The following is a 263,615-nucleotide window of genomic DNA, read 5'->3' on the forward strand; positions in this document are numbered from 1 at the left end:
CTCCGTCTTCCTATTTAAAACTCTGGGGGTAGGGTCGGAGCACAGCCTGAGGAACAAACCTCTTCAGGACAGTGGGGGGGGGGGACTTCCCAGCAGTTTGGCAAACAAGGCGGGCCCCACGGTTCATGGATGGTCACCCCTCTGGCCGCCCAGTGGGCAGCTCAGGCCAGACAATGGTCACGATGATTTCACTCCCCAGCAACATGAGGAGCCACTGCTGCCACCACTGCCTAAATCCTCTCTATGCCCATGAGCCCAGCTGAGCAGGAGCCCCTAAAGTGAAGCGTCCCTCCTTTCAGCCATCACTACCTGTTGGGCTGATTCCCCAATGCAATTCTCAGAGCCACATTTCAGGCGGCAGCCAATTCCCCTGCAATGTGCAGTGGGAAACCGGGAACTGTTTTGGTTTCGGGGAGGGGATCGCAGCGTTGCAGCCTGAAAATGCTTTCCTTCCCATTGCACATTGCAGAGCCGCGCACCCTCGTCCTCCTTCTCAGCAGACTCACCTCTGTCCTCCTGGCCAGATCTGCCACCTAAAATGTGATGCACTTTTTTTGCCTATGTACACCCCACTTTTGGAATCAGGAAAGGGATTGCGGGTCTGCTGCCCAAAAACACTTTCCTTTGGAATTGGGAAATCTATCCTGACAGCTAACATCAAAAACATCATCAAAAAAGGACAACAAAGAATGTTCTTTCTGTGCCAACTCAGTAAGCTCAAACTGCCCAAGGAGCTGCTGATTCAGTTCTACAGAGGAATTATTGAGTCTGTCATTTGCACCTCTATAACTGTCTGGTTCGGTTCTGCAACCCAACAAGAAAGACACAGACTTCAGAGGATAATTAGAACTGCAGAAAAAATAATTGCTACCAACTTGCCTTACATTGAGGACCTGTATACTGCACAAATCAAGAAGAGGGCCATGAAAATATTTACAGATCCCTCACATCCTGGACATAAACTGTTTCAACTCCTACCCTCAAAACAACGCTATAGAGCACTGCACACCAGAACAACTAGACACAAGAACAGTTTTTTCCCAAAGGCCATCACTCTGCTAAACAAATAATTCCCTCAACACTGTCAAACTATTTACTAAATCTGCACTACTATTAATCTTCTCATCGTTCCCATCACCAACCTCTTTCCACTTATGACTGTATGACTGTAACTTTGTTGCTGGTAATCCTTATGATTTATATTGATATATTGACCATCATTTGTGTTGTAAATGTTGTACCTTGATGAAGGTATCTTTTCTTTTATGTACACTGAGAGCATATGCATCAAGACAAATTCCTTGTGTGTCCAATCACACCTGGCCAATAAAAAAAATCTATTCTATTCTATTCTATTCTATTCTATTCTATTCTATTCTATTCTATTCTATTCTATTCTATTCTATTCTATTCTATTCTATTCTATTCTAGATCACTGATTTTAATTCGTTTGCCCTGCCACGTTACTGACAGTCCCTCTGGAATGATCCACCGAAATAATATTTTCCTTCTGTTCCATAAAGCTGCTAAGAACCAGTAATCCTTCCTTTCTTCTCGAATCCACCTGGGGACTTGCTTCAAAGTTATAATCACTCTTTCATGGTACATCATTGGTTCATCTCTCATAATTCTATAGATAATGTCTCGAACATCCTTGCGTGCAAACCTGATGTGTACTTCCCAGGGTAGGTGGTGACACTTTGCATAATTTGTTTGGACTCTATACACTTCATCCATGTCATTTATGATCTCTTTTTTATCTCTCTGGAGGGCTTCTGTAATCAATCCCGCCATTACTTCTCCTAGATCCTCTTCTTTCCGCCATGTTTTGATACCTCAGATAAAAAGAGGCTCAGTCCATTTCGAGATGTATTAGTGAACTTTCTAAATCTTTGTTGCTGCCATCATTTTTTGGTCTATCTGCTTTAATTTTTTTTCAGTTTGTTCAGCTTTTATTTCCACAGACCTATTTTTTTGCTCATTTCTTTGTATTGCCTCTTGAATTGAATCCATTTTGTTGTCTATTATGTATGTCAGATTTCAGTTCTCCATGATTTTTTGTCATTGTCTCCTGAAGTTTCATCATAGTTTCCTGTATCTGTCAGCCTGCCCCAGATCAGTGTTTGAGAAAATAAAAACCCAACTTCATCATGTTGAAGAATTTGGTAATTTATATCATACAAGTCTGGATGCGGTGGAAGCAAAGCTGGAACTGGAAGTAAATCAAAACCCCAGAGTCATATTCTCTCCTGAACCCTCCCCCTACTAGAGGTCATACAGTAATAGTCCAATGTCTTCTTTCTCCTCAGCCACGTGTAGTTTCACTTCCGATATTCTCCCTCTGTCAATCTTCTGAATGGAATGTGGAATCAGCAGCTGCCGTTACATTCACGCGCCAACACAATTCAAAACTCTGGTTTTAAAAATGGCATTTCCCCTCTCCCCCCCCCCCCCAATACAATGTCAGCCGATGCTGGGAACAGTGAAAACCTCCCCCCCTTCTCCATAAAGCATGTAAGACAATCAGTAGAGCAAACTTTTAACAAGGTAATAAAATAGTCAGATAATCTAGTAGGAGAAATACACTAAATTAAAGCGGAGGCTGACATTCGGCCCTCCTTCGAAAGAAGGACGTTAGTCCTGGAAAAGAAAAATTCACGATCTTATTCAGGGGGGTGCCGCGGACTTCATAGGCATTACGGAGACCTGGTTGCGTGCAGAAGGGGGCGTGCCCCTGGTGCAGATGTGCCCGCCAGGTTTCCATGCATTCCATCAGCCGAGAGCCCAGGGTAGGGGTGGGGGGGTGGCAGTTGTGATTAGAGAGAGTCTGGAGCTGAGGGAGACCACTGTACCTCAGATTGCCGGGTGTGAATCCCTCTTTGTGAACTGGGGCCATAGATGTCAGATGGGCTTGCTGGTCACGTACCTCGCTCCTTGCTGCGTGACAGCTGCCCTGCCCGAGCTCCTGGAGGTGCTTGCTGGGGTGGCAGTTGAGACCCCCAGACTTTTAGTCATGGGGGACTTTAACTTGCCATCTTCCGGCTCGTCATCGACAGCAGCTCGGGAGTTCATGGCTTCCATGACGGCCTTGGACCTGACTCAAGTAGTTGATGGCCCTTATCAGGATTTAAAATAAATCAGAATAAAACAAAAGTGATAATTAAAAATATGTCTATACAACAGAAACAAAAACTAGAGGAAATGACAGGATTTGAGGTAGTAAAAAAGGTTAAATATTTAGGGGTCTATATTAGCTCATCGAACAGGAAACTTTATAAGAATAATTATGACTTGCTATGGCAAAAAGTTCAGAATGATATGAGTGGCTGGAAGAAATTGCAGTTATCCCTATTGGGAAGGATTGCGGCTATTAAAATGAATGTGTTACCTAGATTTTTGTTTCTGTTCCAGATGATACCAATAATTAAAAAGGATAAAAATTTGGAAGATTGGCAGATTGGGATTAATAAATTTATATGGCAGGGTAAAAGGCGAGCGTTAAAATGAAAATAATACAGGACTCACGGGAAAGAGGTGGTTTAAGAATGCCTAACTTTAAATTATATTATGAAGCAGTAGCCCTTTCAGTAATAAGTGACTGGTTTAACTTAACAGAGGAAAGAATTTTGAATATAGAAGGTTATGACTTGTTATATGGATGGCATGCGTACTTATTTTATGAAAAAAGTGGATAGGGCTTTTAAGAATCATGTGTTGAGAAGTGCTCTTTATGGTCTGGAAAAAATATTCCTATAAATTAGAATATAAGATTCCTATATGGGCGAGCCCTAGGCATGCAATAGAGAATATAAATATAGAACAGAAACAGGAAATGATTACTTATAAAGAACTTTTGTATGCTGAAGGAGGTAGATTGCAATTAAAATCATTACAGGTATTAAATGAAGAAGGGAGGAATTATACTTGGTTTCAATATGGGCAAATAAGTGCTAGATGGAAAGAAGATCAAAAAATTGGTATAATGCAAAGGGAGGAAAATTTAATGAAGCAAATTAGAAATCAGACCCAGGAGCATATAAAGAGATTGTATAATGTGTTGCTTGAAATAGATTCAGAAAAGGATTTGGTAAAGGATTGTATGATAAAATGGGCACAGAATATTCAGGAACCAATAATGTTGGAAACATGGGAGAAAATTTGGGTTAGAAATGTTAAGTTTACACAAGCACAGAATTTAAGGGAAAATTTTTATAAGATGTTTTATAGATGGCATAGATCCCAAAAAATTATCATGTATGTATCCTAATATCCAAGCAAAATGTTGGAGGTGTGATTGTGATGATGCTACATATTTTCATATTTGGTGGACTTGCAAGAAAATTAAGGTCTTTTGGATAAGAATTTGGTGGATTATTCAAAATGTACTGAAGAAGAAGATAAAGTTCCTGCCACAATTTTTCCTTTTGGGAATTATAACGGATTGTACAGGGATTGAGACTAAATTGATTCTGAATTTAATAACAGCAGCAAGACTGTTGATTGGACAATACTGGAAGAAGAAGAGATACCTACAATAGAAGAATGGATATTGAAAGTTATTAATTTGGCTGAGATGGCTAAAATCTCAGCGTTTTAAAAGACAATACGCAGGAAAGATATTTAATTGAATGGAAAAATGGATTGATTATCTACAAAACAGATATCAGATTAAGAAATATCAGATTGCCTTTGAATAATTAGAAAGTTATTTTATGTAATGGGGAGGGGGTTGGGAGATGAAAAGCTTTGGATGTGGTTATTTGGATTGGAAGGGAAAATTTTATTCTATGTTTGGTTTATGTATAACAATACCTTGTGATTGACCCGGGAAGCGGGGGGGGGGGAGGGGGGGGGAAAAAAGGGGGAAAAATGTTTTTGTTTTTTAAAACTCTTTCAATAAAAAAAAAAAAAGTAGTTGATGGCCCTACCCACATTGGGGGTGGTACACTCGATTTGATTTTTGTCTCTGGTCAGTGGTTGAGAGATCTGGACTTAAAGGAAATAGTCATTGAACCTTTGTCATGGTCAGATCATTCTCTCCTTCGCCTGGACTTTCTGACCGCCATCCAACACCGCAGGGAGACGGAGCCGATGCGTTGGTTCCATCCCAGGCGCCTGATGGACCCGGAGAGGTTCCGGACGGAGCTTGGGCCATTTCCTGAGGGTCTGGCTCACAGCACGTCTGAGGAACTTGTTGCGGCCTGGGAACGGGCCGCGGCGGGGGCCTTAGATCGTGTCGTGCCTCTGCGGCCTCTGACCCGGCGCAGGTCCCAACCGGCTCCTTGGTTCTCCGAGGAGCTGAGGGGGATGAAGCGCCGGAGAAGACGCCTAGAGAGCTCCTGGAGGTCTAGCCGTTCAGAGGCTGATCGGACACTAGTGAAGTCCTATACTAGGACTTACCTAGTGGCATTGAGGGAAGCGAGGCGTTGCTACGCCTCCTCCCTCATTGCGTCGGCAGATAACTGCCCAGCCACCCTGTTTCGGGTGACTCGTTCCCTCCTTCACCAGGGGGAGCGGGATGACCCGCTGCAGGGACGTGCTGAGGAGTTTAACGGTTATCTATACGATAAAATTGTTCAGCTTCGGGACGGGTTGGACCAAAATTGCGGTGACTCAGGTGAGACGCCCGAGGGTGGTCTTGGTGACATTGTTTGGGATGAGTTTGACCCTGTGGCTCCCGAGGACATGGACAGGTTGTTGGGTAGGTTGAATGCCACCACGTGTTTACTGGACCCGTGCCCCTCCTGGCTGGTGCTGGCCACTCAGGAGGTGACACGAGGCTGGCTCCAGGCGATTACGACCGCTTCTTTGGTGGAGGGTGTCTTTCCGGCCGCCTTGAAAGAGGCGGTGGTGAGGCCCCTCCTTAAGAAGCCTTCCCTGGACCCGGCTGTTTTAGGTAATTATCGTCCGGTCTCCAACCTTCGCTTCGCGGCGAAGGTTGTAGAGAGTATGGTGGCATTTCAGTTTCCCTTACACCTGGATGAAACTGTCTATCTAGACCCGTTCCAGTCCGGTTTCCGGCCCGGTTACAGCACGGAGACGGCTTTGGTCGCGTTGGTGGATGATCTCTGGAGGGCCAGGGATAGGGGTTGTTCCTCTGCCCTGGTCCTATTAGACCTCTCAGCGGCTTTCGATACCATCGACCATGGTATCCTGCTGCGCCGGTTGGAGGGATTGGGAGTAGGAGGCACCGTTTATCGGTGGTTCTCCTCCTATCTCTCCGATCGGTCGCAGACAGTGTTGACAGGGGGGCAGAGGTCGGCCCCGAGGCGCCTCACTTGTGGGGTGCCGCAGGGGTCGATCCTCTCGCCCCTTCTGTTCAACATCTACATGAAGCCGCTGGGTGAGATCATCAGTGGTTTCGGTGTGAGGTACCAGCTGTATGCGGATGACACCCAGCTGTACTTTTCCACACCGGACCACCCCAACGAAGCTATCGAAGTTCTGTCCCAGTGTCTGGAGGCCGTACGGGTCTGGATGGGGAGAAACAGGCTCAAGCTCAATCCCTCCAAGACAGAGTGGCTGTGGATGCCGGCATCCCGGTACAGTCAGCTAAATCCGCGGCTGACCATCGGTGGCGAGTCATTGGCCCCGATGGAGAGGGTGCGCAACTTAGGCGTCCTCCTGGATGAACGGCTGTCTCTAGAAGATCATTTGACGGCTGTCTCCAGGAGAGCGTTCTACCAGGTTCGCCTGGTGCGCCAGTTGCGCCCCTTTCTGGACCGGGATGCCCTATGCACGGTCACTCACGCACTCGTGACGTCTCGCCTGGATTACTGCAATGCTCTCTACATGGGGCTCCCCTTGAAGGGCATCCGGAGGCGGGTGATAGATGGAGCCCCTCGTGGCTCCCGCATAACACCCATCCTGCGCAGACTGCACTGGCTACCTGTGGCCTTCCGGGTGCGCTTCAAGGTTTTGGTGACCACCTTTAAAGTGCTCCATGGCATAGGGCCGGGTTATTTACGGGACCGCCTACTGCTACCGAATACCTCTCACCGACCCGTGCGCTCTCATAGAGAAGGACTCCTCAGGGTGCCGTCAGCGAGGCAATGTCGTCTGGCGACGCCCAGGGGAAGGGCCTTCTCTGTGGGGGCTCCCACCCTCTGGAACGAACTACCCCCCGGACTTCGTCAGCTTCCGGACCTTCGGACCTTCCACCGCGAGCTTAAAACATACTTATTTAATTGCGCAGGACTGAGTTAGATTTTAAATTTATGGGTTTTAAATTGGGTTTTATTCCTATATTTTTAATTATTGGGCTTTTAGAATAAGTTTTTTAATTGTTTTTATATTGTATTTATGTGTTTTTTAAGTGCCTGTAAACCGCCCTGAGTCCTTCGGGAGATAGGGCGGTATATAAATATGATCAAATAAATAAATAAATAAATAAATAAAATAAAAGTTAGGGTTTATCCGGATATTTGTTATAAAATAGTGCCAGTTTTTTGGGCCCCCGAATATCTTCTTTGTTAACCCATTCAGGTTGTGATAGAGGGAAGTGTTTCCATGCTACTAGATATTGGATTTTATTTCTATGTTTTCTAGAGTCTAGAATTTCTTTAATTTCAAAATGTTCTTCCCCGTTGATGAGGATAGGTACAGGGGCCTTAGTAGGATTTGGTCTAAAGGGGGATGTGTGCTCAGGTTTGAGCAAATTAACGTGGAAAACTGGGTGATTTCTTTTGAGAGATTTAGGTAGTTCCAGTTGGACCGTTACCGGATTTATGATTTCTTTATGGTCATCTATTGTCATCTCTATGGGCTCTGTCACAAAGTGGGCTGGGCCTCCCCCCGCTATCGATCCATCTAGTTGGCAGAAGGCTATGGGCCTGCTCAATGTTTTTAGTCTTAGTTCCATTCTTTCCACCACCTCGGGGTTTAAGATACATCGGGTACACCCAGAGACTAAGAGGGCTAGCATTTCCCCTTGCATTCCTGAGGATGGGATATGCAGTTGTACAGGAACGGTAAGGGGCCCCCCTTTCCATCTCACCAAAGATGTCATCTGACCCAGTGTCATCTGACCCGGTCGGAGTCCCAAATTCCTTCTCGATGGGAGGAGCGTTCTTTGCGTCATCTGTTCCCCTCTTTGCGACCTCTCGCGATTTTGGTTCCACCTGCGCCGTTGGTTTTTTGCCACTAGGGGTCGCCTTTGGCGGCAGCTTCGCCCGACAATCAGTGGCTCGGTGGCCTTCTTTTCCACATCTGAAACAGCCCGTGGGTTTCTTCTTCCCACTTTCCACTGCAACAGAATCTCTGGTCGGTTCCCTCAGGAACTGAGTTGGTGTTTGCCTCCAACTACGATCGCTTCGCAGGCGGTCCTTGGCTAGGTCTATCTCCATTTCTGCTGCCAGGGTGTACCAGCCATGCAGGGTAGTTGGGGATGCTCGGGCTCTACACAATTTATATAGATCTCCGTTTAGGCCGTCTTTGTATAAATCCAAAAGAGCCACTTCCGACCACCCTCTCATGAGAGGTGCCAGATCGCTGAACTCTTGGTTGTAGTCAGTCACTGGTCTCCTCCCTTGTCTGATGGACATCATGCGAATCTTGACCTTTTGCTCTGCCAAGGGGTCCTCAAATCTCATTCTCAGGGCTGCCATAAAATGGTGGTAGTTTCTCAGGAGAGGGGAATCCTCTTGGTACAAGGTCACGTACCAGGAAGCCGCCCTCCCACTCAAGACTTGAGTCACGTTTCTCACTTTAGAGGCTTCTGACAAATAATCCTCGCCCCATTCTTGCATGTGGCTGTCCACTATAGCCTGGAATAAGCCTACTTCTTTAGGGTCTCCATCAAACTTTCTGGGAATTTGGGGAATTTTAGGTGTTTTTTTTCTGCGAGGTAACGTTTGTGCAGTGGGGGTCCCCTGACCCCTATCCAGATCTGTGGCCCCTGGAGAATGCAGCACAGGCTTTCATTCTTCCTGAATATTTCTGCTGTATGGTGTTTCCCTGGTGGCCATCAAAATTTCTGTTTCCACATCCTCCCTCTCCCCCCAGGGGTTTTGGGTGGGGTCTTCATACCTTTCACGCTCTCTCTGTCGCTCTTTTGCCTCACAATACAGTCTGACGGCTTCTGCAATTTGTAATTTATCCTTAATTTGCTCCTCCTGTCGCCAAGCAGAGAGTTTCTTATGTAGTTTTTTCAGTGTTCCCAGCCACTCTGTAGAAATTTCTGAGTATTTGGGAGGGTCCGTTGTGGCTGCCAAGGCTGCTCCTGTCTCCTCCAGCTCATCTTCTGAGGTTGGCTTTCTCCCCAGAAAAGATTCGTTATCAACTCCTCTATGATAGTCCTGGGATGAGATGTCTGCCAGCTGCTCCTCATTAGGTTCGCATTCGTGCTCCGACATCGTTAAGGGGGGGAAAAAAAGTTTTCAGTCCCCTCGGTTGTGATCCGGGATGACTGATTTTGGGTGTGTTCCAGCTTAATGTCAGCCTGCCCCAGATCAGTGTTTGAGAAAATAAAAACCCAACTTCATCATGTTGAAGAATTTGGTAATTTATATCATACAAGTCTGGATGCGGTGGAAGCAAAGCTGGAACTGGAAGTAAATCAAAACCCCAGAGTCATATTCTCTCCTGAACCCTCCCCCTACTAGAGGTCATACAGTAATAGTCCAATGTCTTCTTTCTCCTCAGCCACATGTAGTTTCACTTCCGATATTCTCCCTCTGTCAATCTTCTGAATGGAATGTGGAATCAGCAGCTGCCGTTACATTCACACGCCAACACAATTCAAAACTCTGGTTTTGAAAATGGCATTTCCCCTCTCCCCCCACCCCCATACAATGTCAGCCGACGCTGGGAACAGTGAAAACCTCCCCCCCTTCTCCATAAAGCATGTAAGACAATCAGTAGAGCAAACTTTTAACAAGGTAATAAAATAGTCAGATAATCTAGTAGGAGAAATACACTAAATTAAAGCGGAGGCTGACAGTATCATTACAAGAGTAGACTGCATCGATTGGGAAGGCAAACTGGGGCTTGATTTTTCTGTGGACAGCATTCCTTCTATTGTTCTTTGGGTTGATGGAGAAGTCATCATCACTGTTGGGTTTGATGCTGCCTTTTTCCCTGTTCTCAGTGCTGTGGTAGTGATACTTGTCATTTCTTTCAGAATTTTACTTTGTTGTCCTAAAATTTTATAAATCTTTTCCCAGATTACCATCCACTGTTTTTATCACTAATAGTATTTTCTTTTATCCCTCTAGGTTAATTTTCCTATAGTTATGTTCTTTTTTCTTATGTCTAATGTTAGTTTGACCACTTATATATTACTTTTAACTTTCTCAATATTTTTTCTCTTTACCTATCAATATTGTAGTGTTTGCTTCTTTCACATTTTGCTGATTCTAGGCTCTAAGTTTCAGTTCTTATTATCATTATCTACCTACCAAAAAGCTTATAAATGTTCATAACTATAAGTCAATTTTAAGAGCATACAATACACTATGGTATAATTATAAATTACAAGAGTGATTTATATATTATAAATCACTCTAAACAGATCTTCTATGGTTACCAATCGAGTTGATTTAGTTGGTTAAATTAACTTAAATATCCTATTTTCTAATAAATATTAATTATATATAATTCTATGTTAAATATACCTTCAAAACCAATCTAACTAACCTTAAATTACCATCTATATCAATATTTCATTGTATACTTATAAATACGACTTTACCACAAAGATTACAGGTACAATATCAGAAAATATCCTATTAGCCAGAATTACCAGAATGTTGATCACAGACTATAGTGTAACAATATAATAGTCTATTTGCTATTTCACTCAAAAGACACCCTCTATTTTAACTTTTAAAGTTTCCCTATGCTCTGTTATATCTGGATTTCTCAGTTTTTACAGTTCTGTTCTTCTCTTCACCCTTTCACTGTCTTCTCATTGTCCCTTTCAAACATCTTTAACTTTGTATCAGCTATTTGAGTCTGGGTCATTTCTGCTGCTCCACTTTCACTTTTTCGTTATACAGTATATCCCAGTTTTCCTCCACCAAACACCATTCTCAGTTTGTTTATTCACAACTCCGTCAAATCTTCTACTCCTCAAGATTTCTTTCCTTGTCTCTCATACTTTCCCTGGTTGCCCGATCTCCTTCCGCCTTTGATTGTTTTTCACCAACTTCTTTTTCTTGTCAATTTTTGAAGTATAGGTTCTTTTTTTTCCTTTCTCTTTCTCTTCCTCTGTTATCTTACACTCGCTCACTCTCATTCCCCCTTTACAGTCAGCTTTTGGTCTTCTTTTCTATTTCACCTGATTCCTCTTTTGGCAGTTACTTTTACTTAGTCATGGCTTGTCTCTTTAAGTCACCGCTAGTTTCCTGCTGGAGCTCTCTTGTATTTTGCCAAATACTTAGTTTTTACTCACTTTGACAGTTCCAACTGCTATGTATCTGGGAGTCTCTCATCTGTAAAAATGGGCACAGTCTGCTGATTTAATTTCCTCTTCCAATTCTATTGTGTGCTGTCACAGCCTCGGGTCAGCCATGTCAAAATTAGATGATAGATATATTCCCGCCGGGTTAAAGAGGGTTTTCCTTGTCCCATCAGTTGGTTGCATACCACCTCTCTGACCCCCCTCTGCTTTGTATAGCTCTCCAAGCCTTCGTATAGCTCTCCAAGCCTTCAACATCGAAGGGTCCCCAAGCACGAAATAAACAGAGTCAAAGAACAGTGCTTGTTCTTTTCCCTCTGCATTGCCCTGACAGCATCATTGGAAGTCCCCACAGGGCCATTTTTAGTCTGGTAGGTTCAATAAAACCCATCACTAGGTTTTTGTCAATGAAAGCTCTCAGTTCATCAAGTTCTCAAGGGGACATGCTATACATTTTTGGTTTTGGAAGTTTAGCCAATGGTAAAATTTTGATGGTGCAGTCTATGGAGTGGTGAGGGGGGGAGTTTGTCTGAGCCTTCTTTGCTAAAGACTTTGGCTATATCCCTGTATTCTTTAGGAATGCCCTGGCATGGCATGGTCCAACCAACCATTGCCATTTCTCTGCTCCTTTCCCCTTCAATTTTCTCCTCTCAGTCATCTGTGAAAGTTACGCATCCTTGGAATCTTATGATCACTAGCTTCCAATTTACTTTAGGGTTCTATTTCCTCCACCAGGTGAGTCCCATTCCATTCCAGGGGCTACGAACATGAGTGTTTCATCATGGTTTACCATGTTTATTTGTAAGGGCTCGTGGCAAAAATGGCTGGCTCCCCCCCCCCCATTACTGTCCCATCTAATTGGCAGAAGGCAATGGAATTTTTTAGCTTCCTGAGATTGATCCCAAGTTTCCCCACTAAGGTTGGACTAATTAAGCATGGGGTGTCCAATAATGCTGAGAATTTTTCCTTTTCCCCTCAACTGGGGATGAAAAGCCTTAAGGGCAAGGTGAGTGGTTCAATTGGGTCACTTACCAGCGGGTCATCTTCTGGATCACTTTTAGATGGGTTCGGATCCTCCCATTGATGTGCCGGAGTTCCATCCCTTGGGATTGTAGGGGGGCAAAACTCTATGGCATCTTTGCTTCTCAAAGCGGTTTCCTTCCCACAGGGGGTTAATTTCATGGGTTTCCCTCTCCACAGGTTTGGGCTTCTTGGCAGGAGTCTTTGAGTGACACTCTGCTTTCTGCACTTGAAGCAGGCAGGTTCTTCGGTGCCAGGGTGGTTTGTGGCTTGAAAGGCTGCTGGTTTCCCTGGGATGGGGACCTTCTCCAAGCCCTTCCTGCTCAATACTGGTTTCAGGCCACATTGATCTCGGCTTCCTCTGCCATGACATACTACTCATGCATGTGATTATGGTCCCCCTGGGCTAGGCAAGTGATGTTTAGGTTGTCATTCAGCCCATCTTTGAACCAGGGTCATCCTCTGCCAGCTTTCAAAGTGATTCAACCCACATGGCCCTCCCTCTCCTTACATTCCCCAAGCGATGAGAAAATCTCAGGGCGCCTAGGCACCAGGATAACAGTTATAAATCAATAGGTTACAGGCTGTGGAAAGAAAATAATAAACTATATAATATATCCAGAGTCCTCCCTTCCTCTGAAGAATGGCAACATCATGATAGGGATCTGACACATCAATAAAAATAAATCTTTTAGCTAAAGTTACCTCATGGTAGATATTTTGAGTTGGAAAATAATTATGACCCTTTTCCCCCCATGCATCCTACATATTCCTGATTTATTTAGTCCATATTTAATTTATTATAAATTAGTAATAATTTTTATATTAATAATTTATAATTAATTATAAATAATAAATAATTAATTATAAATTAATAAATATTTAGTCCATATTTAATTTAGTCCATATTTAATCTCCAGTGTTATCTGGTCCTTTATACAATCAATAATTCAGTTTCTGTACTTTTTGGAGTATAAGATGCACTTTCCCCCTCCTAAAAGAGGGTGAAAATGTTGGTGTGTCTTATATACTGCCATTTTTGGCCTCTCAAAACCCCGTCCCACACATCCCATTTTCACCAAAAACAGGCCTGTTTTTCACAAAATGGGGCACACAGAGAGTTTGGGAGGCCTGCAGAGTGCTCCTGGGGGCTCGGGAGGGAAAAAACTTTTTTTCTAGTTTACCTCTTCAAAATCTTTGTGCATCTTATACTCCGGTGCATCTTATAGTCCGAAAAATATAGTATCTGTACTTGATTTAATTAACAGCTTTATATATGCTGCAATTTTAAAATTCCAGAGTTATAGCCTTAAAAATACATTCATTCAGTTAATAATTTCTGTTAAAAAGGTTAGGTGCATTCCATGTTTCCTCAAGTTTCTGATTCTAGACACAAAATATCAACTTTTCCTATACATCATTTCTCCATAGCTGTAGTGAAACCCTTGAAAAGCAGATATAAGAACACAGTGGTAACACTAAAGTCCTGAAAAATAACGTATTTCATAATATTATTTCCTCAGCACTGAAATCTATTTTATTTGATTGTGTTTTAATTTTCTTGTAATTTTAGATGCCTACTTTCAGGTAGAAAGTTGGCATATAAATAATTTAAATAAAGAATCACAGGCTTATTTGGAAATGTTACACTAGTATTAATTTAGTAGCCTATAAATAGCTATAAACAGCATTCCACATTCATTATTGAAATGAAAAATATCAGTCAAAGGTTTAGCTGCAGTTGTATTTTTCAGCTATGTATAGACAGGTTCTCAAGGAAGAAGGTTCTAGTGGTGTAGAAGCTGAGGTGGTAAATCAAATGTGGTCCCTAGACACAGAGTTTGCTGTTAGATCTTCTGAGAATACAAGAAGGAATCAAGTTGCACATTTAAGGGATTAAGTGGGAAGGGGGAGTTGGTGCCTGACATAGGAGATAGCGGATGACAATTTCCATGAATGAGTGTAGATTTTTGGATCAGAATGAGTCTTTTCTCACCACCTCAATTTCAATTCAGCTGAACTTATTTTTTATTTTATTTTATTTTTATTGCATTTTTACAATTAAAAATATCTTACTCACATATTAAGTATAACTGCGACCATTTACAAACCATAACATTCCAATTCAAATACACTCTACATTTTTATTATACATTTTAATTCTACTTCTATTTTGTCTATTTTTTTTATTTTTCTGTTCTCAGTCCAGTCGTACCACTTCTCCCATATTGCGTAGTATTCCGAGTCCATTTGTCTTTTCAGTTCAATTGTCAGTTTGTCCATTTCTGTAAAATTAAATACTTTTTTAATTACTAAACCTTCAGAAGGTATATTTGTATTTCTCCAGCACTGCGTAAAAGCTGTTCTTGCGGTTATTATGTGTAAGATGATGTATATTATTCTTTTATTGTATTTTCTTTTAACTATCCCTAGGAGAAATAGTTCTGGGATGTATTCTATCTGAAGTCCTAATAATTCCTGTAACCACCTGTGTATTTTCTTCCAATATTTTTTTCATTTCAGGGCACAACCACCATGTATGACAGAAGGTACCTTGTTTTTAACCACATTTCTAACAGTTCAGGTTTAGATTTGAGTATATCTTCACTAGTCTAGAGAATGCCAAATGCCAGCAATAGAATCTTTTATACTGGTTCTCTTTGTACATTGCTGATTTAGTTATTTTATAATTTATATTCCAATTTTCCCCCCAGTCCTCCAATTCTATTCTATGACATTTTTTGCCCATGCTATAACTCCCTTCGTTATATCTTCAGTTCTATCAAATTCTAATAAGTAATTATATATTTTTGTTATCAATTTTCATCTGGGCCAATCAATAATTTGTCCAATTGTTGCGGCACAATCTCAATTCCATACTCATCCTTGTCTTTTTTGTACCATGATTGAAGTTGCAAGTATGGCCCTGTTTTTCAAATTCCTGCCTTCTTTTTAGGTTCCCTTGATTGTCTAGAATTTCATTATTTTTGACCATTTTACCTATATCCAGAGTGTTAGGGTAAATCATTGTTTCCATCGTTGATAATCAACTGGGGATTTTCATATAATGTTTTCTCTTGATCTCTTGCCATATTTGCATCAGAGCTTCCCTTACTTTATGTCTAAAAAAAATATAAATGAGATTTTTTTCTCCCTGTCCCATAGGAAGGCATGCCATCCTTTTTGTAGGTCATGTCCTTCCAGTATAAGTAGTCTTCTGTTTCTCAGGTTAATCCACTCCCTAACCCATACCAATGTTTCCACTTTATAGTAAAGTTGTCAATCTGGAAGCCCAAAACCACTTCTGATTCTACTATTCTGGAGATCTGTTAATTTTATTCTTGCTTTCTTACTTACCCATATAAACCTTGTCATAATTCTATTCAAGTCCGTAAAGAATTTCTTATCCAATTTTATGGGTATCGTTTGAAAAAGGTAGAGCAGTTTCGGCAAAACATTCATCTTGATAGTTGCAATTTGGCCTAATATAGATAGCAGTAGTGCCCCCCATCTTTCCAAATCCAATTTTATTTGTTGTATCAATTTCACATAGCTGTCTTCTTTAATCGAAGAACACCTTGCTGTCGCCAAATTCCTAATTATTTAATTTCTTTCCATACTCTATAGTCCCAATTGTTCCTCTAATTCTCTTTCCTGTTTTAATGTAATATTTTTAACTATCATTTTTGTTTTTGCTTTATTAATTTTAAGGCCCAATATTTCTCCGTATTTCTCTATTTCCCGTATTATGATAGGTCCTATCTCCTTTGAGTCTTCAATAAAAAATACCAGATCATCTGCAAATGCCTGTATTTTATACTTTTCCTTTCTAATTTTGGTTCCTTTAATCTCTGAATTTTCTCTAATTTTCTTTAATAGCGACTCTAATGTCAAAATGAAGAGCAGAGGTGACAGTGAGCATCCCTGGCAAATTCCTTTCATTATTTCAAATGGTCTTGTAATATCTCCATTTATTATAATACTTGCTTTTTGGGAAGAATATACTGATTCAATCATTTGCTCAAATTTATCACCAAATTTCATTTCTCTAATTTGCTGAATCATGTATTGCCAATTTAAGTTATTGAATGCTTTCTGCGCATCCAGAAAAACAAGTGCTACTTGTTTCTCTCGATGGGCTTCATAATATTCTACTATGTTCAATACCGTTCTTATATTATTTCTGATTTGTCTCAATGGGAGAAAACCATTTTGGTTGGGATGAATAATCTCATTTAATTTTTTTTTCATCCTGCCCGCTATTATAGTCATGAAAATTTTATAATTGGCGTTCAAAAGTGAGATTGGCCTATAATTTTGGATTTGATTTGAATCAGTACCTTTTTTTAAAATCACCATGATATATGCTTCCCTCCACGATGTGGGCATTTTTGCTTCCAACAAAACCTCATTATACAATTCTAAAAGTATTGTTTCTAATAGTTCCCCTGTGTTTTTATAAAATTCCCCTGGCAGACCATCTGGTCCCAGAATCTTATTGTTCTTTTGTCTTTGAATCACTTCTTTTAGCTCCATAAATGTTATCTCCCTATTTAACCACGTTCTCTTTTCTTCCTCCAATATAGGCATACTTTCCTCTTTTAAATAGTCATTTATTTTATCTATCTTAATTTCCTCTTGTCTATATAAATTTTCAAAATATTTTAAAGCAATCTTTTTTTATTTCTTCTTCCTTGTTTTGTAAATTTCCTACCTCAACTGATGTATTATCCTACATTCTTTTTCTTTTTTAAATTTGTATACCAACCATCTTCCTGGCTTATTTGCATTTTCAAAGAGATATTGTTTTGTATGTTTAATGTTTTTTGCGTACTCTGCTTGTTCTATTAAGTTTAATTTATGTTTAATTAATGTTAACATTTCATTGGTTTGTTCATCGTCTGGCTTTACTTGAAGTTTTTTTTTTAGCTGACCTATTTCTTTCAATAATGTATCCTGTGTAAACGAGGCATTATGAACTCTAGCTGACCAAATCATGGAGGCTGAAGCCAAACACCCTGATTCACTGGCCATTGTTTTGGGAGATCTAAACAAGGCAAACTTAAGGAAAGAACTACCAAAATACTTTCAGCATGTCAATTGTCCCACCAGAGGCAAGAATACTCTAGACCACTGCTATACAACACTAAAAGATGCCTATCGGTCTTTACCACGTGCAGCCGTAGGACACTCTGATCATTGCATGATTCACCTTGTACCTGCTTACAGGCAAAGACTTAAAGCCATAAAACCAATAATTAAATCAGTGAAAACCTGGACGGAGGAATCAGAATTAAAGCTACAGGCATGTTTTGACTGCACTGATTGGAATATTTTTAAAGATACCTCTGCAGACCTGGATGAACTCACAGATACTGTAACATCATATATCAGCTTCTGTGAAGACCTATGTGTACCTACAAGGAACTTGCGAATACACAGTAATAACAAACCTTGGTTTACACCTAAACTTAAGCAGCTACGACATTCCAAAGAGGAAGCCTACAGAAAAGGTGATAAAATGCTGTACAATCAGGCCAGAAATGCACTAACAAGGGAGATAAGAGCAGCAAAAAGAAGCTACTCTGAAAAGCTAAAGAATCAATTTTCAGCAAATGAACCAGCAAACATGTGGAAAACTCTTAAAAATATCACCGGCTATGGCAAACCTCCTTCCCAGGCTGAAGGTAATCAACAACTGGCAGATGACCTGAATGAGTTTTACTGCAGGTTTGAAAGGAAACTACAGCCACCTATCTCCACAACCCCCATCTCAGACACACCAACAACAGCCAAGCCTCCTACAACTGACCCCATTTCATTGGGTTCACAACCCCTAGTGATCACAGAAAAGGAAGTGCAGGACTGCCGACGCATCAGGCATTTGGTGGGCTTCTCATGAAGGCTGCTAACGAATGACAGACTCATTGACTTCTCGGGGTGAGAGCCTGGAGAAAGTCTGGGATGAGAAGCGCCAGAGCAAATTCCAGAGCCCCCTTTTATTGTGTATAGGTAAAAATGGGTGGTTACAGAAGGTAAGCAGGGGAGGTTACATATTAGCATATATTCAACATGTGAACACGTGACTGCAAGCACATACACAAGCCTATGATTTTGGGAGAAAGCTCGTAATTCTTGGGAGGAGTTTTACCATGAGGTGGCTCTTTGTTTCTCTGCTTATTGCCTACGTGGTACAGTTGCATATTGTAGCAATATGGTTATAAGCACAGCTGAGCAAGATGAATATTTTATGTGTGCAAAGCAGTTTTCTTATCATGTCCGGTGTTTCCCGGACAGGCTTTGTAGTTAGCGTTTCTGAGCAGTTTGCAACAGCAAGTGTGGATACATTTCTACAGAATGTTCAAATGTAGCGAGACATGGAAACATCACAGTTATGGTTATGTGGTTGGAACAGGGTATGCAGTAATACACATACAATGGAAACTGTCTGCTTGCAACTTTTATGGCTAATGCAAAGCAGAATTATCTGACCATTGCCATAGTGATTCCCAACAAAAGGTGTTGATACATTTACTGGCAAACATCTCTGCAACCTTGGCATCAAACAGATTTCTGCTTACATGATAAAATTAGCCAGACTTACTTATGCTGATACAAGCAATTTCTCAAAGAGATGCTTATATTTGCACATAAGTAATTTCATAAACAATTTCACAAAGGGGTTCATATGGCATAATATCGCAACACAGGACCTATTTCACAGACAAAAGCCAGGAAAAGCTCCAGGCCCAGACAAGATAACTCCTTCTTGCTTAAAAGTCTGTGCTGACCAATTGGCCCCCATCTTCACCCACATTTTCAATAAATCACTAGAGATGTGCTATGTTCCTTCTTGCTTCAAACGCTCTACCATCATCCCAGTGCCGAAGAAGCCCACCATCAAGGAACTGAATGACTACAGACCAGTTGCTCTAACATCTGTAGTCATGAAAACCTTTGAAAGGCTAGTGCTTTCCTACCTGAAAACCATCACGAATCCGCTCTTAGACCCCTTGCAATTTGCATACCGAGCAAATAGATCAACAGATGATGCTGTTAATATGGCTCTGCACTACATCCTACAACATCTTGAGTCTCCAAAGACCTATGCAAGGGTCCTTTTTGTAGACTTTAGTTCAGCATTCAATACCATCATTCCAGACATTCTCCTAACTAAGCTAAACCAGCTACAGGTATCGGAACAGACTTGTAAGTGGATCACAAGCTTCCTAACAAACAGGAAGCAGCAGGTGAAGCTAAGCAAGATCACATCAAATACCTGTACAATTAGCACAGGGCCCCCAAGGCTATGTGCTCTCCCACTTCTCTTCTCTGTATACCAATGACTGCATCTCCAATGATCCATTTGTTAAGCTACTGAAGTTCGCAGATGACACAACAGTGATTGGTCTCATTCGAGACAATGACGAATCCGCATATAGACGAGAGGTCGAACGACTAGCCTTGTGGTGCAACCAAAACAATCTGGAACTGAACACACTCAAAACCGTAGAAATGGTGGTAGACTTTAGGAAAAACCCTTCCATACTTCCACCTCTCACAATACTTGACAACACAGTATCAACAGTAGAAACCTTCAAATTTCTGGGTTCTATCATATCGCAAGATCTCAAATGGACAGCTAACATCAAAACATCATTAAAAAGGACAACAAAGAATGTTCTTTCTGCGCCAACTCAGTAAGCTCAAACTGCCCAAGGAGCTGCTGATCCAATTCTACAGAGGAATTATTGAGTCTGTCATTTGCACCTCTATAACTGTCTGGTTCGGTTCTGCAACCCAACAAGAAAAACACAGACTTCAGAGGATAATTAGAACTGCAGAAAAAATAATTGCTACCAACTTGCCTTCCATTGAGGACCTGTATACTGCACGAATCAAGAAGAGGACCGTGAAAATATTTGCAGATCCCTCGCATCCTGGACATAAACTGTTTCAACTCCTACCCTCAAAACGACGCTATAGAGCACTGCACACCAGAACAACTAGACACAAGAACAGTTTTTTCCCGAAGGCCATCACTCTGCTAAACAAATAATTCCCTCAACACTGTCAGACTATTTACTGAATCTGCACTACTATTAATCGTTTCATAGTTCCCATCGCCAATCTCTTTCCACTTATGACTGTATGACTATAACTTGTTGCTGGCAATCCTTATGATTTATATTGATATATTGATCATCAATTGTGTTGTAAATGTTGTACCTTGATGAACGTATCTTTTCTTTTATGTACACTGAGAGCATATGCACCAAGACAAATTCCTTGTGTGTCCAATCACACTTGGCCAATAAAATTCTATTCTATTCTATTCTATTCTATTCTATTCTATTCTATTCTATTCTATTCTATTCTATTCTGTTGTTTCTATTTCTCCTTATTCCTTTTTGACATATAAGTTATTGTTATACCGCTTGTATACACTTTCATTGTATCCCATAAATTCTACAGGGAGGTGTGTTGTTTTTCATTTACATCGAAGAATAGGGTCAATTCGTTTTTAGTCTTCTGGAGATATTCATTCTCTTGTAATATCTGCAGATTCAAAGTCCATATTTTAATTTTTCTTTTTAGACCTCTCCATGTCATCCCATCAGAGGGTTATGGTCTGCCCAAATGTTTGGGGGAATCCCTACACTTTCTATCTCTTTGCTTAATTCTCTGTTTGCCTATACCATATAAATTCTTGAGAAGGATTTATGATGATTGGAATAAAAGGTAATTTTTTTCCCATTAGGGTTTAATGTTCTCCACACATCAATCAAATTTAACTCCTCAACCATATCAAAAAATGTTTTTGGTAGTACATTCCTCTTTTTTTGCTTTTTCATCACTAACATAATCTTTTTTGATGTTTACTACTCCATTGTAGTCCCTCACTGTGCATATGTTTTTACAGCCTGTCTCAATAATCCTTTCATGGGTTTTCTTATAAAACTCCCTCTATTTTTTATTAGGGGCATAAATATTAGCTAGTAACATTTTAATTTCCCCTATTGTTTTTTTTTCTTTCCTTTTTTTTCCTTTTTATTTTTTTATTGAAAAAGTTTTACAAAGAACAAATTTTTAATCCACTGTTCCCCCCCACTTCCCCCTCCCTCCTCCTTTCCCCCCCCAACCCCACCCCCCGAGACTTCCCAGGACAAAATGCAGGGTATAACATTTATCAATCATAAGCTAAAATACCACAAAAATCTAATTCATATACACATTCTCCCAACACCCCCTTAACTCCCCTTTCCCATTTAAACATATACATTAATATATGCTATTCATAACATTATTCATAGACTATTTGGTACTTTTTAGTCCAATACTTGTTTTTTTTTTTTTTTTTTTTAAAGTTTTTATTGGTCAAAAAAAATTTATGCAAATACATATCAGGTATGGTAAATTTTCATTTTTCTTATACATGATAAGAATTTTACTCAAAATTTTAAACACATACAACAGCCATATGGCAAGCAGGTGATACGAAGTAGCTAAGTTTCAATCTTACACAATAAGGAAGGGTCAAGAATAATCAGAATATCATACGAAAGAGAATAAGGAAAACCAACACAATACCAAATATCTTTGTCACTTCCTAGTTTTGGATCTCAGAACTCTGGGTTCAGCCTGACCCAACTCCAGGGCCGCAACAGCGGCAGCCGCCTCCGCCCCATGGTCTATAACCTCCCCTTCTTCAATTCCTGGGTCATCTAAATCCAGGAGGGCTTTGTGTTCCTCCACGTAGGCCGCAGCCTCCGCAATTGTACTAATTTTTTCGTAATGCCCTCCCGGAAAATCATCAATCCCTCTGGCATCAGCCATCTGAAGCCCACTCCTTCTGGTACAATTTGCTTGATAAAAATAATATTTCTTTCTCATTTCACGTACCTGTCTGGGAATCTGCCTCAGAATGGCTATCTCCTGCCCCTATAAGTCAGTGCCCCACTCCTATGTTTTCTAAGAATTTCATCTCTCGTCTCTCTTTTCACAAATTTGACATGAACCTCTCTAGGAACTGCATGCGTGCGTGCATATTGTGAATTAACTCTATAAACTCGATCCACATCCCAATTCATAAAATCAACACCTCTCCCAAGAAATTCTCCCAACAGTTTAGTCACAACATCTCTCAAGTCTTCTTGGTCCACTTCTTCCAAATTTTGAAACCTAAGAAAATAAGACATTTTATCCATCTGTAGTCCAAGCACAGCATTGCTTGTCGTCTCCCTCTTTCTGCACTGCCCGCATCTCACCCTCAGACCTTCCTCTTTCTGCTTATTTTCTGCTGAGACTTGTTGAGTATCCTTTAAATCCTTTTGGATAGTCACAATTTCTGCTCTTATTTCATCCAGTTTCTTGTCCATATTAGATAACTTTTCCAGAATTCTCTCCATTTCTCCAGCAGTTGGTCTCTGACCTTTGCCATTTAAAAAAATTTTTAAATCCTCAGGCAAGCACAGTATCCTTATAATTTCCTCCGGATCCACCAGGGGCACTCACAGGAGCAACGAGTCCAGAGTACAGTTAGTCAACCAGGAAGCCGAAGGAAGTGATGTCATCAAGATTCTCATAGTGAAGGCGGAAGCTGGGCGCCACCATTGTTCCCCAGAGGAGGGGGCCTCAAACCCTCCCTCCTAAATTTCTCCATCACCTCTTTCTCCAGAGCTCCACAAAACCGGTAATCTTGTTATTTTAAGTTCTCCTCTCTCCGAGTGATTCAGACTCCTTCCAGTCGCAGGGAGAAAACCCCCGCACTCCGGAGTACTCCACTCACATTTGCCGATATCCCCTTCCCTTCTTCATTCCTCAATTCTTCTCCGTTCCCTGTTCACCACCAGGCTGCTGCAATTATAAATCCAAAGCCCCGGTGTCACCGAGCACAGCGGCCCAGGCGACGACCAAAATAATGGCCGCGGCCTGTGGCCTCCGAACCCCGCCGAGCCTAGGACGCGCCAGCATCGGTCCCCCCAGTCCTGTATATCGGCTGGGAGACCCCTGGCGAGCCGTCCGTGCGGCAGGTGTCCTTTTCGGAACACCTGGCCCCTAAGGGCCTCGGCGGCGGCCGGATTCGGACACTGGAGGCAGGAGAAGCCTTCCAGACGTCCGTTGCCACCGGATACCGGAAGTCGTCTCGAACATAATCAATCCACTTTCTCCACTCCAATACATATTTTTCTTGTGAATATTCTTTCAAATACACAGAGATTTTTGCCATTTCTGCTAAATTTGATACTTTAAGTGTCCATTCTTCAAGCGTAGGTAAATCATCTCTCTTCCAGTATTGTGCAATCAAAAGTCTCGCTGCTGTTATTAGATTTAGAATCAACTTAGTCTCTATAACTGTACAGTCTGTAATTATACCCAATAAGAACAGCTGTGGAGTAAATTTTATCTTCTTTTTCAAAATATTCTGCATAATCCACCATATTTTAATCCAAATTGCTTTGATTTTTTTTACAAGTCCACCATATATGAAAATAAGTAGCATCCTCACATTCACATTGCCAACATTTGGCTTGCATATTCGGATACATACATGCCAATTTTTTAGGGTCTAGGTGCCATCTATAAAACATTTTATAAAAATTCTCTTTTAAACTTTGTGCTTATGTAAATTTGACATTTCTAATCCATATTTTTTCCCATGTTTCCATCATTATAGGTTGTTGAATATTTTGTGCCCATTTTATCATACAATCCTTAACTAATTCTGTTTCAGAGTCTATTTCTATCAATACATTGTACAAACTCTTAATGTGCATTTGACCTTGATCTCTAATTTGTTTTTCCTCATTTTGCATAAAACCAATGTTCTCATCTAATCTCCATCTAGCTTGCAACTGTCCATACTGAAACCAAGTATAATTCATGCCTACATCTCTGAGTTTGTTTAAGGATTTTAGTTGTAGCTTACCCTTTTCTACAAAAAGAAGTTCTTCATAAGTAACCACCTCTTGTTTTTGTTCTAAATTTATATTCTCTATCGTATGTCTAGGAATTACCCATATTGGTATCTTATAATCTAGCTTGTATTGATATTTCTTCCATACCCTTAACAAAGCATTTCTAAGAATATGACTGTTAAAAATCTTATCCACTTTCGTATCATAGAATAAATAGGCATGCCATCCATACAACTAATCATAACCTTCTATATTTACAGTTCTTTCCTCTGTTGAATTAAACCAATCACTGATCAATGAAAGAACAACTGTGTCATAATACAATTTCAAATTTGGCATTTTTAGACCCCCTCTTTCACGTGTATCTTGCATTATCTTTAATTTTATTCTAGGTTTTTTACCCATCCAAATAAAATTACTAATCCCTTTTTGCCATTCCTGCAAATTTGCATCCTTTTTAAGTACTGGTATCATTTGAAACAAAAATAAAAACCTAGGCAGAACATTCATTTTTATTACTGCTATCCTTCCCAGTAAGAATAATTGTAAATTCTTCCAATGTTCCATTTCCGTCTGTACTTTCTGCCACAATACTTCATAATTATTTTTATATAATTTCACATTCAATGCTGTATTATATACTCCTAAATATTTAACCTTGTTAACTATTTTATATCCAGTTACTCTTTCCAATTCATCTTTTTGTTTAATATTCATATTTTTAGTTATTATCTTAGTCTTCTGTTCATTCACTTTAAATCCAGATACCTTACCATATTGATCAATTATCTCTTTCAAATATATAGCAGAATGAATAGGTTGAGATAAAGTAATAACCAAGTCATCTGCAAACGCTCTCAATCGATAGTCTTGATGTTTAATTTTTATTCCTTTATTTGGCTTGCACCAAGTAATCTATTCAATAAAATTTCTAAAGTTAAAATAAACAATAATGGAGACAAAGGTCATCCCTGTCTTGTCCCTTTCTCAATTCTAAAAGACTCTGTTAAATTATTATTAATTATTATTTGTGCTGTCTGCTTCTGGTATATTGCTTTAATTGCTTGTATAAAATAGTCTGCAAATTGCATTTTTTTCTATTAATTTAAATAAAAACTACCAGTGCAATCTATCAAAAGCCTTCTCAGCATCCAAAAAGAAGAGCGCTGCTGGGACTTGGCTGTTCCTTTCCAAATATTCCAATAGATTTACAATATATCTCATATTATATCTCGTTTGTCTACCCATAATAAATCTTGATTGATCAGTATGAATTATTTGACACATAACTGGCATCAATCTATTTGCTAATATTTTAGCAAAAATCTTATAATCAGTATTCAATAATGATATTGGCCTATAATTTTCCAGTTTATTACAATCTTGCTCTTCCTTTGGTATTAATGAAATAAAAGCCGTCCTCCACAAGGGAGGCACCTCCCCTCCTAATTGTATTCTATTAAATAGTTCCTTCAACGGTTCTACCATTTCATTTTGCAAGTTCTAATAGTAAACGGCCGTTAGACCACTGTTCCGGGCGCTTTCTCATTTTGAGCTGTCTAATTGCTAAAATTATTTCCTCTGAGGTGATAAGTTGATTCAGTTCTTCCATTTGCTCTACTGTAAGCTCACACATACACCTTGCTCTTGTAAGTATCTTTCTATATGTATATCTTTAATCAAATCTCCAGCATATAATTTTGTATAAAATTCTAAAAAGGCTTTTTTAATCAAATTTTGTTGGAATACTTCTTTACCTCTATATTCTATCTTACCAATCATACGTGATTTCTGCTTCTTTCTTATTAAATAAGCTAACCACCTTTCAGACTTATTAGCATTATTAAACGTATTATGCTTGACATATTGTAAATTAGTTGCCACTTGATCTGCCATCATCATATTAAACTGTACTTTTAAAATATTTATTAATTCTTTTGGTTTCTTGTCTTCTGGATTCTTTATAAGAACTGTTAGTTACTGTTAGTAACTGTTCCTTCTTTCTAATTTCCTCCTCTAACTCCAATCTTTTTTTTTTGCAACCTATTTCTGTATTTATTATTCATTTGTATAAGTACACTTCTCATAAAAGCTTTGCTTGCATCCCAAACTATCTCAATAGATGTGCCTTTTTGCATGTTCATAATAAAAAATTCTTTCATTTGTTTTTTACACTCTTCTACATTTTGTTCATATTTAAACAAATTTTCATTCAATCTCCACGATTTTCTTCCCTTTCCCCATTCAAATTCAATCCAAATCGGACTATGATCAGACAAAATTCTTGCACATATCTTGGTTCTCTTCACTCTAGAGAACAAATCATTGGTAATTAGTATAAAGTCAATCCTAGAAAAAGATTGATGTCTATCAGAGAAAAAAGTAAAATCATTCTCTTCCCTATTATGTTCACGCCAAACATCTCTTAATTCCAAGTCTTCCATCATGTCAAAAAAAGCCTTTGGAGGCTTCCGGTGGTTTCCGTCTTCCCCGGAGGACGTCTGGAATGGCGTACCGAACAGAGATTCTGTAAAAGCTGGTGAAACAGTGGAGAACAGCTGTTAGCCAGCTTCAAAGCTTTTCTCTGGGTGAAAGAGAATAGCGAAGAGCGGCTGGATAGCAGAAGATTGCCCCAGGGGCTCTGATTTCTTATGCAGAGTCTCGGAGAGGTGCCTGCTTAATCCAGCCCTACTCCAGACTCGGCTCGATCCTGCTAAGGCAGGACAAGAGGAAGACGCCCACCTCTGCTCGATTGATTCCGTTTTGAATAACTAAAAGCAGACGGGACAAATACAAGTGATCGATTACTGGGGAAGCAAGAAGAGAGCTGACTTCTACTTCTTTTTAAAAAAGGGGAAAACTTTTTCTCACTTTAACTTAGTGAAGGAAGAAATGGCGTCTGAGAGGAAGTGGATTGGAGGCTGATTGTGAGAGAAAGGAAGTTTGTCTTTGTGGATTTTGGCTGAATAGAAGCTCTCCATAGGAGGCAAGGTGAAAGTTTTTATTTTACAACTTTAATTTGAGACTTTTTGAGACGTTGAGATTTTACAATTCTAATTTGAGACTTTACTTAAATTAAAATGGCTTCTAAGCCACCAAAAGCTCCCATGACGAGAAGGGGGTCTGAAACTGCACCTGTGATGTCAGTACCTCAAGAACAACCTCAAGAACAAAGAGTGACAAGGGGAGCTATTAGGCGTAAGGAGATAGAGGAACGACTTCAAAGACAGGAACGGGATTCTACTACTGAAGCTGTGGGAGGAGCCAAGCCGAAGAGTGAGAGTCTTCAGCTAATTGCTCAGAAGCTTCAAGAGGCCAGTGATGGCAAATAAATTTTTGACATGGAATGTTAATGGTTTAAATTCAGCACAGAAAAGAAGAAAAATATTCCATTATTTGAAACAATTTAAAAATGATGTGATATGTTTGCAAGAGACACATAAAATTATCAGATCAGAAATATTTGATTAATTTGAAATTAGGTAAACATTTTGTTTCTTCTGCTCCGAATAAGAAAAATGGTATAGTTATATATTTGAAGAAAAATATATCAGCTAAATTAATTGAAATGGACATTCAAGGAAGATATATTGCTATTGAATTGATTTTAGAAGGAAAAAAGACACTTGTGATTGGCATATATGCACCTAATCAACAACAAGAAAAATTTTATAAACTGTTACATGAAAAATTGACACTTTGGGACTATAAAACATTCATTATATTAGGGGATTGGAATGGTGTAATGGATATTAGAAAAGATAAAAGAACTCTTTCTAAGAAAATTCCTATGCATGCAAAACTGCCTAAATCTTTTTTTGATTTGATGAAAGATTTTGAGTTAAAAGATATATGGAGAAGGCAGAATTTTGATGATAGAGATTATACTTATTTTTCGGATAGGCATCAATCTTTTTCTCGTACTGATTTTATATTAATTACCAATGACTTGCTTTCTAGGGTTAGGAAAACAAAGATATTTCCAAGGTGTTTAACTGATCATAGTCCGGTATGGATGGAGTTGCAATATGAAGGTGGAAGAAGATCATGGAGAATAAATGAAAATTTGTTTAGATATGAGGATAATGTAAATCAATGTAAAAAACAAATGAAAGAATTTTTTGATTATAATTTGGGTAAGGGAACTTCGATAGAAATGGTGTGGGACGCTAGCAAGGTCTTTATGAGAGGAAATTTGATATATATTAATAGTAGACAGAGGAGAAAATTACAAAAACAGCGTAGGGATTTAGAAGAGGAAATTCAGAGGAAACAACAATTATTGGTATATAATCCACATGATTTAAAAACTACTGAGGCGATAAAGATATTACAGAGTCAATTTAATATGTTAATGGCAGATCAGGTGGCAACCAATATACAATATGCTAAACATAATACTTTTTGTAATGCCAATAAATCAGGGAGGTGGTTGGCTTATATGTTAAGGAAAAGACAGAAAGCACGTACTATTGAAAGAATTGAATACAAGGGTAAAGTGTGATTTCAACAGGATAAAATTAAAAAAGCTTTCTTGGAATATTATACAAATTTATATGCCAGAGATACAATATTGAATATGGATATTGATAAATATTTGAAAGAATATAAGGTTAAAGGTTGACTCCGTCAACTTCCGGACCTCCGAACCTTTCGTCGCGAGCTTAAAACGCATTTATTCATCTGCGCAGGACTGGGTTAGTTTTTTAAATTTATGGGTTTTAATTGGGGGTTTTAAATGGGGTTTTAAATTGTATCTAAATTTTTAGGCCGTTATTGAATCAGTTTTTTATATAGTTTTTAATTTGTATTCTATGTATTGTGTTTTTTATTGGCTGTGAACCGCCCTGAGTCCTTCGGGAGAAGGGCGGTATACAAATATAATAAATAAATAAATAAATAAACTAATGAACAAAGGGAAGGGTTGAATCGGCCTATAACTTCTGAGGAAATTATTTGGGTAATAAAGCAATTAAAAATAGGGAAATCCCTGGGCACAGATGGACTTACAGCAATATATTATAAAAAGTTATAGGATGAGATAGTTGGTCCACTTATGGAGTTATTTAATCAGATACTGATGGGAGGAGGAGTGCCACCATCATGGAGGACTACTTTTATTTCATTGATACCAAAAGAGGATCAGGATTGTACTAAGCCTGGGAATTATAGACCAATTTCACTCTTGAATAATGATTATAAGATTTTTGCGAAAATAATGGCAAATAGGTTAATGGAAATTGTACAACAAAGGATTCACACTGACCAGTCTGGCTTTATAAAAGGGAGACAAATGAGGAATAACGTTAGGCAGATAGTGAATTTATTGGAATATTTGGAAAAGAAAAATCAGATTCCGGCAGCGTTTATATTCTTGGATGCAGAGAACGCTTTTGATCGTTTGCATTGGAAATTTTTATTTAAATTAACAGACAAAATGCAATTTGGAAATGGTTTTATACGAATACTTAGGGCAATTTATGGAGAGCAAACAGCTCAGATAATAATTAATGGTAGTTTGACAGATAGTTTTAAAATTGCGAAAGGAACAAGGCAGGGGTGTCCTTTATCACCTTTATTGTTTATTTTATCTTTGGAACCTTTATTGGATAAGATAAGAGAGTTAAGGGAGATAGAGGGTATTAGAATTAGAAGACATGAATACAAAGTCAGAGCATTTGCAGATGATTTGGTTGTTATGTTGACTCAGCCTATAAATTCGAGTGTATATTTGTTGGAAGTAGTTAATCAATATGGAAGGGTCTCAGGGTTTAAAGTGAATCAAAATAAAACAAAAGTGTTAACCAAAAATATGATTAAGAACCAGAAAGAAAAACTAGAGGAAATAACAGGATTTGAAATTGTAAAAAAGGTTAAATATTTAGGAGTCTTTCTTACTTCATCAAATGTAAAATTGTATAAGAATAATTATGATGTGTTATGGAAAAAAATTCAGAAGGAAATGAATACTTGGAAAAAATTACAATTATCTTTGTTGGGAAGAATAGCAGCTATAAAAATGAATGTTTTGCCTAAATTCTTGTTCTTGTTTCAGATGATACCAATAATTAAGAAAGACAAAAATTTGGAAGAATGGCAGATTGGAATTAATAAATTTATATGGGAAGGGAAAAAAGCGAGAGTCAAAATTAAAATAATGCAAGATACACGGGAAAGAGGAGGATTAAAAATGCCTAATTTAAAACTGTATTATGAACAGTTGTTCTTTCGGTAATTGGTTTAATTTGACAGAGGAAAGGATTTTGAATATAGAAGGTTATGATTTATTATATGGTTGGCATGCATATTTATTGTATGATAAGAAAGTAGATAAAGCTTTTAAGAATCATGTGTTGAGAATTTCACTTCTGCGTGTCTGGAAAAAATATTATTATAAGTTAAATTATAACATTCCTATATGGGCAAGTCCTCGGCACGCAGTAGAGAATATAAATATAGAACAGGAACAAGAAATGATTACTTATAAAGATCTTTTATACAATGAGAAGGGAAATTTACAACTAAAATCTTTGGATACATTAAAAGAAGAAGGGAGGAATTATACTTGGTTTCAATATGGACAGTTAAAGGCTAGATGGAAAGAAGATCAGAAAATTGGTATTATTCAAAATGAAGAAAATTTGGTTAAACAAATTAGAAATCAAACCCAGGGGCATATAAATAGATTGTATACTGTGTTGATAGAAATAGATTCTGAAAGAGATTTAATAAAGAATTGTATGATAAAATGGGCACAGAATATTCAAGAACCAATAATGTTGGAAACATGGGAAAAAATTTGGGTTAGAAATGTTAAATTTACACAAGCGCAGAATTTAAGGGAAAATTTTTATAAGATGTTTTATAGATGGCATTTAGATCCTAAGAAATTATCATGTATGTATCCAGATATGCAAGTGAAATGTTGGAGATGTAATTGTGATGATGCTACATATTTTCATAACATAACATCACAGTTGGAAGGGACCTTGGAGGCCTTCTAGTCCAACCCCCTGCCCAGGCAGGAAACCCTACACCATCTCAGTCAGATGGTTATCCAACATTTTCTTAAAAATTTCCAGTGTTGGAGCATTCACAACTTCTGAAGGCAAGTTGTTCCACTTATTGATTGTTCTAACTGTCAGGAAATTTCTCCTTAGTTCTAAGTTGCTTCTCTCCTTGATTAGTTTCCACCCATTGCTTCTTGTTCTACCCTCAGGTGCTTTGGAGAACAGCCCAACTCCCTCTTCTCTGTGGCAGCCCCTGAGATATTGGAACACTGCTATCATGTCTCCCCTAGTCCTTCTTTTTGTTAAACTAGACATACCCAGTTCCTGCAACCGTTCTTCATATGTTTTATCCTCCAGTCCCCTAATCATCTTTGTTGCTCTTCTCTGCACTCTTTGGACTTGTAAGAAAATTAAGTCTTTCTGGATAAGAATCTGGTGGATTATGCAGAATGTTCTGAAGAAGAAGATAAAGTTCCTACCGCAATTTTTTCTTTTGGGAATAACAACGGACTGTACAGTGATTGAGACTAAGTTGATTTTGAACTTAATAACAGCAGCAAGACTGTTGATTGGACAATATTGGAAGAAAAAAGAATTACCCACAATAGAAGAATGGATATTGAAAGTTTCCAATTTGGCTGAGATGGCTAAAATCTCAGCCTTCTTGAAAGACAGTACTCAAGAAAAATATTTAAATGAATGGAAGAACTGGATTGATTATATTCAAAATAGATATCAGATTAAGAAATTTCGGATTGCCTTTGAATGAAGGATGTTGTTTTTGATTTTAATGGAAGAAGTCAGGTTATGTGAGAGAGAAGGATTATAATTGTGTTAGATTTTAAAAATTTAATGTATGACTGTTTGTTTAATGAACTATACCTTGTGTTTGTTCCGGGAAGTCCGGGGAGGGGTTTGGAGGAGGGGAAGGGGAGGGGGAAATTTAATTGTTGTTGTAAAACTTTTTCAATTTAAAAAAAAAAGCCTTTGGCAATTTTGCACGATTTGAAATATTCTGTAAACCTTTTTTATCTTTCCGGGTATCCAACACTCCATTCCAATCACCCATTAATATATAAGATTTATAATCCCATTGTACTATTTTATTATGTAAATTTTTTTTTAAAAAATCTTGTTGTTGATTAGGAGCATAAAGTCCAATTAAAAGTGTCTTTTTCCCTTCCAATAACAGTTTAGTTGCAATATATCTTCCTTGTTTATCTGTCTCGATTAACTTTGCTATTAAGTCCTTCTTTACCTAAAAAACAATGCCATTCTTTTTCTCTAAAGCCAAAGCAACGAAATGTGTACCCAACCTTGAGTTAATCAAATATTTTTGGTCCAAAGATCTAATATGTGTTTCTTGTAAACAAACTATCATTTTTAAATTGTTTCAAATAATGAAATATCTTTCTTCTTTTCTGTGATGAATTTAAACCATTAACATTCCAGGATAAAAAACTAGTTGCCATTTTTGGTGGTCAGAAGCTGGAACACTCAATGTAGCTCCACTTTTTCTCTGGGTCTTGCTCCTCCCACAGCTTCTGTTTTAGTAGCCTCTGCCACTTGAATTTGTTGGAGCTTAACTTCCTGCTCCTTACGTTTAGTAGCTGCTCTCGTCATCCTTTGTTTTTTTACTCCTTCTTTTGGTACTTCTCCCCCTTTAGATATATCCAACACTTGTAAAGAATCTTCCTCCATAACTATAACTGCCGCTTGGTCTTCTGCCTGCTTCATTGCTTCCCTTTTTCTTATTTCTTCAACATCCCTTCTTCTAGATTCTGGTGACGATGGGATTCCAGCTTTCAATTCATTACCATAAAAGTCTCTTGCTTTCCAAATTGTATTAAGACGATGTGGGTTTTTTGCATAATACACAATTATTCCCACTGGGATATCCCGTCTATATTCAATCTGCCTATTTTTGAGCTCCTCCACCAGAAATGTATATTCTTTTCTGCTTCTCAGCATTTTAGGGGGAATTTCTTTCAAAATTAAAATTTCTTGTCCAGCTACCTGAATTCCCCCCCCCCTTATAAGATCCTTGCAGAATTGCATTTCTCATTCTTCGAGATGTAAAGTAAATAACCACATCTCTTGGCAGCTGCTTTTGTCTGGCAATCCAAGAGTTTACGCGGTAAATTTTGTCAATATGATATGCCACTTCATCTGGTTGCACTCCTATTATCTCTGCAAGTGCTTCAGAAAAAAATTCTTTCAACTATTCCTTCTTATTTTCCTGTAAGCCCCTGATTCTTAAAGCAAATTCCATAACTGTACAATTTCAATTTCATCATTTGTTTTTTCCACTTTTTCACCTGAATCTCTTCCATCTTATTTTCCAGTTTTAAATTAGATTGCTTTATTTCCTCTACATTTTCTTCTAACAAATTCAAATTGGTTGCCAAGCCTTGAACTGCTAGCACAAGACTATCTCTAATCTCTTTGTTCCCTTCTTGAATTTCTAACATCTGTTCTGTCATCTGTTTCAGTTTCTCTTCAATAAGAGAAGTTTGCAAATTTATAGAGCCCTTTACAAAATCTTTGAGGTTCTCCTGTAGTACTTCTAAATTTAATGCTTTTGTATCAGCAGTATGGGCTTGAGAAACTCCCACACTCCTAGAGGTTATTAATTTTTTTTGTTTGGCTGCCATCTTTTAAACTTTCGTTTCAATTTAATCCAAATTGACAAAAGATCTTTTTGTATTTTCAGGGAATACAGTCTTAAAGTTTCTTCCTTTTATCCTTTTATAGTTTAATGACTTCTAACAACCTCTGGCAGCACTCTACCCAGAACAATAGGAATTTTCTCACTTTCGCTTTCCGGTTGATAAGTCTTTAGGTTAATGGCGCCTTTATCGGTCTTGCCTTCAAGTTGCAACAAAACCACAGAGAGTTAAGAAAATTGTTACTTGCATTTCCAGTCCTCCTGCTTCTGTTCTGTCCGGTATAAAATAAGTTTATAATCTAATATAGGTCCCGGAGCTTGGTCGTGATGATTATTTCTGCAAACGCAGCAGAGCCCTGGATACGGAGCACTTTGGGCTAACAGGGAGCTTAACCATTCAAACCCCCGAAATCATTTCAGGGGTTTTAGGAAAGCTCTACCTTTGCCCATCTGCTCACCTCCCCCTCTTCTCCTGAACGGGAGATTTTCTGAATGCTAGGCTGCTGATTTACGCTGCCTTAGCGATTCTAACGTCATCTAAAGGCTGGGGTCTAAAAGACTGTCGCCATCACCAACGGAGCCAAGCAGAAGTCTTAATTTCCCCTATTGTTAATTCAAGTAATAATGCCCTTCTCTTAGAGTCAACATAAACTAGATTAGCTTTTATTTCTTTTCTAATATAAACTACCACCCCTCTCTCTTTTTTTCTCTCTGCCAATGCTGAGAACAATTCCCCAATTTATTATATTCTAAATATTTCTGATCTTGTTTTTTGATGTGCACCTCCTGGAGACATATAATATCTACATTCTGCTTCACCAATTTTGTGAGTATTTTTTTCCTTTTCATAAGATCATTCAATCCATTTATTGACAATAATTGGGTTTCTTTCTCCATTTTCCTTGTTGTCCGCCAATCTCTGGTTTCTATTTATCCTAGTAGTTCTTTGTACCCTAGTCCTAGTAACTCTTTCTTCTTTTTGGTTCTCTTTTATCTCCTTGTTTCTTTCTTCTAGTTCTTCACCTCTGCAGTCTTGTCTCTGTTCTTCTAGACTAGCTGTCTCCAATTTCTCTCTGCTACTTGAGTCTTTCTCCATCCCCATCAATTGATCATATAGTTCTTGGGTTTTTTCTAAATTGTCAATTTTAATTCTTTTGCCTTGCCAGGATATCAACAGTCCTTCCGGGGTGATCCATTAGAATAATATATTCTTTCTATTCAGCAGAGATGCTAGGAACTGGTAGTCTTTCCTTTGTTCCTGAATCCACCTGGGGACCTGCTTCAATGTTATAATTTCTTTTCCATTATAAATCATAGGTTCATCCCTTGTAATTTTATAAATAATAGCTTGGACCTTCTTTTGCACAAACCTAATGTGTACTTCTCTGGGCAGGTGGTGACATTTTGCATAGTTTGTTTGGACTCTATAAACTTCATCCAACTGATTTATAATTTTTTGTTTTTCCCTCTGGAGGGTTTCTGCAATCAATCCCACCATGATCTCTCCCAGATCTTCTTTTGTTACCACAACATTTTGGAACCTCAAATTAAAGGAGGCTTGATCCATTTCAAGATGTATCAATGAACTCTCTAGATCTTTATTTACTGCCATCATTTTTTGGTCCATCCATTCTAAATGGATTTTTTTCCCGTTTGCTCAGTTTTCATTTCCACCGACTTAATTTTTTATTCATTCCTTTGTATCAGCTCTTGAATTGAACCAACTTTATTGTCCAAATTCTGTATATTGGTTTTCAGCTCTCCATGATTTTTTGTCATCATCTTCTGAAGTTTCACCATGGTTTTCTGTATCATTAAAAGGGTAGATTGCATTGCTTCAGAAGTCAGATTAGGGCTTGATTTTTCTGTGGATAGCATCCCTTATATTGATCTCTGAGTTGACGGAGAAGCTGTAGCCATCATAGGGTTAGATGCTATCTTTTTCTCTGCTCTCAGTTTTGTAGTTGTGATACTTGTCATTTCCTTTAAAATTCTATTTTGTTCTCCCAAAATTTTATAAATCTTTTCCCAAATTACCATCCACCACTTTTATAAGTATTAATAATTTTTTATCATTTGAGAGTATTTCTTTTATATCTATCTTTCTTTCTTTTAAGTAAATTAAATTAAACCATTGGTAGGTTGCTAATAATTTATTTATTTATTGTGTCAAATACATATTAAATAATATATATAAGCATGAATTGAATACATAAAATGAATACAATTAAAGGAAACATTAGGACGAAGATGGTAGGCACACTAGTGCTCTTATGCACACCCCTTACAGACCTTTTAGGAATGGGATGAGGTCAACAGTAGACAATCTTAGGTTAAAGTTTTGGGGATTTTGGGATGAAACCACAGAGTCTGGTAGTGCATTCCAGGCATTAATAACTCTGTTACTAAAGTCATATTTTCTGCAATCGAGATTGGAGCAGTTCACTTTAAGTTTGAATCTGTTGTGTGCTCGTGTGTTGTTGTGGTTGAAGCTGAAGTAGTCATTGACAGGAAGGATATTGTAGCAGATGATTTTATGAGCTATGCTCAGGTCATACCAAAGGCGGCATATTTCTAAATTTTCTAAACCTAGAATTTCAAGTCTGGTGGCATAAGGAATTTTGTTACGAGCAGAGGAGTGGAGGACTCTTCTTGTGAAATATTTCTGGATGCACTCAATTGTATTAATGTTTGATATGGAGTGTGCGTTCCAGACAGATGAGCTGTATTATTAAATGTCTTTCTTTTCCTTTATCAATATTATAGTATTTTCTTCTATCAATTTTTATTTGTTTCAAGTTCTATTTCTATTGTCATAAATTAACTTCCCAGTACACTATAGCTATAAAACAACATAACAGTGTACAGTACAATACAATATAGCTAAAAGTCACTAACTATATTTCCTCTATATTCAACCAATTAGAGTGATTTAATTGATTAAACTAAATTAACTATAATAAATATTTAAGATTTCCACTAAATATTAATTAGAATAGAATAGAATAGAATAGAATTTTTTTTTATTGGCCAAGTGTGATTGGTCACACAAGGAATTTGTCTTGGTGCATATGCTCTCAGTGTACATAAAAGAAAAGATACGTTCATCAAGGTACAACATTTACAACACAATTGATGGTCAATATATCAATATAAATCATAAGGATTGCCAGCAACAAAGTTACAGCCATACAGTCATAAGTGGAAAGAGATTGGTGATGGGAACGATGAGAAGATTAATAGTAGTGCAGATTTAGTAAATAGTTTGACAGTGTTGAGGGAATTATTTGTTTAGCAGAGTGATGGCCTTTAGGAAAAAACTGTTCTTGTGTCTAGTTGTTCTGTTGTGCAGTGCTCTATAGCGTCATTTTGAGGGTAGGAGTTGAAACAGTTTATGTCCTGGATGTGAGGAATCTGTAAATATTTTCACGCCCTCTTCTTGATTTGTGCAGTATACAGGTCCTCAATGGAAGGCAGGTTGGTAGCAATTATTTTTTCTGCAGTTCTAATTATCCTCTGAAGTCTGTGTCTTTCTTGTTGGGTTGCAGAACCAAACCAGACAGTTATAGAGGTGCAAATGACAGACTCAATAATTCCTCTGTAGAACTGAATCAGCAGCTCCTTGGGCAGTTTGAGCTTACTAAGTAATTCTGTTTTAGATAAAATATCTTCAATACACTCTAGATAGCTATAAATTACTATTTATTTATTTTTTATTTGAATTTATATCCCGCCCTTCTCCGAAGACTCAGGGCGGCTTACACTGTGTTAAGCAATAGTCTTCATCCATTTGTATATTATATACAAAGTCAACTTTTATTGCCCCCAACAATCTGGGTCCTCATTTTACCTACCTTATAAAGGATGGAAGGCTGAGTCAACCTTGGGCCTGGTGGGACTTGAACTTGCAGTAATTGCAAGCAGCTGTGTTAATAACAGACAGACTTAGTCTGCTAAGCCACCAAAGGCCCTATTGATATAAATATGTATGTATTTAAATACAATCTTGCTAACGGAACAATACTCTGAAAGCAATATTCAAGAAAATCATATTAATCAGAGTGTTAATCACAATATATAATACAATGTAATAATTGGTTTGATACTCAGAATAAGGCGACCCCACTGTTTAAATATTTTAATTCTCTGAGTTTTTCAATGTTCTTAATAAAGTCATCCTCATTGTCCACTTTTCCTCTGTCAGTTTTTCTGTTTAGTCACTCAGTGTTATATCTGGATCTCTCAATCCCTACAGTTCCTCTCTGTTTTCCTCTTTGCCCTCTCACTGTCTCTTTCTAACATCTTTACTTTCACTATTAGTCTCCAGATTGCCTAAAACACTCGCCTTTGACATCTTCATCATATATTGCAGTTCTCAGCTGACCTTATTATTGAATATAGTTGTTAAATAGTAGTAAAAGTGAGGTAACATTTGATTTCTCTCTTCTCTTTGTCTATATTTTATGTGCTCAAACTATTATATTTGTGTATATATGTGTAGATGTGTTTATGTTGGATGTATGCCATGTCTACTGGCATAGAAGAAACAAATTTGCAAAAAAGTCACATACAGCTTGAGGGCAAACACTGGAATGAGAATGGGGTAATGGTTGCTACAAAACACATAAGCAAAAAATAAAATTGATTGGGGGAAATTGCAGTTTATTTGACAGAAAAGTCAATTTCTCTATAAATAAGCTATGCAATCAGAGGCTTCCCAGGAGAGATGATCCATTTCACACAACCAATGCTGGCTCTGGAAAGGGAAAAAACCTTGTGCAGAACATCCTCTGAATGTTTACCTTTCCAGCAAATAGTGATCTGTCACCCATCTAAGAGCCACTTAGGTGAGAAGGGCAATATAGAAATGTGACTAAATGTACTGATGAAATACATAACCTAGCTTGTAAACTGAATCCAAGTAATTTGCCAGGATTAAAGGTGTAGCAGAACAGAATGGTAGTCACTCTTAATCTATGATTAGGTTGCCATCTTCTGGTCACCAGTGTCTAAATCTTGTTTCTTTAAGATTATTCAAAAAGAGAATAGGAAATTCTGTCCTAGTCAAGAGGTAAAAGTTATGGGTAGTCAGGAATGATTGTGATGATGCTCCCTTGAAAATGTACTTTTAAGATAGTTCCTTAAAAGGGTTTTTCCCCCCTTGTTTTTTATTATCTTTGTACAATAAAAGATTGATTAGATATGTGTGAGCATCATTCTATTTGTTCTGTTCAAGTATTAAAAGTGAATACTTAAAAAACCTCAGAAATATATAGCCTTCCAAATTATATTCTATCTTTGTTTCTAGAGTAGTTAAACACACAAACAAAGCAGAACAAAGAATGTTGATCACCTAATGAAACATGATGGTAAGATTTACAAAAGGGCTAGTACATGACTGTGAGTTTGTTTGTTTATTGCATTTATATAGCATTTTTTTTGACAACTCTGAGGGTGGCTTCTTCTTTTACTGTATGTCTTAACATGGATGCGAGGGATGTGGTGGCTTAGTGGGTAAGACGCTGATTTTGTCGATCAAAAGGTCAGCAGTTCAGCGGTTTGAATCCCTAGTGCCGCATAACATGGTGAGCTCCCATTACTTGTCCCAGCTTCTGCCACCCTAGCAGTTCGAAAGCACGTAAAATATGCAAAAATAACGACCACCTTTGGTGGGAAGGTAATAGCATTCCATGTGCCTTTGGCATTGAGTCATGCCGGCCAGATGATCACGGAGACGTCTTTGGACAGTGCTGGCTCTTCGACTTTGAAACAGAGATCAGCACCACCCCCTAGAGTTGGGAATGACTAGCACGTATGTGCGAGGGGAACCTTTACCTTTACCTTAACATGGATGCATCCAACCTAAGAAAGAGCTGAGGGTGTCCTCAGAATATCTTCTAACAGATCTAACAGATTAACAGAGTTGGAAGGGACCTTATAGGTCATTTAGTCCAACACCAACACCACCCTGCTCAAGCAGCATTTCTGACAAATGGCAGTCCAATCTCTTCTGGAAAGTCTCAAGTGATGAAACTCTCACAACTTCCAAAGGCAAACTGTCCCATTGGCTGATTGTTCTCACTGTCAGAAAGTTCCTCCTCATTTCTAGGTCATTTCTCCTTGGTCAGTTTTTATCCATTATTCCTTGTCTGGCCTTCAGGTGCTTTGGAAAATAACTTGAACCCCTCCTCTCTGTGGCAGCCCCTCAAATATTGGAATACTGCTGTCATCTCTCCACTGGTCCTTCTCTTCACTAGACTAGCCATGCCCAGTTCTTATAACCATTCTTCATATGATTTAGTCTCCAGTCCCCTAATCATTCTGATTGCTCTTCTCTGCACTTTTTCTAGAGTCTCAACATCTTTTTTATAGTGTGGTGACCAAAATTGGATGAGTACTCTAGGTGTGATCTTATTAGGGCTTTATAGAGTGGTATTAGTACCTGACTTGATCTTGATTGTATTTTTCTGTTAATCTTAAATCAAATGTCACAAACACTAATAAGTCTTCCCTATATTGCCCAGCTAATTAGAGATGCTACTGCTTCATTAAACCTACGTTTGCTTTGGAATATATATCCAGATTTGCACAGTTAAGGGGAAAGTTATAAATCAATGAAGGATGAATAGGCAACATAAAGGCTATATGATATGCTCCCTTGCTATCTATCATTTGTAAAGGTTTCTTCTTCACTCCTTTTTAGAGATTGTCCACTTACCTAATAGCAGTAGCATGGGATATATAGGGTAAATGAGACTTAGTGGAATTATTCAAAGATTTTCATTGAAATCGTGAAAGTATGTATGTCAGCCTCCGCTTGCTACAAGTTTATTGCTTTATTGCTCTGGGTAGTCTGTCTCCTGATTTATGCATTTATTACTTAGCTTGCTACAGCTGTCATGGTAACAGGGGGGAGGTTAGCAGTGCTGGAGGAGAAATGAAAAGTTTTCTTCACATGTGTTCAGCAGTTGGAAGGCGGGCTGATAACAGTCAAGGTTAATGGCCCGAGCATGCCAGAGGGATGAAACTATCTGAAGATGCACCCCACGTGCCACCTAGGGGGGACGTGGATTGGACAAGACTGACTGGACTACAGGGAGTCCAGGAAGGAGGACTTGAGGCATATTTCTTATATGTGTATTTTGTGCCAAGTACCTCAGAGCTTGCTTTCATTTTGTTTGCTTTCAGTTCATACTCAGTAAAAGTACCTTTCTCTACAAACAGTAGAGTTGGGGTATTGTGGCAGAAAGTACAGAGGGAGATGGAACATTGGAAGAACTTACAATTATCCTTACTGGGAAGGATAGCAGTAATAAAAATGAATGTTTTGCCTAGGTTCTTATTTTTGTTTCAAATGATACCAGTACTTAAAAAGGATGCAAATTTGCAGGAATGGCAAAAAGGGATTAGTAATTTTATCTGGAGGGGTAAAAAACCAAGAATAAAATTAAAGATAATGCAAGATACACGTGAAAGAGGGGGTCTAAAAATGCTGAATTTGAAATTGTATTGTGACGCAGTTGTTCTTTCATTGATCAGTGACTGGTTTAACTCAACAGAGGAAAGAACTGTGAATATAGAAGGTTATGATTAGTTGTATGGATGGCATGCCTATTTATTCTATGATAAGAAAGTGGTTAAGATTTTTAAAAATCATATTCTTAGAAATGCTTTGTTAAGGGCGTGGAAGAAATATCAATACAAGCTAGATTATAAGATACCAATATGGGTAATTCCTAGACATACGATAGAGAATATAAATATAGAACAAAAACAAGAGGTGGTTACTTATAAAGAACTTCTTTTTGTAGAAAAGGGTAAGTTACAACTAAAATCCTTAAACAAACTCAGAGATGAAGGCATGATTTATACTTGGTTTCAGTATGGACAGTTGCAAGCTAGATGGAGATTAGATGAGAAAATTGGTTTTATGCAAAATGAGGAAAATTTGGTAAAACAAATTAGAGATCAAGGTCAAATGCATATTAAGTGGTTGTACAATGTATTGATAGAAACAGACTCTGAAACAGAATTAGTTAAGGTGTCAGCCTCCACTCCAATCTTCACATACTTTTTGTACAATTTATATTCAGTAGTTAGAATATAAAATGCTTCTTTCTGTAATGTAAAATAGTTAAAGTTATAAGATGTATCATTGCCCCATACAGGGTAAGGGAAAAGGGCCTTTAAGAGTGTCGTCTGACATAACAGTGGGGGAGGGGTGATTAACGGCTGAATGTTAAGAGCGTGGGCTTTTTCAACAGATACTGCATTCCTGAGATGATTGACAGCTAGAGACCAGTGGAGGAAGATTACCACGGGGGCCGAGAAGGAGCTGGCATTGGACCAGACCAGCCTGACCTCCTGAGGGAGGAGGGACAAATGGGGGGATATGAAATGTTAGCCATATTTTGTCTCAGATTCAACTTAGAACTGCTGCTATCCAGATTGTAATTAGTAAAAGTACTTTTCTTTATTTGCAAATAAAGTCAAGGTGTATTCTTTCCTAGATATAATCAGAGGCAGCCTGACAGTAAGTTGAATCTCACAGCATGTCGACCAACCAGGATTTTAACCAAAATACCGAGGGGGTCGACAGGAAAAATTTGGTAAAACAAATTAGAGATCAAGGTCAAATGCATATTAAGTGGTTGTACAATGTATTGATAGAAACAGACTCTGAAACAGAATTAGTTAAGGTGTCAGCCTCCACTCCAATCTTCACATACTTTTTGTACAATTTATATTCAGTAGTTAGAATATAAAATGCTTCTTTCTGTAATGTAAAATAGTTAAAGTTATAAGATGTATCATTGCCCCATACAGGGTAAGGGAAAAGGGCCTTTAAGAGTGTCGTCTGACATAACAGTGGGGGAGGGGTGATTAACGGCTGAATGTTAAGAGCGTGGGCTTTTTCAACAGATACTGCATTCCTGAGATGATTGACAGCTAGAGACCAGTGGAGGAAGATTACCACGGGGGCCGAGAAGGAGCTGGCATTGGACCAGACCAGCCTGACCTCCTGAGGGAGGAGGGACAAATGGGGGGATATGAAATGTTAGCCATATTTTGTCTCAGATTCAACTTAGAACTGCTGCTATCCAGATTGTAATTAGTAAAAGTACTTTTCTTTATTTGCAAATAAAGTCAAGGTGTATTCTTTCCTAGATATAATCAGAGGCAGCCTGACAGTAAGTTGAATCTCACAGCATGTCGACCAACCAGGATTTTAACCAAAATACCGAGGGGGTCGACAGGAAAAATTTGATGGAAGGCCAGCCATCTGCTGAGCCGAGGGAGGCGTCCGGAGGATTTTCTGCTGACACTTTTAACCCTGAGCTGGAAGATTGCAGGGCTCGGTGGATAGAGCAATTAAAACTGGAAGAGAAAGGGTGGAAACCAAACACCGAAGAGCTTCCGTCTGGAGTGACTAAAAGGAAAAAAAAGGGAAGGAAAGACTTTCAGATTGGAAGGAAGAACAAGAGATAAGGGACAAGCTCCAGTTGGAGGAGGCATTGCATCTTTTCCGTGAAGTGAAAGTAAGGCAAGCAGCTCGCCAAAGGTATGATTCCCCTATTCAGTCCTCCAGGTGGGAGGGAGAAGAGGAGGAAGATAATACAAAGGGGCCAACTGGAGGAGATTCCCAGGGTGGAGAGATTTCTGAAGGCCCAGAGCCAGAAAACCGCTTCCCAGAGGCAGCTGAATTGGATGGGGGTCGCACGCCACCTGCTGACCAAGCAAGGCTGTGCAGGGGAAGGAAAAAGCCAAAAATCCCCCCCATATCAGAGAAATTTGATGGGAATGCCAAGAAGCTAGAACTGTTCCTGGCGATAGTGAATGACCACATGATAGACTGGGGGGAAGATTATTGGTCACAGGCGGCACTAGTTAGAGCTGTGACCCACAACTTGACCGGAAGAGCAGCTGCATGGTTTGTGTCACTATATACCAACCACTCCCCCTTACTGCAAAACTACAAGCATTTTATTACTGCACTGAGGAGGAAATTCGAGGAACCCCTAGCAGAGCAGAAGGCCAAAGGCCAGATGAAAACCATCAGGCAAGGGAGAAGGCCGGTGGCTGATTACAGCCAGGAGTTCAGTGATCTAGTTCCCTTTTTTTTGTTGTTGTTTACATTTATACCCCACCCTTCTCCGAAGACTCAGGGCGGCTTACAGTGTATAAGGCAATAGTCTCATTCTATTTGTATATTTTTACAAAGTCAACTTATTGCCCCCCCAACAATCTGGGTCCTCATTTTACCTACCTTATAAAGGATGGAAGGCTGAGTCAACCTTGGGCCGGGCTTGAACCTGCAGTAATTGCAGGCTTTGTGTTCTTAATAACAGGCCTTACCAGCCTGAGCTATCCGGCCCCTTGATGAGAGGATGGTCAGAGGTGACCCTTGTCAACATTTACAAAGATGGTCTGAATGGAGATCTTTATGAACTGTGCCGGGCACGAGCCTCTCCAACCACGCTGTACGGCTGGTACACCCTGGCAGCGGAGATGGAAATCGAACTAGTGAAAGACCGTGGAAGAAGACAGTGCACTGGAAGACCGTACCCTGCCCATTCTCCTGGAGGCCCTTCTAGGGACGCTCCTAGACCGGAGGGAGGGAGACAACATTCGACTGCATGCTACAGATGTGGGAAAGAAGGCCACCGAGCAGCCGACTGTTGGGTGAAGCTGGTGCCAAGGATGACCTCTGGTGGTGATAAGGAACCAGTGAAACCAGCTGCTAAGGCACGAAAGCTGGCGAAAGTGGGAGAGGGCGTCACCAAGAAGGCTACGCCCATCAGGGAGGAATGCGAAGCGTCGACCGAAACTGATGACAGCAAAACCATGTCAGAGTCCGATGAAGACCTTCTGGTGAGTTGGACACGGGGTCCCTTGGACATTCCAGTCAAACTGCATGTACCCTCTTCGGGTAATAAGGGGGAAATGTTAGCACTACTAGATTCTGGCTAGATGCATGATCAGTCCCGAACTAGTAGAGAAAATGGAACTAAAACTGAGATCCCTAAGTAGGCCCATAGCATTTGCCCAGTTGGATGGCTCTGTGGCAGGGGGAGGACCCGCCCATTTCATAACAGAACCCATAGAAATGATAATGGGAGACCATCGAGAGATCCTAAACTTCATAGTAGCCCCAGGGATGGACCAACCCCTGTTGCTAGGATTTTCATGGCTGCGGAAGTGGAACCCCCATATTAACTGGAGGACGGGAGTCTTACGTTTCCACTCTAGGACACTAAAGGGGGAGAAAAGAGAAACCAAGGAGGGATCTACCATGGCCATGTTCCAAGATACGATGGGGGCAATGATCAAATGGATAGACGGGGAGGAGAGGATACCTAAGGAATACTGGAACTTGCGAGAAGTCTTTAGTGAGAAAGCATCAGATGTTCTACCTCCCCATAGGCCTATTGACTGTGCTATAGACATCCTTCCAGGGGTAAAGCTTCCAAAACCAAAAGCTTACCCCATGACCCAAAAGGAATTGGGGGAGCTACGTAAATTCATAGACAAAAACTTAGAGCGGGGGTTTATCCAACCGGCTAGGCCTCGTGTGGCTGCGCCAGTGATGTTCCGAGAAAAGAAAGATGGCTCTTTTTGTCTGATAATTGACTATAGAAACCTTAATGCAGTGTGCGCCAAAAACGTATACCCCATGCCGCTCATGAAAGATATGTTAGTGCATCTAGCGAAAGGAAAGTTTTTCACCAAATTGGACCTACGAGAGGCTTACTACAGAGTTCGTATAAAGGAGGGGGATGAATGGAAAACCGCTTTCAACTGTCCGCTAGGGTGTTTCCAGTTTCGAGTGCTGCCGTTTGGACTGCAGGGGGCGCCCACAGTTTTCATGCAACTGATAAATGAAATACTCCATCAGCATTTGTTTAAAGGGGTTCTTGTCTACCTTGACAACATACTTATCTATACAGAAACAATGGAAAAACATATTAAACTAGTAAGAGCTGTTCTCAAAAAGTTATTATCTGCAGAAATGTATTGCAAGCTATCCAAATGTGATTTCCATCAAACAAAAATAGACTACTTAGGGTACCGCATTTCAGCGGATGGATTAGAAATGGACCCAGAGAAAGTGAAAGCTGTCTTGGAATGCCCCCCCCTCACGCACACGCAAACAGCTACAAAGTTTTTTAGGATTTGTGAATTTTTATCGTCAATTTATCCCCTCCTTTGCTCAAATTGCTTTACCAATCACCAACCTCTTAAAAACTAAAGGAGATACAAAACCCAAACCATCATTACCTCTCAAATGGACAATGGACTGTCAAGCAGCGTTTGAAAAATTGAAACGACTGTTTGCCGCTGAACCTATTTTAAAACACCCCGACATGGATGTTCCTTTTGTGATACAAGCGGATGCCAGTGATGTAGCAGTCGGAGCCGTTTTACTCCAAAACAATGCTGATGGTAAACTACAACCTTGTGCTTTCACTTCTCGAAAATTGACTGAAACTGAAAGACGGTGGGCTATTTGGGAAAAAGAAGCATTTGCAGTTCATTGGGCTCTTCGCACATGGAGACAATTCTTGGAAGGTTCTAATCATGCTTTTGAAGTTTGGACTGATCACAAAAATTTAGAAGCACTAAAAACTCCTAGAAAACTTTCACCTAAACAAGCCCGATGGGCTCAATATTTTAACCGCTTTAATTTCACCTCACATTACATTCCTGGAGGGAAAAACTTTTTGGCAGATGCTCTCTCACGTTTGCCCCAATACAATGGCACTCGCTCCGAGGTGGTTCGCCCAATACTTCCCGTTCAGCAGTTAGCAGCTCCGGCTATAACTCGAAGCCATACCAAAACCGAAACATCGCTCCCAGATGAACTGACCAAGTTGTTTAAAGAAGCTTTAAACTCTGATGACTGGTTCTTGGCGCATTCCCATGAATGCACACTCCGTGATGGACTGGCTTGGATTGGAGCGAAACTATATGTTCCTCTATCACTCAGAGAATCCATCCTACAATGATGCCATGATGCCAAAATGGCAGGACATTTTGAATTTGTGAAAACCTTGCATCTTCTTAAAAGACAATTTTGGTGGCCAAGTCTTAAAAAGGACATTCAATCATATATAGCAAGTTGCCCTGTTTGCGCATCATCTAAAAGGCCTCCAGGAAAACCTCCTGGCCTACTTCAAACAGTAGCCAGGCCGGGAGCCCCATGGAAAGAAATATCCATGGATTTCATAGTGGAGCTACCTGAAAATTAAGGCAATACTGTGATATGGGTGGTCACTGACCTTTTCTCCAAACAAGTCCATTTTATTCCATGTTCAAAAATACCTTCCTCAAAGACTCTAGCGAAGCTGTTTGTACAACACATTTATAGACTCCACGGAGTTCCTGAACGCATTATCTCAGATCGAGGAGTTCAATTCACTTCTCAATTTTGGAAAGAATTTTTGCGACTGATTGGCTCCGCCCAAGGATTAAGCTCCTCCCATCATCCCCAGACTAATGGAAGTTGTGAATGCTCGAACTCTGTACTAGAACAATATCTACGTTGTTACATTAACTACCAACAAGACAATTGGGCAGACCTACTACCTTTTGCTGAAGTAGCCTACAACAACTCAATTCATAGTAGCACAGGATTTACTCCTTTTAAAATAGCTTCAGGCCAAGATTTTGTTCCTATCTCTGAACTTCCAAAGGAAGAAACCACTGTTTCCTCCTTATCAGAATGGATAGATCAAATACAAAGCACATGGAAGATGACTCGCAAGGTGATCGACGACGCTCACCGTGCACATAAAAAACAAGCGGATAAAAAAAGATCCCCTGAGAACAAATACCAAGTGGGAGATAAAGTTTATCTCTCCACCAAATATTTACAAACTACTCAGAAATCTAAGAAACTGGGACCTAAATATGGGACCTTTCCCATAGTGAAGATCATCAACCCCGTGACAGTACAGCTAGAATTACCAAAAACACTTAGGAAAATTCACCCCGTTTTCCATGTAAGCTTGCTGAAACCAGAACACACGTCTACTTTCCGTGCGAACCATACACCTCCTCCTATACCAATTCTCATAGAGGGCAAACAACATTTTGAAATAAAAGAAATCTTGGATTCAAGAAAACATAGAAATAAAATTCAATATCTCATTGCTTGGAAGCACTTCCCTTTGTCCCAAGCTGAATGGGTAAACAAAGAAGATGTTCGTGCTTTGGAAAAGATAGCACAATTCTATAAAAAAATATCCTAACAAACCCTATTTTTTCTCTTTTCTTTCTAAGACTGACGTCCTTGTTGCAGGAGGGCCAAATGTCAGCCTCCGCTCCAATCTTCACATACTTTTTGTACAATTTATATTCAGTAGTTAGAATATAAAATGCTTCTTTCTGTAATGTAAAATAGTTAAAGTTATAAGATGTATCATTGCCCCATACAGGGTAAGGGAAAAGGGCCTTTAAGAGTGTCGTCTGACATAACAGTGGGGGAGGGGTGATTAACGGCTGAATGTTAAGAGCGCGGGCTTTTTCAACAGATACTGCATTCCTGAGATGATTGACAGCTAGAGACCGGCAGAGGAAGATTACCACGGGGGTCGAGAAGGAGCTGGCATTGGACCAGACCAGCCTGACCTCCTGAGGGAGGAGGGACAAATGGGGGGATATGAAATGTTAGCCATATTTTGTCTCAGATTCAACTTAGAACTGCTGCTATCCAGATTGTAACTAGTAAAAGTACTTTTCTTTATTTGCAAATGAAGTCAAGGTGTATTCTTTCCTAGATATAATCAGAGGCAGCCTGACATAAGGATTGTATGGGCACAAAATATTCAACAACCTATAATGATGGAAACATGGGAAATAATATGGGTTAGAAATGTCAAATTTTCACAAGCACGAAGTTTAAGAGAGAATTTTTATAAAATGTTTTATAGATGGCACCTAGACCCTAAAAAATTGGCATGTATGTATCTGAATATGGAAGCCAAATGTTGGCGATGTGAATGTGAGGATGCTACTTATTTTCATATATGGTGGACTTGTAAAAAAATCAAAGCAATTTGGATTAAAATATGGTGGATTATGCAGAATATTCTGAAAAAGAAGATAAAATTTACTCCACAGTTGTTTTTATTGGGTATAATTACAGACTGTACAGTTATAGAGACTAAGTTGATTCTAAATTTAATAACAGCAGCGAGACTTTTGGTTGCACAATACTGGAAAAGAGAAGATTTACCTACGATTGAAGAATGGACACTTAAAGTATCGAACTTAGCAGAAATGGCAAAAATCTCTGTGTATTTGAAAGAACATTCACAAGAAAAATACGTACTGCAGTGGAGAAGGTGGATTGATTATGTGTCATTATGCCTGACATTATGTTCAAAACAAGTATCGGACTAAAAAGTACCAAATAATCTATGAATAATGTTACAAATAGTATATATTAATGTATATGTTTAAATGGAAAAGGGGAGTTAAGAGGGTGTTGGGAGAGTGTGTATATGAGTTGGATTTTAGCTTATGATTGAAAAATGTTATACCCTGCATTTTGTTCTGGGAAGTCTCGGGGGGGGGGGGGGTTGGAAGGGGGAGAAAGAGGAGGGAGGGGGAAGTGGGGAAGTGGGGGGGAATGGTGGTTTAAAAATTTGTTCTATGTAAAACTTTTTCAATAATAATAAAAAAGTAGCTCTGCTGGAAAACTATAAAGATAGCCTTAATGAAGATGTCTATAAGGATTGCCACTCCTGTGGAGCCCCACGTGATCTGTAGGGTTGGTATGTGCTGGCTGCAGAAGTGGAGATTGATTTGGCCAGAGATCATATCTGCAGTGATCACACTTGGAGCAAGGCTCCTGCCGTGCCATACAAAGGAGCTCTGAAAGGCACTGGGGGACCCGCCAGCTAAAAGCTGAGGTCCACTGCATGCTTCAGATGTGGAAAAGAGGGTCACTGTGCAGCTGAATGCATTGCAAAGCTTGGACCCAAGGTGACTCCTGGCGGTGGGAAGACAGCTGACAAACTGCCTTCCAAGGGTCACAAGGTTTCCCTGAAAGGAGTGGAAGCATTGAGTTTGCTCCCCCAAAACAGGGTGAACTGGGAGCTCTGACCGACACCGATGACAGCGATTCCAAAACTGATTCCAAAAAGGACCTCCTGGTAAGTCCAAAGGGGGGACCTTTGACCATCCCAGTGGAATTACAAGTCCCTTCTACCAGACCCCATAATAATAATAATAATAATAATAATAATAATAATAATAATAATAATAATAATAATAATAATAATAATAATAATAATAATAATAATAATAATAATAATAATAATAATAATAATAGTAATAATAATAATTTAATTTTTATACCACCCTTCTTCCGAAGGACTCAGGGCGGTTAACAGCCAGATAAAATACAGTACAATACAATACAATAAAATCACTATTAAAAAACTTATTCGATATGGCCAATAAAATTAAATTATAAAATACATATTATAAAATAAAACCCCATTTAAAATCCAATTAAAAAACCCCTTTTTATGCCAGTCCTGCTCGGAAGAATAAATACGTCTTCAGCTCGCGGCAAAAGGTCCGGAGGTCAGGAAGTTGTCGAAGTCCTGGGGTGTCGTGTCCCACTCCTCCGCTGACGGCCAGGTCAGGGAAATCCGAATCAGGCTTGCCTCTGCAGCTCTGCCCAAAGTCCTAGCAAAGTCCTCAGAGCAGGCAGGAGACCAGTAAGTGACTTCAGCAAGATAAGTTCGACTTTGCCTGACTCAGAGACTGCCAGAAAGCAGATCCTTTATATAGGCCATGGGGTGTGGCTCCATGACTCAGCACTCATTAAGGCCTGCCCCTCCCTTCCTTCTGTTGCCTCCGCCTATCCAATCTTCTGATGCGAGGGTCACTCCTATCAGCTGTTGGTAATAAACCCTCCTCAGGCTCACATGCTGTGGAGGAGGGGGAGGGGTCTAGCTGCTCCGTTTGCCTGGGCATGGAGTCAGGGCTGGGGCCGGGAGGTGCTCCTTCTTCTGCAGTTTGTCTGGGCATGGAGGCAGGACTGGGGCCAGGAGGCATACATTCCTCCGTGTTCGGGAGCAGATAAGAAGGCCCCGGCTGCTCTGAGGGCGGGCAAGACACAACATGGGGGAAGCTCATTCCAGAGGGTAAGTGCCCCCACAGAGAAGGCTCTCCCCCCCGGGGGTCGCCAACTGACACTGACCCTTTCTATGGGAGCACACCGGGCAGTGGGAGGCATGTGGTAACAGAAGGCGGTCCCAAAGATATCCCGGTCCTAAGCCATGGAGCGCTTTAAAGGTGGTAACCAGCATCTTGAAGTGCACCCGGAAGACCACAGGCAGCCAGTGCAGCCTGCGCAGGATAGGTATCATATGAGAGCCACGAGTGGCTCCCTCTATCACCCACGCAGCTGCATTCTGGACCAACTGGAGCCTCCGGGTTCTCCTCAAGGGGAGCCCCATGTAGAGAGCATTGCAGTAGTCCAGGCGAGAAGTGACGAGGGCATGAGTGACTGTGCATAAGGAATCCCGGTCTAGAAAGGGGCGCAACTGGCGAACCAGGCGTACCTGGTAAAAAGCTCTCCTGGAGACAGTCGCCAAGTGATCTTCAAAAGACAACTGTCCATCCAGGAGAACGCCTAGATTGCGCACCCTCTCCATTGGGGCCAATGATTCGCCTCCAGCAGTCAGCAGCGGTTGTAGCTGACTGTACCGGGATGCTGACATCCACAGCCACTCAGTCTTGGAGGGGTTGAGCTTGAGCCTGTTTCTCCCTATTCAGACCCGCACAGCCTCCAAACACCGAGACAACACTTTGACAGCTTCATTGGGGTGGTCAGGGGTGGAAATGTACAGCTGGGTGTCATCCGTGTATAGTTGATAACTCACCCCAAAACCACTGATGACCTCACCCAGCGGTTTCATGTAGATGTTGAACAGGAGAGGCGAGAGAACCGACCCCTGTGGTACCCCCACAGGAGGCGCCTTATGGTCAATTTCTGCCCCCCTGCCAACACCGTCTGCGATCGGTCGGAGAGATAGGACAAGAACCACCGAAAAAGGGTGCCTCCCACTCCTAAACTCCCCAACCGTCGCCCCAGGATACCATGGTCGATAGTATCAAAATCTGCTGAGAGATCTAGGAGGACCAGGGCAGAGGAATAACCCCTGTCCCGAGCCCTTCAGAGGTCATCCACCAATGCGACCAAAGCTGTCTCTGTGCTGTACCCGGGTCGGAAACCGGACTGGAATGGGTCTAGATAGCTAGATTCATCCAAGTACTGGGGTAACTGATATGCCACCACACTCTCAACAACCTTCGCCACAAAGCGAAGGTTGGAGACTGGACGGTAATTACCCAAAACAGTTGGGTCCAGGGAGGGCTTCTTGAGCAGTGGGAACAACACCCTCCCTCAAGGAAGCGTTAACAATTCCCTGGAGCCAGCCTCGTGTAACCTCCCGGGTGGCCAGCACCAACCAGGAGGGACAAGAGTCCAATAAACATGTGGTGGCATTCAGCCGCCCCAGCAACCTGTCCATGTCCTCAGGAGCCACAGGATCAAACTCCTCCCAGATGGTCTCAACAAGACTAGCCTCCGTCACCTTGCCTGAAACTACCCAATTTTGGTCCAAACCATCCCAGAGCTGAGCGATTTTATCGTACAGATACTTACTAAAATCCTCAGCACAACCCTGTAAAGGATCATCACGCCCCTCCTGATGAAGGAGAGAGCAAGTCACCCTAAACAGGGAGGCCGGGCGGTTATCTGACGACGCAAGAAACATAGATGGGTAGAAACATAGGCCCGCTTGGCCTCCCTCAATGCCACTAGGTAGGTCTGAATATAAGACCTAACTAGTGTTTGGTCAGCTTCAGAACGGCTGGACCTCCAAGCACTCTCTAGGCATCTTTTCTGGTGTTTCATCTCTCTCAGCTCCTCGGAAAACCAGGGAGCCAGTTGAGACCTACGCTTGGTCAGAGGCCGCAAAGGCATGACACGGTCCAAGGCACCCGCCGCGGCCCATTCCCAGGTCGTGACAAGCTCCTCGGCCGAGCCGTGGGCCAGATCACCAGGGAACGGCCCAAGGTCCGTCAGAAACCTCTCCGGGTCCATCAGTCGCCTGGGATGGAACCAACGCATTGGCCCCATCTCCCTGCAGTGTTGAGCAGCGGTCCAAAAGTCCAGATGAAGGAGAGAATGATCTGACCATGACAAAGGTTCGATGGCTAATTCTCCTACTTCCAGATCATTCCACCACTGTCAAGAGACAAAAATCAGATCCAGTGTGCTTCCCCCAACGTGGGTGGGGCCGTCAACTAGTTGGGTCAGGTCCATGGCCGTCATGGAGGCCATGAACTCCTGGGCTGCCGTTGACGACACACTGACTGATGGTAAGTTGAAATCCCCCATGACCATAAGCCTAGGGGTATCAACTGTCATCCCGGCTACCACCTCAAGCAGCTCGGGCAGGGCTGTTGTCACGCAGCAAGGAGCCAGGAACGTGATCAACAAGCCCACCTGCATCCTACACCCCCACTTCACGTAAAGGGATTCACAACCGGCTATCTGAGGTACAGTGGCCTCCCTTGGCTCTAGACTCTCCTTAATAACAACCTCCACCCCTCCACCCCTACCTTGGGCCCTCGGCTGATGAAATACTCGGAAACCCGGTGGGCACATCTCTACAAGGGGAACCCCCCCTTCAGTGCCCAACCAAGTCTCCGAAATGCCCATAAGGTCCACAGCCCCCCCCCCCATATAAGATCATAAATCAGGAGGGCTTTGTTCACTACGGACCTTGCATTGCATAACATCAGCCGAAGGTCCAAGCCCTGGGGATACTGACCACTCGGGGAACAGGAAAAGTCTGAGGGGCTGGAACACGCAATCACTCTTAAACAGCGAGTGCGCACCCCCTGAACATGATACGCCCCCCCCCCACTTCCGCCATATCTGCCCCTCCCACTTACTGTGCTGATGGAACAACCCTCTAGAGTTGGAAAATGAGGCTCCCCCTTCACCTCCGAACCTGATAAAGTATTGCCATGAGCGATCGCAAGGACTGGCTCCCTCCCTGACAGGTTTCCCTTCCCACCCCCCAACCCAAACCCGTCAGTTCCCACCCTCCCCTTAAAATTCCCCTTAAAACTCCCCTTAAAAAATAGTTTAAAACAATTAATTAAAAATCCCCTAAACCTCCTATTTTTGGCATGCCACCTCTCGGGGTTCCAAAACCCATCCTCACGGTGGGCCCTTGATAATGTAGAGGGCCAAACCCGCGAGAGAGGGGAATCTCGCAGGGCAAGAAGGTCAGCCGCTGAAAATGTCCACATAATAAAGAAATCCGGCAAGCAGACCCATCCTGGCCAGTCAAGATGTCAAAATGTTCATGCCAGCTCTCCGGGTGAGAACAGTCAGAAAATCAGTCTTCGGTCTTAGGCGGCAGATGATAAAAGCACCTCTTTTTCCAGTCAGTTAACCAACCCTACATGAGCAGTCCAAGGGTGGTCTATGGGAGGAGGGGGGAGGAAAAAGGAGTCCTACAATGTCAAGGACTCCATGGGCTTCGCCTGGGCTCCAATTGGTTTTTTTTTCGAAGCACAGGTCTTCACTCTCATCATCATCAAGGCACGATGTAGCATAAAGATCACAGTAATTCCGGGAGTGGGGGCCACAAAACAAGGACCACACCCCTACCGGACACCACCATCAGCACCCCAGCACGTCGTCAACCACCTCCATCTCTCACAGTAGTGACAGCGATGTCGAGGCCATAGTCCCGTTCCGCGGCCCAGCTAGTTCTAAACGAGGGAAGCACCCCCATCAGCACCGTTGGCATACCCAGCTGTAAAAAATAGCCTCAGGGGCCGTCGCAGCACCTAAGCAGCGGAACACTCCAAACTGTCCCGAACCGATGCCGGCAGATCTCAATATTGCCGCCGCCGCCGCCGCCCTCCAGGCCAAGCCGCCACAGGAGAGAACATCCCAGTCGGTCCCTGCCAAGGTTGTCCAGGACCGCCATCCACCTCCCCCAGCTGGGGAAAACACCCCATCATTCGAGCGGGGGGGGGGCTCAAGCACTCACCGGGTCCCCCCCCCCACTCGAGCCGGCCCGGGAGGGCTCACCACCACTGACAACCGCGTTCTCGACACTGGTGCCGCCCACCCGGACACCAAACCAGGCCGGGCCGCCGTCACCTTCAGAGAGAATTGCCTCTCTCCCAAGGTCCGGGCGGGGGACCCAGAGTCTCCAAAGGATCCCCCATAGCTGGCCTGAAGATGTCCCGAAAGGCCGGAAAGGCTGGAAACAGCCTGGGAAGGCTGGGAAGGCTCGACGCCGAAACCAGGCTGCCCGCTCAACCGCTGAACCAGGCCGCCACCGGAACTGTCATCGCCGGGGGGGGGGAGACAACTCTGGAGCCCCTCCCGAAGCCGTCCGAAGCCGCTCAACAACCAGCCGCACCTCTCCCAGCTGGTAAGACTGTCCTCTACCCGGGCGGGGGATCTAATATTACAAAAAGGTCCCCCTTGGCCTGGGCCAGTCCAGAAAGGCTCGCCGCCACATTCCTGATCAGCGGCGCGATGCCATCTTGGACATGCGCAAAAGCGCATGATAAAATGGAAAGAAATGGAAAGATGTTAGCCCTTCAGGACTTGGGTTACACAAGGTGTGTTATCAGCCCCATGATCGTGGAAAAGATGGGCCTAAGACTAAGATCATTGAGCAGACCCATTGCATTTTGCCAGTTAGATGGGTCGGTAGCAGGGGGAGGTCCCGCCGATTTCATAACCGAACCAACAGAGATGAGCATGGGCGATCACCAAGAGACCCTGAGCTTTATCGTGGCCCTGGGCATGGAATGACCCCTACTGCTGGTTTCCCATGGCTTCGAAAATGGAACCCGCAAATAAATTGGAGGATGGGTGTGCTACGCATTCACTCTAAACAGCATAGGATAGAGAGGGAGAACCCCTATTGTGTGGCCAAACTGCCTAATGAAGTGGCTGCGGCTGCAACAGAACACCTGGAATGGGAGAAAAGAATTCCTAAAGAATACTGGGACCTTTGGGAGGTGTTTAGTGAAAAAGCCTCTGATGTGCTGCCTCCCCATAGGCCTACAGACTGTGGCATAGAGAAGCTTCCAAAGCCGAAAATTTACCCCATGACCCCCAGGAGCTGGAGGAGCTACGGAACTTTATTGATAAGATCCTAAAACGCAGCTCCATCCAACTGGCTAGGCCACAAGTAGCTGCCCCTGTGATGTTTAGAGAAAAGAAGGATGGGTCATTTCACCCGGTCGTGGACTATAAAAATTTGAATGCCATTTGCGTGGAGAATGTTTACCCATTACCACTCATGAAAGACATGTTAACCCATCTGTCCAAAGGGAAGATTTTTACCAAACTGGACTTATGGGAGGCTTATTATAGAGTGTGTATTAAGGAAGCAGACAAATGGAAAACTGCTTTCAACTGCCCCCCTGGGTTGTTTCCAGTTCCGAGTGCTCCCTTTTGGATTACAAGCCCCCCCTGCAGTTTTCATGCAGCTGATTAAGGAAGTACTCCATAAGCACCTGTTAAAAGGGGTTCTGGTCTACCTAGAAGACATTCTTATTTACACGGAGACCAGACGACCATGTGAAACTAGTAAAAGCAGTCCTTAAAAAACTTAGGGCCACTGAATAGTATGCTAAGTTGTCCAAATGTGAGTTCCACCAGACCAAAATTGAGTATTTGGGGTACCTCATATTGTTGGAGGGCCTAAAAATGGATCCAGAGAAAATCCAGGCAGTACTCAAATGGGTACCTCCACATACCCGCAAACAGTTACAGAGTTTCCTGGGTTTTGCTAATTTCTACCAACAATTCATTTGCAAAAATTGCCTTACCAATTACTAACCTTCTGAAAACAAAGGGGGAGATGAAGCCAAAACCGTCCCGGCTCTCGAATGGACTAGGGAATGTCAGGCCACTTTTGAAAAGCTGAAATGCCTGTTTGGTACTGAACCGGTCCTTAAGCACCCAGACATGGAGGCCCCATTTGTCATTCAGATGGATGCCAGTGATGTTGCCGTTGGAGCGGTCCTGCTTCAACCAAATGCCAAAGGGAAGCTGCAACCCTGCACATATATCTCTTGGAAATTGTCGGACACTGAAAGACGATGGGCCATCTGGGAGAAGGAGGCTTTTGCTGTTCACTGGGCTCTCTTAACATGGAGGCACTTTCTGGAAGGAGCCAAGCACCCTTTTGAGGTGTAGGCTGATCACAAAAATTTAGAAGCTTTAAAAACACCCAGAAAACTGTCACCAAAGCAAGCCTGCTGGGCCCAACACTTTAACTATTTTAATTTCTCATTATGTTACCTCCCAGGAGGAAAGAATTTTTTGGTGGATGCTCTTTCAAGATTACCTCAATACCACAGTGCTCGGATGGAGGTGATTCGTCCCATTGTTCCTGCGAATCAGCTGGCAGCCCCAGGGGTCACCCAAAGCCAAGAAAAAAAAAAGACGTGCCCATACCCGGCAACTTGACTGAACTATTAAAAGAAGCACTAAAAACTGATGTTTGGTTTTTAACCCATTCAAATGAGTGCACCGTTCGGGATGGTCTCGCCTGGGTGGGTGCAAAACTATATCTCTCTGCCAGCTTGAGGGGGACGATTTTGCAACATTGTCATGACACCAAAGTGGCTGGACATTTTGGATTTGTAAAAACATTGCATCTACTGAAAAGGCAATTCTGGTGGCCGGCTTTAAAGAAAGAATAGAAGCCTACATAGCAAACTGCAAGTTTATTGTTTTATTGCTCTGGATAGTCTGTCTCCTGATTTATGCATTTGTTACTAAGCTTGCTACAGCTATCATGGTAACAGGGGGAGGTTAGCAGTGCTGGAGGAGAAATGAAAAGTTTTCTTCACATGTGTTCAGCAGTTGGAAGGCGGGCTGATAACAGTCAAGGTTAATGGCCCGAGCATGCCAGAGGGATGAAACTATCTGAAGATGCACACCACGTGCCACCTAGGGGGGACGTGGATTGGACAAGACTGACTGGACTACAGGGAGTCCAGGAAGGAGGACTTGAGGCGTATTTCTTATATCTGTATTCCGCACCAAATACCTCAGAGCTTGCTTTCATTTTGTTTGCTTTCAGTTCATACTCAGTAAAAGTACCTTTCTCTACAAACAGTAGAGTTGGGGTTTTTCTTTTTTGAGTATTGAAAGAAGGCATTCCTTTCAATATTTATTCCATTCCTTCTACAAGGACCAAATACACTCCAGCATTAGCTCTAGCCAAGATTTAGCCTTTCCCATTGTATGTGGGATGCCTTCATATATTCATCAGCAAGTGCATAGAGATTTTTGTGCAATTGCTAAACACATCTTTCTTGAATGTACATTTACCAGGTGGACAATGCACCCAGCAGCGTTATCACATAATCTCCCAGTTCATGTCTGTAGGATATGTGAGGGACTCTGTACAGGCCACTTGACTACACACTGATAAGGGCAGGCACAGGTAGGGGATAAAATATGCATTCTAATATTGCAATGCAACTTCTGTCCCTTATGTATTTGACTGTAGTATCATGATGTTGGCACCATGAGGTTGCAATGTCTTTTCATTTTTTCAGCCTTCCCCAATCCAATATTGTCCAGTTATGTTCAACGAGGGGCGCAGTGGTCTAGAAGTGAAAACGCTTGCCTCCCACTCAGAAGGTTGAGTCCTGAATGAAGCAAGGGATTACAGGGTCATAAAAAAGAAAAAAAACATTGGGCTTCAATGCCCATAATCCCCAACCACCAAATCTTTTCCAAGATAAAATCAAGATGTTTAACAATTAAAAGCTCATTATTTTAAATGGCTTTGAAAATTACTGACAGATATTCAAGGTATAATTATTGTCAATGCTTAGCTGTAATGCTACTGATGGCAATTGTTAGAACAAATGTAATGCTATCCAAATGAACCCCACATCATCATATAAAGTTTAAGGCTTTCATTGGAATGGTTGTGTTTTTTGTATTTGCATTTGTTAACTTTTCATCAATATTCCCCTGAATTAAAGACTCCCTAAGTACACACCAACCATGAAGATCTTTATAGTTATGGGCCCTTAATATTAAAATAGTTTGTGTACATGTGCATTTATGTATTTACTCTCTTTCACCAACTAGAGGTTGAATAGCAATTAACACTAGGGCACAGTACATCCAAATTAACAATAATCCAGCCATTCTAATTAGTATTCTTTTTTTATACAAGTTTTTATTGATTTTTAATTTCGGCCCCTCCACACAAACACAATTCATAAACAAAGTAGTGACCTTATCTTATACCATTCAAACTATTCAAATATATTTTTCTTAATTACAAGTTTTGCCAAAATATTTTTCCCCCTAACTTTTTCTTCCTTTCTTAATATTTCTTTGCTTGTTTTATTAAATTACATCTTTTTTCGCCCTTTGTTTTCTAATTTCTCCATTTTTACTTATATTCATTCCCTTTCATACCTTTTCTTTTTTTCATTATTTCAATTTTTATTCTTTGTATATTTTCAGGGTTGTCGTTTCTCCGTTTCCTTTTCACAGCAACCTTTTCTTACACCCTTTCATTCCCTCCTTTCTTCATTCCTAATTTCTTCTCCCCTCCTCTCCTATTCCTTCCCTACTTCCCTTTCCCTTCTCCTCCTCCACCCTACTTCCTCCCTATCTAACCTCTCCTACACTTATCTCCCTTACCTTACCTCCACTCCTCTTCCCTTTCTTCTTTCTCTCCTTCTTTCTCCCTTCCACCTCTCTCCTTATCTCTATCTCTTGTTGTATCTATTTTCAATTTCTCTAATGTCCAGACATCCCCAATTCTCTTATTTATTACACATATTTTCAACCTCCTCTCCTATATTTTAAACTTTAACATTATCTTCATCTTATTCCATTTATATCATATAATCAATTAATATAACTTTCCACCTCTTATTATCTATTCAAAAGTCAATACTTATATTTTCTTCCAACAATATACATCATTTACTAACATTTCAATTTTATCCCTTTTTACATCTTAAAATTCAATTATCTTCATTTATAAACCATGCCATTCCAAATTTCCTCTGCTGGATTCTTTTTTTAAAAATTTAACATTTCTTTCTTAATCATCAACTTTAGTTTTCCCTCATTCCATACATTAACACACACACACACACACAAACACACACACACACACACACACACACAGAGACATCTTTTCTTTTTAATTTTCCCCCCTCTCTTTTTTAAAATTTCTTTCCTTCTCTCCATTTTTACTTTTCCACTATCAGTCCCAGTATAATCATCTGTATTCTCCTCACTGATTTCTTTGCCAGCCATATGTCTCACAGACTCATGGATCATCAAAAGCATCTCCCACAATTCCTCCCATTTTCCATATTTCCAATACAAGGAGAAAGACTTTTTAAATCTGTTTATAACCAAAATTCAAGTCCATATATTTCTTTTTTTCTTTTCTTCTTTATTTCTGGAAGAGTCCACCCAGTATGTCTTTAAAATATTCCAATAAGTATTTATCAGTTTTGCTTCCCCTCCTTCCTGTGCAAGTTCACAGCAGATGTCCAAACAATGCTTTTTTCCCACGTTAGTCTAAATGCTCTGATACTTTCTCCTCCAGCAGATGATTCTTTCCCGTTCACAAATGCTTCGGTTACAAATTATCCATTATTAGTCCACCAAATCTTTCTATCTTTCTAACACTGCCACCTTGTGGAAAGAGAGAGTCAATCTAAAATCCTACCTTACCATCTATTAACACTAGTATAATTACAGCAAAATTAACTGTAAAATACTAACAGAATATCTACCATGCCAAGCAAAAATTCCAACAAAAATACAAAACGCTCTCGATCAATAGATGCAACTGCAAATAATGACCAATATGAATCAAAATTATGTCATAACTATAATAACCCTATATTTGATAATACACTAAACATGGATACATTTATAAAATCTCAACAAAATATCATCGAATCTATTCAAGCTAACTTAGAAAAAACTATCACTAACTCTATTCTATCAAACATTGAAAAAACTGTCATTAACACCATTCAATCAAACTTAGAAAAAAAATTACTAGCACACCTTGATGCACAACTTGATAGCATTCAATCAAACTTAGAAAAAAATTACTAGCACACCTTGATGCCCAACTTGATGCACATTTCACAAACCTTGAAAATAAAATTATAGCTAAAATAAATGGAAACACAACTGATCAAAAACATCTCCCAAATCAACAAAGATTGCCTTGTACACAAACTAAACCACAAACATCTACCAATCAACCAAACAATGTAACAATACTAGTAAGAGATACAACTGAGAGAGAAAAAAAGTGACAAAATGCAATATTATTTGGTCTAGATATTACAAATGAACCAGATATTGATAAAATACGAAACATCATTTCAAATTACAAATTATCAACCTTTGACCCTAGTGAAATAACTGAAGTCTCCAGAGACGGACCTGAATTCAAATACAGTGATGGTTCAGTAGCACCTAAATTCTGTAGAATCATATGCAAAAATGAAACCAGCAAAAGAAATTTCATTTATACTATAAACACAATTGCCAGAAACAACCTCAGCTACAATAAACTTAGAGCTAGACCAGATTTATCATTCCTACAACATATCAGATCCCGTGAACTTCGTTCAGAGCTCAAACGACGGCAAGAAGGAGAAACTAACCTTTATATTGACTACTGTGCTGACTGCATAAAAAGAAAATCCACTCAACCACACTTCAATCAAAAGATTCAACCATCCATCAAACAAGGCATCCATCCATCTATAAATCAAAACATCCATCCACCCATCGATCAACCTACTAATCTTCAACCACCCATACAAAACCTCCAATCATCCAACAATCAACCATTCATTGCTCAACCAACCTTCCTTCTACCACCTGTTACAAATAACCCTCAATCAACTACCAATCATAACTAGGTATGCACGCCCCTTATCTCTCCTACACCAAACACAACAGGTCTCAAACGTAAATTAATAAATGCAAGAAGTATTGTAAACAAATTACCTGAATTTACCCTCTTATTAAATAATGGTACATTTGATATCATATTTGTTTGTGAAACATGGCTGAACTCATCCCTTCCTGACTCCATTATTTCAAACAAAGAATATAAAGTCCTTCGATCAGATCATGAACATCGCAGAGGTGGTGGAGTTGCTATCTTTTACAAAAAATCACTGAACTTAAAAAATATTCAAGTTGCACATAAACTTTCTCTTCCTGAAACTATTGTATGTGACCTGTCCACCAACACCACACTTAGATTCATACTATGCTACAGAGCCCCTGATTACGACATCGCTCATACAAATACGTTAACCTCACTACTAACATGGGCTACCTCCTGCTCATATCCTCTCATCTTCCTGGGTGACCTAAATCTACCTTCTATTAACTGGAATACAAATGAATGTACAACTGAACCAATCCATACTATACTATACAGCACCGTTACAAACCTAGGTCTTGAGCAACTAGTAACTAACAATACCAGACTCAAGAACTGCCTTGACCTCATCTTTTGTAATAACACAAACTCAATTTATGGACTACAAGTAAAAGAACCCTTTTCCAACAGTGACCACTGCATGATAGACTTTTGTCTAAATATACGCCCTCACATAAATCATCATAACAATAGTACTCCAAACTACAATTTTAAAAAAGCCAACTATGACCTTATAAACAATGATCTCTCATTTCTTGACTGGCAAAACCTATTCTCAACCTGTTTCACTGCAGAAGACCACTATAAAGTATTCCTACTTGAAATCAATAAAATCATCAAATTATACGTACCACAAATCACCACCAAAATCATAAAAAAACAAAAACAAATTACCCATATCAATAAAAAAGCTTCAATCCAAAAAAAAAAAATCCCTCTGGAGAAGAAACAAAAAGGGCTATGTAGCAAACTTCAAAAACCGCTACAGAAATATTTGCAACCAAATAAAAACTGAATGTAACATTTACCACACCAAGCAAGAAGAAGACCTTCTACGCACTAATTCCAATCGTGCATTTTATAATTTTGTAAACAACGAACTTAAAGAAACAAGATCCATTCCACCACTAAAAGAATCAAACGGCAAAGAATGTACTGATGAAACAGTTAAAGCAAACCTCTTTAACACATTCTTCGGCTCAGTCTTTGTAAACAGCGATAACACATATCCGACATTCCTCAATCGTACAAAAAATGATAACAACGACTTAACACATATAGACTTCACAGACGATAATGTTGAAAAAGCTCTTCGCAATCTGAAACCATCATTATCTATTGGACCTGATGGACTATGTGCATACTTTTTAAAAAAACTTTCAATTAATATAGCAGAACCCCTAAGCATAATCTTTAATAAAGCTTTCATGACTAGTTCCCTTCCCAAACTCTGGTCTCTAGCCACAGTCATCCCTATTTTCAAAAAAGGAGATCCTAGCCTAGTTGAAAATTACAGACCTATCTCACTATGTTGTGTCTCATGCAACGTAATGGAATCTATCATAAACCAATCCATTACACTCCACCTTGAAACAAACAACCTACTCTCTAACAAACAATTTTGTTTCAGAAAAAAATTATCATGTAACTTACAACTTCTCCACTGCAAAAACATATGGACTATTAACCTTGATCAAGGAAAAGCAATAGATGCAATTTACATAGATTTCTGCAAAGCTTTTGACTAAGTAGTACATGATAAACTTCTCCTAAAACTAAAATCCTACGGCATCTCAGGACCTCTTCACAATTGGAAGAGGCTTTCTGTCAAACAGAGAACAAGTGGTCAAAATTGGTAACGCTTGGTAATCCCCAAGGTAGTGTTCTTGGACCAACGCTCTTCATACTATACATAAATGATCTCTGTGACTTTATCTCAAGTTATTGTGTTCTCTTTGCTGATGATGTCAAACTATTTAATACCACTAACAATACTTCTATCCTTCCAGAAGACTTTGACTTTGTATCCGATTGGTCTAAAACTTGGCAACTCCAAATCTCAACCAGCAAATGCTCAGTCTTACATATTGGAAAAAAGAACCCAAACACAAGTACAAGCTTGATGGACATTACCTTACTGATGACCCCCACCCTGTCAAAGACCTTGGAGTTTTCATATCAAATGACCTAAATGCCAAAGCCCACTGCAACTACATAGCAATAAAGACTCTAAGAGTTGTAAACCTAATCTTACGCAGCTTCTTTTCCAAAAACTCTACACTACTAATCAGAGCATACAAAACATTTGCCAGTCCTATTCTTGAATACAGCTCATCTGTCTGGAACCCATACCACATCTCTGACATTAATACAATTGAATGCGTCCAGAAATATTTTACTAGGAGAGTTCTTCGCTCCTCCGAAAACAACAAAATACCTTATGCCACCAGACTTGAAATCCTGGGATTAGAAAACTTAGAACTCCGCCGATTTCAACATGATCTGTGTTTAACACACAGAATCATCTATTGCAATATCCTTCCTGTAAAAGACTACTTCAGCTTCAATCGCAATAATACAAGAGCAAACAATAGGTTCAAACTTAATGTCAACCACTTCAATACGACTTCTGTAACAGAGTTGTAAATGCTTGGAACTCATTACCAGACTCTATAGTCTCTACTCAAAATCCCAAAATCTTCAACCAAAAACTTTCTACTATTGACCTCTCCCCATTCCTAAGAGGACAATAAGGGGCGTGCATAAGAGCACAAATGTGCCTACCGTTCCTGTCTATTGTTCCCTTTCATTATAACAAATTAACATAGTTGTTGCATACTTTTGCTTATATATATATTTTTCTTTTATAATGTGTTGATTTTCTTATATTGATTTTTGTGTATACTGTTGTGACAAAATGAAATGAAAAAAAATTATCATTTCCTGACTTAGTTTTTTGTTAGCAAATGAATTTTTCTTTCAGTTTTTTGTTTCTTTTAATAGTTAATCTCTTCCACAATCAAATTGAAATTCAGATGAAAAGTTTTTCTGGGTCTTTAATTTCCAAGTTCCATTTTTTTTCTCTTCTATTTGTACTTCTGCATGCCAGTTTAGCCGCTGATTCAAATTAAAAACTTCTTTCAAGTCTTAGTAATTTTTCTTCTTACCTATAGTATATTCTCATTTTTCGGGGAAGAATCCTCTGTTCTCCTGTCCTGCTCCAATCTTTGGATGTGGTCACCCCTGCTAGTGACAGCTCAATGGCTATCTTTCCATGCCACTGGATCAGAGGCTGATGTCGGCACTCCAGGGAATTTGCCACTTCCCTATTCGTGTGGATCTGTGCCTCCTTTCTTTCTTTGCCTCCTTTCTTTGCTGTCTCTACAGGACAGCTATGATCCCAAAAAGGGATCCCCAAAACGGCAGGAATATCAGCAATCCTCAGGATCCTCAAGGAGCCGTGAGAATCTCTGTCCCGCAGCCATTCTAATTAGTATTCTAATTAGTCAGTCAATTCTACTGATTAAGGACATTAAACTTTTTAACAAAGGGTATCTTTCCTTTTGGAATGCATGTGTTTGTTGTGTCTCGCCCAATCTCACCACAGCCGGGGCCTTCTTATCTGCTTCCGAACACGGAGGAATGTTCTAGTATGCCTCCCGGCCCCAGGCCTGGCTCCATGCCCAGACAGGCTGAAGAGGAGGAAATATCTCCAGCCCCCAGCTCTGGCTCCATGCCCAGGCAAACGGAGCAACTAGACCCCTCCCCCTCCTCCACAGCATGTGAGCCTGAGGGAGGTCTATTGCCAACAGCTGCCGACTGGAGTGACCCTCGCATCAGAAGACTTGAGAGGCGGAGGCAACAGAAGGAAGGGAGGGGCAGGCCTGGATAAGTGCTGAGTCATGGAGCCACACCCTATGTAAAGGATCTGCTTTCTGGCATTCTCTGAGTCAGGCAAAGTCTAAACATATCTTGCTGAAGTCACTTTCTGGTCTCCTGCCTGCCCTGAGGACTTTGCTAGGACTTTGGCAGAGCTGCAGAGGCACGCCTGATTCGGATTTCCCTGACCCGGCCGTCAACGGAGGAGTGGGACATGACAGTGTTAAAATAACTTTGGAAACATGGGGAGGATTGGAAAGATTCACTTACCGTTACTGAGCTGTAATGATTTTTAAAAAAGGTTTCAGATGTCTCCATTTGTACTTTTCAAAGAAAATAGTCTCAGTTTTGTTTTTTTCAAATAAACAGAGTTGAATTGTCCACATAAATTTTTGACAAAGTTTTTCCCCCATAGAAACCAAAACAGGCATAAATGACAATCCTATTGGAACTCTTCATATTTTAATCTTAAATACAAACTTTGTCATTAACCCCCAAAAGGATTAAGAGAAAATGCAGAGACAGTCTAGGACATGGGATACAGGGAAATCTTGTTCAGGCATTTGGTTAGTTTTACCTAGGCCAAAAACAGGGTGATCCTGTTTGATTTTATTGTTGTTATTTTAATCAAATTTGTCTATTTTGATCTATATTTTTAAATGTTTTAAGTGCTTATTTATATTTTTTGAAAGCCACCCAGTTTCCTGCAATGACTGGTCCTAAAAATGGAAATAAATAAATAGTCAAATAAATATTGGTTTGTGTATGTTTCACAATTTTATAAAATTTATAATTTTGAAATTACAAGTGAGAAAGTTGTGTTATACCTCTTCCCAAAATCTTGTTTAGGAGGAAACTGAGAATGTATGGAGCTCATTGAAATTACCCATTTCTTTAGCTAACGTATCATACTGTATTATGTAGTATTAGGATTTATTATGTATTATGTATTTTTATGTATATCTGTATTTAGAATAGAATAGAATTCTTTATTGGCCAAGTTTGATTGGACACACAAGGAATTTGTCTTTGGTGCATATGCTGTCAGTGTACATAAAAAGACAAGATACATTCGTCAAGTATCACAAGGCACAACACCCAGTGACAGTCATATGGTACAATAAGCAATCAAATCATACTAGGAAACAAACACTATAAATACAAATCAAAATGATACAAGTAACAAAGTTACAGTTACAGTCATGCAATCACAAGTGGGAGGAGATGGGCGACAGGAACGATGAGAAGACCAATAGCAATAGCAATGCTAATGTGAATAGCCTGACAGTGTTGAGGGAATTATCCATTTAGCAGAGTGATAGAATTCAGGAAAAAACTGTTCCTGTATCTAGTTGTCTTGGTGTGCAGTGCTCTATAGTGTCGTTTTGAGGGTAGGAGTTGAAACAGCTTATGTCCCAGATGCGAGGGGTCTGTTAGTATTTTCACAGTCCTCCTTTTGATTCATGCAGTATACAGGTCCTCAATGGAAGGCAGGTTGGTAGTAATTGTTTTTCTGCAGTTCTAATTATCCTCTGAAGTCTGTGTCTGTCTTGTTGGGTTGCAGAACCAAACCAGACAGTTATAGAGGTGCAGATGATAGACTCAATAGTTCCTCTGTAGAAATGTATCAACAGCTCCTTGGGCAGTTTGAGCTTCCTGAGTTGGTGCAAAAAGAACATTCTTTGTTGTACTTTTTTGATGATGTTTTTGATGTTAGGTGTCTATTTTAAATATTGAGATATTTATTTATTTATTTATTTATTTATTTATTTATTTATTTATTTTGTCAAATACATATTAAATAATATATATAAGTATATGCATGAACTGAATACATAAAATGAATACAACTAAAGGGAACATTAGGACAGGGACGATAGGCACGCTGGTGCTCTTATGCCCTTACAGAACTCTTAAGAATGGGGTGAGGTCAACAGTAGACAGTCTTAGGTTAAAGTTTTGGGGATTTTGGGATGAGACCACAGAGTCAGGTAGTGTGTTTCAAGTATTAACAACTCTTACAGAAGTCATATTTTCTGCAATCAAGATTGAAGCGGTTAACATTAAGTTTAAATCTATTGTTTGCTCTGGTATTGTTGTGATTGAAGCTGAAGTAGTCTTCAACAGGAAGGACATTGCAATAGATGATTCCATGAGTTAAACACAGGTCCTGTCAAAGGCGGCAGAGTTCTAAGTTTTCTAAACCCAAGATTTCAAGTCTGGTGGCGTAAGGTATTTTGTTGTATTCAGAGGAGTGGAGAACTCTTCCTGTAAAATATTTCTGGACACGTTCAATTGTATTGATGTCTGAAATGTGGTATGGATTCCAGACAGATGAGCAGTATTCAAGAATTGGTCTAGCAAATGTTTTATAAGCTCTGGTTAGTAGTGTAGTGTTTCTGGAGAAGAAGCTATGTAAGATTAGGTTTACAACTCTTAAAGCCTTTTTTGCGATGTAGTTGCAGTGGGCTTTGGCACTTAGATCATTGGATTTGAAAACTCCAAGGTCTTTAACAGGGTGGTGGGGGGGTCATCTATAAGGTAATGTCCATTGAGTTTGTATTTAGTGTTTAGATTCTTTTTTCCAATGTGTAAGACAGAGCATTTGCTGGCTGAGATTTGGAGTTGCCAAGTTTTTGACCATTCTGACACAAAGTCAAGGTCTTTTTGAAGGGTAGCTGTATTGTTGGTAATGTTAAATAGTTTGACATCATCAGCGAAGAGAACACAATTACTTTTAATATGGTCACAGAGGTCATTAATGTATAATATGAAGAGTGTTGGTCCAAGAATGCTGCCTTGAGGAACGCCACTATTGACAGGAACAGGATTTGATAGGGCACTACCTATTTTGACCACTTATTGTCTGTTTGACAGGAAAGCTGTTATCCAATTGTGGAGGGATTTTAGTTTTTTGAGAAGTTTGTTATGTACCACTGAGTCAAAAGCTTTACAGAAGTCTATGTAAATTGCATCTATTGTTTTGCCTTGATCAAGATTTGTAGTCCATATGTTTTTGCAGTGAAGAAGTTGTAAGTTACATGATTTTTTTTTCTGAAACCAAATTGTTTATTAGAGAGTAGATTGTTTGTTTCTAGGTGGAGGGTAATGGATTGGTTGATGATAGATTCCATAACTTTACAGGTGACGCAGCATAGAGAGATTGGTCTGTAATTTTCAACTAAGCTGGGGTCTCCTTTTTTGAAGACAGGGATGACCATGGCTAGTGACCAATGTTTGGGAAGGGAACTGGTCATGAAGGCTTTTCCAAAGATTATGCTTAGGGGTTCTTCTATATTAGTGGAAAGCTTTTTTAAGAAGTATGTACATAGTCCTTCAGGTCCTATAGATCGGGATGGTTTCAGTTTGCAAAGAGCTTTTTCAATATTTTCTTCTATGAAATCTATATGTGTTAGGTCATTGTTGGTGCGGTTGGGGAATGTCGGGTAGGAGCCATTACTGTTAACAAAGACTGAGCTGAAGAATGTGTTAAAGAGGTTTGCTTTAACTGTTTCATCATTATTTTCTTTGCCATTAGATTCTTTTAGTGGTGGGATGGATCTCAAGTCATTAAGTTTGTTGTTCACAAAATTATAAAAAGCATGATTGGAATTAGTGCGTAGAAGGTCTTCTTCTTGCGTGGTGTGGTAATTGGTGCATTCAATTTTTATTTGGTTGCATATATCTCTGTAGCGGTTTTTGAAATTAGCTACATGTCCCTTTTTGTTTTTTCTCCAAAGGGATTTTTTTTTGGGTTGAAGCTTTTTTATTGATATGGGTAATTTGTTTTTTCTGATTTTGGTGATGGTTTGTGGTACATAGAGTTTAATGACTCTATTGACTTCAAGTAGGAAAACTCTATAGTAGTTGATAATAGATTTTGCCAGTCAAGAAATGAGAGGTAGGTGTTTATAAGGTCATAGTTGGCTTTTTTGAAATTGTACTTTGGAATACTATTATTATGACAATTTTTGTAAGGTCGTATATTGAGACAAAAGTCTATCATGCTGTGGGCACTGTTGGAAAAGGGTTCTTTTATTTGTAGTCCATAAATTGAGTTTGTGTTGTTGCAGAAGATGAGGTCAAGGCAGTTGTTGAGTCTTGTATTGTTAGTTACTAGTTGTTCAAGACCTAGATTTGTAACAGCGTTGTATAGGGTAGTGTCAGGAAATAGTTATTTGCCTAACTAGTTGGCCAGGCAATATATAAACTAACTATGTATGTTTGTAGAAAGTCATAATATTGCTTTAAGGCTGTGCTGCAGGTATTGAGGCCCCTTATAAACCACAACATAACGCTTATGTAGAAGGCAGAGGTCAAACACTGCAAGCCATAGCTAGATCTATGTTAGCAGATTCTAGTCTACCAGAATCACTTTGGGGTGAAGCCATAATGTGTGCTAACCATGTGTTAAACAATGTAGTGAATTCATCTACTGGTGAATTACCGTTTACCTTTTAGCATGGTAGAAAACCTAATCTTAGCTATCTGCATGCATTTGGTGCTCCTGCTTGGATTCATATACCATCACAATTAAGATGAAAAGGACAACCAAGAGCCAGGAAAATGTTTTTTGTTGGGTATGAATCTAATCATAAGTCATTTAGATTTTGGGCCCCAGGTACCACTAGCATTTATTGTAGTGCTAGTGCAAAATTCCTGGAGCATGAAGGATGGGATAAGCTTAAGCAAGCTAATTACAGAAAGGAGGATAATGTTATTATTGATGACCAAATATTCAATAATACCCCTGAAGATGAAATAGATGAAGTAGAATCTAATATAAAAGAAGAAGAAAGTTTAGGGGAGGAATTAGATGAAAGATCAGTTATGAATCCTGTATTACCTAGAAGATCTACAAGGGTAAGGCATCCACCTGATAGGTATCAAGTGAATGTTGTTTGTCAAGTAAACATAGAACATTCTAACTATGATGATATTAGGATGTATCCTGAAAAGGACCAAGTAGCTTGGAAGGAAGCTATGGATAAAGAACTGAATTCATTAACCGAGTTAGGTGTGTATGAAAATGTTGTTACCACCAGTTACTTGGTTGTAGATGGATTTATAAGTTAAAGATCGGTGCTGATGGAACAGTAACCCATAAAGCACGACTAGTTGCTCAGGGCTTTGCTCAGTCTGATAAAGATTATGATGAAGTTTTTGCTCCCAGTCTGAGAGCAACCACATTGAGAGCAATATTGGTGTGGGCAGCGAAGAATGATTATCAGATCACTTATATAGATGTTGAGACAGCATCTTTACATGCACCTTTGCATCATGATATCTATATGAAAAAACCATTAGGTATTAGAATGGGTGGGTGAACTGATTGCTGGAAATTAAAAAAGAGTCTTTATGGTTTGAAGCAATCAGGGTTTGAATGGAATAAATGTATAGTCAAAGAATTAAATACTATAGGTTTTAGAGCAAGTATAGCAGACAAATGTCTCTTTAAACAAGAGAAAGATGGTTTGGTTTCATTTTTACTCTTGTTTACAGACGATATTGCCATTATAACTAAAACTGAAAAGGAAGCAAGAGAACTTGTTTTGTTGCAAAAGAAATTCAAAATATGAAATCTTGGCAATTTTAAACTCTACTTAGGTCTCGATATTGAGAAAACAACTAGAGGATACAAACTGTCCCAATCTAGTAAAATTAGCCAATTACTGAAATGTTACTGTGTTCCAAATGTTAATATGGAACTGTGTAAACCAGCAAAAACACCTATGAGTCAGGATTTTAAACACGGTGATATACAAAGTCCTGTATTCAGCAGGGAGATTTATCAATCCTTGATAGGTAGTTTATCTTACATTAGTAATTGGTCTAGACCTGCTATTTCCTATTGTGTTAACCAATTAGCTAGATATAATGCAGAAACAACTGAGGGGCATTGGCAAGCTGCAAAACGGATACTGAGATATCTGAAGCTAACAATATTTCTGGACGTTCAATTGTATTGATGTCAGAGATGTGGTGAGGGTTCCAAACAGGCGAGCTGTATTCTAGAATTGGTCTAGCAAATGTTTTGTATGCTCTGGTTAGTAGTGTAGTGTTTTTGGAAAAGAAGCTACACAAGATTAGGTTTACAACTCTTAGAGCCTTTTTTGCTATGTAGTTACAGTGGGCTTTGGCATTTAGATCATTTGACATGAAAACTCCAAGGTTTTTAACGGGGTGGGGGTCATCTGTAAGGTAATGTCCATCAAGTATGTACTTAGTGTTTGGGTTCTTTTTTTCCAATATGTAAGACTGAGCATTTGCTGGTTGAGATTTGGAGTTGCCAAGTTTTAGACCAAGTGGTTAGATGATCAAGGTCTTTTTGGATGATAGATGCATTGTCTGTGATGTTAAATAGTTTGACATCATCAGCAAAGAGAACACAATAACTTGTGATATGGTCACAAAGATCATTAATGTATAGTATGAAGAGTGTTGGTCCAAGGACGCTGCCTTGAGGAACGCCACTCTTGACAGGAACAGGATTTGATAGAGCATTTCCAATTTTGACCACTTGTTGTCTGTTAGACAGAAAAGCAGATATCCATTTGTGAAGGGGTCCTGAAATGCCATAGGATGTTAGTTTTAGGAGAAGTTTATCGTGTACTACTTAGTCAAAAGCTTTGCAGAAGTCTATGTAGATTGTATCTATTGTTTTGCCTTGATCAAGATTTGTAGTCCATATGTTTTTACAGTGAAGAAGTTGTAAGTTGCATGATAATTTTCTTTTCTTTTCTTCCTGCTGTTATTTATTTATAATTTTTGCATGAAATATTCGCCTGCTGAACTTCTTCGATTGCGAGGTTCCCCTGCCTCGCAAGAATGGCCCTCCGGGTTATCGAGGGCCTGCCTTAACGAGGGGTCTTGGGACCCAGAGAGGTGGCATGCGATGAAGAAGAACCTTTGGGGATTTGTAAATAGGTTTTTTAAAAAGGGTTTTTTACGGGGGGGGAGGGAAGAGACGGGGGGGGGGAAATCCGTCGGGGAGGGAATGCCCAGTCCCGGGGTTTGTTCACGGCATTGTTCCTTCTGGTCCGAGGGCGGGAGGGAGGGGTGTGTTCCAGGTGTCGAGGGCAGTTCCATCTGTACGGTAAGTGGGAGGGGCAGATATGGCGGAAGCAAGGGGCCGTATCATTTTTCGGGAGCACGTGCTCGCTGTTTAAAAGTGATCACGTGCTCCAGCCCCTTAGTCCTTACCCGTTCCCTGGAAGGTCAAGATCCTCAGAGCTTGGGCCTTCGGTTGATGTTATGCAATGCCTGGTCCGTGATTAATAAGGCCCCCCTGATTTGTGATCTTATTCAGGGGGAGTCCGCGAACTTTATGGGCATTACAGAGACCTGGTTGGGCACAGAAGGGGATGTACCCCTGGTCGAACTGTGCCCTTCGGGATTCCGAGCATTCCATCAACCGAGGGCCCAGGGTAGGGGTGGAGGGGTGGCGGTTGTGATGAGGAAAGGTCCGGAGCCGAGAGAGTCCACTGTGCCTCAGATAGCCGGTTGTGAATCCCTCCTTGTGAATTGGGGCCATAGGAATCAGATGGGTCTGTTGATGGCGTACCTGGCTCCTTGCTGCGTGACTACAGCCCTGCCTGAGCTACTGGAGGTGCTTGCCAGAGTGGCGGTTGAGATTCCCAGACTTTTGGTCATGGGGGATTTCAACCTGCCATCGGCCGGCTTGTCATCAACGGTGGTCCAGGAGTTCCAGGCTTCCATGACGGCCTTGGACCTGATTCAAGTAACTGATGGCCCTACACACATAGGGGGGTCCACACTGGACCTGATTTACATCTCTGGACAGTGGTTTAATGATCTGGTATTAGGAGATTTAGTGACGGTACCTGTGTCAGGGTCAGATCATTTTCTCCTCCGCCTAGACTTCCAGACCGCCGCTCACCACCGCAGGGAGACAGAACCAATGCGTTGGTTCCGTCCCAGGTGCCTGATGGACCCTGAGAGGTTCCTGACGGAGCTTGGGCCGTTCCCTGAGGATCTTGCCCACGGCACGACCGAAGAACTAGTTGCGGCCTGGGAACAGGCCGTGGCTGGGGCTTTGGACCGTGTCGTGCCTTTGCGGCCTCTGACCCGGCACAGATCTCAATTGGCCCCTTGGTTCTCTGAGGAGCTGAGAGAGATGAAATGCCAGAGAAGACGCCTAGAGAGTACCTGTAGGTCCAGCCGTTCCGAGGCTGATCGGACACTAATTAGGTCTTTTTCGAAGACCTACCTAGTGGCACTGAGGGATGCGAAATGTTCTTACGTTTCCACCCTCATTGCGTCGGCAGATAACCACCCAGCTGCCCTGTTTTGGGTGACCCGCTCGCTCCTACATCGGGGGGGCAGAATGACCCCTTGCAGGGACGTGCCGAGGAGTTTAGTGGTTATCTATACGATAAAATCGCTCAGCTTCAGGATAGTCTGGACCAAAATTGCGATGATCCGGGTGAGATGATGGAGATGCGTCTTGTTGATGTTGTTTGGGATGAGTTTGATTCTGTGGCTCTCGAGGACCTGGACAGGTTACTGGGAAGGTTACATGCCACTACATGTTTACTGGACCCGTGTCCCTCATGGCTGGTGCTGGCCACTCAGGAGGTGACACAGACTGGCTCCAGGGCATTATAAATGCTTCATTGTTGGAAGGGATTTTCCCCGCCGCCTTGAAAGAGGTGGTGGTGAGACCCCTCCTCAAGAAGCCTTCCCTGGACCCAGCTATTTTGGGTAATTATCGTCCAGTGTCCAACCTTCGCTTCATGGCAAAGGTTGTAGAGAGTGTGGTGGCATGGCAGCTTCCCCGGTATCTGGATGAAGCTGTCTATCTAGACCCATTCCAGTCCGGCTTCCGGTCCGGATATAGCACGGAGACAGCTTTGGTCATGTTGGTGGATGACCTCTGGAGGGCCAGGGATAGGGGTTGTTCCTCTGCCCTGGTCCTGTTAGATCTCTCAGCGGCTTTTGATACCATCGACCATGGTATCCTGCTGCACTGGTTGGAGAGTTTGGGAGTGGGAGGCACCGTTTATCAGTGGTTCTCCTCCTATCTCTCTGACCGGTCACAGACGGTGTTGACGGAAGGGCAGAGATCGACCTCGAGGCACCTTACTTGTGGGGTGCCTCAGGGGTCGATTCTCTTGCCTCTCCTGTTCAACATTTATATGAAGCCTTTGGGCGAGGTCATCAGTGGCTTCGGGGTGAGTTACCAGCTGTACGCTGATGATACTCAGCTGTACTTTTCCACCCCTGGCCACCCCAACGAAGCCATCAAAGTGCTGTCCCAGTGCCTGGAAGCCGTACGGGTCTGGATGGGGAGAAACAGGCTCAAGCTCAACCCTTCCAAGACAGAGTGGCTGTGGATGCCGGCACCCCAGTATAGTCAGCTGCAACCACAGCTGACTGTTGGGGGCAAGTCATTGGCCCCAACGGAAAGGGTGCGCAACTTGGACGTTCTCCTAGATGGACGGCTGTCGTTTGAAGATCAGTTGGCGGCCGTCTCCAGGAGAGCCTTTTACCAGGTTTGCCTGGTTCGCCAGTTGCGCCCCTTTCTTGACCGGGATGCCATATGCACAGTCACTCACGCTCTTGTTACTTCTCGTCTGGATTATTACAATGCTCTCTACATGGGGCTACCCCTGAAGTGTACTCGGAGGCTTCAGTTAGTCCAGAATGCAGCTGTGCGGGTGATCGAGGGAGCCACACGTTGCTCCTGGGTAACACTGCTCCTGCGCAGTCTGCACTGGCTACCTGTGGTCTTTTGGGTGCGCTTCAAGGTATTGGTTACCACCTTTAAAGCGCTCCATGGCTTAGGGCCCGGGTACTTACGGGACTGCCTACTGTTACCTTATGCCTCCCACCGACCCGTACGCTCACACAGAGAGGGTCATCTCAGGGTGCCGTCCGCCAAGCAATGTCGGCTGGCGGCCCCCAGGGGAAGGGCCTTCTCTGTAGGAGCACCTACCCTCTGGAACGAACTTCCCCCTGGTCTGCGTCAACTACCTGACCTTTGGACCTTTCGCCGTGAATTGAAAACGTACTTGTTTATTCAAGCGGGACTGGCTTAACTTTTTAACTTTTTAAATTTTTTGAATTTTAATAATTTTAATAGGGGTATTTTATTTTTGGGGTCAAATTTGATGGTTTTAATTTTCGGCCAATTATATAATATGTTATTTTAACTGTTGTTTTAATTTGTATATTGCACTGTTTAAATCTGGCTGTACACCGCCCTGAGTCCTTCGGGAGAAGGGCGGTATAAAAATCTAAATAATAATAAAAATCTAAATAATAAATAATAATTTTTTCCTGAAACCAAATTGTTTATTGAAGAGTAGGTTGTTAGTTTCTAAGTGTGAGGTAATGGATTGGTTGATGATTGATTCCATGACTTTGCAGGTGACGCAGCACAGAGAGGTCGGTCTGTAATTTTCAACTAAGCTGGGGTCTCCTTTCTTGAAGATAGGGATGACTGTGGCTAGTGACCAAAGTTTGGGAAGGGAACTGGTAGTGAAAGCTTTTTCAAAGATTATGCTTAGGGGTTCTGCTATATTAGTGGAAAGTTTTTTTAAGAAGTATGCACATAGTCCATCAGGTCCAATAGATAGCGATGGTTTCAAGTTATGAAGAGCTTTTTCAACGTTATCTTCTGTGAAATGTATATGGGTTAAGTCATCATATTCAATGCTGGTGCGTTTGTGGAATGTCGGATATGTGTTATTGCTGTTAACAAAAACTGAGCCAAAGAAAATGTTGAAGAGGTTAGCTTTAACTGTTTCGTCATTGTATTCTTTGTTGTTAGAATCTTTTAGTGGTGGGATGGATCTTGAGTTTTTAAGTTTATTGTTAACAAAATTATAAAAGGCACGATTGGAATTTGTGCACAGAAGGTCCTCTTCTTGCTTGGTGTGGTAATTTGTGCATTCAGTTTGTGCATTCAAGAAGCCTTCCCTGGACCCAGCTGTTTTGAGTAACTATCGTCCAGTCTCCAACCTTCGCTTTGTGGCGAAGGTTGTTGAGAGTGTGGTGGCACACCAGTTACCCCAGTACCTGGATGAATCTGTCTATCTAGACCCGTTCCAGTCCGGTTTCCGACCCGGGTACGGCACTGAGACAGCTTTGGTCGCATTGGTGGATGACCTCTGGAGGGCCCGGGATAGAGGTTATTCCTCTGCCCTGGTTCTCCTTGATCTCTCAGCGGCTTTTGATACCATCGACCATGGTATCCTGCTGCGACGGTTGGGGGGATTGGGTGTGGGAGGCACCGTACTTCGGTGGTTCTCATCCTATCTCTCTGACCGATCGCAGACGGTGTTGGCAGGGGGGCAGAGGTCGACCTCGAGGCGCCTCCTTTGTGGGGTGCCACAGGGGTCGGTTCTCTCGCCTCTCCTGTTCAACATCTATATGAAGCCGCTGGGCGAGGTCATCAGTGGTTTTGGGGTGAGTTATCAACTGTACGCGGATGACACCCAGCTGTACATTTCCACCCCTGACCACCCCAATGAAGCTGTTGAAGTGTTGTCTCGGTGTGTGGAGGCCGTACGGGTCTGGATGGGGAGAAACAGGCTCAAGCTCAACCCTCCAAGACTGAGTGGCTGTGGATGCGGCATCCCGGTACAGTCAGCTGCAACCGCGGCTGACTGTTGAGGCGAATCATTGGCCCCAATGGAGAGGGTGCGCAATTTGGGGTTCTCCTGGATGGACGGTTGTCCTTTGAAGATCATTTGGCGACCGTCTCCAGGAGAGCTTTTACCAGGTTTGCCTGGTTCGCCAGTTCGCCCTTTCTAGACCGGGATGCCTTATGCACGGTCACTCATGCCCTCGCCACTTCTCGCCTGACTACTGTAACGCTCTCTACATGGGGCTCCTTGAGGTGCACCCGGAGACTTCAGTTAGTTCAGAATGCAGCCACACAGGTGATAGAGGAGCCACTGTGGCTCCCATATAACACCGATCCTGCGAGGCTGCACTGGCTACCTGTGGTTTTCGGGTGCACTTCAAGGTGTTGGTTACCACCTTTAAAGCGCTCCATGGCATAGGACCGGGATATCTTGGGACCGCCTTCTGTTACCACATGCCTCCCACCGGCCAGTGCGCTCTCATAGAGAGGGCCTCCTCAGGGTGCTGTCAGCCAGGCAATGCAGGCTGGCGACCCCAGGGGAGAGCCTTCTCTGTGGGGCACCTACCTCTGGAATGAGCTTCCCCAGGACTTCGACAACTTCCAGACCTCCGGACTTTTCGCATGAGCTTAAAACATATCTATTCTTTCGAGCAGGACTGGCTTAATAGGGTTTTAAATATGGATTTTATTGGGGTTTATTTTATATTTTGTATTGTATTTTAAATTTAGGCTATTGGAATAAGTTTTTTATAATATTGTTTTTATTGAATGTATTGTCTTTATTTTATCTGCCTGTTCACCGCCCTGAGTCCTCCGGGAGAAGGGCGGTATACAAATTAAATTATTATTATTATTATTATTATTATTAAGTGTAAATAATCCAATTGTTGTTTTTGAAGATAATCAAGCGGCTATTAAAATGGCAACTAGTTTAGCTGTTAAAACAAGATCTAAATATACTGACATTGGATACCTAAATGTAAGGCAATGTATACAGGATAATATGATACAACTGAAATATTGTATGTCAGAAAATAATATTGCCGATAATTTTACAAAACCGCAGGGTGAGATCAGACATAAAACATGTTGTGAGAGTTATGGGCTGAGATTGTAAGCCATTATATGACCTGTCCAAAGGGGAGTATGTCAGGAAATTGTTATTTCCCTAATAGTTGGCCAGGCAATATATAAACTAACTATGTATGTTTGTAGAAAGGCATGATATTGCTTTAAGGCTGTGCTGCATCATTGCAAGCATCCAGATTGGCTGAGCTCTGTAGCCAATGTATAAAAGGACTACTAAATTATGGCTTGTGGGGAATCTACAGGAACGCTACAGATTGTAACCTAATGACATGCTGCAACTGTATATTTGAGCTTTATGATCGTTGCTTGATTATGGCTAGTTACTGATTCCTCAAGATACTGACTGTTGTGAATTGAACTGTGTTTTGCTGAACTGAAAGAAGACCTTGTTTGTTGTGCAAGTCTATGTTGGTAAGAAGACTTGATATTTGTAATATCCCTGACTGGCTTTATATGTGTATGACCTGGATTGTTTTTGGACTGTGTCTCTGCCTTTTCCCTAAAAGTAAAGGAATATCAAACCCCAGTTTGTCTGCAAGTGACTGTTATTGTATACAACCAGTTTCATTTTCATGCATAGGGTACTCTGCTCAACAGTCCACAACCTTGGTTGTGAACCCTGATTACCCTTAACAGGTAGTATGGATAGGTTCAGTTGTACATTCGTTTGTTATCCAGTTAATAAGAGGTAGATTGAGGTCACCCAAGAAGATGAGAGGATACAGGCAAGAAGTAGCCCAAGTCAGTAATAAGGTTCACATGTTCGCATGTGCGATGTCATAGTCAGGGGCTCTGTAGCATAGTAGGAAGCGAAGTGTGGTGCTAAGGGACAGGTCGCATACAATAGTTTCAGGGATAGGAAGTTTATGTGCAACTTGAACATTTTTTAGATTCAGTGACTTTTTATGAAAGATAGCTATTCCACCTCCTCTGCGGGTTTCACGATCTGATCTAAAAACATGGTACTCTTTGTCTGAAATAATGGAGTCAGGGATGGATGAGTTCAGCCATGTTTCACAAACAAATATAATATCAAATGTACCATTGTTTAACTTGAGGATAAATTCAGGCAATTTGTTTACAATGATTCTTGCATTTATCAATTTGCATTTAAGATCTGCAGCATCAGGTGAAGAGGAAATAAGGGGCGTGCATACCTAGTTATTGATGATAGTTGGTTGGAGGTTCTGATCCATAAATGTTTGGAGGTTCTGTTCAAAGGGCATCTGGAGGTTGGTTGGATGAACTATGAATGTTTGGAGGTTCTGTTCAACAGGCAGTTGGAGGTTGGTTGGTTGAGCTACGGTTGGTTGAACAATGGATGGTTGAACAATGGATGGTTGGGGGTTCTGTACAACAGATGGATGGAGGTCAGTTGGTTGAACGACGGTTGGTTGAGATTTTTGTACATTGGATGATTGGAAGTTCGGTGTGACGGATGGTTGGATGCTTTGATTGATGGGAGGTTGGATGCTTTGATTGATCGGGGTTGGATGTTGGCCAATTGACTATAGGTTTTTCTTTTTATGCAGTCAGCACGGAAGTCAATGTAAAGGTTGATTTCTCCTTCGTCTTGCCTTCGTTTGAGTTCTGTGCGAAGTTCTCGGGAGTGAATCCGTTGCAGAAAAGATAGATCGGGTCTTGGTCTAATTTTGTTAAGGCTTAGGTTGGTTCTGGCAATTTGTTTACAATGATTCTTGCATTTATCAATTTGCATTTAAGATCTGCAGCATCAGGTGAAGAGGAAATAAGTGCATACCTAGTTATTGATGATAGTTGGTTGGAGGTTCTGATCCATAAATGTTTGGAGGTTCTGTTCAAAGGGCATCTGGAGGTTGGTTGGATGAACTATGAATGTTTGGAGGTTCTGTTCAACAGGCAGTTGGAGGTTGGTTGGTTGAGCTACGGTTGGTTGAACAATGGATGGTTGAACAATGGATGGTTGGGGGTTCTGTACAACAGATGGATGGAGGTCAGTTGGTTGAACGACGGTTGGTTGAGATTTTTGTACATTGGATGATTGGAAGTTCGGTGTGACGGATGGTTGGATGCTTTGATTGATGGGAGGTTGGATGCTTTGATTGATCGGGGTTGGATGTTGGCCAATTGACTATAGGTTTTTCTTTTTATGCAGTCAGCACGGAAGTCAATGTAAAGGTTGATTTCTCCTTCGTCTTGCCTTCGTTTGAGTTCTGTGCGAAGTTCTCGGGAGTGAATCCGTTGCAGAAAAGATAGATCGGGTCTTGGTCTAATTTTGTTAAGGCTTAGGTTGGTTCTGGCAATTTTGTTTATGGCTTGAATGAACTTTTGTTTGCTGATCTCATTTATGCAGATGACTCTACAGAATTTTGGTGCCACTGAGCCATCACTAGTTTTTTTATTCAAAAAGTTTTACAAACATTTTTACCCATACTTCCCCTCCTCCCCCCACCCTCCCCCTATCCCCTCCCTCACCCACCTTCACCCACTCCTCCCACCCCCACCCCCCAAGCTTCCCAGAGCAAAATATAACAAGCATAAACTAAAATAAGCAAACAATCCTTAAATTTCCATCCCTCCCCTAGTACCTTAACTCCCCTCATCCTAAAGAAAAAAAAGAAAAGAAAAGAAAGAAAAAAAGAATAAAGATATTCTATCCATTCATAAAATATTTTCAGTCCCTCTTGTCCATTCCAATGTTCTTCCATAAACAGTCTTTTAAGTACAGTATTCCATCTTCCAATATTCCAATTGCAAAAGTTCAACTATTAATATTAAATTTAGAGTCAATTTACTCCCTATTATTCTTCAAAATAATATCTTGTATAGTCCACCAGATTTGTAAATCCATCATGCATAATAATAAGTAATATTATGCTGTTTCCAATCCTTCTTCTCCATTCCAATCTTCTTTCGTAAATAGTCTTTTAAATACACTAAAGTTTCATATCAGAAATCCATCTGATAATATTAGATTTAAAGTCAATTTACTCCCTATTACTCTTCAAAATAATGTCTTGTATAGTCCACCATATTTATAATCCATCATACATAATAATAAATAATATTGTTTTACAAATAATTTTCCATCTCTTATTCTATTATCGTTACCTTATTTAACCCCAAACCTTTAAATAATCAGAAAGCATTACTACGGTCATTCCAACATTTAGATTATAAATTCAGACAGTACCATTTACATTTACATTTAATCCTTCTTCTCCATCCATCATTATAAATTACCAAATATTTTAATTCAATTATTAACAATTCAGCCATATGTAATCAAATCTCCAACATTTAAATTATAAATTCAAACAAATACAGATAAATTTTTTACAAACTCCGAATAACATTTTTACAGAAATCATATATAAATTGACCTTTCTTCTTATGTTATATTCAGATATTTCATTTATAATTTATCCATTCCCATAAGAAGAAGACTCTTTTCGCTTAAAACTATTTCTTCTTTCTGCCCAGCTCAATCTTAACTTCTCTGCATCCCCTACTTTTCCCAATGTTTCTTCTTCAATAATTGCACTCCCAACATTATCTTGTATATGTTTTACTTCCTTCTTCCACCTTTTTTCCCTCTCCACTCCTGTTCTCATCTTAACCTCTAACAGTGGGGGATTTAATACATTAGTATAAAAATCTCTTGCTTTAACAACTGTATTAAGACAAAACTTTCTTGCTTTATAATATACTATTAAACTGGCTGGAACATCCCACCTATACTGTATCTGATGTTTCCTAAGTTCTTCCACCAAAAAAGCAAACTCCTTCCTATTTCTTAGCATTTTAGAAGGAATTTCTTTCATCACTAACACATCTTGTCCTACTATTTGAATTTTATTTTTATAAAATGCTTGTAAAATTCCATTTCTGATCTTCTTGGTTGTGAAATAAATCACATCTCTTGGTAACTGCCTTTGTCTGCCAAACCAAGAGTTAACCCGATAGATTTTTTCAATATGGACTTCAAAATCTGCTGACTGCTCTCCAGTTATCTGTGCAAAAGCCTGTGAAAAAATCTTTTTCAAATTCTCCTGCTTATTTTCCTTCAAACCTCTCACTCTCAAATCATACTCCATCAAATTATATTGCAATATAACCATATCTTCATCCGCCTTATCCACCTTAGTCTGAACTTCCTCTATTTTATTTTCCAAATACAAATTAACTTGAATATTCTGACCCTCCTCTATTTTATTTTCCAAATTCAAATTAGCTTGATTATTCTGAACCTCCTCTATTTTCTTTTCCAAATTCAAATTAATTTGATTAATTTCTTCCATTCTTTCATCCAGCTGGATGATATTTTGTGAAAAACATTGACATGCTGCCACCACACTTTCCATATCCTTATTCCAGATTTCCACCGTATTTTTTAGTTCTAATATTTGTTTTTCAATTTCACTAAATTTTTGGTCTATCAAGCCTTTTAAATATTCCTTCAGATCTTCTTTTAGTTTGTGTATTTGAGCTAGCGAGATTTCAAAGTACTTAGAAATACTTAGCTTCATTTGCTTAAAAGCCATTTCTTATTAAACTTTGTACTCTATAAAAACAAAAACAAAAAAAGAAAAAAAATTCAATGAATCTTCTTCAGATCTTCTCTTCAACACAGTAATTAAATTAAATAGATCAGGTCTTATTCACTCCTTGGGCTTAACCTCTTCATATAACATCAGCGCCAGCAGCTTTAACAAGCACCTCTTTAACTTTCACTTTCACGCCTTATTGCAACAAAGATGCCATTTCCTTTCCTCTTTTTAAGTCATTTCACATCTACCTCATGGAGCAGGCAGAAAATAAGATTACATAGCATCTCAGGCATTCAGTAAGTCATTTCAAGAGAAAAAATATACTTTAACTAAAAAAATTAAAATTTATTATTTGCAATCTTTTGATTCAGTCTTTTCGTGTAACGTTGGTGCCGACAGCTTTAATAGGCATTTCCTTAAGTTTCGCTTTCATGCCTTGTTACAACAACGCCATTCCCTTTCTTCTTCTTAGATCATTTCAGAAAAATTATACTGTAACTGAGGAGTTAAACACTGTTACTTGCCACTACAGTAGTCCTGATTTTGCTCCGTCTGGTAAAAGAAAATCCATTCCAACTTCAATATTGGTCACAGACATGGTCGTGGTGTTTTGCTCTGCCCAAGGCAGAGGCGCCCCGGATCCGGAGCTTGTTGAGCTTATGAGGGAGCTCTCACCCTCAAGCCTCCAGAATCATTCCTGGGGCTTTCCAGGGAGCTCTACCTCAGCTCGATTGCTCACCATTCCCTCTTTGCCTGAGGGAAAGGTTTCCGAGCTGCCAAACAGCTGATTTGTGCTGTCTGAGTGGCTGTACTCGATCACAGGGCTGGCAGTCTAAGAAAAGACTGCCATCAATGACCTGCAGTGCCACCAGAAGCCCCCAGCCATCACTGTTTTTGTATTCAGGTCCATCTCTGGAAACTTCAGTTATTTCGTCAGGGGAGAGGGTGGGTGAAATGTAATTTTTAATGATGTTACGAACTTTAGTAATATCTGATTCCCTAGTATTATCTAATCCAAATAATATTGCATTTTGACGTTTCTGTTCTCTTTCAGTGATCTCTTTAATTAAAATGGCTACGTTATTTGTTTGTTTGTTTGTTTGATTGATTAGAATATATTTGCAGTTTAGGTTGTGGATTAGGCAATGTTTGTTGGATTGGAAAAAGATTGTGTTCTGTGGAGTTTCTATTTTTTTTTTTGTACTGTAATAATTCTTTTTTCGAGATTTGTGAGACATGGTTCTAAACATGCTAGTATTTTTTTTCTAAGTTTGATAGATTCTAGGATGGTTTGTTGTGACATTAAAATTGTTTCTATAATATAGAGTCTATTAGACATGGAAATTAGGTAGTCTAATTTAGGTAAACAAGATTGACAAAAATGGATAAATGTACGATCTGATAGGAAGTTATCTGTAGATTTGTTTATTTTCAGGCAGGAGTGGTGGACATAATTGGATCATAGCCACATAATTGGAGCATAGCTTAGGGGTTCTGTTATAACAGTGGAAAGTTTTTTTTTTAAGTAGTATGTACATAGTCCATCAAGTCCAATAGATAGAGATGGTTTCAGTCTATGTAGTGCCTTTTCAACATTATCTTCTGTGAAATCTATTTATGTTAGATCACTGTAGTCATTATTGGTATGACTAGGGAATGTTGGGCATGAGCCATTGCTGTTAACGAAGACTGAGCTAAAGAGGTTTGCTTTAACTGCTTCATCATTGCATTCTTTACCATTAGATCCTTTTAGGGGTGGCATGGATCTCGAGTCTTTAAGTTTGTTGTTTACAAAATTATAGAAAGCACGATTGGATTTTGTGTGCGGAAGGTTTTCTTCTTATTTGATGTAGTAATTGGTGCATTCAATCTTTATTTGGTGGCATATGTTTTTGTAGCGGCTTTTAAAGTTAGCTACATAGCCAGTTTTGTTTTTTTGCCAGAGGGATTTTTTTTTTGATTGGAGCTTTCTTATTGATATGGGTAATTTGTTTTTCCTGGTTTTGGTGGTGATTTGCGGTACATATAGCTTGATAACTCTATTGACTTCAACCAAGAAAATATTATAATAGTCTTCGGCAATGATACAGTTAGAGAATAGAATTTGCCAGTCAAGAGATGAGAGGTCAGTGTCTATGAGATCATAGTTGGCTTTTTTGAAGTTGTAGTTTGGTATCCCATTATTATGGAGATTTTTATAAGGGCGTATATTGAGACAAAAGTCTATCATGCCGGAGACTTCCGGGTGGCTCCACCTCTTCGCTGAGCCCTAATTAAAGGGGCTCCGCACTGAACATCGTAAAAGCCAGGAAAAGCCGGCTTTAATCTTTTTCCCTGGATGAAAGGGGGAAGATAAGAGCGCAGGAAATGTTGGTAGACCTCCCCAGAGGCTTTGTTTTAATTAAGCAGAGCCTCGAAGGGTCGACGGGTCCCATAAATATTCCTGCCATCTCCGACTTCAGTGCGTGTCTGCAAAAGCAGGAAAAGAAGAAGGTGTCCATCTCTGCTAATTGTCTTATCTTTATGGATCTCTTTAAGCAGACGGAATGAGTGCAAGCGGACGATTATTGGATTGCAAGTATTTTTGATTTCCGGACTTCTACCTTTTAAAAAAGAGAAATTTTTTTTTCTCCTTTGTTTTAATTGACTCTTAAAGATGGCGCCTGAACGGGAGTGAAAATGACGAATAAGAAGATAAGAAAAGTTATGTGTGGATTTTAATGAAGTGAACTGAGCTCTCCTATACTTAAAGGGGAAAAGAGAAGTTTCTAGACTTATATTTTGTGAATTTTAAAACTGAAATGGCTACTAAACCACCTAAGACTGGGGGCAGAAGGGGTTCTGAACTAGCTTTAGAAGATCTGATTAAAGAGCAAGGGAAAGTGTCTGAAGAAAGGTTTAAGGAGATTATGGATAATAATGAGAAAATAAGAGAAGAAATAAAAGAGAATAATAAAAAAATAAGAGAAGATATCCTGATGGCTTTTCAAGGTTCGGCAAAAGATTGGAGGTGGTGGAGAAGGAGGTGCAAGAAATTGTTCAGTCAAATCAACAAATAGAAAATAGAATGGGGGAATGCAAATCAAATTGGATAAAATGAAGATCAAGTGGTGGTGATGCAGTATAGAATGATGGAAGGAGCTCTGAGAATTAGGGGTTTGAATGAGGAAAAGGGAAGATTTAAAAAACTTTATCAGAAGCTCTGGCTGAATTTATTGAACTTGATCCACAAGAGGTTGCTTATCAAATTGACAAAATTTTATAGAGTTAATTCTTGGATTGCTAGGCAAAAGAAACTTCCTAGAGACATTGTGGTTTATTTTTGAAAAGAACAGTGAGGAATCAAATTTTGCAAGTTGCTTTTCAGAAAAATTTGAAAATAGGGAACAGGAGTTGAAGGTTTTGAAAGAGATCCTCCCAAGATGTTAAGGGATAGAAAAGACTTTACATTTTTACACAAGAACTTAAGAAATACCAGATTCAATTTAGATGGGAGGTTCCAGTTGGCTTGATAGTGTATTATCAGGAAGAAGATATCGTATTGACACAGTGCTTAAGGCCAAAGATTTTCTTTCTACAGTGCTGAAATTTGAAATAGAAATAATAGAAAAAGAATTCAAGAGACTCAAATGGGTGTGGAAGCTGAGGTGATTCCAGTGATGTTACCATCAGAGGAACAACCACAAGAACAAAGACTGACGAGGAGCCCTTAAGCGTAAAGAAAAGGAGCAACAAACTCAAAGTAAAGTTCAGGACTCTGCTATAGAAGCGGTGGAGGAGCACGTCAAGATACGGGAGGACGATCTTCAGTTGATTGCCCAAAAGCTTCAGCAGCCCAGTAATGGCAAATAAAATCTTGACTTGGAATGTCAATGGTTTGAACTCAGCTCAGAAGAGAAGAAAATATTTCATTATTTGAAACAATTTAAAAATGATGTTATTTGCTTACAAGAAAGCATATTAAATTATCAGATCAAAAGTACCTAATAAACTCAAAGTTAGGTAAACATTTTGTTGCTTCAGCTTTGGAGAAAAACATGGCATAGTGGTTTATTTGAGAAAAGATATCCCACCCAAGTTAATAGAGGCAGATATTTATGGAAGATATATTGCTATTGAACTTACAATAGAAACAAAAGGACTCTCTTGCTTGGTATATATGCACCCAACCAGCAACAAGAAAATTTTATAGAATGTTATATGATAAGTTGACTCTATGGGATTATAAATCGTGTATTATATTGGGAGATTGGAATGGAGTAATAGATACACGAAAGGACAAGAGAACTTCTTCCAAGAAGATACCTGCACATGCAAAGCTGCCTAAATCCTTTTTTGATATGATAGAAGATTTTGAGTTAAGAGATGTATGGAGACTGGAATTTGGAGGAAAGAGACTATACTTTTTTCTCTGATAGGCATCAATCCTTCTCACGTATTGATTTTATTTTAATTTCTAATGATTTGCTTTTTAGGGTGAAGAAAACTAAGATATTTCCAAGATGTTTGTCTGATCATAGTCCTGTTTGGATGGAATTGCAATATGGAAAAGAGGTAGAAGAACTTGGAGATTAAATGAAAATTTGTTTAGATATCAGGATAATGTAAATCAATGTAAAAAGCAGATGAAAGAATTTTTTGATTATAATTTGAATAATGAAACATCGATAGAAATGGTTTGGGACTGCAGTAAAGCTTTTATGAGAGGTGTATTAATATATCTTAATAATAGACAGAGAAATAAGCAACAAAGACAGCGTAGGTATTTAGAAGAGGAAATTTATAAGAAACAACAATTATTAATACATAACCCACATGATCAAAAACTTAAAGATGCAATAAAGTTACTACAGAATCAATTTAATATGATAATGGCTGATCAGGTGGCAACAAATATACAATATGCCAAACATAATACTTTTGTAACGCAAATAGACCTGGTAGGTGGTTAGCATACACTTTAAGGAAAAGACAAAAACAACGTACTATAGAAAAAATAGAATACAAAGGTAAAGAGAGATATCAACAGGATAAAATTAAAAAAGCTTTTTTAGAATATTATACAAATTTATATCTTAAAGATAATATATTGAATAGGGATATTGATAATTATTTGAAGGAATATAAGGTTAAAAATTTAACTTTAGAACAAACGGATGAATTGAATCGGCCTATAACCTCGGAAGAAATTATTTTGGTAATTAAACAATTAAAATGGGAAAACTCCTGGTACGGATGGGCTTACAGTTAGTTATTATAGGAATTTACAGGATGAGATGTTAGGTCCACTTAAGGAATTATTTAATCAGATACAACTAGGAGTGGAATTCTCATGGAGAACCTCTTTATTTCATTGATACCAAAAGAGGAACAGGATTGTTCTAAACCTGGGAATTATAGGCCAATCTCACTTTTAAATAATGATTATAAGATTTTGTTAAAATAATAGCTAATAGATTAATGTTGATTCTGCAGCGAAGAATTCATAATGATCAATCTGGATTTATAAAAGGGAGACAGATGAGGAATAATGTTAGGCAGATTGTTAATTTACTGGAGTACTTAGAAAAGAAAATTTTATTCCAGCAGCATTTATTTTTCTCGATGCAGAGAAAGCTTTTGATCGATTGCATTGGGATTTTTTATTTAAATTAATAGAAAAGATGCAATTTGGAGATGGTTTTTTAAGAATAATTAGGGCAATTTATGGAGAGCAAACAGCACAGATTATAATCAATGGTAGCTTAACAGAACCTTTTAAGATTGCGAAAGGAACAAGACAGGGATGTCCTTTATCACCATTATTGTTTATTTTAACTCTAGAACCATTATTGGATAAAATACGAGAAGTAAAGGAGATAGAGGAATTAGAGTTAGACAGTATGAATATAAGTTAAGAGCTTTTGCAGATGATTTGGTGATTACTTTAACAAACCCTATAAATTCTAGTAAATCTTTGTTGGAAATAATTGATCAATATGGGAATGTCTCAGGGTTTAAGGTAAATCAGAAAAGACAAAAAGTGATAATAAAAATATGGCCAGACAACAGAAAGAAAAACTAGAGGAAGTAACAGGATTTGAAATTGTAAAGAAGGTTAAGTACTTAGGGTTTATATTACGTCATCAAATGTGAAATTGTATAAGAATAACTATGAGGTTTTATGGCAAAAGTTCAGAAGGAGTTGATTGTTTGGAAAAATTGCAATTATCTTTGCTGGGAGAATTGCTGCTATTAAAATGAATGTTTTACCTAGATTTTTATTCCTCTTTCAGATGATACCAATAATTAAGAAAGATAAGAATCTTGAGGAATGGCAGAAGGAATTAACAAATTTATATGGGAAGGTAAAAAGCTAGGGTTAAAATGAAAATAATTCAAGATTCTCGGAAAGGGAGGTTTAAAATGCCTAATTTTAAATTATATTATGAAGCAGCTGCTCTCTCTGCAATAAGTGATTGGTTTAATTTAACAGAGGACAGAATTTTGAATATAGAAGGTTATGATTTGTTATATGGATGGCATGCATATTTAATTTATGACAAAAAGTGGATAAGGCCTTTAAAAATCATGTGCTAAGAAATGCCCTTCATGTGTTTGGAAAAATACCCCTATAAACTAAATTATAAGGTTCCTATATGGGCATGTCCTAGACATACAGTAGAAAATATAAACATAGAACAGAAGCAGGAAATGATTACATATAAAGATCTTTTGTATACTGAAAGAGGTAATTTGCAGTTAAAATCTCTGCAAGTATTAAGAGAGGAAGGGAAAAATTATACTTGGTTTCAATATGAGCAATTACGTGCTAGATGGAAGGGAGATCAGAAAATTGGTATAGAGCAGAACGAGGGAAAATTTGGTAAAGCAAATTAGAAATCAGTCTCAGGAGCATATAAAGAGATTGTATAATGTGTTACTTGAAATAGATTCTGAAAGGGACTTGGTAAAGGACTGTATGATAAAGTGGGCACAAAATTTTCAGGAGCCAATATTATTGGAAACGTGGGAAAGAATTTGGGTTAGAAATGTTAAATTCACGCAGGCACAGAATCTGAGGGAAAATTTTTATAAAATGTTTTATAGATGGCATCTAGATCCTAAAAAATTATCGTGTATGTATCCAGAAATGCAAGCAAAATGTTGGAGATGTAATTGTGATGACGCTACATATTTTCACATTTGGTGGACTTGTAAGGACATAAAGGCCTTTTGGATAAAAATTTGGTGGATTTTACAAAATGTTCTGAAAAAGAAGATAAAGTTCCTGCCGCAATTTTTCCTGTTGGGAATTATTACGGATTGTACAGTAATTGAGACTAAATTGATTTTAAATCTAATAACTGCAGCAAGATTACTAATAGGACAATATTGGAAGAAAAAAGAAGTACCAACAATACAAGAATGGATATTGAAAGTTGCCAATCTGGCTGAGATGGCGAAGATATCAGCCTTTTTGAAAGACAATACGCAAGAAAGATACTTAAAGGAATGGAAAAAATGGATTGACTATATTCAACGTAGATATCAGACTAAGAGTTATCAGACTGTTTTTGAATGATTATGATGTATTATGTTTGATTGCTTTGGGGAAGTTAGGAATTGATGATTGTAGGGTATAATTAAGTTGGGACGAAAATTTTTAGCATATGTTTGTTTTACTTTTAACTATACCTTGTGCTTGTTCCGGGAAGTCGGGGGGGGGAGGGGGGTTGCGAAGGGAGGGGGGAGGAGGGGGGGAAAGGGGGGAAAAAAATTTTGTAAAACTTTTTGAATTAAAAAAAAAAAAAAGTCTATCATGCCGTGGTCACTGTTGGAAAAGGGTTCTTTTAATTGTAGTCCATAAATTGAGTTTAATTGCAGAAGATGAGGTTGAGGCAGTTGTTGAGTCTAGTGTTGTTAGTTACTAGTTGATCTAGACCTAGATTTGTAACAACATTGTATAGGGTTGTATGGATGATTCAGTTGTATATTCGTTTATTTTCCAATTAATAAGAGGTAGGTTGAGGTCACCCAGAAAGATGAGAGGAAAAGGGCAAGAAGCTACCCATGTTAGTAGTGTGGTTAACTTGTTTTCACGTGCGATGTTGTAGTCGGGGGCTCTGTAACATAGTAAGAAGTGAAGCTTGATGTTAAAGGACAGTTCGTAGATGATAGTTTCTGGAAGAGCGAGTTTATGTGCAACTTGTATATTTTAGTGACTTTTTGTAAGAGATAGCTACTCCATCTCCTCTGCGGGTTTTGCGATCTGACCTGAAAACATGATATTCTCTTACTGAGATGATGGAGTCAGGGAGGGATGAGTTTAGCCATGTTTCACAGACAAATATAATGTCAAATGTACCAGTAAGAGGAGAAATTCAGGCAATTTGTTTACAATGCTTCTTGCATTTATTAGTTTACATTTAAGTTCAGTAGTGGTTGGTATTGAAGAAATAAGGGGTGTGCGTACCTAGTTTTGGATGACGGCTGATTGAAAGTTCTGTACAAAGGATGTGTCTGAAAAATATGGTAGCTTCACCTGCTGCTTCCTGTCTATTAGAAGCTTGTGATCCATTTACAAGTGTGTTCAGGTACTACTAGCTGATTTAGTTTAGTTAGAAGAATGTCTGGTGTGATAGTGTTGAATGCTGAACTAAAATCTACAAAGAGGACTCTGGGTAGGTATTTGGAGATTCAAGATGCTGTAGGATGTAGTGCAGAGCCATATTAATAGCATCATCTGTCAATCTTTTTGCTCGGATGCAAATTGCAGGGGGTGTAACAGGGGTTTTTCATATGGGACATCACTAGCCTTTCAAAGGTTTTCTGTAAGGACCAGCTCTCCCCTCTTCCAAGAAAGTATGAACTCTTGAAAATTTTGTATTTCAAAAGGAACTTTTTATTGAAAAGGGATGAAAGCAAGTCAAAGTTCAAAGCAGACTCTGAGGTCTGGGCATACACTCTAGGATAAAGGGGATTAGGAACCCCTCCCCACTGTCCGATGTGGATTCCAACCAATCCACTGGTGTGAAGATGATATTGTACCAGCCTCTCTGAGAAACAGATAAGAGTTTCTCAGGGCCATACTGCAATCCACATGTCCCCCCTCCCCTCCAATTTCCCAAGAGCTGAGAATTCTCCAGGCATTTCTGGCACCAGGCAATGGTTATATCATGTTTCCCCGAAAATAAGGCAGGATCTTATTTTCTTTTGATCCCCCCAAATAATGGCTTGGCCTTATTATAGAAGGGTCTTATTTATGGGTGTGCAGGAGGCGGTGAGCATGGGACTGGAAGTCCTATCGTTGCCGTCACTTCCCCTCCATGTTCTTTGTGCCGGCTGAGTAGCCCAACACGACCCACCCCGACCCACCCCAATGGCAACAGCTGCTTCCCTTCCCCGCCATCTCTTTATTGAGGTGAATGGCAGGTGGGGCAAGGGAGGAGCAAGATGCATGGAGCGAGACATGGCTCCCCTTCCCATCTCTTCTCCTCTCCTTGCCGGGCATGACCCCCTTTATCTTTCATGTTTTGCAAAAGTTTTAATTTAATTTAATCCTAGGCTTTTCCCCTTGCCATATAAATTTGGTAACTAATTTATTTAATTTATTTAACTCTTCAAATAAAGTTTTCCCTAATTTTATTGGAATAACTTTGAACAGAAATAGAATTTTCGGCAAAATATTAATTTTGACCGTAGCAATCCTTCCCAATAATGAAATTTGTAAATTTTTCCAATTGTCCAGGTCTTTTTTTATATAATTTAATATTTTATCATAATTATCCTCTTTGATTGAAGAGCACTTCACTGTAAGCCAAATCCCTAAATATTTTATTTTCTTGGTTATGTTCATTTTAGTTTTATCTTCCGATTCACTTTTTTGACTTTTAGTAAGATTTTTTATTAATTAAGATTTATTTTTATTAATCTTAAATCCCGCTACTTCACCAAATTCTTCTATTTTTTGGATCAATTTGGGGCCGGTTTCTAATTGGTCTTCCAAAATAAATACCATGTCATCAGCGAAGGCTTGGATCTTGTATTCTTCGTTCTTAATTTTTAAACCTTTTATCTTCTGATCTTCTCTGATTTTTGTCAATAGTGTTTCTAATGATAAAATGAATAGGAGAAAGTGGGCACCCTTGTCTTACTCCTTCGGTTATGTCAAATTTTTCTGTCATTTCATCATTCATAGTTACTCTAGCTGTTTGTTTTGTGTATATTTTTTCCACCATCTTTTCAAATTTTGTCCCAAATTCCATATAATTCCATATAAATTCCATATAAATTCCATATAAATTTCCAATTTAAATTATCAAATGCCTTCTGGGCACCAAGGAAACCAGTGAATCTTAAAAAGTACGATGCTTTTTCCATTTTCAGGAATGTGATTGACTCAGTTAACTCTCTGTTCGGTTGCATAGCCTTCTGTTCCATCGTTTCCATTTTGCTATCGACTTGACCTATTTTTGTTTCCACTTTTTGAATTCTTTGTATGTTTTCTAACATTGCTTGTTGGATACTCCCTATTTTATCATTCATATTCTTAAATTCACCTTTCATTTCTCCAATTTCATTTTTTATTTCTTTGTGATGCATTTTTGTTTCTTCGTAATTATCTCCTATTGCTTCTTGAGTCTTTATCATTGTTTCCTGAATTATTTGTAACATTGTCTGCATGCTTTGAGGATTCATTACCAGTTCTGATTTTTCTTTTTCCAACATGGTCATTATCGATCTTTGGTTCGTGGGTGAAGTTGTTATGGGTGCAGGATTTGTAGCTACTTTTTTACCTAATCTAGTTATAGTCACAGTAGTTTTCATTTTTATTGCTCGGGTGAAATACTTTCATTTTTGTATATAACAATTTATGGCTAGGTATTTTGTTTTGTTATTCAATTATTTTTCACATGGTATACTCTATACTTAAATACACAAATATCTTTATATCTTTATTGTCTATTTGTAAAATTATTTCTTTTCTTCTCCTACAATTTATATAATATAGTTTATAATACTATTAACACCTCTTATATATGACAGACTTATATATGGTTCTTAATCTTAATCACAATGCACAATACATATATTTATACAATTCTCTATATTTTATCACCACTCCTAATTTCTTTCAATTTACCTTTTTTGCAATTAATCACCTTTATCTATATTTCTTTACTAAATATAAGTATAAATATGCTATTTTATATTTACTTTCTCAGCTCCAAGTCCTGTTTGCTCAATTATATTCATGTATATTTATTCAATTTAATTCAATTCATTAAGTCATTCAATTCCATTTAATTTATCACCTGTACCCACTTTTCTTCTTGTTGCTTCATCTCTTTTTATTTCTGTATATTGCAATATTGCATCTGTCTTATTTACAGTTTTTCTTTCTTTCTTTTCCCCTTCAGGCTCAGTTTTTAATATATCCACAATGGTGCCTTTTGTTTCTTCTTCTTTTTCTATATATCCAATAAATCCACTGTTCCGCTTTCCACAAATATATGTCAATAGAAGTTCAGTTTTCAATAGTGTTCTATCTTGCCAACTTAAATTTCATTAACCAGTATTAAATTTCTTGATTTTTCAATTTCTACTTTTAATCCTTATTTTAAGTTTTTCAAAATCTCTTCATCACCTTTTATTACCTTTTATTACCTCCAATTGTTTTTCTTTGAATTTCCCTATCTCTACTTCTTACGAATTCTTTTGCAATTTGTAGGTTCCGCTTTTTGGGCTCTTTACTTCTATGCACTGTTCTCACTCTGTTCTATCACTCTGATCTCCACTCTACTCCATTTTAGCTGTTTTCCCGGACACATTGTGTCACTCTCCTTCTCGCTTTACTCTTTCCATGCCTTCCTTCCACCAAATAATCCTCACCTCCTTCTGAGGTTTCTCATCTGCCAAATGAGGCTCTCGCTTTTTCACTTTTTGCTTCCCACTCACGTGGCTGTCATCACTCCAGGCCGGTCTTAAAGACTGACTCCTTCTCCGTCTGCTTAAAAGTGCTGCTCCTGTCTGCTCGAGTGGTTGCTTTCCACCCCAGTGTCTCTGAAGTTTCCTCTTTAGTTTATCAATCTCTCCAGGATCAGTAATGCCCTAGCCCGGTTCTTAGCAAAGATTTTTCGGTTTCCAGGAATGGAGCTCTGTTCCCTCACCCATGATGACGTCACCACTGGACGTCTCACACCCACTCATCCATGATGACGTCACCACTGGAAATATAATAGAGGATTACCAATACGAAGCTAATGTAAAGAAGGAGTATATGTTTTATGTTAGTGTTTGTTATGTCTTGTTGTTTTTTTAAAAATAAAAAAAGTATTTTTAAAAAAGTATGTTCATCGCCTTGAATTGTTTATAAAAATAATAAAGGTGGAATATAAATAAAAGAAGAAGAAGAAGTAGGTTGTGGTATATTTTGTTGAATGCCTTGCTGAAGTCTAAGTATATTATATCCACAGTATTTCTCTGATCTACTAATTTAGTCACTGTGTTGAAGAATGAGATAAGATAAGAATGAGATAAGATAAGATAAGGTTTGGCATGATCTGTTTTTAACAAACCATGCTGACTGCTAGTTATTACGTTACTCATTTCTAGGTGTTGGTAGATCTGTTTTTTTATTATCTTTTCCAGTATCTTCCCAGATATTGATGATCTGTAGTTTCCAGGGTCTGCTTTTTTTTCCCCTCCTTTTTTGAAGATGGGAACCACATCAGCTCTTTTCCAATCCTCTGCTAGTTCCCCGGTGTTCTGGGATTTTTGAAAGATGTGGTGCAATGGTTCTGAGACAACATCTGCCAGTTCCTTTGGAATTCTGAGATGTAATCCATCAGGTCCTGATGATTTATATTCATCAAGACCAAACAGGTGTTTTCTTACTATTTTTTTGCTTATTTTAACTTTTATTTACAATCTGTTTTTTACACTTATGTTTCTCGTAGATTGGGCTATAGTTTCTTTTTGTGTGAAGATGGATACAAAGAGTGAGTTAAGCAGCTCTGCTTTTTCTCTATTACCTGTTACTTCCTTGCCATCTTCTCTCTTTAGTGGACCGTTTCCTTGAATTTTTTTTTATTTTATTTTTTGTAATTTATATGTTGGAAGAAACTTTTTTTATCTTTGACTTTTGTTGCAAGACTGGTCATTCTGAGCCTTTGCTTTTCTGACATCGTCTTTGCCAGTTCTGGCTTTCTGCTGATATTCCGCCTTAGTTATGTACCCCTCTTTCCATTTTTTGTACTTGTCCTTTTTGTCTTTCAATTTGTCAGAGAGGACTTTGTGCAGCCATGCTGGTCTCTTCTTGGATTTCTTGTTTTTCTTTCTCAGTGGTATTGCGCTGGTCTGGGTTTTTATGATCGTATTTTTCAGAGTTTCCCAAGATTCTTGAGTTGTTTTCTTTTTTCTTTTTTTTTAAATTTTTTATTTTATACACATTAAAGACAAAAGACAAGACATACAACATTAACATATACATATCACTATTTATCAGCTATTTCAAGGCGATCCATTCCTATTATTTATACATATTTTAATTCTATCTTATTTTACTCTTATTCATCTATTGTTCTTTATTTCATTTACATTTTACTTTGTTGTTCAGTTTTCTTATCTTGCCTATTTTCTAACCATTCACACCATTTGCACCAGATCTTATAGTAATCTGTTTCTTCTTTCTCCTTAATTTCTTTTATAAGTTTGTCCATCTCAGCACATTCTAGTATTTTTTTGATTAATTCTTCCTCTGCTGGTGGGTTTTCTTTTTTCCAGTTTTGAGCATAAGCTATGTGTGCTGCTGTAAGTATATGGAGTATTAAGTATTGTGTATCGTTTGTATGATTTTCTGTCAAGATCCCTAATAAAAATTGTTCTGGTTCCTGTATTATTTCCTTGAACCACTTTTTGATTTTGGCCCAGAATTGTTTCACCACTGGGCAGGTCCACCAGAGATGATAATATGTTCCGTAGTTGCTCTTACATTTCCAACACTTTGGTGAGTTGTTGCGGAACATCTTTGCTATTCTAGCTGGTGGAAGGTGCCATCTATGGAACATTTTCATCTGGTTTTCCTTGTATGCTGTCGATATTGTCAATTTCATGTTTGTTTTCCACATCTTTTCCCACTTCTCTAATTCTATTGTATGGTTAAAATTTCTCGCCCATTTAATTATGGTATCTTTTACTATTTCCTCTTCCATTTTATACAGTAACAAGAAATTGTATATTTTTACTAAATAGTTTTTGGTCCCTCCCATATATTATTTTATCCAATTCGTTTTGTTCCAATTGTATCTACTTAGTCTTAGAGTCGTCTAAATATTTTGATCTAATTTGGAGATACATCCACCATTCGACTTGTCTATTCAAATCCTGTTCCAATTCTTGTTTCGTTTTTAATTTTCCCAATTCATTTAGCATATCCTTATATCTAACTATTTTAGTTCCATCTATTAAATTTGGATGTGTTAGTATCTCATTGGGGGAGGCCCAAAATAGTATATTCATATAGTATTGTTTTTTTATTTTGTTCCAAATTAATAATAATGAATTCCTAATTATATGTCTTTTAAAATACCCATGTGTTTTGTATTTTTCACTGCACAGGAATGCATGCCATCCTACCTGTAGATCATGGCCTTCTATTGTTAGGATTCTTTTGTTTCCCAGCTCCATCCATTCTTTTAACCATGTCAGGCATGCTGCTTGATAATAAATTTCCCAGTCTGGTAGGGCTACTCCTCCTCTATCCTTAGTATCCTGTAGCATTTTAAATCTAATCCTAGGCTTTCATCCTTGCCATATAAATTTTGAGGTCAATCTGTTTAATGAATCAAAGAACCTTTTTTCTATTCTTATCAGTATAACCTGGAAGAGGAACAGGATTTTGGGCAAGATATTCATTTTTATTGCTGCCACTCTTCCCATCCATGAAATTTGTAAGTTTTTCTAATTTTCCAAATATTTCCCAATTTGCTGTATTAATTTATCATAATTATCTTTCTTAACTGAGGAGCCTCTTGCTGTTAACCAAATCCCTAGATATTTTTTTTATTATTATCTGAATGGTCATGTTATTTTCTAATTCTATCTCCTGTTTTTTTGTAAGATTTTTTGTTAATAATTTAAATTTCTTCCTATTAATTTTTAAGCCTGCTACTATGCCAAATTCTTCTATTTTTTTGATCAATTTGGGGTCTGATTTTAAGGGTTCCTCAATAATAAAAACCATATCATCAGCAAAGGCTTGCAATTTGTACTCCTCATTTTTTATTCTCAATCCTTTTATCTCCCAATCTTCCCTAATTTTTTTTAAGAGTGGCTCCAATAATAGTATAAAGAGAAGTGGGGAGAGTGGACACCCCTGTCTTACACCTTTTGTTATTTCAAATTTATCTGTTGTGTCTTGGTTAATAATTACTCTTGCAGTTTGCTTTGAATATATTTTTTCAATCATTTTTTCAAATTTGGATTTGAATTCCATTTTTTAAATTTGTTGTATCATAAATCTCCAATTCAAATTATCGAAAGCTTTTTGTGCATCAAGGAAAACCAGTGAAACTTGTTTCTCTGGGTATACTTCGTAATACTCCAATATATCGATTATGGTCCGGGTATTGTTTTTAATTTGTCAACCGGGGAGGAAACCATTTTGATCTGGGTGTATATACTTATCTAAAATTGTTTTTAACCTTTTCGCAATAATTGACATGTATATTTTATAGTTGGAATTCAATAAAGAGATGGGCCTATAGTTTTGTACTGATTGCTGATCTGAATCCTCCTTAGGTATAAGTGTAATTAAAGCTTCTGTCCATGTTTGGGGTATGTTTTTATTCTATAATGCTTCATTAAATATTTCCAACATTAATTCTCCTATTTGTTCTTGGATACTCCTATATAATTCCACTGGTATTCCATCTGAGCCCGGCTTTTTTATTGCTTTTTTGTCTTTTTATTGCAATTCCGAATTCTGTTTCAGAGATTGGTCGGTTTAATATTTCTTTCTCTTCTTTTGTCAGTTTGCATGCATTTGTTTCTTCAAAGTATTTTTGGATTTCTGCTTCTGTCATTTCTTCCTGTGTGTATAGTTTTGAAAAGAAAGTATGTACTATTAGTTTCTTATCTTCTCTTTTGCTTTGGATTTTCCCTTCCTCATCTTTCAATTGTTGGATCATTCTTTTTTTTCTTTTTTTAATTTATAGGCTAACCATCTGCTCACTTTGTTTGCATGCTCAAAATAATTTTGTTTGGCCATCTTTATTTTCATTGCCACTTCCTCTTGAGTTATCAGATTTAATTTATGTTTAATTATTCTCCTTTCCTCTTTTATTTTTTTATTTTTATTATTATTATTTTTTGCAGGTCTTCATCTACTTTTTTAAGCTCTTCTTGTAGTTTATTTTGTTGGGACCTTTTCTCTTTCCTTTTTTTTTTTTTGTCATATATGCAATTGTCTCCCCTCTAACAAATGCTTTTAATGTGTCCCAGAGATTTTGAATTGACGTATCTTCTTTTTTATTTACACTTAGGAAAATCTCTAGCTCTTTTTTCCAGGAATTTCTTATATTCTTTCTCTTTACATATACTTTGGTTTAAGGTCCATCTTTTATATCTGTTTTGTCCTTTCCAATACACGGTTATTGGATTATAGTCAGCTTATTCATTTGTTCCTATTTCTATTTTTTCTGTTTCTAATTGTAATTGTGTTGTCATCCAGGCCATATCTATCCTGACCACAATTGATGGGGATGGGAATAATATGTATATTGCTTTTCTTCCTTGTGTGTTTCTCTCCATATGTCTCTTAACCTTAGTTCTGATGCCTTATTGAAAAATTATTTAGGTAATATTTCTTTCTTTTTTTATTTTTCTTATTGCTGTGATAATTTCTTTTACTGTCAACTATGGCATTAAGGTCGCCTATTATGCATAGATTTTCAATTTTTTGATCTATTATTGTATCATGTAGTTTTCTGTAATATTCCTGTTGATTTTTATTTGGAGCATATACCACTACTAGTAATATTTGTTTATATTCCATGTCTAATTTTATCATTGAAGTTCTCCCCTCATCATCTGCATACGCTAATTCTGAGTTTATTTTTTCTTTTATGTACATTGTTATTCCTCTTTTTTTCTGTTGTGATAATGATACATATAATCTTCTTAATTTCTTGTTTTCCAATAATTTTTTGAATCCTTTTTTTATATGTATCTCTTGCAAACATATCACATCTATATCTAACTTTTTTAATTTTATAAATACTTGTGTTCTCTTTTTCTGTGCATTTAAACCATTGATATTTACTGAAAATGGGGATAATGTCTCTTCCATCTCCTACTGTGTTTGTTTCTCGGTGTTTTTTGTTTCCTTTTTTTCTTTTTTTCTTGCTCCTTCTCTTTCTTCTCATTCTTTTTCTTGGCTTCTCCTTAACTCTCTCTCTCTTTCTGATTCCTCTTGTAAGTCGTCCTCCTGGCTTCTACTTTCTGATTCGTCCTTACTTTCTTGTTCTTCTTCCAAGTAATTTTTATAAAATTCTTGAGCTTTCCTTATTGAGTCTACTTTAAACTTTGAATCTTGCCATGTGATTAAGATACCTTCAGGGATGAGCCACTTAAACATTACTTTATATTTTGTAAGATGTGATGTTAGGAAATGGTATTGCTGTCTTTGCTCTTGAATTCTACATGGGATTTGTTTTAATACTATAATTTCTTTTCCTTTATAGGTTACAGTCTCTTCTCTTGATTTTTTATAAATTTCATCTCTCTTTTTTTTTGTTGGTTTTTTTTTTTTTTGTAAATTTTATATGCACTTCTCTTGCTAAACAGTGCCTTCTTATATAATTATTGTGAACGCGATAAGTTTCGTCTATGGTGCCTCTTATTTCTGACTTATCTCTCTGTACTAACTCTGCTATGAATTCAGCCATTTTTTCCCCAGGTCCTCCTCTTTTTCTTCTACAATGTTCTGGAAGCATAAGAAAAATGATGCCTTCTCCATTTCCAAAAAGGCGATTGTATCCATTAGTTCTTTATTTGATTGTAATGTCTTCTGCTCCACCATTTCTACCTTGAAGTCTATTTGGTCCACCTTGGTTTCTATTTTTATAACTTTTTGCTCATTTTCTGCAACTGTGTATTGCATATTTTCTATCTTTTCCTTCATATTTTTTAAATTTTCCTTTAGTTCTCCTATCTCATTTTTAATTTCTTGATGGTGTTTCCTAGCCTCTTCCTGGTTGTCTGCCATTTTTTTCTTGGAATTTCATCAGTGTCTCTTGAATGATTTGAAGCGTATTTTGCATACTCTGCATTGTCGATTGTTTTATCTTTTTCTTTCTCTGACATATTTTCGTTTGACCGATGAGTTGTGGGAGATGCTGTAGATGTTGGATTAGAGATGAGCTTTTTTCCTGTTCTTGTTACTATTGATGTGGTTGACATTATTAATTTTTTTGTAATTTTTTCCCATAATATCATAAAAGTATAATCTTCTAATATTTCATCCAAGGAATCTTTCCAAAGTTCTCTCTGAGTTTATTAAAATCAGCTCTTTTAAAATCTAAGACTCTGGTAATCATTTTGTTCTACTGCTTGTGTTTGCATTATGTTGAATTCTAGTATGACATGGTCACTCTCACCCAAGATTCCTGCAGTTTCAACTCCCTCTATCACTTCTTGTCTGTTTGTAAGTATTAAGTCCAGCATGGCTGTCCCTCTAGTTCCCTCCTCTACCTTTTGGACAATGAAGTTCTCAGCTAGGTTGGTTAGGAACCTATTTGATTTTTCACTTGGTGCAGAATTAGTTTTCCAATTGATATCAGGGTAATTGAAGTCTCCCATTACCATTGTAGTGTGTTTCCTACATATATTTTTTAGTTGATTGGCAACAAAAACTTATTTTTCTCATTAATTGGGTGGCCTATAATATAACCTATAGCCACGGCATTCTTTTTTCCTTTTATATTGACCCATATGCATTCTAGGAGCTTTTCGTCTTTGGTTTAATGCATTTCTGTAGCAATATAGTGCTCCTTTACATACAGTGCAGCTCCACCTCCTCTTTTATGGGGCCTTTTTTTTTTTTTTTAATATCCTTCTATCAGTATGTTCCAGTCGTGGGTTTCCTACTATGTCATATTTATCTTCATGTATTCATAGTTCAAGTTCACTCTGTGGTTCCCAAGACTTTGTGCATTTGTATATAGCACAAGACTTGAGGTCTTTATGCCTGACTCTTGGTATGTTTCCTATGTCTCCTCTTTGGTATTTGAATTTGTCTTCCTTCCCATTCCTCCTTATTTTGTTATTTGCCTTACTTTCTAGGGGTTTTTGTTTGGAATTAGGTCCTGGAGATCCTAAAGATTGGTCATCCTCCACCCTCAGTTTTAGTTTAAAAGCTCTCCTGATAAGTTGAGCTAGTCATTTTCTGAAAACATTCTTCCCAGTCTTTGTGAGGTGCAACCCATCCCCTGCCAAAAGCCCATCTTGGAGGTAGTACAGACTATAGTCCAGGAATCCAAAGTTTTTTTGGTGACACCAACCCTTTAGCCAGTGGTTCACTTCTAGAATTTTTTGTTCTCTTGCCGGATGTTGTCCTTTTGTTAGCAGTATAGATGAAAAAACTACTTGTGCACCTACAGTAAGTCCTTGACTTTCTTGCCTGGCTGCTCATAATCATTCAATATTGTTTTCAATATTTCAAGTCCTTTTTTGTGTCATTCATCCCAACATGTAGTAGTAGAAAGGGGTAATAGTCTGTTGGTTTTATTATCTTGGTTAGGTTCTAGGCCAAATCTTTGATTTTAGTTCCAGGGAAACAATATACCTCTCTGGACTGACTGTCTGGACTACAGATAGCAGGTTCTGTTCCCTTGAGAATTGAATCTCCTATCACCACACTTGCCTTTTTTTTTCCCTAAGGAGGTTTATGGTGTTTTTCTATCTATCACATTTGGTGGTGCTCATTTTGGGGGGGACATTTGATGGTGGTTCTTCTCTATGTGTCTGCATGTTTTCTTCTAGTGAGAGTCCATGATATCAATTGCTTAGCACCAATGGGGCTACTTCAGAATGGGTTGGTTTGGACAGGGATTTTGTATTAGGTTTGTGTGTTTTTTTCTATGAGTGACATGTTTCCATCTGCCTTTTTCCTCTAAGGGGTTAACTCTTTTAGAAGTTGTTTGGTCGTTATTATGATCAGTTTGGGCATACTCTTTTTGCAAGGTTTGGGATTTCTCATGTTGCAGGTCGAGTTTCAGAGTGGTTAGAGTTTCCTCTAGACCATTTACATTTTCTTCTAGTAACTTGATTAATTTACGTTTGGTACATATGTAGTTTGGGTATTCTATGGGCATAAGTGTATATATGGACCATATTCTGCAGACCACAATAGTATCAGTTTCTTCTTCCATGAATGGGTTTACAAAAAATTGAGAGTGAAAGTGTAGAGGTTTTACCACAGATTTTTAAAAGGAAAAATGTCCAATTTGGGATACAATGTGAGGTTCGTTCTTAGCCTGTGCTGGAATATTATTGGATTGTCCCCCCCTTTTTTTGTGATCCTTTCCCTCCCTGCTTTCTTGTGGGCTTGATTTATCTTTTACTTCTGTACCTTTATATGTTCTGTACTTGCTATTGTCTATTTGTCTTTGATTTTCTTTTGCCTTGTGTCCTGTGTTGTCTTTCTATCCTTCCTTCCTGCTTGTTTTTCTCCTGCCACTATCAGGTATTTCAACTCTCCTGCTTTTCTCAGTCCCTCCCCCTTGCCTGTTGGTCTTCCACACTATTTTGTTGCTGCTCTCAGTCACCAATTTGCTGATCCATTGTGCTGAAATGCTCCACCACCACCAGAAGCCTCCAGTTGCACTGATGCTCCCCCATTGTCACACTCCTCTCAGGATCTATTTCATTGTGCTGCCTCTCGCTGCTGGCTCTCCTGTCTGCTGCATTGCCACTGCTTTTGGCTCCTCAGCCATGTGGCTCTTGACTGTGCTGCTTCTCCCAGCAACAGGTCTTCCTGGATGGCCCACAGCAAGCTCACCTCTCATCTCCTCTCCACAGCCAATCCTCCTCCTCCTCCTCCCTGTTCCTCTCTCTCTCTCACTGCCTTGCCTTTTCTTTCTCTGCCAGTCATTGCTTTGCCCTCAGTCGGCTCACCTCTCTGCCCCAGAGATGGTTTTCCTCTCTGCCCCAGAGATGGTTTTCCTTCCTGCTTCACAGCTGGGCCTGACTTACTCACTGTCTCACCTCATTGTTCTCCACCAGTGTATTTTGCCAGTGTATCCACTTCAGGTGAAGATGGCCAATTAATTGGTCAGCACAGACGTTTAAGCAAGAAGGAGTTATCTTGTCTGGGCCTGGAGCTTTTCCTGGTTTTTGTCTGTGAAATAGGTCTTGCACTTCCTTTTCTGTGATCACCAGGGGCTGTGAACCCAATGGGATGGGGTCAGTTGTAGGAGGCTTGGCTGTTGTTGGTGTGTCTGAGATCAGGTCAGTTGCAGGAGGTTTGGCTGTTGCTGGTGTGTCTGGTATGGGGGTTGTGGAGATAGGTGGCTGTAGTTTCCTTTCAAACCTACAGTAAAACACGTTCAGGTCATCTGCCAGTTGCTGATTTCCTTCAGCCTGGGAAGGAGGTTCGCCATAACCACTGATATTTTTAAGAGTTTTCCACATGTTTGCTAGTTTGTTTGTTGAGAACTGATTTTTTACCTTTTCAAAGTAGCTTCTTTTTACTGCTCTAATTTTTCTTGTTAATACGTTTCTGGCCTGATTCTGTAGGCTTCCTCTTTGGTACGATGTAGCTGTGAACCAAGGTTCATTGTTACTGTATATTTGCAAGCTCCTGGTTGGTACACATAGGTCTTCACAGAAGCTGGCATATGATGCTACAATATCTGTGAGTTCATCTAAGTCTGCAGAGGTAATGTCAAAAACATTCCAATCAATGCAGTCAAGGCAGGCCTTTAGGTTTAATTTTGCTTCCTCAGTCCAAGTCCTGATTTAATTGTTGAGTTCATGGTTTTAAGTCTTTGTCTATAGGCAGGTACAAGGTGAATCATATAATGATCAGAGTGTCCCACAGCTGCTCATGGTAAGGACCGATAAGCATCTTTTAGTGTTGTATAGCAATGGTCTAAAGTATTCTTGTCTCTTGTTGGACAATTTACATGCTGAAAATATTTTGAAAGCTCTTTCCTTAAGTTATCTTTGTTGAAATCACCTAAAATAATGGTTATTGAATCTGGGTATTTGGTTTCAGCCTCCATAATGTGGTCAGGTAGAGTTTATTTATTTATTTATTTATTTTATTTGATTTTTATACCGCCCTTCTCCCGAAGGACTCAGGGCGGTGTACAGGCAGAAGTAAAAAAGACAATACAATATACAATTTAAAATGTAAATTAAAAAACTTATTATAATTAGCCCGAAACTTTAAAATATATAAAAAACTAAAATCCCATTTAAAATTGATATTAAAAATTTAAGAAATTTAAAAGACCGATAAAATTTAAGCCAGCCCCGCGCGAATAAAAAGAAGTGTCTTCAGTTCGCGGCGGAAGGTCCGAAGGTCGGGTATTTGGCGTAAACCCGGGGGAAGCTCGTTCCAGAGTGTGGGAGCCCCCACAGAGAAGGACCTTCCCCTGGGGGCCGCCAGCCAGCATTGCTTGGCGGATGGCACCCTGAGAAGTCCCTCTCTGTGAGAGCGTACAGGTCGGTGGGAGGCATGAGGTAACAGCAGGCGGTCCCATAAGTACCCAGGCCCTAAGCCATGGAGCGCTTTAAAGGTCGTAACCAAAACCTTAAAGTGCACTCGAAAGGCCACAGGTAGCCAGTGCAGTCTGCGCAGTCTGCACAGTCTGCGAGTTCATAATGCCTTGTTTACACAGGCTTTTGGAGACACATATACAGCAATTAGGAGAAATGAGGAGAACTCACATGGTGAGTAAAATGGTTTACAGTTGATAAGTAAAGACTCTAAGTTTTCATCACAGAATTTATGTATTATAGTTACATCCTGAGACCAGCTGTTGTTGATATATATACATAAGCCTCCTCTCTTCTTTTTACAGCATTCCAGAAAACCCTCTCTTCAAAAGAACACTCCGAAGCGAGCATCTTTCAAAGTTCTTTTACTAGGATAGGTAAACTGGCACAACTGGGGAAATCTGAAACTGGGAGAGCTGGGTCCTCCCTCAATGAAACACACTTCAAAACCTCCACCCCCTGACCCCTCTGCCGATCACATGCATCAATCACCAACCGTCCCATCTCGAGACATCATTCTGATCACTCCTTCTCCAGATGCAGTCCTGGCCTGGCCCTGACCGGCAGGAAGAATGTTATTATGTCTAATGGCCCCTTTCTACTAAACCCCACCCCTCCTATTTTCCCACACAGGAGAAAGTGGCAGCACAGAAGCCTTCGGCCTAGCATGGCTTTCAAAGCTGACAGATTCTGCAATTCTATCTGCTCTTCTTAACTGAAACACTAGTATATGCATGCTGTTGTCATCAACTTCCTCATTTAGCCAGGATTCAATGAAGCATAGGGCTGCTGCATTGTAAAAATCAAAATTGCATCTGTTTAAAAGGAGTACATTTATTTACATACACATATATAGTATATATTTATATTATACTCATATGTATATTTATATTCATTCTAGTAGCAATCTTCCCTTTTTCATTCCATGATATGAATAAAATATTTCATTTAATGTGGATGAGACTTTCTATTCCAAAAAAATTCTTGGCTGAGTGATACAACAGAAACTCCACAGAGCTTTGTGGGAATCACTGAAATCCTCCTGTCAGGGGGTCTATAGAGACCCTAAACAACCTTTTAGGGGTTGGTGAAGAAGAGAGGACACTCTGTGAACCACAGGGAATCTGCAAATCCCTGTGGGAGCAGAGGAAAGCCTCTCAGACTGACGAGGAGTGACAGGCGGCCATTATGACCTGCAGAAGCTGCAACAGCCAGACTGGAGAGTAAGAAGATCATGAAGTGGTGTATTTGTTCTAGGTGAGATTTTTCTGACCTCTACGTCAAAAGAAAAGACTTGGCTCTCCCTCAAATTGGATTAAGTTGAGAGTGAGACTAAAGAATAGGAGGTGGATTTAAACTTTCCACCTCTGGAGCTGGCAGTGAAAAAGCACTCAGTCATTAATAAAAAGGTGTGCCTCCTTTCAGTATTCAAGAAAGAAATGCCCCTACTCCATTTTCATGAAGAAGGTACTTTTACTGAGTATGAACTGAATGCAACCAAAGTAAAGCAAGATCTGAGACATTAGGTGCGAGATTCACATATAGGAAATATCCCCAGAGCTCTCCTCCCTTAGTTCCGGTCAGTATTGTCCAATCTACGTTCTTTCAGTTGGACACGTGGTGTGCATCTTCAATTGGCTCCATCCCTCTGGTATGCATGGATAATTGGCCTTGACTATTATCAGCACGCCTCTCAACTGCCGAGACATGCAGAGGGGAAACTTCTTCTAATCCTCTTCTCCACCAGCATAACAACAACAACAACAACAACAACAACAATAATAATAATAATATTTTAATTTGTATACCACCCTTCTCCCGAAGGACTCAGGGTGGTTTACAGCCAAGATAAAATACAGCAACAAACACATACAATGCTAAAAACAGATATTAAAAAACTTAATAAATTTGGCTCCATTTTAAAATACAATCAAACCCTATAAAATTAATAAAAATTTAAAACCCATAAAATCAGCTAAAGGATTTAAAAATTCAAGCCAGTCCTGCAAGACGAAATAAATAAGTCTTAAGTTTGCGGCGAATGGTCCGAAGGTCAGGTAGTTGTCGAAGTCCAGGGGGAAATTTATTCCAAGGGTAGGAGCCCCCACAGAGAAGGCCCTTCCCCTGGGAGCTGCCAGTCGACATTGCTTGGCTGACGGCACCCTAAGGAGTCCCTCTCTGTGAGAACGCACAGGTCGCTGGGAGGTACAAGATGGCAGTAGACGGTCCTGTAAGCCCTAAGCCATGGAGCGCTTTAAAGGTGGTAACCAATACCTTGAAGCGCATCCGGAAGACAACAGGTAGCCAGTGCAGTCTGCGCAGGATGGGTGTTACATGGGAGCTCCGAACCGCTCCCTCTATCACCCACGCAGCTGCATTCTGGACTAACTGGAGCCTCCAGGTGCTCTTCAAGGGGAGCCCCATGTAGAGAGCATTGCAGTAGTCCAAGCAAGAGGTAACAAGAGCATGAGTGACCGTGCATAGGGCATCCCGGTCCAGGAAGGGGCGCAACTGGCGAATCAGGCGAACCTGATAAAAAGCTCTCCTGGAGACGGTCGTCAAGTGATCTTCAAAAGACAACTGCCCATCCAGGAGAACGCCCAAGTTGCGCACCCTTTCCATCGGGGCCAATGACTTGCCCCCAACAGTCAGCCGTGGCTGCAGCTGACTGTACCGGGGTGCCGGCATCCACAGCCACTCCGTCTTGGAGGGATTAAGCTTGAACCTGTTCCTCCCCATCCAGACCCTTACGGCTTCTAGACACCGGGACAGTACTTCGATAGCTTTGTTGGGGTGGTCTGGGGTGGAAAAGTACAGCTGCATATCATCAGCGTACAGTTGGTACCTTACCCCAAAACCACTGATGATCTCACCCAGCGGCTTCATATAGATGTTGAACAGGAGAGGCGAGAGAATTTTTCCCCCCTTCTCTCCAAAGCCAAGACAACTCCTCCCCCTTCATTTCCATGACAGCCATAGCAAGCAGAGCAATAAATGCATAAATCAGTCGAAAGTAAACAAAGTAATAAAGTAGTAGTAAGTGGAGGCTGATGTTCGGTCCTCCTGCAGAAGAGACTTTGTCCTACAAAAAACATAAAAAGGTAAACTAAGGTTCTTCGGAGCTCTTACATTGTGCTTATTTATCCATTCAGCTTGAGCCAATGGGAAGTGTTTCAAGGCCACCAAATACTGCACCTTCCCCCAATGTTTCCTAGAATCCAATATTTCCTTAACTTCAAAGTGCTGCTTTCCTTCTATGAGTATAGGGACCGGTGGGGATTTATGTTCTGGATGGAGGGAGGAAATATGCTCAGGCTTCAGTAAACTAACATGAAACACAGGATGAATCCTCCTCAAGGTTTTTGGTAATTCCAATTGTACTGTAACAGGGTTCAGTATGTGTACAATAGGGAAAGGACCCACATATTTAGGTTCAAGTTTTTTTGACTTTTGGGTAGTTTGTAGGTACTTGGTGGATAGGAATACCTTATCCCCTACCTTGTAATCTCTAGCCTGAGTTCTTTTCTTATCAGCTTGTTTCTTATGCACGTGATGTGCTTCATCTAGGGCCTTACGTGTTACCGACCAGGTACTCAATATCTGTTCAATCCAATCAGCTAATGAAGGTATTTGCGGTTTCTCTCCAGGTAACTCCGGCATGGATACAAAATCCTGACCTGAGGCTACCTTGAACGGGGTGAAACCACTACTACTATTGATAGAATGGTGACCTCTGCGAAAGGCAGTTGTCTTGCTGATAATTTATGTAACATCTAAGGTATTGTTCCAACACCAAATTGGTTCTTTCACAAGCCCCATTGGTCTGAGGATGGTGGGCAGAGCTTAGCCCCTGGGCGGAACCTAACAACCCTAGAAACTCTTTCCAGAAATGGGAGGTGAACTGAACCCCTCTGTCTGAGATTATTCATTCTGGAACCCCATGTAATCTATACACATGTTGGACAAACAGTTTAGCCAGGGTTTTAGCCGAAGGGATTTTTGGACATGGTATAAAATGCACTTGTTTGGAGAACAAATCAGTAACCACCCAAATAACTGTATTTCCCCCACTCTTGGGCTGTTCAACAATAAAATCCATGGATATTTCCCTCCATGGGGCTCCAGGCCTGGCAACACTCTGAAGTAACTCAGGGGGCTTCCCTGGAGGTTTCTTTGTTGATGCACACATGGGACAGCTCGCCACGTAGGCTTCTATGTCTTTCTTTAGAGCTGGCCACCAGAATTGTCATTTAACTAGATGCAATGTCTTTATGAATCCAAAATGCCCAGCAGCTTTAGCGTCATGGCTGTGTTGCAATATTGCCCATCTCAGGCTTGCAGGGATGTACAGCTTTGCGCCCACCCAGGCAAGACCCTGCTGAACTGTGCACTCATTGGAGTGGGCTGAAAACCAGTCATCAGTTTTTAATGCTTCTTTTAGCTACTCAGTCAGGTCTCCAGATATGGGTTGGTCTGCTTTCACTTGGTCCCAAGTAACTGCTGGGGCTGCCAGTTGATTTGAGGGAACAATCGGACAAATCACTTCCATCTGAACACTATTGTATTGAGGTAACCTTGAGAGGGCATCTGCTAGAAAGTTCTTTCCCCCAGGGATGTAGCGCAAAGAGAAGTTAAAACGGTTAAAGTGTTGGGCCCAGCAGGCTTGCTTTGATGACAGTTTTTGAGGCATTTTTAGGGCCTCTAAATTTTTGTGATTAGTCCACACCCCAAAAAGGTGCTGTTCTGTCCTCCTTCGCCTCCATCCGAGCAACGGCAGCAAAATAGTGAGAGTCTGCCAAGTGTCTCTGTTATCTCCCTTGAGGCCGATGAGTCAAACAGTACTTCAGCTCTTAGTTAAGCAGTTAATTTGCCTGCTACGAAGAGGCACAGCAGCTCTTGCTGCCTTTATATACTGTGGGGTGTGGCTCCATGACTCAGCACTTCCTAGGCCTGCCCCACCCCTGCTTCTGTTGTTCCTGCCTCTCCTGCCTACGAAACCTAGAGTCCAGCCAAGCCTGATTGGCATCAGCTGGGTCTGGAGGCGTGGCCTGGGGGGAAAGAGTCAGGGGACGGAGACCTCATTATCTCTTCCACCTGGCCTGCCTCTGGCTCCTGGAGTTGAGCCAGAGAAGCCGGTGCTCCCGAGGTAAGTCCTGATGGCCCTTCCCCCTCACTTTCCAAGTCACTTACTGGCAGGAGGCCCGGCTCGGGGGGCGCAGACACAACACTATCCCTCACCTCAAGCCCCTTTCCCTAGGGCTGACAGTCGGGATGTGGTCGGGCCAAATTCTGCTCATGGAAGGCCCGCACCAAATCAGGGGCATGAACATCAGAGGCATCCACCCAGGTGAACTCCATCCTGTACCCCTTTCACGTGATCAGGTACTGGAAGCGCCCCTTCAGCCAGCGGGAGTCTCAAATGCTGTGCACCTCGTATTCCTCCCACCCATCCTCGGCGACGGTGACAGAGGCACCGGGACTGCAGGGGACACGACGGGGCCTCAGGTACCAGAAGGGACCGGTGAAAGACGGGATGGATCTGCATGGATCACAGCAGGGTGAGCCGGTAGGCCACCAGGTTGATGACCGCCTCAACGGGGAACGGGCCGATGAACCGATGGTCCAGCTTCTTCATGGGATGGTCAGACGGGAGGTGTTTCATGAAGAGCCACACCTGGTCTCTGACGGTCAGCGGAGGTGTCGCACGTCGGAAGCGGTCGGCGACCCGTTTGTAGTCCTCCTTCACCCGATTCAGCTGCCGACGCACCAACTGCTGGACTGCGTGCAACTCCGTCAGGAAGGTCTGCATCTCGGGAACAGGAGAGTCCGGAGGGGCCAGCGGGAAGAGCTGCAGATAGTACACCACGTTTGCAAAGAACGGGGTCATCTGGGTGGAGATGTGCTGGGAGTTGTTAAAGGTGAACTCTGCCAGGGCAGGTACTCGGCCCAGTTGTCCTGCTGCTGGTTGACGAAACAGCGGAGGTACTGTTCTAGGATGCTGATGACCTTCTCCGTCCCGCCATCAGTCTCTGGATGGTGCAATGATGACAGGCACAACTGCACCTCCAACGCGGCCATCAGGGTCTTACAAAAGCAAGCTGTGAACTGAACTCCATGGTCCAAAACCACCATCTGGCAGACCGTGGAGGCCGAAGACGTGCTGCAGGAAGAGATGGGCCATCTTGGCAACTGTGGACAGCCCACAGCATGGGATGAAGTGTGCCATCTTGGTGAGCACCACCAGCACCATGGTGAATCCCAAGGATGGCAGCAGGTCTGTCAGGAAGTCCTTTGAGATCTCCCCCCAGGGTCTGTTGGGTGTCGGCAGGGGCTGGAGGAGACCAGGAGGGGCCCCCATAGTGGCCTTGGCTTGCCGGCATGGCATGCAGGATGTCACATATGCGTACACATCATGCCACATGCGGGGCCACCAGAAGGTCCGCGTCACCAGGTTGAGGGTCTTGAAGAACCCAAAATGTTCCACTGCAGAGTTGTCATGGCACTGGGCCAGGACGAGGGCTTGGAGTGGTCTTGTAGGCACATACAATCACCCCTGGAACTTGAGTAGGTCGTCCTCCAAGGTCCAGGGAGACATGGGGCCCACCTCTGCTCTCTGCTGCTGAGATCAGGCATCTTTGTGCTGCGCCTCTCACACCCAGGCCCAAAAATCCACCGGCTCCCATGCTGCGGCAAGGGCTTCTGCTGGCAGCACCATCCTTGGAGAAAGAGGGTCCTTTGGACCAAGGTATTCTGGTTTGAGGGACAGGGCGTCCACCCTCCGGTTGTGACCGCTGAGAATGTAGGTCACGCGGAAGTATAACCGGGTGAAAGACAGCAACCACCGGATCTGCCACTGGTTCAACTTCCTAGCTGTAGTGAGGTTCCAATGGTCCGTTTGGACCTCCACCTGATGGCGGGCCCCTTCCAGGTGGTGCCGCCAAGCCTCGAACACGGCCTTGATAGCCAGCAACTTTCTTTCCCAGATGGTGTAGTTGTGCTCGGAAGGATTGAGTTTCCGGGAGTAGCAAGTACAGGGGAAAAGAGTGCCGCCATCCGCCGGTGCCTGCAGCAGCACCACTCCAAGGGCCACGTTGGATGCATCAATCTTCACCATGAATGGCTGGTGCAGGTCAGCATGCCTCAGGACAGGTTCCGTGACGAAGGCCTTCTTGAGGGCCTCGAATGCCTCCTGCTGTGGGGGACCCAACTGGAATGGGACTTTCTTCTGGAGGAACTGAGTGAGCGGAGCTGTCAGTGTGGGAAGCCCGGGATGAAGATCCGGTAGTAATTGGCGAAGCTCAGCAGCCGCTGGACATCTTTCACTCGACGCGGAGCTTCCCAGCTGCACAATTTATTTATTTATTTATTTATTTATTTATTTATTTATTTATTTATTTATTTATTTATTCGATTTCTAGACCGCCCTTCTCCCGAAGGACTCAGGGCGGTGTACAGCCATTAATTAAAATACATAGATACACAATACAAATCCCAAATTTAAAATACATTTAAAATGAAATATTTAACTAGCCAATTTAAAACTAAAATGGTCAAAGACCGATATAAAACCCTAAAATATAAAATTATAAATAGATTAATACAATTAAAATTCAATTAAAATTAAGTTAGACTAAAATATTAAATTAAAATAATATTTAGGCTAGTCCCGCCCGATTGAATAGCAGAGTCTTCAGTTCCCGCTTGAAGGTACGGAGGTCGGGAAGTTGGCGTAACCCTGGAGGTAACTCATTCCATAGGGTCAGTGCTGCCACAGAGAAGGCACTCCCCCTAGGGGTCACCAGCCGGCACTGTTTGGCTGATGGCACCTGGAGCAGGCCCGCTCTGTGGGAGCACACAGGTCGTTGGGAGGCTATCGGTGGCAGAAGGCGGTCTCGTAAATAGCCCGGTCCTAAGCCGCTTTAAAGGTGAGCACTAGCACCTTGAATTGCACCCAGAAGGCTACCGTCAGCCAGTGCAAGCTGCGCAGGATAGGTGTTATATGGGAGCAACGTGATGCTCCCATAATTACCCGCGCAGCCGCATTCTGGACTAGCTGGAGCCTCCTGATGCTCTTCAAGGGGAGCCCCATGTAGAGAGCATTGCAATAGTCCAGGCGAGAGGTAAAGAGGGTGTGAGTGACCGTGTGTAAGGAGTCCCGGTCAAGAAAGGGGCACAATTGGACTTCCGGTGGCGCCACCTCTTCGCTGAGCTCCTAATTAAGGGGCTCCGTACTGAACATCGTAAAGCCAAGAAAAGCCGGCTTTAATCTCTTTCCCTGGATGAAAGGGAAAAGATAAGAGCAGCAGGGAAGTGTTGGTAGACCTTCCCAGGGGCTTTGTTTTTAATTAAGCAGAGCCCTGAAGGGTTGACGGTCCCATAAATATTAAGCAGACGGAATGAGTGGGAGCGAACAATTATTGGATTGCAAGTATTTTTGATTTCCTGACTTCTACCTTTTAAAAAAGAGAAACTTTTTTTTCTTTGTTTTAATTGACTCTTAAAGATGACGCCTGAAAGGGAGTGAAAGTGACGAATGGAATTTCATACAGCCTGTGTAACTAAGAAGATAAGAAATGTTATGTGTGGATTTTAATGAAGTGAAGTGAGCTCTCCTATACTTAAAGGGGAAAAGAGAAGTTTCTAGACTTATATTTTGTGAATTTTAAAAACTGAAATGGCTACTAAACCACCTAAGACTGGGGGTAGAAGGGGTTCTGAACCAGCTTTAGAAGATCTGATTAAAGAGCAAGGGAAAGTGTCTGAAGAAAGGTTTAAGGAGATTATGGATAATAATGAGAAAATAAGAGAAGAAATAAAAGAGAATAATAAAAAAATAAGAGAAGATATCTTGATGGCTTTTCAAGGTTTGGCAAAAAGATTGGAGGTGGTGGAGAAGGAGGTGCAAGAAATTGTTCAGTCAAATCAACAAATAGAAAATAGAATGGGGGGAATGCAAATCAAATTGGACAAAAATGAAGATCAAGTGGTGGTGATGCAGTATAGAATGATGGAAGGAGCTCTGAGAATTAGGGGCTTGAATGAGGAGAAAGGGGAAGATTTTAAAAAAATTTTATCAGAAGCTCTGGCTGAATTTATTGAACTTGATCCACAAGAGGTTGCTTATCAAATTGACAAAATTTATAGAGTTAATTCTTGGATTGCTAGGCAAAAGAAACTTCCTAGAGACATTGTGGTTTATTTTTTGAAAAGAACAGTGAGGAATCAAATTTTGCAAGTTGCTTTTCAGAAAAACTTGAAAATAGGAGAACAGGAGTTGAAGGTTTTGAAAGAGATTCCTCCCAAGATGTTAAGGGATAGAAAGGACTTTACATTTTTTACACAAGAACTTAAGAAATACCAGATTCAATTTAGATGGGAGGTTCCAGTTGGTTTGACAGTGTATTATCAAGGAAGGAGATATCGTATTGACACAGTGCTTAAGGCCAAAGATTTTCTTTCTACAGTGCTGAAACTTGAAATAGAAATAATAGAAAAAAGAATTCAAGAGACTCAAATGGGTGTGGAAGCTGAGGTGATTCCAGTGATGTTACCATCTGAGGAACAACCACAAGAACAAAGACTGACGAGGGGAGCCCTTAAGCGTAAAGAAAAGGAGCAACAAACTCAAAGTAAAGTTCAGGATTCTGCTACAGAAGCGGTGGGAGGAGCACGGCCGAAGATACGGGAGGACGATCTTCAGTTGATTGCTCAAGAGCTTCAGCAGCCCAGTAATGGCAAATAAAATCTTGACTTGGAATGTCAATGGTTTGAATTCAGCTCAGAAGAGAAGAAAAATATTTCATTATTTGAAACAATTTAAAAATGATGTTATTTGCTTACAAGAAACGCATATTAAACTATCAGATCAAAAGTACTTAATAAACTCAAAGTTAGGTAAACATTTTGTTGCTTCAGCTTTGGAGAAAAAACATGGCATAGTGGTTTATTTGAGAAAAGATATACCAGCCAAGTTAATAGAGGCAGATATTCACGGAAGATATATTGCTATTGAACTTACAATAGAAACAAAAAGGACTCTCTTGTTTGGTATATATGCACCCAATCAGCAACAAGAAAAATTTATAGAATGTTATATGATAAGTTGATTCTATGGGATTATAAATCGTATTATATTGGGAGATTGGAATGGAGTAATAGATACATGAAAGGACAAGAGAATTTCTTCCAAGAAGATACCTGCACATGCAAAGCTGCCTAAATCCTTTTTGATATGATAGAAGATTTTGAGTTAAGAGATGTATGGAGACTGCGAATTTGGAGGAAAGAGACTATACTTTTTCTCTGATAGGCATCAATCCTTCTCACGTATTGATTTTATTTTAATTTCTAATGATTTGCTTTTTAGGGTGAAGAAAACTAAGATATTTCCAAGATGTTTGTCTGATCATAGTCCTGTTTGGATGGAATTGCAATATGGAAAAGAGGTAGAAGAACTTGGAGATTAAATGAAAATTTGTTTAGATATCAGGATAATGTAAATCAATGTAAAAAGCAGATGAAAGAATTTTTTGATTATAATTTGAATAATGAAACATCAATAGAAATGGTTTGGGACGCCAGTAAAGCTTTTATGGGAGGAGTATTAATAAATCTTAATAATAGACAGAGAAATAAGCAACAAAGACAGCGAGGTATCTAGAAGAGGAAATTTATAAGAAACAACAATTATTAATACATAATCCACATGATCAAAAACTTAAAGATGCAATAAAGTTACTACAGAATCAATTTAATATGATAATGGCTGATCAGGTGGCAACAAATATACAATATGCCAAACACAATACTTTCTGTAACGCAAATAGACCTGGTAGGTGGTTAGCATACACTTAAGGAAAAGACAAAACAACGTACTATAGAAAAATAGAATACAAAGGCAAGAGAGATATCAACAGGATAAAATTAAAAAAGCTTTTTTAGAATATTATACAAATTTATATCTTAAAGATAATATATTGAATAGGGATATTGATAATTATTTGAAGGAATATAAGGTTAAAAATTTAACTTTAGAACAAACGGATGAACTGAATCGGCCTATAACCTCTGAAGAAATTATTTTGGTAATTAAACAATTAAAATGGGAAATCTCCTGGTACGGATGGGCTCACAGTTAGTTATTATAGGAATTTACAGGATGAGATGTTAGGTCCACTTAAGGAATTATTTAATCAGATACAACTAGGAGGGGGAATTCCCCCCTCATGGAGAACCTCTTTTATTTCATTGATACCAAAAGAGGAACAGGATTGTTCTAAACCTGGGAACTATAGGCCAATCTCACTTTTAAATAATGATTATAAGATTTTTGTTAAAATAATAGCTAATAGATTAATGTTGATTCTGCAGCGAAGAATTCATAATGATCAATCTGGATTTATAAAAGGGAGACAGATGAGGAATAATGTTAGGCAGATTGTTAATTTACTGGAGTACTTAGAAAAGAAAATTTTTATTCCAGCAGCATTTATTTTTCTCGATGCAGAGAAAGCTTTTGATCGATTGCATTGGGATTTTTTATTTAAATTAATAGAAAAGATGCAATTTGGAGATGGTTTTTTAAGAATAATTAGGGCAATTTATGGAGAGCAAACAGCACAGATTATAATCAATGGTAGCTTAACAGAACCTTTTAAGATTGCGAAAGGAACAAGACAGGGATGTCCTTTATCACCATTATTGTTTATTTTAACTCTAGAACCATTATTGGATAAAATACGAGAAGTAAAGGAGATAGAGGGAATTAGAGTTAGACAATATGAATATAAACTAAGAGCTTTTGCAGATGATTTGGTGATTACTTTAACAAACCCTATAAATTCTAGTAAATCTTTGTTGGAAATAATTGATCAATATGGGAATGTTTCAGGGTTTAAGGTAAATCAGAAAAAGACAAAAGTGATAATAAAAAATATGGCCAGACAACAGAAAGAAAAACTAGAGGAAATAACAGGATTTGAAATTGTAAAGAAGGTTAAGTACTTAGGGGTTTATATTACATCGTCAAATGTGAAATTGTATAAGAATAACTATGAGGTTTTATGGCAAAAAGTTCAGAAGGAGTTGATTGTTTGGAAAAAATTGCAATTATCTTTGCTGGGGAGAATTGCTGCTATTAAAATGAATGTTTTACCTAGATTTTTATTCCTCTTTCAGATGATACCAATAATTAAGAAAGATAAGAATCTTGAGGAATGGCAGAAGGGAATTAACAAATTCATATGGGAAGGTAAAAAAGCTAGGGTTAAAATGAAAATAATTCAAGATTCTCGGGAAAGGGGAGGTTTAAAAATGCCTAATTTTAAATTATATTATGAAGCAGCTGCTCTCTCTGCAATAAGTGATTGGTTTAACTTAACAGAGGACAGAATTTTGAATATAGAAGGTTATGATTTGCTATATGGATGGCATGCATATTTAATTTATGACAAAAAAGTGGATAAGGCCTTTAAAAATCATGTGCTAAGAAATGCCCTTATGCGTGTTTGGAAAAATATTCTTATAAACTAAATTATAAGGTTCCTATATGGGCAAGTCCTAGACATACAATAGAAAATATAAACATAGAACAGAATCAGGAAATGATTACATATAAAGATCTTTTGTATACTGAAAGAGGTAATTTGCAGTTAAAATCTCTGCAAGTATTAAGAGAGGAAGGGAAAAATTATACTTGGTTTCAATATGAGCAACTACGTGCTAGATGGAAGGAGATCAGAAAATTGGTATAGAGCAGAACGAGGGAAATTTGGTAAAGCAAATTAGAAATCAGTCTCAGGAGCATATAAAGAGATTGTATAATGTGTTACTTGAAATAGATTCTGAAAGGGACTTGGTAAAGGACTGTATGATAAAGTGGGCACAAAATTTTCAGGAGCCAATATTATTGGAAACTTGGGAAAAATTTGGGTTAGAAATGTTAAATTCACGCAGGCACAGAATCTGAGGAAAATTTTTATAAAATGTTTTATAGATGGCATCTAGATCCTAAAAATTATCGTATGTATCCAGATATGCAAGCAAAATGTTGGAGATGTAATTGTGATGACGCTACATATTTTCACATTTGGTGGACTTGTAAGGACATAAAGGCCTTTTGGATAAAAATTTGGTGGATTTTACAAAATGTTTTGAAAAGAAGATAAAGTTCCTGCCGCAATTTTTCTTGTTGGGAATTATTACGGATTGTACAGTAATTGAGACTAAATTGATTTTAAATCTAATAACAGCAGCAAGATTACTAATAGGACAATACTGGAAGAAAAAGAAGTACCTACAATAGAAGAATGGATATTGAAAGTTGCCAATTTGGCTGAGATGGCTAAGATATCAGCCTTTTGAAAGACAATACGCAAGAAAGATACTTAAAGGAATGGAAAAATGGATTGACTATATTCAACGTAGATATCAGACTAAGAGTTATCAGACTGTTTTTGAATGATTATGATGCATTATTCTTGATTGTTTTTGGGGGAAGTTAGGAATTGATGATTGTAGGGGTATAATTAAGTTGGGATGAAAATTTTTTAGCATATGTTTGTTTTATTTTTAACTATACCTTGTGCCCGTTCCGGGAAGTCGGGGGGGGGAGGGGGGTTGTGAAGGGAGGGGAGAGGAGGGGGGGAAAGGGGGAAAATTTTTTGTAAAACTTTTTGAATTAAAAAAAAAAAAAGAAAGGGGCACAACTGGCACATCAGGCGAACCTGATAGAATACTCCCCTGGCGACAGCTGTCAAATGTTCTTCTAAAGACAGCCGATCATCCAGGAGAATGCCCAAGTTGCGCACCCTTCCCCTGGGGGTCAGAACTTCACCCCCCACAGTCAGCGAAGGCGTAAGCTGACTGTACCGGGACGCCAGAACCCACAGCCACTCTGTCTTGGTAGGGTTGAGTTGGAACCTGTTCCTCCCCATCCAGACCCGCACAGCCTCAAGACACCGGTCCATCACCTCGACAGCTTCATTGGGGTGGTTCGGGGTGGAAATGTACAGCTGAGTATCATCAGCGTACAGATGATAATCCACCCCGAAACCACGGATAACCTCACCCAGCGGCTTCATATAGATGTTGAACAGGAGAGGTGAGAGAACCAACCCCTGAGGCACCCCACAAGTGAGAGACCTAGAGGTCGATCTCTGCCCCCCTGCCAACACTGTCTGCGAACGGTCAGAGAGATAGGACGAGAACCACCGATAAATGGTGCCTCCCACTCCCAATCCCCCCAACTGCCGCAGCAGGATACCATAGTCGATGGTATCAAAAGCCACTGAGAGATCTAACAGGACCAGGACAGAGGAACATCCCCTGTCCCGACCCCTCCAGAGGTCATCCACCAATGCGACCAAAGCCATCTCGGTGCTGTAACCAAGTCTGAAGCTGGACTGGAATGGGTCTAGAAAGACAGTTTCTTCCAGGTATTGGGGAAGCTGATATGCCACCACACTCTCAACAACCTTCGCCAAAAAGCGAAGATTGGAGACTGGACGATAGTTCGCCAATACAGCTGGGTCCAAGGAAGGTTTCTTGAGGAGGGGCCTCACCACCGCCTCTTTCAGGGTGGTGGGAAAAGTGCCCTCCAACAAGGAGGCATTGATAATTCCCAGGAGCCAGTCTCGTGTCACCTCCCGTGTGGCCAGTACCAACCAGGAGGGACACGGGTCCAATAAACACGTGGTGGGATTCAGCCTAGCCAACAACCTGTCCATGTCGTCAGGAGTCACAGGATCGAACTCAGCCCAAATAATATCCACAAGACTTGTCCCCATCCCCTCGCCCAGATCTATCCAATCAGTGTCCAGCCCGTCCCGAATCCGAGCAATTTTATTGGACAGATACTGTACAAAATCCTCAGCACGCCCCTGCAAGGGGTCCTCCCGAGCCTCCTGCGAGAGCAGGGAGCAGGTCACCCTAAACAGGGTGGCTGGGTGGTTATCTGCTGATGCGATAAGAGCAGAGAAATAGGTATGTTTCACCACTTTTATCGCCACTAGATAGGTCTGAATACAAGACCTAACTAATGTCCGGTCGGATTCGGTACGGCTGGACCTCCAGGCACTCTCTAAGCATCTTTTCCGGTGCTTCATCTCCCTCAACTCCTTGTTATACCAAGGAGCTGGGCGAGTTCGGCCCCGGGTCAGAGGCTGCAAAGGCACGACGCGGTCCAAAGCCCTGGCGGCCGCCCCTTCCCAGGCAGCCACTACCACAAGACCTCCACAAGGTCCATGGCGATCCCCCAGGCCAGGTTCGGGGGCGGGAGCCACAACACTATCCCTCCACAGGGCCCTTCCTTTAGGGCTGATGCTCGGGATGCGGTCGGGCCGGGTTCTGCTCGTGGAAGGCCCACACCAGATCCGGGGCATGGATGTCAGAGGCATCCCCCCAGGAAGTCAGTCCCGTACCCCTTCCACGCGATCAGGTACTGGAAACGCCCCCTTTAGCCAGCAGGAGTCTTGAACGCTGTGCACCTCGTATTCCTCGGTCCCGTCCTCGGTGACAGTGATGGGTGGCTCCAGGCACCGGAGGAGACACAGCGGGGCCTCAGGGACCAGAAGGGACCGGTGAAAGATGAGATGGATCCGCATGGATCACGGCAGGGTAAGCTGGTAGGCCAGCGGGTTGATGACCGCCTCAATGGGGAACAGGTTGATGAACCGATGGTCCAGCTTCTTCACGGGGCGGTCGGATGGGAGGTGTTTCGTGGAGAGCCACACCTGGTCTCCGACCTCCAGCAGAGGCGTCGCCCATTGGGAGCGGTCGGCTACCTGTTTGTAGTCCTCTTTCGCCCGATTCAGCTGCCGACACACCAACTGCTGGACCGTGTGCAACTGCTTCAGGAAGGTCTGTGTCTCCGGAACAGGGGAGTCTGGTGGTGGCAGAGGAAAGAGCTGTGGATGGTACCCCACATTGGCGAAGAACAGGGTCATCTGGGTAGAGGTGTGCTGGGAGTTATTAAAGGCAAACTCTGCCAGGGACAGGTACTCGGCCCTGTTGTCCTGCTGCTGGTTGACAAAACAGCGGAGGTACTGTTCCAGGATGCCAATGATCTTCTCCGTCCCACCGTCGGTCTCCGACGATGACAGGCACAACTGCACCTCCAACGTGGCCATCAGGCTCTTCCAAAAGTGAGCTGTGAACTGAACTCCACGGTCCGAAACCATCCTTTCCGACAGACCGTGTAGGCTGAAGATGTGCTGCAGGAAGAGATGGGCCATCTTGGCAGCCGTGGGCAGCCCACGGCACGAGATGAAGTGCGCCATCTTGGTGACCATGTCCACCACCACCAGCACCGTGGTGAATCCCGAGGACGGCGGCAGGTCTGTCAGAAAGTCCATGGAGATCGCCCCCCAAGGTCTATTGGCTGTTGGCAGGGGCTGGAGGAGACCGGAAGGAGTCCCCGTAGTGGCCTTGGCTTGCCGGCACATCCCGCAGGATGTCACATATGCGTGCACATCATGCCACACGCGGGGCCACCAGAAGGTCCCTGTCACCAGGTTGAGGGTCTTGAAAAACCCGAAATGTTCCGCTGCAGGGTTGTCATGGCACTGGGTCAGGACGAGGGCTCGGAGCAGTCCCATGGGCACATACACTCACCCCCGGAACTTGAGGAAGTCTTCCTCCAGAGTCCAAGGGGACGTGAGGCCCACCTCCGCCCTCCGCTGCTGAGACCAGGCATCTTGGCACTGCGCCTCTCGCACCCAGGGTCCCGTGCAGCAGCCAAGGCTTTGTAGGCAGCACCATCCATGGAGGAAGAGGGTCCTTGGGGCTGAGGTACTCCTTGCGGGACAGGGCATCCGCTCTCCAGTTTTGACCGCTGAGAATGTAGGTCACGCGAAAGTTGAACTGGGTGAAAAACAGCGACCAACAGATCTGCCACTGATTCAACTTCCGAAACGTAGTGAGGTGCTCGAGGTTCCGATGGTCCGTTCGGACCTCCACCTGATAGCGGGCCCCCTTCAGGTGGTGCCGCCAAGCCCCTAATGCGGTCTTGATAGCCAGCAATTCCTTTTCCCAGATGGTGTAGTTGCGCTCGGAAGGATTGAGTTTCCGCAAATAGTAAGCGCAGGGAAAAAGAGTGCCACCATCCGCCGGGGCCTGCAGCAGCACTGCTCCAAGGGCCACGTTGGATGCGTCCATCTCCATCACGAACAGCCACTGCGGGTCGGGGTGTCTCAGGACAGGTTCCGTGATGAAGGCCTTCTTGAGGGCTTCAAAGGCCTCCTGCTGCGGGGGACCCCACTGGAATGGGACTTTCTTCTGGAGGAGCTGGGTGAGCAGAGCCGTCAGCATGGCGAAGCCCAGGATGAAGGTCTGGTAGTAATTGGCGAAGCCCAGAAGCCGCTGTACATCCTTCACCCAACACAGGGCTTCCCAGCTGCACAAGGTCTCCACTTTGCGCAGGTCCATGGCGATCCCCCCGGGTGAGAGGATATGCCCGAGGAACTCTATGGAAGTCCAGAAGAAGAAGCACTTCTCCAGCTTCGCATAGAGCTGGTGCTCCTGCAGGCGTTGCAGAACCCAACGGATGTGCTGGAGGTGGCTTTCCCTGAACCGGGAGTAGATCAGGATGTCATACAGGTAAACCACCACGAACTGATCCAACATGTCCTGGAACACATCGTTCATAAAGTGTTGGATGACAGCGGGGGTGTTGGTCAGCCCGAATGGCAGGACCGTGTACTCATAGTGTCCGTACCGGGTGCCGAACGCTGTCTTCCACTCGTCCCCTTCACGCATCCGGACAGGTTGTAAGCCTCCAGGAGATCAAGCTTGGTGAATACCGTGGCCTCCCGCAACCTCTCTAGCAGCTCCAGAATGAGCGGCAGGGGGTAGCAATTTTGTACTGTGATGGAGTTCAGCCTGCAGTAATCGCAGCACAAACGCAAATCCCCCATCTTCTTCACGAAGACGACCGGGGCCGAGAGAGGGGACTTTGAAGGCTGGATGAACCCTCGGACCAGGTTTTTGTCCAGGAAGTCCCTGAGGGCGGCCAACTTGGGCTCTGACATGGAGTACAAGCACCCCACAGGCAGCAGGGCATTGGGCAGGAGGTCCATGGGGCAATCATAGGGCCGATGCGGGGGCAGTCGGTCCGTCTCCTTTTCGCTGAACACATAGGCAAAGTCCGTCAGCTCAGGAGGCACAGAGACAGCCAGGGTGAAGACATCCTGGTCAGCACAGGTGTGGTGGATGTAGTCGATGCACTGCAAGCTCGGGAACGAGATGGCATTCCGCGACCAGGCCACCTGAGGGTCGTGAGCCCGCAGCCAGGCCAGACCCAGGATCAAGGGGAAATGGAGGTCTGCTGCCATGTAGAACTGGATCACCTCCTCGTGGTCCCCAATGACGAGGCGCAAAGGCTCCATGGCAAATTTGATGTGGCCAGCCACCAGTTCCCTCCCGTCGATCCTTTCGACGCTCATCGGAGGGTCCACTGGTACCATGGGGACCTCAAAATGGTCCACAAAGGCCCGGTCCATAAAGTTCATCGTGGCCCCTGAGTCCACCAGCGCGTACGCCAGGATCCCTTCCGCCCAGCTGCCCAACCATACCCGGGTGTCCAGAATCAGGTGCCGACGGGGCCCAGGGTCCACTTCCACCATGTCCGGTGGGGGCTTGGTACATGCCCGACCTAGGGTTTCCCCTAGGGCCTGCCCTATTTCCTGACTGGTCACGCCGGGATTCGGGGATGGGCATGTGCATCCCACCACCCTTCCTGGGGCACGCGGCGGTGAAATGGCCGGGCTCCCCACAGTACAAACACAACCCCCCTTGGTGCCGTCGGCTCTGCTCCTGGGCCGTCAGGCGAGGTCTGGCCACTTCTAACTCCAAGGGTTCCTCCGCAGCGGCCTCAGGGCGCAGGGCGGCCCGAGACGGGATTGGCATGGAATGTGGGAGTGCAGCCATCATCGGTAGTTTCTGGGGTGGGTGATGGGATGGGTGTCGAGACGCAGACAGAGAGGCACCAGATCATCGTGTGTCCGCGGAGCCTCCACCTGGGCCAGCTCATCCTGGAGTTCCTCTGACAGACCCCTCTGGCTCCGCTTTGTTCCTATCGGTGTCCTGACAGATTAGGCAGAATTCAGCAATGTAGTCCAGTAGGGGCCGCTTCCCTTGCCGGAGGTCCCATAATCACCTGGTGGCCGTTAGGGTCCGCACAGAGTCCTCATACATGAGGTGCAGCTGCCGCCAAAACCCCTGGTAGTCTGCCAGCAAGGGGCTGTTCTGCAGCACGAGGGGTGTAACCCATTGGGCAGCTAAGCCGGACAGCATGTTCATAACAAAAGCCACCTTGGCCTGGTCGTCTGCAAAGTCCTCCAGTAGCATTACCATGTAGATCTGGCACTGGGCCACGAAGGCTGGGAACATCTCCGTCCACCCAGAAAACTTGTCAGGCACAGGCACCGGGCACCTGTGACAAGTAGTAGGATGAGAGGGAGGAAGGAGGGCTGCAGGAGCATTCCAGGTAGCAACTTGTGCTGTCAGCTGAGTGACTTGCTACTGCAGCCTTTGGTTGCCAGTTTGCAATTGCTGGAGCAGCTGCTGCAGCTATTGCACATCCATCTTGAGAAGAAGATGATTTTGTTTGTGGTAGCAGGAAAGATGTTCTGTCCCCCTTCGCCTCCATCCCAGCGATGGCTTACTTAGCCGGCACTATCAGCTCTGGCAGCAAAAGAATCAGCATCTGCCAAGAGCCCTCGATAGCTGCCAAGACACTGGTGAGTCACAACCTTCAGCTCTAATCAATCCGTGGATTTGCCTGATACAAAGAGACACACTAGCTCTTGCTGCCTTTTATATCCTGGAGTGTGGCTCCATGACTCAGCACTTCCTAGGCCTGCCCCTCCCCTGCTTCTGTTGTTTCTCTTCTCTCCTGCCTACGAAACCTGGGATTAAGCCAAGCCTGATTACTGTCAGCTGGGTCTGCAGGCGTGGCCGGGGGGGGGGGGAAAGAGTCAGGAGAAGGAGGCCTTGTTATCCCTTTCACTTGGCCTGCTTCTGGCTCCTGGAGCTGATCAAGGGAGGCCGGTGCTTCCGAGGTAAGTCCTGATGGCCCTTCCCCCTCACTGTCCAAATCACTTTCTGGCAGCAGGCCTGGCTCCAAGGCACTTTCGGGCGTGGGTCCAGGTTCGGGGCAGGAGCCACAACACAAACAGTACTTCAGCTCTTAGTTAAGCAGTTAATTTGCCTGCTATGAAGAGGCACAGCAGCTCTTGCTGCCTTTATATTCTGTGGGGTGTGGCTCCATGACTCAGCACTTCCTAGGCCTGCCCCACTCCTGCTTCTATTGTTCCTGCCTCTCCTGCCTGTGAAACCTAGGGTCCAGCCAGATCTGATTGCCATCAGCTGGGTCTGGAGGCGTGACCTGGGGGGGGAAAGTCAGGGGATGGAGGCCTCATTATCTCTTCCACCTGGCCTGCCTCTGGCTCCTGGAGCTGAGCCAGAGAAGCTGGTGCTCCCGAGGTAAGTCCTGATGGCCCTTCCCCCTCACTTTACAAGTCACTTTCTGGCAGGAGGCCCGGCTCAGGGGGCGCAGACACAACATGTGCTTTGCCCCTTCCTGAAACTGCCTCCATGTTAACAGCACCCAGAGAACTTCAAAAACCTCCTTCTCCCAGATGGCCATTTGTCTCTCTGTGTCAGACAATTTATGGGAGGTATAGGCACATGGTTGCAACTTTCCCTTGGCACTGGCTTGAAGTAACACTGCTCTAATGGCCACATCACTGGCATCTGCCTGAATGATGAATGGACCTCCATGTCAGGGTGTTTAAGGACCGGGTCGGTGGCAAACAGATGCTTCAGTTTCTCAAAAGCTGCCTGACATTCCATAGTCCATTCGAGAGGCTGGGACAGTTTTGGCTTCGCCTCTCCCTTTGTTTTCAGAAGATTTGTAATTGGTAAGGCAATCTCTGTGAATGAGGGGATAAATTGTTGATAGAAGTTAGCAAAACCCAAGAAGCTTTGTAGTTGTTTGCAGGTACATGGAGAGGCCCATTCCAGTACCGCTCGGATATTCTTCAGATCCATTTCTAACCTCTCTTGTGATATATGGTACCCCAGATAGTTGATTTTGGCCTGGTGGAATTCACATTTGAATGTAACTTACAATGTAACTTAGCATACTGTTCAGCGGCCCTGAATTTTTTAAGGACCGCTCTCACTAGTTTCACATGGTCGTCCATGGTTTTGGTGTAAATAAAAATGTCAACTAGGTAGACCAAAACCCCTTTATACAGATGCTCATGCAGTACTTCAGTGTTGACAAGCAGTCTTCTTCCTTGTTCTTTGAGAAAAAAAGAGATTCCTAAAGTGGCGCAAGTCTTCAAAAGCTATAGCAGGCTGTTGCTAAAAAGAGTGTCTTTTAAGTTGATTTAAGAAAGAATAATTGTTGATGGTGATTAGAAGAGAAAGTCATAACTTACTGTCTGTTTGAAAGGTGAATTTCAAAATGACAGCTTCTTCAACCCCGAACAGGTTGCAACCCTCCTCTCCCAGTTTTTGGCATGCAGATAGCAATAGCACGTAGACTTTTATACCACTTCATAGTGTTTTTATAGCCCTCTCTAAGCAGTTTACAGAGCCAGCATATTGCCCCCAATCTGGGTCCTCATTTTACCGACTTCAGAAAGATGGAAGTCTGAGTCAACCTTGAGCCAGTGAGATTTGAACTGCCAAACTGCAGCTAGCAGTCAGTTGAAATAGCCTGTAATGTTGCACTCTAACCACTATGCCACCTTGGCTCAGATAGCTTTGGAGTTCAACTCCAGAAACTATTTGCTGGCTTACAGCTGTATTGAAGGGTTCAGAGGGGAAGTTCTTTGACACATCCTGGCCAGGTGGGTCATAAAAGCTGATAGGATGCAAATCCCTTCAGTTAGAAAACAGAACACTGAAAAATAATGAACATGGGTTGTGTGAAGAGCAGCAAAAGGGGAGAGGGGGTTAGGGAGAGGGATTGATTGAGTAGATTTCAGACAAGGACTCTATATCTACTTCCAAATTCTACCACTACTTTCAAATATTCCAAGCTTCCTGTCATTCTCTATTTTTATTTGTTGTTCTATTTTCCCCAATGCAGCTTGAGTTAAATTGCTCAATATCTTTGTGCCTTACACTTAATTTAGAACATGCTGTGTACTTTGAAACCAACTGTTCATCTCAGCATGTCCTCTCTATATACTGTTGTAGTCTTTGTGCCAAACCTTGCAGATCTGAAAGAATCAAAACTCTTTCAGACATGAAAGGACAATGTGTGGTCACTAAAATTCTGTAAATAGTCACAGAGTCTTAGTATCCAATTAAAATATATGTGGGGAATCCTTCACTGAAAAATAATATGGGGTTAGCCATTAAGAAACAAATTAAATCAGCACATGCATAACAAGTAGAAGAAAAAGAACAAAGAAAGCATCAGGTGGGAGTCAATTCTCTCTCTCTCTCTCTCTCTCTCTCTCTCTCTCTCTCTCTCTCTCTCTCTCTCTCCCTCCCTCCCTCCCTCCCTCCCTCCCTCCCTCTCTCTCTTTCTCTCTCTCTCTCCTCCCTCCCTCTCTTTCTCTCTCCACCTCCCCCCCTTCCTTAACTTCTCATTCCTGGGATCTGCTGGAATTAGTCTCAGGTTAAAAATATATATTAAGAAAACTAAGATCATGGCTCCTGGCCCTCTCAATTCCTGGCAAATTAGATGGAGAAGAAATGGAGGTAATGACAGATTTTATTTTCCTGGGCTCCAAGACCCCCACACATGGGGACTACAGCCAAGAAATTAAAAGACGCTTGCTCCTGGGGAGGAAAGTTATGGCAAATAAATAAGTCACTGAAGCAGTTGGCATGAGTTTAAATGGACTCTGGGGGGGTGGTAGAGGACAGGAAGGCCTGGAGGAAAGTTGTCCATGAGACGGACGTGACTTTGCAACTAACAACAACAATAAAGAATATGTACATCTATATCTACATGTACACATATACATACACATACACATATACACATAATTAAGTTTTTTATTATAGTAAATTTTGATACAAACTAAACTTAAAGAAAGATTATAGTGCAAATAAGAAGAAAATAAAGAAAAAATAAATATTTAAAACAGAGTGACTACCAATCTTTATCACAACAGGTGTAAATAATTTTAGTAACACTTAATCCATTCTAAAGTTATAAACTTTTATTTTTTAACCCCATATTTCATCTCTTATTTATAAACAAATTCCTAAAACATTATCTTTTTGGTTGTAGTGTCAGTAGAAAATCTGTAAATACAGATGGATTGAATAAACCAATTTTATATTCTTTCATTTCTAATAGTCTTAATACTTGACTCATTGAAATATTGATGTAGGATGTGATTTCTTTTAATTTATTCTTTGTCCATTACAGAGTTCTTCAAGGCTTCAACAAATACTTTTTAAAAAAAATCCAGTAGGAAAAAAAGTATCCAGATCATTTTTTTGGTTTGTCATTTGTATGTCCCTTTTGAATTTTAAAACTTTAGCAAATTGGTTTTGTAGAGCCAGTGAAATATCATTTTTTAACTGATTCTCTTGCTTTGACAATTATAAATACACTTTTTATACAATTTCTATTCCGTCGGATAAATTTTTTTCCATCTTTGATATTTTTTCAATGCCATCTTTTGGACATGGTCTATCCATAGAAGCAGACATTAATGTAAGTCATTATTGATACTGTGGCTACTGTTTTCTGATTCCATTCTTCAAAAGCCTCCTTCAGTATTTTTATTCTCAAAATGTTTTGTATCATTTTACTGGCCTTTACTGGCCTTTTCTTCTACCTAAAACTTTCGTCCCCTTTACCATCCAGTTTTTGAAATCATGAAATTGTGATGGTGCATTGGTTACATTGCAGTACTGCAAGCTACTTCTGCTGACTGCTGGCAGTTCAGCAGTTCGATTCTCACCAGCTCAAGATTGACTCAGCCTTCCATCTTTCCAAGGTCGGTAAAATGAGGATCCAGATTGCTGGGGGAAATATACCGACTCTGTAAACTGCTTAGAGAGGGCTGCTATTGCTATCTTATAAAAACCAGCTGTTTGTACTTTATAATTATTCTAAATCTTATTGTAAATATTTCAATATTCCAATTTTTTTTATTTGTTAAATTTATTTGCTGCCTATCTTGTTTGGGACTATATCAGGAAGGTAGATTTAGATTTATTTAGATTTATCTGAATCATTAGTCCATTTAAACTTTCCTAAAATCAAAATCTTATTTATGTTTTTGCAATTTGTTTCAGATTTTTTAAATTTTAAGCTTAAATTAAAATTGTCAATTATTTTGGATTGAATGGGACCCACCCAACTTTTCAAACTTGTCCTTCCAAAAATTTCTAATACCTTAGAAATAGTTAATAAGCAATTTCTGAAAGTAATTTGTTTCTTAACTTAGTGTCCTTTAAATGTCTCCACACAGTTTCAGGAAGGAAGCTAATCCAATTGCCTCCCAGTGCTCAAATCCACAGAAAACTGTCATGCAGTTTTCTCACAAGGAGCAACTGTCCAGAATCCATGTGGGCAATTTTCTATCCTCTCCTTATCTGGAGAGGCTCCAAGGAACTGATCTACTAACTGTTTCCTTGGTCTTTGTAATCATCCCACCTAGAAAGTCAACTACACACCAAAAATCCGAAATTGTCCAAAATCCTATGCCATGATTGGAATCAGTTGTGTAGATCTTGAAACTGATAAGAATCTCAAGAATCAACAGAATATTTTGAAAAACCCAAACAATTTTGCAAGGTTCTACTGCATTACGCTCTACTACTGCATTACGCTCTACTACATATGCTCTACTACCGCAACGCTCTCTACATGGGGCTCCCCTTGAAGAGCACTCGGAGGATCCAATTGGTCCAGAATGCTGCTGTGCGGGTAATAGAGGGAGCAACTCGAGGCTCCCATGTAACACCTCTCCTGCGCAAGCTGCACTGGCTTCCGGTGGTCTTCCGGGTGCAATTCAAGGTGTTGATTACCACCTTCAAAGCGCTCCATGGCTTAGGACCGGGTTACTTATGGGACCGCCTGCTGCTACCAATTGCCTCCCATCGACCAGTGCACTCCCATAGGGGGCACCTCCTCAGGATGCCGTCGGTCAGACAATGCCGACTGGGGACCCCCAGGGGGAGGGCCTTCTCTGTGGGGGCTCTTGCCCTCTGGAACGAGCTGCTTCCAGGGATACGACAACTCCCTGACGTCCGGACCTTTCGCCGCGAGCTAAAGACATTTTTATTTCGTCACGCAGGGCTGGCCTAATAGTTTTAATGGGAGGTTTTGCTAGAGTTTTTAATCTTTTTGCCAAATTGAATTAGTTTTTTAAACAAAATATGTTTTTAACTTTTGTACTGTTTGTATTGTTTTATTTTAAACCGTCCTGAGTCCTTTGGGAGAAGGGCGGTATATAAATTGGAATAATAAATAAATAAATAAAATAAAATTTTAGCTTAGCCTAAAGTGTCCCTATTCAAATAATGTCAGATAATGGAGGCAGGGGCAAACTGCCTCATCCCAATAGGTATGCCAAGATTCATTTTCCTTATCTTCTTGTTAGTAAGAAATGTGTGTGGTTACAAGTGTTTACTATGTTCTTTTTAGTTTAAAAAATGTCATCCTTTCCTGTAGCAAAAAGTAGAAAAAATGCTAATATTAAGGCTGGCAGCAGAAGCATGGCCTATTTTACTGATATTTTAAAGATGCAGCCATGTGCTTCCTCAGGACTTTATGCCATATTCTTTGTTATATTAATCCACTTGCTATTGCTCCAATTTTGGGATATATTAAGCATCTTTTCAGATATATTTCCTTACCTAAAAAGTGAAACATAATGGCAGTGACCATATAGTTGTTTGGTTTTAAAATGAAAGACAAAAATATGTTATTAAAGAAGATGGGCAGTAAAACAAATATATATACTTTTCATTTAACAAAAGATGCTTGAGGTTGATTTGCCATTCTTTAAGAATACTTTAATATTTTCATTCTTTTTACTTGGCTCAAAGTGACAGACAGCTGATCATCCTGGGATACCAGTTTATCCTGATTAATTAGCACATTTTCCATAAATTGTACTTTCACTTTATTTATACTGAGAGCAAAGTGTGACTGCATTGAGCACTGTATCCACTGAAGAGAAATATCGTCACTTCTGATAATTAGAGTATAACTCTTGGAATTATGACAATGTCATTTTTGAACACACCAATTAGTTACAATGAGATTTTTGTTCAATATTTTCATAGCATCCACATACCATTATAAAGCCTTGAAAAATCCAAGTTTTTTAAATGGATGCAAGTCCTATCTTCAATTCCAGTTTATGTGATAGCAATCCAGAAAGTTCAATTAAATCAAGGAATTCTGAGTAGCATTAGCTGCTTCACTGATAGCATTGCACAATCATTTTCTCTCTCTTTTCTATTTTATAGACAAACATACATTTAAAGATTCAACAATTCTGTCTGTGTGACATCTCGGTGTTTTCTTCCTGGCTCCATTATTTTGCTGTTTCTTCTTTCTTCACTTCAGTTTGAATTATTACCATTTTTTCACAAATAAATAATAATAATAATAATAATAATAATAATAATAATAATAATAATAATAATAATAATAATAATAATAATAATAATAATAATAATAATAATAATAATAATAATAATTTAATTTCTATACCGCCCTTCTCCCGAAGGACTCAGGGTGGTTTACAGCCAGATAAAACAACAATAAGTAAATACAATATACAGTTAAAAAACCAATTTTAAAAAACCTATTCAATTTGGCCCATTTGTTAAAATATACTTTAAAAAAAACTATAAAAAACCCCATAAAATTAATAATAGATTTCTCTGTTATGCCAGTCCTGCACGGAAGAATAAATATGTCTTCAGCTTGTAGCAAAAGGTCCAGAGGTCAGGTAGTTGTCGAAGTCCTGGGGGAAGCTCATTCCAGAGGGTAGGTGCCCCCACAGAGAAGGCTCTCCCACTGGGGGCTGCCAGTCGGCATTGTTTGGCTGACGGCACCCTGAGGAGGCCCTCTCTATGGGAGCGCACAGGTCGGTGGGAGGCAAACGGTAGTAACAGGCGGTCCCATAAATAACCCGGTCCTAAGCCATGGAGCGCTTTAAAGGTGGTAATCAGTACCTTGAAGTGCACCCAGAAGACCACAGGCAGCCAGTGCAGCTTGCGCAGGAGAGGTGTTATATGGGAGCCACGAGCGGCTCTCTTTATCACCAGCGTAGCCGCATTCTGGACCAACTGGAGCCTCCAGGTGCTCTTCAAGGGGAGCCCCGTGTAGAGAGCATTACAGTAGTCCAGGCGAGAAATGAAGAGGGCATGAGTGACTGTGCATAAGGAATCCCGGTCTAGAAAGGGGCGCAACTGGCGGATCAGGCGTACCTGATAGAAAGCTCTCCTGGAGACAGTCGTCAGGTGTTCTTCAAAAGACAACTGTCCATCCAGGAGGACGCCTGTTGCACACCCTCTCCTTTGGGACCAATGACTCGTCTCCAGCAGTCAGCAGCGGCTGCAGCTGACTGTACCGGGATGCTGGCATCCACAGCCACTCCATCTTGGAGGGGTTGAGTTTAAGCCTGTTTCTCCCCATCCAGACTGCACGGCCTCCAGACACCGGGACAACACTTCAAAAGCTTCGTTGGGGTGGTTAGGGGTGGAGACGTACAGCTGAGAATTATCAGCGTACAGCTGGTACCTCACCCCAAAACCACTGATGATCTCACCCAATGGCTTCATATAGATGTTGAACAGGAGAGGTGAGAGAACAGACCCCTGTGGCACCCCACACATGAGGCCCCTTGCGGTCGATCTCTGCCCCCCTGCCAACTCTGTCTGTGACTGGTCAGAGAGATAGGAGGAGAACCACCGAAAAACAGTGCCCCCCACTCCTAAACCCCCAACCGCCGCAGCAGGATATCATGGTTGATGGTATCAAAAGCCGCTGAGAGATCTAAAAGGACCATGGCAGAGGAATAACCCCTGTCCCGAGCCCTCCAGAGATCATCAACCAACATGACCAAAGCCGTCTCCGTGCTGTACCCGGGCCGAAAGCCAGACTGGAATGGGTCTAGATAGACAGTTTCATCCAGGTACTGGGGCAACTGTCATGCCACTACACTCTCAACAACCTTCGCCACAAAGCGAAGGTTGGAGACAGGACAGTAGTTTCCCAAAACAGCTGGGTCCAGGGAGGACTTATTGAGGAGGGGCCTCACAACCACCTCTTTCAAGGTGGTAGGAACGACACCCTCCATCAAGGAAGCGTTAACAATCCCCTGGAGCCAGCCTCGTGTAGCCTCCCTTCTGGCCAGCACCAACCAGGAGGGACACGGGTCCAGTAAACATGTGGTGGCATTCAGTTTTCCCAGTATCCTGTCCATGTCCTCGGGAGCCACAGTATCGAACTCATCCCAGATGAGAGTATCAAACTCATCCCACCGTCTCACCTGAATCTACCCAATTTTGGTCCAATCCGTCCCAAAGCTGAGCGATTTTATCATGCAGATACTTACTAAAATCCTCAGCACAGCCCTGCAAGGGATCATCCCACGCCTCCTGATGCAGGAGGGAGCAGGTCACCCTAAACAGGGCGGCTGGGCAATTATCTGCCGACACAATGAGAGTGGAAGCGTAATCACACTTAGCCTCTCTCAGTGCCACTAGGTAGGTCTGAATAAATGACCTAACTAGTGTTCGGTCAGCTTACGAATGGCTGGACCTCCATACACTCTCTAGGCATCTTTTCTGGCGCTTCATCTTCCTCAGCTCCTCAGAAAACCAAGGAGCTGAGGCTCCAGTGATGTCACCGCTCCTGCCGGGTGCTCTAACAGGGCACTCCGTGTTAGAAGATCGTAAAAGTCAGTGAAACAGTAAAAATCACTGTTCACTGACCTTAGCATACCCCTTGGGCATAAGGGGGTTTATGCAGAGATATGGGAGAGTGGTAGATCTATCCAGGGGGTTTGCTCTTAAGAGCAAATTTTTCTGGATTTATGATCCCACCGAACTTCATTATCTCCGACTTCAAACGCGCTCCTGTTTTTTTTCAGGAAAAAGGAGTAGGGGTCACTTCTGCTCAAAAGGACTTATTAAATTGATTGATTTTCTAAGCAGACGGGAATTTCACAAGCATTCGATCTTTGAAGTAGAATCAACACGGCAAGTATACCAACTCCCTTTTTGAAACTTGAAACTTCTCTTTGTCTCTGATTAATTGACTTTTAAAATGATGTCTGAAAGTGAAAGTGAAATTTTTTAGTACAACAAAGTAGCATTATTTGTGGATTGTTACAAATGGAGTTCTCTTATACTGAAAGGAGTAAAGGAAAGTTGTTAAGTTTAAATTCCTGATTCTTTTGAAGACAGAATGGCAGCTAAACCTTTAAAGCCTTCTGGAAGAAGGGGATCTGAACCAAGTCTTGAGGATATATTGAAAGTACAATTAAAACTTTCTGAAGATAGGCAAAAAGAGATGATGGAGAATTTTAATGCAAAAATAAGAGAAGATATTCTCATGGCTGTTCAAGGATTGAGTAAAAAAATTGAGGGATTGGAAGAAGAAATGCAACAGATCTCTCAGTCAAATAAGCATTTAGAAGACAAAATGCAAGGTGTTCAGAAAAAAGTGGATCAAAATGAAGTTCAGGTTGTGATATTACAATATAAACTTATGGAAGGAGCTCTTAGAATCTGTGGTATGCAAGAACAGCGAGGAGAGGACTTAAGAAAAATTATATCAGAAGCATTGGCTGAATTTATTGAAGTGGAACCCCAATAGGTAGCTTACCAAATTGATAAAATATATAGAGTTAACTCCTGGATCGCAAGACAGAGAAAGCTTCCTCGGGACATTGTGGTTTATTTTGTGAAAAGGACTATGAGAAATCAGATTGTGCAAGTTTCATATCAGACAACTTTAAAAATTGGAGAACAGGAGCTGAAGGTGCTGAAAGAGATTCCTTCCAAGATGTTAAGAGATAGGAAGGAATTTGTTTTTTTTACACAAGAACTTAAAAAACATCAGATTCAATTCAGATGGGAGGTGCCAGTTGGACTGACAGTATTTTATAAAGGAAGGAGATATAGAATTGACACTGTTTTAAAGGCAAAGGATTTTCTTTCTACAGTTTTGAAAGTCGAAATAGAAGTGATAGAAAAACAAGAGCAAAGGGTGACAAGAGGAGCTCTTGAGTGTAAAGAAGAGCAACAGTCTCAAAGTAAAAGTCAGGACCCCAGTATGGAAGCTGTGGGAGGAGCTAGACGGAAGATACCGGAGGAGGATCTTCCGTTGTTTGCTTCAAAGCTTCAGGACGCCAGTAATGGCAAATAGAATTTTGTCATGGAATGTTAATGGCTTGAATTCAGCTCAGAAAAGAAGGAAAATATTTCACTACTTGAAACAATTTAAAAATGATGTGATTTGCCTGCAAGAGACACATATCAAATTATCAGACCAAAAATACTTAATAAACTCAAAATTAGGTAAACATTTTGTTGCATCAGCTTTGGAAAAGAAGCATGGAATTGTTGTATATATCAGGAAGGATATACCAGCTAAGCTAATTGAGGCAGATATTCAAGGAAGATTTATTGCTATTGAACTGGTGATAGATGCAAAAAAGACTTTGCTGATAGGTATTTATGCACCTAATCAGCAACAAGAAAAGTTTTATAAAATATTACACGAGAGGTTGATCCTCTGGGATTATAGTTCGTTTATTTTATTAGGAGACTGGAATGGAGTAATTGATACAAGAAGTGATAAGAGAACCTCTTCCAAGAAGATACCTATACATGCAAAACTACCAAAATCCTCTTTTGAAATGATGGAAGACTATGAGTTTAGAGATATATGGAGGTTACGGAATCCAGATGAGAGAGATTTTACTTTTTTTCCCGATAGGCATCAATCTTTCTCACGTATTGATTTTATTTTAATTTCTAATGACTTGCTTTCTAGGGTGAAGAAAATGAAGATATTTCCGAGGTGTTTAACTGACCATAGCCCAGTATGGATGGAATTATTACAAGGGAAAAAAGGTGGTAGAACATGGAGGTTGAATGAAAATCTGTTTAGATATGAAGATAATGTAAATCATTGTAAGAAACAGTTGAAAGAATTTTTTGATTTTAATATGCACAAAGGGACACCTATAGGAACTGTGTAGGGGGGCAGTAACGAATATATTAGAGGTATATTGATATACTTGGACAATAGGCAGAGGAATAATAAACAAAGGCAGCGTAGGTACTTGGAAGAAGAAATTCAAAAGAAGCAACAGTTATTAATTCAAAACCCACAAGATCACAAACTTAAAGAGGCTATAAAAATATTACAGAGTCAATTTAATATGTTAATGGCAGACCAGGTGGCAACGAATATACAATATGCTAAACATAATACCTTTTGTAATGCAAATGAACCTGGGAGATGGTTGGCATATAACTTAAGGAAAAAACAGAAAGCACGTGTCATACAAAAAATAGAATATAAAGGTAAAGAGATAAAATTAAAAAGGCATTCTCGGAATTTTACACTGCACTATATGCAAAAGACAAAATATTGAATAGGGACATTTATGATTATTTGAAAGATTATAAGGTTAATACTCTAACATTAGAACAGAGGGAGGAGCTGAATCAGCCGATAGCTACTGGAGAAATAGTGGAGGCAATTAAACAATTAAAAATGGGAAAACCCTGGTACAGATGGTCTTACAGCAAGTTATTATAAAAACACAGGATGAAATATTAGGCCCACTTAAAGAATTATTTAATCAGATACAATTAGAGTGGAATACCCCGTCATGGAAAACATCTTTTATTTCACTGATACCAAAAGAGGAGCAAGATTGCTCTAAACCTGGTAACTACAGGCCGATTTCACTTTTAAATAATGATTATAAGATTTTGTAAAATAATAGCAAATAGATTAATGTTAGTTTTACAACAAAGAATTCATACTGATCAATCTTGTTTTATAAAAGGGAGGCAGATGAGGAATAATGTTAGACAGATTATTAATATATTGGAATATTTGGAAAAGAAGAATACTTCAGCAGCACTTATTTTTTTGGATGCAGAGAAAGCCTTTGATCGATTGCATTGGGATTTTTTATTTAAATTAATAGAGAAAATGCAATCTGGAGATTGTTTTATTAGAATAATTAAAGCGACTTATGGAGAGCAAACAGCACAGATTATAATAAATGGTAGTTTGACAGAAGTTATTAAGATTGCAAAAGGAACAGACAGGGATGTCCCTTATCACCATTATTGATTGTTTTGACTCTGGAACCACTATTAGATAAAATACGAGAATTAATGAAAATAGAGGGAATTAAGATTAGACAATATGAGTACAAAGTTAGAGCTTTTGCAGATGATGTAGTGGTTACCTTAACAAATCCTATAAATTCAAGTAGATTTTTGTTGGAAGTAATTGATAAATATGGAAAGGTATCAGGATTTAAAATAAATCAGAATAAAACAAAAGTGATAATTAAAAATATGTCTATACAACAGAAACAAAAACTAGAGGAAATGACAGGATTTGAGGTAGTAAAAAAGGTTAAATATTTAGGGGTCTATATTAGCTCATCGAACAAGAAACTCTATAAGAATAATTATGACTTGCTATGGCAAAAAGTTCAGAATGATATGAGTGGCTGGAAAAATTGCAGTTATCCCTATTGGGAAGGATTGCTATTAAAATGAATGTGTTACCTAGATTTTTGTTTCTGTTCCAGATGATACCAATAATTAAAAAGGATAAAAATTTGGAAGATTGGCAGATTGGGATTAATAAATTTATATGGCAGGGTAAAAGGCGAGGTTAAAATGAAAATAATACAGGACTCACGGGAAAGAGGTGGTTTAAGAATGCCTAACTTTAAACTATATTATGAAGCAGTAGCCCTTTCAGTAATAAGTGACTGGTTTAATTTAACAGAGGAAAGAATTTTGAATATAGAAGGTTATGACTTGTTATATGGATGGCATGCGTATTTATTTTATGAAAAAAGTGGATAGGGCTTTTAAGAATCATGTGTTGAGAAGTGCTCTTTATGGTCTGGAAAAATATTCTTATAAATTAGATTACAAGATTCCTATATGGGCGAGCCCTAGACATGCAATAGAGAATATAAATATAGAATAGAAACAGGAAATGATTACTTATAAAGAACTTTTGTATGCTGAAGGAGGTAGATTGCAATTAAAATCATTACAGGTATTAAATGAAGAAGGGAGGAATTATACTTGGTTTCAATATGGGCAAATAAGTGCTAGATGGAAAGAAGATCAAAAATTGGTATAATGCAAAGGAGGAAAATTTAATAAAGCAAATTAGAAATCAGACCCAGGAGCATATAAAGAGATTGTATAATGTGTTGCTTGAAATAGATTCGGAAAAGGATTTGGTAAAGGATTGTATGATAAAATGGGCACAGAATATTCAGGAACCAATAATGTTGGAAACATGGGAGAAAATCTGGGTTAGAAATGTTAAGTTTACACAAGCACAGAATTTAAGGGAAAATTTTTATAAGATGTTTTATAGATGGCACTTAAATCCCAAAAAATTATCATGTATGTATCCTGATATCCAAGCGAAATGTTGGAGGTGTGATTGTGATGACGCTACATATTTTCATATTTGGTGGACTTGCAAGAAAATTAAGGTCTTTTGGATAAGAATTTGGTGGATTATTCAAAATGTACTGAAGAAGAAGATAAAGTTCCTGCCACAATTTTTCCTTTTGGGAATTATAACGGATTGTACAGGGATTGAGACTAAACTGATTCTGAATTTAATAACAGCAGCAAGACTGTTGATTGGACAATACTGGAAGAAAGAAGAGGTACTTACAATAGAAGAATGGATACTGAAAGTCATTAATTTGGCTGAGATGGCTAAAATCTCAGCTTTTTTAAAAGACAATACGCAGGCAAGATATTTAATTGAATGGAAAAAATGGATTGATTAACTACAAAACAGATATCAGATTAAGAAATATCAGATTGCCTTTGAATAATTAGGAAGTATTATTTTATGTAATGGGGAGGGGGTTGGGAGATGAAAAGCTTTGGATGAGGTTAATTGGATTGGAAGGGAAAATTTTATTCTATGTTTGGTTTATGTATAACAATACCTTGTGATTGACCTGGGAAGCCGGGGGAAGGAGGGGGAAGGGGGTTTTCTGGGAGGGAGGGGGGGAAAAGGGGGGGGAAATGTTTTTGTTTTTTTAAAACTTTTTCAATTAAAAAAAAGAAAACCAAGGAGCTGGTTGAGATCTACGCCGGGTCAGAGGCCGCAAAGGCACGACACGGTCCAAAGCTCCAGCCACAGCCCATTCCCAGGCCGTGATTAGTTCCTCGGCCGAGCCGTGTGCTAGATCCTCAGGGAATGGCCCAAGCTCCGTCAGGAACCTCTCCAGGTCCATCAGGTGCCTGGGATGGAACCAATGTGTTGGCCCGTCTCCCTGCAGTGTTGAGTGGTAGTTCGAAAGTCTAGACGAAGAAGTGAATGATCTGACCATGACAAAGGTTCAATAACTAATTCCAGATCATTCAGCCACTGTCCAGAGACAAAAATCAGATCCAGTGTGCTTACCCCGGTGTGAGTGGGGCCATTAACTAATTGGGTCAGGTCCATGGTCATCATGGAGGCCATGAACTCCCGAGCTGCCGTTAATGCTACACCGGACGATGGCAAGTTGAAATCCCCTATGACCATAAGTCTAGGGATATCAACTGCCATCCCGGCTATCACATCTAACAGCTCGGGCAGGGCTGCTGTTACGCAGCAAGGAGCCAGGTACGTGATCAGCAAGCCCACCTGCATCCTATGACCCCACTTCACACAGAGGGATTCATAACCGGCTATATGTGGCAGTGGCCTCCCTCGGCTCTAGACTCTCTTTAATAACAACCGCCACCCCCCCACCCCTACCTTGGGCCCTCGGCTGATGGAATGCTCGGAAACCTGGTGGGCACATTTCTACAAGGGGCACCCCCCCTTCAGTGCCCAACCAAGTCTCCGAAATGCCCATAAGGTCCGAGGCCCCCTCCCATATAAGATCACAAATCAGGGGGGCTTTATTCACCATGGACCTTGCATTACATAACATCAGCTGAAGGTCCAAGCTCTGAGGATTCTGGCCACTCGGGGAACGGGAAAAGTCTGAGGGGCCGGAGCGCGCCATCGCTCTAAAACAGCGAGCACGCACCCCCTGAACATGATACGGTCCCCTGCTTCTGCCATATCTGCCCCTCCCACTTACCGTGCTGATGGAACAACCCTCCTGGACTTGAAGACGAGCCTCCCCCTTCACCCCCGAACCTACTATAATTAAGCCATGACCATTTGCGAGAACTGGCCCCCTCCCCGACGTGTTTCCCCCAACACCTGTCTGTACCCTCCCACCCCTTAAAAGCCCTTTATTTAAAAAAACCCGAAGGTTCTTCTTGGCTGCATGCCACCTCTCTGTGTCCCAAGACCCATCATTGAGGTAGGCCCTCGATAATGTGGAGGGCCACTCCTGCGAGAAGGAGGAATCCCGCAGGCCAAGGAGTTCCAATGGTGAGTATCTCATAACTAAGCAGATTGGCAATGAGTTCATCCCGGACCGATGTCGATGTTATTTTAACAGTCGATGTTATTTTGACAGTCTGGTGGAAACCGGTAACATAAGGTCAGTTTAACATAACATAACATAACATCAGAGTTGGAAGGGACCTTGGAGGCCTTCTATTCCAACCCCTGCCCAGGCAGGAAACCCTACACCATCTCAGTCAGATGGTTATCCAACATTTTCTTAAAAATTTCCAGTGTTGGAGCATTCACAACTTCTGAAGGCAAGTCGTTCCACTTATTAATTGTTCTAACTGTCAGAAAATTTCTCCTTAGTTCTAAGTTACTTCTTTCTTTGATCAGTTTCCACCCATTGCTTCTTGTTCTACCCTCAGGTGCTTTGGAGAACAGCCCGACTCCCTCTTCTTTGTGGCAGCCCCTGAGATATTGGAACACAGCTATCATGTCTCCCCTAGTCCTTCTTTTTGTTAAACTAGACATACCCAGTTCCTGCAACCGTTCTTTATATGTTTTATCCTCCAGTCCCCTAATCATCTTTGTTGCTCTTCTCTGCACTCTTTCTAGAGTCTCAACATCTTTTTTACATCGTGGCGACCAAAACTGGATTCAATATTCCAAGTGTGGCCTTACCAAGGCATTATACAGTGGCACTAACTTCACGTGATCTTGATTCTATCCCTCTGTTTATGCAGCCCAGAACTGTGTTGGCTTTTTTAGCAGCTGCTGCACACTGCTGGCTCATATCTAAACGGTTATCCACTAGGACTCCAAGATCCCTCTCACAGGTACTACTATTGAGCAAAGTACCACATATACGGTACTGGTGCATTTTGTTTTTTTGGCCTAAATGTAGAACCTTACTTTTTTTCACTGTTGAATTTCATTTTGTTAGATAGCGCCCAATGTTCAAGTCTGTCAAGATCTTTCTGTAACTTCGTTCAAAAAAAAAAAGTTTTTATTAGTCAAAAAAGGTTTATACAAATACATATCAGGTATGGTAAATTTTCATTTTTCTTATCTAAAATAAGAATTTTACTCAAATTTTTTAACACATACAACAGCCATAAGGCAAGCAGGTGACACGAAGTAGCAAAGTTTGCAAATTTTAAATACGTAATAAAGAAGAGTCAAGAATAAACAGAATATCGTACAAAAGAGAATAAGGAAAACCAACACAATCCCAAATATCTTTATCACTTCCTAGTTTTGGATCTCAGAACTCTGGGTTCAGCCTGACCCAACTCCAGGGCCGCAACAGCGGCAGCCGCTTCAGCCCCATGATCTATAACCTCCCCTTCTTCAATTCCTGGGTCATCTGATTCCAGGAAGGCTTTGTGTTCCTCCACATAGGCCGTAGCCTCCGCAATTGTACTGATTTTTTTCGTAATGTCCTCCCGGAAAATCATCAATCCCTCTGGCATCAGCCATCTGAAGCCCACTCCTTCTGGTACAATTTGCTTGACAAAAATAATATTTCTTTCTTTTTCACGTACCTGTCTGGGAATCTGCCTCAGAATGGCTATCTCCTGCCCCTGTAAATCAGTGCCCCACTCCTATGTTTTCTAAGAATTTCATCTCTCGTCTCTCTTCTCACAAATTTGACATGAACCTCTCTGGGAACTGCATGCGTGCGTGCATATTGCGAATTAACTCTATAAACTCGATCCACATCCCAATTCATGAAATCAACACTTCTCCCAAGAAATTCTCCCAACAATTTAGTCACAACATCTCTCAAGTCTTCTTGGTCCACTTCTTCCAAATTTTGAAACCTAAGGAAATAAGACATTTTATCCATCTGTAGTCCAAGCACAGCATTGCCTGTCGCCTCTCTTTTCTGCACTGCCCGCATTTCACCCTCCAGACCTTCCACTTTCTGCTTGTTTTCTGCTGAGACTTGTTGAGTATCCTTTAAATCCTTTTGGATAGTCACAATTTCTTCTCTTATTTCCGTTTGGCCTCTTTGCAAATCATCCAGTTTCTTGTCCATATTGGATAACTTTTCCAGAATTCTCTCCATCTCTCCAGCAGTTGGTCTCTGACCTTTTGCCATTTGAAAAAAAAAAGAATCAAAATCCTCAGGCAAGCACAGTATCCTTGTAATTTCCTCCGGATCCACCAGGGGGCACTCACAGGAGCAACGAGTCCAGAGTACAGTTAGTCAACCAGGAAACCGAAGGGAAGTGATGTCATCAAAATTCTCATAGTAAAGGCGGAAGCTGGTCGCCACCCCTCGTCCCCAGAAGGAGGGGGCCTCAAACCTTCCTCCTAAATTTCTCCATCACCTCTTCTCTCCAGAGCTCCACAAAACCGGTAATCTTCTTATTTTAAGTTCTCCTCTCTCCAAAATAACTCGTGCTCCTTCCAACCGCAGGGGAGAGAAAACCCCCCCGCACTCCGGAGCACTCCACTCACGTTTACCGATATTCCCTTCCCTTCTCCTCCTCAATTCTTCTCCGTGCCCTGTTCACCACCAGGCTGCTGCAGTTATAAATCCAATGCCCCGGTGTCACCGGGCACAGCGGCCCAGGCGACGACCAAAATAATGGCCGCGGCCTGTGACCTCCGAACCCCGCCAAGCCTAGGACGCGCCAGCATCGGTCCCCACAGTCCTGTATGTCGGCTGGGAGACCCCTGGCGAGCCGTCCGTACGGCAGGTGTCCTTTTCGGAATACCTGGCCCCTGAGGGCCTCGGCGGCGGCCGGATTCGGGCGCTGGAGGCAGGAGAAACCTTCCAGACGTCCGTTGCCACTGGATACCGGAAGTCGTCTCCAAGATCTTTCTGTAACTTGAGCCTATCTTCTGGAGTGTTGGCTACTCCTGCCAGCTTGGTGTCATCTGCAAATTTGATGAGTTCCCCATCTATCCCCTCGTCCAAGTCATTGATGAAGATGTTGAAGAGTACTGGGCCTGAAACAGAGCCTTGGGGTACTCCACTGCATACTTCCCTCCATGTGGATGTAGTTCCATTGGGGACTACATGTTGAGTGCGGTTGGTCAGCCAGTTACGAATCCATCTGGTGGTGGTGCTGTCTAACCCACATTTTTCTACTTTATCTAGTAGTAGGTTATGGTCTACTTTATCAAATGCTTTACTGAAGTCCAAGTAAATTATATCAACAGCATTCCTCTGGTCTACTAATTTTGTCATTTTGTCAAAGAATGCGATAAGATTAGTCTGGCATGATCTGTTTTTGACAAACCCATGTTGGCTTTTGGTTATTACTTTGTTTGCTTCTAGGTGTTTGGTGATTCGTTGCTTGATTATCTTTTCCAGAATCTTCCCCGGTATTGAGGTCAGACTGATAGGTCTGTAGTTTCCTGGATCTGTTTTTTTCCTTTTTTGAAGATGGGAACTACATCAGCTCTTTTCCAGTCCTCTGGCAGCTCCCCTGTGCTCCAGGATCTTTGAAAGATATAGTTCAGTGGTTCTGAGATCACGTCTGCCAGTTCCTTCAGAACCTTGGGGTGTAATCCATCCGGTCCTGGTGATTTGAACTCGTCTAGGGTAGACAGGTGTTCACTTACCATTTTCTTCCCTATTTTAACTTGTGTTTCTAATCTGTTTTTTGTAGTGCTGTTTTTGATAGGTTGGATTGTTTTTTCCTTTTGTGTAAAGACAGATGCAAAATATGAGTTAAGTAGATCTGCTTTCTCCCTGTTGCTTGTCATCTTCTTGCCACTTTCTCCCAGCAATGGGCCAATTGTTTCCTTGACTTTTTTCTTGTTTTTAACATGTTGGAAGAAGCTTTTTTTGTTATTTTTTACTTTTGTCGCTAGCCTTTGTTCATTGTGAGCCTTAGCTTTCCTCACTTCATCTTTACAGGCTCGGGCTATTTGCTGATATTCTGCCTTAGTTATTTGCCCCTCTTTCCACTTTTTATATTTGTCCTTTTTGTCTTTCAATTTGTCAGATAGTTCTTTATGCATCCATGCTGGTTTCTTTTGAAATCTACTATTTTTCTTCTTCATTGGTATTGTGTTAGACTGTGCTTTTATAATCTCACTTTTCAAAATTTCCCAAGCTTCTTGAGTTGTTTTCCCCCTGAGGATTCTCATCCATTGAATCCTTCTCAAGCTCTCTCTAAGTTTATTGAAATTAGCTCTCTTAAAGTCCAAGACTCTAGTTTGACTTTGTTCTACTACTTGTATTTGCTTAATGTCGAATTCCAATATTGCGTGGTCACTTGCCCCCAAGGTTCCTGTAGCTTCAACACCTTCTATCATTTCATCTCTGTTAGTGAGAATTAAGTCCAGTATGGCTGATCCCCTTGTTGCCTTCTCTATTTTTTGGGAAACAAAGTTCTCTGCTAGGTTTGTTAGGAACCTGTTGGATCTTCCACTTGATGCAGAGTTTGTTTCCCAGTTGATGTCAGGGTAGTTAAAATCCTCCATTACTACTGTGATGTGCTTCCTACATACCTTAGTTAGCTGACTAGCAAAAAGTTCATCTACTTCCTCTGTTTGGTTTAGGTGGCCTATAGTATAGACCTATGGCAATATTGTTTTTCACCCCTTTTATGTTGACCCAAATACATTCAAGATGATTTTCATCATTGTTGTGCTCTATTTCTGTAGAGATGTAGTTATTTCTTATATATAGTGCAACTCCACCTCCTCTTTTATTTGGTCTATTTCTTTTAAATAATTTATATCCCTCTAGCTGTATGTTCCATTTGTCAGTTTCATCCCACCAAGTTTCCGTAATGGCAACAATATCATATCTACCCTCATTTACCTGGATTTCTAATTCACCCTGTTTATTCCTCATACTCTGTGCATTGGTGTATAGACATTTGAGTCCATTTGGATTGATCTTGTGTTTACAGTCTACATAACCTGTGTTGACTGCCCCTACTTTCTTGGCACCTGTTGGTTTAGTGCACATGGTACGGCACTCACTGTTAAATGCTTGGTTTTGCTTGATAGCATGGTTGATAGTCTTACCCATACAGACATCTATGTTACATGCACTGATAACCCTTTTAGTTTTCGATTGCTGGGGACAGAAATTTTCTATATCAGTTAATTCTCTGTCCCCACTGTTCAGTTTAAATGTTTCTCCAGAAAATCTGTGAATTTATTGCTAAGTAACTCAGACCCTTTCTTTGATGGATGCAATCCATCTCTTTTGTACAATTTTTCATTGGACCAGTTGCAGACATCATGACTAATAAAACCAAAGCCTTCCCTTTTACACCACTCCTTTAGCCACACATTAAACTCCACTACACGCTGGCCTTTACCTTTTTGTTCCTTATGTACTGGTAAAACCTCTGAAAAGTTAAGCCTACAACCTATGCTATTAAGTTCATACCCCAAGCTCTGGAAATCATTCTGCACAGAAAGCACATCCTTTTGGGACAGATCATTTGTGCCAAGATGAATGATAGCATCAACATCAGAATCCTTACTGGCATTCTTGACTATCTTAAGAATACGCCTCTTGTCTCTGCTGGCAGTAGCACCAGGAGACACCTGACGTCTTTCAAAACCTCCATATCCTTTCCTAAATTTACATCCCTTACAATTGAATCACCAATCAGAAGGTGGCTTCTCTTTTTGGATACCATGCTCTTCTTGTGTGACCGATCTGTAATACTTGATACACACTTTTCCAAAGTAGGTTCACACTTTTCCAAAGTAAGTTCTTCATCTTGAACCATAATCCCTTGATTGTTTGAGTTATCAGTATCACAACTACCTTGATCTGTCACTTTAGTGTTCCTATTTAGGTCAGCAAGGGCACTATATCTGTTATACTGGGACACTGTAAAAGCTTTGTGTTTATGGTTCACAGCTCTCACCCTGCCAGATCCCACGGTTGTCCATACTGCCCTTTTCCTGCAGGATCTTTGTGGTAGAGGGGGCTGATGGCTCAGCAGCTGGAATGGCTGAATTGGGTACCTAATTTCTGCTTGGAGAGCATAGATTAGAGATTCCAGATATGTAATCTGTCCACGTAGACTGCTAATTTGTTTACAAAGAGGACAGTACCCAAATTTGAAAAGGGTACTGCGAAAGACAGCTGCAAAAAAAGTATTGCACTGAACTAAGCCAGTCATTTTGAATGGAATAAAATCACAATCTCAAGTGGACCAACCCTGAGTATATTATTGCTATTTTTGATTTATAGTGATTAGATTAGATTCGGCGCGTGGGTCGTGAAAATGAGAAAGAAATGCAGGCAGTTTTCCACCCCCACTTCTCCTTAAAGCAGCAGCTCTACTCACGTGCTTTTCTGAAGCAAATCAGGAAGAAATGCAGGCAGTTTTCCACCCCCACTTCTCCTTAAAGCAGCAGCTCTACTTACGTGCTTTTCTGAAGCAAATCAGGAAGAAATGCAGGCAGTTTTCCACCCCCACTTCTCCTTAAAGCAGCAGCTCTACTCACGTGCTTTTCTGAAGCAAATCAGGAAGAAATGAAGGCAGTTTTCCACCCCCACTTCTCCTTAAAGCAGCAGCTCTACTCACATGCTTTTCTGAAGCAAATCAGGAAGAAATGCAGGAGTTTTCCACCCCACTTCTCCTTAAAGCAGCAGCTCTACTCACGTGCTTTTTGAAGCAAATCAGGAAGAAATGCAGGAGTTTTCCACCCCACTTCTCCTTAAAGCAGCAGCTCTACTCACGTGCTTTTCTGAAGCAAATCAGGAAAAAATGCAGGAGTTTTCCACCCCCACTTCTCCTTAAAACAGCAGCTCTACTCACGTGCTTTTCTGAAGCAAATCAGGAAGAAATGCAGGAGTTTTCCACCCCCACTTCTCCTTAAAGCAGCAGCTCTACTCACGTGCTTTTCTGAAGCAAATCAGGAAGAAATGCAGGAGTTTTCCACCCCCACTTCTCCTTAAAGTTTAAGACGAGAACCAAGTTTAGGACAAAAATAGAACGGTCACTCCACAATGGTAGGCCCCCCTTTCAGGCCGTTGAAAGATGTTACCACCACCGATGTTCTCACCCCCCCCCCATTCCACTCTAACCCACAACGGGGAAGAGGGTGTGTGGGGGGGAGGGAGTCAGGATCAGGCTGGCCCAGGGCAGGCAGCCCCGCCCGGGCCCTGCCAGTTCTCATCCACGGTCCTGGCATGGTAATCTCGACCACACAAACCACCATCCGAGTTCCAGAATCCAGCAACTAGGGTCCAGAGTCCGGGGGGGGTCCGGGGGGGGAGGAGAATCGCCATAACCATCGTCCTCCCAAATTGGTCCAAGTACCCAAACCTCTAGTGGGTCCAGGTGGATCCAGGAAGAAAGTCCAAGGAGGAGGAGGAAAGAGGAGGGAGCCAACCGCCGACGACGACAAAGCTCCGACACTGCCACATCATCATCCAGATGACGACACTGCCGTCGTCGCTGCCGCGGCCATGGCAGCCCCCCCCAACGACCACAACTCCATGGGGGGACCACGCTGGGGGCTACCACTTCCGCTGCTTCCGCCACTTTCGCCGCTGCTCCCTCCATGTAAAATCATGAAGGGGCTCTCGCCGATGGTAAAAACACCACCACCAATGCCACCAATACCGCAGCCGAAGACTGGAGTGAAACGCCGCCCTGCCCTCTGCCTCAAAATGGCTGCCGCCACTCACCACCACTCCCCCCTCGGCTCCATTCTCGGCAGCCGCAAATCTCCAGAGGGTAAAAAAACCCTCTCGCAACTGATGAGATCTTCTAGCCAGAACAGGGGGCAGGGACGGCAAAGTCGACAGCCTCACTATTCTTTTGGCCGGAATGCCTCTGCCCTGCCGCTCCGAGAATCACCATGGCGCCATCTTGGACATGCGCAGAACCTTCGTCATCATTTTCTTACATAATTATCCATTACTTATCTGTACCTTTCTTCTAACCAATGGTAAAATTTATCCCATATCTTGAAATGTTCTGAATTCTCTCTTTCTTTAATCATCAAAGTAAATCTATTCATTTCTGCACAATCTAAAAATTATCTAATAATTTCTCCTTCCAGAGGTATTTTCTCTGCTTTCCAATTTTGCACAAAAACTATTCTTGCTGCTGTAATTACATGTATAATCAAATAAATATTATCTTTATTAATTTTCTCTGGTAGGATCCCCAGTAAAAACAACTCTGGTTTTAGATCAATATGTTGTTGGGTTATGTCCACCACATATGATAATACGATCCTGGTAACTGATGACATTTCCAAGATTTAGCTGATTTGTCTTTAAACATTTTCGTCGGTTTCTCAGGTGGCATATGCCACTATAAAACATATTATATTGATTTTCTTTGTATGCAGTTAACATTGTTAATTTATAATTCCTCTCCAATAGCTGTTGCCATTTGTCTAGATCTATTGAGTATCCAAAAATTTAGCCCAAGCTATCATACCTTCCTTTACTTGTTCCTCTTCTAACTTAACTCCCAACAAAAAGTTATACGGTTTTTTTTTTAATTGAAAAAGTTTTACAACAACAATTAAATTTTCCCCTTCCCTCCCCCCTCTTTCCCCCCTCCCTCCAAAACCCCCCTCCCCCCGACTTCCTGGAGCAAACACAAGGTATAGTTCAATAAACAAACAGTCATACATTAAAATTTTAAAATCTAACACAATTATAATCCTTCTCTCTCACATAACCTGACTTCTTCCATTAAAATCAAAAACAACATCCTTCATTCAAAGGCAATCTGAAATTTCTTAATCTGATATCTATTTTGAATATAATCAATCCAATTCTTCCATTCATTTAGATATTTTTCTTGAGTACTGTCTTTCAAGAAGGCTGAGATTTTAGCCATGTCAGCCAAATTGGAAACTTTCAATATCCATTCTTCTATTGTGGGTAACTCTTTTTTCTTCCAATATTGTCCAATCAACAGTCTTGCTGCTGTTATTAAGTTCAAAATCAATTTAGTCTCAATCACTGTAAAGTCTGTTATTATTCCCCAAAGGAAAAATTGTGGTAGGAACTGTATCTTCTTCTTCAGAACATTCTGCATAATCCACCAAATTCTTATCCAGAAAGACTTAATTTTCTTACAAGTCCACCATACATGAAAATATGTAGCATCATCACAATTACATCTCCAACATTTCGCTTGCATCTCTGGATACATACATGATAATTTCTTAGGATCTAAATGCCTTCTATAAAACATCTTATAAAATTTTTCCCTTAAATTCTTTGCTTGTGTAAATTTAACATTTCTAACCCAATTTTTTCCCATGTTTCCAACATTATTGGTTCCTGAATATTCTGTGCCCATTTTATCATACAATCCTTTTTTAAATCTCTTTCAGAATCTATTTCTATCAACACATTATACAATCTCTTTATATGCCCCTGGGTTTGATTTCTAATTTGTTTAATCAAATTTTCTTAATTTTGAATAACACCAATTTTCTGATCTTCTTTCCATCTAGCCTTTAACTGTCCATATTGAAACCAAGTATAATTCCTCCCTTCTTTTAATGTATCCAAAGATTTTAGTTGTAAATTTCCCCTCTCATTATATAAAAGATCTTTATAAGTAATCATTTCTTGTTCCTGTTCTATATTTATATTCTCTACTGCATGCCGAGGACTTGCCCATATAGGAATTTTATAATTTAACTTATAATAATATTTTTTCCAGACACGCAGAAGAGAAATTCTCAACACATGGTTCTTAAAAACTTTATCTACTTTCTTATCATACAATAAATATGCATGCCAACCATATAATAAATCATAACTTTCTATATTCAAAATCCTTTCCTCCGTCAAATTAAACCAATCACTTATTACCGAAAGAACAACTGCTTCATAATACAGTTTTAAATTAGGCATTTTTAATCCTCCTCTTTCCTGTGTATATTGCATTATTTTAATTTTGACTCTCGCTTTTTTCCCTTCCCATATAAATTTATTAATTCCAATCTGCCATTCTTCCAAATTTTTGTCTTTCTTAATTATTGGTATCATCTGAAACAAGAACAAGAATTTAGGCAAAACATTCATTTTTATAGCTGCTATTCTCCCCAACAAAGATAATTGTAATTTTTTCCAAGTATTCATTTCCTTCTGAATTTTTTTCCATAACACATCATAATTATTCTTATACAATTTTACATTTGATGAAGTAAGAAAGACTCCTAAATATTTAACCTTTTTTACAATTTCAAATCCTGTTATTTCCTCTAGTTTTTCTTTCTGGTTCTTAATCATATTTTTGGTTAACACTTTTGTTTTATTTTGATTCACTTTAAACCCTGAGACCCTTCCATATTGATTAATTACTTCCAACAAATATACACTCGAATTTATAGGCTGAGTCAACATAACAACCAAATCATCTGCAAATGCTCTGACTTTGTATTCATGTCTTCTAATTCTAATACCCTCTATCTCCCTTAACTCTCTTATCTTATCCAATAAAGGTTCCAAAGATAAAATAAACAATAAAGGTGATAAAGGACACCCCTGCCTTGTTCCTTTCGCAATTTTAAAACTATCTGTCAAAGTACCATTAATTATTATCTGAGCTGTTTGCTCTCCATAAATTGCCCTAAGTATTCATATAAAACCATTTCCAAATTGCATTTTGTCTGTTAATTTAAATAAAAATTTCCAATGCAAACGATCAAAAGCGTTCTCTGCATCCAAGAATATAAACGCTGCTGGAATCTGATTTTTCTTTTCCAAATATTCCAATAAATTCACTATCTGCCTAACATTATTCCTCATTTGTTTCCCTTTTATAAAACCAGACTGGTCAGTGTGAATCCTTTGTTGTACAATTTCCATTAACCTATTTGCCATTATTTTCGCAAAAATCTTATAATCATTATTCAAGAGTGAAATCGGTCTATAATTCCCAGGCTTAGTACAATCCTGATCCTCTTTTGGTATCAATGAAATAAAAGTAGTCCTCCATGATGGTGGCACTCCTCCTCCCATCAGTATCTGATTAAATAACTCCATAAGTGGACCAACTATCTCATCCTGTAACTTTTTATAATATATTGCTGTAAGTCCATCTGTGCCCGGGGATTTCCCTATTTTTAATTGCTTTATTACCCAAATAATTTCCTCAGAAGTTATAGGCTGATTCAACTCTTCCCTTTGTTCATTAGTTAAACCTTTAACCTTATATTCTTTCAAATATTTATCAATATCCATATTCAATATTGTATCTCTGGCATATAAATTTGTATAATATTCCAAGAAAGCTTTTTTTTAATTTTATCCTGTTGAAATCGCACTTTACCTTGTATTCAATTCTTTCAATAGTACGTGCTTTCTGTCTTTTCCTTAACATATAAGCCAACCACCTTCCTGATTTATTGGCATTACAAAAAGTATTATGTTTAGCATATTGTATATTGGTTGCCACCTGATCTGCCATTAACATATTAAATTGACTCTGTAATATCTTTATCACCTCAGTAGTTTTTAAATCATGTGGATTATATACCAATAATTGTTGTTTCCTCTGAATTTCCTCTTCTAAATCCCTACGCTGTTTTTGCAATTTTCTCCTCTGTCTACTATTAATATATATCAAAATTCCTCTCATAAAGGCCTTGCTAGCGTCCCACACCATTTCTATCGAAGTTCCCTAATTCAAATTATAATCAAAAAATTCTTTCATTTGTTTTTTACATTGATTTACATTATGCTCATATCTAAACAAATTTTCATTTATTCTCCATGATTTTCTTCCACCTTCATATTGCAACTCAATCCATACCGGACTATGATCAGTTAAACAACTTGGAAATATCTTTGTTTTCTTAACCCTAGAAAGCAAGTCATTAGTAATTAATATAAAATCAATATGTGAAAAAGATTGATGCCTGTCCGAAAAATAAGTATAGTCTCTATCATCAAAATTCTGCCTTCTCCATATATCTTTCAACTCAAAATCTTCCATCAAATCAAAAAAAGATTTAGGCAGTTTTGCATGGATAGGAATTTTCTTAGAAAGAGTTCTTTTATCTTTTCTAACATCCATTACACCATTCCAATCCCCTAATATAATAAATGTTTTATAGTCCCAAAGAGTCAATTTTTCATGTAACAGTTTATAAAAATTTTCTTGTTGTTGATTAGGTGCATATATGCCAATCACAAGTGTCTTTTTTCTTTCTAAAATCAATTCAATAGCAATATCTTCCTTGAATGTCCATTTCAATTAATTTAGCTGATATATTTTTCTTCAAATATATAACTATACCATTTTTCTTATTCGGAGCAGAAGAAACAAAATGCTTACCTAATTTCGAATTAATCAAATATTTCTGATCTGATAGTTTTATATGTGTCTCTTGCAAACATATCACATCGTTTTTAAATTGTTTCAAATAATGGAATATTTTTCTTCTTTTCTGTGCTGAATTTAAACCATTAACATTCCATGTCAAAAATTTATTTGCCTCTTGAAGCTTCTGAGCAATTAGTTGAAGACTCTCACTCTTCGGCTTGGCTCCTCCCACAGCTTCAGTAGTAGAATCCCGTTCCTGTCTTTGAAGTCGTTCCTCTATCTCCTTACGCCTAATAGCTCCCTTGTCACTCTTTGTTCTTGAAGTTGTTATTGAGGTACTGACATCACAGATGTAGTTTCAACTTCCCCACTCTGTTTCTCTTGAAGACTTTTATCCACTGTTTCTACATCCACTTTCAATACATTAAAAAGAAAATCTTTGGCTTTCAACTCAGTATCAATTCGATATCTCCTGCCTTGAAAAAATACTGTTAAGCCAATTGGAACCTCCCATCTATATTGAATTTGATGCTTCTTAAGCTCTTGTGTAAAAAACCTAAAGTCCCTTCTATCCTTTAACATTTTAGCAGGGATCTCTTTCAAAACCAACACTCCTGTTCTCCTGTTTGCAATTTCTTTTGGTATGTAGCTTGCAAAATCTGATTTCTTATTGTAGAAGTCAAAAAATAAATGACAATGTCTCTTGGGAGCTTTTTCTGCCTCGCTACCCAAGAATTAACCCTTTATGCCTTATCAATTTGAAAATCAACTTCTCGAGGGTCCATTCCTAACATTTCAGCTAAGGCTTCTGATATAACTTTTTTAAGATCTTCTTCCTTCTGATCCTGAAGACCCCTAATTCTCAAAGCCTTCTCCAACACTCTATATTGCAATACCACCACATGGTCCTCATTTTTATGTACTTTATTTTGGAGCTCTCCGACTTTATTATCCAAATACTGATTTGCTTGACTAATTACTTCCACTTTATCCTCCATTACTTCCAAATTTTTTGCCAAACCTTGAAAAACCATCAATAAATCTTTTCTAATTTTTTTATTAGTCTCTTTAATTTCTTCCCTAAGTTGATCCTTCACACCATGAATATTATTCATAATTTCTTTAAATCTCTCTTCAGAAACTCTGTTCTGTTCCTTTAACATATCTTCTAAGTTAGTTTCAGACCCCCTTCTCATCATGGGAGCTTTTGGTGGCTTAAAAGCCATTTTAATTTAAGTAAAGTCTCTAATTAGAATTATAAAATCTCAAAGTCTCAAAAAGTCTCAAATTAAAGTTGTAAAATAAAAACTTTCACCTTGCCTCCTATGGAGAGCTTCTATTCAGCTAAAATCCACAAAGACGAACTTCGCTTTCTCTCACAAGCAGCCTCCAATCCACTTCCTCTCAGACGCCATTTTTTCCTTCACTAAGTTAAAGTGAGAAAAAGTTTTCCCCTTTTTTAAAAGAAGTAGAAATCAGCTCTCTTCTTGCTTCCCCAGTAATCGATCACTTGTATTTGTCCCTGTCTGCTTCTAATATTCAAAACGGAATCAATTGAGCAGAGGTGGGCATCTTCCTCTTGTCCTGCCTAATTAGCAGAATTGAGCCAAGTCTGGAGTAGGGCTGGGTTAGGCAGGCACCCCTCTGAGACTCTGAATAACAAAGCAGAGCCCCTGGGGCAATCTTCTGCTCTCCAGCCACTCTAGCTATTCTCTTTCACCCAGAGAAAAGCTTTGAAGCTGGCTAACAGCTGTTCTTCGCTGTTTCACCAGCTTTTACAGGATCTCGGTTCGGGACGCCATTCCAGACGTCCTCCGGGGAAGACAGAAGCCACCGGAAGTCTTGGAGTTATTGTTTTTTTGGTTTTTTTTTGTGTGTTTTTTTTGATTAATTTGTCCTCTTTTCCTGTGAGAATCTTATCAAGCTCAGTCTTTTCTAAATAGAAACCATAAAGTTTAACATCTGTCTGGTATCTTGCTTGTATTTGCATATACATATATCAATCTAATTCAATCCCCTATTTGTTGTGGCTCCGGCCCCCGAGCCGGCCCCCGAGCCTGCTCTCATGGAGGAGAGTGACTCAGAGAGTGAGGGAGAGGAGCCAGCAGGGCCTCCCTCGCCAGGTCCCTCCTCGCTGGCACCACCCCAAGTTCCAGCTGCAGGCCAGGAGGAGGATCTGACAAGGCCTCTTTCCCCCGACCCCTCCTCCTCCTCCCTGGCAACTACCAAGTGCCAGCTGCTGAGGATCAATCTTGGCTCGATCTGAGACAGCGATGCTGAGATAAGCGTGTGCAGCAGAGAAAGAGATGTGGCAGGCCCAGGATGTGCTAAGTCATGAAGCCACACCCCACAGGGGATAAAAGCAGGAGGAATTGATCCGTAGGCCCTTGTGTCGGACAAAGCTACAAGCTACTAGCTCTTGGACTGCTTCGTGTGAGCTACTAACAGCTTTTGGACTGAAGGTTGAGATTTCTTCATGAGTAACTGTTGGATCATCCTACAGACTCCTGGTTGCCTTGGCAACGGTCCGTCAGCATGCTGCTACTTGATAGAGATTTGGCAGACACGTGAAAAAACGTTGCCCGAACTTTTCACTGCCAAAGAAAACCCAGCCAAGTGTAAATAAATTGCTGGCAGACGGCCCTCAGCTGGCGTGCTTTCTTACGAGAAGTGGGAGGGGTAAAGAACACTATTTTTCAAAATCTTTTTTTCTGCTTCAGTTCCCCCCTATCTGTTAACAAGTCCCTATACCTAACAATATTTCTAAGATTAAAAGTATTTGGATGTATTCTGTAACAGGTTTATCAGTGCTTGGAACACATTACCTGACTCTGTGGTCTCTTCTCATAATCCCAAAAGCTTTAACCAAAAACTATCTACTATTGACTTCACCCCATTCCTAAGAGGTCAGTAAGGGGTGTGCATAAGAGCACCAACATGCCTATCATTCCTATCCTATTGTTTCTTATATATATATATATGCTTATACTTCCTTATATTTCCTCATATATATGTTTATATACTGTCAGCCTCCGCTTTAATTAAGTGTATTTCTCCTACTAGACTGTTTTACTGTTTTATTATTTCGTTAAAGGTTTGCTTCTTACTGAATGTCTTACATGATTTATGGAGGAGGGGGGAGATTTGTACTGTTGCAAGCATTCGGCTGACATTGCATGTGTGGGGGAGGGAGATAGTCTTTCAAACAGACGTTTGAACTGATTTGGCGTGTGACTGTAATGGGAGTTGCCTGCTTCACATTCCATCCAGAAGATTGACAGAGGGAGAATATCGGAAGTGAAACTACACGTGGCCAAGGAGGAAAATGACATTGGATTATAACTGTTTGAACTCTAGTGGGAGGAGGGCTCGGGAGAGTATATGACGTCTGTGATTTTAGTATACTTTCAGTTCTGGCTTAGCTTCGATTGCATTCTGATTCGTTTAGTAAAAATTACCAATTTCTTCAAAATGATGGAGTTGGATCTTTATTTTCTTAAACATTGATCTGAGGCAAGCTGACATTAAGCCAGAACTCCCAAAAATCAGTCATCCAGGATCACAACCTAGGGGACTGAAAACTTCTTCTTAACGATGTCGGAGCATGAATGTGGAGCTAATAATGAGCAGCTGGCAGACATCTCATCCCAGGACTATTCCAGAGGAGCTGATAAGGAATCTTTTCTGGAGAGAAAGCCAACCCCAGAAGATGAGCCAGAGGAGATGGGAGCAGTCTTGGCAGCCACATTAGGCCCTCCCAAGTATTCAGGAATTTCTGCAGAGTGGCTGGAGAAATTACAAATAGAGGAGAGACAGGAGAAGGCCAAACTGTATTTTGGAAAACTTCTAGACCCAGGGAACTACAATCCGGAGTTACTAGACATAAGCAGAAAAAGAAACTCTCTGATTGGCAACATGAATAATTAATTAAGGATGAGTTACAAATTGCAGAAGCCGTCAGACTGCATCGTGACGTGATAGAGCGACAGGAGATCGTGAAAAGTATGAGGTCCCCACCCAAAAGCCCTGGAGGGAGGGGGAAAAAGTGGAAACAGAAATTTTGACAGCCACCGAGGGAGTGGCATACAGCAAAGAAATTCTGGAGGAACGAGAGCCTGAGCTGCGTTCTCCAGGGGCTGCAGATTTTGATAGAGGCCAGGGGACCCCTGCTGCACAAATGTTGCCTCACAGAAGGAAAAAACCTAAAATTCCCCCAATTCCTGGGAAGTTTGATGGAGATCCTAAGGAATTAGGGTTATTCCAGGCTATGGTGGACAGCCACATGCAAGAAGGGGGTGAAGATTATCTGTCAGAAGCCTCTAAAGTGAGAAGCGTGACCCAAGTCTTGAGTGGAAGGGCAGCTTCCTGGTACATGTCCTTGTACCAAGAGAATTCCCCTCTCTTGAGGAACTACCACCACTTTATGGCAGCCCTGAGAATGAGATTTGAGGACTCCTTGGCAGAGCAGAAGGCCAAGATTCACATGAGGTCCATCAGACAAGGGAGGAGACCAGTGGCTGACTACAACCAAGAGTTCAGCGATCTGGTACCTCGCATGAGAGAATGGTTAGAAGTGGCTCTTTTGGACATATATAAAGACGGCCTAAACAGGGATTTACATAAGTTGTGCAGAGCCCGAGCGTCCCCGACTACCCTGCATGGCTGGTACACCCTGGCAGCAGAAATGGAGATCGACCTAGCTAAGGACCGCCTGCGAAATGATTGGACTTGGAAGCAGACCCCAACTCAGTTCCAGAGAGAACCGGCCAAGGATTCTGCTGCAGCAGAAGGTGGGAAGAAGAAACCCACAGGCTGTTTCAGATGTGGAAAGGAAGGCCACTGAGCGGCTGATTGTCGCACAAAGCTGGCGCCAAAGACAACCCCTAGTGGCAAAAAAGCAACGGTGCAGGTGGAACCTAAAACACGAGAGGCCACAAAGAGGGGAGCGGATGTCACCAAGAACACTCCTCCTATTGAGGAGGAATTAGGAACTCCTTCCAGTCCAGATGAGAGCGAGCCATCTTCGGAATCAGACGAGGACCTCCTGGTGAGTTGGAAAGGGGCCCCCCTTACCATTCCAGTAAAACTGTGCATCCCATCCTCGGGAATGCAGGGGGAAATGCTAGCCCTCTTGGACTCTGGGTGTACCTGATGTATCATCAGTCCCGAGGTGGTGGAGAAAATGGAACTAAAGCTAAAAATGTTGAGCCAGCTAGATGGGTCAGTGGGGTGGGAGGCCCAGCCCACTTTGTGACAGAACTCTTAGAGATAACCATAGGAGACCAACAAGAAATCATAAACTTCATTGTGGCCCCAGGGATGGACCAGCCACACGTACTGGGTCTCTCGTGGCTCCAGAAATGGAACCTGAAAATAAATTGGAGAGCAAAGGGCAAAAAAAGGAGAAGATAACTTTAAAACCCCCTGACCCCAATCCCCCTGAGATACTGGGGTCAATGTTTGAACGGCTGGAGTGGGAGGAAAAAATTCCTAAAGAGTACTGGGACCTACAAGAGGTTTTTAGTGAAAAAGCCTCAGACGTGCTACCTCCCCATAGTCCCACAATAGAAATCCTACGGGTTGAAACTCCCGAAACCAAAATCTTACCCCATGACCCAGAAGGAATTGGGAAAATTACGAAACTTTATAAATAAAAATTTGGAACAAGGATTCATTCAACTGGCTAGGTTGCAGCCCCGGTCATGTTCCGGGAAAAGAAAGATAGCACTTTTTGTTTAATAGTGGATTATAGGAACCTGAACTGTGTGTGCATGGAAAATGTATACCCCATGCCTCTTATGAAAGACATGCTCGCCCACTTGGCCAAAGGAAAGTTCTTCACCAAACTGGACTTACGGGAAGTGTATTACAGAGTGCGCATAAAAGAAGGGGGATGAATGGAAAACGGCATTCAATTGTCCCCTTGGTTGCTTTCAATTCCGAGTCCTACCATTTGGGTTGCAAGGGGCCCCAGCAGTTTTCATGCAGCTAATAAATGAAGTTCTCCATGAATATTTGTTTAAAGGGGTTCTTGTTTATCTTGATGACATACTTATCTACACAGAGACCATGGAGGAGCATGTGAAGCTAGTAAGAGTAGTATTCAAAAAATTACTGGCCGCAGAACTTTATGCAAAATTGTCTAAGTATGAATTTCATCAAATGAAAATCAATTACCTGGGATACCGTATTTCCTCTGATGGGTTGGAGATGGACCCAGCAAAAGTCCAGGCAGTACTAAAGTGGACACCCCCTTGCACCCGCAAACAGTTACAAAGTTTTCTGGGTTTTGCTAACTTCTATCGCCAGTTCATTCCCTCGTTTGCTGACATTGCCCTGCCAATCACCAATCTCCTCAAAACAAAAGGGAATATTAAACCCAAACCTTCTTTACCACTGGAGTGGTCAATGGAGTTTCAGGCCACTTTTGAAAAGTTGAAGCGATTGTTTGCCACCGAGCTGGTCCTCAAGCACCCTGACATGGAGTCCCATTCGTGGTTCAAGCAGATGCTAGCAATGTAGCAGTTGGAGCAGTTTTACTCCAAAACAATGCTTAAAGGTGAGCTTCAACCTTGCACGTACACGTCTCACTGAAGCTCACTGAAACAGAGCAGAGATGGGCCATCTGGGAGAAAGAAGCTTTTGCAATGCACTGGGCTCTTCGGACATGGAGGCAATTCTTGGAGGGAGCCAAACACCCTTTCAAGGTGTGGACTGATCATAAAAACTTAGAGGCCCTAAAAACTCTCACAAAACTATCGCCAAAACAAGCTCGATGGGCCCAATACTTTAACCATTTTAATTTTTACTTTTGATACATTCCTGGGGGAAAGAACTTTCTGGCGAATGCCCTTTCCCATTTGCCTCAGTACAACAGTACTCGCAAGGAAGTAGCATGCCCTAAACTCCCAGTTCAACAACTAGCTGCCCTGGCAATTACCTGTAGCCAAACACAAAGCCAAGGACATACCAATGCGGCGCTACCAGAAGATCTCACCAACTTGCTCAAGGAAGCCTTAAACAAAGTCGATTGGTTCTTAGCCCATTTGCACGAGTGCACTCTTCGTGATGGACTAGCTTGGGTGGGGCAAAGTTGTATGTCCCTGCATCTCTGAGGAGGTCATACTTCTACGTTGCCATGATGCTAAAATGGCTGGACATTTTGGGTTCGTGAAAACCTTACACCTCCTGAAAAGACAATTTTGGTGGCTAGGACTTTAAAAGGACATTGAATCCTATATAGTGAGTTGCCCTGTTTGTGCATCAGCTAAAAGACAACCAGGGAAGCCTCCTGGGTTGCTTCAAACAGTAGCCCAGCCAGGAGCCCCATGGAAAGAAATATCCATGGATTTCATAGTGGAGTTACCCGAAAGTGTAGGCAATACAGTGATCTGGGTAGTTACGGACCTGTTCTCCAAACAATTGCACTTCATCCCATGTTCCAAAATACCTTCTTCAAAAATTTTGGCAAAGCTGTTTGTGCAACACATCTACAGACTCCATGGAGTTCCGGAATGGATAATCTCAGACCAGGGGGTGCAATTCACTTCTCAATTTTGGAAGTGATAGGCTCCGCCCAAGGATTAAGCTCCTCCCATCATCCTCAAAATAATGGGGGTTGTGAACACTCGAACTCGGTACTGGAATAATATCTACGATGTTACATTAATTATCAACAAGATAATTGGGCGGACCTACTACCTTTTGCGGAAGTAGCTTACAATAATTCTGTTCATAGCAGTACTGGTTTCACCCCGTTCAAAGTGGCTTCAGGTCAAGAATTTGTCCCCATTCCTGAACTCCCTGAACAAAAACCATCGATTCCATCATTGGCTGAATGGATAGAGCAATTACAAAGTACATAGAAAATGATTTATATTGATATATTGATCATCAATTGTGTTGTAAATGTTGTACCTTGATGAACGTATCTTTTCTTTTATGTACACTGAGAGCATATGCACCAAGACAAATTCCTTGTGTGTCCAATCACACTTGGCCAATAAAAAATTCTATTCTATTCTATTCTATTCTAAATTACATGCAAAGCAATAGATGATGCACATCATGCACACAAAAAACAAGCAGATAAAAAGAGAGTCCTGAGAAAAAATTCCAAGTAGGAGATAAAGTTTTCTTGTCCACTAAATATTTGCAAACTACACAGAAATCAAAAAAAACTTGGACCCAAATATGTTGGGCCATTCCCCATCATGAAAATCATCAGTCCAGTGACTGTCCAACTAGAACTACCAAAATCTCTCAGAAGAATTCACCCAGTTTTCCACGTTAGCTTGGTCAAACCTGAACACACATCCCCCCTACTAAGCCCCCTGTACCAATCCTCATAGAAAGGGAAGAACATTTTGAAGTTATGGAAATCCTAGACTCTAGACAATATAGAAATAAAATCCAATATTTGGTAGCTTGGAAACACTTTCCTCTATCACAAGGAGAATGGGTTAACAAAGAAGATATTTGTGCCCCCAAAAAGCTAGCACAATTTTATTAAAAATATCCTGATAAACCCTAACATTTCTCTTTTCTTTTCCAGGACTAACTTCCTTTTTTTGAATGAGGGATGAATGTCAGCCTCTGCTTTAATTAAGTGTATTTCTCCTACTAGACTGTTTTACTGTTTTATTACTTCATTAAAGGTTTGCTTCTTACTGAATATCTTACATGATTTATGGAGGAGGGGGGAGATTTGTACTGTTGCAAGCGTTCGGCTGACATTGCATGTGTGGGGGAGGGAGATAGTCTTTCAAACAGACGTTTGAACTGATTTGGCGTGTGAATGTAACGGGAGTTGCCTGCTTCACATTCCATCCAGAAGATTGACAGAGGGAAAATATCGGAAGTGAAACTACACGTGGCCAAGGAAGATGACATTGGATTATAACTGTTTGAACTCTAGTGGGAGGAGGGCTCGGGAGAGGATATGATGTCTGTGGTTTTAGTATACTTTCAGTTCTGGCTTAGCTTCGATTGCATTCTGATGTGTTTAGTAAAAATTACCAATTTCTTCAAAATGATGGAGTTGGATCTTTATTTTCTTAAACATTGATCTGAGGCAAGCTGACATATACTATATAATCATTTTGTGTGATGCTTGTGTATATTGTTGTGACAAAAATAAATAAATAAAAAATAAAATACAAATAAAAAGTATTAAAGCCTCCATTGTTGATAACCATGATGGAATGTTCATGTAGTATTTATCTCTAATCTTCTCCCATGCCATTAGCAATGCATTTCTTATGGAATGTGTATGTATGTATCTTACTTCTCCCACACCATAAAAAAGCATGCCATCCTAGTTGCAAATCATGTCCTTTCAAAGTCAGTAATCTTGTATTCCTTAGTTCCACCCATTCTTTCATCCAAGTCAATGCTGCTGCCTGGTAATATAGTTCCCAATTTGGCAGTCCAAATACTCCCTCTAGCCTCATATCCTGCAACATCTTTAAACTAAATCTAGCTTTTTTCCTTTGCCAAATAAATCATCTTGTTATCTTGTTAAAATGATGAAAATAAGTTTTTTCAAGTTTTATCAGTACTGTCTAAAATAGATATAATAGTCTTGGTAATATGTTCATCTTTATAATTGCTATTCTCCCCATGAGTGAAAGTTGCAGATTTCTCCATTTCTTCAAATCCTTCTCAATTTGGTTTTTCAGTTCATAATAATTATCTCCTTTTATCGTTACACATCTTGATGTTAAATATATTCCTAAGTATTTCACTTTTTTCACCAGTTGAATATCGAACCTCTTTATTATTTCTCTTTTCTGTTTCTGTCATATTTTTCATCAATATTTTCATTTTTTCCTTGTTTATTTTTAATCCAGACACTTTTCCATAAGCCTCTATTTGTTCTAATAGTTTGGAAACTGATGTAATTGGTTCTTCCAGAATAAATACTAAATCATCAGCAAAAGCTTGCAATTTATATTCTTCTTTTTTGACTTTTATTCCTTTAATGTTATCATTTCTTCTGATATTCCTGTTCAACACTTCTGAAGCCAAAATGAATAGCAATGGGGATAACAGACATCTTTGCTTTGTACCTTTCCTGATTTTAACATTTCCTGTCATCTCTTCATTTATCATTATCTTAGCGGACTGTTTCTCATAAATTGTTTTTATAGAATTTACAAATCTCTCCCCAAAGTCCATTGTCTCCAATTGTTTTATCATAAACAATTGGCTTTTGGCAATTGGCATTATCAAAGGCTTTTTGAGCGTCTAGAAATATTATTACCATTTGTTTCTCTGGATGTGATTCATAGTATTCCAACGCGTTTAGTATTATCCTAGTATTATCTCTAATTTGTCTCTTAGGTAAGAAGCCATTTTGATCTATATGAATAAATTCATTTAACAGTCTTTTCAATCTATTCACCATTATTGAAGCAAAGATCTTATAGTCCACATTTAATAGTGAGATTGGTCTATAGTTTTTTATCAGTTGTAAATCTGCATCTTCTTTAGGTATAAGTGTTACATATGCCTCTCTCCATGAGTCTGGCATTCTTCCTATATCTAGGAGTTCATTTTACAGCTCTAGCATTACAACACTCATTATTTCTTGAAAAGTTTTGTACAGTTTGGCTGTTAAGCCATCCGGTCCCAGTCCTGGTGCCTTTCTGCTTTTTTTTTTTTAATTGCTTCAGTCAATTCCACCATTGTTATTCTTTCTTCTAACAATGCCTTATGTTGTTCCGATATTTTTGGTAACTCTGAGTTTTCTAAATATTTTATTTTCTCTTCTTCCAAGATATCTTCCTGACAGTATAGTTTTTCATAGTAATTTTGAGTTATTCTCATCTTTTCTTCATTACTATAGTGTAATTTCCCCCTTTCATCTAATAAATACTTTATTCTTTTCTTCTCTTTTTCTTTTTTTATTTTATATGCTAGGCATCTTTCTGGTTTATTTGCATTTTCAAAAAAGTTCTGCCTGGATGTTCTTAATTTATTTGCTAACAATTCTTGTTCATTTAGTTTTCATTTTCTCAGCATTCCAGGGAAGCATCTAATGCATGTAAATTCATTTTTCTCATCATTTCACCAAGTGGAATCTAGACAGAGTTTCTAAAGAACAGTTTTTCAGGATTGTCAAAGGTTGGGTAGATAATCTATATATTCTTCTATGGTTCTTGCTGGCAGACTCATATCTTTAGCTGATTCTACTTCATCATTTTTTTATTTTTCTGAATTTTGTCTTGCCAACATCCAGTAAGAACTCAAAATATCTTTCTTCTCCCTCAATCAATCATATTTCTCTTCAGTTGAAACTTGATAAAACTTCTCAGGTATTATTTTCAGTGCATGAATTCTCCATATCAACATCATATTCTCTTTTCACAATTGGTAGAAGCTGATAAAAATCATCATAGCAAATTGTTAAAATTCCCACAAAGGCCTCATTTTTCCTACATATCACAAAGTGGCTGACCTACAGATTCATTACTCTCCTTTCTAATCATGGGATTTTCATCCCAGACAATTGCTTCACGTATTTAAGCAATTTTCAGGATTTGAGGTTCTTTTGTTGTTACAAAAACATTTTCATTCATTTTGAGGAGTATTTTGATTCTTAAATGGCTGTGTTTACACCAGACATATGAGATAATGCTACAGCAATAGCAACATTTGCATCTTCCCTAAATTTAGTGAGAAGCTGAGAGCAAATTTGTTTCCTGTACCTCCTGGTGCATCAGTTAAATCGTTGAAGAAACATTGCTTTGTACATGTATAGTCATATACTGCTTTTTGCTTATTATTCAATAGGAGCTCATTATGCTTGCAATAGGTTCCCCGTTGGTATATAACCTGAGATGTTCATGAGGTAGAAGTTGCAAGTTGCCTATCCTGACCTTTCTCTTCATACAGCAGAAATTGGCAGATTCTCCAGGGGATAGGAATGCATAACAACAAGGGAGGACTTTGGCCATGGTACCAATATCAGCAGAAATATCGCATCATGCAAGTTGTTCATTTTGCCTCATTCTTTGTTGAAGTCTTATTCTTGAAGACAGGTCTTGTACTGAGAAACTCTCGGAGTAATTAATGTCACATGTTTTCAAGATGATCTCCCTTTCCTGCTCCATCTTTTCTTTTTTTTTCTTTGCTTGAACTCATGATTTCCCAATTTCTTGCCCACTATACCAACCTGGCTGTCAAATCGGGTATGATTAGATGAGTTTAAATTATGAAATAGCATATGGACCAGAAGATATATTTTGTGCAAGGAGGTTGTGCTGATTATACTTTTATTATTCTAATATAAGATAAATGTTCAAGCAAATGTAAGGCATTGAGTAGTAATATGGAAAAGAAAGTTGAACGTAAAATAAATCTTGTATTTCAATTCATTGTATTACCAAGTTCTAAAATTATCCACCTGCATTGCAGATGAAAAAACAACTATTTTGTTAGCTAGTTATAAAATTTTAGCAGATAAAAAGGTAAGGCCAAGATGTCATGGTCATATAAGTTTCATAAAAAAGGAAAAGAGATTTTTTCATTGGATTTATACTTTTTTTTAATAAAAAGTTTTATTTTTACATTCATATCCAACAACTCATCCAATGTACAGTCATATACAATTAGTCGGGCTTGCCCAGTCACCACCCCCTCCTTTTAACTCTCTTCCCTCTTCTACCTTCTTCTACTTTCCAGACCTTCCTCCCTTTCTCTTATCTACATCCTCTCCTCCCTGCACTCTATACCTTCCTTCTCCCTCTTCTACCCCTCTTCCTTCCTCTTCTCCCTCTTCTACCCCTCTTCTCCTCTTTCCTACCTCCTACTCTCTCCTCCTTTCTCCCTCCCCACCATTCTAAAATGGTAGCTGGGCAGACCCGACCCTACATTAATTATATTTATACATCTTCAATAATCCCTGCATTAACCATCACTCCATCCTCTACCCTCATCCCCCCTGGTTCCCCTCCCCCTTACCCTCCACCCCCACCTCGATTGGATTTATACTTTTAATGATAATGTACCCAGTTCACAATGTCAAAATCTCTACGTGAATTGGAACAGAATTAGATGCTGATACCCCTAATTTTACAACTGTTATGTTTGATTTAGAAACAAATGTAAGCATAAATGAGTCTACACATTATTGTGCAGAATTGTAGAAAAGAATCACAAAGTTACCTGAGCACAGCCCTCTCCAACATCATCAAATACACGTATGAGATATTTTTATTTACATTTTGCTTTATTTTCAAAGTGATTTCAATATTTTACAAACTTCTGTCACATTTTGGGATGATGCACTTCCTTTACAATATTTCAGCAATACCTAAATTATCATCCTACTCACAACCACTAAAACGTCAACAAATATGCCTTATTTTTCAATCTTAATATACTAGTACTCTTTATGGGAACTCAATTATTGTACATGTTCTTCATCTGCTTAACCTTCATCAAGATTTTCCAAAACTTTTTTATCAGTTTCCTTGTCCCTGACACTTCACCAGCTAACAATGGTTTAAATCATGTAATTAGTAGCATATCTGCTGCAAGGGTTCTAAATCTGGATGGTGGAAAAACAATATTTGAAAAAAAAAAATGATGAAGTAGCGGCTAATAGTCTTCTTCCAAATATTTACTATTTCAACATTGCATTAGCCTGCCACATGGCAAAGGAAGTACAGCTATGCATATAACTTCTTCATCTTATGCACATAGTTTACACTTACCACATATTTGACTCCATGTCTCTAGATCACAGTCCTCAGAAAAAAATATTTTTCATTGTTTTAAATATATTTTTGACTTGGGTGGGTTGTAAAATGTGAATGAATGTTAATATATTAGGATTGAGGTGCAGAATGTGTTTTTTTTTTTTTTTTTTTTTTTTATTGAAAGAGTTTTAAAAAAAACAAAAACATTTTCCCCCTTTTTTCCCCCTCCCTCCCAAAAAAAAAGACAAAACAAAACACCCCCCTCCCCACCGCTTCCCGGTCAATCAAGGTAAAGTCCAATCCAAATAACCACATCCAAAGCTTTTCGTCTCCCAACCCCCTCCCCATTACATAAAATAACTTTCTAATTATTCAAAGGCAATCTGATATTTCTTAATCTGATATCTGTTTTGTAGATAATCAATCCATTTTTTCCATTCAATTAAATATCTTTCCTGCGTATTGTCTGCAGAATGTGTTTTTAAAGAAAACTTAGTAGGCAAAAATCTTAGGTGTGCAGAGTGCATGATTTTAAAATCTTAATATTATACTATTTTGCATTGCAATAATTTCTTTGAAAATTGCTAAAAAGCCAATTGATTTAACAGACAGTGAACTTTAATGTTAAAACAGAGCTTTCTATGATTTACTGACATTCTTTTTATGATAAAAATAACATGAAATAAATGTATGTGTGTTCGTATGTGTGTGTAGTGAAATTGCTATATGAAGTATGAACACAATCCTTTTATACAGGAAACTCTTTAAGGAAAAAGAGGTTGAAGGAAAATATATATAAATTTGGAATATTACATTTTCCAACTGTAATATTGGAAAGTTGATAGTTGATTTACTGTTTATGGTGTCTGCTTTGTTTAAAACAACTCTTAAAATCATTGACTTTTCAATTGTTTGTAAACTTACAATCCTATTCATTATTAACATACTTATTTTTAAAATAACATCTTGATTTAAGATCCTTCCAAAATAACATATTTTTCATATATCTTTTTCTTTACATAAATATGATTTAATAGTCCATTGTATTTAAGAAAAAACTATTCGGCAATAGAGATATACAATATTCAATCTGAGCAAATGGGAATGAATTTATTTAAATTCTCCAGGTGAAATCAAAGCTTGTTCCCTATTTACTAGATACAGAATTTTTCTTTTTTAACATAATTCCTAATTTAGATTGAGGAAATTACCTTCATTTTCCATGAAATTAAAAAAAGTGGAAAATGCTGGAATAGTTAACTAAGAGATTTAGAAAAGGATGCCATGATTGTTTAGTGGTTTTTTTCCTGATTTCTCTTAAAATATTAGTCCGTTGGAATAGAACATTGCAATAGTAATATGTTCTTACGCTAACATGAAACTTAAATTGACTGTGAATTAAAAATAAACTATAAATATTTGGTGGCCAAAGAATGATTAAAATCATGATACCAATGTAAAGAACTATAACAACCAGAAAGTTAACTATATGTGACTTCTTGGAGATGGTTTTTCCTGAAAAAGCAAAGTGAAATTTACCAGTAACACTCTGGCATCTTTGGCTGTATTGGCAGATTTAACTGTTTCTTGCCTGCTGTATCTAATGAAACAAATTGGGAGAAAAGTTGGAGAAGAAAACAGAACACTGAAAAATAATGAACATGGATTGTGTGACGAGCAGCAAAAGAGGGAGAGAGAGTGTGTGTTTCGAAGATAAATAAACTGCTAGGATATTGAAATAATTAGAAGCAAAAATATACATCACTTTTTAATTATTTCCAAAGATGACCGTTAAAGAAACCTTGGAAAAAAATTGCTCTGCCTCTCTTGATATAGATTAAAACCATTTGTGTATGTACATCATGTTGTTGTCTTAAGGGAAAACACTATAGAATAGCAGTATATGTGCACTGAGAAAAAAACACTAATTTGGAGAAATTTCTTAGAACCCCCTTTTCCCTCCTTCCATCAGAAATGCCCCAAAGGTACTTAAAAAGAGGTGGGAATTGTTCTGTACAGAGAAAATAAGTATAAGCAATTTGGAATCAATAATTGTTTTTGCCTCATAGTGAGAAATTTCTCCAGCAAGGTTAGGTTAGAAACAATTTCTAATATCCTTGAAATCTCTGTCAGGTTGGCACAATTCTTCCTCTTCAGTTTTACGCATCTCATTGAAAAAAAGTACGATAGCCATTGTATATGAGTATATAACTATCTCACAAAGACACCAAAAATCCTTTTTGCAATAAAATCAACAGACTATCAAGTAAAAAAAAAAAATCAGAGGTACCTGTGGGTAAAGATAAATGGGAAATGTTGACATTTCTGCCTGTTCAACAAAACTCGCAAAAATTCACTTCGGCATGTAAAATGATGGTATAGTTTCCCCCCCCCCCGCTTTCTGTCTCCCCGATCAGCCTAACCTTCTGTGTTGATACATGAACGCTGGTACCCACTTAGAGAGATGCCAGATGATCAGTGCAGAATGAAGGTCCCAGGAGGAAAGATCACATGGTTTTCTTTGCCCTGTGACGTCACCAGCAGATGGCATGGGTACCAGCTCTGGCAGTTGGCATCAATGTCACTTTTTAGAGATCAATGAGATAGTACACATATACACAGATCTAGACTCCAGGAGACGATGCGACATTCAGATTGAAAAGATTTGGAAGGAACCAATAAAATGAAATCTGTTAATTGAATCAGAATTTTAAGGCCAAGGTAATGCAAGTAAATAAATATTTCTATGTGCTTGTGTCTGTGTATTTAAGCGGTGCCATTGAGCATGCATGCAAGAGTTTAAATATAAAGAAAAAGTAAAGCTTGTATTTTTACAATGATGTTATTTGCTACTGCTTCTGTTTCCCTGTTTTTTAAATGTTAACATACTTTCACCAATTATGTAATACTGTCAGAATGGCATGGATAATACTGAGAGTTGATATTTTGATGGTGGGCTTAGTTTAGCTTAGTTTTTTAAATTGAAAAACCTGCCTCTGAGTCAAGGTTTCTTCCGTAATTGTTTGTAAATTTGTGCTTATCTATTAGAGAAATCTAAAAGGCTCTTTAAAAAGTTACCTCAGGGGCAGAAATAATAAAATGAGGAGCAAATGATTTTTCTCCCCCCTTTTTTCATTCCGGATTCAGAACACACGTGCACAATTGCAGTCAGAATCCTGAAACCATTCCTGTCAAATATTAGCTGGAGGGAAACGTCTGCTCCTTGAAGAACACAGATGCTACAGTAAAGTGTGAACAGACTTAGGTTTGCCTCTTTTTTATTTTTATTTTTATTGAAAAGGTGGGGGGGAACACCAAATACCTTTATTGTAGAACTGGAAAAAATGTTTAGGTTCTCTAGTCTATCATTTTAAAATAAAGAAAGAACAAAAAAATGTATTGCCAAATGCTTTCTGTGAATATACTTTTCTAGACCTACTTTACCAGAAAAATAATAATAATCCGTGTATCACACATTTTCATACTGATCATTAAAAATTCCCTCTTCACTTTAATTAAGTCATTGAATGATTCGCTTGCCTTCTTTTACATTTTAATTCTTCCGATTAATTTAGCTTTATTGTGAAGATTTGTAGAAAAATATATGAAAAATGTTGTAATATAAAAGTTGATTTTTTTCCCATCATCTTAAAATGTTTTAAGTTTGAAAATTATTGTCTTTTTTAATAGTCAAAATCATCAGATATTTCAAATGTATGCATGTTATCTTATTATTTTATATTAAATTCATATTAAATGGTTTTTTAAGAATATTGTAAGTTCTTAAAAAACTTATAAAAGGGGAAAGTAGTTTTAAAAAGTATTAAAAGTCATTGTTTTGTTCTGATTGTTCTATTGCATTTGAATCTATATATTTGAATTAAATTAATTTGTAAAGATAGCAAATAACTATATATAATGAGGGGACATTTGGAATATATAGAAGAATATATATATAGTGTATGTATATGAGTATATGTGTATATACATACATACATACACACACACACACAGACACACACTAAAAACCATCTATTGGCATTCTTTCAGGTAACATAAAATTATAACATCATGTTAACGCTACCGTTTGACGAATCTGTTGTAATGCAAGAGTCCCAGATCTGCAGAAATCTTTCCAGAGAAAATGAAGACCAAAAGCAAATTAAAAAGCCAGAAATCTTTGTAAAACAGATTATGCACCAAGGAACAAATTTTGAAAGATCTCCAGCAGAATACACAGAAAAAGAGGAAATAGATGACCGAGAGGAAGAGGATGAAAATGGTTTGCCCAGGAGGAGAACTCTTCGGAAAAAAAAAATGACCAAGATGAGAATGGATAGAGTTAAATTTAGGCGTCAGGAAGCAAATACCAGGGAAAGAAATAGAATGCACGGCTTGAATGATGCACTGGATAATTTAAGGAAAGTGGTCCCTTGTTATTCCAAAACACAAAAGCTGTCTAAAATTGAAACTTTAAGGCTGGCAAAAAATTATATATGGGCTCTTTCAGAAATCTTACGAATTGGCAAGAGGCCTGATCTGCTGTCATTTGTCCAAAACTTGTGCAAAGGTCTCTCCCAGCCAACAACAAACTTGGTGGCAGGATGTCTACAGCTGAATGCCAGAAGTTTCTTAATGGGTCAGACAGGAGAAACGGCCCATCACACCAGATCTCCCTATTCTACTTTCTACCCACCCTATCACAGCCCAGATCTGAACACTCCCGCAGGTCATGGAACGTTTGACAGTTCCAAGTCCATGAAACCCTACAATTATTGCAGCCCATATGAATCTTTCTATGAAAGCACATCTCCTGAGTGTTCAAGCCCACAGTTTGAAGGCCCCTTAAGTCCTCCCCCAATTAACTATAATGGGATATTCTCCCTCAAGCAAGAAGAAGGTTTGGACTATAGCAAAAACTACAATTATGGCATGCATTATTGTGCAGTGCCACCCAGGGCTCCCCTTGGGCAGAGTTCTGTATTCAGGTTGCCTACAGAGAGTCACTTCCCTTACGACCTACATCTGCGCAGCCAGTCACTCACCATGCAAGATGAATTAAATGCAGTTTTTCATAATTAATGAGGAAAGTGAAAATAAACAGTGGTCATTCACCTCTCTGTCTAATTAAGATAAAGCAGATGCTTGTGCCCTAGTTAATTGATGCAACTCTATTAAAAATCTGTTTGCTAGGTTCAAAAGTGTTTGTTTCTATGTAGAACCAATAATAATAAATAAGAATAATTTTACTGATTTTATATTTAATCCAGCTTGGATCCTGGTAAGCACTGTGAAATTTTGTTTTCAATGTTTTTTAATAATAATTTCATTTTTTTTCCTTAACAGTTGCTTGATTTTGTCAAGCAGTGTGTTGATATAAAAATGGTTGAGCTGATTAAACTTACATTGTAGAAAGTCTGCAACTCTGTTTAAATTGTACAGTCATTATATGAATGCATGCTGCTCAGATCTGATGAGTTTACAATGATATAAAAATTAGAAATGATATATTATGTATTGGGGAAGAAGTAAATTTTTATTTTAAATTTTTGGAGGTTTTTTTTTCAGGAAAACTGTTGCAAGCATCATGAGACATGAAAGACATGGTGCAGCAATATTTTAAGCTATGCAAAAAAAATCTAAGCAAAGTGCATCTAAATAAAATAGAGGGTAACACTGTTTTCCAGTTGAAATCTGAAAGAATTGCTGGCTGGAGCTACTTATAATTCTTGATTTTTTTAGTTTTGCATACAGTTTAATATAAAACTCACATAGCACTTCTTTTGTATTATTCTGCCTTTACTTTGTATAACTGTGTTTTTGATCATGACATCAGTTATGACATACTAAAATCATATGGTCACATCAGTGGACTATTGCTGTCTTCTTTCTGTGGGATGTTTCTTTTCACAGGCTAAAAATGTTAATATTTACTAATATAAATCAATCATTAAGTCACATCCTATGAAATAAATGAAGTCAGAGCATTTAAATCAGAGTGCTAAGGCTTGGCAATAAAAGTAAACTCTATAAAGCTGATGAATGACTGGAAGTCCTTGTAGGTGTAATTCTTCAAGGATTGCTTTTTTAATTCTTGCTACAAACTTGATTTGTACTAAGTATGGCAAATTATGTACAGAGATACAATGCATGAGTAGGATTACAGCAGATTACAGTTTTAGAATTAAAATAAATCAAGAGCTAATAAAGTCTTAGTTCCTCATTGTGAAGTTCAAATATTTTACAATTAACCAAAATATTTGAATCAGTTAAGATACATTTTTTGTAATCTTAAAAAGATAGCAACTGAGGCAATAGGCAAGTATGGCAATCATAGACATATAGTCCTACTAAGAAAGCCCTTTTGTATGGTGGGTATATAATGTGACTCTGAAGAAACAGAAAGTTGGAGAAAGAATTTATGGCTTAGAGAGGCTGATATGAGAAAAGGTGTTCCCTTCCCTTTTCCAAACTATTGAAGGCTTTAAGCTTCATTCAATGAAATAAGGGTAAGACTGTGGGAACACCTAAATATTTTCCACACCTAGCTTTTGAGGTTACAAAAAAAGATAAACATTTATAAAAAGCAGTATGAGGACATGTTGTTGCATACGTTCCAGCAAATGTGTTTGAATCTGAAATCAAAGGTTGTGGCACACCCTGTTTCCCATCATCAACACTTCACTTATTTTTAAAAATATTCTATTAATTTTCAAAGGGGATTTCACTGTCATATAAGAGTGCTCCAAGTCAATGCCTTTTGTTTACTTTGATGGTATATTATTTTGTCTCAAAGCAGTAACAATTCTTATGCCACAGTAGTCTTTACATAAACACAAGCTCACAGTTTTTGATATTTCACTGGGGTTACTTGAGAAAAGAAGCTGACTTTTATTGTTTGCACTGCTTGAATGTGTTTTCTGAAAAAGAATACTTAATATTGCATTTCCATATAAAAGACTCATTTCCGTCCCTATATTTGTAAGGAAGGAAATTCAGAATTTTATACAAGAATACAACCCAGGAAAAATCCCATATATTTCTGGTAGGTACTTTTTAGAATCAAAATTAGGAAATGAAATTATCTGACTCCTGAAGGGTAAAATACATAGTCTAGGGCATCTTCTAAGGTAGCTCAACAATTACCCATGTACATTATAGTTACTAGTGGTTTTGTTCTTCTTAAAAGAGCAGTTCTTACTGCTAGTTGTCATCAGCTAAATAAACCTCTAAAATCTGGTTCCATCATACATTACCCTATGTATTTTCTGCCTGACATTTAATGTCTGAGCATGCCTACAGTACACTCTGTAGTGTGTATGGAAATCAATAGAACTTATTAGGTATATCTATTCACCCAATTGATTTCAATGAGTCATTTCTGAACTTGATTACATCTGGATGGACTCCATGAAAAGTATTATTTCTGAGGTGATTAAAAGCATCTATCAGTAATGTAAGGTTAATCACTCAATATGCTCAACATATGGCGAAAATGAGTGCTAACTGGGACTTTAATATGCAGCATATCATACTGAAAAAGTGTTAATAACTACATTTTTTTAAACTGAAAAAATCTTGCATGGAACTTGGCTGAGATGATCAGGAATAATATAGATGTAAAATTGTCAATAGCTAGCATCGCTTGAGAAAAAAATATCAAATGAGAAGAATCAGAATATACGTTACATTTTAGGGGTGCCAACTGAATAAATATATAGGGGGGAAACCACATAGAATGAATTTCTCAGTCACTATTAATTACTATTGCTTCTCTAAGTTGTGTTGAGGTACTCAACTAAACATATTGTGCAGGATTTCATGGTAGGTTGTCGATAAAACTGCATTAGCTTTTACACAATCAGATAGAGAATGAAAAAGAGGCATGCTTTCCTTCACCTGGCTCATATTGCTCAGCAAAATCCAAAGTTGTATTAAAGAAGGTTCTTACAACATGCAGAAGTGGACCATATTCAAACTAATGCAAATATGCATATCCTTCCTGAATCTGGTTGAATATGTAGAGTTTGACAAAAGGAGAATCAGTCTGAACCCTTTATTCATTCATCTGAATCCCTTTAAGTTCATGACTAAGTATATATAATTGGACAAAAGTATGCCAAATTTCTACAGATACATATATACATGCTTTCAAACATTCACCAGGTGTAAGAGCAGGCTGACTTGGATGATGTACAGAACTGATATTAAACCACCATGACAAATTGCTACTGATGGATGCCTCTTTAATAGATTTGTCCAGGGATATATTTGTCCAGGGATATATTTGTTCAGGGGCTAAGACAGCTGAGCTTGTTGATCGAAAGGTCGGAGGTTCGGCGGTTCGAATCCCTAGTGCTGATGTGTAATGGGGTGAGCTCCTGTTACTAGTCCCAGTTTCTGCCAACTTAGCAGTTTCGACAGCACGTAAAAATGCAAGTAGAAAAAATAGGGACCACCTTTGGTGGGAAGGTAATAGCGTTCCATACGCCTTTGGCGTTGAGTCATGTCACAACCATGGAGACGTCTTCGGACAGCGCTGGCTCTTCGGCTTTGAAACGGAGATGAGCACCGCCCCCTAGAGTCGGCAACGACTAGCATGTAAGTGCAAGGGGAACCTTTACCTTTACCTTTATATAACTTTGAAAAAGAGAAAAACAGTAAAACAAGAGGGCCCCATTAAGTGACATTTTTTTGAGCCACTCAGAGTTGTTCCAGTGCAGTGGATATATAGTTTTTCCAATCTCTCCATTTTCAGACCCATTTCCAGGAAAGGTTACCATTGCAATAATGTTTATTTTCAGTAGAGTTTTAGTTGCCACTAAATCAGGACAAAAAACAAAACAAAACCCAATCTCTTGCCCTCTTGCTCTTAAGGGCAAACTAAATATGACATTAGTTACTTTAGTAAGCCTTGTGCAATGTAAATTAAATATATGTCATGGAAGGGGATATGAGGTTCATTATTATGGTGGAAGCTCTAAGATATAATGTGGGATGACATATAGCTCACTTGTAATAAGATGAAAGATGTAATTGGAACCAATAACAACTCTCCTCAAAATTGTATAAACTGTTCTAGTCTGTCCCCCAATCATATTTGAGTTATGTTAGATCAGGGGTAGTCAACCTTTTTATACCTACCAACCACTTTTGTATATCTGTTAATAGTATAATTTTCTAACCGCCCACCGGTTCGGGGAGAAATGCACGAGCTATTCTGGAATGAGGCTCCTTTGTTTGCGGTCGCACTATAGTGCCATTTAGTTTCACTTACATAATGTGAACTAAACTTATGCGTGGGTGATACAAATAGTATATTTTCAGAAATTTAAATTGTCACAGTGAATTTTCTGAAAACCTAATGAAAATGTTTTTAAATAATGCTCTGAAAATTTTTTAAAAAGTTAATTAAATTTTAAAAAAGGAAAATACTTCAGTATTGGACAAAACCCCTACTGCCCACCATGAAAGCTGGAACACCCACTAGTGGGTGGTAGGGACCAGGTTGACTACCACTGTGTTAGATTCATAGTCTTAAAAATGATTTTTTCCCCCCATGCCTTAATTATGTTCTCGTTTACACATCTCCAAAGTTTGCTATTTATTTAAAATAATTTCGCATTCAGGATATAAAGAGATGAATGGTTGATCCAACTTTGAGTCTCGATTGTAGAAAATAAGAACTTTTTAAATACCCAGTTGACCATTTCCTTGGTCAAATATTGGCAGCATTGTCTAAAATGACTACTTATTTTAACTGATTGACTGGTGATATTTTAAACCGTTGAGTTTCAAAGGTTGTTTTTTTTACCTTTTTAAAAATAAAATATCTATATAATAGGAACAATAACAAAAAGGAAACCACTGTCTCAGACTTTTTTTCCCTTCCAGGCTACATTGTGTCATGGCCCTGGTCAATCTTGCAACATTGCTACAGGGGCATTATAATTGTGACTTGTCCCTGTGCTAATGCCATTTTATCTTTAAACAAAGGCTATTTCAGAAATAGCAAGAATCCAATGACTTGTGATTTAAGGGTGATCCACTGGTAATAACGATAAGCATTCCTGCTTCTGCTAGTTTCCCAGCTGATTAAGAAAAGGTATCCAAAAAGGCATTACAAGATGCCCCAATGTATGGCTTTACAAATAACAGAAATTTGGAAGGCAACAGCGAGCTTAAAACATACTTATTTAATTGCGCAGGACTGAGCTAGATTTTAATTTACGGGTTTTAAATTGGGTTTTATTTTCATATTTTTAATTTAGGCTTTTAGAATAAGTTTTTTAATTGTTTTTAGACTGTGTTTATCTATTTTTAAATGCCTGTAAACCGCCCTGAGTCCTTCGGGAGATAGGGCGGTATATAAATTTAAATAATAAATAAATAAATAAATAAACAGTGGATTAACATTGGAAAATGCTTGAGAGTTCTCAATACATTTGTTCACTATTTTGTTTAACAATCAACATCTCCATCACACAGCTTCCCCTCTGAGATTTGTTACAAAGCAATGGAAAAACATTTGCAAATGCATATATTTAAATAGAACATAAAAAAAAGAAAAACTAGCAAGTTACTTATTGCTTTGTGAAAAGGGGAACAGATTTTTAGGGAGAGAGCAAATTATTGGCCAGCTTGAAATAATTGTACAGATTGCCCTGCAGTTATCTAACCCAGAAACAACAAACACTGGCTGGCTGATGGGTTTTCCTTGATCTCTAGATTTCCAAGTACATACACATGAATATACTCATATAGGTTTATTCAAATTAATCTGCATTGTCAAAGCAGGTTTGGTCAATGCTGGGCATGTTTTAAAATTTGTTGAGAAGTTAGGGGATGAAAAATACTAGTCATTTATTTTCTTTTATTTATTTATTTATGTTGTCACACAGTATATATAAGCATAAGCATGAAATAACTAAACAATATATAAGCATAAATATAAGCATGAGTATATAATAACCATATTAATTGGATATAACAAAAGGAAACAATAGGACAGGAACGGTAGGCACACTTGTGCTCTTATGCACGTCCCTTAAAAGGTCTTTGCTAAAATGAAGAAAACTTGGGGAAGCCCAAATCAGCTCATATCTGTCCCATGAAGCTATTATGCAATCCTAATTGGCAGATCATGGAGAACTGTTTTTTAAAAAAAACAAAAAACCCACTCTGCTGTTTATTCTATGATGGTAAACTCAAATTACCTCTGCTTTAGAAATGAACAGAATCCAATAATATATGAAATAACATATTGTGCATCAGGAAAATTAAAAAGAAAAACTGAAGTCTCCTATAAGAGCAACATTTAAACCTATAAATAAAAAAGCCTGCAGGGACCAGATTATAGCAGGGCACAACTTTACTATACAAAATATCCCAGAAAGCTCCTCCAGGTAAATTCCCCAGCTATAAAATGTACTTGGAAAAATTCACTCATACCAATCACTGATTATTTGCAAAGAGTACTGATGATTATTTTCCATGCATTCATTTCATCTTGTTTTCTGAAACAGCCAGCCTTTAGAGGCAGGGGCTTTAACAGGAATGCGGAGGGCATATAATACTTGAAAGAACTAATTATGAAGATTTTTTCTCCAATATGGAGGTTTTAGGATGCTTTCTTGAGAAAATAAAGAACTGATTTGATGATCCAGGACAATTAAAAGCATATTGCTTGTTATACAAAAATATTGTGATGTCAACAGATTCCTCTTTCTCAATCTAGACTAATTTGTTATATATCAGCTATAGTATTCCCTAGAAGCATCTATGAAGTAATCCACACACTTAAATAATTAACAACCTACATTTTAAATTATTTCTGATTGTTATGTTCCTGAAAACATAATTATTGAAATGCAGAAGATTACAATTAATTAGTCAGTTAAATGTTACTTTTATCAAGACAAAGCAAATAGTTTTTATTTTTAGCATAGGAAATGAATTAGGGCAGAAATATTCCCCTGACTTTTTCCAAATAGCCTTCTGTTCATTGAATAAGATGCAAAAATAGTCTTCCTGATAGTTACTAAACAACTAATGAATTTATTACAGATTCAGCCTTTTATTTGATTTAAGTGGACAATGTAAATTATAAAATATTGCTTATAATTATCATCTTTGGACAAGTTGAATACATCAGGAATTAATGTTGGGGTATGTGATAAATGAACATGTCCAGAATTTATATGGGGCTGACCTTTGGATTCTTTGGTTAAATTACTGGATCCATGCCTCAAAGATCTTTTACTTTAATTAATCCAATAATTAATTAATTTCAATTAATTAAATTTACAAACTACATATATATTAATAATTAATTAATTTTCTTTACAATGAAATCTAACACAAAGAGAAGTAAATATTTATATTTCACAACTAAAACCTTGTATAAAAGATGAAAGTTTCACATTCTCCAGATGTTTCCCAGAACCAACATTAACTCTACAATCTTTATTTCAAGACTGAGCAGTAGGAATTCATCTTTAAAATAGGTGGAGTACTGTATTGTTTTTTTTATCTGTCCCATTCTTTGGCTTGGTTTTGAATTATATTGTAGAACAAAGGCTTTCCAAAAAAATTGATAATTTGTACATACTTAAGTTGATTCTAATAGGCATATGAAAACCTAAACATATTAGGTCTATATTTTCTCCTCATTAATCAGCACAACAATTACCATAGCTGTTGCTCCCCCTTCCCCAAGTAAATAAAAGATTAAAGAGACAGGGAGGAAACAGGGAGTTTAATAAGGAGAAATAAGGAGAAACTTAGAAAATTTCTCAAACCTGAGACTGGGTTGAATTTTCAGTTCTATTACCCTTCCCCTTTTTTGCTTATCCCTATTAGGAAACCTAATTCTGCCCTTAAAATTGAACTTGTTTGTTAAATTTATTTGTTGTGTATCTTGCTGTGGCTTAACAACAATAAAAACGAAGAAATGAAAACAGTGTAAACAAAACAGAAGTGAAACATAGAACAATAAAATAAATAATGAAAAAGAAAACAATGAGAGTACATCAATATGATCATAAAAAGCTGGATGCATGGAGAGCAGGAAGAAAGTGGGGGCAGGTGATGTCTGCCATCAGTCTAGCAGCCGCCTCCTTAAACTGTTTTCATTCAACCTGGTAATTGCTAGAAAAACTTCATTGTTTATGCAGTATAACAATAAAAAGATACTAGATCTAAAATTAAGTTACAACTTCAGAGCTGTAACATTTGTACTATACCATCACCATTATCAGTGCATTTAATATTTGTACAGCATTTTGTACCACACCTGATAGCATGTGCCAGATGAAGATGATATTTGAATAATCCCACAAAATGGCACCCATAATTTAAAAGGCTTTGACAAATTCCTTTCAGTTGGGACAGAGAGTTAGCAAATGCCCCAAAGTGGGGCATAAGAGAATACCCCAAAGTGGAAATGCCTATCCTATGCATAAAATTTAACACAAAAACAGTTCTGTAAATTCATTCATTTAGATAACCTAGTCACCCATTATGCTTTTATACAACTGAAAGCTGCATAATGTTTTCTTTTCAATTAAAGGTATCAGAGATGATGTTGCTGAACTATAGATCAGCATCCTTTATCATTGATCACGGCAGCTGAGCCAGTTGGAAATTGTAATTTTAGACCTCTAAAGACCTATTTTTCTTCATTCAGATACTTTTCCTTTCTAACCTATTAATGCAACGAGTAGATTAATGGACAGGTCACAGAGCAATGAGTGCAAATCATATTTTCCTTCCTATGATTGTAGCTGCTTGAAGGAAGAATGTGTGAATGGAGAATCAATATCTAATCATCCAAGTTAAACATTTATATAGGAGGACATGAGTTCTACGAAAACCTAGGTATACAACAGGGCTGTCAAACTCCCAGCCCGTGGGCCAGATGTGTCACGTGATGGCCACACCGGGTTTAGTAAAGGGGTAAAAAGTCCCAATACGTCATGTGACACCACTGTGATGATGTGAGTTTGACACCCATGATCTAGAAGTGTAGGGTCAATGTAGCATCACAGAAGCCTGAGCAATTTGTAGCACAAAGCATATTATATTTTCAAGCTTTTCCATTATAAATGTAACTTCTATTATTCACATACACAGAAGTAATTTAGCTTTAAGTCTTCAAAGCAAATGTAAAACATTTTTTTAGCCTTTTTTAATGAATGAGGGGATTATTAAATAAGATCTGAGGTCTTAAAATTATAATTACACACACACATATACAGACACAACTGTATTTAAACTTTACTAGTAAACATGATGTTGGTTATTAAAATGTAATTCTGGAAAAATTAGCTTGAAGCTACAAAATTAATATAATTCATTTATTACTTGCAGCTGCAAATCAAACTGCTGTTAACACCGCTGTACAAAATTTAATAAGCACACTAAGATTCCATATGGCAGCAATTTTAGAATCCTGGTCATTCTGCTGAGCCATCAACAGAATAAGCACAGTAAGACTGGAAGTATTTATTACAGATATAAGATAAATATTTGCAAATCATGAAAAGAAATGTGGATGCTATCTGTTTTGTTATTGCTCAGCAGAGAATCCATTAATCCAAGTGGTTGGAATGCTATTGACTTTAGAGGGAAGTGCAGCGGACATCTTGAAGTTAATCAGACTACCATTGGATTCACTGATAAATTATCCCACTGATCTCAATGGCTCTCGATTACATTTTGCCATGATTCAACAGCTGCTGTTTGTAGATGAGTCTCAGAGTTGCCCAAATAATCTAATATACACATGGTTGCCTCATTCTCCTTTGCCTATTTGGCAGTGCTCTTTATACATTGAGAAGACTGCTATTAAAGCAGAAGTGCCTATTGTTCTTGTTAGTCTGTACTCCCAAAACTGTATTTACTAAGCTTATTTGAACATGAGGAGAAATGGACAAGGGAAATACTAAACCATTCCTCTCCCTTCTGTTTTCTCCCCAGCCCTTTCCTTTAAGTTATTTCCACACGTGATTAGATTGATCCATGAAAAATAATCAAGTAGAATCCTCTTTGAACTTTACCAATTAAGAGTTTTGTACTTAATAAATCATTTGTGGGTTTTTGCACACTATAGACCAGTTCCTAAAAAATAGCACAGAAAAATTATTCAGAGAAAGGCATATACATCTTAATCTGAACTCCTATTTCAAGATAATATCCTGTTTATCATGAAGTATGTTGCCCATAACAAATGCAAGGTGCTACAAGATTCTTACTGATCATCAATGCTGTTCCCAGAAATGTCCAGAGTAGTTATACAGTTATACAGGAAAGGACTGGCAAAACAATAAACTCAATGCAATTCAGTCTCTGCAATTTCTGTTCTTCAATCTCTCTTGTTGATTGTACAAAGTAAAATAGCACTGGGTGTCAGATCCCTAAAAGTGATACTGCCATTCAATTGGGAGAATTGTGGGGCGGGGGGCTTGGATTCAATTTATTAGCATTGCCTGTGTCAACAGTTATTTTACAACCTTATCCTAGCGCTGAAGCACCCTGAGATTTCCTTACTTTTGGCAAATGTTTATCACGGCCATGTAGGCTGTTTCAGTTTAAAGGATAATGGAGGATAGCAATGGGAATGCATGCTTATCTGGTTCTCAGGGCAGCTGGTAAAGAAAACATCTTCACACTTGTATATTGGCTAAAATCTGCATTCTGACTAAAGGGATGGGTCTCTACTGCTTTAATCCTACTTGTCTTGTATTCAGACATTGCTTTGAATCCATTGCTGTCACTTCTGCTTAATAAAAGGTTCCTTTTGAAATATTCCATTTCAAGAGTTTTTACTTTCTTAAGTAGAGGGAGAGGTAATCCTTACAGAAGGGTGTAAGTGTAAGCCGCCCTGAGTCTTCGGAGAAGGGCGGGATATAAATGTAAACAAAAACAAAAAAAAAGAAAGCAACATCTGCAAAATGGTCAACCCAGAGAAACAATCTTCTCCCTACCGAGGGGACCTTGCAAACCATGTCCAAAAGAAGCAGGGAACAGGGAGAAGCCGAATGCTGTGGGGGAGACATCAACCATCACCCAGCCAGATGCCTGTTTTGCACACCCCATCGGAGAGAATGAGATAATCCTGGAGAATCCCAAAAAGCCCCGCTGGTCAATTGGCATCAGGAAGAAATATAGCTGGGATAAGAGAACCAGAGGAGTTACTCTCAGCCACAGTAACCAAAAACCAAAAACCAGCTAGAAGCCCTCGCTGACCAGGCGGAACTAACCGAAGTACCACTGAGGGGGGATCGTCTGAAGAGGCATATAACCTGATTGGTGATGAAAACTTTAGAAAATCTCAACATCTGAGGGGAGCAAGAACAACAGGCAAGGAGCGCTGAAAGGGCAGCAGCCATGGATGATACCGGGTGGGGGGCACCCCCCTCTGGAGCCTGCCAATTGAGATGGCACAGCAGCAGCAGAAGAAGACCCAGCAAACCCTCCCCTCTGGGCAGCAGCACACATACTGGTGCCCATTCCCAACCAGCCCCAATTCCTGCAACTGGAAAGAGAAACTGGGGTGAAGTTTGATGGGAATCCACAACAAGTAGGATTCTTTGTGGCACACGTGCTCATCTACATGCAAGAGAACGGGCATGATTTCCAAACCCAAGGATCCCAAGTGTAGGTTGTGACACTAGCCCTGAAGAGAGCCACTGCCAGACGGATAGTGACCCTACATAATGCCGATGCACCAGAACAGCGAGATTTCAACTGGTTCATGATGGTCCTGAGACAACAGCTCGAAACCCCCTCACAGATTGCAAAGCATGCAACTGCATTAAGGTGGTGAAGCAGGGGGAATGACCAGTAGCAGAGTATATTGAAGAATTCCAGGACCTCACGTATCGTGTGAACTGACCAGAGGATATTTTAGTGAGCTGTTCCAAGGATGGGTTGAGTGATGATCTATGCAATGACTGCGTGGCTTGAGGCGCACCGAATCACCTAAAAAAATATTTATTTTATTTTATTTTATTTTAGATTCAGTGACTTTTTGTAAAAGATAGCCACTCCACCTCCTCTGCAGGTTTCGTGATCTGACCACAAAACATGATATTCTCTGTCTGAAATGAAGAAGTCTGGGAGGGATGAGTTCAGCCATGTTTCACATACAAATATAATGTTGAATGTACCAGTATTTAACAAGAGGAGAAATTCAGGCATTTTGTTTACAATGCTTCTTGCATTTATCAGTTTGCATTTAGGTTCTGTAGTGGTTGGTATAGAGGAAATAAGGGGCGTGCGTACCTAGTTTTGGATGAAAGTTCTGTACAATGGATGGTTGGATGTTTTGGGTGATGGATGTTGGGCAATTGATTGTAGGTTTTTCTTTTAATGCAGTCAGCACAGTAGTCAATGTATAGGTTGGATTCACCTTCGTCTTGCCGTTGTTTGAGTTCTTTGCAGAGTTCGCGGGAGCGGATCCGTTGCAGAAACCTACATGAGTGGTACCTCACCACTGAAGAAGCCGTGATCGATATGGCCAAAAACCAGTACCGAATGGGGCAAGTGTGGAAGAAATCCCCACCCCAATGGAAGCAACAGCTCCTCAAACCACAAACCGCATTTTCTCCAAAATCCTCAGCCTGTTTCAAATGTGAAAAAGAGAGGCACCAAGCTGCAGAGTGTTATTCGCAAATACCCGCCCAGAAACTAGAACGCCCACCAGAGGGGGGACTTGCGAAACCTGCCCAGCGCAGGAAAGAGAAGCAGGGAGATCACAGAATTTCCACCACCACCCCTTTGGGGAGGAAACTCTGGCATCTCAGCAGGAGAATCACACTCATTCGGAAGTGATCCAGAAGATGAACCACTGGTAAGCAAACCAATTAAACCGCTTACCCACTCCTTAAGACTATTTATCCCAAACCGGGTCAGGGAGATAAATATCTCAGTTTTAATGGACTAAGGATGCACCTGTTGCTTGATCAGTCAAACCCTAGTAGGGAAGTTGAGGATTAACGTAAGAAAGCTGAAAAACCCCACTTTCTGCCAAATAGATGGGTCAATAGCAGGGGGGAGCCAGCATCTTTTGCCACTGAGCCTCTACAAATAGACATCAGGAGCCATGAGGAAATACTTACATTTATAGTGGCACCTGACATGGAATGGCCCTTAGTTTTGGGCCTTGCATGGCTGAAAAAAATGGAACCTCAAAATTAATTGGAAACAAAGCATCATAAAATTTCAGATGGACGTGACTTTTGCCGAGAATCCACATAAAGAAACTGAGTGGGCAGAGCACCAAGAAACAGCCATGCCTGGTCACGCCATGCCAACCGAGGACATATCCATAGAATACAAGGATTTGGCTGAAGTTTTTAGCTTAGCTTTAGTTTTTTCCCTCCCCACCACCTGTGCAATAGAAATCTTACTCGGCGCTAAACTCCCTAAACCCAAGATGTACAGCATGTCCCCAAATGAGCTGGAAGACCTGAGAGCATTTATTGAGAAAAACCTAGCAAGGGATTTCGTCGAACCAGCCCGACCAAAAATCGCAGCTCCAGTGTTATTTAGAGAAAAAAAAAGATGGCTCAAAATGTCTCTGTGTTGATTTTAGAAATTAAGGATTGGGATGAGTCAAAAATGGCATTTAACAACCTGGTGCTACCAGGAATGAAATCATTTGTCATACAAGCAGATTCCAGCAATGTGGCAATAGGAGCGATCCTGCTTCAGAAAAAATAAGCAAGATCAATTACAACCATGCGCTTACACATTCAAAAGTTGAATGAGACTGAGCAAAGGTGGGCCATTTGGGAGAAAGAGTCTTATGCAGTTCGTTGGGCACTTTTAACCTGGAAGCATTTCTTAGAGGGGAGTAAAATCCCTTTTAAAGTCTGGACTGATCATAAAAATTTAGAAGCCCTAAAGACCCCAAGGAAACTCTCCCCAAATGGAGAGCTCATGTACTTATGAGTATGATGGGCTCAGTACTTTAAATGGTTTGATTTTACTCTCAAATACCTCCGCGGAGGAAAAAACTTTCTGGCAGATACACTATCCAAAAAACTGCAATACAATAGTGTGAAGTCAAATGTGATCAAACCCAAAGTACAAAACAATCAACTGGCCGCTAAAGTACTCACCAAATTCCAGGCAAAACAAGGAACATGGATGGACAATGACACCACCCAAACTTTTAAACAAGCATTGGCCACCAATGAATGGTTTTTGAAACACAAATCCAGCTGTCTGATGAAAGAAGACTTGGCTTGGGTGGGAGGGAAGTTGTATGTTCCAGCCAAAGACTATGCTTAATGACAAGGTGCCACGACTCCAAATTAGCTGGACATTTTGGTTTTGTGAAACCTTTACACCTAATTAAAAGACAATTTTGGTGGCCATCACTAAAAAAGGATATAGAAAGATAGGTGTGTGTGTGTATGTGTGTGTGTGTGTGTGTGTGTGTGTGTATATGTATATATATATAAATATGTATGTCTTTGGTTATTCGGGTTTTCTTCTGCATAAAATTGGAAGTGTCTTGGCGACATTTCGACGAAATCCCATTCGTCATCTTCAGGCCAGGTGTTTACAGTGCATTTGAGATGGTGAGCTGCATTGCTGTTGTTTGGCTTCGTGTTCATGGTCGTGCTACATCTTCATGAAGCACGAAGCTGTAAACACCTACATCCTGTGTGACATCCTGTGTGGACCTCGTGAGTGTGTGTCTGGTGTGGACCTCGTGAGTGTGTGTCTGTGTGGACCTTGTGAGTGTGGGTCTGTGTGGACCTCGTGAGTGTGGGTCTGAGACACCAGACCCACACTCACGAGGTCCACACAGGATGCCACCACCACACATCCACCCAGAAAGCAGACCCAAACCCACACAGATCATGAAGCATGACCAAGGACCGGAAGCCAGACCACAGCTGCCACATTAGCCATTTCAAACCCCTCCAATCCATACATGCAACAGACTGACACCCACTATGAAGATGTAGCACGAACACGAAGCCAAACAACAGCAATACAGCTCACCAGCTCAAATCCCCCTGCAACTCAGACTAATCTGAGCACAACCAAGCCCCCACCCAAACAGGACACACACCCCATCCAATCAGAGCACAACCCCCCCATCCAATCAGAGCACAGCCAAGCTCCCACTCAATCAGTTCAAACCCCACTAGCAGTTAAAAGGAAGAAACAGCTGCGATCACACATTGCTCCCAGAAGCACAAAGCTGAAGCCTGAAGATGACGAATGAGACTTCTTCGAAACGTCGCCAAGACACTTCCAATTTTACGCAGGAGAAAACCCGAATAACCAAAGACCTAGATAGATAGATAGATAGATAGATAGATAGATAGATAGATAGATAGATAGATAGATAGATAGATAGATAGATAGATAGATAGATATAAGCTTCATTTGTGCAGCAGCAAAAAGATGTCAGGGGAAAACCCCAGGTCTCTTGCAGAAAATAGCTGAGCCTTCAGTGCCATGGAGAGAGAGATTGCTATGGGTTTTATTGTAGAACTGCCAGACAGTGCGGGAAATACTGTCATTTGGGTCATGATAGACCTGTTTTCAAAACAGGCACATTTTACACCTTGCCAAAAGATCCCAACTGTTTAGCCAAATTATTCCTAATACACATTTATCTGCTTCATGGAGCTCCACAAAGGATCATCTCTGACAGAGGGGTTCAGTTCACATCCAAATTCTGGAGGGCATTTTTGAGCTTACTTGGCAGTGCCCAAGAGCTGAGCTCATCTCATCATGCATGTACTAATGGAAATTGTGAGAGAATGAATTCGGTGCTAGAACAATATTTAAGTTGTTTTATTAATTTTCAACAGGATAACTGGACCAAACTTTTACCTTTTGCTGAAGTTGCATTTAATAACTCTGTACATTTGAATACTGGTTTTACCCCTTTTAGTGTAGCAACAGGCCAGGATTTCAGCCCCTTGCCTGAACTAACCACAGAAGAACTGACCATCCCCTTACTTAAGGAGTGAATGGATACTTTGCAAAACACATGGCCAGTAGTTAACTTAGCATTAAAGGAAGCTAGAGCGGCTTTTAAAATTCAAGCTGACAAGAAAAGGATGGAACCCAAACCTTTCCATGTTGGAAATAGAGTATACTTATCTACAAAATTTCTGAAATCATTACAGCCATCAAAGAAAGCAGGGGCAAATTTCATTGGATCTTTCCCTATCACTAGGGTCATCAATCCAGTAACAGTTGAATTATTCCTTCCAAAGACACTCAGACAAGTCCACCCAGTATTTCGCATTAGTTTATTCAAATGAGAGATAATCTCATCCCTCAGACCACCAGCATCTACACCACCTGTTCCTATCGTGATTGAAGGTGACAACACTTTGAAATCAAGGAAATCCTTGATTCTATGATCCACAGAGGGGAAATCCAATACATAGTTGCTTGGAAACATTTACCCTCATCTCAAAATGAATGGGTCACTGAATACCATGTTTACTTTCTGAGAAAATTTAACTCCTAATACCCTAACAAACCTTGTTAATATACTATCATGGATTTTTGTTTATATCTTTTCACAGGTGGACCCTTTTTTCTTCTAAGGAAGGCAGCATGTCAGATCCCTAAAAGTGATACTGCCATTCAATTGGGAGAAGGGGGGGCCTTGGATTCGATTTATTAGCATTGCCTGTGTCAACAGATATTTTACAACCTATATCCTGGGGCTGAAGCACCCTGAGATCACCTTACCTTTGGGGAATGCAGCAGCAGGACAAAGCAGAAACTGTAGATAATTTCTCTCCACCTGGCATTATTCCCACCCCCATTTGACATTCCAGTTATGGATTATAGGAATTATAATCCAATTTCCCTGAAGGTAGCTCTATTTCAAAAAACCACTCAAGATTATTTCTAAATGGTGTTCAACATCAACTTGATTGGGACAACAAAGGGAAAACATCCAGGTACATACATACAGCAATATTCCTCAACATAAGGAGAATGTCAACAATAGCACACGAGAAAGATATATGCACAATTCACCCACTTACACACACACACACACACTAATTAATTTCTGCAGGAGGAGGTAACACTGTTCCTACATGAATGCTGTGTAAACATAGCTGTCAAGAGACACAGGAGCAGGAAGGAAAAAGAAGAGAAAAGAAGAAAAGGAAGATAAAAATAAAATCCCAAATTGTCACCTGCAATCTCTCCATATAATTTTTTTAAGGTGGAGCAGGATGCTAAACTATAGATGTAGGATTTGCTGAAAATATATGCTCTGTTTCCCTTGCTGCAAAGAGATCCTTCCAAGCCTCTCCTTTGTCTATTTTCTTATGAGTGTGCAGACCTTTAGGAAATATAATGAGGCATTGTGGCTTCACTTCTAGTGTGATGTTTTTAAAACTTCATTTTTAGCAACATATTCCTCAGATGCTCTCAATTTTCTTGAGGCATAAGGACCAGTTGATTATGCAAATGAACATGGAGAATGCAGGAAATGAGCTAGGCACAGAAGGAGTTGCTGGCAAAAGCCACTTCTTCCTAAGGGCATAATGGTGAGAGACAGCTGTTACTGCCAGCCTAAGAGCATGGGCTGGTGGGAGTTGCTTTGCTCGGCTCCAGTGCTTAAATTCTGACTGTGATTCTCTTGGGGGAAACCAAGCTCTTTGGTTCTAGTCTTCACCATGTTTATGTATGTATTTATTTGATTTAAATGTTTACCTGATTCCAGATTGACCCTGGGCAGCTCACGACATAAGAGACAAAATATAAATAAGTAAAATATTTTTTAAAAGGTATTATAAATATATTGCTTTTAATACATTGTTTTTTCCCTGAATTTACTCTTTGCTTTCTATAGGAATTAAATTATAAGATTGCACGTACAATAGACAGGTCAATTAAATGGATATTATTAGTATCTATTTTTCTCTGGTCATACATACAAAGTGTATGTGTGAAAGATGCATCTAAATGTGACTATACATTTTTGAGATTAATTACATTTACAATTACATTTTTTAAAAAAGCTAACTGTAAATATCTAAATTGTGTGTTTCTGTGTACATATGTACATGAAAACACATATTGAACAATATATATTGGTTTTGGGATACACATTTAAGAAATATACTTTATTTATTTATTTATTTATTTGATTTCTATACCGCCCTTCTCCCGAAGGACTCAGGGAGGCAAGAATAAAACAGACGGTACAATATACAATTTAAAATGCAGTTAAAAAACTTATTTTAAAATTAGTCTGAGAAGTAAAATATATAATAAGCTAAAAAACCCCAGTTAAAATTAATTTCTAAGAATTTAAAAATTTGTTAAAATCAATTTAAGCCAGCCCCGCGTGAATAAAAAGATGTGTCTTCAGTTCGCGACGAAATGTCCGAAGGTCAGGTATTTGGCGTAAACCCGGGGGAAGTTCGTTCCAGAGGGTGGGAGCCCCCACAGAGAAGGACCTTCCCCTGGGGCCCGCCAGCCGACATTGCTTGGCGGACGGCACCCTGAGAAGTCCCTCTCTGTGAGAGCGTACGGGTCGGTGGGAGGCATGTGGTAACAGCAGGCGGTCCCGTAAGTACCCAGGCCCTAAGCCATGGAGCGCTTTAAAGGTAGTAACCAACACCTTAAAGTGCACTCGAAAGGCCACAGGTAGTCAGTGCAGTCTGCGCAGAGCGGTGTTATATGGGAGCTACGCGGAGCTCCTTCTATCACCCGCGCAGCTGCATTCTGGACTAACTGAAGCCTCCGAGTGCACTTCAAGGGGAGCCCCATGTAGAGAGCATTACAATAATCCAAGCGAGAGGTAACGAGCGCATGAGTGACCGTGCACAAGGCATCCCGATCAAGGAAGGGGCGCAACTGCCGAACCAGGCGAACCTGGTGGAAGGCCCTCCTGGAGACGGCCGTCAAATGATCTTCAAACAACAGCCGTTCATCCAGGAGGACACCTAAGTTGCACACCCTATCCTTTGGGGCCAATAACTCGCCTCCAACAGTCAGCCGCGGCTGCAGCTGACTGAATCGGGGTGCCGGCATCCACAGCCACTCCGTCTTGGAGGGATTAAGCTTGAGCCTGTTTCTCCCCATCCAGACCCGTACGGCTTCCACACACCGGGACAGCACTTCAACAGCTTCATTGGGGTGGCCTGGGGTGGAGAAGTACAGCTGGGTGTCATCAGCGTACAGCTGGTATCTCACCCCAAAGCCACTGATGATCTCACCCAACAGCTTCATATAGATGTTGAACAGAAGGGGCGAGAGAATCGACCCCTGCGGCACCCCACAAGTGAGGTCCCTCGCGGTCGACCTCTGCCCCCCTGTCAACACCATCTGCGACCGGTCAGAGAGATAGGAGGAGAACCACCGATACACGGTGCCTCCCACTCCCTATCCCCCCAACCGGCGCAGCAGGATACCATGGTCGATGGTATCAAAAGCCGCTGAGAGATCTAATAGGACCAGGGCAGAGGAATAACCCCTGTCCCTGGCCCTCCAGAGATCATCCACCAATGCGACCAAAGCTGTCTCCGTGCTGTACCCGGGTCGGAATTTTCTGTACTTCAGAAAATATTTTCAAGAAGATTCTGCACTAGATTGAAAACTGCTTCATGTCACCCTGATCCAGTGGTGGGATTCAGCCAGTTCACACCTATTCAGGAGAACCGGTTAACTTTTTAAGCAGTTCGGAGTACCGGTTGGTGGAAGAAATCTTATTTTGTTGTTTTCACTTTACAGGGCTAATCCTGTTAGGAAGGCAGGAAGGAAACATTCTGGTGTTATTTCTAGCCTAATCTTTATTGCCCTGCTTATAGAAACTGCCTCTATGGTTAACCCTTATTACATTGTAACAGCTAAGGCGAAGCACCCATCGACCTAAGTGATGTTGAGTTGACCATGCCCACATGGTCACATGACTACCGAGCCATGCCTATCCAGCTGGTCATTAGGGCAGAGAACCAGTTGTTAAATTATTTGAATCCCACCACTGCCCTGATCCCATGGCAATGTTCAAGAGATGAATAATGAAAATGTTGCAGTGTTGCTAAAACTATAATGAAATTTTATTTTATTTTGTACTGCTTTGAAATAACTACAACTCTTTGGAGGTTGCAAGTAGTTTGCTTCCTCATGAGAGAGAAACCTGCATGACCTTCTGTTTCCTGGTTTCAGATACTTTTGCAGGCCTTTTACAATGACTGGGTTTGCAACTAAACTGCTTGCATTTTTATTTTTTACTAAGCACACAAAACCTGGATATAGCTGAACGACAGTGGCTTATTTCTCTTTTAAAAATTTCTCTCATTAATAAAGTCTTGGGTTTTTTGTATATCACTATACTGGTGATAATAGGGACATGATGGCTCAGGGGCTAGGACGCTGAGCTTGTCGATCGAAAGGTCGGCAGCTCAGCGGTTCGAATCCCTAGTGCTGCCATGTAACGGGGTGAGCTCTTGTTACTTGTCCCGGCTTCTGCCAACCTAGTAGTTTCGAAAGCACGTAAAAATGCAAGTAGAAAAAATAGGGACCACTTTTGGTGGGAAGGTAACAGCGTTCATTGCGCCTTTGGTGTTGAGTCATGCCGGCCACATGACCACGGAGACGTCTTTGGACAGCGCTGGCTCTTCGGCTTTGAAACGGAGATGAGCACCGCCCCCTAGAGTCGGCAACGACTAGCACATATGTGCGAGGGAAACCTTTACCTTTACCTTATACTGGTGATGGTAGTAAGAATTTTATGGTCTCTGCCTTTTTTCCCCATTGTTTTAAAGGTGGCTAATGACAGTGACAACTGGATAGCTTGAAAATATTTTATGGGAGTTGATATGTTGGAAAGGTTCTATGGTAAACATTTTATAAACTATTTCAGATGCAGGATCAAATTTGGGGAATTAAATATTCTATATATTTTACTCAGGAATTTTTCTGAAAGCTTCCTGCAGCATAAAGTATTTTTTTTAATGTGTGTACAATGAGTTTGAGCATATTCATATTTGTGTAAAAGAGAGCATGAGAGCACGAGCAGGGTCTTCCATATGAAATTAATTGTATTAGCACTAAAGATTTATTTCAAGCAGAAGAACTACCACAAACCAACAATTTAACACTCTTTGACTGATAAATATTTCATACATAATACATGTTCATGGACAAACATACGTAGACATAAACATATACACACAAATGTTTCATCATGAGTCTAAAAAACCATGGTAGATAAAATGGGTGTATATGTTATGTTATTTTTTTTCAGAGTCAGAAATAAGTAGTTCATAAATTCCTACCAGAGCTTGGGGATTTTTGATATAATGAGTTTTGCAGTTTCTGAGCTGTTTTACTAATAATTATGTAACAGTAATTAAATCTGAAAAAGGCTGTACTCTAACTATGTTGATTTATTGCATCTCTAGCAAAGTGCTCCTAAGGCATGCATTGGTTATGTTCCTCCCTCCTCCAGTTTTTCTTTAAATTCTCATGGAGCACTGGGTCACAGATGGTCTGAGATGCAATAGTTTTCCTATTAAATTCCTAATAATGCCCCCCCCCCTCAAGGCTGAGTCATGGAGGCCTGGGGAGTTCTCATTTTAATTAGAAGGTTTAAGGAGCTGACTCTGTTTGAAATGTCCTCCCCGAGATAGATGGGTGCAGGTGATCCCATTCAAAAGAAATGATACACTATCAAGGTTAGTGGCTCATTTCCATATTAGATTGCAAGGAATACTGGCAAAAATCTGAATCTGCATGTTGACAAAGCTGCAATGAACTTTTTACCAACTAAAATGAAAAGGGATAAATATAAATCCTTATATAAGGCTTTACAAAGCCTTAGTAAGACCACACCTAGAATAGTGCATCCAGTTTTGGTCACCACACTATAAAAAAGATGTTGAGACTCTAGAAAGAGTGCAGAGAAGAGCAATGAAAAGGATCAGGAGACTGGAAGCTAAAACATATGATGAAAATGGTTTCAGGAACTAGGTATGGCTAGTATAGTGAAGAGAAGGACCAGGGGAGACATGATAGCAGTGTTCCAATAACAAAGAGGTGGGGGTCAAGCTATTTTCCAAGGCACTTGAAGGTCGGACAAGGAATAATGGATAGAAACTGAACAAGGAGAGATTCAACCTGGAAATAAGGAGAAATTTTCTGACAGTGAGAGCAATTAACCAATGGAACAGGTTGCCTTCAGAAGTTGTGGGAACTTCATCACTAGAAGCTTTCAAGAACAGAATGGACTGCCATCTGTCAGAAATGGTGTGGGGTCTCCTGCTTGGGGGGGGGTTGGACTAGATGACCTACAAGACCCCTTCCAACCTTAATCTGTTAATCTGAGATAATTTCAAGATTAGATTTTAAGACTGACTTTGGCCCTGTTCTAATTTCACCTCCTGAGTTCTGTCTTCAATCTTTCTGTTAGAATATACCCTCCCTAAAGAAATAACTTTTCAACCATAGCACTAGAAGTTTGTGCGATCAACAGCATCACTAGAAAAAGGAGCACTCAAGACGGGAGGTAACCAGACAGAGAGTGGAAGTATATCTTTGTAAAGAGGTCTATTTATCACAACATCCAAGATTCTTGTTTTGGAATCTTAGAAAGAAATTTCATAAAGGTGACTCAGGACTAAGGAGGACAATGCTCCCAAAACAAAATAATGAGCCCAATTTGGGGGGCAGCAAAATATTTGGAGAATGAAATTGAGGAACCAAAGACAGATTTGAAAATGTTCCTGATCATGTTGAGGGTCAAGAGAAAACAATCCTCCCCTTAAAATCCCCCCTCCACCAGGGTCCCATCCCAGGCCTGACACACAGACATACACAAAGGAGAATCGTTTAAAGGCTTTCATTTGAGTAACTGTAACATCAGCAAACGGGATGTATGCAAATGCACTCATGATTTCAAATAGTCCCAAATCCTTTGAAACTTATTACAAAATGCCAGTAATCAAATTTCCAAGCAGAAGGTGGAAGTATTGTCAGGGCACAGTCTGGAAGTCATAGAAGTGTCACAGGTCATCAGCCAGTCTGAGTTTAGAAGCAGTTTTCAGAGGCAAAGACTGAGGGTGAAACAGATAGAGATTGTAGTAAACCGAAGATGCTCCGATGAAAGATTGCTTGCTACAGCAGCTCTAAAAAAGAGCTCCATCTGGTGTAAGCAGTCTGTATTGCAATTTATGAATGACCTTGCGGGAGAAGGGAAAGAGGTGCTGTCTAGGGAATGATCAGATAGAAAAGGAAGCCAGTCATTGAAAGAATTTTAAAAAGAACCTAATTGACCGGACAGTAAAAAGTGACAGCAGGAAGTTTGTATTTTCAGACTTGCAAAATTGATGTCAGCCCTTCTGAGTAAACTAAGCAGGAAACAGGACTAGATGAGCTAAACCTATTTTGTTAATATAAGATTGCATTAATAGAATCTTGCCTATTTAATTGTATCAACACCTGTCTGTTCACAAAATACTGTTGAAACCTTTTGCCAGTATAATTATCTGTCTTTAAAAATACTTTAAAGAATACTTTAAGAATACTTTAAAGATACTCCCAAGTTTATCATTGCAATAACTACTTAGTATGTATTATACTATATGATTTTTAAAGCATTCCAGAATATTTTTTTCTACTTACCCAATCCTGTGACATATTTAATATGATCCCCATATTGCAAAGGGGACTGATGTTGTCAGTCTCTTACTGAGACTGTATTATGAATTCCTAGCTTTGTAACTCACTTTTGTAGCTCACTTTTTGTAACTCCATTTGTAGCTCACTTTTTGTAACTCCATTTGTAGGTCACAAATTGATCCTAAGCTGTTTTTATGAGTGAGTCCCATTGTTTGATGATTCTCTAGCAAGGGCATTCTAAAGGTGTTGCTACACTCAATTAAATTACAAGCATTACAGCACTAAATTTTATGGGCTATTTCATAACAAACATGCATTATACTAAGCTATTTGTAAATTAGGTAGTTTTATGAAAGCTGGACTATTTATGCTAATACATTCAACTCTGATGAAAAACCTCAGGAATGAAGATTCTGTAATCCATTGAGCTATTATCAGATCTGTTTGGAGGCATAGTAATATGAATGCTAGTAAAAAATATTTGATCATAATGGCAATACAATTCCTGAGCAATGCTGAACAACAATATGAACAGGAGTTGTTGAAATTCTAAACCAGTGCTTAAGATTGGTGAAGGAAATAGAAGTTTTTTGAAGTTTTAAGGCTGCAATATGAGTAAGAGAATGAGGGGGGAGGGGAATTTCATGCATGCACTGCATTAGATACATGTTAAAAGGAAGTAGAGTTTTGATCACCATTTTGCTGTCAATGGCATCATTTTAGATGCTCTGGCCTGAACTTAATGCTTAAATATGTATGTGCATTAATGAAGCTGAAATTTCTTTTTCTTTTTTACAATCTCATGGATAATAGAAGTGAACATATCATTGTCCATGTTTTTTTTAACACTAATGTTTCTTGGCTCTAATGTAATGAAACCCACAACCCTATTGGAAAATGAAAGTGTTGCTTAACTTTGCAATGTGATTTTCCCTGCCTCAGTTTCAAAATGTTCCTAATTTTTCTTAACTTCTTGCAGATAGTATATGTATCTGAAGTTTATCCATACTGGCTTAACTAAAAACAGTTGCATTTTTTCCATTACAATCTTATCTTGTCATATTTTAGGAATTATCAGTGTGACTATTGTATATTATATATATATGACATGTATATATATGACATATATGTATATTATATATATATATGACATGTATATATATGACAATTGTATATTTTTTTCTCAATCTCATGCAGAAACCTGAAAAAACTCAGGGTATTTTTAAAAATAGCAGAAAGATGCTACACCTACATGAAATTTGACAACATTTTTTCCAAATCCTAAGTAAGTTCTGGTCAGTGCAGACCTCTCTGTGAGGTTGCCCTTGAAAACTGTTGGAATCTTATCCTTATAGAAATTTCAGTGATAAGAAAATAGTTTGGAATCACTTTCTCTTTAATGCATTAGTGGCATTATTTTATTATTTATTTGGGGGATTAAATCAAGATGCTGGGTATTGCTTTTAAAAGCCTGAACCAAGAGTACGGGCCTAATTCCAATTTGGAAACAATCCTGACAACTGCATTTCCTTCATCTTTCTTGTGCCTGTTCATCAAGGGCATTCCAGTGTCAGCATTCAGCAAGGATACTGGTCCGGGGAACATTAGATTTTACTTAAGTTTGCATATTCAGGTGACAGTCAGAAAATCCTTCTTTGAGTGTCTCAAGTTATTATTATTTTTGTTATTTGACTGAAATCTTTCCATTTAGTTCTTGTCCAAGAACAATGAATGATTTAGTCTTTTGATTTGATGTGGGAATAAATGATAAGCAGCTTAAAAGAACACAACTGGATAGGAATGTTTTGATGTACATATCTTCATACCCAGCTGCCTGCATCCTGTACTTGGACAATGAAGCCCTATTTCATTTGATTCAATGGTATTAATGTCTATGGGGGGTATAAATTGCATCCAGGTAAACAAATATAAAGAATAAAAAAAAGGAAGATACAGAGTCAATTGACTGCTAAATCTTGATGGGCAGGATCACTAGAAGAAATATAAGTACAAGAGTTCCAAGGCTAATATTTGGTTTCTTCTATCCGCAGAACTCCAATGCAGGCACACAAAGGTTCATGGCAGCATTAAAGCTTGCTTGGGTGATTCTGCATATCTTTCTGGAAACCAAGATAATGTCAGGATCTGGGAAGGGAAACAGTAATAAAATTGCAGAAATTAGAGTGCCTAGCAAAATGAATAATAATAAAATTATAGATTAACAGATTAACAGAGTTTAGTTCAACCCACCCCCACAAAGAAGGAAACCCTACATCATTTTTGACAGATGACAGTCCAGTCTCTTCCTGAAAACTTCCAGTGATGAAGTTTTACTTCTGAAAGCAACCTGTTCCATTGGTTAATTGCTCTCACTGTCAGAAAATTTCTCCTTATTTCCAGGTTGAATCTCTCCCTGTTCAGTTTTTATCTATTATTCCTTGTCCGGCCTTCAAGTGCTTTGGAAAATAGCTTGACCCCCACCTCTTTGTTATTGGAACACTGCTATCATGTCTCCACTGGTCCTTCTCTTCACTATACTAGCCATGCCTAGTTCCTGAAACCATTTTCATCATATGTTTTAGCTTCCAGTCTCCTAATCCTTTTCATTGCTCTTCTTTGCACTCTTTCTAGAGTCTCAACATCTTTTGTTGAGACGGGGAAGCGGGGGCCCGTATCTTGTTCGGGGAGTGTGCGCTCGCTGTTTGCGAGCGGTTGCGCATTCCGGTCCCTCTGACTTTTCTCGTTCCCCGAGTGGCTGGAATCCTCAGAGTCTGGACCTTCGGCTGATGCTACGTAATGCTAGATCCGTGGCGAATAAAGCCCCCCTCATTTTCGATCTTATACAAGAGGGGAGTGCGGACCTGATTGGCATTTCGGAGACCTGGTTGGGCACGGAAGGGGGGGTGCCCCGTGTGGAAATGTGCCCACCGGGTTTCCGAGGATTTCATCAGCCGAGGGCCCAAGGTAGGGGTGGCGGGGTGGCGGTTATTATTAAGAAGGGTCTGGATCCAAGGGTGGCCACTGTACCACAGATAGCCGGTTGTGAGTCTCTCTATGTGAAGTGGGGTCATGGGATGCAGGTGGGCTTGCTGATTACGTACCTGGCTCCTTGCTGCGTGACAGCAGCCTTGCCCGAGCTGTTAGATGTGATAGCCGGGATGGCTGTTGATACCCCCTTATCATAACTTATGGTTATGGGGGATTTCAACCTGCCGTCGACCGGTGAAGCATCAGTGGTGGCTCAGGAGTTCACGGCTTCCATGATGGCCTTGGACCTGACCCAGTTAGTTAACGGTCCCACTCACATCGGGGGAAACACTCTGGATCTGATTTTTGTCTCTGGACAGTGGTTGAATGATCTAGAATTAGGGGATTTAGTTATTAAACCCTTATCATGGTCAGATGATAATAATAATAATAATAATAATAATAATAATAATAATAATAATAATAATAATAATAATAATAATAATAATAATAATAATAATAATTTGTATACCGCCCTTCTCCCGAAGGACTCAGGGCGGTGAACAGGCCAATAAAATACAAACAGAAACATACACCATAATTAAAACAACCCTTAAAAAATTGATTCGATATGCCAGAGAATTTAAAATACCATTACACCCCATAAAAATGACAGGAATTTAAAACCCACAATTAAAATTTAAAATTTAAAATCAGGCCAGTCCAGCCATATGAAATAAATAAGTTTTAAGTTCGCGGCGAAAGGTCCTAAGGTCAGGTAGTTGTTGAAGCCCGGGGGAAAGCTCGTTCCACAGGGTAGGAGCCCCCACAGAGAAGGCCCTCCCCCTGGGGGCTGCCAGTCGACAATGTTTGGCTGATGGCACCCTGAGGAGTCCCTCTCTGTGGGAATGCACCGGACGCTGGGAGATAGAGGCTGGCAGTAGGCGGTCCCGTAAGTAGCCCGGTCCTAAGCCATGGAGCGCTTTAAAGGTGGTAACCAGTACCTTGAAGCGCACCCGGAAAACAACAGGTAGCCAGTGCAGTCTGCGCAGGATAGGTGTTACGTGGGAGCTCCGAACCGCTCCCTCAATAACCCGCGCAGCCGCATACTGGACTAGCTGAAGTCTCTGGGTGCTCTTCAAGGGGAGCCCCATGTAGAGAGCATTGCAGTAGTCCAGACGAGAGGTAACGAGAATATGAGTGACCGTGCATAGGGCATCCCGGTCCAGGAAGGGACGCAACTGGCGGATCAGGCGAACCTGATAAAAAGCTCTCCTGGAGACGGTTGCCAAATGATCTTCAAAGGACAACCGACCATCCAGGAGCATGCCCAAGTTGCGTACCTTCTCCATCGGGGCCAACAACTCGCCCCCGATAGACAGCCGCATCTGCAGCTGACTGTACCGAGATGCCAGCATCCACAGCCACTCCATTTTGGAGGGATTAAGTTTGAGCCTGTTCCTCCCCATCCAGACCCATACGGCTTCCAAACAGTACTTCGACAGCTTCGCTGGGGTGGAAAAGTACAGCTGAGTATCATCAGTGTACAGTTGGTATCTCACCCCAAAGCCACTGATGATCTCACTCAGCGGCTTCATATAGATGTTGAACAGGAGGGGTGAGAGAATCGATCCCTGCGGCACCCCACACATGAGGCGCCTCGGAGTCGACCTCTGCCCCCCTGTCAACACCGTCTGCGTCCAGTCAGAGAGGTAGGAGGAGAACCACCGATAAATGGTGCCTCCCACTCCCAACCCCTCCAACCAGCGCAGCAGGATACCATGGTCGATGGTATCAAAAGCCGCTGAGAGTCTAATAGGACCAGGGCAGAGGAATAACCCCTATCCCTGGCCCTCCAGAGATCATCCACCAGCGCGACCAAAGCTGTCTCCGTACTGTATCCGGGCCAAAAGCCGGATTGGAACGGGTCTAGATAGACAGATTCATCCAGGTACTGGGGTAGCTGACATGCCACCACACTCTCTACAATCTTCGCCATAAAGCGAAGATTGGAGACTGACCGGTAATTCCCTAAAACAGCTGGGTCCATGGAAGGCTTGTTGAGGAGTGGTCTCACCACCGCCTCTTTCAAGGCAGCGAGAAAGACCCCCTCCCACAAAGAAGCATTTGTAATCCCCCGTAGCCAGCCTCGTGTCACCTCCTGTGTAGCCAGTACTAACCAGGAGGGGCACGGATCCAGTAAACAAGTGGTGGCATTCAGCCTACCCAGCAACCTGTCCATGTCCTCGGGAGTCACAGGGTCAAAATTATCCCAAACCACCTCAACAAGACGGGTCTCGGAACTCTCGTCTGGATCTACCCAATTTTGATCCAATCCGTCCCGAAGCTGAACGATTTTATAGATAACCGTTAAACTCCTCGGCACACCCTTGTAGGGGGTCCTCCCGCCCCTCCTGTTGAAGGAGAGAGCGGGTCACCCAAAACAGGGTGGCTGGGCAGTTATCTGCCAATGCAATGAGGGAGGAAACGTAGGAACATTTCGCATCCCTCAGTGCCACTAGGTAGGTCCTGCTATAGGACCTAACTAGTGTCCGATCAGCCTCAGAACGGCTGGATCTCCAGACACTCTCTAGGCATCTTCTCCGGCGTTTCATCTCCCTTAGCTCCTCGGAGAACCAAGGAGCTGGTTGAGACCGACGCCGGGTCAGAGGCCGCAAAGGCACGACACGGTCCAAAGCTCCAGCCGCGGCCTGTTCCCAGGCCGCGACCAGCTCTTCAGTCGTGCCGTGGGCCAGATTCTCGGGAAGCGGCCCAAGCTCCGTCAGAAACCTCTCAGAGTCCATCAACACATTGGTTCTGTCTCCCTGCGGTGGTGGGTAGCGGTCTGAAAGTCCAGACGAAGGAGATAATAATCTGACCATGACAAGGGGTCGATAACTAAATCTTTTAAAATCAGATCATTCAACCACTGGCCAGAGATAAAAACCAAGTCTAGGGTGCCTCCCCCAATGTGAGTAGGGCCGTCAATTAATTGAGTCAGGTCCATGGCCGTCATGGAAGCCATGAACTCCCGAGAAGTCGAGGATGCCGTGCCAGTTGATGGCAAGTTGAAATCCCCCATGACCAACAGTCTAGGGGTTTCAACTGCCAACCCAGCTAGCAACTCCAACAGCTCGGGCAGGGCTGTTGTCACGCAGCAAGGAGCCAGGTACGTGATCAACAAGCCCACCTGAGTCCTATGACCCCACTTCACATAGAGGGTTTCACACCCAGCTATCTGAGGCACAGTGGTCTCCCTCAGTTCCAGACTCTCCCTAATAATAACCGCCACCCCGCCATCCCTACCTTGGGCCCTTGGCTGATGGAATGCTCGGAAACCTGGTGGGCACATCTCTACTAGGGGAACCCCCCCTTCCGTGCCCAACCAGGTTTCCGTAATGCTCATAATGTCCGTGGTCCCTTCCTGAATTAGATCTAAAATCAGGGGAGCTTAATTAACCATGGATCTTGCATTATATAACATCAGCCGCAGGCCCAAGTCCCGGGTATTCTGGCCACTTGGGGAACGGGAGAATTCTGGGGGGCCGGAGCACACGATCGCTCTTAAATAGCGAGGGTGTGCCCTCAAAACCTGATATGCCCCCCCCTTCCGCCATATCTGCCTCTCCCACATACCGTATTGATCGCAAAACCCTGACAAACTGGAACGAGACCCTCCTCCACTCCCTTCGGACCTATTAAATTACCGCCGCGAACACTTGCTGGACTCGTCACCCCCCCAATGGGTTTTTCCCCCTCCCCACCCTCCCCCCCATACCCCCCAACCCAAACCCATCAGTTCCCACCCTCCCTTTAAAATTCCCATTAAAACTCCCCTTAAAAAACCGATTAAAACAATTAGTTAAAAATCCCCTGAGTCTCCTATTTTTGGCATGCCACCTCTCGGGGTTCCAAAACCCGTCCTCAAGATGGACCCTCGATAATGTGGGGGGCCAAACCCGTGAGAGAGGAGAATCTCGCAGGGCAAGAAGGTCAGCCGCTGTAAATGTCCACATGATAAGAGTCCGGCAAGCAGACCCATCCTGGACCTGTCAAGATGATAACTGACACACCAGTAGTTCCGGGTGAAAGACAGACGAGAAATAGTTCTTAGGCGGTGGATGGACAAAACTGCCATGATTCAGTCAGTACGCCAAACCCTCGTATCTGATCCCAAGGGGTGGTCTGTGGATGAAGGGGTGGGGGAGAAAGGATGGAGTCCTACAATAGTCTAGCTAGGATTGTCCAGGACCATCCTCAATTCCCCCAACTGGGGACCAAAGATCTCAAAAGGGTCCCCCTGCAGCCAGCCCATGGGCGTCCTCCAGGATGGTAAAAAGGCACCCACATGGCCCGTGGTCGTCCTTCAAGTTGACAAAGAAGGCGTCCACTGGGCTTGTTGGCGACCACTAGGCCGAACCGCCAGGCCGTCAAACCGCCAGGCCGAACATGCGCCCAATGGGCCAAGCCGCTCCACCGATGAGCCATCTCTCTCCCAAAGTCTGGGGGGGGGCAAGGTCTTGAAAAAGCCCCCACAAACGGCCCATAGACGTCCTCTAGATGATAGAAAGGGCGTCTGCTAGGCCCGTGGACAACCTTCAAGGTGGCAAAGAAGGCGACCATCAGACCTCTTTGTGGCCACTAAGCCAGGCCGCCAGCAGGAGTAGGCCACTCACCTGCCGGGCTTGCTGGGTCATGCCACCAGCCCCAACCACTGAGCCAGTTCGCCGGACCCAGCCGCCCACCGACAGGCTAGGCCATCGCCAGAGCAGTCCAGCCAGGCCGCCACCACCGCCGCCGCCACCAACAGCACCTCCGCCAGGGGGAGAGAGCTCTGAGGCTCCTCCCGAAGCAACGCCAAGCCAGGCCGCCGCTGCCGCCGCTGGAAGAGGCCAGGCTGCCCACACCGCCGACAACACCGCCACCGAGGGGAGAAGGCTCTGAGGCCCCTCCCAAAGCAGCGCCAAGCCAGGCCACCACCACCGCCACCGGAAAAAACTGGCCGCCACCACCACCGCTGGAAAAGGCCGGGCCACTGCTGCCATCGGTCACACCACCGCCACCGGAGGGAGAGCGCTCCGGGACTCCTCCTGAGGCAACCCGGAGCCACCCAGCCTCAATTCGCCCATCCTCTGACTGCCCGAAATGTCCTCTACCCGGGTGGGGGGTCCAAGCTGTTGAAAAGACCCCCCTCAGCCCGGTCAGGTCCAAAATAGGCCCGTCGCCGCAGCTCCTGTTCAGCGGCGCAGCGCCATCTTGGACATGCGTATGGAGATCATTCGCTCCTTCGACTTGACTTTCGAACTGCCAACCCACAACGCAGGGAGACAGAGCCGATTCATTGGTTCTGTCCCAGGCACCTGATGGACCCGGAGAGGTTTCTGACAGAGCTTGGGCCACTTCCTGAGGATCTAGCTCACGGCTCGGCTGAAGAACTAGTCGCTGCCTGGGAAAGGGCAGTGGCTGGGGCTTTGGACCATGTTGTGCCTTTGCGGCCTCTGACCTGGCGCCAATCTCAACTAGGTACTTGGTTTTCTGAGGAGCTGAGAGAGATGAAACACCAGAAAAGACACCTAGAGAGTGGATGGAGGGCCAGCCGTTCTGAATCCGACCGAACACTAGTAAGGTCTTATATTCAGACCTATCTAGTGGCAATGAGAGTGGCAAAACGTGAGTATGTTTCCGCTCTTATTGCATCGTCAGATAACGGCCCAGCCGCCCTGTTTAGGGTGACCCGCTACCTCCTTTATCAGGAGGCGCAGGATGACCCCTTGCAAGGGCGTGCTGAGGACTTTGGACAATATCTGCACGATAAAATCTCTCAGATCCGGGATGGTTTGGACTCTAATTGGGTGGATTCAGACGCGATGACGGAGGTAGGTCTTGAGGATATTATCTGGGATGAGTTCGATACTGTGGCTCCCGAGGACATGGACAGGATACTGGGGAGGCTAAATGCGACCACATGTTTCTTGGACCCGTGTCCCTCCTGGTTGGTACTGGCCACACGGGAGGTTACACAAGGCTGGCTTCAGGGAATTGTCAACGCTTCCTTGATTGAAGGTGTCATCCCTACTGCCTTGAAAGAGGTGCTGGTGAGGCCCCTCCTCAAGAAGCCCTCCCTGGACCCAGCTGTTTAGCTAACTATCATCCGGTCTCCAACCTTCGTTTTGTGGCAAAGGTTGTTGAGAGTGTGGTGGCACGACAGCTCCACCAGTACCTGGATGAAACAGTCTATCTAGACCCATTCCAGTCCGGTTTCAGGCCTGGGTACAGCATGGAGACGGCTTTGGTCACATTGGTAGATGATCTCTGGAGGGCTCGGGACAGGGGTTGTTCCTCTGCCCTGGTCCTATTAGATCTTTCAGCGGCTTTTGATACCGTCGACCATGGTATCTTGCTGCGGTGGTTGGGGGGTTTAGGAGTAGGGGGCACCGTTCTTCGGTGGTTCTCCTCCTATCTCTCTGACCGGTCGGAGATGGTGTTCGCAGGAGGGCAGCTGCGTGGTCTGTGTCATTATATAGCAGCCACTCCCCCTTACTGCAAAACTATGAGCATTTTATGACTGCACTGAGGTGGAGGTTCGAGGACCCCCTGGCAGAGCAGAAGGCCAAAGGCCGGATGAAAACCATCAGGCAAGGGAGGTGACCCGTGGCTGACTACAGCCAGGAGTTCAGTGATCTGGTTCCCATGATGAGAGGATGGTCGGAGGTGACCCTTGTGGACATTTACAAAGATGGCCTGAATGGAGATCTGTATGAATTGTGCCAAGCACGGGCCTCTCCAACCACATTGTACAGCTGGTACACCCTTGCAGCGGAGATGGAAATCGAGCTAGCGAAGGATCGTAGCCGAAGAGAGCGTGCTGGAAGGCCAAACCCTGCCCATTTTCCTAGAGGCCCTCCAAGGGACGCCGTTACGTCAGAGAGTGGGAGGCAACACTCGACTGCGTGCTACATATGTGGAAAAGAAGGCCACCGAGCAGCTGACTGTCGGGTGAAGCTGGTTTCAAAGATGACCCCTAGTGGTGGAAAGGAACCAGTGAAATCAGATGCTAAGACACGAAAGCCGGCAAAAGTGGGAGAAGGCGTCGCCAAGAAGGCCACTCCCATCAGGGAGGATCGTGGAACACCGACTGAATCCGATGACAGCAAAACCATGTCAGAATCCGATGAAGATCTTCTGGTGAGTTGGACACGGGGTCCTTTGAACATCCTGGTGAAACTGCCCATTTTGTAACAGAACCCATAGAAATGATGATGGGAGACCATCGTGAGGTCCTAAACTTCATAGTAGCCCCGGGGATGGACCAACCTCTGTTGCTAGGCTTGTCATGGCTGCGGAAGTGGAACCCCCATATTAACTGGAAGACGGGAGTCTTACGTTTTCGCTCTAAGACGCTAAGAGGGGAGAAAAGAGACACCAAGGAGGAATCTACCATGGCTGTACCCCATGACGTGATGGGGGCAATGATGGAACGGATAGAAGGGGAGGAGAGGATACCTAAGGAATACTGGGACTTGCGAGAAGTCTTTAGCGAGAAAGCATTAGATGTTCTACTTCCACATAGGCCTACTGACTGCGCAATAGACATACTTCCAGGGGTAAAGCTTCCAAAACCAAAAGCTTACCCCATGACCCAAAAGGAATTGGGGGAGCTACGTAAATTCATAGACAAAAACTTAGAGCGGGGGTTTATCCGACTGGCTAGGCCTCATGTGGCCACACCAGTGATGTTCCGAGAAAAGAAAGATGGCTCCATTCGTCTTATAGTTGACTATAGAAACCTAAACGCAATATGTGCCGAAAACGTATACCCCATGCCGCTCATGAAAGACATGTTAGCGCATTTAGCGAAAGGAAAGTTTTTCACCAAATTAGACCTATGAGAGGCTGACTACAGAGTTCGTATAAAGGAAGGGGATGAATGGAAAACCGCTTTCAACTGCTCCCTAGGATGCTTTCAGTTTCGAGTACTGCCGTTTGGACTGCAGGGGGCGCCCGCAGTTTTCATGCAACTAATAAATGAAATACTCCATCAACACTTGTTTAAAGGGGTTCTTGTTTATCTTGATGATATACTTATCTATACAGAAACAATGGAAGAACACATTAAACTAGTAAGAGCAGTTCTCAAAAAGTTATTATCCGCAGAACTTTATTGCAAGCTATCCAAATGTGATTTCCATCAAACAAAAATAGACTACTTAGGGTACCGCATATCGGCGGATGGATTGGAAATGGACCCTGAGAAAGTGAAAGCTGTCTTGGAATGGGCCCCCTCACGCACACGCAAACAGCTGCAAAGTTTTTTGGGATTTGCGAACTTTTATCATCAATTCATCCCCTCCTTTGCTCAAATTGCTTTGCCAATCACCAACCTCTTAAAAACTAAATGAGATACAAAGCCCAAACCATCATTGCCTCTCGAATGGTCAATGGAATGTCAAGCAGCGTTTGAAAAGTTGAAACGACTGTTTGCTGCTGAACCTATTTTGAAACACCCTGACATGAATGTTTCTTTTGTTGTACAAGCAGATGCTAGTGATGTAGCGGTCGGAGCCGTTTTGCTCCAAAACAATGCCGATGGTAAACTACAACCTTGTGCTTTCACTTCTCGAAAATTGACTGAAACTGAAAGAAGGTGGGCTATTTGGGAGAAAGAAGCATTTGCAGTTCATTGGGCTCTTTGCACTTGGAGACAATTCTTAGAAGGTTCCAACCATCCTTTTGAAGTTTGGACTGATCACAAAAATCTGGAAGCGCTAAAAACTCCTAGAAAACTTTCACCTAAACAAACCCGCTGGGCTCAATATTTTAACTGTTTTAATTTCACTTTGCATTACATTCCCGGAGGAAAGAACTTTTTGGCAGATACTCTTTCTCGTCTGCCCCAATACAATGGTACACGTTCCGAGGTGGTACGCCCAATACTTCCCATTCAGCAATTAGCAGCTCCAGCTATAACCTGAAGCCATACCAAAACTGGGACGTCACTACCAGATGAATTAACTAATTTATTTAAGGAAGCTTTGAACTCAGATGATTGGTTCTTGGCTCATTCACATGAATGCACGCTCCGTGATGGATTAGCTTGGATTGGAGCAAAACTATATGTTCCTCTATCACTCAGAGAAACCATCCTATAACGATGCCATGATGCTAAAATGGCAGGACATTTTGGGTTTGTGAAAACCTTGCACCTTCTTAAAAGACAATTTTGGTGGCCAAGTCTTAAAAAGGACATTCAATCATATATCGCAAGTTGCCCTGCTTGCGCAACATTTAAAAGGCCTCCAGGAAAACCTCCTGGATTACTTCAAACAGTAGCCCGGCCAGGAGCTCCATGGAAAGAAATATCTATGGATTTCATAGTGGAACTACTCGAAAGTGCAGGCAATACTGTAATCTGGGTAGTCACAGACCTGTTCTCCAAACAAGTCCATTTTATTCCATGTTCCAAAATACCTTCTTCAAAGACTCTGGCAAAGTTGTTTGTGCAACACATTTATAGACTCCACGGGGTTCCTGAACGCATCATCTCAGATCGAGGAGTTCAATTCACTTCTCAGTTTTGGAAAGAGTTTTTGTGACTGATTGGCTCCATCCAAGGATTAAGCTCCTCCCATCATCCCCAGACTAATGGAAGTTGTGAATGCTCGAACTCGGTGCTAGAACAATATTTACACTGTTACATTAACTATCAAGAAGACAATTGGGCGGACCTACTACCTTTTGTAGAAGTAGCCTACAATAACTTAATTCATAGTAGCACAGGATTTACTCCTTTTAAAGTAGCTTCAGGCCAAGACTTTGTTCCCATCTCGGAACTTCCAAAAGAAAAAACCACGGTTTCATCATTGTCAGAATAGATAGATCAAATACAAAGCACATGGAAAATGACTCGAAAGGCGATTGATGATGCCCACCGTGCACATAAAAAACAAGCGGATAAAAAAAGATCCCCTGAGAACAAGTACCAGGTTGGAGATAGAGTTTATCACTCCACCAAATATTTACAAACCACTCAAAAATCTAAAAAACTGGGACCTAAGTATGTGGGACCTTTCCCCATAGTGAAAATCATCAACCCCATGACTGTACAGCTAGAATTACCTAAAACACTTAGAAGAATTCACCCCGTTTTCCATGTGAGCTTACTGAAACCAGAACACATGTCTACTTTCTGTCTAACCATACACCCCCTCCTATACCAATTCTCATAAAGGGTGAACAACATTTTGAAGTAAAAGAAATCTTAGATTCAAGAAAACCTAGAAATAAAATTCAATATCTTATTGCTTGGAAGCACTTCCCTTTGTCCCAAGCTGAATGGGTGAACAAGGAAGATGTTCGTGCTTCAGAAAAGATAGCACAATTCTATAAAAAATATCTTGACAAGCCCTAAATTTTCTCTTTTCTTTTCTAGGATTAACGTCCTTGTTGCAGGAGGGCCGAATGTCAGCCTCCACTCCAATCCTCACATCCTTTTGTACACTTTATATTCAGTAGTTAGATTGCAGTGGGGTTTTATGTGTAATGTACATAGCTCATGGATTCAGGTTAAGTAGAGAGGGCCCTTTAAGAGTGTTGTCTGACATGAGATCAGGGGGAGGGGAGATTGATGGTTTGAATTCAACAGGAATGTTAGAGCGTGGGCTTTCAATAGACATTGCATTCCTGAGATGATTTACAGCCAGAAACCTGCGGAAGAAGATTACCACGGGGGGCCGAGAAGGAGCTGGCATTGGACCAGACCTGGCTGACCTCTTGTGGGAGCAGGGACTAATGATGGGATATGGAATGTTAGCCATATTTTGTCTCAGATCCAACTTTATACTGCTGCAGTCCAGATGTATCTAGTAAAAGTACTTTTCTTTATTTACAAATGAAATCAAGGTGTATTCTTTCCTAAATATAATCAGAGGCAGCCTGATAGCAGGTAATAGAGGGAGTGACTCGAGGCTCCCATATAACACCTCTCCTGCGCAAGCTGCACTGGCTTCCTGTGGTCTTCCGGGTGCAATTCAAGGTGTTGGTTACTACTTTTAAAGTGCTCCATGGCATAGGACTGGGTTATTTACGAGACCGCCTGCTGCCACCAATAGCCTCCCATCGACCTGTGCGCTCCCATAGGGAGGGCCTCCTCAGGGTGCCGTCAGTCAAACAATGTCGACTGGCGACTCCCAGGGGGAGGGCCTTCTCTGTGGGGGCACCTGCCCTCTGGAATGAGCTGCCTCCAGGTATAAGACAACTCCCTGACCTCTGGACCTTCCGTCATGAGTTGAAGACGTTTTTGTTTAGCCGCGCAGGGCTGGCTTAAAGTAATAGTAATTTTAATAGGGGTTTATTATAGTTTTATCATTGTTTTAAAGTCTTATTTCGGCCAAATTGAATCAGTTTTTTAACAGGTTTTTAAATTTTTGGGTTATATGTATATTGTGTTTTTAATTGGCTGTAAACTGCCCTGAGTCCTTCGGGAGAAGAGCGGTATAGAAATTAAATTATTATTGTTGTTGTTGTTGTTGTTGTTGTTGTTGTTGTTGTTGTTGTATAGTGTGGTGACCAAAACTGGATGCAGTACTTTAGGTGTGGTCTTATTAAGGCTTTATAAAGTGTTATTAGTACCTCACTTGATCTTGATTGTATCAAAATCAAAATGAAATTCAAAATGATTGAATTTCACTTTGTTAAATAGGGCCCAGTGTTCAAGTCTGTCAAGATCCATCTGGTTCTTGAGCCTATCATCTAGGGCAGTGATCACCAACTGATGGTCTGCGGACCACTGGTGGTCCGCAAGAATATTTCACATACCAAAATATTCTGGTGGTCAGTGGAGAAATCTTTGTATTTTTGCCGGTGCACCCTGGTGGAGGAGCTGTGGTGCAAGTGGGCCAAAGCAGCCATTGCAATGGCTGGAAGCTGTGGGAGCAAAGCACTACTTGGACTTACGCAGCATCAGCATTCTTCCTCAGTATATTTGCCGAGCCGTTGACGCAAAGCAGCCCTTGTCTCCTGCCACTTGGGACTCAGAGCGGTAAATGGTGACTGGTCTGAGAAGCAGCCATATTTTGCTCTCTATTGAGGATGCCCAATCAGCTCCCTGCAATCTCTCGTCTCTCGAAGAGCACTCGCTGAAGCGTCGTGGGAAACTTTGGCTGGACTCCTCGAGAGACGAGACCTTGCAGGGGGCCGGTCTGGCATCCACAATGGAGAGCAAAATCCGGCTGCTCCCCTGGTCAGATGCCATTTACAGCTCCGAGTCCCAAGTGGCAGGAGACAAGGGCTGCTTTGCTCCACCAGCTGGGCAAATATACCGAGGTGGAATGCTGATGCCACATAAAATGAAATAGAGAAAAAGAGACAGAATGAAAGAGAGAGAATGAGAAAGAGAATGAGAGAGAGAGAAACAGACAGAGAATCAGAGAAAGAATCAGAGAGAGAGAATGAGAAAGAATCAGAATGAGAGAGAATGAGAGAGAATGAGAGAGAGAATGAGAGAGAGACAGAATGAAAGAGAATCAGAGAGAGCATCAGAATGAGGGGGGAGAAAGAGAGAATGAGAGAGAAAGAGTGATGGGGAGAGAAAGAGAGAATGAGAGAGAAAGAGTGGCAGAGAGAGGGGAGGGGGGAGAAAGAGAGAAAGAGAGAGGAGGGACAATGCCTGAAAGACCCCATCCCATCACTGGGAGTCCAGTCACTTCAGCAAGCGGCGCACTTGATTCGTATTAGTGGTCCGTGGGATTTAAAATTATGAGTTTGTTGGTCCCTGAGGTCCAAATTTATTTATTTATTTTATTTATTAAATTTTTATACCGCCCTTCTCCCAAAGGACTCAGGGCGGTGTACAGCCAAGGATAAAACTCAATATATATACAATTAAAACCAGAATTTAAAACAAAGCAAATTACAAATAAGGCCGACAATTAAAATTAAATTTAAAATTTAAAAATTCAAAACCCTAAAACAATAAAAAATCCAATTTAAAATAGCAAAGCTATTATGCCAGTCCCGCTTGAATAAATAAGTGTGTTTTTAGCTCACGGCGAAAGGTCCGAAGATCAGGCACTTGGCGTAAGCCAGGGGGAAGTTCGTTCCAGAGCGTCGGTGCTCCAACAGAGAAGGCCCTGCTCCTGGGGGCCGCCAGCCGACACTGTTTGGCGGACAGCATCCTGAGGAGACCCTCTCTGTGAGAGCGTACGGGTCGGTGGGAGGCATAGGGTAACAGCAGGCGGTCTCGTAAGTACCCAGGTCCTAAGCCATGGAGCGCTTTAAAGGTGGTAACCAAAATCTTGAAGTGCACCCGAAAGACCACAGGAAGCCAGTGCAGACTACGCAGCAGTGATCTCTGCTTGGAGTTGGAAATGGTTGGAGACCCCTCATCTAGGGTGTTGGCTATTCCTGCCAGCTTAGTATCATCCGCAAATTTGGTAAGTTCCCCTTCTATTCCCTCATCTAAGTCATTTATGAAGATATTGAAGAGTACTGGGCCTAAGACAGAACCTTGTGGTACCCCACTGTTTACTTCCCTCCATGTAGAAGTAGTACCATTAAGGACTACTCGTTGAGTATGGTTTGTCAGTTACAAATACATCTGATGGTAATGCTATCTATCCCACTTTTTTCTAGCTTACCAAGAAGAAAAGTAAATGATTACTATATTAGAAAAACTGGTAGAATAAGTAAGAATAAAGTAGCTAAAATTTAGTTTAATATTTGGGGGGCACATCTATTTTGTCAGGATAAACAAATCTGGAAAGATGGTTAGCAGTTAAAGTGTGTTAGCCTAAGAATCATGAATCCTTGCACTCAAGCTATGGAAACTCACCAAGTAGGTTCAAGCCAGCAAATTTACATAAAGGCAATAATTTTATTTCATCTAGTAAAAAAACCTTAAGATTTCCTAGTATCTTAACTCCTAGTAACTAGATTGGCATGTTTGTGTAGTTTTCTTGTTTAAGGTCCAAACTGTACTCAAGTCATCAAGTGGCAAAAAGAGACTTAAGCAGAGGCTTGGTAAAAGTAGTTTACCAAGAGTTAAGCAGGAGTAAGCATGCAAGGAAGGGTCACGCCTGGGAAGAGTGTGTCGAACACCTTATACATTCATGTAGCCAATCAGAGACAGAAGTTTGTTACCCAACCCTGGGCAATGCCTTATTCATGCCCTTCTTATCTATAGAGCATTCCTCTTTTTTTTTGTAAAAGTTTTTTTTAATTTTTTAAAGACAAACAAACATACAATACATTTTTTTCTGAATAGAGTATTAACTGAGTCAAAATACATACACTCATTTTCCCCAAATTTAATTTATATAATTCAATTTTTGCCATTTATATTCCTTTTCTACTTCCTTTTTCACCTCTATTTTATATTTAATATATAATCAGAATTACCATCCACCCTAACCTCCTAATCTTAAACATTTTCATCTCAACCTTTTATTTCTCCCTCTCACATATATTTTCCAATAATTCTTTAACCCTTTAAACCCTTTTAAACCTTTTGAAACCCTTTAAACACAATCATTTTAATATTTCACACTTATTTCTGAATATCCATTGTTTTCTAAAGGTGGACCAGATTATCATATTTTATTATCTAATTAATCATTTTACCTTTTTATCAATATCTTTCTTCAATTTTTTTCCACATCATCTTTTTTAAGTAAAAATATCTTATTCCCTTTCCCTTTCATTTAAATGTCCATTACATCTTCTAAGTAAAACCTTCTAAGTCAATCATTTTATACTTCATGATTTATTTCATCATACCCCCACTAAGTAGTTTCAAATTATCATTTAACATTTAATTAAACCTATCTTCCAATTCCATTTCATCTACCATTCATATTAAAAAATGTTCAAATATTATAATCACTAATATAATCATCTTACCCTTTTGACAATATATATATTTCTTCAGTTTTGTTTTCCATATCATCTTTTTTTACTAAAAATATCCCATCTCATAAATCGTTTTATATTTCACACTTTATATTATCGTTTCCCCTCTAAATAAGTAATTTCAAATTATCATTTTGCATTTAATTAAACCTATCTTCCTTTTCCATTTCATTTAAATTCCCTTTTCTAAATAAATCATTATATTCACCATTTTATCTTAACCTCTTTTAAGTATATCATTTTATATTTCACAACCATTATTTTTCTACATTCTATCATTCAAATTAAAAAGTATATTTCAAATTATTCAGCTACGACAATCAACAATATAACAGTGTTCCCCACAGCTGAAGAAACTACTGAGGATGTGCCAGAAGAAATGCTGATTAACCTATTCGGTGCATTGCTGAAACCTGACCATGTTATTGAAAGTTTGGATGATCTAACAGAGACTCTGACAACAACCCAATCTACAGCAAAACCTGTATTTAATTTGGCTCCACCAGTTGCTCAGCATTGTGACAATATATTTACCCAACAATCTGCCATTACTGTATTTTTCGGACTATAAGATGCACTGGAGTATAAGACACACCTTAGTTTTTTGGAAGGAAAATAAGAAAAAAGCTGATTGGGGGTGGATTGGCCTCCCAAAATACCCCCAATCAGCTGTTCCCAGAGGTGAACTTTAGCAACAGGTTTATTGGTGGTGAGCTCTGTCACTCGCTTTTTTTCCAGCCTCTGAAACTTCTGTTTCAGAGCCTTTTTTTCAGCCTCTCAAACCTTTGTTTCAGAGGCTGGATGGGGCTATATTCAGTGTATAAGACATACCCAAATTTTCACCCTCCAGACAGACAAATACTAAGGATATAATCTATCTTTCACCCTCTTTTGAATCAGAAGTGCCTTCAACATCTCACAAGATGAATCCCCAGCTACATCCTCTAAAAATGGACATAAATCTACATGGGTTTTGGATGTGGATTTTGCTGAGAGAATTGCTAAATGCTGGCAATCAGGGACAAAGACAGAGGCATGCCTCAGTGCCCCACACAAATGCAGAGGCTATTCTTGATGTTGATGAACCCATAGACTCGCAAAATATGCCAAATTCTTGGTTAAATGCATCAATTAACAAATAGTATCTAGCTTTTGGTGTCAATAGTATCCAGCATAATTATCTTCCAACAAGCGGCCCTACTGAGAACTCATACTGACAATACAAAGACCAGTGCAAGAAAAATACCTTAAGCATTATGTCATGGAATGTAGCTGGGTGGTACCCATTTAGAGGCCTAAATTACTCTGATTCTCTGATAGATAAGGATATCATTTTGGTGCAAGAGACTTGGACCATGAATGACCTCCTGCCAAATGGTTATTGTATAAGCTAGAAGCAAGGCCAGGCAATATTGTGACCCAGACCCCAGTAAGTAGTAAGAAACTCAGTCAGTGTAAAAACAAACAAACTTTATTTGAACAGCTGAGAATTACTTCATTCTCAGCATAGTTCAACTAAATTAAACAAATTCCTCCCAGACAAATTCCTCAGTCCTATCACCAACCTTGGTCAAATTAGGCAAACTGCCAAAGGCCTTTCTTGGCAAAAGTTCAGAAAACACTGATGCAAAATAAATGCAAGAAGACAAAGCTATCAACGTTGTTTTTCGGCAAAGCCCAAACACTGTTGCTGGTGTTTTAAGCCTTATGGGAGGGGCCAATCATCTCTTGGCCCTACTCCCAAGTCATCCTCTTTGTTTGAGCTTCTCTTGCCTTCTGGCAGCTCTCCTGTTCCTCTGCCTCACTACTGTCAGTCTCTGGAGGCTCTGGATGGCCAATGGCCCTGGCCCCACCTCAGCCTCCGATGCAGAACCCTCATCCGGGCCTTCCCCAGCTTCCAGGACTGGCCCATGCTCTTCCTCAGCCTCATCGCTATCTGACTCCATTGCCAGCTCCTCAGGCTGTTGGTGGACCACAACAGGCAGAGGCCCAGGAAGACTGAAGGGAAGGCTGGGTATATTCATTTCTACCAACATGAGAGGAGAGCCCACTCTTTTTTAAAAAAAATTATTTTTATTTTTTTACACATACAATATATCTTTTCTGAACAAAGTATCAGGTACATGTTTACATCCAATTTGGTTTTTCCAATACTCCTTATATGCTTTCATCAATATATTTTCCTACCTTTTTTATTTCCCTATTTGCATTTCTCTTAAAAATCTAATTTTACCAATCTCACCCCCAATTTTAATCTTTAATCCCTCTTTTCCCCCTTTTTTTCTTTTCCCATTTATGTTAAACCCTTATATTCCCATTTACTAATTTCATTCTTTTCAATCTTCTACATAACATCAACATCAATTGTATCTGTACATTTCAATGACAATTTTTAAATTGTTATCCATAATCCTATACAGAAAATAAAAGGCAAGCAAAACTCTATTTTTTTTCAAATTAACTTCTACATTATTCTTAATAAAAACATAATAACCTTCACGTTTTCATCATTTCAAAGAATCTCAATATTGTATATTTCAAATCTCATTAGTATTTCAACCCATAATTTATTACAGTTCTCTTCTTTTCTTTTTTAAAATTCTTTGTTCTCTTTGCTTGTCCTATATTTCTATCCATTCTCCTTTTCTTCCCTTCCCCCATTTTTTGTTTTTCTCTATTACTCCCTATGTAGTTCTTTGACTTTATATTTTTTTCCCTTCCCTTCTTTTTTTCCTTGTCTCTTCCTCCCCTCATTATTTTTTTTACCATTCTTGTTTTCAATATTTTTCCATTTACTTTCCCCAACTTCTTTGTGCTATTTCCCTTTTTATTTTCCCCTTCCCTGGAGATCCCTTCACCTCTCCCCTTAGACTGATTTAAAATTTCACAATCATTTAAAAATTCATCATCTCTATTTTTTTTTCATCTTCATCTTCATCTTCATTTTCATCTTCCAACGCCTATCTTGCTTCATGGATTCTTTGTTTGCTGTCAGTTCCAGTGCAGCTCTTATTTTTTCTGGTTCCATACAGTCTTGTAATTATTTCTTTTATTTCTTGCTTAAAAGTCATATGCATCTTTTTCATCATTTCAATTATTCCCTGTGCCATTCTTTATTTTTGGGGTTGTAGTTATTTTTTTTTATTGAAAAAGTTTTACAAAGTTTATTCCCCCTTCCCCTCCCCTTCCCCTCCTTCACAAACCCCTCCCCTTCCCCACCCCCGACTTCCTGGAACAAACACAAAGTATAGTTAAAAATGAAACAAACATATGCTAAAAAAAATTTCCTTTCTAACTCAATTATACTCCTACAACTCTCATCATATCCTAACCTCCCCCAAAACAATCAGAAATAATACATCCTAATCATTCAAAGGCAGTCTGATAACTCTTAGTCTGATATCGGCTTTGAATATAGTCAGTCCATTTTTTCCATTCATTTAAATATCTTTCTTGTGTATTGTCTTTCAGAAAGGCTGAGATTTTTGCCATCTCAGCCAAATTGGTAACTTTCAATATCCATTCTTTTATTGTAGATACTTCTTTTTTCTTCCAATACTGTCCTATCAGTAATCTTGCTGCTGTTATTAGATTTAAAATCAGTTTAGTCTCAATTACTGTAGAGTCTGTAATAATTCCCAGCAGAAAAAAATGCAGCAGGAACTTTATCTTCTTTTTCAGAACATTTCGTAAAATCCACCAAATTTTTATCCAAAAAGCCTTAATATTCTTACAAGTCCACCAAATGTGGAAATATGTAGCATCATCACAATTACATCTCCAACATTTTGCTTGCATATCTGGATACATACACGATAGTTTCTTAGGATCTAAATGCCATCTATAAAACATTTTGTAAAAATTTTCCCTTAAATTCTGTGCCTGCGTAAATTTAACATTTCTAACCCAAATTTTTTCCCAAGTTTCCAACAATATTGGCTCCTGAAAATTTTGTGCCCACTTTATCATACAGTCCTTTACCAGATCCCTTTCAGAATCTATTTCAAGTAACACATTATACAATATCTTTATATGCTCCTGAGACTGGTTTCTAATTTGCTTTACCAAATTTTCCTCATTCTGCACTATACAAATTTTTTGATCTTCTTTCCATCTAGCACGTAGTTGCCTATATTGAAACCAAGTATAATTTTCCCCTTCTTCTTTTAATACATGCAGATATTTTAATTGCAAACTACCTCTTTCAGTATATAAAAGATCCTTATATGTAATCATTTCTTGATTCTGTTCTAAATTTATATTCTCTATTGTATGTCTAGGACTTGCCCACATAGGAACCTTGTAATTTAATTTATAAAAACATTTCTTCCAGACACGCAAGAGAGCAATTCTTAACACATGATTCTTAAAAGCCTTATCCACTTTTTTATCATAAATTAAATATGCATGCTATCCATATAGCAAGTCATAACTTTCTATATTCAGAATTCTTTCCTCCGTTAAATTAAACCAATCATTTATTGCAGAGAGAGCAGCTGCTTCATAGTATAATTTAAAATTAGGCATTTTTAAACCTCCCCTTTCCTGGGAATCTTGAATTATTTTCATTTTAACCGTTGCTTTTTTACCTTCCCATATAAATTTATTAATTCCAGTCTGCCATTCCTCCCAATTCTTATCTTTCTTAATTATTGGTATCATCTGAAAGAGGAATAAGAATCTAGGTAAAACATTCATTTTGATAGCAGCTATTCTCCCCAGCAATGATAATTGCAATTTTTTCCAAACAATCAAATCCTTTTGAACTTTTTGCCATAAAACCTATAATTATTCTTATACAATTTCACATTTGATGATGTAATATAAACCTCTAAATATTTAACCTTTTTTGCAATATCAAATCCTGTTATTTCCTCTAATTTTTATTTCTGTTGTCTGGTCATATTTTTTATTATCACTTTTGTTTTATTCCGATTTACCTTAAACCCTGAAACCTTTCCATATCGATCAATTATTTCCAACAGAGATATACTTGAATTTATAGGGTTTGTTAAAGTAATCACCAAGTCATCTGCAAAAGCTCTCAGTTTATATTCATGTTGTCTAACTTTAATTCCCTCTATTTCCTTTGCTTCTCGTATTTTATCCAATAATGGCTCCAGAGTCAAAATAAACAATAATGGTGATAGAGGACATCCCTGTCTTGTTCCTTTCGCAATCTTAAAAGCTTCTGTTAAGCTACCATTAATTATTATCTGAGCTGTTTGCTCTCCATAAATTGCCCTAATTATTCTTATAAAACCATCCCCAAATTGCATTTTTTCTATTAATTTAAATAAAAAATCCCACTGCAATTGATCAAAAGCTTTCTCTGCATCGAGAAAGATAAATGCTGCTGGAATAAAATTTTTCTTTTCTAAATACTCCAATAAGTTAATAATCTGCCTAACATTATTCCTCATCTGTCTCCCTTTTATGAATCCAGATTGATCAGTATGAATTCTTCGTTGTAAAACATTAATCTATTAGCTATTATTTTAACAAAAATCTTATAATCATTATTTAAAAGTGAAATTGGCCTATAATTCCCCGGTTTGGAACAATCCTGTTCCTCTTTTGGTATCAATGAGATAAAAGAAGTTCTCCATGAGGGGGGAATTCCCCCTCCTAAATGTATCTGATTAAATAATTCCTTAAGTGGACCTAACATCTCATCCTGTAAATTCCTATAATAACTTACTGTAAGCCCATCCATACCAGGAGTCTTCCCCATTTTTAATTGTTTAATTACCAATATAATTTCTTCAGAAGTTATAGACTGATTAATTTCTTCCCTTTGTTCTAGAGTTAAATTTTTAACCTTATATTCTTTCAAATAATTATCAATATCTATATTCAATATTTTATCTTTAGCACATTTGTATAATATTCTAAGAAAGCTTTCTTAATTATATCCTGTTGATATCTCTCTTTACCTTTATATTCTATTTTTTCTATACTACGTTGTTTTTGTTTTTTCCTTAAAGTATATGCTAACCACCTACCAGGTCTATTTGCATTACAAAAGGTATTGTGTTTGGCATATTGTATATTTGTTGCCACTTGGTCAGCCATTATCATATTAAATTGACTCTGTAATATCTTTATTGCATCCTTAAGTTTTTTGTCATATGGATTATGTATTAATAATTGTTGTTTCTTATAGATTTCCTCTTCTAGATACCTACGCTGTCTTTGTTGCTTATTTCTCTGTCTATTATTAATATATATTAATATCCCTCTCATAAAGGCCATGCTGGCCTCCCAAACCATTTCTATAGAGGTTCCCTTATTCAAATTGTAATCAAAAAATTATTTCAACGACTTTTTACATTGATTTACATTATCCTGATATCTAAACAAATTTTCATTTAGTTTCCATGTTCTTTTGCCTTCTTTTCCATATTGCAATTCCATCCAAACAGGATTATGATCAGATAAACATCTTGGAAATATCTTAATTTTCTTTACCCTAGAAACCAAATCATTAGAAGTTAATATAAAACCAATACGTGAAAAAGATCGATGCCTATCAGAAAAAAAAGTATAGTCTCTTTCCTCCAAGTTCTGCAATCTCCATACATCTCTCAACTTAAAATCTTCTATCATCTCAAAAAAAGACTTAGGAGGCTTTGCATGTGCAGGTATCTTTTTAGAGGAAATTCTCTTGTCCTTTCATGTATCAATTACTCCATTCCAATCTCCTAATATAATACACGATCTATAATCCCATAGAATCAACTTGTCATACAACATTCTGTAATATTTTTCTTGTTGCTGATTGGGTGCATATATACCAAGCAAAAGGGTCTTTTTTGTTTCTAATATAAGTTCAATAGCAATATATCTTCCGTGAGTATCTGCCTCTATTAACTTGGCTGGTATATCTTTTCTCAAATACACCACTATACCATTTTTCTTGTCCAAAGCTGAGGCAACAAAGTGTTTACCTAGTTTTGAGTTTATTAAGTATTTCTGATCTGATGATTTAATATGTGTTTCTTGTAAACAGATCACATCATTTCTAAATTGTTTCAAATAATGAAATATTTTTCTTCTCTTCTGAGCTGAATTCAAACCATTAACATTCCAAGTCAGAATTTTATTTGCCATTACTGGCCTCCTGAAGCTTCTGAGCAATCAGCTGAAGATCCTCCTCTCATGTCTTCGGCCTTGCTCCTCCCAACGTTTCTGTGACAGTATCCTGAGCTTTACTTTGAGTTGGTTGCTCCTTTTCTTTACACTTGAGGGCTCCCCTCGTTACTCTTTGTTCTTGTGGTTGTTCCTCAGATGATAACATCACTGGGGTCACCTCAGCTTCCACACCCATTTGGGTCTCTTGAATTGTTTTTTCTATTACTTCTATTTCAAGTTTCAGCATAGTAGAAAGAAAATCTTTGGCCTTAAGTACAATATCAATACGATATCTTCTTCCTTGATAAAACACTGTCAAAGCAGCTGGAACTTCCCATCTAAATTGAATCTGATACTTTTTAAGTTCTTGTGTAAAAAATATAAAGTCTTTCCTATCCCTTAGCATCTTGGGAGGAATCTCTTTCAAAACCTTCAGCTCCTGGTCTGCTATTCTCAACTTTTTCTGATATGCAACTTGTAAAATCTGATTTCTCACTGTCCTTTTCAAAAAGTAAACAACAATGTTTCTAGGAAGTTTCTTCTGCATAGCAATCCAGGAATTAACTCTATAAATTTTGTCAGTTTGATAAGCAACCTCTTGTGGGTCAAGTTCAATAAATTCAGCCAAGGCTTCTGATAGAATTTTTTTTTAATCTTCACCTTTTTCTTCCTGTAATCCCCTAATTCTCAGAGCTCCTTCCATCATTCTGTACTGCATCACCACCACATGATCTTCATTTTTATCCAATTTTATTTGCATTCCTCCCATTTTGTTTTCTAATTGCTGGTTTGATTGAACTATTTCTTGCACTTCCCCCTCCAACCCCTCCAGTTTATTTGCCAAACCTTGAAAAGCCATCAAAATATCCTCTCTTATCTGTTTATTATTTTCTTTTATTTCTTCTCTTATTTTCTCATTATTGTCCATAATATTATTCATCATCTCCTTAAACCTCTCTTCAAACACTTTTCCTTGCTCTTTAATCAAATCTTCCAAAGCTACTTCAGATCCCCTTCTGCCAGCAGTCTTAGGTGGTTTGGTAGCCATTTCAATTTTTAAAGTCACAAAAATTAAGTTTAAAAACTTCTCTTTTTCCCTTTAAGTATAGGGGAACTCAATTTGTTACAATCCACAAGTAACATTTCTTAGCTTCTTAGTTACACAGTCTGCTTCCACTTTCACTTCCTCTCAGACACCATTTTAAAGAGTCAGTTAAAACAAAAAGAAAAATTTCTCTTTTTAAAAGGTAGAAGTTAGGAAGTCAAAAATACTTGCAATCCAGTAGTTATTCACTCGCTCGCGTTCCGTCTGCATATAGAATAGAATAGAATAGAATTTTATTGGCCAAGTGTGATTGGACACACAAGGAATTTGTCTTGGTGCATATGCTCTCAGTGTACATAAAAGAAAAGATACGTTCATCAAGGTACAACATTTACAACACAATTGATGATCAATATATCAATATAAATCATAAGGATTGCCAGCAACAAGTTATAGTCATACAGTCATAAGTGGAAAGAGATTGGCGATGGGAACTATGAGAAGATTAATAGTAGTGCAGATTCAGTAAATAGTCTGACAGTGTTGAGGGAATTATTTGTTTAGCAGAGTGATGGCCTTCGGGAAAAAACTGTTCTTGTGTCTAGTTGTTCTGGTGTGCAGTGCTCTATAGCGTCGTTTTGAGGGTAGGAGTTGAAACAGTTTATGTCCAGGATGCGAGGGATCTGCAAATATTTTCACGGCCCTCTTCTTGATTCGTGCAGTATACAGGTCCTCAATGGAAGGCAAGTTGGTAGCAATTATTTTTTCTGCAGTTCTAATTATCCTCTGAAGTCTGTGTTTTTCTTGTTGGGTTGCAGAACCGAACCAGACAGTTATAGAGGTGCAAATGACAGACTCAATAATTCCTCTGTAGAATTGGATCAGCAGCTCCTTGGGCAGTTTGAGCTTACTGAGTTGGCGCAGAAAGAACATTCTTTGTTGTCCTTTTTAATGATGTTTTGATGTTAGCTGTCCATTTGAGATCTTGCGATATGATAGAACCCAGAAATTTGAAGGTTTCTACTGTTGATACTGTGTTGTCAAGTATTGTGAGAGGTGGAAGTATGGAAGGGTTTTTCCTAAAGTCTACCACCATTTCTACGGTTTTGAGTGTGTTCAGTTCCAGATTGTTTTGGTTGCACCACAAGGCTAGTCGTTCGACCTCTCGTCTATATGCAGATTCGTCATTGTCTCGAATGAGACCAATCACTGTTGTGTCATCTGCGAACTTCAGTAGCTTAACAAATGGATCATTGGAGATGCAGTCATTGGTATACAGAGAGAAGAGAAGTGGGGAGAGCACACAGCCTTGGGGGGGCCCTGTGCTAATTGTACAGGTATTTGATGTGATCTTGCTTAGCTTCACCTGCTGCTTCCTGTTTGTTAGGAAGCTTGTGATCCACTTACAAGTCTGTTCCGGTACCTGTAGCTGGTTTAGCTTAGTTAGAAGAATGTCTGGAATGATGGTATTGAATGCTGAACTAAAGTCTACAAAAAGGACCCTTGCATAGGTCTTTGGAGACTCAAGATGTTGTAGGATGTAGTGCAGAGCCATATTAACAGCATCATCTGTTGATCTATTTGCTCGGTATGCAAATTGCAAGAGGTCTAAGAGCGGATTCGTGATGGTTTTCAGGTAGGAAAGCACTAGCCTTTCAAAGGTTTTCATGACTACAGATGTTAGAGCAACTGGTCTGTAGTCATTCAGTTCCTTGATGGTGGGCTTCTTCGGCACTGGGATGATGGTAGAGCGTTTGAAGCAAGAAGGAACATAGCACATCTCTAGTGATTTATTGAAAATATGGGTGAAGATGGGGGCCAATTGGTCAGCACAGACTTTTAAGCAAGAAGGAGTTATCTTGTCTGGGCCTGGAGCTTTTCCTGGCTTTTGTCTGTGAAATAGGTCCTGCACTTCCTTTTCTGTGATCACTAGGGGTTGTGAACCCAATGAAATGGGGTCAGTTGTAGGAGGCTTGGCTGTTGTTGGTGTGTCTGAGATGGGGGTTATGGAGATAGGTGGCTGTAGTTTCCTTTCAAACCTGCAGTAAAACTCATTCAGGTCATCTGCCAGTTGTTGATTACCTTCAGCCTGGGAAGGAGGTTTGCCATACGCCGTGATATTTTTAAGAGTTTTCCACATGTTTGCTGGTTCATTTGCTGAAAATTGATTCTTTAGCTTTTCAGAGTAGCTTCTTTTTGCTGCTCTTATCTCCCTTGTTAGTGCATTTCTGGCCTGATTGTACAGCATTTTATCACCTTTTCTGTAGGCTTCCTCTTTGGAATGTCGTAGCTGCTTAAGTTTAGGTGTAAACCAAGGTTTGTTATTACTGTGTATTCGCAAGTTCCTTGTAGGTACACATAGGTCTTCACAGAAGCTGACATATGATGTTACAGTATCTGTGAGTTCATCCAGGTCTGCAGAGGTATCTTTAAAAATATTCCAATCAGTGCAGTCAAAACATGCCTGTAGCTTTAATTCTGATTCCTCCGTCCAGGTTTTCACTGATTTAATTATTGGTTTTATGGCTTTAAGTCTTTGCCTGTAAGCAGGTACAAGGTGAATCATGCAATGATCAGAGTGTCCTACAGCTGCACGTGGTAAAGACCGATAGGCATCTTTTAGTGTTGTGTAGCAGTGGTCTAGAGTATTCTTGCCTCTGGTGGGACAATTGACATGCTGAAAGTATTTTGGTAGCTCTTTCCTTAAGTTTGCCTTGTTTAGATCTCCCAAAACAATGGCCAGTGAATCAGGGTGTTTGGCTTCAGCCTCCATGATTTGGTCAGCTAGAGTTCGTAATGCCTCGTTTACACAGGCTTGTGGTGGGACATAAACAGCAATTAGAAGAAATGAGGAAAATTCACGAGGCGAATAGTAAGGTTTGCAGTTGATAATTAGAGTCTCTAAATTGTTGTCACAGAATTTGTAAATTATGTTAAAATCTTGACACCAGGATGAATTAATATATAGGCATAAGCCTCCTCCTTTCTTTTTACCAGATGTTTCTGGAATCCTGTCCGATCGTTCAATTTGAAATCCTGGAATGTTCAGGCTGCTATTTTCAATTGATTCATTTAACCAGGTTTCAGAGAAGCATAGGACTGCTGAATTGCGAAAATCAGAATAGTATTTGTTTAAGAGGAGTATTTCATCCATCTTATTTGCAAGTGAGCGTATATTTGTTAGGAAAATTGAAGGCAGAGGAGTTTTAGTGCGAGTTCTTAGCTTGATTAAGATCCCAGATCGTTTACCTTGTTTCCTTCGTTTCCGTCGTTTGGTTTTTTTAGTAATCCATGGCTCCGTGGGAATTGCCTCCTCCTGTGTTAGAATCTCCTCCGTGTTTGTAAAGACAGGCGGGGGTGAGATTAAAGAAAGCTGCTCCTTAAAGAAATGTTCCTTAATTTTTAGCAGATGGTCTCGTGAGTAGGAAATCCGTAGTGAGTCACAGAGAACATAGAAATCCACAATGAAAAATCATTTAAGCAGAGATGGACACTTTCTTCTTTTCCTGCCTTTGCAGGAGCGCGCTGAAGATCGGAGCTCGGCAGGGTTCAGTGGGACTCAACCCTCCAGGGTTCTGCTTAACAAAGCAAAGCCCCTGGGGAGATCTACCTCTCTCCCGCCACTCTATCCTCTCCCTTTCTCCCAGGGAGAGAAATTGAAACCGGCGAACAGCTGTTTTTCGCTGTTTCGCCGGCTTTTACGATATTCAGTGCGGATGTAGTTCTTATTTTTATCAGAGTCAAACAGTTTGTTGACAAAGTGCCTCCCTTTCACTTTTCACCAGCCTTATCACTCCAATAGAAGAATTTTCCACAGCAAATGTTAGTCAGTGTAATTTTCTCTTCCAGCTGAGGGTGTCTCTTTCCAATCCACAATTCTAATCAATAATTAGCGAATGTATCCATTTTGTTTCCTTTATTTAGAGCTGTGCTTTGTTTTGATTTAACTTTTTAGTTGTTCCAATTAGTCCCATTTAAAATCCGTGTCCCAATTTACTTAATTCCAACTCATAGAGGAAAAAGAAAATCAGAGAAATTCCACCATGTTATAGTTTTAAATCCTCTGTTTGTTTGTTTTCTTTTTTCCTTTTTTGTAGTCTGTAACAAGTTTTAAAAATCTCCAAATTTTCCAGCTTTAATTAAGGATTCCCTTATTTTTTTCTTTTTTGTTTGTGGGGTCTTTGCTTCAATTTTAAAAGTCAAATTTCTCTGGGGTCTTTGGGTACTGCTTCCATTTCTTTTATTTTACTGTGTTTACAATCCTTCTTAATTAAGCTGCTATTCCATCACCAATTTTTTTTTTTTTGCAAATGTCAAATTTAGAATGCTTCTTTGTGAGTTGGTATTCACTCACCCAGCTTCAATATTTCATCCAAATCACCGCTCCTGCTCAAAAACTTGGTCTGCTTGCCCCAGCTTAATGATGGCTGCCATTTGATCAACGAGTTTCCCTCTGACCTCCGAGGAACTTGCCAGTTCCTCTTGGTCATCCTGGTTGCCTCTCCTTCTTCACTGTTCTTACAAGACAGCTCCAGTCCGAAGACCCCTCAAATGGTGGTTCATCGGCCCTGGGGCTCGCAGAGCTCAGCGGAGCTCACTTTTCCCCGTCTGTCTCACCGCGACGCTTCCTGTCAAAATCCTGGCCAGCCCACTCTTATCGGCCCATTAAAACATATTGCTATGGCTCTTCTCCTCAAGATGGACTCAGTCTGGGGGGCGTGGCCATGACCGTGGTGGGGTAAGGACCTTTCCTTCACTTCACAGGGCTTATTAATGAAGATTTATGAGGATTTATGCTGTTTGGAACGCACCGTTTTGGATGAAAGTTAATAAATCATGAAGTGAAAGTGTTAATAGCCCAGCAGACTGAATTTAAAACTGGTAGGTCATCTGAAACTGCTTGAATTAAGGAGTTTTTACAGCGTGGGGGTGACCGAGCCGACTGGCAGACACGATAAGTTTGGAATAAATTGTTGTCTTTTGCTTTTCCTATTATAACTATCGTGTTCTGTGTTAAAAAAAAAAATTTATTGCTGAGGCTAAGGAGTGAATATTAAAGACTGAATTTGTTAATGAGAAGAATTTAACTGAAGAGAAACTGATCTTTTGTGTTGGACTGACTGGCAGCAATAGGATTTCACTGGGCGGATAATTTTTTTTATTTTTTTTTCTTTTGAGAGGAAATTAATAGCTTGTTTATATCACAGAAAACAAAAAAAGGACTTTGTTTTGAAGTTTAAGTTGGTCTTTTTTTTTCTTTCTCCTTTGCTGACGTGGAGAAAAAATGGCGCTGATTATTGTTTAAAAGCTGGGAGGTATCTGTGTTTCTTTGTGGAGTGACTATGAGTCACAAGCTACTGAGAGATAACGAGTGCAAATAAGCCGCTTCACTTCAATTAAAAGACTGCCGTCCCTTGATCTTCATTAAGACCCTCTGTAAAATTGGTTTGAAATACTAGCTTGGAAAAAAGTTTTTTAAGATTATTTAAAATGACTCAACAACTTTCAGAAACGCAGCAACTTGCTGCAGCTTTAAATAAAATTGGGGAAAAAATAGCAGGACTATCAGAGCGTATGGACAATATGAGACTGGAAATGACATCGGAAATGAAAAATATGAAACAAGAGATGAATGAAAATTTTGCAAAGCAAAGAGAGGAAATGACAATTATTAAAGATGAAATGGAGCAGATCCATGTACATGAGGTAAAAGTAGATCGGCAAATTGGTGAAATATATTATAAAAATGAGCAGCAAGATAAGAGAATTTGTCTCTTGGAAGAAGAGATGAGGAAATATAATTTGGTTATCCGCGGGATTTCAGAAGAAAAGGAGGATAAATTGAAACAGCGGGTTTTGAAATGGATTAATGATTTGGATACGCAACTTACGTTCACAATAGCAGATCTGGCAAGTGTTTTTAGAATTGGATATAGAAGGCAAAATGGTTTTAACAGGAATGTGCTTGTCAGGTTTGCAAATCTTGGTGATAAGCTGGAAGTTATGGCCAAGGTGAGAGAGATGGGAGATGCTTTAAAGTTTGAAGGGAAGACTATTCAAGTCTTCCCGGATATATCAAGAGAAGAAAGGGCATGGAGATTTTTTTTAAAACCAATTACAAAAGTTTTGAGAGATAATGGAATTAAATATAATTGGAGGCCACCACAACAATTGAAATTTTTTTATAAAGGAAGGATGCGTACAATCACCCCAGACATAGATGCACTATTATATTTACGGGAACTTGGACTGATTGAGATGGAGGATTTAATGGAGATAAAAGACCAAATGCTTAAGATGGGTGGAACACACGTGGAAACATCAACCCCAGAAGAAGAAAAAGGGGCTATTGGAGGGCAAGACCCCAAAGGGTTAAAGAGGAAAGAAATATCACCTGTGTTGGTTGAACAGAAGAAAAGTCGTGAGGATACAGTAGGAGAAGAAGCAGATAAGAGTCTTGGAAAATATGAAGTTGAATGCGGGAGAGAGCCATCATTATCTTTTTTTTTGAGTGATGAATTTAAATAGACAGCCCGAAAGAAGTGGCCCGGACATTGGCACTTCCCCTCTCCCCCATTCTCTTTATGGAGGCGAAATCGATGAGGATGTGGGGGAAGAAGATTGTTTGTATTTTGTTGTTTGTCTTGTTTTTTTTTTTTTGTTTTCTTGTTGTTTTTTATATGTTAAATGTTGGTTATGTGGGAGTTTGGTGTTGGGTTTTGGGCACAGAAAGGAAGATGCGGGGATAGGATTGAAAGATTTATATTTTGAATGGGAGTTATAAAGATAATGTCATGGAATGTGAAGGGTACAGGGAATCAGATTAAAAGAAGAAGATTGGAATTTAAGATTAAAAGAGATTTACCAGATATTTTATTTCTACAAGAAACCCATCAGAAATCTGAAGATTCAAATAGAATGTATATAAAAGGTATGCAAATATATGAAAAAGCATTTGGAACTTCAAAAGCCAAAGGAGTTGCAACACTGATATCAGATAGGGTGTATTTTGAAAAACATCAGGTAATTTTGGATGAGGATGGAAGATATGTAATAATTGTTGGAAATCTTAATGAGGAAAAAGTGACACTTGTTAATTTATATTTACGAATGAAAACAAAGAGAATTTCTTGAAAAATAACAAAAATTTTGGAGAAGGAAAGTGTAGGGAAAGTAATTGTGGCTGGGGATTTTAATTTAATCAGAGATAAAATAGACAGTACTAACCCCAACCGCTGTGGAGGAGCAAATAAAATGGGGATTTTAAATACGTGGATGCTTCGAAACGGCGTGGTGGATGTGTGGAGAGAGGTCAAAGGAATTGAAAGAGTATATACTTTTTTCTCTAAGATATATAATACATATTCTAGAATTGATTATATTTTTCTTTCTAAAGATTTGTTGAATAATGTGGACAAGGTAGATGTGGGAATTTTTAAAGATTCTGATCATGCAGAAGTTATGGTGGATTTAGATTTTAATTTTGAGAAAAAAAGAAGCTATTGGAGATATGAGGAGAAATTGTATAAAAATGAAAAGGATAAAAAATGGATACTTAAAAAATTGGAGGAAAGTTGGAGATTAAATGATAACGGGGAGGTTAAATTTGAAATTGTTTGGGACGCGATGAAAGCGGTGTTTAGAGGGGAGAGTATTAAATTATCAAGTAGGAAATATAAAAATTATAAAATTAAAATGGAAAGAGATAAAAACCAGATTAAAGAATTGAAAATCAATTTTGCTTACTAAAGAAAAAAATTTCTTCAGGAGCTTAATATGTTAAGAAATAAAATGATAGAAGAGGATACAGAGTTGGTAAAAAGAAATTTGAGATATTTAAATAGGAATTTTTTTGAATTTAGTAACAGAAATTCTAAGTTATTGGCAAAGATGGCGAAAAATAAAAGAGAGAAGAGAGAAATTGGAGTTTTGATAGATGACAGAGGTATAAGATGTTATAAAAAATTAGAGAAATGTGAAGTGGTTAGAAATTTTTTTCAGAATCTATGTTCAAAGAAATCAGTTAATCGGGGAAAATTGCAAAGCTATTTAGAAAATATGTGAAAATCGATCAAACATATAAGGAATTGATGGAAGAAGACATAACACAAGATGAGATTAATGGAGTTATACAAAAAATAAAATTAGGGAAAGCTCCAGGTGAAGATGGATTACCTGCTGAGTTCTATAAAGAATTTAAAGAATTAATAATACCAAGATTGCAAAAATTATTTAATGGAATATTACATGGTGGAGAAGTACCTTCGTCATGGAATAGAACGGTGATATCCCTAATTCCTAAGCCAGATAAAGATTTAGAAAGGATTGAGTCCTATCGGCCCATTTCTTTAATTAATCAGGATGCAAAGATATTTACTGCTATTATAAGTAATAGATTAAATAGATTTATAGATAGATATATAAGTTACAACCAAGTAGGTTTCGTGAAGGGTAGATATATGAGTGATATTGTTAGAAGAGTATTAAATATTATAGATGTAGCTGAACATAACGGTGATAAAATTGGTATAATATCATTGGATATTTTTAAAGCTTTTGATTCCGTACAATGGGAAACTATTAAAGTAATTGTGGAGGCTTTAGGCTTCGGTAATAAGTTTATACATGTTATTTCAAAATTGTATCAAAAAAGCAGTGCAAGAGTGAAGGTGAATGGAATATTAACTGAAGAGATAAAATTAGAAGCAGGTACGAGACAAGGATGTCCCTTGTCCCCAACATTATTTTTATTGGCTATGGAAATTTTGACAAAAATGATAGAAAAAGATGAAGAATTAGAAGGATATAAGGGGTATAAGATAAATTTGTATGTGGATGATACTTTAATTATTTTGAAAAATGTAGAGAAAGACCTGAAAAAGATATATAAGCATTTGAAAGAATTTGAGGAAATGACAGGTCTGAAAGTAAATTGGTCAAAATCAGAATTATTGATGGATAGTAATGGTAATGAGCGCGAGAATATGCAAGAGCAATTTGGGATAAGGATTAAAAATACATTGAAATATTTGGGTATAGTGCTTTCACTCAAGGTTAAAGAATTGAAAAACTTAATTATGATGCGGTGATTAATGAAATTGAGAAGAAGATAGACAAATATAAAATGTTAAAGTTGTCTTGGTTTGGTAGAATTGCAATGTGTAAGATGATGTTGCTGCCCAAGTTCAACTCTTTATTCGAGATGCTACTAAATTTGACAGAGAAAGATATTGAAGGATATCAGAAAAAATTGGACAAATTTTGTAATGGTGGGAAAAGACCTAGATTAGTGAAGAAAATGTGGTATCAAAATCAAAAGGAAGGTGGATTAGGAATCCCCAAATTATTTAATTATTACTGTGCGTATGGTATCCGGATAGTGGTAAAAATATTTAAAGGTGAAGATAACTATTGGAGAGACTTAGAGTTAAGGGATATAGAGAAATTTGGATCAAGGTGGTTTTTAGATAAAGCAAATTTAAAATGTGTAATTAGAAGTTATTGGTTAAAGGGATTAAGTAAAATGTGGAATAAATTTGTTAAAATTTTAATTCCGGATATAATCTTTTTGGGGGAGACAATTGGAAATTGGCCGATTAAAAATAATATAAAACATAATGAAGTGATTAAAGAGGAAAATATAGAAATTATTAGAGATTGGATAAAAGTTATGGAAAATGAAAGGAGGAATAAAGAAATTATTGAAAAATTAGGGTTAAGTTGGTTTGAAAAAATACAGATAGAAAAATGGATAAAAAAATTAAGGGAAAACTATTTGATAAATAGATGTGAAACTGAATTTGAATATTTAGTATCTCGGATTATGAAAGATGAAATTGGGCTAAAGGGACTCGTTAGTAGGGTTTATAAGATTATAAACTTTGATGAAAAATTACAAAGAGTGATGAGGGCAAATTGGGAAAAAGATCTTAATATTGAAATACCAGAGTCAGATTGGAATGTGAATTGGAATAGTAGAATTATGAGAACTTTATCTATAAGGATTAAAGAGCATAATTATAAAGTTGTTTGGAAATGGTATTTAACTCCAGTAAAATTGTCACAAATGGATAAAAAAATTAGTAAAAAATGTTGGAGATGTGAGATGGAATTGGGGACTTATGAACATATGTGGTATAAATGTGATAAGGTTAAAAAGTTTTGGCAACAATTGGAGAAAATATTTGAAATGATGGGGAAAGTAATAATATAGCGAGTGGAAACTATATTATTGTTGGTAATTAAGGAAATAGAATTAACAAAATATGAAAAAGAATTGATTAGAATTATGATTATAATAGGTAGAATTATAATAGCTAGATATTGGAAATTAGATGTGATTTTTAGAATAGAAGAGTGGAATTCTGAAATGTGGAAATTAGCCTTAAATGATAAACTGACATGTGATATTAAAATTAGAAGTGGTGTGTATAAAGAAGATATTTTCTGGAAGACTTGGAAACCATTTGTGGACTATGCGCTTGGAAAATTGGACGCTTCAGTACCTGTACCTCGAGAACGTGGATTTTGGCAATCATGAGGATATATCCGAAGACCCATATCTTCCTTTTATGTATAGCACAAGGGTGTAATAATGTATTTTCTTTTTTGTTTGTTGAAAAAAATTTAAAAATAAAAATAATTTAAAAAAAAACAAAAAAACATATTGCTATGGCTCTTCTCCTCAAGATGGACTCAGTCCTGCTTTTAATAATTAATGTTTATCTTCCACCATCACTAAGAAAAGCTGAAACCACTGCAGTATGGATGGAGTTGGAACACTATATTAGTAAACTCCACATGGACTATCCAAAAGCCAGAGTCTTACTATGGAGAGACTTCAATGCTAGATTGAGATCAGATGATTACACATAATATATGGAATATCATCATTATCCACCATCAGAGGTTCCCATACAAACCAGCACCTCCCTCACACAATTTTCTAAAGACAATAGAGCAAATTATGCTGGTCTCTGTCTTGCAAACATGATGAATAAATTTAACTTTTTTTATATCCAATGGCTCTTGGACTAGTGACTATCCTGATGAACCTGTTGGGTTCAAAATCAGCACCATTAATTATATACTAACTTCTATGGACTTACTACATTATGTAGAAAATTTTGAAGTCCTACCCTACCTGGAAAGTGATCATCTACTTTTGTGTATATACATGAAGCCATTCATCTGGCAGATGCCCTTTGGGGACCAATTTATACCTGCAATTTCTCCAGCAGGCCCAATAAGATCTAGGGTCAAATGGTCCCAACAACTTGACCAGAATACGAGGAAAGCTCTATCAGAGAACAATCGTCAAAAACTCCATTCAGCCTTTATTTCAGCTAACCCTTCCCAAGATTTACTAGAACTATATAAAAGTATAGTTCATAAGCTACAACCATTTCTAGCACATTTTATTTATTTATTTATTTTGTCAAATACATATTAGATAATATATATAAGCATAAATTGAAAACATAAAATGAATACAACTAAAAGGAACTTAAGGACAGGAACGGTAGGCATGCTGGTGCTCTTATTCACATGACTGGAACTTCTCTGCTAAGAGGCCCTGTATCACCTCCAAACCATGATTTGACAAGGATTGTGTAGAAGCCAAGAAAGTTCTCAACTTGGCCGATAAGATGTACAAAAGTAAGACTGGGAATGGAAATAAAACAACTCTTAAACATCTTCTTACATTCAAAATACAATTTAAGTAATTGATTGCTCTTAAGAAGAGACATGACCCAAGGTCCTCCTGGGAACAGCTTATTGTGGAAGCAAAGCAAAATAACTCTATCTTATTCTGGCATCTAATAGCTAGTTACTCTGACAGAATTCATGCCCCACTAGATGCCCATATAGCTTCTACAACCTGGGAATTTCACTTTTGGAGAATATATGAAGACTCCTCCATTGAGAATATAAGGTATACAATGAAGGATTTACCTGAATGGTCCCCAGTTTCAAAGTGCAAAATTAAATATCTCATTGGCAACTCAGAACTGGGAAGACCCCAGGAGATGACTTTATTTCTGCTGAATTATTAAAGAACAATTTGAAGTGGTGGATACTAGTTCTGGTGGCACTATTCACTTATACTGACTCCACTGGCCATGTCCCAGAAGATTGGGGCTTGGCAATTGTTCTTTCAATTTTTAAAAAGGGAAAGAGAGATGATCCTGCCAATTACAAACCAATAAATCTGCTAAATATAATCAGCAAACTCTATACCAAACACCTCAAAAATAAATTAAAGGAGTGGCTGGATCTTGAAACTTGATACCTGAAAAGGAAGCTGTGTTAGAGTAGGGATGAAATGCTCCCAGTTCGAACTGGATTGCCTGATCCGGTAGTGATGGCGGCAGGTGATTCAGAGAACTGGTAGCAAAAATCTCTGCTTCCCCGCCCATGCCCAACTGAGCCATGCGATCATCAGAGGTGTTGGTTTTTTTTACTTTTAAAAGCATTTTTTCATCAGCCGAAAAAATGCTTTTAAAAGTAAAAAAAAAAAGGCTCTGATGATTACACGGCTCAGCTGGGCTCGTCAGAACCTTTTAAAAGCATTTTTGTAAAAAAATGCTTTTAAAAGGTTCTGACGATCAGGCAACTCAGCTGGGATTGTCAGAAGCCTTTAAAAGCATTTTTTCTACAACCTCTTTGGCTGAAGAGGTTGTAAAAATGCTTTTAAAAGGTTCTGATGATCAGGCAACTCAGCTGGGATTGCCAGAACCCTTTAAAAGCATTTTTTACAACGTCTTCAGTCAAAGAGGTTATAGAAAAAATGCTATTAAAAGTAAAAAAAAAAGTTGACCACACCAAACCAGTCACATTACCACCACCACTGCCAAGCCACTCCTACAGAACCAGTAGTAACAAATTTTACATTTCACCACTGGTTTAGAGAGTAGAGAGGCACTATAGATCAGTGCTTAGTTCTTTATCATCTGATTGAAAAATATGTGTCAAATAGACCTGTATCATTATATGCCAGCTTTATAGATCTCAAGGCAGCCATTGATATGGTTACCAGAACTTAGCTTTGGGAGAAGCTGAAAGCTGCATCGATTGACCACAGGCTTCTTCATCTATTACGTGCCCTACATACTAAAAAATCCTTTAAGGTGAAGTGTAATCTGCAAGGGCCTTTCTTGGATCAGTCAAAACTCAAAGGTGGGATTCAGCCAGTTCGGCCTAGTTCAGCTGAATTGGTTGTTAACTTTGGGTCCAGTTTGACAAACTGCCTGATCCCACCACTGGCTGGTCCCTCTTCTCATCCCTCGCTCCTCCCCTCGACCGGCATCTCCTGAGGCCATTTTAGCATCTTGGCACTCCTCTAACCAACCTCCTGTCTCCTCCAAGCAAGCAATGTCCATGCAAGCAAAAATCCAAGGCAGCTCTGACAAGACACTCAGAGGGAGGGGCTGGAGAACTACTAAACAGGAAGCCAAGCTAAATGCCTGAAGGTCCCCATCTCATCTTCCAGGAATCCAGGCGTGCCTCAGCGGGTGGTGGGTGAGGCCTCAGCTAGGCTCCTCAGCGGACAAAAGGCTTTGCAGGAAGACAGTCTAGTGCCCGGAGCTGGCACTGCCTTAAGGAGACTAGGCCATAGTTGGGGCTCCTGCGAAGAGGGGCTCAGGCAGACCCGATCCCCATGCAGCGCCATGATCCACAAGCAGCTGCTGGTGCTGGGTGGCTACCCATGTGGCTCCTGTGTGGGTGGCAGCTTGCAGGTGAGCACCCATTGCCCCTTCCTTCCCAGGCCCATCCAGCCACTCCTCACCTGGCCTGAGAAGGTAAGGCCAATGATAGGGGAGGGAGACCAGCAGTTCTGGGCCTGCTGTGCTCGGCCAAAGGACTGAGAGGGGAACACGGGGGGGACCCAGCTCTCCCACAACCTGACTGGCCAGGCAGATGGATGCAGAGCCCTTGCCAACTATCGGCCTTGCCCACTGGCCTCTTGGGCATTTCGGCCCATTGGGGCAGTGCAAATACTGCTAATGCCAAGAGTGGAGGCATGCATAATATCTCCTTTGAAGAAGGGGGGGAGAAAAAGGCCTGTTCCGATCAGTGTGTAGCAGTGTAGTGCGGGGATGGGTGGGAGAAGAAACAAAACCTTTGATTCCTGTGCATCTCTTTTCATGAAGTGTAAATGTATGTGTGTGTGTATAGGGTGAATAGATAGTAAAAAATGCATTTAAAAAAGTAAAAAAAAAGGCTCTGATGATCACAGCTTTTTTTACTTTTTTAAAGCATTTTTACTACCTATTCGCCTGAATAGGTAGTAAAAAAATGCTTTAAAAACAATAAAAAAAGGCTTCAATGATCACACGCCACAGTTGATCACACACACACACCGTGCTGTTCTACTTATCTTCCTTTCCATGCCTCCTTTTGGTGTGCACTGTGCATGCATGTGTATCTCACATTTGGTGCATGGTGCACACTGCTCATGCACGCACACAGTGTGTGTTTGGCATCCAGAGCAAATGAGCAGCCATTGAACTGGTAGTAAACTGGTTCGGATTTCACCACTGTACGCAGCTGAGGTATTCAATGTTTCAGACTGCACAGAATGGTTCATTAAAAACAGTAGAAAAAGTTCAAATTTCTGATGCAGAGGAACTCTGTAGGAGAAAGGGAGAAAAAAAGAGGAGGGCAGCGTCTATCTGTATTAAATGATATTCAGCTAATCAAAATACTTTGGTTTAGCTGTTACAGCTTGAGAATCAGCATGGCAGCAGCCATAAGAAATATTTAAAATTCAGCTCTGCAAGCATCTCTCAATAAAAAGTACTTAATGTAAAGAAAGTCACCAATTCACTGAGGAATGTGATTACCTCTATCCATTATATGTACGTAGTGATTGATTGTGCTACTAACCATCTGTCATCTATTTCATTTGCATCATCAACACCTGCCCTGTTTATCTGCTGCATTCTTCTCATTGCTGAATTCTTACACTGCTTTAATAAAACACAGAAATGTTATTGTTAAAAAGCAATTAATTTACAATCCTCCATAGGGATGGTATTACTTATAATTCAATTTAGTTTCTAATGACCTGCTTTCATGCAAAAATGACTTAATTCTTGTGTCAAATATTAGTTATATTAGGTAATACCTTTGTGCAACTATCATGCATGGTGGAAAGGTGGGAAAAGTTTTTCTAGTTTGGGAGCAGGAGTGAAATTTACTTACCTTCCCTACCGATTTGCAAATCTGTACGTGCCCACTTTGCTTGCCAGCAACGTCATCCGCGCATGTGCAAAGCCTTCTGTGCATGTGCAGAGGCTTAAAATCATTGCAAAAAAGTGACATCATAATGTCCGCATGGGTAGGCAGAGCCTCCCGCAGCCGCTGCTACAGGTTCACCTGAGCTGGATAGAACCGGCTGAATTTCACCTCTGTTTTGGAGTAATAGATATTCTTTTCTTCTAAATTATTTAAGTTCTGCATTATCACCTTTCCTGCCTCTCGTGGCATTTGGTTTTGTAGAATTTTCTTCTAGTTTGTTTATTTATTTATTTATTTATTTTATTTTGTCAAGCACATACTAAACAATATAGATAAGTATAAGCATGAAATAAACACACAAATTGAATACAACCAAAGGGAACATTAGAACAGGAATGATAGGCATACTGGTGCTCTTATGCACACCCCTTACAGACCTCTTAGGAATGGGGTGAGGTCAACAGTAGACAGTCTTAGGTTAAAGTTTTGGGGATTTTGGGATGAGACCACGGAGTCAGGTAGTGCATTCCAGGCATTAACAACTCTGTTACTGAAGTCATATTTTTTACAATCAAGATTGGAGCAGTTCACTTTAAATTTGAATCTATTGTGTGCTCGTGTATTGTTGTGGTTGAAGCTGAAGTAGTCTTTGACAGGAAGGACATTGTAGCAGATTATTTTATGAGTTATGCTCAGGTCATGCCGAAGATGGTGTAGTTCTAAATTTTCTAAACCCATAATTTTAAGTCTGGTGGCATAAGGTATTTTGTTTATTTATCAATAATCTTTTTTTTTAAGGTCTTAAACTTCTGAGACCTCATGGGGAGATTGTCAAAACAACTTATTATGTAAGCATGACTATATGGACTGTCTTTTTCCATCTAAAGTTTTTTCCTTTCAGCCCATAAGATCTGGATTTCTTTTTCTTATTTCAGAAATCTGAAAAGAAAAATAATTGGATTTTCCTCAGAATTATAGCATTGGGTATACTTTCCTTTCTCATTACCAGAGCAAAATTATAAGCATATATCATAGGAGTCAAACCTGCAAGAGCATTCATAGTTTGGCAAAGCTTACAATTTCCTCTTTAGTCTTAACAAAAGCCCAACATATGGCAGAATCCAGCCAATTCGTTCAACCCACAGGCATTTGCAGAATGTCTTAGCATTAGTGTTCAACATGTAAAATAGAATATATTTCTCATTGGCTTTGATCTAATTTTTATTTAATTGACAAAAGAGAACATACTTAAGCAGCATGTTGGTCATATTGTGGTAATCTTTGTTGTAAATAATTTAAAGGGACGTTGAGAGAATTATTCACATTTAAAAAGGAACACTATTGGTCAATGGCAGCAAGCATGAAAATTCAGTTTATTTTTTTATTTTTATTTAACAAAATTTATATGGTTACCCAACTCACAGATAGTTTACAACATTAAAAATCCACAACATAAAACCCCATACTATCTCCCAAATATGGCAGCAGTACCACAAGTTAATCACAAATCGACTTCATCTTCATTCAAAGTCTATAGGCCAGCTGACAAATCCTATCTTCAGGGCTTTTTTGAAAAGCAACAAGGGGGGTGGGGCAATCATATCTCAGGGGCAATGATATTCTGTAAAGAAGGGGGCCACCACAGAGAAGATTACAATTAAGAAGGACCTGCCACTAAATGGTGCAGAGTGCCTTTATTTAAGGCTTCCAAGAGGCAGTTTTATCCTCTTCAAGGATATGCTTTACTTTCCTCTTCTTTCCCCTTCACTTTCTGATTTTTCCCTCAACTTCAATAGCTACTTTGCATGTTTAATTCTATTGGGCTGCTTTCCGGGGAATTGTGCCACAGAATTTTATTTATTATTTTTCCCCTAAAGATTTTTTCCACAAGCAAAGCTTGATATTCCCCTCAATACTGATATATTTTCTGTTTGGTTAGTGTAGAACAGTGGCCCAGTGTTAGACTGTGATTGTGGAGATCTATGCTTAACCCTTCAAAACAGAATTCATTGAATCAGTCATTATTTCCAGTCTAAACTTATTGCCTAAGTTTATTATTAAGAAGAAGTGGAATGATCCTACTTTCTCACCTGACTTTTTATAATCCATGAAGTCCTGTATCTAGCAAAAGTAAGAAGAGATTTGCATTTGGGATGATTGTTTTTTTTTTAAAGTATTATAAGTAGTCCTTGTTTAGCAACTACCTCATTTAATGACTCCTTGCACCATTTCAGTGGTGATGAAAAATTAATTTTGCAACCAATCCTCATGAAGCCTTTGCAGATCAGTAAAGTAAAGGAAAATTGAAGTAGGATCATATACTCAGACACGATTTTACTTAGCGTAACAATCAAGTGCTGGTTCCAGTTGGGATCACTTAACCAGCACTATCTGCAGTTTGAAAAGAACATTCAGATTCTTCTTTATCCTCCCCCTCCTCCTCCCCACCATCACCATCATTTCCATCATTTTTTTGCAATAAATAGAATTATTAACAGGATCTAACATTTGTTTATTCTAATTTTGATCTATATTAATTTTTATATAGAAGATGTGTATCGCAGCTGTGTTGCGAGAGTAGGAGGAAGATTGGATGAGGAATGAGGTTTTTTTTAATGTGCTCAATTAAATCTATGCAGTCAAGAGCTTCTTCCTTAGAACTCACTGTTCAACATATTAAAAAGCACTGGTGAGGTCTGCCAGTGATTTTGCTTACACATAAAAGGAGCTTGCTGCTGTCTTTGCAATAGCTTTGCAGAATAAATAAGACTACATTTTAGGAAGTATGTCCTCTCATGTGCCATCCTAAATCAGTTATAGTATGTTCTGACTTTTTGACAACTGTGTATGGGTTACTGAAAGTCTACGATATGCTCATTATTTTTTCTAAAAGCACAAAAATTGGTCATGCAGGGTACTGCAATGAGCCCTGAGCAGCTGTCTTCTAAAGAAGCATTATCCTCCTCTAAAAAAACAGCAGTAAGCCACACTCTGAAATCACAAACATTCATACACAATTGTCAACCCTACAAGGCGATTAAAAATAACCTTGGGGGCTGAAGGCTGAATTGGAGATTATGTGCTGTTCTCATTTCCCATAAAATATCTAAACCAGAAACATGAAGATTTTGTAATGTTGTAATTTTCTATGCACATTGAAGGAATAAAACAATTTCTGCACATTGAAAGAATAAAACAATTTCTGCACATTGAAGCAATAAAACAATTTCATTGGAGGGGAAAGAATTCCCAGAAATGCCAAAATTTCCCAAGATGGTAAATTATCTTAGACTTTGCTAAGTATCATAGATTTCATGCTACCAATATTCTGCAACAGATCTTAATATATTTTAAAGGCATTATTCATTGTGGGGTTTTTTTTAAGAAAAACTGTTTGAAGAATGTGGAGAACATTGCCAATTTAAACAGAGCTTTCTATCTAGTTTTAAAAGTTAATAATTATAAGGAAAGGGACTAATGATTATTTACAGATAAAATCTGGTGCACAATAGTATTTGTGGATTTTTCCATTGTTCTAGAAGTTCAGGACTGCAAATTAAAATCTAAGTGTTCATTTATGGTCCCAACCAATGGCATTAGAGTTAATAATCATTGCTCTAATTTTAGTTTAATTTTGTAGAATAGAATAGAATAACAGAGTTGGAAGGGACCTTGGAGGTCTTCTAGTCCAATTCCCTGCTTAGGCAAGAAACTGTACACCACTTCAACAAATGGTTATCTAATGTCTTCTTAAAAACTTCCAGTGTTGGAGCATTTACAACTTCTGGAGGCAAGTTGTTCCACTGATTAATTGTTCTAACAGTCAGGAAATTTCTCCTTCGTTCTAAGTTGCTTCTCTCCTTGATAAGTTTCCATCCATTGCTTCTTGTTCTACCCTCAAGTGCTTTGGAGAATAGTTTGAGTCCTTCTTTGTGGCAACCGTGAGATATTGGAAAACTTCTATCATGTCGCTCCAAGTCCTTCTTTTCATAAGACAAGAAATATCCAGTTCCAGCAACCATTCTTTATATGTTTTATCCTTGAATCCCCTAATCATCTTTGTTGGTCTTCTCTGGACTCTTTATAGAGTCTCAACATCTTTTTTACATCTTGGTGACCAAAATTGGATGCAATATTCCAAGTGTGGCCTTACCAAGCTATTATAAATTAGAATTAATACCTCATATGATCTTGATTCTATCCCTCTGTTTATGCAGTCTAGTACTGTGTTGGCATTTTTGGCAGCTGCAGCACACTGCTAGCTCATATTTAAGTGATTGTCCACTAAGACTCCAAGATTCCTCTCACAGTCACCACTATTGAGCAAGGTACCACATATACTGAACCAGTGGTGAAATTCAGCTGGCTCTATTGGGATCGCGTGATCCAGTAGTGCCGGTGGTGGGAGGCTCCACCGAGCCACCCAGACATCATCATGTCACATTTTTTACCATCTGTGCATGTGTGGAGGAGACATCCATGCTCAGGCATGTGCGCACTCCCATTTGTGAACTGGTAGTGAAGGTAAGTGATTATCATCCCTGTATTGTACCTGTTCATTTTGTTTTTCTTGCCTAAATGTAGAACCTTACTTTTTTCACCATTGAATTTCATTTTATTAGATAGTGCCCAATGTTCAGGTCTGTCAAGATCCTTCTGTATCTTAAACCTATCTGTTGGCTATTCCTGCTAGCTTGGTGTTGTCTGCAAATTGGATGACTTCCACATCTATCCCCTCCAAATCATTGATGAATATGTTGAAGAGTACTAGGCCTAAAACAGAGCCCTGGGGTACCCCACTGGACACCTCCCTCCATGTAGAGGCAGTTCCATTGAGGACTACTGGTGGTGATGCTGTCTAACCTACATATTTCTATCTTACCAAATAGTAGTTTGTGGTCTACTTTATCAAATGCCTTACTGAAGTCCAAGTAAATTATATTGACAGCATTCCTAATTCCTGCTATCTTGCTTCTGGTTTTGATTGCTGTGTTGACGCTGGGGATATCCTTCTCAACAGATAAGGAAGGCAAAACAAAGAGCTACCCAGGGTTAAGATATACAAAGCTACAAGGAATACTTTATAGATAAGAAAGGCATGAACAAGGCATGTACAAGGCATGGACAAGGAATGCTCTATAGATAAGAAAGGCATCCAGAAAAACAAATGGTGCTGATGTTTTTAGACATGCAGAAAGCATTTGACAATGTAAACTGGCGATTTATGATACTGCAGTTAAAATTTATGGAATTTGGGGAAAATTTTATCAATATGATCAAGGCAATATATACCAAACAGACTGCAAAAGTGTTTGTGAATGAGGACATAACATAAAATATCAATATTAAAAGAGGCACAAGACAAGGATATCCATTGTCCCCCCCTGTTATTTATTTTGACTCTGGAAGTGTTAAGTAGAAATATTCACCAAGATACAGAAAAAAAGGCATGGAGATTAAAAAAGAAAAGCATAAACTACAAGCCATTGTGGATGATTTAGTTTTCATCATAGAAGAACAGCAAGAAACGGAACCCAAACTAATAAAGAAAATAGAAGATTACGGCGATGTTGCAGGATTGAAAATAAAGAGGAAACTAAAATCTTAGTTAAGAATCTAATGAAGGAACAAAAAAAATTTAATGGAAAAGATAGACATTCAGATAGTTTAAAAAGTAAAATATTTGGGAATATATCTATCAGCAAAATGTGTAACCATAAAAGAAGACAATTACTCAAAATTAACACAGCAAATCAAACTGAATCTGGAAAATTGGAAAACCATGCAACTATCACTGTTAGGAAGAATGGCCACAACAAAATGAATATCTTCCCAAGATTGTTGTACCTGTTCCAAACAATCCCAATAAAGCTAGAAAGGAAATATTTTGAGGAATTAAATAGAATGGTAACCAAATTTATATTGCAAGGCAGAAAGTCAAGAATTACACTGAAATTAATCCAAGTCGCTACCAATAGAGGAGGTTTTGGCTTGCCAAATTGGGAATTATATTATCAAGCAGCTGCCCTTACCTGGCTAAAGGAATGGATAACTCTGAGACATAGATGACTACTTGTATTAGAGGCACATGATTTACAACTTGGATGGAATGCCTTTCTATAATATGAGAAATACAAAGCACATAAATATTTTCAGGGACACAACATTAGAAAAGCCCTACTTTCAGTATGGACAAAAATCAAGGAAAAACACTATTTGAAAATACCAGTCTGGCTCTCCATGATAGAGGCACTAACATACCCAAATGTGATGGATATGGGAAAAATAGTGAGATACAAAGATATTTTAAATGAGATGGGGAAATTGAAAAACAAACAGAAATTGAATAGCCAAGGGATAAAGTTAGCGTGGTGGCTGCATGTACAGATGCAATCTAAATATCATAAAGATGTTAAAACAGATAGTTTCTATAAAGAACCAACAGAATTGGACCAAATCTTAACAGAACTGGAGGAGAAACTGATTAAAAAATTCTATAATTATTTACTGACTATTAGAATGGAAGAGAAGCAAGTAAAAGAAACTATAATAGCATGGGCTAAAAATTTTGGATACTCTATAGAATTGGACAAATGGCAAAAGTTGTGGGACAGAAATTATAAATTGACATTGTCCACTGCATATAAAGAAAACTTATACAAAATGTTTTATAGATGGCACTGCCTTCCAGCAAGATTAGCTAGAACATTTAAGAATGTTATCTATCTAACATATCTAACAAAATGAAATTCAACAGTGAAAAAAGTAAAAATAATAAACAAAGTATACAAAACAATAAGAGGTACCAAAAACCAACTTTCACACTTTACACACACACAACACAAGTGACTAACACACAATGTAAAAGCATCTGCACTTCACACTTCACACAGCCACAAAAAGCTCAAAAATGAACTTTCACACTTTACACACACACAACACAACACAACACAACACAACTCACACGCGCACGCACACACACACACACACACACAAAATACCACATACAGCTTTCTGAGATTTTGTGTGTTTGTGTAGTTAGAGTGAAACACTAGAGAAGCACACCAAATCTCAGAAAGCTGCACAAATATTTTATTTTATTATTTTATTTATATTTATATTTTTTTAGATCAGGGGTCTCCAACCTTAGTAACTTTAAGGTTTGTGGACTTCAATTCCCAGAGTTTCTCAGCCAGCAAAGCCAACCAGCATTAGTTGCTCAGTGATGAAATAGATTAGCTAAGCAACTGATTCTGTCTGGTTCTGAAAGTGAAACTGGGGCTTTCGGGTTGGGAAAAAAGCCATGTGTTCGATCAATAATCAGGTAAGTGCCTTAGAATCTCTTAAAAGGAGGTTTTCTACATGTTTTCTACAGAAAACAGGTTTTTTAAGGTTTTGCTGATGAGGAACTCAGGTGAGATCGCCAGAGGAGCCTTTAAAAAAAAATTTTTTTAATTTAAAGGCTCTGCCGATCTCACCTGAGGGGCGGGATCCTCAAAGGCTTTTTTTTACTTTTAAAGGCATGTTTCTGCTGAAGAAAAATCTGCTTTTAAAAGCAAAAAAAACAACACCTCTGCTGATGGTGCAGCTCAGCAGAGGCAGGGGGCAGGGCCAGGGATTTTTGCTACCGGTCCTCCAAACCAGCAGCCGCCATTGCTACCGGATCGCATGAGATGGTCCGAACTGGGAGCATTTCACCCCTGACTCTAATAATAGTACATAAAAAGTTATTTAGAAAATGGAGCTCATTGGATTGTTAAAAAGCTCCCTGAAATAATTATAATGATGGGTTTGCATAGAGAAAGCATGAAATTGAATTTTTGTATGTGAAATTGGTTTACACAAGCAGTCTGATTGCAGTACAAATGTGTGAGTATGTTGATGATAATAAGTTGATGTGAATGCCTGTGTGTTGTTCCTGTGTGGGGCTTGTACTTTGATTCCCTTTCATAGAAAGAAACAGTAAATTGCAAGGTTTTTGTTCTTATTATGAAGTAAGTGGAAAGGTAATAGCAAGTGTTTGCAAGGAAAAGAAATAAGAAAGGTCCCATGAAGAGGAGAAAGGGGATGAGATTTCCATGTAGTCTTTTTAATATTTTAATATAATTTTTCTCTCTACTGTATTCTCTTTCTCTAGGTCATTGTTTTATTCAAGGATTTTCTGCCTTGAAGGAAGGAGAGAGAGAAGCAGGAAAAGGGGTTTGTGTGGTTTTTCTGTCTTTTTAACCTTTTTTTTCCTCTGTGTGTCAGCTTTGGATGACATATTAACACCAGAAGCTTCCATGCTGCCAACTTCTTGCACTTGGGAAAGTAGGAGGGGGGGATTCAGTAGAGTGATTGTAGTTAGACATAACAGCATTCTTCCCTTCAGCCAAAGTCATGGTGTTCCTGCATCTGGAGGAGGAGTGGTTGCAATGATGGCTCAGGTTGGGATGGATGATGATTGAGCCATATGATGGACTGGTGGGTGCAGGGGCTGGATTTGGGGTTTTGATTTACTGAGGGAAAAACTCTCAGATTAGGGTTTTCCCAGATGTGCCAGTATACCTGCTCTAATAAATGGAACTTTGATAAATGCTTGCCTCGGAGTTTTTAATTGGAGTTGGGGTTTTCTGGAACACTGATAGTGGTGCATCAGCATATCCCAGCCCCACCACCCATCGCTAGGGCCAATCCACCTGCAAGGCCACCTTCACCCCATTTTAGGGCCACATTCAATGGTAAGCCTACCAAACTGGCTTACTTCCTCAGCCGAATCTTGGCCATATAGATCAGTATGGGGAATAATACAAAATTGATCACAACTTAGTATCTGCAATTTCAGAGGGGCTTTAGACTGGATAGCTCAGCTGCACAACAGGGGAGCTGCTGAACTAAATGATGCTGAAAAGTTTGTTGAGCTGCTCCGGGCCAGATTTGATGACCCTGACCAATTCAATGAGAACAAAGCCACAATAAAAAAGATGAAGCAGGGTAATCAACCCATAAAAGACTTTGTATGGGACTTTAGATGGGTTGCAGGGAACCCTGCCTATTGGCTGGACTGCATACTCCTACACTATTTTAAAGAAGTCATTGATCAAGAAATCAGGAAAGTATGTGATGTCTGAGGGGTGCCAGAGCAACTGCAAGACTGGTATACCATGTCCATACCTTTGGATAGAGAAATCAACCCACACCGCAAGCCCTCAGCAGAGAAGCCACCTCAGAGGGCTTTGGCTAGACAGCCTCTTTCTAAACCTGCTGAGGTCCCTCCTTCTCAACCTTACAGGGGCTATCAAGTGCTACCATTGTGGCCAAACAGGTCATCAAGCTTCCAAGTGTCTGGCTCCTGTGCCAGTTCCTCAACCACATTCTCCCAAGGCCACCAGAAGCAGAAGAGCTTCAAGAAGGCTCCCAGTCACCAGCCAATTTGCCCAACAAGCTGTAGAGGTTCTCCTCCCCACCGAAGACAGTGAGGAACCTCTGGCCAAATATGCCCCTCCTGGTGAGCCAAACAATAATGATGACCCAATGGTGAGTGCATCCACCCCCCCTCTTTTCAATTACAGTGAAATTAATGGTGCTTGAGACTGGGGAGGAAGGAGAAGTATCAGCAGTAATAGATACAGGCTGCACTAGATGTTTAATTAGCCATCCAATCATTGAACAACTAGGAATAAAAACTAGAGCCCTAAAACACCCAATTAAGTTTGAACAGATGGATGGAACATTAATTGGAGGGGTTCCAGCCATCCAAATTACAGAACTTGTGAAATTGGAAATCATGAAATGGGGTTGTATCGATTTATACTAGCACCAAATATGTCAGAATCCATCATTATTAGACCTTGCATGGCTTGACAAATGGGCCCCTACCATCAAATGGGAAGATCATAATTGGCATTGGCACATTGCCCCCTATCCCTCTTCCCAAAAGACTGCCAAACTATAGGGGCTAAATGCCAGAAGCCACAGCAGCCACTTCAGACTGCCCTCCAGGAGAGCCCCAGATTCTTAAGGAATATAAAGACCTGGCTGAGGCATTTAGTGAGGAGGAAAGTAATATCCTTCCCCCTCATTGAGCCACTGATTGTGCCATCGAATTAGAACCTGGGGCCAAGTTACCAAAACCTAGAGTGTACTCCATGATGCCTGCAGAAGTGACCGAGTTGAGGAAGTACATCGATACCAACTTAGCCAGAGGATTCATCAGGACTGCAAAATCTAAAGTTGCAGCCTGTTCTGTCCCCCTCCCCAACACTCCCAAGAAAAAGTCAGTCAAAGGCCTTCTGCCAACAGTTTATTTACACTAGGCTGGGTTTCTTTTGGCACAGAAATATTCTGGCCACATATCCCCATGCACCTGCCAAAATCTCTGAAACGGTCTGTTACCGACATAACCAGGAAATTACAGATAAAGCAAAAGTCACTCACAAAGAGATTCTTCCATCCATGAAACAGATTGCCCACGCAATTCGCAGCTTTTGTCCAACACCAAGAGCCAAGAAGCTCCTCCTCCTGCTTTTATCCCCTGTGGGTGGCGCTCCGTGACTCAGCACTCCCTGGGCCTGCCCCACTGTTTCCTCTGCTTCACGCGCCAATCACATCTTCACAGTCTCGCATCGAGCCAAGATTGGTCTTGGGGTGTTGCCAAATCAGAAGAGGGCCCAGGGGAAGCAGGTCTTGCCAGCTCCTCCTCCTCACTCTCTGATTCATCTTCCTCCAGGAAGCCAAATCCAGGGGCCTGGGTCACAACACAGCCCCCAATTTATTTAAAGAGAAGAAAGATGGGGGGGGCTGAGATTATACGTTGATTTTCGCAGTGTCAATGCAATTTGCATACAAAACACCTACCCTACCCCTAACAAAGGACTTCCTGAATCACTTATAAAAAGGCAAAATCTTCACTAAGCTAGATCTAAGGGAAGCCTACTACTGAGTCTGCATAAAGGAGGAAGATGAATGGAAAACAGTGTTTAACTGCCTGCTGGGAAGCTTCCAATTCTGAGTCATGCCTTTTGGACTTCAAGGGGTCCCTGCAGTATTCATGCAGCTGATCAATGAGGTGCTGCATGAACAGCTGTATAAGGGAGTCCTAGTTTATCTAGATGACATTCTTATATTCAGCGAAAATATGGAAGAACATATCAAACTAGTCAGACAAGTACTGAAAAAACTTCTTGCAGCCAAACTTTATACAAAGCTTTCAAAATGCAAATCTCATAAGGAATCCTTGGACTACCTGGGCTACCAGGTGTCTAATCAAGGAATTGAAATGGACCTGGGAAAGGTGAAGGCTATGCTAGATTGGCAACCCCCACAAACAAGTAAGCAACTTCAAAGCTTTCTGGAGTTTGTGAATTTTTACAGACAATTCATCCCTTCCTTTGCCGAGGTTGCACTCCCTTTGATGGAATTACTAAAACCCGGTTCCAGCCAAAACCTAGCTAACCCCTAGCTTGGACAATGGACTTTTGAACCTTTTGAACAATTAAAACTATGATTTCTGGTGGAGCCGATCCTCCAACTCCCTGACCCAAATAAGCCCTTTGTAGTCCAAACTGATGCCAGTGATATAGTGGTCGTAACTGTCCTACTGCAAAAAAGCTAATGGATACGGAACACAGGTGGGCTGTTTGGGAGAAGGAGGCTTTTGTGCGATGGACTCTCTTATCCTGGAGACATTTCCTAAAGGGGGTTAAGGAGCCTTTCGAGGTACAGACTGATCATAAAAACCTCAAGGCACTAAAGACCTCTCAGAAACTTTCCCCCAAGCAAGTTCACTGGGCTCAGTATTTTAAACATTTTAACTTCAAGCTAAAATACATATGGGGGTGGGGGGGAGAAACCTACTGGCTGATGCTTTGTCCAGAAAAACCAATTTGACAGCTGATAAAAAGAGGTAGTACATGCACCTGCGGAGCTGGAGTCGCAGTGAAATGGCAGCAGATTTAATCTTCGGACCTGCAGCCGATGTTTTTTCCGGCATGATGGTCTGAATTTTTGGACCTCGCTGTCCTGGAGGGACAGTGACTGGATAGGACACTTCCTGCTGGTCTCGGGGATACCGCCAAATCCCCGATCGATCCAGGAGAAGTCCTTTTTCATGCCATTTTAAACCAGCTCAGGCTGACAAAGCTGGGACAGCTCCTAGAGTGGAAGGAAACGTGCTGGCTGGGTGAGAGACTTTCAATTAACAAGAACTTTTAAAACCATCCAAAGACTTGGAAGGAAGAAAATAGTTAAGACTATAAGTAATTGAATGGCAGCTTAAAAATATTTAAGAAATAATATATTTTAAAATGTTGGCTTTTTTGGATAATTTTCTGGGAACGTTTTCATTTTGCATTTAAACTGTGAGGATTGATTTTTCCCCCTCTTTCTTTTTGCCTGTAGTGTTGGAATTGAGAATGTTTTTACTGGAGTTTTTGTAGAAGTTTTAAATTTTATTATATTCCCTTATTAATTTTATACCTAATTATTCATCCAATTTTTCCTTTTGTGCTTTTTTTTCCCTTTTCCTCTTCCTCTTTCTTCTTTTTTAATTTTGGGTTTGAAGGAGGAGGCAGATAGTAAGAGGGAGAGAGCAGGATTCAACCAGACTACTATCTACTGACTGTACTTTTATTGTAACAAAGGGCTGATACATTGTTATACTTTCCAAAGAGCTTTAACCTTGAGATACATTGTTGCCTTTTGAGATATTGAGATAGAACACTGAATTGTTTATGCAGGCGTTCTAGTTTATATTGTAAATTGGAAAAACTTTTAAGGGAAGGGAAGAAGACAAGGGGAAAGTTTCCTTTTTTTTATATCCCTTGTTGAATGAAATTTTAAGGAAAGAACTTAAGAGAGTTCTCATAAAAATCCTTTTTATTTCTCTGTTTTTTGTTTTTTTATATATATCCTCCCTCCAGTATTTTTTACTTTTTATTTTTGCATCCTATCTTCACCCTTTAAGAACAATTTTTGTATATGTATCTCATTATTATTATTATTTTTCTTTTCCTACACATTTGGGCCTTTTTTCTTTTTCTTTTCTTTTTTCTTTTTTCTTTTTTGAGATTAATTCGAGTTGGATTAAAACATAGAAGAGTCTGAAGACTTTTTCTTTTTTCCCTTTCTTGCTGCACAACTTTGGCAATTTGGATTATAATTTGGAGTTTCAGAGTTGGCACTTTTATATACAAAAATGAGCAGAAAAGCAACAGCGATCCCTGCCCCCACTTCCTCATCAGCAGGATCTCAAAGAACAATACCATCATTTCTTATACAGGAAAGGGAAAGGGAAAGGGACAAAGATAAAGAATCTTCTCTTCAGCTTATTTTGCAGGGGATAGAAGAGATAGAATAGAATAGAATAGAATAGAATAGAATAGAATAGAATAGAATAGAATAGAATAGAATAGAATAGAATAGAATTTTATTGATCAAGTGTGATTGGACACACAAGGAATTTGTCTTGGTGCATATGCTCTCAGTGTACATAAAAGAAAAGATACCTTCATCAAGGTACAACATTTACAACACAATTGTAAGCAAAGCATCAAAAGCATCAGCCACTGGGTGGGCAGACATGACCTTCGCAGGCAGGTTGCCAGGAGATGCCACCTGGGCTCAGGGGCTCTGACAGCTGGGAGAGGATGGCACCCACAATCTCCCTAAATGGGAGCCAATTTCATGTAGTGGTCAAGGTAGCGAGCTAGAAACCCCAAGACAGGGAGTTCTAATCCTGTAATAGGCAGGAGAGCCAGGTGGGTGCCTGGGCCAAATACCAGGAGGGGGAGAGTCCTTCTCCAGGAATAGGCATGATGAGTTCGAGTCCTGCATTACACATGACATCCGGTTGAGGGACTTCGGGCTAATAACCGGGACACGGTGACTTCTCTTCCTCCAGCAGGTGTGGTGAGTTCTAGTCTGGCAATATCATGAAACAGGCGGCTGAGTGACTTTAGGCAAATCATTATTTATTTATTTATTATTTATTTATTTAATCGTATTTATATACCGCCCTATCTCCCGAAGGACTCAGGGCGGTTCACAGGCACTTAAAAAACTCAAGACACATAAATACAATATAAAACAATTTAAAAACTTATTCTATAAGCCCGTTAATTAAAATGTAAGAATAAAAGCCAATTAAAACCCATAAATTTAAAATCTAGCGCAGTCCTGCACAATTAAATAAGTATGTTTTAAGCCTGCGGCGGAAGGTTCGAAGGTCCGGAAGCTGACGAAGTCCGGGGGGTAGTTCGTTCCAGAGGGTGGGAGCCCCCACAGAGAAGGCCTTTCCCCTGGGCGTCGCCAGACGACATTGCCTCGCTGACGGCACCCTGAGGAGACCCTCTCTATGAGAGCGCACGGGTCGGTGAGAGGTATTCGGTAGCAGTAGGCGGTCCCGTAAATAACCCGGCCCAATGCCATGGAGCGCTTTAAAGGTGGTCACCAAAACCTTGAAGCGCACCCGGAAGGCCACAGGTAGCCAGTGCAGTCTGCGCAGGATGGGTGTTATGCGGGAGCCACGAGGGGCTCCATCTATCACCCACGCAGCCGCATTCTGGACTAACTGTAGCCTCCGGATGCACTTCAAGGGGAGCCCCATGTAGAGAGCGTTGCAGTAATCCAGGCGAGACGTCACGAGTGCGTGAGTGACCGTGCATAGGGCATCCCGGTCCAGAAAGGGGCGCAACTGACGTACCAGGCGAACCTGGTAGAACGCTCTCCTGGAGACGGCCGTCAAATGATCTTCTAAAGACAGCCGTTCATCCAGGAGGACGCCTAAGTTGCGAACCCTCTCCATCGGGGCCAATGACTCGCCACCGATGGTCAGCCGCGGATTTAGCTGACTGTACCGGGATGCCGGCATCCACAGCCACTCTGTCTTGGAGGGATTGAGCTTGAGCCTGTTTCTCCCCATCCAGACCCGTATGGCCTCCAGACACCGGGACAGCACTTCGATAGCTTCGTTGGGGTGGTCCGGTGTCGAAAAGTACAGCTGGGTGTCATCCGCATACAGCTGGTACTTCACACCGAAACCACTGATGATCTCACCCAGCGGCTTCATGTAGATGTTAAACAGTAGGGGCGAGAGGATCGACCCCTGTGGCACCCCACAAGTGGGGCGCCTCGGGGCTGACCTCTGCCCCCCTGTCAACACCGACTACGACCGGTCGGAGAGATAGGAGGAGAACCACCGATAAACGGTGCCTCCCACTCCCAATCCCTCCAACCGGCGCAGCAGGATACCATGGTCGATGGTATCGAAAGCCGCTGAGAGGTCTAATAGGACCAGGGCAGAGGAACAACCCCTATCCCTGGCCCTCCAGAGATCATCCACCAACGCGACCAAAGCCGTCTCCGTGCTGTAACTGGGCCGGAAACCGGACTGGAACGGGTCCAGATAGACAGTTTCATCCAGGTGCAAGGGAAACTGATATGCCACCATACTCTCTACAACCTTCGCCGCGAAGCGAAGGTTGGAGACCGGACGATAATTACCTAAAACAGCCGGGTCCAGGGAAGGCTTCTTAAGGAGGGGCCTCACCACCGCCTCTTTCAAGGCGGCCGGGAAGACGCCCTCCACCAAAGAAGCAGTCGTAATCGCCTGGAGCCAGTCTCGTGTCACCTCCCGAGTGGCCAGCACCAGCCAGGAGGGACACGGGTCCAGTAAACACGTGGTGGCATTCAGCCTACCCAACAACCTGTCCATGTCCTCGGGAGCCACAGGGTCAAACTCATCCCAAACAATATCGCCAAGACCACCCTCGAGCATCTCACCCGCATCACCGCAATCTTGGTCCAGACCATCCCGAAGCTGAATGATTTTATCGTATAGATAACCGTTAAACTCCTCGGCACGTCCCTGCAACGGGTCATCCCACTCCCCCTGGTGTAGGAGGGAGCGAGTCACCCGAAACAGGGCGGCTGGGCGGTTATCTGCCGATGCAATGAGGGAGGAGGCGTAGTTACGCCTCGCTTCCCTCAATGCCACTAGGTAAGTCCTAGTATAGGACTTCACTAGTGTCCGGTCAGCTTCCGAACGGCTAGACCTCCAGGAACTCTCTAGGCGTCTTCTCTGGCGCTTCATCCCTCTCAGCTCCTCGGAGAACCAAGGAGCCGGTTGGGACCAGCTCCTCGGAGAACCAAGGGCCGGTTGGGTCAGAGGCCGCAAAGGCACGACACGGTCTAAGGCCCCCGCCGCGGCCCGTTCCCAGGCCGCAACAAGTTCCTCAGCCGAGCCGTGAGCCAGACCCTCAGGAAATGGCCCAAGCTCCGTCCGGAACCCATCCGGGTCCATCAGGCGCCTGGGACGGAACCAACGTATCGGCTCCGTCTCCCTGCGGTGGTGAATGGCGGTCAGAAAGTCCAGGCGAAGAAGAGAGTGATCTGACCATGACAAAGGTTCAGTGACTATTTCCTTTAAGTCCAGATCTCTCAACCACTGACCAGAGAGAAAAATCAGGTCCAGAGTGCCACCCCAATGTGAGTAGGGCCATCAACTACTTGGGTCAGGTCCAAGGCCGTCATGGAAGCCGTGAACTCCCGAGCTGCCGTCGATGACGAGCCGGAAGATGGCAAGTTAAAGTCCCCCATGACTAAAAGTCTGGGGGTCTCAACTGCCACTCCAGCTAGCACCTCCAGGAGCTCGGGCAGGGCAGCTGTCACGCAGCAAGGAGCCAGGTACGTGATCAGCAAACCCATCTGACACCTACGACCCCATCTCACAAAGAGGGATTCGCACCCGGCAATCTGAGGTACAGTGGTCTCCCTCGGCTCTAGACTCTCTCTAATCACAACCGCCACCCCCCCACCCCTACCCTGGGCCCTCGGCTGATGGAATGCATGGAAACCCAGCGGGCACATCTCAACAAGGGGCACGCCCCCTTCAGTGCCCAACCAGGTCTCCGTAATGCCCATAAGGTCCGCGGAACCCCCCTGTATGAGATCACAGACAAGGGGGGCTTTGTTCACCATGGACCGAGCATTGCACAACATCAACCGAAGGCCCAGGCTCTGAGGATCCTGACCATCCGGGGAACGGGAGAAGTCCAAGGGGTCGGAGCGCGTGATCGCTTTCAGACATCGAGCACGCGCTCCCGGAACCTGGTATGACCCCTCGCTTCCGCCATACCTGCCTCTCCCACTTACCGTGTCGATAGAACCACCCTCACAGATAGGAACACACTCCTCCCCCATAACCTCCGAACCTGATAGAGAAAAACTGCCGCGAGCATGTGCAGGAACTGGCCCCCTACCCGACGGGTTACCCCCATTACCCGCCCTAACCCTCCCACCCCTTAAAAATTCCCTCTCTAAAAAACCCCACAAGCTCTTCTTTTTCGCATGCCACCTCTGTGGGTCCCAAGACCCGTCATGGAGGCCGGCCCTTGGAAGCGAGGAGGGCCATTCCTGCGAGGCGGGGGCACCTCGCAGGCGCAAGAGTTCACAAGAAGTATAACGCGTAGCAGCTGAGACTAAGAGTCGGCAAAATAGAGGTTCCATCTCCGAATGGCAAGATGGTAACAGATGGTACTAGTCCAGAATGATGGCAGACAAAGAATGGAACCACAAATTGGCACCGAATGACAGTCTAGGTGGTATTCTGTCCGGTGCATAGTCCAAGCATCCTGGAACCGGGGGTGAGGGGAAATGGCAATCCAGTCGCTGGCCACGTCTTCCTCCGTCTTCCTCTGTCCCCAGATAAATCCCTTGTCTCCCCCAAGGAGTCCTAATAGGACCAAACGGCCATAGAAGTCCCAAAAAGGCCGAGGGGGGCATGGGTGATGTTATCACAGTCACAGTCACGGACTGGTTACAGGGGAACAACTCCGGGGTGCCTCCATCATCTCCCCGCAGACCTCCAACAACCACCTCCAGACATGGCCAGGGATAAGTCCTAACCACTCCAGAAGCCAGGTCTCCCCAGACCTCTCCCTCCAAGAGGCGAAGCCCATATAAGAGGCTAAACCTCTCCGAGAGGCTGGGGGATATGGAGGCTGCCAAGTCCATAATCCGGCAGCAGGGAGGAAGCCAACAAAAGGCCATGGCAATGAGGCAGATGGCAATAATAACGGTAGATGTAATACCTCCGCTATGATCCAGATCGTCCGAATTGCAGAGGCTAGAGCCCAAAAGGCTAGAACCCGAAAAGTCCGGAGTCCAAAACTCGGAAGAGGGCCGGAAAACGAACCAAAGGCTAGAGGCTAGCCGGCAAGACGAAACGGCCGAAAAACGGCCGAAAAAACGCCGACTCATCACCCCACCTCCGAGCCTGAAACATGGCCGCCCGAATCCACTGCTTGCCTACCCGGCCTCGTTCTCGGCAGCCACATACATGAAAAAGTCCAGAGACCTCTCCTGTGGCTGCCCGAGGTAAGATCTACCGGGCCAGGGACAGCAAGCGGCTAAACGGGCGACCGGGGCATCGCCAACATCGGAGGGGCCTCTCAACGCCGGAGCCGAGAACAAGATGGTGAGTTCTTAAGGACTCTCGTTTCTTGGCCTTACAATTGAACAAACAAAATTTATGTTTAGGTGGATATTCCCGAAAGGGATGGTTGTTTCATGGCAAGGTAAGAAGATTAAAATAGATAGTTTAGTGATGGCACATGATTTCTTTGATCAACTGATGGGAAACGAAGAGGAACAGAGTAGTAAAGAGGAGGTGGAGACTATAGTAAGAGTAGTAAGGAGGAGGTGGAGACACATTTATTCATCTGCGCAGGACTGGATTAGATTTTAAATTTATACTGGTTTTAATGGGTTTTATTATTTATATTGCTTTTTAATAATTCGGCCATGTAGAATAAGTTTTTTAACTGTTATTTTAGTCTGTATTTATATGTACTTTTTTACTTGCCTGTGAACCGCCCTGAGTCCCTAGGGAGATAGGGCGGTATATAAATGTGATAAAATAAATAAATAAATAAATAAATAAATAAATTGATGGTCAATATATCAATATAAATCATAAGGATTGCCAGCAACAAGTTATAGTCATACAGTCATAAGTGGAAAGAGATTGGTGATGGAAACTAACAGACAATTAATAGTAGTGCAGATTCAGTAAATAGTCTGACAGTGTTGATGGAATTATTTGTTTAGCAGAGTGATGGCCTTCGGGGAAAAACTGTTCTTGTGTCTAGTTGTTCTGGTGTGCAGTGCTCTATAGCGTCGTTTTGAGGGTAGGAGTTGAAACAGTTTATGTCCAGGATGCGAGGGATCTGCAAATATTTTCACGGCCCTCTTCTTGATTTGTGCAGTATACAGATCCTCAATGGAAGGCAGGTTGGTAGCAATTATTTTTTCTGCAGTTCTAATTATCCTCTGAAGTCTGTGTTTTTCTTGTTGGGTTGCAGAACCGAACCAGACAGTTATAGAGGTGCAAAAAAAAATAAAAATCAAGATCAAGCAAAAGATGGAAAAAACAGATGAAAAAGTAGAAGATATCCAACAGATGCTGAAAAATTATGAGGATAGACTTCAGAAAGTAGAGGAAAGAGAAGAACAAAGAGACCAAAAAATTCAAAACATCGACAGTAGATTGGAAGTGATAGAAAAGGAGCAAGGTGGAGCCTTAGGTTGGGAGACTGATAAAGCCTTTTTTTTTTTTTGAGATTTCAAAATATAGAAGAAGAGAAGGGTGAAAATTTGGCTGATAAAATGGTAGAAATATTGGCTGGACTTTTGGAAATTAGTAAGGAAAAGGCACTCAATGGAATTGATGAGACTTTTAAAGTGCATACAAGATATGCAGCAAGAAACAATCTTCCTAGGGAAGTCCATATAAGATTTACTAAAAAATCATTTAAAGCACAAATTCTACAAGCAGCAAGAGAGAACACAATGCAATACAATGGCAACGAAATCATTGTTTTGAAACAAGTTCCCAGAAGGGTAAGAAAATTAAGAAGAGAATATCAATTTTTGTCTAAGGCTTTATTGCAGAAAGGTGTGAATGGTTGGTGCCAGAGGGCCTGTTTTTTATAGGGCAACAGCAAAAATATAGAATTGATACAATAGATAAAGCCAAGGATTTTTATGCAGAATTCTTCAATGACAAAGGAAAGACAAGCGCTGAAGTTTCACTGATTGAACTGCAAGAGTCAGAGTTAGCGGCTTTATTACAAAAAGAAGGAGGAGCTGTAGGTGGCACGATTGAAGTTAAGTCTCGTCATGAACCAAGATCAACAAGAGCGATAAACCCTAAGTATAAAACATAGAAATGGAGGAGAGGAATTTGATATCAATAAACATTAATGGATTAAATTCAGCAATTAAGAGGAGGAAAATATTTCATAAATTAGAAAAATTGAAATTGGATATAATATGCTTGCAAGAAGTTCATATTAAAAAACAACATGAACAAATATGAACACAACCAAAATTGGGGAAAGTACCACATTACCACAATGTAAGAAAAGAGGTATAGTCATATATATAAAAGAGCCTATTAGGGCAAATTTAGTATATTCTGACGAGAATGGTAGAATTTTGATACTGGAAACAATTGATGACAATAAAAAAAAATACTTTTAGTAGCAATATATGCTCCAAATGACAATCAAGAAGAGTTCTACAGGAAACTCCACAGAAAGATTGTTGAATTGGATTATGAAAATATATGTATCCTTGGTGATTGGAATGGCGTTGTTGATGTAAAGATGGATTATAAAACTCAGAAAACAACTAGGCAAAATAGAAAGACCCTCCCAAAGTCCTTTTTTTAAAATGGTGGAGGAAATGAATTTAAAAGATGTATGGAGAGAAAGGAATCAGCAGAGTATATACCTTTTACTCGAATAGACATTTATCCTGATCTAGAATAGATATGATATGTATAACAACAGAAATGAGCTTCAATATAAGAAAAATTGATATAGAAGCCAATACCTGGGCAGACCACAGCCCTATGATGTTGATATGAAAAGGCCAAAGGAAAAGATCTAGACTTTAAATACAATGATTCTAAAAGATAGAGAACATACACAAAAAATAGAGAAGGAACTGACCTTTTTCTTCAAAGAAAACAAAAAAGAAGATACCTCAATACAAAACCATTGGGATGCAATAAAAGCATACTGTATGTAAGAGGTTTGTTCATAGACTATGTAGGGAAAAGGAACCGTAAGAAAAAACAAACTTTTGAAATATTAGAAAATGACTTTAAAAAATGGGAACAAGAATTACAAAGATTTCCAGAGAAGATAGATACTATTAAGATGAGAATGGATTTAATTAAACACAAAATGGCTTTGCTTGAAAAGGAAGAGTTAGCACAAAAAAATCAAAGGGGCAAAACAGAATTATTTTGAAAATGGCAACAAACCAGGTAGATGGCTAGCTTATAAACTTAAAAAAGAGAAAGAAAAACATAGAATTTCACATTTAGAAGATTGCAACTGCCAGATTCAATTTATGAATGAAGAGAAGAAAAGAATTGTTCAGAACTTTTATTCTCAATTATATAAAGAAGAGGGAATTGTAAGGAAAATGTGAAACAATATTTGAATAAAGCAAATTTACCTCAGATTCCTAAAGGTATTGAAGTTATGTTGGAGGGAAATATAACAATGATGGAATTAATGCAAGCGCTGAAAAAGCAAAAAAAGGGGGAAAGCTCCAGGCCCAGATGGATTCCACTTGAATACTATTTGACATTTCAAGAACAACTGGGTCTCCCATTTTTTAGAGATTATGAATGAAGTGATACAGAAATGGAAAATACCGGACAGAAGGTTATATTACTTTGATTCCAAAAGAGGACTCTGATTTAAATCAAGTTAAAAATTACAGACCTATATCCCTGTTGAACTCAGATTACAAAATATTTGCTTTAATACTTGCAGAACATCTTAAAAGATATTTGAATGAATTTATACATTTGGATCAAAATGGATTTCTGCCTAAAAGACAAATTAGGAATAATATGAGGGTAGTCTTGGATACTTTAGAATATTATGAGGCTGATTCCGAAAAACAGATGGTGTTGATCTTTTTAGACACACAAAAAGCATTTGACAATGTTAATTGGCATTTTATCTTCCTACAATTGAAGCAAATGGGCTTTGGTGAAAGTTTTATTAAAGCAATAGAAACTATATACTATAAACGATCAGCTAAGATAATGATAAACGGTGAATTGACAGATACGATTCAAATTGGAAAAGGTACAAAACAAGGCTGCCCACTGTCACCGCTGCTGTTTGTGTTGACCTTGGAAATATTGAATAGAAATATTAGAGAGGAAAGGGGAATAAAAGGCATGAAAATTCAGAAGGAAGAATACAAACTTCAAGCTTTTGCTGATGATTTGGTTTTTATTATTGAGGATCCTTTGGAATCTATAATTTGTTTGTTAGAAAGAATTGATAAATATGGGAAAGTGGCAGGCTTGAAAATTAATAGAGTTAAAATGAAAATTTTGACAAAAAATACGTTGATGAAGCAAAAAAATGAGTTGGTAAAATATTCCAGGATGCAGATTACAAATAAAGTTAAATATTTGGGAATATATCTTACTCCAAGGTGTAGCACTTTAAAAGAAAATAACTTTGGTAAACTCAAACAGCAGATTGTGGCAGATTTGACTAAATGGGAACATCTACAATTGTCTTTATTGGGAAGAATATCAACAGTTAAGATGAATATATTACCTAGAATTCTGTATTTGTTTCAGACTATACCTATTAAATTGACCAGAGAGTACTTTGAGGAGCTGAATAAAGCGATGCTGAAGTATATTTGGCAAAGGAAAAAAAGCAAGGATAAAAATAAAATTATTACAAGATAAGAGAGTTAGAGGTGGTTTTGGGCTACCCAATTGGGAACTATATTATCAAGCAGCAAATATGATGTGGATTAAAGAATGGATAACCCTAAAAAAATAATAGAATATTAACTCTGGAAGGCCATGATTTGTTGTTGAGATGGCACGACTTTTTATGGTCTGGATAAGCTAAACCACAGGTCTATTTTAGAAGACATACAGTCAGAGAAACGTTGTTATTAAATTGGGAAAAGATTAAGAAAAATCACTTCTTAAAAGTTCCAATGTGGGTTTCACCCATTGAGGCATTCTCTTACTCAATAACATTTAAAAAGGAACATATTGTTAGATATAATGAATTGTTGAATGAAAAGGGTGAGTTAAAATCCAAATTAGAATTAGAGGCAGAGGGTATAACAATGAATTGGTTGCATATTTGCAAATACAATCCAGATATGATAATGATGTTAAAACAGAAGGCTTTTATAATAACCTAACGAGTTTTGATGAGATTTTAATAGGTTCAGATGACAACCTGATAAAGAAACTGTATGGATACTTACTAGAGGTTAAGTTAGAAGAAGAAGAGGTTAAAGAGACAATGACTGCTAGGGGGAGGAATATTGGTCATGGGATAGATTTAGATGACTGGCAGAAATTGTGGATGTATAATTATAAAATGACGATATCGACAGCATTTAAAGAGAATTTGTATAAGATGTTTTACAGGTGGCATCTATCCCCGACAAGAATTGCTAGAATGTCTAAGGACAAATCTGAAATATGTTGAAAATATCATCAGATACCTGGATCATATCACCACATGTGGTGGACATGCATTGAAGCTAAAAGATATTGGACTAAAATACACACGTGGTTGGAAAAAATGATTAAGCCAGAAATCTTTCTGTTGGGAATTATACCGGAGATATATACTAGAGATAAAAAATATTTGATTATGAATATTATTACAGAAGCTAGGATTATATTTGCAAAAAATTGGAAAAATGAAGAGTTACTTTGCAAGATGAAATAATTAGAAAATTGTTGGAATGTACAGAGATAAGTAAATTAACATTTAAAATTAGAGAACAAGAAGATAAACAATATTATAAAATATGGGATTTATTCTATAATTGGTTAAATGGAAAGATATGTTAGGAAAAATGAGTATAAGATATATGTATGGAAAAGACGATTATTTTGTGAATGCACAGGAAGATATGTTAACACCCTTACAGCACGTTGTAATGGAATTGATTTGGTGAGATTTTTTTATTTTATGTTTAAAAATAAATAAAATTTTTCAAAAAAAAAAGAAGAAGAAGAAGAAGAAGAGGTAGTACATGCTATGATCTCCGAAGCTCAGCCAGCTGTCCAAGCACACACTAGGGCACAAATCAGACTCCATTCTGACCTCCCCGAAGATAAGTTAATAGCAGAGTTAAAAGCTGTGCTGTCAGACAATGCCTGGTTCAAAGAAAACCAACTGGACTTAACGTTGTTGGAAGGACTTGCTTGGAAAGGGAGTAAGATTTATGTGCCCAGCATGAGACTGCTAGTGCTAAAACGTAGTCATGAGTCTCGACTAGGGGGCCACTTTGGGTTCTTAAAAACCCTTCGCTTGGTTAGAAGGCAATTCTGGTGGTCAAGAATGAAAACCGATGTAAAGGACTATTTTAGAAACTGTGCTATCTGTGCCACCATGAAAGCCTGACAAGGAAAGCCTCCTGGTCTTCTCCAGCAAGTGGCAGACCCTACGCAACCACGGGAGGATATTGCAATGGACTTTATCGTCGCACTTCCAGAAAGTGGAGGAAACAGTGATTTGGACTGTCATTGATTTATTCTCCAAACAAGCACACTTCACTGCCTGTAATGGACTACCCTCTGCCAAAAAGCTGACAAAACTTTTCATGAAGGACATCTACAGGCTACATGGGGTCCCATGGAGAATAATATCAGATTGAGGGGTCCAATTTACTGCTAAGTTCTGGAAGGAGTTATTGAGGTCCATTGGGTCATCCTGGGGGCTTAGCTTGGCTTTCCATCCAGCTACTAACAGATCCATTGAAAAATTGAATGCAATGCTGGAACAATACGTTAGATGTTATGTAAATTATCAAAAAAAAAAACTGGGCAAAGTTATTACTGTTTGCAGAAGTGGCTTATAATAATGCAGTACACAGTAGTACAGGGTTGACTCCTTTTTGAATAACTACTGGCATGGATTTTGTGCCTTATCTGAATTGCTTAGAGAACCACACACTTCCATATCTCTAACAGAATGGATAACCTTCTTGCAAAAGGGTTGGGAGAATACTAAGAAAGCTCTAGCAGAAGCAGTTGAGAAATATAAAACCCAGACAGACACACACAGGTCTCTCCAACCACCTTTTCAAATAGAAGATAAGGTGTATTTGTCAACTAAGTTCCTAAGATTGAGGCTACCTAGCAAGAAATTCAGACCGAAATTCATTGGTCCTTTCCAGTGGCGAAATGTAAAATTTGTTACTACCGGTTTTGTGGGTGTGGCTAGGTGGTGGTGGTGGGGTAATGTTACTGGGTGGGTGTGGCCAACTTTTTTTTACAATTTTTTTTAAAGAAAAAATGCTTTTAAAAGACTCTGATGATCCCAGCTGATCTGCATGATTATCAGAGGGTTTTTTTTTTAATTTCTAAAATCATTTTTGGGGCAAAGAAAAAATGCTTTTAAAAGTAAAAAAAAAAACACCTCTGAGCGTGTGGCTGAGCGTGTGGCTCAGCCAGGCATGGGGTGGAGCCAGGGATTTTTGCTACCAGTTTTCTGAACCACCTGCCACCATCGCTACAGGATCTGTGATCTGGTCCGAACCAGGAGCATTTCACCCTGATCCTTTTCCTATAGTGAAGGTGATTAACCCTGTAACTGTCCAGCTCAGCCTCTTTCAAATACTAGGGAAAATACATCTCGTGTTTCACAGCAGCCTATTAAAATCAGCAGTGGGCTCTACTTTGAGACCCTTACCAGCTGCCCTCCCCCAATGATAGTACAATATGAAACTCATTGTGAAGTCAAGAAGATTCTTGACTCTAGGTTGCAAAGAGGTTGGTTACAATATTTAGTACTCTGGAAAGGGTACCCTTTGTCAGAAGCTATGTGGATAAAAAGTTGGGATGTGAAAGCTGATAGACTAGTGAAACAATTTCACGATAAATTCTTTGAGAAGCCAAAGGGTCATGCGGGAGGAGGGAGAGGGGGTTAAGTGGTTTTATGAACAACGTGTTAACACTCTTCCTCTGTGTTTTGTCTATTTTATTTTCCAGAGCGTGGTTTTTCCCTCAGGGGGGATGCGTGTCAGCTTTGGAAGTCATATTAACACCAGAAGCTTCCATGCTACCAACTTCTTGTGCTTGGGAAAGTAGGAGGAGGGATTCAGTAGAGTGATTGTAGTTAGACATAA

At 40.1% G+C, this 263,615-nt stretch overlaps 2 protein-coding genes across 2 annotated transcripts; one reads left to right on the forward strand and one right to left on the reverse strand.

Moving 5' to 3' along the window:
* Nucleotides 1-17,473: 17,473 nt before the first annotated feature.
* LOC131197679 (uncharacterized) lies at nucleotides 17,474-225,626 on the reverse strand. The gene is made up of 2 exons (XM_058182031.1): nucleotides 224,436-225,626; nucleotides 17,474-17,883 (listed from the first exon to the last, which is right to left on the reverse strand). The coding sequence occupies exons 1-2, from the start codon at nucleotides 225,331-225,333 to the stop codon at nucleotides 17,642-17,644; spliced, it is 1,140 nt and encodes a 379-aa protein (XP_058038014.1). The 5' UTR covers nucleotides 225,334-225,626; the 3' UTR covers nucleotides 17,474-17,641.
* On the forward strand, nucleotides 171,566-172,576 carry NEUROD6 (neuronal differentiation 6). The gene has a single exon (XM_058182032.1). The coding sequence runs from the start codon at nucleotides 171,566-171,568 to the stop codon at nucleotides 172,574-172,576; it is 1,011 nt and encodes a 336-aa protein (XP_058038015.1).
* Nucleotides 225,627-263,615: the final 37,989 nt, after the last annotated feature.

The sequence above is a fragment of the Ahaetulla prasina genome, chromosome 4, assembly GCF_028640845.1.
Source record: "Ahaetulla prasina isolate Xishuangbanna chromosome 4, ASM2864084v1, whole genome shotgun sequence".
In the NCBI taxonomy this organism is placed as follows: Eukaryota; Metazoa; Chordata; class Lepidosauria; order Squamata; family Colubridae; genus Ahaetulla; species Ahaetulla prasina.

Coding starts and splice junctions, on each gene's coding strand:
- NEUROD6 (XM_058182032.1), top strand. CDS start 171,566: ATGTTAACGCTACCGTTTGACGAATCTGTTGTAATGCAAGAGTCCCAG.
- LOC131197679 (XM_058182031.1), bottom strand. CDS start 225,333: ATGGATGAAATACTCCTCTTAAACAAATACTATTCTGATTTTCGCAAT. Junction 17,884..224,435: donor AGAGGAAGCCTACAGAAAAG/GTGATAAAATGC, acceptor GCTTAAGTTTAG/GTGTAAACCAAGGTTTGTTA.